This window comes from Cynocephalus volans, chromosome 8 (assembly GCF_027409185.1).
Source record: "Cynocephalus volans isolate mCynVol1 chromosome 8, mCynVol1.pri, whole genome shotgun sequence".
In the NCBI taxonomy this organism is placed as follows: domain Eukaryota; kingdom Metazoa; phylum Chordata; class Mammalia; order Dermoptera; family Cynocephalidae; genus Cynocephalus; species Cynocephalus volans.
This window is the reverse complement of record NC_084467.1, coordinates 135,436,343-135,713,122: the sequence shown is the minus strand read 5'-3', so window position 1 is coordinate 135,713,122 and position 276,780 is coordinate 135,436,343. Positions and strand designations below refer to the sequence as shown.

At 40.4% G+C, this 276,780-nt stretch overlaps 4 protein-coding genes across 5 annotated transcripts; all 4 read right to left on the bottom strand.

Moving 5' to 3' along the window:
* Window positions 1–19,346: 19,346 nt before the first annotated feature.
* LOC134383146 (protein FAM163A) lies at window positions 19,347–20,466 on the bottom strand. The gene is made up of 2 exons (XM_063103918.1): window positions 20,374–20,466; window positions 19,347–19,751 (listed from the first exon to the last, which is right to left on the bottom strand). Exons 1-2 carry the CDS (start codon window positions 20,464–20,466, stop codon window positions 19,347–19,349), a joined length of 498 nt encoding a protein of 165 aa, XP_062959988.1.
* A 138,544-nt stretch (window positions 20,467–159,010) lies between these two features.
* Window positions 159,011–266,910, bottom strand: TDRD5 (tudor domain containing 5). Of its 2 annotated transcripts, XM_063106407.1 has the most exons (17): window positions 266,679–266,910; window positions 265,659–266,060; window positions 263,292–263,485; window positions 244,418–244,501; window positions 242,264–242,320; window positions 228,592–228,745; window positions 225,749–225,921; window positions 224,388–224,608; window positions 220,221–220,433; window positions 219,633–219,699; window positions 210,030–210,230; window positions 209,387–209,545; window positions 206,848–207,009; window positions 197,673–197,855; window positions 196,711–196,851; window positions 173,606–173,816; window positions 159,011–159,258 (listed from the first exon to the last, which is right to left on the bottom strand). In XM_063106407.1, the coding sequence occupies exons 1-17, from the start codon at window positions 266,908–266,910 to the stop codon at window positions 159,011–159,013; spliced, it is 3,102 nt and encodes a 1,033-aa protein (XP_062962477.1). The 2 variants fall into 2 exon arrangements, with proteins under 2 accessions (XP_062962477.1, XP_062962478.1); XM_063106408.1 differs by lacking the exon at window positions 206,848–207,009.
* Window positions 238,418–241,754, bottom strand: LOC134383070 (kinesin-like protein KIF11). The gene is given in 6 exon segments (XM_063103755.1): window positions 238,418–238,968; window positions 238,971–240,173; window positions 240,363–240,721; window positions 240,723–241,398; window positions 241,401–241,556; window positions 241,559–241,754. Coding segments are annotated over 6 exon segments (3,141 nt in total).
* Window positions 266,911–271,657: 4,747 nt separating the features above from the next.
* Window positions 271,658–272,471, bottom strand: LOC134384011 (small ribosomal subunit protein eS4, X isoform). Its single transcript, XM_063105619.1, has one exon. The coding sequence runs from the start codon at window positions 272,462–272,464 to the stop codon at window positions 271,673–271,675; it is 792 nt and encodes a 263-aa protein (XP_062961689.1). The 5' UTR covers window positions 272,465–272,471; the 3' UTR covers window positions 271,658–271,672.
* Between the last annotated feature and the right edge of the window lie 4,309 nt (window positions 272,472–276,780).

Below are 276,780 nucleotides of genomic sequence, written 5' to 3'. Positions count from 1 at the left end.
CTAGAGAGAACTAAATAAAGTTAAGATATCTATGTAAAACAGTTTCTCCAGATAACTTTAATGTAAGCTTTATTCCTATTTATGTTAAGTTTTAGGTGCTAGGTTGTGAAATACCTAACAATGTGGGCCTAAATTTGCCTCATTCTGACTGAAGCTGGACTGTTAAAACTCATTTCCAACTAATGAACTGCCCTATAACTTCTGATGTGTACAGCACTGCTTTTCAGCCTCTTTTTAAAAATGTAATATTTAGTATATATGTACATACACACACACACGAGGGTACTTCAGAAAGCTCGTGGAGGGATTCATATTATCTTTTAATTCTTTTTTTCCCACAAACTTTAAATACCTTCATACTTGTGAATGGCCCTAACCCAATCCAAATGGCCTAAGAATACAACCAGTATCCCCTAATCTGTAAAGACATAAATTGAGTCTTCAGTGCCTTTCCTTCCAGTGTTACCTGCAGTGTCTGTTTCAGCTTGCTTTGATGTCTTTAAAAATCCATAGATGGATACTTGTATTGGTTCTTGTATTGGGAAATGGTCTCCCACTTTTCCTCGTTGAGGCTCATAAACTAAATTTGCCCCTCGCTAAGAGCACGTACATGAACAAAAGATAACATTTTGGACTTTGGAAGCAACCGGCTGAGTAATATTGCATAGGGCAGGGTTGGCAAGACAGTGTTATGCTTGCCACTCCTGGCCCCCAGCAATTGCAGGCTCCCTTCTCCCTGTGCCCATACTGGGCCTCAACATGATATTAACACAAAGCTCCAGGTGATTTCTCCCAGTCATCAGAGATTACATGAGATTTAAACCTATTTGCCATCCCTGTCATTTAAAAAAAGCAGCACGTTGACTTTCAAACCCACCTGCATTTTGCTTTTTTTGTACTTAAAAAATAAATGGGCTTTGCCATTATTAATGTCAGACTTCTTGGCATTTCCCTTCTCTCTTATGTAACGGCAGTTGCTTTTGCATTTGTTTCTTATGGATGTTGAATAATGTGCCTTATTCAAATTAGTTGTCTTGTTATTACCAAAAATAAATCTTCATTTTTCTCAGTTTACTGATTCTTGATTCCAAAAATAGCAACTTACTGAAATGGGCATGGGGTCCTTAATGGTTGGAGAGGAATCTGGCCTCATTTGGCTATTAGCAGAAGAACCAAAGAATTCCGTGAGGGTCAGGCGTGTTCATGACCGTCAATGAAGTGATAGAGGGCATACACTGTGCCTAGAATCTACTGCAGTTACCAAGTTGTGTTCTTTGTGTGTTACTCCCACTTAAGGCTTGCTTGAGTAGAGGAAAGAGTGGGGTAGTTAGCTTCCTGGGAATTGCTCCTAACTCAGGGTGTGCTGATTGTGAATGTGCTTGAAGTGTGGACATCCCTCATCTTGTGTGCTGGGAGTGGAGAGATAGAGGGTGTTCAGAATTTCTGCCTTAAAATGTTGCCAAACCAGAATTATAGACCAGGAGTCCCTGAACGTTCTCCTCCGTCCCTAACCCACCCTTCTCCCAGCTTTCTGCTGCGCTATCTATACCGGAGTAAAACTAAAGGACTTATTGACATCTTACAGAATAGTTTTCTACCGAATCTGAATTGAATTTTGAAAATGTGATTTATTCTTGCAGTTTAGAAAAATAGGAACTCTCAGGAGTTAGCATATCTTAAAATATGAACTTTCAGTGAAAGGGCTGAAGTCGAGTGGTAAGATGAGCCTGAGGCAAAGAACATAGGATTTCCTAATACTCATTCCAAACATCCGCAGTAGATTAGCAGCAACATGATCTTTTTAATGTTACATACCTCTCTAAATACACCAGAACAGACTGAGGCCTCCATACCATAAAAACTGGTTGATTATGAATTATTTGGTTACTGTAGGAATTGTAATTTTAAACTGCATATGATAAAAATGAAGTCAAGTCTAAAGTTGTAACCTGGGTCATGGAATGTTTGATGCAGAAGGAGCTCCATCAAGCTAAACTAAGAAAAAGATCTTAGCTACTTTAAGAAAAGGGAATGAGTAGGCAGACCCTACTATATGTGTATATAGTGTATGTGTATATATTTTGTATAGTATAGTATGTTATGTATATGTGCACGGCACTCATTACTGAGGAATCCACCCACATGGTATATGATTTGAAGGCCCCCATACACTACAAATGAGACACTTCAACTGTCCTCTTGACCTATAGTCTGACACTTTCTAGGATCCCTAGATTCTTAATATCGTATATATCAATATTTCAGATAAACCATTAACTTAGTAAACACCTTTTGTTATATTACCTGAGATGCCATTTGAAGTTCTCACTTGGAGTTGGCACTCCATTATAACTCCAAACACATGACAATAGCTAAACTATTTCAAGAAAATTTTGAAAAGACAAAGCCAGGCTCTAAAGCAAGAGATGCATCTCCGAGGATCAGAAAAAAATAAAAAGTCAATGTGGTGAGTGGGGCTGAAGTCACAGGCCTACCGGACCCAGTATCCAAAGTCAGGCAAAGACCCTGGGAGCTTGGAACTAAGTGTGCCCCATGTGAGGCACACCAGGTTGGTTACGTAAGCAACATTGCTTGTTGGCAAGCCCTGTAATATTGGTATTGATATACATGCAAATATTCAGTAATTATTTTTATCTCAAGCAGCCTTCTTAAAAACCTCTTGTTTGAATGCCTTGTGTAAACTATGCTCCAAGTCAGTTTCATAATTTCTTGTTATGTAGTTTGTCTTTGGCTGAATAAGGTTAACATGAATGTGCCCCCACTATCTTCCTGCTAATAGCCAGTATTCTTTTTTTTTTTTTTTTTAATAGCCAGTATTCTGTTACATGATGTGGAGCTGTAATTACTTACCAAACACGTCCCTGGACAGTGTGAACAAGCATCATGTGCTTCGGTTTACTGAATTGCCGTGTTCGTTCTATTGTCAATGACAATTGCGTGACAGTTGCGTTTATCAGTTTTCCATTCTCTATGTATTTCTTCTGTCAGATTTTCACTATTTTCCTGTGAGAACCAGAAATCTCTCAGAAAGCAAGAAAAGTAGAAATATAGAGGAATTCATCATTAACCCACTGTACTGTCAAAACCATTAATAGTTGTTTCCAAATGACCAAATGTCCCTTTGTTTTACAAGATACTGAATTTTATTTAATATTAAGAAATAGGATTTATATTGTCCTTCTTTCCTTCATACTCCTTATTCTTTATTATATTGGATTCATGGATGTTCTTGTACATAATTTTGGAGTTGTTTTTCCTCTTCATGAAATTTTGAGGTGGCAAAGCTGACATTCTATTTTTAATACATCTTTACAAGATGTGAAAAATTCCTAATGGGACTTTTTTAAAAAAGACTTGGCATAAGTGGAAATAAATACGTCAAACTTAAATGCAATTTTTAAAGACTATTTTGTTAAATGAGCACCCCAAATAATCATACAAAGATTAGAATTATATCTAATCTCTTATCTGCTTTGTATTTTCATTTTAATAAGTGGTGTCTGTTTTAAAAAGAATGTTATTTTTCTAAAGATATCTCTCAATGTTTATACTGTCAATGTATTTAACTATTGAGTGTTTTCAAGTTCATAATTTTTGTGCATAAAGCTAACCTTCACAATCATAAGTTATTGCAGCATTTTACTCTTGCAATAATAACTGTTTATTAAATTGAATGGTAGGTTTTCGAATCTAAAGCACGTATGGTGATTTCCTCTCTAAGTTAAGTCATAGACTGCATTTATATATTTGAAAGTGAATATTCAGATTTAACAATAAGTGTGAATGCCATGCTTCATTTGAATTACTATAGCTGTTCAAACATTTATTGAGAATCCATTTTTCCCCTACTAATTTGAAACATACTGGATTTGTCATACTTTGTCACATACTGGATTCCCATATGTATCTGTGCCTATTTCTGAATTTCTATTCTGATCTACTGATCTGGCTATTAGGCATAAGTACCTGACGGAGTCTGGATGTGTTGTCCCCTCCAAAACTCACGTGGAAATTTGATCCCCAATGTGGCAGTGTTGGAAACTGATTGAGTCATGGGCACAGATCCCTCATGAATGGATTAATGCTCTCCCTGGGGGAGGGGGGATTCATGAGTGAGTTCTCGCTCTATTAATTCCCGTGAGAGCTGGTTGCTTAAAAAGACCCTGGCACCTTCTCTCTCTCTTGCTTCCTCTCGCCATGTGATCTGCTTGTACCCGCCAGCTGCCTGCCACTTTCCACCATGAGTAGAAGCAGCCTGAGGCCCGTGCCAGATGCAGCTGTCCCAGAATCGTAAACCAAATAAACCTCTTTCCTTTATAAATTACCCAGTCTCAAGTATTTCTGTTATAGCAACACAAAACGGACTAAAACGGTACCACACAGTTTTAATTATTGTGGCTTTAATATCTGGTGGTGATTCATTTATTTTCTTTTCAGATTTTTCCTAGCATTATTACTTATTTTTTCAAATAAGCTTTAAAATTTCTTTGCCTAAAAAAAATTAATATTTTTATAGGAATTGCATTAATTTTTTTAAATGATCTGGTAGGAAATAGGCATCTTTATGATATTTGCTCTGCATATCTAGGAAGAGGCAAGTGAACTCTGTTTAGTCTGGGTAGCCTTGTTTTTATCATTACAATTTGGCTAGGAGAAGCTAGAATGTTGTATCTCTCAAATCTAACTAAGAACCCACATCTGGTGAAGCTCTAACTTCTGTACTATAAAAACACCAGTTTTTTTTTTTTTTTTTGTACTCAAATATGAAAGATGAGAGTAGGTTCCCTCTCTTTCTCCCTTCCTGTCTCTCCCCCCAACACTGGGAGATTTCTCCATTACCTAGAAGCAATGAATCTTTATTCATCTTTGGACTCATTCAATTCACTAAAGATCTCACAGAGATAAATACTGCCTGAGTTGCTCCCTAACTGCCATGGTTTCCTGTGAAAGGAAGCCATTCTCTACTGGAATTGGATTATTTTGCAAATAATGTTGAGTAATGGAAGCTCTATGAAAATATTTATTTTGAGGCTAAGAATGTAACACCTTCATACCAAAGTTATTGGTGGTCTTTAGTTCTTCTCCAAGTATTCCTAATCCTGTAATCCTTTTATCTCCTTTTTTGCTTTCTGTAATCTTGGGTATGAGGCTACACATTCAATACAACAAATATTAATGTGCACCTTGTGCCAAGAACTGAGCTGAACATTGGCTATCTCAATGATACAGTGGGAAAAAAACCCTCATACGGTTTGGGAGAATATTTCCTTCCATCCCAAGGTTTATAATCTTGAATGGGAACTTTCCTCCTCTATCTGTGGGAAATACTCATACGACTAAGAATGTCTGCATGGCAGAATGTCCTTTTTTGCTGACAGTGGGGTACTCATAAACAATGAGGCTGTTCAAAGCCTCAGAGCAGATCAACATTTTGGGCCTTAATAGCAGCATGTTTTGAAGAGGACACAGGAGGAGTAACCAGCCCTGTATTAGAAATTATCCACCCGACCAGCCCCTATGGGTCACTTGTCACAGCAGATAACAATGTTCCCAGCCGTGATTTGGGGCTGGTTGTTCCCTGACAGGTTTTCATACACGGCACTAGGTCTGAAACACAAAGAAAAATGCAAATGTACCTCGGGATAGACCTGAGGGGGTGACCCTTTCAGGCCCAGTGGGGATGGCACAGTTGCCCTGCAGAAAGGTCTCAAAGAGATGTGATCTGATGGGGAGAATAAACTGGGTGAAGACCGTGAGCAGGTGTTGTCAAGACAGCATTTAGTCCCCTTCATTTCACCCCTCCCTACTTCCTGGTGGGCAGCATTGCACATAAGTTTTTGTCACATAACACACTAAATAAAGACTAGTGGGAAGGCTTTTGCAGAGGAACGATGACAACTCCCAGATTTATGTTGTTCAGTGTTTTAATTAACTTTCCAAACACCAACCCAAGCTGGTGGCATGAATGAACAGGAATTTCCATAGTCATCCTGAGAAAACACACCATATTAAAAAGCAGAAGCAAACCACTTTACTTTATAGGGGAAGGGCTTTGCAGATGTATTTGAGAAAAATTAGTGAATGGCCCTTTGCTTACCATTTTCGCTGTTTTCCTTTTCATCCTTTAACGTCCAGTGGTCTTGGGATCACACATTTGAAACAGATGCCCATGAGAGGCATAGAAATGCCCCTGTGAAAAACACAGTTATGCACTGTTATTTAGTTTAGTTTCCCATTCTTAAACTATTGAAGCATGGAGTGAGACCTGGCTTCCTTGCTGTGAGGTAAAGCTGGAGAGTGAAGGTGGCCTGGTGAGCCGTTGCTACTGGGGGGTGAAGGTAGTCTCGCTGAGCACCGCCTGCCAGGTTTGATCGTCCCCCTCTTTAGCAGCCCTGCCAAGGACTTCCATCTCTTCCTCCTCAACGCTGCCTCAGGCTAGCCGTGACCTGGCCTCATGGCCACAGCTCAGATGACTCAGTACAGGGCTTTCCCTCTGTCAGCCATGTGGGGTACAGACACAAGTGCATGCATGACCAAGGCCTGCTACATTTGATACAGCTCCTGTAAACATACTTCCTCACAGGATCACAAAGATGTAGGAAGTCTTGCAGCTCCCATCTGCTTCCTACCCACCCTGTAGCCACTCCCAGGTCTCCTATTTTAGTCCTTATGTGGCTCCAGTATCTAAGAAACTAACACTCATATGGAAACTATACCCTCTTTAAGAATTTTTTTGTGTGTGGCTGGGTGGTAAGGGGATCTGTACCCTTGAACTTGGTGTCATAAGCACCACGCTCTCACCAAGTGAGCTAACCAGCCGGCCCATCCTTTTCAATTTAAGTGCCTTCTGCCCAAGTATTTTCTGTAGCTCACTCCTTTCCTTCCCTTTTACTGAGAAGCAGCAGAGGCTTGAGTTTTCTGAGAGGAATGAGAGGACAAACGCAAGTCCTTTCCCTTGAACATTTTACCGCTGACTCACTCAAAAATAGTTGCCAAGCACCAGCGGGTCAGGCTCTGCCAAGGCTGCCTTTGCTCTGTAATGAACACTCTGGACTCCAGGATTGTCTGATTAGCCTTTGGAACTGGACACGTTTTTTCTAATCAGATGGTTTCTGCGGAAGTGCCTTAAGGTGGGGGTGGACGTGATGACCTCGGACAGTCCTTCCAGCCCTAGGACTCTGTGATCCTATCTGCCAGGATCATCTTCTTTCTTCTCTTGTCTCTTTAATTCACCACACTATCTGCCATCTAGCACACCCTCTGTGTGTATGTGCACCCATCTCTGGAACTTCAGTCGGCTTCATTGTCTACTAATTGCTTTTTTTAAAAAAAAATGACCGGTAAGGGGATCTTAACCCTTGACTGGTGTTGTCAGCACCACGCTCAGCCAGTGAGCGAACCGGTCATCCCTATATAGGGATCCGAACCCGTGGCCTTGGTGTTATCGGCACCACACATCCCGAGTGAGCCACGAGCCGGCCCTTACAACTTGCTTTGATCAGTGGTTTCCTGCCCTTCCCTAGTGACCTAGGACCCATCCTTAGTAGTTTCACTCTCTTCTTTCTCGCCTGGGGACAAAGTCTGGTGGGAAAGAAATGTTGAGGCCAATACCAGCTTCCTGAAGTAATTATTCCACATCTGGCAGGCAGAGGCACCCACCCAGTCTCTGACCGTGGCCAGCCTTATAGCACCTGTACCCTTAGTCTCCACCATGTATTTACTTTAGTCCACAGCAAGCAAATACCTAGAAGGGTTTAGTACTATACTAAACCATTTAGGGTGATGTCTAAAATTTTCAACCCTGAAGTTTGATAAACTCCTTGAGGGCAGGGATGGTATTTTCATTTCTATTTCTTTCACACTTAACACAATGTTTAGCACCTAGTGTAGGTCCCCAACAAATGTTAGTTGAATGAACATATTTCCTGTGTTAGCCCTGCTCCACAATGGAATTTTTTCAAAACTGATGCTTGGGTGGCCTTAACTGCCCATTTCAGCTTAGGGCCGTGGCTCACCGTTAGAGTCATTGTTGGATCACATGAGTCACAGCAGATACAGCTGTAGAGGAAACCACAGGGCTCACCCAGGGAATGATGGTTTCTGGCCACTTTATATGTAACTTTATGAGACACACAGATTTCTGAAAATTACACGTGAGTTGGATTTCTGAAAATCAAGTTGTTTTGTCTTTACTGAAATGTTCTAACTTCATTTGATTGGACTTTGGCTTTAAGCTTCTTTGCCTAGAGGCCTGTAAGTCAAGAAGGTGTAGAAAAAAAGGGGCATGAAATACTAAAACAGAATGATTGAAAGGGTCCTATGGTCTAACCCCCTCATTTTACAGATGGGTAAACTTAGGGGCTCAGTAACTTTCTACACAAGGTCATAGTGCAAGCCTGAGACCGAACCTGGATCCTGAGCCCTAGGCCACTGCTCTTTACACTGAGGAGAAACCTAACAAGTGAACCTGGGAAGTGCACTATTTAGAAGAACCCACTACTAGACTATCTGTGATGTGGGAAATTGCTGTTTGCCTCAATCTGTGTATCAGCATTCTACACTTTCACAGAGTACACTTTCCCTTCCCCTGCTTTGAGGTGCTTAATGTCTATAGCACCCATGACTGCGGGACCTGCAGCTTGGAAGGGGCCTTGGTGGGCGGATGCAGGAGACCCTCGCTTGGTGTTCACCTGTACCTCTGCCCACATGGTGCACAGGCACATTGTGCTCCTTCCTTCCTGGTTCAATCCTCCTCTGCTTGCAGCGTTCCCATGTCTGAGGATCCAAAAAGCACCCTGTGCACCAGCCAGTGCAGGTATTACCAGACACGTCGGCTGCAGGGAGGGGCCACTCCAGGGCTTCCAGCCAGGCCTGATGGCCTTTGTGTGGTCATAACAGATGAGGAAGGTGGGCAGAGCCACCAGATAGGTAAGGCACAGGAACAGGGCTTGATGCAGAACTGGAAGAGGAGGGATTTGCCCTGGAGCCTCCACTGGTTAGGCTGGGAACAGTGTGTAGACATTGGTACATGTGCTTGCTTGTTCTCCAAGCTCCTGCTTACGGGGCAGAGCTACAATTGCTACTGCTATACCAGGAGGCTGGCTGTCCTTGGTGTGCCCACTCCAGGAGATAACCAGGCTTTGTGTGTTTGCAGCCCTGCCCAGCCCGCTCAGAGAGCTATACACAGCAGCAGTGCTCCAATTTCAGTGCCAAGGCCCTTGGGAGGCCCCACTATCTGTGGATGCCTCTCTATCCAGGTCAGTCTATGACTCCTGTAAAACCTGCATCTGAAAAAATCAAAACCTCCACTTCCGGATTGGTGCCAAAGGCTCTAGAATCCCGCCTTTTCACAGCTGGACATGGAAGCAAGAGGAGAGGTGAGACCAATTGGGATGAGTTGATTTGGGGGAGCTTCATTCTGGAAGAATCTTTAAATGACCAGCTTGTTTTGTTAGGGTTGGTCCCAATTGCTCCCAAAAGGGAGGGAGCTCAGAGCAGCAGTAACAGAGAAACTGAAAACTCAGATGTTGCCAAAGGAGCATAGCTTTGAATGTTCAGCACTCTTTGCTCCGGTTCATGAGTAAATAGGGAAGCACTGGCAGCTCTCTGAGTGGCCTGAGGTATGGCTCCCCGGCAGCCCACGGCCTCCCTCAAATTCCTCAGAATTACCCACTTTGTTGCGAACGGACTGTGGAATCATTTTCTCCAGGAGTTTAGACTCCAATCTTATTAAATCTCTACCATCATCGTGTGCCTGGATGTGAGTGAAGTCCCAGTATTTCATCTTTTTAAACGTTGTAACCCAATGCCACTTAAAAGACACATTGCAAAGGAATAAGGGACAGTCCTGTCTTCCCGAGCTTGAATCTTTTCTTGTACTCTTCTATTTACTGCATTGTTCTGTTTCTTCCTTTCCCTTCTCTGAATACACCTGCCTCTTTTAAAATATTTAAAATGGCCTAATCTACCTCACACCCATTAGGCTGGCTACTATGAGAAAAACTGAAAACAGCAAGTGCTGACAAGGATGTGGTGTAATCGGAACCCTGGTGCACAGCTGGTGGGAACGGAAGATGGTAAAACTTCTGGGGAAAACAATATGGCAGTTCCCCCCAAAATTAAACATCGAATAACCACATACCGAAATTCCACTGCTGGATATAAACCCCCCCAAATTGAAAGCATGGTCCTAAAGAGATATTCGTACATCCACGTTCATAGCAGCATTATTCACAATAGCTAACGTGGAAACAACCCAAGTGTCCATCCGCAGTTGAATGGTTAGGCAAAATGTTATAGATACATACAATGGAATATTATTCAGCTATAAAAGAAAGGAAATTCTGACATGCTACATGGAAGAATCTTGAGGATATTATGCTAGGTGAAGTAAGCCAGTCACAAAAAGACAAATACTGTATGATTCCACTAATGTGAGGTCTTTAGAGCAGTGAAAATCACAGACACAGGAGGAAGAACGGTGTGTGCCGGGGACTGGGGGTGGGGGTGACGAGTCATTGTTTAGCGGGTGCAGAGTTTCGGTTTTGCAAGATGGAAAGAGTTCTGGAGATGGATAGTGGTGATGACGGCACAATGATATGAAAGTACTTAATGCCACTGAACTGTACACTTAAAATACTTAAGATGGTAAATTTTATGTTATGTGTATTTTACTACAATTTTTTAAAAAAACTGGGAAAAACAACAAAAAACCCCAAAAAACAAAACCAAAAAATATCCCAGCCTAATGAAGGGAGAAGTTCATTGTTTCTTTAGCAGACTCTGGCTGGCTGCAGACTGTGCAAGGCTCTGTGCTGGGGGCTGGGGCTGACGTAGAGGTCAGTCAGCCTGGAGCTACAACCTGTCTGCAATGGAAGATGACGGGCGTGCCGGACACCAGCGATCCAATGTCACAGGGAGGCAGAGATGGCATGTTTTGCTTATTCAGAAAAGAGAATAATTATTTCCAGGTGCAGCAGGGGTGTAAATCATAGAACCATGGAAAAGGTTTGAAGGAGCGGTAGGATTGGGGTGGTAGAGATCGATGTGTGGGGTTAGGATTGTAACTGAAAAGTCATTCCGGGTGGGGTGAAAAGGATGGAGGAAATTTCTAGTGTTTTTTAAAACTCTTTAGGATGAGGGGCATGGACCATTTTTGAATACCTGGTGCTCACGTTTCTGTTGAATCCCTGCGGGTTCCTAGACTTCATGATCATTTAAATGAATCAACTTGGGCTGGGTTTCAGGTGGAGAGTCTGGTGATGCCGGGAGCATGCCCCTGGTCTGCCTCCCCACTCCATCCCCTGTGGTCAGCACTCCACTCGCTGTGGCAGTCTGGGGACCGTAAAGAGATGACCTCGTGCATCAAAGCCTGGAAGGAGAAGGCTGTGGGGACTGCCCTAGTGGATGGCTGTGTCTGGGAGCCTGTGAGTGGCATAGTCCTGGGCCTCGCTGTGCTAACAGCCTGGGAGGAAGGAGACCAGGCCGGCAGGGGGGTGCTGGTGAGGCTGAGCTGCACAGCCCACCGTAAGCCTCCTTTTGCCTGAATTTTGCACCCCCCAGGTGAGCTTCTGTCCACTTCTGTATCCTTGCATATCCACTTCTCTCACACCTCTCCACTGTCTCGATCCTCTTCCTTTTTGTCTTAAAATATGCTGCCTGCCCCAGCCTCCCCCTGCCCAGCCCCTAGGATAGGCTGTAAAGCTACGCTCCTCTTTGGAGTCTCCTTGAAGCCAGGTTTTGCTCAGGAGGTTTCATCGTGGGAGAAGAGAAGTGGTGATCTCTCATCATCCTGCCTTCCTCCCACTTCCTGAGCCCCATCCTTCTGGCAGGATGGGTAGGTTGAGCCCACCTTAAAACTTTCTTTTAATACAAAGATAGAACATACCTGTTATAAACAATTCAAACACAAATGGTTCCAGGGTTTCTGTTTGGGGTGAGGAAAAAGCTTTGGAGACAGGTCATGTGGTCATGGTTGCATAGTATTGTGAATGTAATTAATGCCTCCTGATTTGTACACGTCAAAGGGTTAAAATCTCAAATTTTACATTATATATATTTATATATATAATTTTACCACGACAAAAATATTTTTTAAAAATTCATATAACATGAACCTATTTTGACTGGCCCTGTTTTTCTCCCTTGGACTTGGGGGAGAAAATTGCTTTGCAATTGGAGCATCTGAGCAGGCCCTTTGTGTACTGAAAGCCCCCAGAGAGGCTCATTGGCAGCCAAGTCCCAGCTCTGGAGCCAGAAGGAGCAGAGTGTGGCAGCATCTTGCAACTCTCAGGACGTGCCCAGGCAGCCACTCTCAGCTACCTGGGCATCTTGCTGCATGAGGATCCCAGCAGAGCCCCCAACACTGCTCTCTTCTCAGACATGGTTTTTGCATAATTTTACTTAGAAGTGTTTCTTATTGAAATGTACAGTGATGAAAATCAAAATAACATAACAAGGCGTAAGTTGAAAAGCCTTGTTTCTGCCCCCAATTCCTTTATTCCCTATTTCCTCCCAATAGGAAACCATTTTCATTAGTTTTTGTGTGTATCCTTCCAATTTTTCTTTATCTCAGGAACATTTTACATTACAACTTTCGTCTTATTTAAAAGTCTCAATTACTGATTTTTCTCTTTTAGGTCCCTCCTCATTCATTGTCACCAGCTCATGACTCCTTGTCAGATGGCGGCATGAGAGCTGGGTGGGGGTACAAGAAAGGCAGAGTCAAGAGCAAGGTGGGGACTGGCCAGACCCTCAGTATCCAAGGGGCCTGGGTTTGGAGTCTCCTGATCATTCTGGAGCCCTTTGGTTTGGGGAAAGAGTTCAGAGGACTTTGTAAGGAAGGTCAGGCCTCCACTTTAATTTCAAAATTAAATCCAGAACACAACTTCTCTCAGGAGAGTGGTCTTTTGTTAGTTTTAGGAATAAGAATGTAATTCCCAATGGATGAAAAAGCTCTGGGTCAAGGCAAAACCCAGCCCAGTAGGGTGGCCCATATAGGGATGGGCTGGAGGAGATACAGACCTGGCTTGTAGACCCCTGTGTTCCACGTGCTCAGGTGTCTGTGGTCAGGGTTGGGTGAGCCACATTGTCCAGACATGGAAGGGAAGGTGATCTCAGATGCCCAGTGTGACCCAGCCATGCAGCCTCTGGCCATCCACTCCCCTATGGATGCTGGAACTGTCCTGACCACTTGGAGTCTGGAGGAGAGGGCTGCCTCGCCTATCCCCCTAACCCAGACTGTGGCCGGGGCCCCCTGCTGTTGGTGTGTGTATGTGTGCCGGTCAGTTGGTGACAAGATAGAGAAGAATTAGGTAGGCCAGGTGGTTCCCTGCAGGTCTGGGCAAAGTTTCCCCCAGGGACAAGCCACCTTGCTAAAGGACCTTCTGAGGAGCTAGGTTCATCTGGGATCGTGGAGGGGAAGTCTTCTGGAGGGAGGGGTGACTTCTGCCTTGGTTGGGGCCGGGGTCCTGGTTGGATGTTTATCTCCTAAACCTCAGGAACTGTTCGGTGCTGCCCAAGAAATGAACTAAGTAGAAAATATGTTTCTTAAGAATATTCTTGATAGGTGTATTTATCCTGAATGTATTTGAATTTGTTCATTGGACAATAATTTCACAGATTTGGAGAATGTTAAGCTTTTCATTGTCTGCATGTAGGTGTAGATGCTCTCAATGATCTTGCCTTTTAGGAATTAGGAACAAGAAAATGACCTGCCTTCCTCTCACCTTCCTCCCATCCCTCTATCTGGGACTCTGTCCTAACAATTCCTGCCTGGGAAGAGTCAGAGAAACCCCCTCTGGGGTTTGAGTTATGACCTCCTAAACTATACTGTTATTGTGGATAACAGTATAAATGTAGCATCTGTAGGAGGCCTCTCCCTCTGGTTAGACCCATATGTTTGAGAAAAGTGTTCAGAGGACTTTGTGAGGAGAGCCTCTGTTTAAGCTTGGGTTGTTTAGTTAGATCCAGGACAAACACCCTCATGACTAAAGTGTCATGGAGCACACTTTTAGGTTTTATTTCTTTCCATCTAAAAAGTACCCTTTATGCGCCTGCTCCGATGAAGCCCTGTTCCACCCCCACCGCAGGGCACAGAAGAGAGATGAAGGCAGATGTGTGTGGGTGGTTGATAGGGGGTGGTGGCACTTGGTGGGCTGTCTAAATCCTGCCAGCCATCCTCCAAGGGTGCAAGTGGAAGGTGGTCTGGCACTCTATTAAAACTGGCAGAATTAGGCCCCCAGAGTCCTGTTTCCCATATTTCAGTTGCCTAGCACTAGTCAAGCTGCTTTAACTCATCTTGAAGTGGAAATACGTTTGTGGATACAGCACTCCCCAAACAGCACAGAGTTGCATAGAAAACTTGCCTAACATCACGTAGTACATAGTGTGACAGAACCGGGATTTGTCAGAGGAACAGGGGGACAGCAGGGTTGCAGAGTTGGCTTAACCATTTTGTAAGCCAAACAGAGAAAGAGAACCTTGATTTTATTCCTTAGGAAGTTTACATCCATTGGAAAGAGGGATGTAAGTGGTCATATGATGGTTAGTCAGGGAACTAGAGCCCCCTGTGACCCCCAGGCTAGGGCTTATCGCTGTGACATCATTTCCCTTCCACGTCCATGGAGCCTGGCAGGACATCAGTGAGGAGGATTCGGGGCAGCGGGGAGGTGGGTCCCACAGAGCCAGCACTGGCAGGGCGATGGCCATGGGGCAGGTCCAGCCCTCCAGGTGGCCTCCTTTGTTTCCTGACTCTGGGAAGATGGACATCTGGGCATCCTCCCTCCTGCCCTTCCTCCCCTCTCACCTCCCAGTAACACCTGGAGTCCCTGCCCACGGCTGGAGGGGAGGCAGAGTGTGTGACGGGTACTGACTGAGTAAAGCCTCTCAGGAGCAGGGAAGGACAATTTGAGAAATCCAGGCTCAAGAGGAAGGGCTGGAGGTCCTCTGGCTTCCTTCTGACCCTCCTTGTCAAACCCAAGCCTTGAACTTGGTAGTCAGTGACACAAGCAGCACAGAGCCAAGCTGAGAGCTGTGCTCCCGAGTAGGAATATGAACACCCTCCTTCATTCGTTCAGTGGATTGGGGCAAGTGTGAGGCAAAAATGCAGCTCCAGGTTGATGGGAGCATGGGTTCCTCAAAGATTGCCAGCAGAGTTGTTGGGGAGGGGGAGTTGCAAATGGAGAGAGAGGCAGTAGTGAGTGCAGAGATGGTCCCAGCAATGCCTGGCACAGGCAGGCGGAGGTGATGAGGGCAGAGGCCTTGGGAAAGGCGTGGGCAGGAGTGGGGCTGGGAGAGAAAGAGGGCTGCAGCTGGAGCCGCCCGCCCTGAGGCCGGGGCAGTCCCAGCCGGGGCCTTGCTGCCTCATGACTCAGATTTGGGTCTACAAATCCTGCTGATACTGCAGCGGAATAAGAGGGGAGGGCAGTATGATCCCAGCTTTACAGTTGAGGAAACCAAGACTCAGAGAGATCCGAACAGTTGCCTGAAGCCACACCGTAAGTCGCAGAGCCAGGATTCAAACTGAAGTTTGATTCAAAATGCCACCTCTGACCACCACGACTAGATCGTTGCCTCTGCTGGGGTGGTAGGCTTGCACGGGCTCTGAGACCCAGAACGTCCTCCTTCCCTCTTCCCACTGTCCCCAGCACAAGGCCAGCCGTGTAGACAGTGCTGTGTGCTGGGCTGGAGGATGGGGTGGTCTACGAGTACCCCAAGGCACGCTGTGAAAGCGCCCGGAAATCCAGGGTGCAAGCAGTGTGTTTTGGGGATCGTGTACTGCTTGGTCTCCACAGTGGAAGAGGATGGGCGACAGGGGAATGGTGGCCATAGGGATGGGGGATGGGGTACGGAGAGGGGCCAGACAGGGAGGAGAGTGGAAGAGCAGCTGATCAGAGCAAGGACGGCTGGGGAGGTGCTGGCCATCCCTGTTATTGGGGAAATGCCCAGGTCAGTGCTTGAGGTTCAGGAGTGTGGGCCATTATCTTCCTGAGCAAAGAGAGCTGGGGACAGGGAACTCCAGTTATGCCTTTTCTTGCTGCTGAGCTGTCCTGGGAGTCTCAGCCATAGATGTTTATGGTTTGATGATCTTCCCCTGGAAATAATCAGTGGCCTCTGAGCAGCACTTGTAAACTTGAGTGTAGACAACTAGGTGAGAAGTTGTCATGGTGAAAGAAGTTTCTCCTTGAAGTCCCTGCAGAAACTCAGTGATAGGGTGGCAGGGACAGGCTTGGGGGTCTGGGCTGGCAGACATAGTGTCTAGGGTTGCAGAGCTGACTTGGTCAGAGAGACCCAGGGTACTAGGCTATGGGCTTGCGATCTTGATCCTGCTTCTGCCCTCCCCTCCCCTCCCCTTTTGGCCTTGGACAGTACAGTTGCCTGAGACTGAGGCTAAGGGAGGTCAAGGACATCCAGGGAGAAAAGCTGGGCCAGGGCTGTGACCCCATCACCAAGCCCAAGGCCAAGCAGAGGTGACCGGCGAGAGGCTGGAGGTGGGGTGGGCGCTGGCTGCTCTGCAGGAGTAGAGATGGCTTGAGTTTGGGGTGGGTGCAGTAAAGAGATTTGCCGCAGGGCCTCGTTTCTGTTCCCAGAGGACAACTATGGTGACAGAGTTGCAGCCAGCTGCTCCCTGGCTGAGGGGGAGCCTGCTCAGGCCCGGCTGCCCACTGCCCACCCAGCTGTAGTCAGGGCTCGCTGTGGCCCTTTGGTGGAGCGAGGGCGCCTCTGTCTCACACTCCCACGAGTGCGTGCGCGTGCACACACACAGACACACTGTCACTTCATCCCTGCACTCTCCCTCTCACACAGCTATTTCCTGGTTCTCGGGCCCACCCCATACCTCTCCTGCTTTGCAGTCTCTTTCTGCTGGTCTGAGCTGAGGATCTGGCCCCAACTCCCTTCCTTACCTCCTTCCCACACAACAAAGGGCTGGCTGTGTGACACTCGGAGTTTCCTCAGGCTTCAGAGTTGGTGATCTGACCTGGAGCTACACAGGTGGGGTGAGGGAGAGCAGGGACCAAGCCTGGGTTGTTCCCCAGTGAGGCTCACCGACCTCAGCAGGGCCACTTCAGCCTCGGGGACAGCGGCAACCACTCTTCAAATCTCCTTTCCTGACAATCTGTCTTCGCTGGGTGTGAACTCTGGCTGAGGCAGTGAGGGGCTACCTGGCAATAAGGTGGAAGGGATTTGTTAATGTGTGGCAGGAGGGGAGAGGAAGCTGCAAGATTGTAGTGCTGAAAATCTGGGTGTTGAAAAGGAGTATTCTCTCTTAAATCCATGCCCAGCTGCCCCTCCCCAGGTAAAGAACGGAGGACCACATGGGATTTCTATTTCAAACTCCTCATTTATTTTGACATTCACTTGGTTGCGACTCCAAGTTATCAAAGATGCAAGACCAGAAATCGGAGCAGGAGAAGTGAGGTGGCAGTGGAGAGAGACGGCCGAGGGGACCGAGTGTGCCTGGCCCCTCCTCCTCCTCTTCCTGTTTAGGGTGCAGTTTGGAAAGTGGACAAACAGTGTCTCATAGGACAGACTCCACAGCTAAAAAGGACAGTGCCGTCGAGTGGGATGAGCTTCCTTGTCCACAGGGTAGGCCCTCGCAGCTGCAGGGAGGTGGACAGGCCACCTGAGCCTGGCTCGGAGCCTGCGCCCTGAGCAATGTGGGCTGTGTGGGGACGAGCTGGGGCCCACCATTGCTCCACACCTCGAGCCCAGATTTCACGTGTGGGTTGACAGGATTTAGACTGGGAAGGCTACAGGAGGAGATGGGCTTGCACAGGATGCTTGGTACTCAGGGACCCCAGTATATCATGGGCAAGAGGCAGGTGAGATTTAACTGGATTGTCTTGACTTTTACAAAGGCAGGAAATATGATGACATTTTTGGTGAGGAAGGATGTGGCTGCTGTGGACGACTGGCTGTGGAACTGCAGGGGAGCAAGGCACTGGGGTTGGTCGTCAGGAAGTGGGGAGGGCTGCCAGGCTCGGCAGCTGGTCGAGAGGCTGCACGTGGCCCAGTAAGGGCTGGTGGTGGGATGGGGTGTGTTAAAGCGGTTGGCCTAAGCTGCCCCCTCTGCACTGGGAGATGGACCTCATTACCCCACCCAGAGCTGCTTCCTGGTATAAGAGAAGTGTTCCTGTGGGATGGCGTCATGGGTGGATGCCCAAGTAGAACGCTGGCGTCTAGAGGAGCTGATGCGGCTTCAAGCATTGCAGCATCACCCCACGGATACCTGGGGCTCTTCTTATACCGGCCAGCTGGTTGCCGTGGGGACTGGCCACCTCAATCACCTCTCGTTCATGCTGTCTGGGAGTCAGATTTTTCTTTCTAGCTGGTACATCTGAGACCTCTTCACCCTGCAACACCTGAAAGTAGCAAAGCGCCCAGTGTCTGCTGGTGGTGACTGGTGTGTGTGCCCACGTGCACACACCCGGGAATGCACACACCCTCACAGGACTGCATCCATGCACGCTGCTCAGTGTGCTAGACTGGGGCTGACAGCCAGCCAGATCTCATTTGCTAAGCAATTAGAACTCTAGAAACAAAACTTGAAAAACAGCTTCTCCAGTAAGGGGCAGCTGGTTCCTAAGGCAGAGAAAGGATTTTGGGGGAGAGAAAGAGAGAATCACTTTTTGGTGCAGTCTCCACAAATAATCTTATGCCATAGCCTTTAAAGTCAACATGTTCCACAAGGAAGGGGGCAGATACAGATGTGGTGAATCAATGTCCCTGTTGGAGCAGCTACAGTGACAACAGTACCTGTGACAACCAAAGTACAAAACTAGATTGTGAGTTAGCTCTTGGATTGGTTTTAGCAAGCAAGTAGTGAAAAGTTCCCTTCAAAATTCCTTCCCCTTGCTTCTCAGATTCTGGACTGTCTTGGTTTCCCTTCTCCCCTTGCCCTTTGTCTCCCTTTCTTCTTGGCATGGCTACTTCATTTCCCAAGGACTCTGGAAGCCTCAGAGCCTTTGCTTAGCTTTCCCAGGTGCTCCTTTTCCCAGTCCAGCAAAGCCAGGGATTTGGGAGGTACTGATGGGGGCTGTTGTGGTGCTGGGGCTGCCAGAGGAATGTCCCAACAGAGAAACTGGCAAAGCTGCAAACTCAACCTATCAGGCCCCCACTGTGGGCCATGGAGTTGGGACCAGGCCCTAGCCCTTGTTCTTGATGCACTCAGTAGCTTGAGTCCTGGTATACCCTCCAGTCTGGAGCAAGAAAAACCAAAGAAACTGAGACAGTCCTCATGGGGCTGCTGGAGGGTCATCCACTGCCCCCACTGCTCCTGCTGGGGCAGCAGTGCTGATGTGTGTGCAGGTCGGGGGTGAAAGGGGTTACACGTCTGTACTAATAGCCCTTGGATTGGTGAAGGCCTCACGCCCAGAGCCTGGCCAGGTCACCGGGTAACTCTGGGGCACTGCCAATTTGAGGGGTGGGGGTCCCCCCTCTTTGTAGTATGTAGGAGCAAAGGAGAGCCTCTCGCCCCCACCCCCATTGGGCACCATGTCAGCCGTCCGTATGTAGAAGGGGGAGCTGTATGAGGAGCAGGTGGTACAGTGGCTTGCTGCCACCCCGCACGGCTGGCTACGGGGCTCGCCGCTGAGAGGCGCCAGTCTGCCTCTGCTGTCCAGGGCTTGGGAGCTGCAGGCATTGCAGCTGGGGCCTCTGGGGTGCGTGGTGAGGTCGTGCTCCTCCTCCTCGTCTGCATCCTCAGCTTCGCTCTTCTTGCAGCAGTAATACTGGGGAAGGGGAGAGGGGTGCCTGAGAGGGGGTACATGCTCCCCACCCAGTGCACTGTTGAGCATGCACAGGCACCCACACCCTCTGCTGCACTGAGTACCTTGTGCGGGGCACTTTGTTGGTGCTGGGGATAAAACTGAACATCAGCATTCCACAAGTGTATATTCCTAGCCTTGCAAGGCCAATACTTCTTTCCTTTTTCCTTCCCCCTACTTCTCAGTGTATTAATTCCAGCCCATGGTGAGGGGGACAGGGCGGCAGAGAGGGAGGGACATGTACATCATGTTGTGGACAGAGCTGAGGGGTGCTGCTGGCACCAGCTTTCAGAGCCTCCCCAGAATGGTGCTCTTCCCACCGTTCCTGAGATCTCAGAGGTGCTGGACACACAATATGATGACCCAGTATCTTCTCAGCACACTCCCTCTGGGTGCCCCGAAGGGTGCAGTGTGTGGGGGATGCATAGCTCCCTTGTGACCACCCCTGACTCCCAGTCTCCTTGACTTACGCCTCCCACATTCCATGGCTTTGGGCTTGGGTAGCCCTCCAGTGGGCCTCCAGTTTCTGCCCATAATGAAGAAGTGGTTTGCTGGTGGCCTTTGGCTACAGGCCCCGGGGACTGACCTGGAGCCTACAGTAGCACAGGACTGCGATGATGCAGAGGAGGATCACCGTAGCTAGGATTCCGCCAGTGATCACAACTGTTCCCGCTGTCATCCGCCCGACGCCCCATCAAACTCTGCAAAGATGTGTGTGTGGGGGGGTGAGGAGCAGCTGCAGCTGCCACGCTGCGCATGGGCGGGGAGCTCCTGGGGGCAGCGGGAGTGAGGCAGGCCCCGGGCCCCCACGTGTGTCCTGAAGACTGGGGACTGGTTATGACTGGGGGCCGGGGCCAGCTTAAGCCAGAGTGGGGGGCTACAGCTGCAGGAGGGAAGAGAGGAGGTGGAGTGCTAATTCTGCTCCCTGTTTCTGTCCAGTTTCAAAAGGTTCTTGCCGTCTCTCTCTTTAGTCCTCTCCTCACACCCTTCTCAACCTCCCCCTCCCCATGGCTCCGAGACACATGCGTGATCGCTTCTGTAGCTGAGGGCTTGGCCCGTGGGAGGCGGTGTGCTAAGTCACCCTTGCCTTACCCCACCGGATCCTCACAACCACCTTTAGGGACAGTTATTAATTATGCCAATTATACATGTGATGAACTAAGGCTCAGATTAACTTGACTTGTACTCCACCCAGCCTGGTTCATCCTAAAGGCCATGCTATGTGTCGCTGCCCTCCTGCTCTCTGAGCCCTTGGCCCAACTCTCAAAAGTTCCACCTGGTGCTGCCCTGGCTCAGACCCACACTCCTTTTGGTGGGGTCTCTCCTCTCCTTCACACCCTCATGGAAAACAAGGGTGAGGCGAGCCCAGAGCAAGCGAGCAGGCAGCAGCACCCCTGCTCCCGGAAGGCTGTGGCCAGGCTGGGGAGATGGGTCCTGGCTAATGGGGCTGAATGATCAGGACAGAGGCACCGTCTGGGTGTGAGGCTGTCCCAGCCTAGGGCAGACTCTCCTTTCAGGTCAGTGAATGGGGATTTCTGAACCTCCCAGGCACATCAGGACCAAGGCTGGCTGTGCCAAGGGGCCGGTGGCGGGGACTTGGCATGTCAAAGATGGAAGAATGGCCACGAGCACTTACGTTCAGTAAAGGGAACGGTAACCTGCAAGACAACAAAAGGGAAGAGACGTTGGAAGAAGAGTGTTGCCAATGAGAAGGGCCTCAAGGGCTACACTGTGCCCTAAGCTCTACCCCACCCTCATTTCGCTTTCCTCATCAGTAAGCCTATGGATCCCAAATCCGGGTCCCCAGTAGCATCTTCAACTGCTCGTGGATAGACAGTTTGCTTGGATCACATCTCAAACTCAATATGACAGGAGAAAGTCATCACCCTGCTCTCCAAATGGGCTCTGCACCTCCAACCTCTCTGTCTCTGTGAGTGGTCCCACTAGAGCTGCTCTGAAGGGTTTTGCAGGTTGTGCAGCACTCAGAGGACAAGCAGAGTCTCAGACTCAACTGCACACTGCTCACAAAGCCATGCACCCAGGTGTGTTCACCCAGAGGAAAGGGCACCTTTTTCTTCACCCAAAGACACCACTGTGCCCTTAGAGGGCTACACGCACCCAGTGGCACTGCCTCCAGTTTACTCAAAGGTGCTGTGCAGCCCCACTGCTCACAGTGTGGTGTGTGGACCAGCAGCATGGGCATCTCCTGGGATTGTGGCAGAAATGCAGCAGCTCAGGCCCCACCACAGGCCTACTGAGTCTGAGCCTGTGCTTTAACGAGGTCTCAGTTGATTCACTTGCATGTTAGAGTTTGACTAGGCCATGAGATATTCCCCTAGTTGCCCAGACTTTACAGTCCTCCGATTCTTCTTCGACTTCCCCCAGTCTTCTGGTCCCCACACCAGTTAAGGTTCTGTGTCTCTCAACCCTGCCCTGGTGCAATGGTTTCCTCACTAGCCTCCCTGGCTTTGTCTAGCTCCCTTCCTACCACCAGCAGTTTAGCCTTTCTCTACTCCCCTGTGACCCTCTATGACTCCCTCACCTTCCTGGCACCACACTTCCTGCAGGACACATTTATCTGGGCACGAACTTCTAGACAGAGCTCCACAGGCTCCCACATTTCCCTGCATGCTCGCCACTAATTTATCTTTCCCTCCTTTCCTCCCATTTTCCCCCTATGAATCCTCTACAGCACCAGGCAGTCCTGGTTCTTAGGAAGCTTACAGCCTAGTGATGAAAAGACACTTAGCATACCTTATGATCTGGTGTAAGACGTGCAACCAAAGAAGGGTCTGTGGGAGCACAGAAGAGGGGCAACTAATTCCATAGATGTTATGTTTGGCCTGAATCATAAAGCCTGAGTAAGAGCATGTACAGTAGCCAAGGTGGGGAGGGCAAGGCAGGGGTGGGGTTCCAGGAACTGTAAGAATATGGAAAGGCTGGGACAGGCCAGGAGAAGGCATGAAGCTGGAAATGCTGATTTAACTCTCTTGGAGTCAATGCGGATTCCTGAGGGGCTTTCAGTAGGGGAGTGCACAACTTTTCTTTTCTTTCTCTGGCTGTTTAAATGCTGCCCATCCTTCGAGGCTCTGAGAAGCCTTCCCTGGTGCTCTCTTTCATTTCTGAACTCCTACTGCAGTACCTTTCCTTGTTCCACTCTTCAAATCCTGTCTTGGTGGGAGGCTAGTCCAACTATTCATATGGAACATCTTGACTCCTCCACTAAATGATAAGGCCTTTGGGATCAGGAGTTGTGTCTTATGTTGTTTCCTATCCCCCCTGCAGTATTATACACCACGCCTGGCACACAGCAGGTACCTAATAAATGTTAGATAATCATGTCATTATTTAACATGCAGGCCTGGCAGTTATGACTCTGGATGACCACCAGGGGGCAGCAAGTCACATCACTCCGCTCAATCCCATCTGCAGACTTGAGCATCACTGTTCAGGACCAATTTGACCTTGCCCTGATGCATGGTGGGCCATGCTTCAGGAGTTCCCTGGGGCAACTGGTGGGGGACAGATGAATCTCAGCCTGGGGAGGATGTACGCACCTTCACTACAATATCCCTTCATCCTCCCCCACTTCCCTGCCTGCTCACCAGTGAGGGCTCCTTACCAGACCATGAGGCCTGTGTGGTTACCTGAAGTTGGGGAGGTGGTAGTGACCCTCCCTACTCAATGTCTCAGCCTAGTCCCCCGGGGTGTTCCCAGCCTGTCTGAGGAGGCAGGGGATTAAGGAGAAGCCATATAAGAACAGTGCCCCCTCCTCTCTGCCTGCCGTGCCTGGCCTCGGCTCTTTCAATACCACAGAGCCCACGCAGCAGCAGTGTCCTGGAAATGGGGCGCACGGCAGCACAGGCAGAGCCAGGGGTCTGAAGGCCCAGGTCTGAGGCCCAATTGTGCCACTTAGCAGCTACCCCATGTCGGAAACTGACCTTCTTTCTTACTTTTGAAACAGAGATTAACAAAAAACTCAAGTTTGATTACAAGTAGGATTATGAGGAAAAAGTGAGATGTATGTGAGAGTTCTCTGTAAACTCTAAAAGACCCTATAAACATGGTCATTTGTGGGGGAAAGGAAGGCTCAGACATCTTGTAGCTGTCTAAGTCTGGCTTTACAATCATAATTATGCTAGGAAGACACATGTAAAGGGCGTGAAATGAACTAGGTCCTAGCCCCTTTCCCCGAGAGACCAGGACTTAATGGCATAATTTGGCATTTAACTCCCACATTCAGTGGCTCTGTTATTTAGGTGAGCTCTTTTTCTCTCTGCAACTAGATGACAATAACTCCCTGCACCTGACCAGCATCCTACAATTTAAAAGTACTTCCATTTATATTCCCTCCTGTGGGAGGCGGGCTCTGAGATGACCCCAAATGATCCCTGCCTCCTGCCAGTCATGCCTTTGTGTGCTCCCCTCCTCTTGAGTGTGAGGCCACTTGTGATTTGCTTCTAACCAATAGAATACAGCAAAGGTAATGGGATGTCACGTCTGTGAGTAAATTATGTCAGATTCTAACTTCCCTCTTGTTAGCCAATTCCCTCCCTTTCTAGCTACAATGAAGCAAGCTGCTAGGAACTGAGGCCCTCAATCCTATGGCACAAAAGGAACTGAACTGTCACGTAAGTGAGAGTAGAAGCAGATCCTTCTCCAGCTGAGCTTTCAGATGAAACCGCAACCCCAGCCAACACCTTGAACGCAGCCTCATAACAGACCCTGAAGCAGTGAGTCCAACTAGTAAAGCCTAGATTCCTGATCCACAGGAACTCTGAGATAATAGCGTGTGTGATTTTGAGCTGCTAAGTTTGTGGTAGTTTGTTACACAGCAAAACTTCATACACCTCCCTGAACCTTACAAAAACCCCACAAGGCAGGAGGGGAAGCCAGATTAAGTGATTTGCCTAAAGTTATAGGATAGCACATGTCTGAGTCAGCACCCAATGGCCAGTGCTGTGGAGTTTCCATCATATCAGCTGCCTCTTGAGTAGTTTCCTGAGGACAGGAGGAAAAGATCCCTACCTTCTCTCCCAGGTCCCAGCACATCTGGGACAGAATGACTCAGTGTTGACCAACTTAGGGGCTGGGGCAGCCAAAGAGAACAAACCTGTTGACCACCTAAAAATCGCAAGGGCCTGCCCTCTGTGACCAGGACTTCCTGAAGCTCCCTCCCTACCCAGGGCCCAGACACCTTCTCCTGGGATAAGAGGGGCTGGCCTGTGCCTTATACTTACGTGAAACTGCTGGAGTAGTGGTGCTCAGTCACGCGGGCTGTGCCTGAGCAGACAGCAGTTGGGGGTGTGACATGGCCAAGGGCATCTGTCCCTGCCAGAGAAGAAAGGGGAAGATCAGTGGGAGCTGGATGGGGGAGGCTGAGAGGACAGACAGGTTCCCGCTGGCACTTGGCTGTGACCCATGACTCTAGAGTGGAAGTCCCCCAAGGGGCTTGCTTCTTGACCTCCATGGCTGCCTTAGCCACTGAGGTCCCCAGCCTAAGGACCCAAGGACAGACTTCTAAAGTCACATACTATCCTGCCCTTGTCTCCTTCCCTTAGTGCTGCTGTCGGGAACCCTCTGCCGAATGCAGCAGAAGGACGCTGGGCAAGAGCATTGGGAAGCGGGGCTCAGTTGGCAGAAGGGAGTCCAGCTGCCCCTTTCATGCTCCACTAGAGAACTCAGATCTGTTCCCCAGTGGAAGTGTCCTTGTTGTCTGCATTACCAACCCTCCCTCTATGGCCCCACATACCTCTTCCTGTTCCCTTCTCCACTCTTCCCTGGGCCCGTCCATTTCTTCCAGTGCCCACAGCTACAAACTCCTTTCCCTTATTCCAATATTCCGACTCCCCTCAGCCCAAACATGTCAACTGGATGGCCAAGTTCAGGCTGATGTGCTGATGTAGGAGGGGAGGCAAGACCCCACCGAGACACCTAGGAATCCAGTGTAGGCTACCTATTGGGGGTCTCTTTAATTCTTTAAAAACCTGGTCATCGTTATTTAGAAGAGAGTCTGGATCCAATGCTGGGAACGGGCAGGGGGAGGAAGGATGTCCTGTGGTGACGATGCTCAGGCTCTGCACAGTTGTTCTGAGGAGGGAGGCACCCCAGAGGTGTGTGTTTATGTTGGGAAGGACCCAACCAAGTACCTTTTATGTAATAGGAAAACATATTAGGTTAAGATACAATGTTCACAGCCACAGGGCTGACCACCTCCAGGTTCTGTGCCTCCATGAGAAGTGCGAGGTCGAGGGACAGACATTAGCATCCCTTAAAGACTGTGCTCTCCTAAGTCCAGCAGGCCCTAGAAGCAGAGGTCTGGGAGAAGTTGAGAAGAAGGCAGATGTTCATCTACAGGGGGGCTCTGTCCCCACATTCACTTCCCTTCTGGATCTAGGCCTTAATACTGTCTCCCAGCTCCTGCCTTGGATGTTCTGGGCACTCAGGCTTTCTTTTCTCAGAGATAATCTCACTCTCATTAAACTGTAAGTTATATGTGACTAGATGTTAGAGCTCCTATCCAAGTTTTGATTTAGATTGGCAAAAGACGGAAATCAGAACACTAAAGTGAGCTTGGAACAGGCCCCTCTTCTGCTGCCTGTTCAGACTGTACAGTGGGAACGTAAGAACATCTGTTTCAGGGTCCATGAACCCTTTCACCCACTTTGTAAAATACAGACGGGACAATAATTTGGTGAAGATTTGGTGAGGAAGGTTTCCTTGGTGAAAGCCACCAAGGAAGAAGGGCCATGGGGACTGGCTGTCTTGAGTCCTGTCCAACAGTGCCAACAGTGAGAAGACCTCGACTGAAGAGGCTGGAGGCAGCCTCCAGGGGCCTAGGGGCTGAGCAAGCAGTTGCCAGGGACCCCTGGAATAGAGCTGCTGTGCTTGTCTGGGTCAAGGCAACTGTGGGAGAGAGGGGCCCAGCAGAGAACATCAAGAGAGCCCACGAAAACATTCACAAAAGCCAAAGCCAGTTTAAAGCTTCTCACAGCTCTCTTACCAGTAAGAGTCCCCAATTTCAATCCTGGCAGGTAGTGAAACAACAAGTATGGGGGTAGTGGAAGGGAGGGAGAGGGCAGGGGGAACGTAGATGGCAGAGACGTGGCCCACCTCCCTAGCCTCTGCCAGCCTGAAGCTGATCCCAGCTGGAGGAAAGAAGAGTAACGCTGTCAGATTAGAGTGTTTGGTTATAAATCAGGACGAGGATTCTAATTTTTGAGTTGAGATGGTATCTATAACTTAAAGTAACTAGAAGACTGTCACCTAAGAATGAATGAAAAAGTGAAGGGACTGGCCCAAGTTTTTTTCCAGGGGCAGGGGAAGATTTTTCCCATGGAATTCATTTTAAAGTTAAGGGACACCCACCCAAAGGAAAAAAAAAAACTAAAGTTGCTTTTTGAGCAAACCATGCAACATGCTTATTTAACATATCGGTACTTACAGAAAAATGATCCTTGGAAATGTAAGGACTCTGAGATCTGGCCCAATATCCTTATTTTCTACATGAAGAAACCTAGTTCAGAGAGGGCCAGTAACTTGCTTAACCACACACAGCAAGATAGATGCAGACCTGGAGAGGCACAATTTGGCACTGGGAGTGGAGCCTCCTGACCCAGGCCAGGGCCCTGCCATTAAGTACTGTCTCTCCTTCTAGAAGATTGGTGTCCCCTGAAGTAGGGTTTTACAAATTGGCTTGATGATAACCATCCCCTGAGCCACTTGTTCAAAAACAGAGACTCCAGACCTACTGAAGTAGCATCTGCAGGGGAGGGGCCCAGGGATCTGTATCGTGAATAGGTTTGAGTCTTACCATCTGGCTTTTTTGGGAAGTGATGTGAGAATGAAGGTCTTTGGGAGGATTTCAGTCTGGAGGCAGCAGGGGAGGGGGGTGACCTTGCAAAGCCTGTAGCATCATCTGGTGCCCGTGACAAAACTGGCTCTGGGCTCACTTGTCCTTAGGGCAAGCGGGCCAGAAGTCAGGAGGAGGGGGGGAAGTCTGAGAAGAATCAAAGGCACATGGCGTTAGCCTGGCTGGGATGGGACCAATAAAGAGGTCAGGATAGGGGAACTTAAAGGCTGGGGTGAGGCATTAAAACCCACCCTGATCAAATGTGGCTGGGATAAAATGGAATGGGTATCCCACTCCCCACACAGCCAGGGGTCTCTGGTCTTTCTGAAGTGCCCCCTGCCTTCAGTGACTTCAGTCTCACTAAAGCAGGGTCACCTCAACTCACTGACTGGATGAATGCTGGCAGGAGACACCAGCCACAGCTGGCACCAGCACATGTAATTAACGATCGACTGACCCCTGCTCCCTACTCGGCCCCCTGAGGAGCACAAGTTAATTGAGTGGGGCCTAAGCACCGGCTGATCTCAATTTCTTCCAATGCAATTAAGCCTTCTCCAATCATTTATTAACTCACGAAATTGACACAGCAGGTTAGCACCCCGAGAGAAGAGGAACAATTTTTTCCTTGTTACCTGTCTTCCCAGACTGCAAAACTCGGGCAAGGCTGGCAGAGGGGAACAGAGGAAGGTGTTCCTTTTACTTTGTACTTATGCCCATTAGCAAGCCCTGACCCCCAGGATGAGGGTTTGCAGAGTTGGTGACCACATGGGTCCCTTTGCCCCAGATGTGCATCTATAGCAGCAAAGAGGTTTGGCGCTGTTTGAGAAGGGTACTCACTAGGAGACAAAGGAACTCTTGCAAATCATCAAGGAGAAAAACCCAAGAACCTCAATGTAATAATGGGCAACAGACAGTTTACAAAAGGGTCAGCCCTATAGGCTAAAAAGAAAATGAAGAGATGCACGGACTCATTAGTAATCTGAAGAAAGCAAATTGAAACCACAATGAGCTATCACTTTTTGCCTGCTGGGTTGGCAAAAATTAGGAAGCAGGATAATGCCAAGTACTGGTGTAGTTGTGGGAACAAAGGAGCTCTGTTGGTGGGGGCGTAGCTAGGGCAGCCATTGGGGGAGTGGCCTGACACTGCTTAGTCATATGAAATGCACACATGCCTCATGAAACAGCAACTCTGCTCCTGGGGCTATGTCCCCCAAATTTCTCAACACAGCCATAAGGGGTCATATGTGAAGATGTTCATTGCTGTGTTGTTTATGGTGGTAGAGAATTGGAAGCAACCTTGGGGAACATCACTGGGGAGTGGAGAGGTAAAATCAGGTACATGCACACCACAGAGGAAAATGAACCTGCTGAGAACAATGCACCAGGTGTATCACAGCAACGCATAGCAACAAGGACAAATCTTAGCACCCTGCTAAGTGAAAACAGAAACAAAAAAAACCAGCATAAAATGTATAACAGTACTGCTTACATACATTTAAAATACAAGCATACAAGTCAACAATTTACATTTCAAGAATGCATACCAAAAAATGAATACACAGTATGGCTGCCTATGGAAGGAGGGGAATGAGAATAAAAGAGAAGTAAAATAAACAAATAAAACAAGAGAGAAGCTTGCATAGACTAATGATGAATGATAATGTGCTGTGATCTGAGGAGTATAATTAACTTAGTCTTCTGCATCTGAGGTCCACCTCGAACAAAAAGAGGAAAAGAACCCAGGTCTGACCTCACCCAGGGAGCTTTCCATGCTTGACTTCATACTGCACGTTTTTGTTTGGTCTTCCTATGGCTTGCTTGTCCTCAGGTATCTGTATTTACTGATCCATTGGTATCCTGTGGGTACCTTTTGCTTCCTCACTAGGCTACAGACCATTTGAGGGCACAGACTTGGAATTGTGTGTCTTTGATAGGCTGTAGTGCAGCTGCCTGCTGGTCTGCACACTCCAGACGTGTCCCAGCACAAAGCCTTCCATTCTGGTCTGCTCTGCTATGTAGAGTGGAAAGAGCACTAGGCCACTGTTAGGCCTCATGGCTAGCTTAACATCAGCACAGCCAGGTTAAGCAACTTTCCCCCTTCTCCCCCTTCCCTTTCCCTTTCCTGCTCCAGGCACTGAGATTCCTCTCCTGGGAAGGGGTAAACATTACTGTTATCAACAAGGGAATGTCTTGTGGGTTGCGTTTAGCAGGCTTTGGGCTGGAATGCTTTGTACTGAGATAGTGTCTAATCGGGAGCCTATGACTTAACCTATCACATGTTATTGGACCACAAGGGCTGTTTCATCTTGCATGCCACTGATTTCAAAATTGCCCATTACTCTGAACTCTCCCTAAAAGTCTTATAACCCCCCTGCTTTCCTTAGTTCAGGGGAACCGATCTGGCTCAGCCTCCCCTCCACGTTAGTGGAATAAAGCTTTTTGGCTGAAATGGTGCCTGGCTCAGGTCTCTCTCTCTTCTCTATCTCGCCAAACCCAACAGCTGGGAGTCTCAGGATTTGGGTTCAAATTCCATTTTCTGCACAGGTTACTTGGGTGACTTTGGAAAATTAGTGATCTCCTTGAGGTTCGTCTGCAAAATAGAGATAAATAATATATCTTCCTTTACAGGGTTAGGATTACATGGGAAAAGTGGGGGGGGGGGGGAGTGTTATTTTAATTATGCTGCCTTCTAAGGAGGGTAGATGTTGAGACCCAGGGTCCTCTGTGCTGCTGACAGAAGAGATGGCCCTTCCTGCTCATTCGTCCCTTGAGTCTGAAGGTTTGGGGTAGGTCTGGTAAGAGCTGAGTGCTCGGCATAACAGAGTAGGAAGAGAGGATTGGGGTGTGGGGTGGCAGGTGACTCCAGAGGGTGGGGTGAGGAAGACGGAGGAGCCAGAAAAAGTGGCCAAGGCTGGGGGTTCTGCTGGGTGTCCTGGCCAGTTCACAGTCCCAGCAGTTAGGCAGTGCAAAAGGCTTCTAGGAAGTGGGAGGTCTCTTACTTAATTTTAAGTTTTTGTGGTGATGTCTCCTCACGTGTGAGTGATGTTTTTCTTATTTGTGGCAAGTGAGGGGGCTGAGCTCCTATCTGGGTGCATATCCATGGTACTCAGGTGACACAAGAACTGATTCAGTGGAGGCAGGAGTTTAGAGCCAGGGGTGACCATAAGAACAGTGGCTTTTGACACAGATTTTGGGCTTCCTGTGAGCCCTGCAATGGGAGCTGAAGCAAGTCCTACCTAAATCCTGCAGAAAACATGACTTGTAGTGGATTGAATTATGTCCCCCTAAAACTCCCTGAAGCTTGAATTATGTTCCTCAAATTTTATGTATTAGAAACTCAGCCCCCACTGTGACTGTGAAGAGGATGGGAAATACTGTTATGGTAATTAAAGGTGGAGCCTTGAAGAGGTGATTGGATTGTAGGACCATGCAGTAGTGAATGGATTAATAATGGTGGTCAGGGGCGTGGTTCTGAGGGCTTTAAAAGAAGAGGAGAGTCTGTCTCTCTCTCTCTCTCAGTGTCTCTGCTTCCACCATCTTGCAATGTGAGACCCCTGGGCCACTGTTGCCACCACCAGATGGACTTTGGACTTCCCAGCCTCAGAAACTGTAAAATAAATTTTGTTTTCTTTATAAATCACCTTACTTCCAGGTATTTTGTTATAAGCAACAGAGACAGAGTAACACGTGATTCCAGCTCATACTTGAGTTATGCCCGAGGTAACACCTGTGAGAATGCTTGGCATTCTCCTTCCGTTCTGTCCTTGACCTGCCACTCAGATCAGAACATGTCCCTACGGCTCCTGATCATGATCTTGTCTAGCAATCTGGCTGGGACCTTGGTGTCCCAGCATCCTGTGGAACCTCTGTGTTATTCCCCTCATTTAGTCTTCATCTGCTAGTTACTGGGCACTCAGGAAAGTGCCTGGCATTGAGCTCAGCCCCAGGACACAGGGATGAGAGGCAGAGTGTCCACAAGGAGCTCACAGGGGCCAGGGGTGGGGGGGTTAGTAAACAATAGTGGGCATGTCCTGTCTGTAGCTTTAGAAACCCCAGATGGCCAGGCCACCAGCAGAAGGCCTGGGTGTGACTCTGCAGTCCCTGTGGAGTCTTCCTCACCAGTGCCCCCCACAGCTCCCACCTGTCCCTGCTGCAGAGCATCACACAAGCACCGCAAGCTCCACCTTCCCCACCTCACAGCCTTCCCTGACCCCTCCAGGCCTGAGCCCTCTCCCTGACAATCCCAGTTTTGCCTACAGTCTATGTGACACAATTGAGAATTGTGTGTCATTTTAGATGAATGTGCGCTACATTATTACGCTTGTCTCTGCAGCTCTTTAGGTTCTGATCATGGGTCTGTCCTCTCTACTTAGGAGAGGTTGGTGCTGAGGCCATGAAACCTGTTAAGAGTTCAGTTCACCTGGGACTTGGCTTTGTTCCCCTTTCTGCCTTTCATAACAACGTTCATTACAGCTACAGAGTTCTCCTGTGCTTCTTGTTAACCCCCAGGCATGGCAGTTTTTTGATTTCTCTTATTTTACAGAAAATGTTAAATTCAGAAAAGCGGAGTGATTTGGCCAAGCTTACACAGCTATTTCAGGGAGAGCTGGAACACCCTGCCCCCATGGTTCCTCCATGACTGGCATAGCTTTTACTATGCCAGGAATGTGAACAGCGGCCCATCTTTGTGCCCTGGCTCCTCATTCCTTTCCTGGTCAAAACACACAGGCTTAATTGCTGACCTTTTGCAGGATGGATGAGGCACCTGGTGTTTTGGGACAGGCGTTCCCTTTTCACAAGGTATGCTGTGTTGCACCTTATTCTTGGGTTTCTCTCCGTCTGTACTTGATATCTACTAACGAGTGGAAGGTGTTCTGAGATCCCCGGGCAGCAGGCCTCCAGCCCAGTGACTGCTAAACAGACTTGTTAGGATGTCAGCAGAGTGGAAGAAATCCCAATAGGAACACAGGCCATTGAAGGGACGGAGAGTTTGATTTCTGAGGCCAGATGGAGATGAGGAGCGGCATGGCATCAGCTAACACGATGGCCAGAGGGAGCTGGCTGTAGGGACTTGTCACAGATCTGAGAATCGTCAAACTTGGGTAGCAGGAAGCGAAAGGCTTGCTCAAGGCTTTCCAAGGGGGCAGGATTTGAAGTAAGGGGATAAGATTATACCAAAGGAAACTTAGATCATATCCAAGATAAATCTCACAGAAGGACATAAACAAGTGCAACAGGGAGGTTTGGAAAGTGTCAACCCACAGGGTGGGCACGGGAAGGCTTGGGAGCAGTGCTGAGCTGCTGTCCTCTCCTCCCACTGGGAGGCCCTGGCCTATCATCCCACCACTGGGCCAGGCTGAGGGCTCAGCCAGGGTGGGATGAGGAAGCTCCTGGGTTTGGAGGTCTTAAGAAACACATCAGCTGAAATGGCCAGCCACCAAACTAAACCAAACCAAACAAAAAAGAAACAGGATTTATTCAGAATCCTCAATCACCTTAAAGAAAACATTCTAAAATGGGCCAAAATGCCCGGAGGACGACGGCCAATAACCCCGTGCCAGGCCTTCAGGGGAAGGGGGCGAGAGGCCTCTCGCAGAGCGTGCAGCTGGGGGCAGGACTCCACGGAAAGCAGAGGGAGCGGCTGCCACGGGCGGCCTTGGAGAGAGGGCCCTGAAACAAGATCAGCCATCTGGCAGAGCCACACGGGCGAGCCCAGAGTGAGAGACAGCGGGGTCCTCCAGAAAAAGGTCCAACCTGTCAGAACAAAACCATCCCCAGCCACACGGACTGGAGCTTCTCCCGTCACTCCGTGAGCTGGGATGGGACATCCATACCCAAACATGCCTTATATTCTTAAGAGTCATCCACATACATGCTGGAGTCAATTGCACATCACAATATAATTGCACACAGTTCCTACTCCACATGATGGGTTTAGTAATTCTCAACTCATTCTTCTGTTGTCTTTGTGACATTCCATATTAAACTCTTTTAAAAATTGACCTATTTGACTATTAGAGTCAATATTTTGATATGTAGCGAGAGCAAAACTAAGGAAACGGCATCTGTATCTGAACAAATCTTTAAAGAATTTTTTAAATTGATAAATAAAATATATTTACCATACGTTTATGGCTTATAACATGATATTTTATCTACAAGAGTTCTTCAGTAAGTTCATGGGAAGATACAGAATTGAAAAATAATACAAATCTTTTCATGAACTTTTTGAAATACCCTCACATGTATACACTGTGGAGTGGTTAAATCAATCTAATTAACATATGTATCACCTCACTTTTTTGTTTTTGTGATGAGAGCACTTAAAATCTACTCTCTCAGCAATTTTTCAGTATACAACGAATGGTTATGAACCATAGTCACCATGCTGTATAGAAGATCTCTCGAACTCATTCCTCCTGTTTCAGCGAATCTTATTTCTGTCTGACTTACATGCTCTGATTCCCCTGACAGAGAGACAGTCCTGTGACGGCTTTTAGAGCTGAACCTTTGTCACTTTGCATCCTGTAGCCGGGGTGGGGAAGGCTTGTGCTGACTCGAAACTGCAGTTTCTAACTCTTCTCCTGAAGTGGAGATGGACAAGAGGAGCCCCATTCATCCACTGGCAGCTGAGGGCTGAAGGGAGCAGAGCTACACGTGGAGGTCTACCCATGGGGGAAGCTTCCAGAACAGGATGATCCCAGTCAGCCTGCTGTCCTGGAGAACAGGCTAGGCTGGTTAGTAAGAGGGCAACTCCACACTTCTTTTATGTAATAGGAAAAAAAAAATTAGGTTAAGATACAATGTTTACAGCCTTTTCCCTCTTCTGCTTTCTGCTCAACTGTGTCTACCAGCTCACCTCTGGACCGGGCAGATTTGGGGTAGAGTTGGGAGGTACCATGCTGTTTGGATTTATATAAGTTAGAAAGGTCGGAGTAACTGACCTGAATGTACTTTGACAGTAAGAGAGGAGGAGGAGATATCAAAGAGCCAGCATGAGAGATATTTGAGAAACATCCTGGGGAGATGGCAGAGAGGAGGAGACTTTGAGGGTAGCCACCATCTGTGCGGGATATTGAGAGAGATGGAGATGGGGAAAGAGGATTATTTACACGTTTGTTAAAATACGTATGTTATGAATGAAATGCCTCCCTTTGAGGTTTTTCCAAAATCTTCAATAGAGAGCTTAATTGCTTCCTAAATATGTTTTGCATGTTAGATTTAAGTTTCTTTGAATGTGACACCTTGAAGAGACTGAGCCGACAGGACAACTTTTTTTCTTTTGTGGGTAATAATTGTAAAGGCGGATGATTCGTCCAAAGAAAAATAATCAGTAGGAATTACCAGTAATTCTCAGAGATAGGAGGATGCCAATTTAGGTAAAGGTGGGAAAAAAAAAAAAAAAACTTAGCATTTATGAACTTCCTGAATTTTAAGTTTGTGTGTGTCTGTGTATGTACATGCTGTTGGATGTTTTTCTGGAGAGGGGGTACACAGCTTTCATCAAATGTCAGAGAGTTCTGTGACTGCAGACAGGTCAAGGGTAACCAAATAAGATGATGAATAGAAAGGAAGTAAAAGAGGAAGGGGATGGCTTAAGAATACGGCAGCTGCAAAATAAATAATTAAATAAATAAAAACAAAAGGAGAAAGATTCCTGGGATAGGACTTACAGGTAGAGGAAGGAAGAATAGACTTAAATCAATTATGAACAGTCAAGGTGGGACATCATTTCCACAAGCAAAACCAAGCAAAATTATGTGTGATGGGATGGGGGGGAGGTGGGGGGGGATAAAGACATAAAGGAGACAGGGATTTGGCAGGAAACATGAATGATAAACATGCCTCAAAATGTTCCCATTGGGTAACCCCTCTGGGACCAGCTGCCATGGAGCACTGGGCCCGTGGACAAGGCCCTGGCACCAGCACTGTTCATGGGAGTGTAAACCAGCAGAGCTAATCTGGGAATTTGATAGCATGTATCAAAATTTGAAAGGTACATTCACCTCGCCCCAGCCAATTCTACTTCCAAGAAGCCCATCCTCCATATGTACAGATACGAGTACACAAGTACATTCCTTGTAGTACTGTTTGTAATTGCAAAAATTTGATAAATATTCATCAGTAGAGGAATGGTTAAATGAGATAACGTTCTTCCATGGAATACTATGCAGTTGTTAGAAAGAATGAGGTAAAGTAAGTTTGCATTTATATTAAAAATTATGTGTATGAAATTAACACCTAACCTAAAAAAGGTTCATACTGTTTGACCCAATATTCCTATTTGTGGAAATATATTCAGAAGGAAATGATCCAAAATAAGAAAAAGGCTAGAATAAGAAAAATGGTTCACTGTAGTGTTATTTGTAATAGAGAAAAAATTAGAAACAAGCTAAATATCTAATGATAGGGAAATTATCTGTTTACCCATAATCAGGCACTCAATGGCACATTGTGTCGTTATTAAATTATAATTATGAGGACTTTATCATAATATGAAAAAATGTTTAAGTGGACAAATTCATGTGAAATATGATCACAACTAGGCAAGTAATTGAACATATAAATGGTGGAACAAAGGAATGGACTATATAATACTTGGCTAGGTTGAGGGTGCTGTGTGGGAATTATAGATGATTTTTTCCCCTCTATTTTAATTACTTTCTGTAATGTTTTATAATAAAGTTTTATAAATTTCTTTTTGTCCTATGAATCCTCTTTAGATTAATTCTCCGTTGTTTTTCAGTAATGCTAACTACTCTGATAACCCTCTCTCATCCCTCCTTCTTCCCACCTCATCAAGTGTTTATTTCTCTCGGGGTTGTTGCTGGCTGGTGTCTGTAATTACATATTTTTATGGTGAATATGTGTGGAAGGAGCCCGGGCCTTGGAGTTGGGAGGCCCAGGTTAGCGTCATGGTTCACTGGGACTTTGGATGAGTCCCAGCCTCTTTGCGTTCCCATTTCCCATTTCCTTATAACAGTGCCTTTCCTACCTAACCCTGTTACATTATTGTGCAAATACTCCCCCTTCAGCATTTCCTTGTTATCCAGAGTTCCCTCCCACGTAACATCTGTCCGAATTCCTTACCAGGCTGTAAACTCCTCAGACGCAGGAACCTGTCTTATTTGTCGTTGTATCTCCCAGAGCACCTAGCAAAGTGCTCTGTACATACTGGGTACTCACATTTATTTTTAAAAAGTCCCACATATAAAAGTACCCTATAAGCCTGTCACAAAAACAAAGGATTACTGTTCTTTAAAATCAGTATTATTATAGTGGTTTTTGGTTTACCCACTTTCCCCTCATCCCCTCAGGATTTCTCAGAGTGTGCCCATCTACCACCTGCAACAGAAATGCCTAGCATGCTGGTTTAAAACGCAGGTTCTAGGGGACCCCTAGACCTCTGTGGGTGTGGCCTGTTGATCTGCATTTTAAGTAGGGTGATTATTCATTTTATTGTCTAACTTGGGATACTTTTGAGTAAAAGGGGGTACTACTAATAATTATGCTGGGACAAGTGGCATAAACCAGGACAGTCACCCTCATTTCAAGTATTTCTTTGGGCAATGAAGTATGAGAACCACTGCCCAAGGCTCTAATCCTTTGATGGTGGGAACCAGGTGTCTTCTCCCCCTTGACTCCTTAAACTTCTCGGCAAAGACAGGGCCCTGAACTGAGGGTAGCCAAGAGTGTGGGAGCAAGGGCAGAAATGCCCCAGGTCAGTCCTGGCCTGCAGTGGCCTCCTGCTACCTTGGAGATGCTGGTGTGGCCACTGTGAGTAGAGCTGTAAGGGACTGGTGCTAGTGCCCCTCCAGCTACCCTTCAGGTACCAGGCTCTTTCACTGTAAATGGAGCTTTGAGGGGAATGCATTAGCACAAATAATGCCCATACTCAAGAGTGAGAAAAAAACACCTGTGTTAAGTCAGACAGCCTGGGGCCAACCACAGCCACCTCGCGTGTGGTGGAGCTCTGCAATCTGACCAGACGCCCAGTGTGTCATTTAAGACAGCAGCAGGACATCCAGCTCCTGTGGCGGGGCCGTTGTTTCCTTCCACTGGAACTTTCCTTCTGTTCATTTTGCTTTCCCTTTTCATTTGCAATCATAGCAAAGAACCCAGTTCCATCAAAGCCAATTCTAAGAACTTTGAACCAAAGTGAGCTGTACAATGACACCTGAAATACTAGTTCCGGACCTATCTCACCAGGATCCCTTGAGATTTAATGACACCATCTAGAGCTGGAGCTTCATTGTCCCCTAATAGCACTAAACCAGCAGTGCACAGAATCTCTGTGTGAGCCCGTACGTGTTCTTTTTCTCATTCCTGTGCCTCACGCTCTTGTCACACACAAAATTTTCCTGTGTCCATGAGACAAACTCATACATCCCTATGTAGACAGATGATGAGCTTTATGATTTGTAGTATAAATCATAGACTCTTAGAATTTTGGAAAGTGTAACCTGCTTTAAAATTAGATTTTAGCGGGCCGAGCCTGTGGCGCACTTGATAGAGTGCTGCGCTGGCAGCGCGGCGACGCTCCCGCCGCGGGTTCGGATCCTATATAGGACTGACCGGTGCACTCACTGGCTGAGTGCCGGTCACGAAAAAACAACAAAAAAAAAAAATTAGATTTTAGCTATGCTGTAGCTACAGCACTGGTTATGGCAACATATGTAACATATATGTAGACACGTAAGTATTCCCTGCCACTGGGACATATAGAGAATGAACCACATCCAGAAAGGGCCTGGGTAGACTCACAGCCAAGCAGGTGAGCAATGGTTGAAGAATCTGGGGATGTTGAGCTTGCCTAAGAGAAGATGTTTGGAGAAAGGATAGGGGCACAGGCTATAACTTCTTAAAATATCTAAAAGCCCGTCACTTGAAAGGATTAGTTTTATTCTGTATTTCTGCCCCATAGAACTACATGACTCCATATTGTTTTTTTCATAATATTCCCTTGAAATCCCCCTGCCCACAACTTCTACCCCTCTCAAATGCTACTTCCTCTATGCCGCCTTCCTGGGACAAGGCCAGTTGTCCCCTTTTTCAGGATGCCAGCACCTATCCCACTGTATTCTATATTTTTTATTATCTCTTTGCCTCATCTACTAGAGTGTGGGTCCTTTGAGGGCAGAAACTAGGGCACATATTTTTATTTCAGCACCTACTACAGAGTAAACCTTTCATGCATATTTATAGAATGAATGAATGACTTTTTGGTAGGGGCTTTTTAATACGAGCTCTGTGAGGTGGTATGGATCATTATTAACTCTACCTTATTGGTAAGGTAACTGAGGCACAGAGAGAGTCAGTGACTTGTCTAAGGGCACACAAGTAATGAGTGGTGGTGGGGGGGACTAGTTCTCAGGTCTTCCTGTGTCAAACACCCACTTCTTTCTTCCATGAGAAACAGCACGAAAGCACCTAGACACGATAATAATCAACACTACTTATTGGCACTAATTTTGTCACCGAGACTGGGCCTTTGTTGATGAACGAAAAATCACTATTATAAATATTTATCACAACAACCCTTTGAAGTAAAAATTATTTCCATTTTACAGATGAGGAAGCTGAGGTCAGAGAGATTAAGAAACTAGCCCAAGATAACACAGCTAGCAAGTGACAGAGTCAGGATTTGGACCCTGGTCCACATGAGGTCAAAGCTCACTGATCTCTACACTCTATTGCTTGGCAGAGTAAGCCTTCAAGAATTACTACTAAATGCTATTTCTGGAACAGGAAGGCAGATTTTGACTCAAAATAAAGGAGCATTTTTCAGCTGTGAGAAAACTGCAGAGACGGAATGATCTAGTGCCTCAGGAGGCAGTGAGACCAGCATCAAACCATAATTGGAGGGGTTTAAGCATCTGGTAGGAACTTGAGCTTGACTGGGTGGCTGAATAGACTTTTACGGTTCATTCTACTCAGGGTCTTGCTCCTAACAGGTGTGGAGCCCAGGGAAAGAGGACAAATGGAGGCCATCGATATGTCTAAATATTTAAGAGTTAAAAATCAAGCTGGCAACTGTTAAATAAAAAATGTTCTGGTCTCCTACCTTGATAAATACGCTTTTATAACCCCTGGAAGGCCAAGTTCAGTTTTAGAATTCCACAACTCCTTGGAGCTCTGTGCTAAGCGGTGGCAGCCTGGGGAGAGCTGGCCCAGTTGTCAGCCTGCAGCCTGCCCCCTTCTCCTCCCACCCCAGACTTGGTCCTGTACCGATGAGGCCTCACGTGCATGCAGTGTGGACACTCCAGCCTGAATGTCCAGGCTCCATCCACTGTCCCCCAAAAACTGCCTCTTAGCCACCCTTCAGGCTCAGGGATGTGCATAATATCCTTGGAAGGACAGACCAGGAGGAAGAGGCCCTGGAAGCAGCTTAGGGCTATTTGGGCAGGGCAAGGGTGTGGTCTAGAAGGGAGGACACACACACATCCTCTTGACCCCTTGTTCTCTATACGAGCATGACCTGAGGAAGGCCAGGGCAGGGGCCTCTCTTGCTTGGGTTTAAGGGCAGTGCTGCTTCCAACACTGAAGTCCTGTGATGTTGAGTTCCTTGGGTCTTTCCTTCCTTTTGGATGTTTATATTATCTAGAGGTAATATATTATCTGAGCTTAAGACCAAATCCTCTGTCTGGGACAAAAACATCTAGGCTGGATAATTCTGAGCTGGGCTTTAGGGGAGCTTTACCGGTTTACTGGGCTATTGGACTTTGGGTACAGTGGCCTAAAAGGGAATATTGCTAGAGAAACCCAGACAAAATTAACTGGTGGGGGCTCTGATTAATTTCCTTTTGTGTTCTGTTCATTTCTCCCTGGCTGGCTGCCCACACTTCTTCCCTTACTTAAGGATGTTCTGGGTTTTGAAGGAATTTCTCTCCTTTGTCCCACAACTTTCTTCCACTTCTCTCTTCTCATTCTCTAATGTTCCAAAGGCCACAATCTGCCCAGAGTCTGACTGGAGTGGCCTTCTCCCACCTCTACAGTGATCCTTTCATAGAGCAAATATATTAAACAGAAATTGCAATGTCATTGAGTGCTGGCTGCTCTCTATCCAGATCAGCAGAAGGGTGAATCTGTCTCTTAGGGGAGACGACAGCTATAGAGGGCATGACTTCCTTGCTTATTTACCAAATCAACTCCCCACTTATCCCAACTTGTACCTGCAGGTGGGTTGGAGGAGCTGTTCTGTGCTGGGTTAAGAGTGTGAATTCTGGAGACCATCAGCCAGACCTGGGTTGGAATATTGGCTCCACTGCTTATTAGCCCTGTAATCTAGACAAATCACTTAACCATTTGAGCCTCAGTTTTCCATATCAAAAATCTCTAAAATGGTGATAACAGTAGTAACTACACCATAGGGCCATTAGGAGACTTAATGAGAAAAGCCACAAAAAGCTCTTAATTTTGCAGTGGCAAGCACATAACAGTTTCTAAAAAACATGCCAACAGTTACTATGAACGCTTCCTACTCCTGCTGATAGTATTTGTTCTGCCTCTGAGCTTGGAACCTTGGCATTATCTTCGACGTCTCTTGCTGTGCATATTGCTACCATCTGGGTTGAGGGTCATATTTCAAATAGTCCCTTTCCTACCACTCTCTTCTCCTTTCCTTCTTTTCTTTATGCTGGTATACTCACTTTCCTAAATCATTCTTTGATTATATTCCTTCTCCCTTCTAAAACATTCTGGGATTCCCCATTGCCCACTCCATAAAACACAAACTCACCTGTCCAGCCCTCCAAACGTATCCCCAGCCCTACTTTTCTGCCATTACTTCCCACCACACAAAATATATGTCTGTAACTCAAGCCAGGTTGGTCTATTTGTGGATTTTGGCAGTCAGATATCCTGGGTTCAAATCCAGTCTGCGCTATTTATTAGTTGTGTGACCCTGAAGAGGGCTTTTAACCGCACTTGAGTCTTTGTGTTATCATGCAAAATGGGGGTAGTAATATCACTTTATTATTTTATGAATTTACTTTCCTCCTAGTCTGGTTGTGTGGATCAACTAAGACAACAGCACCCTGCAAATATTAAGTCTTTAATCATTGCAGCTCTGGTCCAGGACACTATGCAACCTTCCTTTTTAAGGGACACTTCAAGGTACACTTCCTTCTGGTTGGATTATTAGATCCAGGACTTAACAATGTTCTAAAAGGAGGAAAAAGAAGACTCTGATCTCTCTGCTCTCCTGGGAATGCATTTGAAGGTTTTGAGATTAAGTAACCAGAAATTTCACTTATTTCATGTTGTGGATTTGATGGCTGACCAGAGCCATCTTTGGGCTCACAGAAGGGGTCTAGTAGCAGATGTGTCCACAAGGAGAACATGCCCTCTGTGGCAGCATGGGGCTGGAGGCTGGAGGATGACACGTAGTAAGTGAGGAAGATTTTTTAGGGAACACTAGGAGGGCAGCGCAAGGCTGAGTCCTGGACTCAGTGCCATAGTGGACATAGAGAAAGGTAGTTCATGCCAAGTGAACATGCCACTTGGTGAATGAAGCAGGCTGGAGGGATGCCCCATACACTGGAAAGCAGTCACAGAGCCAGAGTGCCTTGTTTGCAGGCTTTGAGCCCCCTTTTTGTGACACCTCTCCTTCCCAAAGCTGCAACCCTGCATTTCTATATTCCTGCACAATGCCACACCAGACACATGACATACATCACTTCATTCCAGTCTTGTAAGATCTCTGGAATGTAGGTATTATTTCTTACATTCTAGAGATGATAAAACTGAGGCTCAAAAATTTAAATTACTTATTCAAACCTATATAACTGGTTAAGAGGCAGGGGTAGGATCCGCACCCAAGTCTGTATGTCCCAAAGCCCCACACACGTCATCGAGTTTATCTGGACTCAGCCCCTTCGAAATCTACACTGGCTCTCACAGGCTTTGGCATGTACAAGAAAGAAGCAGGCCAGAGGAAGAGGCAAATGGGCTCTGAATGGTTAACAAGTAACGTCTGGGAGGAACGGTTTTATTTCAAACTGGAGGAATATCATTTGGATTTACCAACTCTGTGAACAGGTGAGTGGGTGGTGGGAAAGGGTGGATTATTCACTTTCAAATGGCTCCCCTTGGCTGAAGAAGAATTCTGGTTTTTTTTTTTTTCCTTGACTGATTGGAGACTGGAGGACCCAGGAAAATTGATGCAGAAGTGTTAGAGACTGGAGGTCAAACCTGTCACTGATTACACATTGCAAGAGGATGTGACTAGGTGGAGGCTGACAGAATCACTATTACGGAGAAAATCCTGAGAAGCACATCACTCATATACTCATATTTGCAAAACCTTTTACAGCTTACAAAGCCCATATATTAACTTCTTGTCTCCTAGAATCTCTGAGCTGGAGGACACCTGGGCCAGCAGTTCCCAAGCCTGGGTGGCATTAGTGTCATCTGTGGAACTTTGTAACCATCCAGGTCCCTGGAATCCACCCAGACACATACAATCAGAATCTCTACAGGTCAGAAGCTGCATGGTTAAATGCTCTCATCCCCTGCCCAGGGCCTCCAATGGGGTTGGGCACTGCTGATTTCCTCCAGGACAACTGCCACAGCCTCCCCTCGCCTCTCATCTGGGCCCTGCAGTGGGCTCCTCGCTGGGCTCCACTCCTTCCATATCCAGGCCCTCCTCCATTCTGCCACCACACTAAGTTCCCCACCACACATTTGATGTCCCTCCATCCCTCGGGATACAGCCTGGCACTTTGGGAGTGCTACAGACTGGTAGGCCCAGACCGTGCTGTCAAGCCCCAGCCTCATGCGAAGCTCCTCTCCGAAGCGGTTCCTGATTTCACCCAGCCTGTGTAGCAGGTGTTGGGTGGCCTCTATTAGCACTGCTCTCAGAGGTTACATGGTTATTTGATTACAGACCCATTTAACTACACAAGACTTGGGGGGGAGGGAGCCTTCAGGCAGGGCTGCGTCCTGTTCGTTTCCGTATCCGTGGTGTTTCGTCCACGGACCAGCAGGTGGTAGGGGCTCTGTAAACTGAATGAACACATGCATGCTGGTAACTTGAGCTGTCACTTATGTCCATTGTAGATCAAGCACGTTCTCAAGAATAGATGTGTTTAGGGTGAGCTCTCCTTGCTTCAAGTCCTATTGGCTCAGCTAAATAGCTTACTCTGTTTACTACAAATTAAGAGGAGCCTTGGGCTAAAGAGATTGCTTAGGAACTGGAAGACACGGCTTTGTGTTTGATACCACTTGCTCCATACCACTTAATGCTTGAAATAAGATTATTTCAAAAACATTATTAATAATACCACTTTGTATGTCAAAGGATGTCAAGGTTCACCTCATCCTCCCGCATCCTTGATGGACAGAAAGTCTCACTCCTTTTCCCTGGTAGCAGGTGTAGTGTGGCCAGGGAGCAGGCAGAGCTGGTGGCAGATGCCAGTATAGAGCTCCAGCACCTGCTCTCCCAGCCAGCTCCTTCCACTGCTAGACCCTTGGGAAAGGCCATGGCTCCTGGGTCCTGAAACTCATACAAATACATAAGGATAAAGAGACTTTGGGCTGAGAAATGCCAGAGGCCAGATAGGTTACAGGTCATATTGGAAACACTCAGGATTTGGGGCTGAAGTCTGAATTTAAACCCTGGTTCTCTTTGTGATCTCAGGAAGGTTATTTAATCTCTCTGAACCTTGAAACTTTCATTTGTAAATGGGAATAATACTTGTACAAGAGTACTTCACAAAGTGTGTGGGAAAGTAGAATTAAAAGATAATACGAATCTTTTCATGAACTTTTTGAAGATCCTTCGTATCATACTAGGTTGTCTTGAGGATTAAATAATTATATCAAAGGGCTCAGCAGGTGGCAACGTGCACACATATGTGTGGCTGGTACCCGTCCTTTGCTGCTGAGCAGAGGGCTTTGGTGGGGAAGCAAAAGAGTCAGGGTCTGCTTCTGGACCCACATCCTGGGCGCCTTTTACTTTGTGTGTGACTCTCAGATTGCAGCCCAGATTGGTGGCTGGCTCTGAAGTTTTCTTCTTTTGGGGTGAACAGTACCCTTCAGCCAACCTGTGTGTGGCTCTGGGTCTACCCTGGAGAGATCTGAGACCCCAGTACTGTCACCACCATTGTCTTGAATGTGAGGGAGCCTCAGAAGGGCCTACCTGAGGCTGGTGGGAAGGAGGATTCACCCCAGGTTAGGTTCCTGCGTGGTTCTGGGGGCCTTTTGTGATGTGTTAGTAGGTAGTACATGACTGTTTAAATTACAACATGACATCTTTTTTCATCCAGCAAGTTGGTCAAGATTTAAAAATATACATTAATAGCCAGTTTTGGGCAAGGCTGTGGGGAAATGGTCACAATCATGCTCTAGTGGAAGTATAAATAGCTACAACCTCTCTAGGAGGCAATTTGGCAACATATACCCATCTCAAAGATCAAGGGCTCAGTAATCCCACTTCAGGTATTTATTCGAAGGAAATAATTATGGCTATATGAAAACTTTAAGTCGATAATGTTCTCTGTAGTGTTATATAAGAGTGAAAATCTGGAAGCAATCTAAATGCTTAACAACAGGGGAAAATTAAATACATTGTAGTACATATAGGATACTATGGAAAAATAATAACGTAAATACTGATCAAGAAGGCTGCAAAACAATATTACTAAATGACACTTTAAACACATTTTTGTAATGAAAAACAAATATGTATACATATAACCTAGAAAAAAACTCTGGAATAATGTATTCTAAAGTGTTAACTTTTTTTTTTTTTTAAGGGGTGGGATTATGGATTATTTCCCTGTTGTACTTTTCAGTGTTTTCCAAATTTTGACCTTGAACTCATATACCTTTTATACATTGTGCAGAAATAATTCTTATGGGAAAAAAACCCTCAAAAAACCAAAACAAACCAAAACCAAACCCAGAGTCTGGGCTGGGCTGCCTAAAGCGTAGAGTCCTGCCATCGGCTCAAAATTCCCAGGGACACCCGGGAGGGCAGCCTGCAGAATGAAAACCCTAGGAATGCCTTTTTTGATCCTGGCTGGATGTTCTCTCATTTTATCAAAGAAAAACTTCAGCTGGAAGATGTGTCTGTGCAGGAGAGAACGTGCTTCAGAGACTGCCACTCGGCTTAGAAATGCCTGTATTTATAGCCTGTGCAGTGACCTTTCTAGTAGACCGCAATTTATGGTTTCTTAATTGGTTTTCTTGAAGCAAGCAGTGGTAGCTTATGTACCAGGCAAGGAAGAGCGAATCCCATCAGAGGGTGAGGGATGGGGCGTGGGGATGTGGATGGAGCAGCAGGGGAGGCTGGGCGTGTTCTCTCCACACCACCTCCCTCCCTGACACACTGAATTACTGTGCCTTTAATTGATCTAGTGAATCACAGCAAGAGGCTGCAGGAGCTGGGTTGTAAGTGAATAATCTCTTGATGTTCTATATTTATTTGTCCTCCCACAGTGACGTCCATGACCAATTTCTAAGGTTGGGCAGCTTTTTTTTTCCCCCCCAACATTTGGGACCACCTGCCTGGTAGCCAGACAACAAAAAGAGTCCAGTTTGCCTGAGAGAACTGAAGGGACAGAGATGGGGAGGACGAAAGTCATTTGTTATGTCAGTGGAATACCCCAACCCCCCAGCACCTAGCTTCTTTGCATTGTGACATGTCAAAATTCTAGGCTATTGTCTATATAAAATAAATGAGATGCAGTATCCTTTTTCTTTCTCTGGAATATAATAGGATTCAGCAAATGTTAGTCCATTTTTCCTTCTAACTCTGTGCTTCATGTGTGCAGGTTTTGTGCCTTTACAAGATGATAAGCCCCTTGGGGGGAGATGCCATGGCATGTTTTCTCTGGGTTATGTATGTAGGTATATAGGGCAATGCTGGACACAGTAGGAAGGGGACTGCCAAAGTTTATACTAGAGGGACATGTGCCAGGCACTATGTCAACTGTGAATTTAGTTCATCCTCACAACAAATTCTTTAAGCAGAACTGTCTTCATTTTCAAACGAGACAACCGTTTCAGAGAGATTAAGTATGTGAATTTAGGCAGTGTGGTTTTGGATCCCCAAACTCTTACCTCCTCCACCACTGCTCTCAAAGAGGAGGCAGGTCTGGTTCAAGGTGGGGGCACAGGCAGTTAAGCTGTGGCCAGGTTATTCTTGGAGAAGATAGCAGTTTCTGGGAGGCCGAGGGTTCTGGTGGGTATATGGTAGGCTTGTTTTCAAATATAACCAGTTGTGCCCAACCCAGAACTTCCCTAGCCTTCCAGGAATCCTGCAGCTGGTCTGGTCACTGCAGACCAGAGCCAACCATTAGCTCCTGCTCAAAAGAACCGGATTCTTGATGTCCTTAGAGGAGTCAGGAATCTCACCTGCATCTCTCTCCTTAAGAAATTCTATTCCCAATGTGTCCCATAAGGTGAAGATGGCCAGTGTTTGAGCAAATTCCTGAGCGAGCTAGATACAACTGGGACAATGTTTCTTACAACTGGCTAGCCTATCCCATCAGTCAGTGCAATTTATTTTAGTTTTTTAATATGCTCAAGTGTAGAAAATTTGGAAAGTATAAAAAGAGTCAAAGCATGTGGCACTCCTGCGTAGTGGGTGACAGTTCATGTAGACTTAGGGTTAGATTCTGGATTTGCTACTTAATATCTATGTGACCTTGGGCAAGCTTTTAAAACTTCCTGTACCTCACTTTTCTCATATAACAGGATTATCTTTTCTTATTGCTTCTATTTCAATGGGATGTTGGGGGTAGGAAAGATAAACATAGGTGTATAATCAGCTATTCCGAATTTAAATACTTCTTAATGCACTTAATTCCTAATTTATTAAAAAAACTAATTTTGCCAAACTGTTTTCCCAAAGGGTTTCACAAAACTTCACTGCCACCTAGCAACACAGGAGCTGAACCACAATCTGATCAACATAAGATCATTGTTAGGATGGATTATAAAACTCAATAAACCTTAGTCATTAACAATAATCACCTCACTGCCCAGAAGCAACGAGTTAGTCTTTTCCCATGTTTTCTCTCAGTCTTTTCCATATATTTTATTCTTTCAATAGTTGAAATTAGGCTGTCTGTACAGTTTGGTATCCTGCTTTTTGAATAAATGGTCTTCAAACCAGGTGGTTTGGATACAAGTTGCCAGGAATGCACAGGTCTGCACACACAGCTGAGGACAGAAGAGTCAGCTACGAGCATGGTGTGGTGAGAGCGCCAGCTAGGGATGGGAGGCCTGCATCACAACACTGACATTGCTTCTAACGAGTTGGGTGTCTTGAACAAGTTCCCTAAACTTCTCTAAGAAACAGTTTCTGTCTCTGCAAAATGAAGGCATGGACTCAGGACCTTTAAGGATAACTCTGGCTCTAATGTTCTTTATTCTCAAACCAAGAGGCTGCCTGGAGGGGTGGATCTAGAACTGTGGGTTCTGGGAAGGGAAGGAGATGGAAGTGGCTGCAGGGTCCCTGTAAGAAAGATGGGCACAAGAAACTGTCCAGAACCTTCGCAAATGGACTTTGAGAACCCAGATCCCCATGGGCAAAGCCCACAGGCCAAACTTAACTAATACCAAAGAAATCTCTGCCCCATGCGACTGCACAAGCTTCCTAGCCAAATGAGAAGACATACAAATGCAGTCCCCAACCACATGGCAAGCCTCACTGTTTCCTAGCTGACTGGTCCCCTTCCCCGTCTCTGCCCCATTAGTGCCTTTCTCGTCCCCTCTACATCTGCTAATTCAATGAGTCCTGGGTCTGTTAAATTAAGCCCACTGCTGCCCCTGCCAGAATCCTCTAACAGCCCTAATTGGAAAAAAACAGCCTCAGCCTCTGCCCATCAAAGCTGATTATATCCATGAACAGAGGGGCCTGGCCCTTGTCTGGGGTGCTTGCGCTGCCCCCGCCCGGTGAGGTCAGCCCGCCCCTTCCCTGGGGCTGTGCCTGGATAGGCGCCTTCTCCACATCAAGGAGCAGCAGCTGGCCTCCTAAGCGTTTCCTCTGACGGCATAAACAAATTTGTGCTCATCGCAGAGAGCTGGAAACAACTGTGCTCAGAGCAAGAAGTCATTTTTCTCTAACCTGCATTCACCTTCCTGCTCCACAATCCCAGTGGAATCTCTCAAACCGGAGGTAAGGATTTACTTCAAGAAAAGGTACTCTTGCCTCAGGGAGCCATCCCGAGGGAGCACAGCCCAGCCACGTACTAGTTCCCAGGTGCCTGCTCATTTGAACCCCTTCCTCAGGGGTCAGGGCAGTGAACCAACAGCCCCAGAGCATATTACTGCCCCATGCTGTATTGCAGCTAGATGTGGGAGGAGCAGAAACAAAAGAGAAGTACAGTCATGCCTCCTCATTAAACCACTGCTTTTTAAAACATTTTTTTGAGATAGAATTCACGTAAGATTCAAATTTTTAAGTGAACAGGTCAGTGGTTTTTAGAATACTCCCAATGTTGTTTAACCACCACCACTAATTCCAGAACATTTTCATTGCCTCAAAAGAAACCCTACACCCATTAAGCAGTCACTCCCGATTCTCCTTTCTCTCCCAGCCCTGGTAACCACTAATCTACTTTCCATCTCTATTAAACCACTGGTTTTAAGAGCTGTCCTATATACCTGCTTTTCTCCCGTCGACTCTTCAATTTTCATAACTGGGTATCAAGAGACCTTTGCATGAAGCACACCAGATGCTTTTACTTCTGAGATCTCAAAGCACTTAAATGCTGCAGCTTCCTGGGTTCTTGCCACATACGGTGATCTCGACAAGTGCCCTCTGTCCTCTCACTGACAAAAGGCTGACAAGGACACTCTGGTTCTTTGGTGTTAAGCCTGGAAAAATAGCTCCAATCTGGCTGATATAACTAGGTAGCGTTAGAAGTTTAAACAATGTCAAGAACCTTATGTTCTCATGAAGAATGAGGCATTTTAGGCAAACACAAGAAACCACAAAGACAATTAATGCAAACTGTCTTGGGGCAGGTACCTGTATAGGAAATCACACGACCTTCAGCAAGCATCAGAATAAAAGGTGGATTGCTGGCCCTAGCCTCTGATTCAGCAGCTCTGGGGTGGGGCTTGAAAATGTGCATTTCTGACAGTTCCCCAGGTGATGCTGATGCTGCAGATCTGGGGACCACACTTGGAGAACCACTGACAGTATAGGCATGGTTACCACCCCTGTACTGATAAATGGCCACAGGGAGGAAGAACGATCACCCAGTTTATGCATTTGGCTTTGTTTATATTTCATTTCTTAAAGCTAACTAATTAAGTTGACATCTTGTCTTGATTACAGTCATTGGTAAATAACATTGCTTATATTTATTTCCACAAGTACGTTTTACGTTCAAAATTTTCCATTTCACACTTGGAAGCCAGGATCAGTAATTCCTTAATATGCTTGCAATATGGCATAACCAAATAGCAAATAATTTCCTTTCTGAATAGAAGTATGACTGTGAACTTACACATTATTTTCTCCTACTAGTTATGATCAATCTTTGAGATCTTTACCTATAACATAAATTAACATTTGCATAATCCTGTGCCTTTTTGGCCCATTATCTAGAGGGCTTTCCTTTGAAAATGTGTCATAGCCTGTATCACAGTATCTATATGAACCTGCATGGCCCCAAGCCCCCATGTCTTGTGCTCTGGGGACAGAGCCAGGAGTCAGACTTTGGGTCATGGCCAGGGCATTCTTCAGAGCATGCACTCTTTGTGAAAACAACTATAGATCTTCTGAAAAGAAATAGTAATATTTATAACAGTAACCACACACACACACTGATATATGACACTTTATAGTTTATATAGTATTTTCACATTACCTAATATAAAGTTCAAAGCAACCCTCACACATAAACTGGACTAGTATTATAAATATATTTAACACATAAATAAACCGAGGCGCAGTTTACTGAGGTGATTTGCCCAAGATCTCCCAGCTAGTGGTGAAGCCAGCGCTCTAACCAAGGCTATGGCCACGTACCCGCCGCTTTATCATCCACATGGATTCCCAGAGTTAAAACTCCACTTGTCATTATGGAGACCTTGAGACCTCCACTTAAAAACAACATAAATCTGTTTATCTACAGTAAGATAGCAAAAACCAATGGGAGCTGATAAGCAGGAAATACAAATGCGTATTAGTATTTAGTTTTTAGTTTCAAATGTCCAGAAAGCCAAGACCATTTTCCCTGGAACATTTCAGTCTGTTCATTTAGCTGCGACATCATCTTGTCACTGTCTGAGCTCCTTCTGAGATCCACAAACCAGGTCCTACTGGGGCTTTTAAGGCCTTCAGGAAGAAGCAGCTCTCTGTGCCAGCTGAGAGCCACCCATAGTCCCCAAGTCCCACTAGTTCTCATTAAAGTACCAGGAGAGCAGGGACGTTGATGTGCCAGGGAGGCACTTGGGCTCTCCAGGGGTGGCTTTAACCACAAAGTGAAGGCGTGATCCGGACTGCTCCAGTCCATTCATTCATATCCCCTCACCCCCAACTGCTACCAAGCCTAGGCTAACTCCCTCCTCAAAAAGGCTGAAATCCAACCTATTCTTTTTACTCCTGCTACCAATAACCCTGGGTCAGTGTCTCATTACCCCCACAGACTATGCCAGTATAAAATATTTTAACTGTTTATTTTGATGTAACTTTTATTGATTCCTTTTCTAATATGAACATTAGTAAAGATAAAAGTGTAAGGAAAATAAAAACCACCCAGGTTCTTAATATCCAGAATAATTATTAATATTTTCTGTCATTTTTCAATACATGAGTGTATATCGAGAGCATTCAGTTTTGTAACTTTCCTAAATACAACTACGTTGCATCCCCGCTTAAACCTTTTGAAGTTTCCTCTAGCCTCTAAGATAAAACCTAGACATCCCTTGCCTACCAGAGTCGGGCTTCTCTCTCCTTATAAACCTCTCTCCCAAACCCTGTGACTTTAGCTCTGAGCCTGCATCAGGCTTGTGCCTGTCTGTCTGTCTTTCTGTTTGGTTTTGCCCAAGGACAGTGTTACTGGGTGGGGTGGGTTGTACATGGCCCCACTACAAGCCCCTTGGCACCTACCTACTGCCTTTATCCCCCACTCCCCAACGTCTTATACGTGTATGTTAACCACACACCCCTACAGGCCTTTGAGTTTGCAGACCTGTGTGTCTGGCTGCATCAATCCATATGCCTTAACCCACATTAAGCCACACCTGCCTATGAGCCTTTGCTCAAGCGATTTCCCCTGCCTTGAATGCTACTATCCTTCCTACCACCACTTACCAGAAAACCCTGATCAAATCCTCATTATTTTCAGATCCCATGGTCAGAAAAACCTCTTTCTCCGCTCTGCTCCTGGGCACGTGATACTCCACTCCACTCCTATGCACAAACTGCAGAGTCATTTATGCACACGCTGTCTGGCCCTCTACAAGTTCTAGTGGCCTGAGATCATCCTTATTTTGCTTTTTATTCTATAAAGTGCTGTTCACAGGTAAGTGCTTGGGGTCTGTTGAACTAGAAGTGATAATGGCTATACAAGGCCTTGGGCTCACCCACTTTCTCCTGATCTGCAGGGCTGGTGGGGGGTGAGGAAGGCTGCTCTGGCCCTCCCCATGATCTTGCCTGGACCACCTCTGGGTTCTGTGCTCAGAGTGTTTTTCAGTGGAACAGACAGATCTGAGGGCTCAGGGAAGGTCCTCCTATCTTGGGGGAGTCACTAAGCTGAAATAAAGGATTAGACCAGCAAGAGTCAGCATGGAGAAGGGCTCCTCCAATACCTGGGAGCAGAAACAGTTGTCCTGGCTGCTCTGGCCACAACTCCTGCCTTGACTGAGAGCAGCTCAGGACATCTAACCCCACAGAACCTGGAGGATCAGTGTTGCTCACACCAGCTCAGCCCACAAGCCAAAGCTAAGTACTTTCTCACAAGCTTTTCCACTCCAGCTACTTCTCTGTTCTGCTTGGCCCTTTACCTACCACCCCCTTACTACTCCTCCCCCCACGCCCTTTCTCTACATCACTGGGTGTTGTTCTCAGTTTTGGGGGCTTATGGATCCCTCTGAGAATCTGATGAAAGCCACGAGCACTCTTCCTGAAGAAAAAAAGCACATAGAGAATTCTGCCTACAAGTTCAGGGAACTCATGGAACCCCTGAAGCCCATCTGTGAGTCCCCCTGGGAGTCCGTGGGCTTGGGACTGGGAGCCCTTATGCTCCATCAGGCCTGGCATGTCCCTCAGGGGGTAGCACCTGCCCTACAACATGCTTGTCCCTCCTCAGGGCCCAGGCTTCACCTGTGCTCTTTCCAGGCTCATTTCATGCTACAACTGGGTCTGTGCCTGCGCCCTTTTGTTCTTTCTCCAGATGCCGGTCCCCCTCTCTCTTCAGAATCGTCCTGCTACTTAAGTGTCCCTTTTCCAGGGTGCGGCTCCATTTTTCCTTGGTGCCTTCTCCCTCGGTGCCTTCCTCTTCCACCATCCACCCTTGCACCTTCCTCTGCCCCTCTGGAGCACCCGAGAGTCTCAGGAAGCTGTTGGGGAAAAGCCTCTGGGCAGGATTCTGGCTGAGCAGCAGCTCCTGACAAGCAGTTTAATTCCTTCCCCGTGGGGACACAGGCAAGCTCAGCAAAGCTGCCCGGGTGAGAAGGCAGCTGGTGTTGGGCAACGCCATAAGGAACGAGCTCCAGAACACGGAGAAAGATGACAGGATGGAATTCTTTAAGAATCTTTTAAAAATCGCATCAGTACTTCCTGTGCTCCCTGTAGTCACTACGGCAACACGCGGGTCTAAAAAGCCCCTCTCTGCTCACAGCCCCTTTCAGTTGGACAAAGGCCATTTTCATTCTGTTAGGTGGCAACAAACCTGAGAATACTGATGCTTTCTCAGAGTGGAAGCTTCTGAAGGGCAGAAAAGTATCTGTTTCATTGGCTGTCTTCAGGACCACAGAGGTGATGAGTGAATACTGGTCCACATTTGGGGCCTGTCCTCAAGAGGTCTGTGCTTTAGCGCAAACAACACTGACATGTCATGATGTGGGGAGGTGCCTTACTGCTAGATCATGAAAGCCTTGATTATGTGAAGAAGCTTGAACTGTTTACAGCAGGGAATGGGTTAGGTTTATGGCAGAGACCACTAGTTGCTTATAACAGTTCCCCATATAGTAATAGAATTTTGATTTCATTTTTGATTTCTTCAATTTATCAATTTTTTAAATTTTTGAGGTAATTGTAGATGTACATGCAGTTATAAGAAATAATAAAGAAAAAAAAATACAGAGAGATCCCATATACTCTTCATCCAGTTTCCCCCAATGGTAACATCTTGCAAAACTAGAGTGAAATATTACACCAGGAAATTGACATTGATACAATCCAGCAACATTCAAATTTCACCAGGTTTACATGAACATACACATGTGTTCTATGCAATCTTATCACATATGTAGATTCATGTGACCACCACAGTCAAGATATAGAACAAGGGCCCAGATGCTGCCCTTTGATGGCTAGTCATCGCCCACCCACCGCCCTCCCTATCCATTTCTATAATTTTGCCGTTTCAAGAATGTCATATAAATTGAATCATATAGTATTTAACCTTTTGAGAGAACCTCAAGTTTTAGCTGTGGCGTATTGCCACATAGAACAAAAAACTGTATTTCCCAGCCTTCCTTGTATCTAATGTGGTCATGTGAGCAAATTCTGACCAGAAGGATTTAAGTGGAATTGTTATTTGGGTCTCTTGGGAAGGCTACTTAAAGGGAGCTGACTCAGGTAGCTCTTCTTTTTCTCCTAGTCTAGATTAGGAGGCGATGGCTAGAGTTTTAACAGCTATCTTGAACCATGTGGTAGAGAGAACCATGTTCCGGGAGTTGAAACAGAAAGCAAGGACCTGAATTCCTGACACCACGGAGCTGCTATATCAGCCCTGCACTGTCCATGGCCAGACTTATTTTAAGTGAGGTGTAAATAGATCTCTATCTTAAGTCACTTTTTAGTTATTATATATAGCTGAACCTTATCCTAACTAAACAAAGTGTTTTAGGTTTTAAGCAGAGGAGAAACTTGCTCAGACCAGTGTTTTAGGGCAGTGGTTCTCAAACTTTAGTATGCATTTGAATCACCCAACACATATTGCTGGGTCCCACCCAGAGTTTCCAAATCAGCAGGCCTAGAGTGGGGCCCAAGAGTGTCCATTTAGATCAAGTTTTCAGGTGATGTTGGAGCTGCTGGTTGGCTTCAAGAACCATTTCTGTAGATGGATGGACTTGGCAGCAGAGTGGAGGCATAAAGACTGGAAAAGAGGATCTGGACAAGGGAGAAGGTGACCAAATGACTTCTGTCAGTGCCAGTGAGACCAAAACTAAGGGTGGGTGCTATGGTTTGAAAGTCCCCTCCAAAACTCATGCTGAAGCTTAATCCCCAATGTGGCAATGTTAAGAGGTGTGGCCTTTAAAAGGTAACTGGATCATGAGGGCTCTGTGCTCATGAATGGATTAATCCATTCAGCAGTTAATGAATTAATGGGTTATTATGGGAGTGGAACTGGTGGCTTTATAAGAAGAAAAAAGGAGACCTGAGCTATGAGCTAGCATATGAACACACTCTTGCCCTCTTGCCATGTAATGTCCTATGCTGCCTCAGCACTCTGCAGAGTCCCCACCAGTAAGAAGACCCTCACCAGATGATGTGACCCCCTCAACCCTGGACTTCCCAGCCTCTAAAACTGTAAGAAATAAATTCTGTTTCTTTATAAATTACACAGATTCAGGCATTCTGTTGTAAGCAACAAAAAATAAGCTAAGAAAGTAGAGGTAGGAGGACTTCAAAGGAGGTGCATGTGAGAACCTCAGGGACAGCAGAGTGACAGGACCTATAGGCTGACCGACCAGATGTGATCAAAGGGAAGGAGGGTGCCAGTGGTGGCTGTGGCTTTTGACCCAGGGCACAAGGGAATGACAGCACTGCTAGCAGAAAGAGAAGGTCTGTAGGAGTTGCTATTTAGAGAGGAGCAGTTTGATTTTGGCCTTGATAATTCAGTAAAGTTGAAATAAGGGCAGGAGAAACATTTGGGCTGGAGACCATGACCTGACAGCTGTCCACCTACAGGGGTTATTTGGAGCAGCTGGGTAGATGGCATGGTTGGATTTGGTGAGACTGACTCAAAAAAACTTACATTCAGAGGTTAGGAAGATGGGGACGTGCCAGCAGATGAGTCAGAGAGAATGGACAAGGACAGAGGCCAAGGCAGGCTGACGCAGTGCCAGGGAGACCAAGGAGAGTGTCAGAGAGAAGAGGATGGCCATTGGTGTCCCAGGCAGCGGAGAGATGAAGGAGTCTACTCAGCATTGGTGACTAGATGGGCATGGTTGGATTTGGTGAGACTGACATCAGTGCACCAGCGGTGGAGCTCAGGGTGAGGGTGGGGGTTGACGGAGAGCTGTGATGATGCAGAGGCTAGAAGCCAGGATGCTAGCTTATGAGGGTCAGGGGGCAGGGGGAGTTTTATAAGAGATGGATATTCAAGCACAGGTGTAGACAGAAGGAAAGAGCATAGAGATGAGGGGGACAGGCCAAGATACTAGAAAAAAGGGGGCAGTGATGGTACAAAGCACTGCTGGAGTTTGTACTTCATCCTGAGGGCAGTGGGAAGAATTCCTGGACTTTACTTACTGCAGGGATGAGTGATGTGATCAAAAGAATGAATGGGAAGGAGGACAGGGTAAGAGTGAAGGAAACCAGTTAGGAGGGGTTGCAATAACCTGAGTTGATGACAGTGGCTTGGACTAGGGTGGTGGCCATGGCCATGGATTAAAGTGGTCAGATACAAGGTATTCTGGAGGCAAATTCAATCATAGTTAGTGCTGGTTGGATGTGGGTGGTTAGAAAAAGGGAGGAATTAGGAATGAGCAAGTGAATGAATACATAAACAAATGAACAAAGTAACATTTATTTCACGCTACAGCCAAAGTGTTTGTAAGTGAGGAAGCTGGTGACTGCTAACAGGAATGTCAGGCAGAGAAGTGCCCCAGGTTCAGGAAGGGAGGCTTGAGCCCAGAGCATGGGATGCTCCATGGAGAAATCTGAACCCTTCCTGGCCCTGACACCTCTGCCACAGAGCTACACACATATCGCTGGTGCCAACATCCTGCAGGGTGAGTTGTTGGTTTTTACATTGTCTGCACAATGGTGGTGGTAGTATTTTATTCTCTAGACCTTACCACTGATAATGGTCAAAACTGCTCCTATTTTAGCAATAATCTGCTGAGTTCCTGGAGAGTGGGTGTCAAGTGTGGTTCTTTCCAAATGTAAGCTTTAAAAAACTTTTTAAGATTAAAAACTTTTTATTTTAGAAACCTTCAAACATATGCAAAAGTAGAAAGAACTGTGTAATGAGCCCCCAGCCTTGTTTCATCCACACCTTCTGCTGGTGATTTTGAAGCATATCCTAGACATGTTATGTTTAACATATAAACATTTCAGTATGCATCTCTGAAAGCCTTTTTTAAAACCATAAAACACAACACCATCGACACACCTAAACAAATTAATAATCCCCTAATAGCATAAAAAATCCAGTGTCCATACTCATAAGACATTTATTTGACCACACCAAAGCATAAGCAGGATGTTCTCACAGGCACCCAGTCATCAGGACGAGCCTGGCAGCTTGTAGAAATCTTGGAGGGCCTGTCCCAGCTAACCCCAGGTTGGACCAGGGCCCCCTAAATGCTGATGGCAGAATTCAGGAGACAACAATAAAATCCTGAGCAAATAGACATCTTACTGGCTGTGTGGTCCTGGGCAAGTCACTGTGTTTATGTGGGTGACCCGTTGCAAAATAAGATGCTAAAAAATCTTCTGAGGAAGCAACCTAAATGTTCATGGACAGATGAACAAATAAAATGTGGTATATATGCACAATGGAATATTATGCAGCCTTAAAGAAGAAGGGAATCCTGTCATATGCTACAAATAGATGAACCTCAAGGACACTATGCTAAGTGAAATAAACCATTCACAAAAGGACAAATACTGTGCGATTCCACTCATAATTAGTATCTAAAGTAGTCAAAATTATAGAAACAGAAAGTAGAAAGGTGGTTGCCAAGGGGGGAGGGGATTAGTGTTTAGTGGGTATAAAGTTTCGGTTTTACAAGATGAAAAAGTTCTAGATTCTGTTGCACAATAATGGAATATACTTAATAGTGCCAAACTGATTATGTAAAAATGGCTAAGATGGTACATTTAATGTTATGTGTTTTTTACCACAGTAAAATTTATTAAAACTTCTGAGGTCCCTTCTGGCTGTAGGAATTGGAGGGACATCATAAACTTCTGGGCTGCTGCTACTCTTCTCTGTGTTGAGAGGGGCATCAGAGCACCATCACTCTCCTTCAGGGGAGCCACGCAGGGAGATGGGGTGGCAGGGGAGCTGTACTGGGAACCTCTTCGACTGGCGGATCCATCAGGACGCGCCTGGCTGCGTCCCAGCAGGCTGCAGGTAGGGGGCGCGCTGGGGGCTGGGCAGGCTCTGTAAGGGGGGAGGGGGCGTGTCACCAAGTAAGAGAAACAAAAGAAAGTGGCGGCCTTTATCAAGGGAACATCGCCTGCGCCGTCCTCAGGGAACATCCTGGGAAGAAAGGAGAAGGTTCCCAGTTGGCTGAGAGCAGCCATGCGGGGGATCAGAAGCGACAGATACAAATGTGTAGTACACTCGGCAGACGTGTGGGAGACTAAAAGTGCACGATGCAGAGAGCAGGCGGTGGAGGCAGGGATCTGGGCAAGACCGAGTCCCTGCATTTCTTCCCAGGGCTCTGGGGTCTGCAGAGTGCTTTTAGCGCTCATTAACAGAAGGCCATTTCTCAAATTAGCACAAGCCTGCCCTAGGGAGTCCAGGCGGCAGTGGGCAGAACTGGACTCTGAGAAACGTCCAGCCCTTTCTCTCTGACCTGTCCTGGTGAAGGTTGCTCTGGAATCTGTACCTGCTAGAGACCAGATTGACTGCACTCGGGGTCTGGTGGGGAAGACACCTGGTAGAGGGATGGCAGAGACTCTGAAAAATGAGAAAAGTGCTCCTCAAATGTGAGGGGTTGACAGAGCTGCACTCTTGTTCTGAGGTGGCTGAGGAAGTTTCGAATCCCTCCTAGGCAAGGTCACTCTCTGTGAGGGAGTTTTGGGTGGGGAGACCCGAGGCCCTGGTTTGGGGGCTCTGTCTCTTCAGGCCAGCGGTTCTGGAGGTTTCTTTAGTCACACTCACCATGTGTGATTCCTGGGTACCGGTGGGTTCTACACCCTTTGTCTTCAAAGGTGAGCAAATCCAGAGACATAGGACAGCGAGAAAACTTAAGCAGTAGTCTTGAGCCAGCTCTCATATTTGAAAGAAGCAAAAAAATCCCCAAAACTCAATTCCTGAACCAGTATTATTAACTACCTGCAGCATTCCTCACCACGGATCTCACACTGGCCTGGGGTGTCGGTGCCCTGCTGGTTCCTCCCTTCCCTGAGCTGCTCTCCTCAAACACTCTTAGCACATCTAAGCAGCTGCCGCCCCAGCACTCATCCTCCACATGTTGGGAACTTCCACTGGGCATGAGTATCACAGGCTTTTGCTCAGACTCACAGGCTGACGCGGTGTGGCCTTGCTCTCACAGCGTGGTCCCCAGACCAGTGGCATCACCTGGGAGCTTATTAGAAATGCAGAATCCCACCCCAGACCTTAATCAGAATATGCATTTAAGAAGATGCCCGGGTGATTTGTGTGCACGTTCAAGTCTGAGAGGCACTGCACTTAGACATCACCCCCCACTCCCTGCCACCAGGTGAAGTGCAGTGGCACCCACTCTGGCAGGTCAAACCAATCTCCACCAGCTGCAGCTGTCACTACTTTGGGGAGAGGAAGAAAGGGGAACAGGTGGACACAGAAGGGGCTTGCTGTAATGTGTGGAGTGCATTTCAATTTGGGGACACTGAGGCATCATCTAAAGAGGCATCCCATCAATTCTGAGATCCTATGATCTCTGTAATTCATTAATCGTAGCTAACATTTATTGAGCCTTCCTATGAGCACTATTTTAAATAAAAGTGGTTTTCATGTATTGATTTGTATAATTTGTGTGGCAACCTCTTGAGGTATATAAATTATCATTATCCCCATTTTACAGATGAGGCAACTGAGGCAACCGAGAGGTCAAGTGACTTGCCCCAGGTTGCACGTTTGTGTGCCAGAGCCTGGATTTGCACCCTAGCCATGTGTCCATAGCCCACGCTCTTAACTACCATGTGAGACCATCCCTAGAAGGAGGCTAGGGAAACACTCTCCACTCCCCGCTCCCCAGGAGATTCTTTTGGGGCACTGACACACCCCTAGGGTGACCAACTACCCTGGTTTGCCCAGGTCTGAGGGGATTTCCTGGATGTGAGACTTTCAGAGAGTCCTGGGCACGTGGTTACCTCCCATAGAAGAGTAACAGAATAGATATAGGAGAAAAAGAAATTAAGAGGAAATCTTGAGATTTCAGAATTTGAGCTGTTGGAGCACTGAGCAAGAGTCCAGGCAACCTGTTTCCATTTGAGGAACCCCAAAGCCTGTCCATAGGACTTTTAAGAAGCCTTGTTCTCCATTTACAGTTCAGTTTCTCTACCCCTCAAGATGGGTACACTCTTACCTGCCTTGCTATCTTCCCCATCCCTCTGCCCTCATGGTAGCAGAATAAATAGGAGCCTGCTGCTGGCGCATGCAACAGCACCAATATGCTGAGAGAAAGAAGGCAGATACAAATACTAGTGTTTCCCTTGTCAAGGTCACCCACACCCACATGGGTGTCCCCATCAGCTCTATTTTTTGCAGTGCTACCAGTCAGTTCTGTGAATCTCGTTTCTTTTGAACCCTGAGAATATTATTTGATTGGCTCAGGTTTCTATTTAGCCCAAGAGCCATTATGATTTCCCAAATAAAATACAAAGAGCTCACTCGTGTGTGTGTGTGTGAGAGAGAGAGAGAGAGAGAGAGAGAGAGAGAGAGAGAGAGAGAGAGCTTTTACAAATGTTTTAAAAGCAGTTCCCCAATCCAAATAGGATAAGGCTGGCAAGAAAGCACCAGGACAAAGTCTTAGGGGAGAAATTCAGAGTCCTCCACACACTTGGCTGAATCCTCTGGGAAAGTACCTCTCCTTAGCCAAGGGAAGGCAGTTTTCTGGCAGCCACTGCACAAGAGCAAGCATTAGGATTTCCCCACCATTTTTTTGTCGGGGGAGGTCTGGCCCTCAGTTTCCACATCCATAAAATGGGACTTGCTACAACCTGCAACTAGAGACCATATGTCTCCTCTCAGGCTAAGGAACAGTTCTCCAACATGTCCTATGCCCTTTCTCCTTGAGGTCTTTCCTGATGAACCTTGTTAGACTCGTGACTTAAAAATCACAAATTCATAGAGCAGGAGAGTAGGAAAAAGTAGAGTCTATTCCAACTGCTCTCATTTTTCAGAAGACAAACCTCGCCAGTCCAGTGTTTTGGAGCCCCCTGTGCTCACAGGTTTTGTTCTGTAATCCTAAAGTCAGTGTATACTCTCTTTTCAAGGAAGCTGTTGTAGGAGACCAGAATATAGCACCCCAAAATATACCTCTCTGGCATAAGGATTATTTTGAGCTGATTATTCTGAGAAATAGCAGACACAGGAGAAGCTCCATAAACAGAGCAGAAGTTACTCTTTTGTAAGGGAAGTTTAGAAGTTTACATCTATAAAGGAAATCTCCATTTGTAAGGGCATCTCCCTTTCTGTACCAGGAAGAGAAACATGACTAGGTCACAAGAAAGCCTTATCAATGGAGAAGGCTCCAACTTAAATCTACGTAACAAACCTTATTCTTAAACTTTTCCTGGTCACCTCCCCATAACTGGCTTCCCCTGTACCCTTCTCTCTTTGTCTTTAGCTGAAGATGGTATTTAAGCCTGCATTGTAAGCCACCTCTTGAGATCTACCCATTTTTCCCTGGGTATCTCACATTATAGATGAGGTATACATGTTAATAAACGTTTGTTTATTTTTCTCTTGTTAATCTGTCTTTGTTACAGGGGGCACCAGCTAAGAACTATGAGGGGTAGAGGGAGAATTATTTTTTCCTCTCCTACACTGTGAACTCCTGGAAGATAAGAACCATAATATTGCTCAAAGTGTTTCTTTTCTAGGCCCCCACAGTGGTCTGAACACAATGGCTTTCATTCCTGTTGCTGGCTGACTAATGCAGAGCTGGGAAAAAGTATAAGTGAGCCTTTTCTCTGCACAGCAAGGAAGATGACTAAGGAGATAAGAGATGTGGACCAAAGCCTCCCTCAATTTCTACTTGCTGCTGACCCAATAACCAATCTTGAGCATTCCTAAAGTTGACAGCACACACAGCTCTTCATTTGAGCCAAGGGAAGGCTGTCAGTTTGATACAGTCTTGGAAAAAAAATAGTAATAAAGCATTTCTCTCACAAGTGACCCAGGAAGCTGCGTTGTTTGGGCTTCCTTCTTCTCCATGTCTCTAGACCAGAAGCAATGCAGGCAAACTGCTAGGACATGGCAGGACCTTGGTAACCAATTTGCAAATGAGAACAGCATACATCGAGCTTTGTGCATGAAAACTCGATCAGGCAAGCGCCTCTCTTCCCCCAAAGTGTGACAGGACTGACTGAGCCACATACCTGGCATGATCCCAATTCTCTCCATCTCTAGAAAAATGACTCTTGTGATGATTATTCCCATTACAGGCATATATACTTGTAACTCTTGGGTAGGAAACAGAAAGAACTATTGAACCCTTGCTATATTCATTCACAGAAACTATCTGTAAGATAGGTTTCTAATGTGATTATCTCTCTCTGCCTTGATATGATTATATGACCTTTTAAAATCATTCTTTCTTTTGTTCATTCATTTGTCCATTCAGCAAGAGCATTCAGCATCAACTTCCTGTTGGGTAACTTCTAAGCCAAAATCAATGGGACATTTTCTAAGCTTTAAAATGCCCTGCCTTTAAGCAGACTCCATTAAGTAGGGAAATGGAGGGGTGGGTGGTGGTCACTGAAACAGCTATGTTAAAACCCAAACTCTGTTATTTACTCGTTATTCATTCTCTCTGAGTCTCAGTTTCAACAGCTCTAAAATGGGAATGATTCCTCACAGAACTGTTGTGGAGTTTATTTTTCAAATTATTTTTAACTAATTTTATTTAGTTATTTATCAGGAGAATTAGTATATTCAGCATTACACAATGTAATCATTTTTTGTGGTCCTTTACCAATTGTGAAGTTTAAAAGGGGAAAAGTGTATATAGAACTTTGCTCAATGCCTGGCACTAAAGAAGGCATGCAGTAGTTGCTAGCTTTGAAGGAACCCAGAGAATTTCATCCCAAAGTATGATACACTGGTATGCTGATTATTTTAAATTAAAGGCCCTTGAAAGCCAGCAGATGCTGGAAGAGGCTTTTCTCTGATATTCCCTTACCTTAGGACTGGACCCACAAAAGAGAACACAATTGCCTTCCATTCCCTCCCTGAAATCTTATTTTCTATGGCAGAAAGGAAGATTGAGAAACGCAACCACACCTGGACAGACTTTTCCAAAAAATAATCTGCCTCTCGGGCTCATTCAAATTCCAAAGAGATTCATTTACAAGTTAATTTCTGTCTCCTGGCTCCATTCATTCTCCCTAATAATAATTTACAACTCCTCAAAAGAATTGTCTACATACCCCCTCTCCCCTCTCCCCTGTGAACAAGGGTACATAAGCATCTGTACTCCACTGGGTTTTCTGGGTAATCACTCTCCTTTGATTTCCCCTGTGCACGCTAAAAAAATCTGTATGCTTTTCCTCCTATTAATCTGCCTTCTGTCAGTTTATTTTCAGCAGACCTTCAGAGGGTAAAGGGGAAGCTTTCCCTCTTTGTCTGTACAGTTAAAGAAAGTGACCCAGCAATCCAGTTTGCTCCTCAGCACTTTCCTAACACCTCACCAAGCGCAGTCATTGTTCCCTTTTGAGTTCACTTTGCTTCCTAGGACAGGGTTCTTGGAGTTTTAATGCTTTGGTGAGCCAGCCCTGTTTTTTTTCTGACTGATGGGCTCTACCGTTTTGCGAATGTGATCTGTATCAAAGTCAGCAGCGAGGCTCCTGGAGCTTGTGGGAGGAGGGATACATAAAGTCCAGTTAATAAATAAACACACAGACATCAAGGCTACCGGCTGTCATAGTAACAAGACTTTATGCTTTCCTGGCTCCTGTCATCTTCGGGACTGAAAGCACTTAATGAATTAGTCTTGCTTGCAGTCCTCCCAGAGAAAAATACTGCTGTGTCTACAATGTGCAGTCACAGTAACAGCCAGAGGTCAATCATTCTTGCGAACACTGCCAACCAGATCCCTAGAGCAGCCTTGTTTGTTCTTGTTGCTTATCATAAAAGTAATAATTGTGTATTAGAAAATTTTAAAATTACATAAATCAAAAGACAAAAATTAAAATCCCCTATAACTCTGTCCACTTGTGGATAAGCATGGTTCACATTTTGTACTACTCTCCTACGTGCAACACACACACACGTGTACTAGGATTATACTGTGTACAGGCTGCTTTATAATTTAACAGTATTTCATGACTATGTTTTCATGTACAATATGTGTCCACATCATTTTACGTGGCGGCTAGTTTACTAAAGAAATCCCCTATTATTGAATATTTCAGTTGGTATTATTTCAACTGTGAGAACAATCTTGTATCTTCTCCTCCTAGGATTTAGTGAGCAGCCCGAGTGAGGGCACATGGCATGGGAGAGTAAACGTCGCTTGGTATGCAGGAGAGGGTTGGGATGATGACACTCTGCAGCCAGACGTGGAGATGCTTGTGGGACACAAGAAGACAGGAATGTTGAGAAGTCTTAAGTGGTTGTGGACTTTAGAAAGAGCCCCCTGGTAGCCAGAGAGGATGCATCAGAGGAGACTAGATGGTGCTGGAGACTCCACAGTTCTCATCTAATCCTGCTTTCACCATGCCGTCAGCTGTCCCTTGAGACCCCAAGGTTGTACTCACTGTCGTGATCTGGCCTTGGCCAACCCCTCCAACCTCCCCTCTCACCTGCCCGTGCCCTGGGTTTCATGCTTCTGCTCTGCCATGCTGTTAGTTTCCTCTGGGTCTTTGCTGGGTTGTGCTAGTTCTGGCATGTTCCTTCTCTTCACTTCACTTGGTATTATGGATTGAATTGTGTCCCCCCAAAAGTTCAATGTGTAGGAGACTTGGTTCCCACTGACAGTGTTTAGACAGTGGCAAATCCTATTGTGATGACTGAAAGGGGGAGGTGATTGGATTGTAAGGACCATGCCTTAGTTCGTGAGTGTGGTTCTGAGGGCTTTAAAAGGACAATAAGTGAGAGTCTCTCTTTCTACTTCTGTCATCTTGCAATGTGATACCCTGTGTCACTGAAGCTACCACCAAGGAAGGCCTTCACCAGATGTGTTTCTTGGACTTTGGACTTCCCAGCCTCAGAAACTGTAAGCAATAAATTTCATTTTCCTACAAATCACCCAGTTCTGTATATTTTGTTATAAGCAATAGAAACAGACTGGTACACTTGATGAACTGATTTTTAAAAATCAGTTTAGGTGTTACCTCCGCAAGTTTTCCCTGACCCTCTTTCTACCCCCAGGCTGGATTAGCTTCCCTTCCACAGACTTCAACCCCTCATGCTTACAGAATCATGGCACCTCTGTACTCTGTTATTATTTGGTGTCCACCTCACTATTACATTTTGAGCTGCCTGGGTCAGTGTCTCACACGTCGGGCATACAGTGGGCACTCAATAAATGTTATTAAATAAAGTAAAGATGGTCTCTGAACTAGCACTGCCAACCCTTGGGTATGACCAAATTATGCAAGGCATCAGGAACAAGCAAGGCAAATCCTAAATCCATCCACATCCCCCCACCTCCAGTGCCATGCTCCAGGCGACCCCCGTCTCCTGCCTGGACCGCTCTAATCACTGCCCACCTTGTTGTCACTCATCAGACAGATGATCTTCTTAAAACATGAATCTGTGCTCCTCACTTTCCCACTTAAAACACTGCACAAACATTTGGATTACTTTTAGAATATGTGGTTTACAAGGCCCTACATCGTCTTCCCCTTGCCTATGTCCCAGTCCCATTTGTACCACTTTCCCCTTTGGTTCCTATGCCTCCGCCAGTGAGCCTGCCTTCTGTTCTTCAAGCAGCCGAAGCCCTTTCTTGCCTTGGGATCTTCTCTTGCCAGGAATGTTCAGTCCTTCATTCCTCATGTGACTGGCTCCTTCTCATCCCTTAGGCCTCTGCTTAAGTCTTACTTTGTCCACAAGACCTTGCTCCATAATCAAACCTAAAGGAAGTCTCCCTTCATTCTCTATCATGGTACCCTGTGTGTTTTCTCCAGAGCATCTGTAAAGTGCATAATTGTGTTTTTACATTTCTGATCATTATTTTTTGATAATACTTTTTATCCTATCACTTGGGAGAGGTGATTTTACCCCCCAAGGGGACAACTGGCAATGTATGAACACATTTTTGGTTGTCACAATTGGGGGACATACTACTGGCATTTGGGGGTAGAGGCCAGGAATGCTGCTGAACATCTTACAATGCACAGGACAGCCCCCCACTACAAAGAATTATACAGCCCAAAATGTCAATAGTGATGAGATTGAGAAACTCTCCTCTAGACTGTAAGTACCACAAAGGCAGGGACCTTGCCTGCCTTCTTCAGCACTGTCTCTCCAGCACCTGGCCTAGTGTCTGACACAGAGCAAGTGCTGGAATGGAAAAAAATAGATAGATGGATGCAGAGTTGTTTTTAAAACAATTTAACAACTAGCAGGGCACATCACTAGCAATCAGAAGTGCTGACCTTAGCACTGGAGCTGGGGAGGGGAGGCCCGTCTGTGCCAAGCATCACCCCTTTGGTTGCTGGGCTGTGGGGAAGTCTGGGCACCTTAAGGGAGAGGGGCTGAGGCAGCCCCAGCAGTGGAAAACTCAAGCAACTCCAAGAAGTAGCCATTTATCATCTGATAGGAAAGTATGTAAAAATTTTAACAACCTGCCTGGCCCTACCAGTACATACCTGCTAAAAGTCAGTTCTGACCGACGGATATGGATGGACAGAAGGCCAGGAACACTAATGAAGTAGCTAGTGAGTTGAAGGAAGGAAAGGAACTAGAAGGGACCTATTTCTAGTGTATGTGTGTGTGGATAGAGAAGCTCTGTGACCTTCGCACCTACTCAAATTTACCTACTAAAAGAAGATATGAGGTGTGGTAGAAGAATTAGCAGACACAGAGATGGGTCAGAGAGAAAGGGTGATGGGGTGGAGCGTGAGTTCTTCTTTCCTGTTTTTATCCTCCTAAACCATTAAAGGCCTGTTTCTGAGAAACTGCAGCCTTTTCTCCTCAAATATTGTAGTAAAATATTCTAATTTAGACTCTAAAACAAAATATCTTCATTTGGATTCTGAAAGATCCAGAAGATATAGTTACCATTTGTCTGCCAGGAGGGAAACATCTGGGAAGATGATCTGGATTGAGGAAAGCTCTGAAATCCAAATAAACATTATCTCCCTAGAGCAGATGAGCATGTTTTCTGAAAAAGGCTTTGATAATAGAGACAAAAGGGGAAAAAAAGCTGCAAGAAGAATTCTTGTCCAACCTACTTCTCCTCAACTAACAAGTTCTTGTCCAACCTACCTCTCCCCAACTACCTTTTCAACTAACAAGACATCAAGAATCCAATAACAATACCAACAATATCAACCTCTATAAGCCTGTATGCTTTGTGCTCTGAGACTCCCCCTCAGCCTGTCACTCAACATCTAACTGGTTTGACTACCTCCTCTGTGCAAGGAAGTAACCACAAGCTTCCGCCCAGCAGCTGGTGCAATAGCTGATAGCAGAGTCTGGAGGCTGGAGCGTATGCTGGCTTTTAGCAACCTTGTACCCTTGAGACATTCTCAACACTTGCAGGACTTGTTCACAAGGATTTCCTGCCACTGCCCCAAACTTAGCAAGCTCAAAAACATTTCCCCGCAAACAACTCTCTTTCTGTCAACATGATCATCATTGTTCAGTTGCCTGGGCTCAAAATCTTGAATCCTTTAGTCCACACTACTTCCACTTCCTTTAGGGACTGTTCCAAACCTTCTCCCTTCTTCTTGTGCTCGCTCCTGACCCCTCATCCTCTTCACTCCATGTCTAAAGGCTGAAAGATTCCTCCTCCTGGTCTGTCCAGCTTCCCACTTTGGTCTAGACCCCACCTCCTCCTCCTCCTTTCAGTCCATGCTCCATTGAGTCTTCTGTCTGCCTGTCCCTTCCTCTCTTGCCCTCTTGGCTCTGTCCTCCCAGTCCATGGACAGGATCACGTTTTTTCCACTCTTAAAAAACCGCTCATTGCTTATCTTCATATCCCTGCATAGCTATTATCCCAACTCTCTCTCTTTTCCTTCCCAAAAAAGCTACCAGAAATTATAGTCTACATTTGATGTCTCCACAACTTCATAACAATTATCCACCTGTTGCTGTGTTTCTCTGCCCGTTCACAGCAAACGTTCTCCAGTGTGTATTTGCTATCTCTACTTTCTCACAACTTATTCATTCTGAACTCGCTGAAATCTGGCTTCCAACTCCTACCCTTGATTCTGAAACCGCTTCTGGCAAAGGTCTTCAATGACCTCCACGTTGCACCTCCTAAGCACTCTACTGATGACTAGTCACTCCTATTTGAAACTTGCTGTCCCTTAACTTTTCTCCTTTCAACCATTCATGACACGACCGCTCCTGGCTCAACTCCTGCTTTACTGCCTATCCCCTCCCTGACTCCTTCTCCTCCATTCCCCTCATAAACAAGTCTTTCCCACGTTTCTATCCTTGACCCACCAGGCCTGCCTTAGGCAATCACCTGTTTGTGAATGCTTCCCAAAGCTAGATCTCTAGGTTGAACCTTCCTTGAGTTTCAGACTTGTACCACCAGTGGCTCCTAGACACTGTATTCTTGAATATTTCACAGGAATCTTTAATTCAACTGGTCCAAAACAGATCCTATCATTTTACCTGCTCTGTACTCCAAAGGGTTTTACCTCTTGTATTTCTCCTTTAGTTAATGGCCTCACCATCCACCTAGTCCCCAAGCCCAGTAACTGGCATTATCCCAGTCTCCCTCTATCTCTCCCCTCACACCCAGATAATTACCAAGTCCTACCATTTTCTCTCTTAAATGTTTCTATAGTGTGTCCCTTCTTCTCTATTATTTATTATCACTTGGCTCCTCATTAACCCTTGACTAGGTAGGTGTAATACACTTACCTTCTTTCCTGACTGTCTGTACCCAACCCTACCCCTTAAACAATACAAGGCATTTACTGCCTTTTACTGTTTCAGTCTGGCTTTTGTAACTGACTCTGAGAACTCTGAGGACATGAATCATGTCTAGGATTTTGCTGAATCCTCCAATGTGCTCAGCACAGCACTGGGCACAGAGTAGATGTCCAAAAGAGAAGTGTGGCAGCAACGAAATGCATCTGCTAAAGAGAAGGCTGGTGTTGAACTTTTGGCACCCTGGGATGAAGGTGCCGTTTGCCTAACTCCTTTGCACTGTGAGAGGATAAGCTCAGTGTCAGCAAGACCTCAGCAAAGAGGTTGGGAATGGTTCTCTGAGAGGACTGGGAAAGGGACTCCTCCAAGGACACGATCACAGACTGTAGAGTCACTGTGAGGGCTCAGCTAAGTTCAGAGATCTTGAATCCATGCCTACCATCCGTAAGGCTGCATGTGGTCCTCAGGCAGTGCTCAGTGGCCTGACATCTTGGAAATATGCCCTACCTGTTTCGTGGTAGTTGTTTCACCTTGTAAATAAGAAGCAGCAGTTCAACTCTTTCATGAATCTCTTCTGTTTTCCAGAATTAGAGTCTAGATTTTCATTATCTTGCAAAAACCCTTATTCCTTTGAGGTCTGTGCTATTTGATCATTCTTTACTCTACCTTCCACCCTGTCACTGACTCTTCTTCACTCACTGAGAACTTTAGCAGATGTTTCCCCTCATCTGAAATTCTGCCATCATCCTGGATAGTTACAACATGCACTAAGATGACCTTGGTAACAGCCTAGCCTCAAATTTCCTTCATCTCCTTAATAACACCAGTGGCTTTTACTTTCCCTTCACTCACCCAGTACCCTGGCCATACCCCAGACCCATATCACTGGACTGTTCTCTGGTCAGCCCTCATCTGGACTACCATCACAGCCCCCTGACCAGCCATTCTGCCTCCAATCCCGGTGAATCTTTGCTATAACCCCATCCCCCATCACCATCCCATCTTACTCCTCCACCCAATCTCCTCACTGACCACTAGAGTGATCTTTTAGCATGCAAACCAGAAAGTGTTAGTTATGCCTCTGTTCAAAAATCTACAGTGACTCAACTCCTACAGGGTCAAGTAAAGGTCCTTAGCCTACAGGCATATTTCATGTCCTGACATTTCTGGATTACAAGCAGTTCCCAGTTCTCCTCGTCATGTTTTGAGCCTCCTGGCCCGCCCTCTCTCTGGAAAGGCCATTTTCCTGCTTGTCTGCAAAGATGTTCATCTCATGTCTCAGCTCAAATTCTACCTCCCCTGGGGAGCCTTCCCTGCCTACTCTGGGAACAGCTAGGGGCTCTTTCTGCTGTGCTCCCTAACACTTTGTGATACAGCCATTACGACACTTATCTGATCAGATTAATATCACAAGGGCAGGAACCATTCCTGTTCATCTCTGTGTCTCAGCCCCAGGTGCAGGCCTGGTGCAAAGCTGGCTTCCATAGACATTATAAAAGAAATGAAGGAATGTGTTGCTAATGCCCTGTCCTCTGTATACAAGTGAAGTCAGAAGAGATTGGGCTCTGAATTAATTGAATCTCTTTTTCTCTTCGCCCTGGCCCAGTGCCCTGCCTGTATGATTAAATCCCCTAATAGAATCTGCCCTGGCTAAACACCGCATGCAAATCCCTCAGCATTAAGCAGTGGAAAGGCTTCCAAGTGCTTAGAGAAGAAAGAGATTGGTGCTTCAAAGACGGGAAGTGAGATAAGTGGTAGACAGAAAGATGTCCATCTATTTCTGGGGTGCTAACTACCTGGGAGAATTGGTGAATATTTTATATTAAACCTAGTTACGTGTTCAGCATTGTGCTAGCCACTGACAGTGAGGAAGAAGTTACAATAGCTGTCTCCATTTGTTGATCATACTCTGTGTGCCAGCCCCAACTCTGTGGGGTAGGTATCGTATTTGTTATTCCTGTTTTATAGGTAAGAAAATGGGCTCAATGTCACACAGCTAATAACTGCTCCAATATTACCCTCTTTCTCTGCTTTCCTCACCCTTTCCCTCTTTACCTTCTCTACTCTCTCACCCTTTCTCTCAGTTCTCATCACACCCATTCTACAATAAACTTCTTCCTTTATCCTCCTCCCTTTCTATCCACCTTTCAACTTCCTTCTCTTCATCAGATGGCAAAACCCTCAACTTCCAAAACCACAGACAAATCTGCTGACACCTGCCCTTATCCTGTCCTTCTCTCCACTTACCCCAGGAGATCAGTCCCTCCCCCACCCAAGACCAGCCCCTCCAGCTGCAGTTTGATGCTGTCCGCACATCTTCTCAGGAACCTTACACTATGGATTATCCTTCCTCTCATCTGTAACTTTCCCATTAAACTGGGTCCTTTCCATTGGCTTTTTTTTTTTTTTTTTTTTTTGGTGGCTGGCCGGTATGGGTATCTGAACCCTTGACCTTGGTGTTACAAGGCTATGCTCTAACCAACTGAGCTAACCGGCCAGCCCTTCATTGGTTTTTTTAAAAATTGTAGTAAGAACAGTTAACATGAGATCTACCCTCTTAATGAATTTTTTAAGTGCACAATACAGTATTGTTATCTATAGGCGCAATGCTGTACAACAGATCCCTAGAACATACTCAACTTGCACAACTGAAATTTCATACCCACTTATTACCAATTCCCCATTTTCCCTTCTCTCCAGCCCTGGGCAACCACCACTCTGTTCTCTGTTTGTATGAGTTTGACTATTTTAGATACGTCATATAAGTGGAATCACACAGTATTTGTCCTTCTGTGGCTGGCTTATTTCACTTAGCATAATGTCCTCAAGGTTCATCCATGTTGTAAATGACAGGATTTCCTTCTTTTTAAAGGCTGAATAATATTCTGTTGTGTGTATGTACCACATTTTTAAATCCAACAATCTGTCAACTATTGAGCATTATGCTGCAAGGAATATGAGAGTGCTAATTTAGCAGGATTGCTAAATCATATGGTAGTTCTATTTTTAATTTTTTGAGGAAATTCCATACTGTTTTCCAAAGCAGCTGCACCATTTTACATTCCCACCAACAGTGTACAAGGGTTCCAATTTTTCCACTTCCCCGCCAACACTTGTCTTTTGTTTTGATAATTGTCATCCTAAGAGGTGTAACATATCTTGGTGTAGTTTTGATTTGCACTTCCCTGATAAATAGTGATTTTAAGCATCTTTTCATACACTGTTGGCCATTTGTATATTTTCTTTGGAGAAATGCCTACTAAAATTCTTAGCCCATTTTTTAATTGGGTTATTTGCTTTTTGCTGTTGAGTTTTAGGAGTTCCTTATGTATTTTGGAAATCAACCCCTTATCAGGTATGTGGGGTTTTATTTTCCATGCTGTGGAAAAACTACCTTAATCTTTGTTTTTGGTCCCCATTGCTAAGAAGAACTGCTGAAGACGTCGTAATACTGCAGTTCAGGAGAAAGGAACAGAACTAAGTAATTGAGAAAATGCCTTCCCTTGAAATGGAGATAGCAATAGAAACAGAAGATATAGAAAAGTTTAAGACTCATGTAATACAGGGCTTAACAACCTATATGCAGCGATAAAGAAGGAAAGATCAGAGAGCTTGAAAAGGGTCAGAGAGTTAAGAGAGTTAATAGAAATGTGCAAACTGGATTGTCCACAAAATCATTTTTTTTTAACCTGTGTAAATGCAGAACAAGAGAAAGTCTCACAGAATGCAGAGAAAAAGGGAAAAGAAATCAAGATAAGAAAAGAGGAGAAAAAGAGAGACTTAGAAGGCCCATCCAGGAGATACAATCTATGCATAATAGGAATACCTGAAACAGAGGACAAAGCAAATGGAGCTGAAATGATAATTAAGGAACTAATTGAAGAAAATGTTCCGGAGTTGGAGAGCAAACTAGATCTACAAATGGAAAAAGCTCATAAACAAAAAGAAAGCAACACCTAGACATATTCTGGTGACGTTTTTAAATTTTGAGGATAAAGAAAAAATTCTAAAAGTATCCAGACAGGAAAAGCAAGTTATTTATAAAGGGGCAAAAGTCAGGCTAACCTCAGATATTTCTCTTGCAACTCTAAATGCCAGAAGACAATTGAACAATATCTATAGAGTTTTATAGGTAAATAACTTTGAACCAAGAATTATATACCCTACCAAGTTATCTTTTCTGTGCAAAGGCAACTGGAAGACATTCTCAAATATGCAGGGGTTAAGAAAGTATGTCAACCAAGAACCTTCCCTGAAAAATTAATTGAATGATTTACTGTAGCCAACAGAGAACATGAACTAGAGTAACTCAAGAGTAGGGAGGCAATTGTATCAAATAATTAATGGTAAGCATTAGAACTACTTAAGGAGTGTTAGGTTTAAATTGCTACATATAGGGTACTAAAAATAAATACATAAACAGATTTGTAAGCTGGGTCTAAAATTTCAGTTTATAGAGTCTTAAACTGTGAAAGGGCATGCCAAATGTTCAATATATGGGTAAATAAGTGCCGTTTTACGTGTAGCATTTAGTATTGTAGATAAAGATATGTGTATTCTTACACTAAACATAAGTAAAATAAAAGGGCTTTGTCACCGTGGATGGGACAAGTAAAGGCATCCTAAATGTTAATCTGACAAAATTAGAAAATAGTACAGTTTTACTTTATAAACAAAATTTTTTAATTTACTTTATTTAGAGAAAAAAAGTAGCAAGTCTGTCTATAACGTAAATACTGATAGTGTAAAAAGAAAACTTCCAAATCACTGTTTGGGGAGGGAGTTTATATAACCTTGTTTTATGTACATGTTGCAAGGGAAAAAACAACAGGTAATACATCACACAGTGGTTCATATAAGTAAATTTCACACTGAGATAAATGTTACAGACAAAAATAAAACGTGTACCTTCTATTACTGTGGATTGGAGAGGAAGTAGTAAAAAAAGAAAACATAGCAAAAGAAAGACAATAAGGAAATATTAAAATTAGCATAAAATAGATTGGCAGAGGTACAGAGGAGTTATCATACTTATCAACTGGTTAGATATTCTTACTAAAAAGATTCAAACTGAGTCAAAAATCAGTCTCTAACCTGTAATACATTTGTATAAAACGAAGGATAAAAGGGTTTAAAGATACTAGAGTACTTCAAAAAGTTCATGGAAAAATAGAGTTGGAAGGTAATATGAATCTAATGGGAACTATAAGTCATAGAGATAGAGAGCAACCTTTTTATTAGACAGAATCCAAACACATAACAAGATGTTTTATATTTACAAAACATACAATACAGGATATAATATTTAAGAGACTTTTATGTGGTAAATATCATGGCATTCCTATGTAAAATAAACGTGTTATGTGTTGATGTGGGTGGTAGTTTTACTCATGTTAAACTGACATACATACTTTTTAAAACATTGTACATTTAAAATTAGTGTATTTTATGTAATTAAAATTCATTAAGAAATCCTTCAAAGAGAATACATATAGCAAAAAAAAAGTGTGGTTTACAAATATTTTCTCCCATTCCATAGGTTGCCTTTTCACTCTGTTTTTTCCTTTGCTATGCAAAAGCTTATTAGCTTAATGTAGTTGCATTTTCTGTTTTTGCTTTTGTGGCCTGTGCTTTTCATAGCCATGAAGTCATTAACAAGACTAATGTTATAAAGTTTTATGTTGTCTTCCAAACATAGGTATAAGAGAGGAGTTCAATTTCATTCTTTTACATGTGGATATCCAGCTTTCCTAACACCATTTGTTGGAGAGACTGTCCTTTCCCCATTGTGTATTCTTGGCATTCTTGAAGACCAGTTGACTGTATATTTGTGGATTTATTTCTGGGCTCTTGATTCTGTTCCATTGGTCTACATGTCTGTCATTATGCCAGTCCCATACTGCTTTAATTACTGTAGCTTTGTAATATATTTAAAATTGAGGTACTTTGTTCTTTTTCAAGATTTTGGCTATTTGGGGTCTTATTTATTTATTCATTTGTTTTTATTGAAACATAATTGATTGTACATGTCTGTGTGGTACAGCATTGAATATCAATACCTCTGTGCAATACGTGATGTTCAAATCAGTATAATTAGTATATTCAACAATACACAATGTAATCATTTTTTGTGGCCCTTTTCCAATTTTTTGCTATCAACCCCCCCTTTCCTATCTCTGGTAACCTCAGTTCTGTTCTCTCCCTTTGAAAGGTGATTGCGGTTTATTTGGGGTCTTTAGTATCTCCATATGAATTTTAGGATTGTTTTTTCTATAGCTGTAAAAAATACCATTGGGATTTTGATGAGGATAGCATTGGATTTGTAGATTGCTTTGGGTAGTATGGACATTTTAACAATATTAAATCTTCCACTTCATGAACATGGGATATCTTTCCACTGTTTTATGTCTTCTTTAATTTCTTTCATTAATGTTTTGTAGTTTTCAGTGTACAAGTTTTTCACTTCCTTAGTTAAGTTTATTCGTAAGTATTTTTTTCTTTTTGGCACTATTATAATGAAATTGTTTTTCTGATTTCCTTTCAGATAGTTCATTGTTGTTGTATAGAAGTACAACTGATTTTTGCATGTTGATTTTGCATGCTGTAACTTTACTGAATTTGTTTATTAGTTCTAATACATTGTTTTTTCATTATGTCATTTGCAAACAGGGGCAATTTTACTACTTCCTTTCTGATTTGGTTGGCTTTACTTGTTTTTCTTGCCTAATTGCTCTGGCTAGGACTTCCAGTACTATGTTGAATAGAAGTGGCAAGAATGGGCATTCTTGCCTGTTCCTGATCTTAGAGGAAAATCTTTGCATTTCACCGTTGCATATGATGTTAGCTGTGGGCTTTCCACTGGCTTTTAAATGTGCTGAATTCTCTCCCATTAAATAGAATGAAACCACCCTAAGTCTCTGACTCTCATGGCCAGTCCCTGGAAAGACTTATTTATATGTGCAGTCTCCATTTCCTAACCTTCCACTTTTTCCTCTACTGATTACATCTGGCTTGCCTTTCATATCACTAAAGATCTTGCTTAAACCACTTATGATGCCACATTTCTAAAGTCAATGGACCTTTTTAGGTCTTCATCTTAATTGGCTTCTCAGCAGTACCTAAGCTTTCTCTTCTCTTCTTCAGGAAACACTCTGCTCTTGGCTTCCATGACATTTCCACTTCTTGGTGTTTCTCCCATCTCTCTGGTTCATCCTTCTCTGTCTACTTTTCAGGATCACCCTCCTCTACTTGAGATTTAATACCAGGCCTTCTCTTCTAAGCCTGTCCTCTCTCCCTAGACAGTCTCATTCATACCCATCAATGGTTATGACTCACAGAGGCACAGCTCCTGCCAAGACCTCTCCTCTAGACTCCTGCCTGTATATCCACCTGCCCTCTTGACCCCTTCATTCAGATGGTCTCCTCAAGTACAGCATGGTTGAAATTCACTCATGATGTTCACTGTAAAGCCTGAAGGCTAGGACTCATCCTCAACACCTTTCTCTCTCAACTCTTACATCCAAATCATCACTTCTTTTCCATTTTACACCCTACACCCTCACAAATCTATTTCTCTCCATCTCCAAACTACATCATCCATCTCCACGACAAACATCCCAGTCTAAACAACTGTTATCTTTTACGTGGACTATCTCAAGAGTCTTTTAATAGTTTTCCCTGAATCTTCTCTTGACCATCTCAAGTATACTGCCCAACTATATAGCCAGAGTAATCTTTTTGGAATAGAAAATCTGTTACCCTCCTGCTTAAATACTTCAATGACTCTCCATTGCCTTAAAATCAACATGAAAATTCTTAAGGTGACTGATAAGACCCTGTGTGCTCTAATTGCTTCCTACCTGCCTCTTTTGCTCACCTGGTATGATTCTCCTCATTCCCTGAGCCCCACCTCCACTGACCTTTAGCACCTCAAATTGCCATGTTCATGTCATGTTTCTAGCCATGGTCTTTGCCCATTCCTGGAATGTCCTCTCCCAGCTCCCAAACTCCCCTCACCTCCTCAGCTCCTACTCATTCTTCAGGTTTCAGCTCAATCACCACTTCCTCAGGATGACTTCCCAGCTTGTCCCTGAATGGCCCCAGAACTCCTAGTAAACATTCTTATAACACCAGGTACATCTACTTTATGGCTTTTATCACAGTGTTGCTTTACATATGTTTTCCCTGAATGACTTCAAGCTTCACAAGGGTTGGGATTTGGACTTTTTTTTCCCTCCTCAACATTGTATCTCCAGTGACCTTCAATAAACAGATATCTTGAAATCATACTGACATCTTGAAAATGCAATCCTCATTTTTTAAACCTAACCCTATCTAGCTTCTGGCCTCATTACTGCGATGAAATTGTCTTTGCTAAAGTCATCAGCAACCTTCAAACTGCCATAACTACGCTCCAGTGGAGCCCTGGTGTTCTACCAGCTGCACTGAGGGTTTTGTGAACTAAAATAGAATCCTGGTAGTCTTTCCCCAATTCATGGGGAAAAAAAATGAGCTGACACAATATTCTCAACTTAAAACTTTTGTTTCATAAAGTTTTCTTAATACTTGGCACCTGCTTTTCCATATCTATGGTAGAATCTAGCATAAGATGCTCTCTGATTTAGCTCAAAATGACATTTTCAGCCATTTTAATATATGAATATTTCATGGTATTCTCCAAAGAGCACCATGATTTCCATGTATTTTATGACATGAACAAGTTTTTGAGACCTACTGGCCAAATCCAAAGAAATACTTTTAGTCCTCTGATTTGTTCTCTTGGTGGTATCTGATACTGTTTATTATAGAGCTTATTCATTTTAGCAACTGGTATTTATGGAGCACATATTACATTTTCCCACAGCCCTTTGTCCCTGCTTTTACTATGGCATTTACCACCTTCTCCTGGGATGTCTTCTGGGTATTATGAGTCCCTGGAGGGTACAAGGACCACAGCCTTTCCTTTTCTCTCTCTCTCCACAGACATCCCAGCACTCAGGCCAAGCACATGGGTCATGTTTGTTGAATACAGGAATAAATGTGTGAGCGAATAAACAAATAAAGTGCCGAGGCACAACTCGAATCCCCATCACCAGTACCCCCATGCCCTGCTGCCTCCCCCTGGAAAAGTCATAATGACACAGCACCTTGATACAACAGAAATGGTGATTTCACATAGCTAAGATACCAACAAGATTGTTATTTTAAAAGGTAAAATGAATCTAATATAAACGATATGGTTTTATAAGACATGTGGGCCTCACTTCTAATATCTAATGCATCAGAAAGCCCTGTTGATTTTACCACCAAAAAAAATAATCACAGTGATTGACTGTTTTATGGGGATATAAATAGTTTCATTCTACAAGTATTCAAAAATGTCATATATTATGTTTGTGACAGAAGTTGAGTAAATAATGACATTACTAATATTAATGTTTCTTTAAATGCTCCATATTCTATTGTAACCCTGTACCTTTGCCCAAGCCAGTTTCTTAGTTCTGCCCTTTCTCCTGAGCTTGTCTATCAAAACTATACTTTATCTTCAAGGCCCAATTCTAAAATCACCTCCTCCAAGAACTTAATACTCTACCAGAATTACATGGGCCAGCCTCTGATTCACTTCAGCCCCTCTGCACCTGACAGCAGATCACTTGCACCTCTACTTAGTGTTGACTTTTTAGTCTGCAGAGTCCCCTTCATGAAGTGAATGTCCCTCTCTCACACTGCCTTGTGGGCAACTCGAGCCTGGGTACCATACCTTGCTTGTCTTTCTTTCCTAGTGCCTTGAACAATTGACATTTTCTGAATTCAAGTGGGTTAAACTGATCATCCACTATCAGTATGCTACATAAACATCTTTTTTTGGTGATAAGTGACTTTTTTTTTTTTAAAATAGTGGGGCTATTTGGCTTTCCTTCTCCTGGCTGGGTTCTGGTGGCCTTAGCTAAGAGCCCAGTCCATCTTTTTGCTCCCACCCCTCTGAGCAACAGCAGTACACAGAAAAAGCAGTTGCCTTGTGCACTCCAGAATTTATTTGGGGAAAAACTCAAGCTGTTTCGTTTTGAAGTGGAATGGGAGTCAGAGGTGAGCCCTGGCCAACAAGCTGCGTGGGAGGAGAAGGTTTGCAATGAGCATGACTCACTTTCAGGATATTTTTTCCAAACAGCAGACAGAATTCCAGCACAGACCTGGGGCTCAGGGGCCACCTCTGCTGACTTGGGTGCAGACACAGGGCATCACAAGGCCCATCTTCACAGCCTTCCACAACACTAGTATCTGGACCAAAGCCATGACAATCCCTCCACTTCTCCCCTTCCCTGGGGAACATCACATGTTCAATCTTCAGCCCTAATATGTACACAGAGATGAAAGTAAGAGAGGTGGAAATCCAAACAAAAAAACCTGACTACTTTGTCCCTGAGCCGTGCCTTGTGCAAACCTACCCTTACTGCAAAGATTTCAACTCATCCATCAAAGCATGTAATGCTCAGCCACAAGCTGTTATAATCCAAACTAGGTCTGTTAGCACCATGTGATGCTGTTGTGCCTGTGTTGCAGGTTACTGGGTAGAGAACGGAAAAGTCAGTGAAGAAAGAGCAGAAAGATGTGCTGCTTGATGGCAAAGAGCCTGGGCTCTCACAAATCCCTGAGTTCAAGAGATCAAATGATAGTGTAGACAGAGTGCTTAACTGAGTGACTGGAGCACAGAAAGCTCTCAATGAAGGCTTTCCACCCAGTGGTGCTGGAGGACCCATTTTGTGTGGCTAGAAACAAGTCTTTCTTTCACTGCTTCTGTTATTCAACAGCCTGTCCCACCTGAAAAAGGGAAGGCAGCATCTAACACCCACCCCTATCCCTTCAGGCATCCACCGGCTTACAGGCTGAGTGGTCAGCACAAGGGGATTCTTGAGGGTGGGGTGTACTGAGCTGAGCATCTGTGCTGATGGGAAGTGCCCAAACTGGCATTTAGGGACACAATGATTGATGCAGTCACAACTGCCTCAGTAACCTTTCTTCCTCCTCTGTGGCAATACAACCCTAGACCCCAGAATAATTTTCAAACCTTTTCAAGCATATCTCTCTATCTCTCCTTTTTGAGGTCCAAATGCAACACCAGAAGTAGACCTCCTACATATGCTCTGCCCTCTCTGATGTCCAGTCACAGTGTTCCTCTCGCTCCCTCACCCAATTCTGTACAGTCACTGACACTTTATCCTGTACAAGAGGAACATTATGGTAATAAAAAGAGGGGTTGTTTCTATTTCTTCATATTGTTTTCTAGGCTAGATGATCATACCTTGCTTACCCAGCTCAGAGGGCTGCTGTCTGAAGACACCTCTCCTGCCAGCTTTCCAAGCACAACTCTGCATATTTCAAAGGAATTCTGGATGGCCCAGATACTACAGGCCCTGTATGGTCTCACAGTCCTCTGGCTTTTAATCCATAGAGAACCTCGCTAGCAACCTGAATGGGATGGGAGGTATCGCCCCACACTATTCAGCTGGAGAAGTTTGAGGGAATGTGTCAGGCACAGGGCAAGGAAAGAGGATTTAAAAATAGTTAGTGTATTCACATGGTTCAAAAATCAAAAAGTGCAAAGCATTTACAGGTCCACTCATCTGAGGGGCAACAGATATTATTAGGTTTTCTGTCTATAGTTATGCAGATGTAAGTAAATGTTTTGGAATTCTCCTTCATCCTTCATGACATGAACAGTAGCATATCATAAACACTCTGTGCATGTTTTTTTTTTTTTCACTTAGCCATATACCTTGGAAAGCATTCCATATCAGTTATATAGTAAACTTCCTAATCCTTTTTCTATGGATGAATAAGACAGTATTTGACTATCTGGAAGTAACATGAGATATTTAACAAGTTCCTCTTTGATGAGCATGTAGGTTGTTCTTTCATAGCTCAATCAATGCTATAATGTACATATGTCTTTCTGCCCATAGGCAGGTATAACAGCAAGTTAAATTCCTAAAAATGGAATCACTGGGTCAGATGGAGGGTCAGATGGCATGGGCATTTCTAATTGTGACAGATGTTTCCGAAATGCCCTCCAAAGAAATTGTGGCAATTTATTCTCCCACCTGAACCTCATAAATAGTTTATCAATCTTTTCAATGTTTGCTAATTGAAATGTAAATAAGTATGTTATTGAGTTTGCACTTTACATATTAAAGAAATTAATCCTTTGTGTATGAATTAAACCCCTGAGTCCTAGAGGGAATGAACATCTAGTTTTACCAGTCCAGCACTTTCCTTGTAGTCTTATTGGGTCATAAATATCTCTCAGATCTACAAATAACAGTCTCTATTTATGATTATTCTGGATTTGCAGCTACCACGTGTGTATCTGTTCTTAATGAGAGGAGAGTGTCCCTGAAGAAGGAGCAGGGATGTTGGAAGCAGAGAGACGTGGGCTCCAAGCACAGCTCTGCCATTACTCGCTTTACAACCTTAGCACATAATTTAACCTCTTCCAGATTCAGTCTCCTCACATGAAAAAAGGGGATAATAATACTGATTTTTGCAAAGCTTACGTCTGGCACATAGAAAGTTCTTAATAAATGGTAGCAACTTTCATAAGTGTTAATAATCACTAGACCAGATTCTGAACTTCAGGACACTTTTCACAATCGAAATGGCCCAGCCAGGGCCAAATGGCACTTTCATTAGATAGCCACCCAGATTCCTAACTCCTCCTCTGATCCACCTTGGTCTTCTTGCAAAGTTTGCAGTAGATCACTAAAATGCCTCCCTGGGCCTCTAGGTGAGCGCTGCACTGTTCCTGTGCCAGGCTCCCCTGTTGCCAGATGACGTTTGTATTCAGACTGAGACACTCCCTGGTCTAAGCAGCACTCATTTCCAATTAAAGTTGGGCAAGTTAGAGATAAAGCAGAGATCCTAAGGCAAAACATGAGGGACTTGCTCTCATCAGCACAGGACTGCCTTGCCTTGCCTTTCCAGAACACTGTTGCTGATGAGGTCACTGAACGCAGATCTCTAGTTCTGACAGGCTTGCTAGTAATGCCCACAACTGGGGTTCCAATTCATGCACGTGACCCCTCCTGTGCACCCCCCACCAGAGAACTTCAGAGGCTCTTCCGAATATTCAGGCATGATCCTGCCTCATTTCATCCCCAAGGTGGTGGAAATTATAGCCATGCTCCTCACGTGAGTGGGTAACTGCGAGGAGGGGTCCTCTGCCGATCTGCCTCTGCTGAGCCATCAGACAGCCACGTCTTAGTTCTTCTCTGGATGTCAACATGACCCCTTGTCCCCATATGCTTGTTTAGATCCTATCAGGCATGGGAGCTGGAAGCTCCGGAGAAAAGTGTGAGAAACTATAACTGTTTTCAGAGAATGTACTTTTGCTTTTTCTTCCCTTCGTCCACCTCTGTCAGTTTGAAGAAAAGGGTCAGGATCTGAATGTCTGTTACTTCCAAGTACTTCATTAGTACAGAAAGGAAGCTGCCCGCCCCACCCCCACCCCCGCCGAAGACTCCAAACACGCGGGATCTGAAGTTCCCGCATCATTGTTTGTCTCTCGCACGGTATGAAACGTGGGTCTGGCTCAGACGCTGGAGGGCACTGAGCTGGGCACAGAGGTCCGAGTGCATAGATGTCAACCCCCGCCAGTTACACAGCTGCTTCCTCAGAATCTGACTCCCTAGCCTGCCCGTGGGAACCCCACCCGCAACCCGTGTCCTCCAGCCGGGCCAAGAGTGGGGTCCGAGGCTGCGGGAGGGTCAGCAGTCCAGCAGACTGGGAAGGACAGGAGGACAGTGCGTCAGCTGACTGTGGGCCTCGGGCTGCGGGCTGGATCCCTGCACCCCGTCCCTGTCCAACTTGCTACGAAGCGCAAACTTCCAGGGCCCCACCGTTACACCCAGGCTAATGGAATCCCCCAGTGCGAGAGAAAAACACGGACGCTATATGCAGCCCGAGGGCGCTGACGTGGGGACCAGATCGCCACCCCTGTCCCTCGCTGCCTTCCGAGTGTCAGGGAACCAAGGAAGCCCCCCTTCCAAGGCGGCTTCGGGAGCGCCGCGCTCGGCCAGACTCGGGCGACGTGGACCCGAGCTGCAGAACGCGGGCCTCATCCCACGCTGCTTTCTGCTTGCCGCGGTCACTGTGCTTGCGCCAAACCGTCGTCGGGCCCCAGAGCCGAGGCTTCGACGTGGCCGGCGCCTCCAGCGCAGGGCCCTCCGCGAGGGGGTGCGGGACGCCGGCTCTGGGGCGTCAGGAGCAAGAGCGCAGCGGCCCGGCCGGAGAGTCCGGTTCCTCCGTCTCGTAGGCAGGCGGTGGCCCCCGGCTGTCCCCGACCCGGACTCGCCGGCCGAGATTCCTGTCCCCGCAGGCCCTGCCGCTTGGTCGCCCACCCTGTGGCGCGAAAGCACCTCGGCCCTCGCTATTTTGTAAAACTTCAGGAAAATCAGCAGCAAGCCGAGCCCAGAGGGCGAGGCTGCCCACGGCGGCGGCCCCCACGAGCCTGGACGCGCAGATCGACGGCGGCGGACCGGCCTGGCGGCGCCCGCCTGCCCAGTGCCCACCCGCGCCCGGTCTCCAGCCCCGGCCCCGCGTCCGGGGATCCCGCCGAGCGTGCAGCATCGCCCGCCCCGGCCGCCGCACGGTCCCCGGGTGCTCGCGGGCGCCGGGGCGCAGCAGCCGCGTCCTGTGAGGTCCGGTCGGGCGGAGCCGGTCGGCGAGGACAGGATGAAGCGAACGGCTGCGGCGCGGCCCGGGGGCAGGGACCGGTGAGTCCACCCGCCGCCCGGCCACAAGGCCGGAGACGCCCCTCGGAGCGAGGCCCTCAGGAGCGGACCGGGAGAGCCGACCGCCGACCCGACCCAGGCGGCCAAGGGAGGGGGCCGGGGGAGGCGGCCGCGGGCGCGCTTACCCGGGTGTTGAGACGCCCTCGAAGGTACGCTCCGGCCGGGCGCCTCCGCCTTCTGTTCCCGGGAGCGGCGGAGCGCCCGGACCCGTCGCCGCGGCTGAGCGACTCCGCTCCGGCTCCCACGGGGTCTGCGCGCGTCCTTCCGGGCGCCGGCGGCTGGGGAGGCCCACGTGAGGCTCCTCTGCCCTCCCCGGCGCTCGGAGTGCCGGCCCTGCCCCGGGCGAGAACCTCATCGCCCCTCCAGGTGGCCGGGGCTGGGGGCAGGTACCGAGCGACCTGATTGGCGCTGGCCCGAGTCCTGGGAGAATCCCCCGCCAGAGGCTGGTTGCACGAGGGCGAGAGGAAGGGACAGAGCCGCACCGCGGCCGCCTCCCGAAGACCCTGCCCTCGGCTCCGCTCCGAGTCGGGCGCCCCAGGCACGCCGCGGTACAGGGGACTTTGGGCGCTACAGATCGGGTCCAGCGCGGAAAATCCTGGGAAAATGAGACTCTTAGGGACCAGGGTGTGTCGCTGTCCACTGGAAAGAGACCGCCTCGAGCGCTGCCCGAAAGGCTCATCTGTTTTCCTGTTTCCGGCCCGCACTGGTTCCTGGAAATGCAATGACACCTGGAAGTCCCCGCCGTTGAGGAGTGCCCCGTCCTCGCGGCGGGGCAGGATCACCGTCGCTGCGTTGTTAGAGTCGTGATGGAGAAATCGAGCAGGGAGATGCAGGAAAGAGAAGCAACGCCTGAACGCGAGCAGAGATGTTTACGGCGCTCTAGCGCTCCCGTCTAAAATCACTTACAACGGTTTAAAGCTCAGTGAGTTGCTTGTGTGCTGTACCCCAAACAATGAGTTCTGACAGTAATTCAGAAGGTCTCCTGGGAGAACATGACGGGTTGAGATGGAAGGACACTGTCACCTTTTACTACGTGCAAAGCATCTCGGTATGGGACTTTACCTGTTCTGGGCCGTCTGCCTTCCTGGTCCTGCTTTCTCATCCTGGTTGGACTGAAGACAGGGGAGGAGGAAGAGATGGGGTTAACCAGGTTAATGCTCAAGGAGGGAGTTTTTCCACCAAATTAAATATGTTTTCCTTTTCATACCCAAGATAGTCTGGGGGATTCAAGGCAAAGGTGATCAGGATATCAATTTGAAAAAGAAAAAGAAAAAAACCACCTAAACATTGAAAAACACATGGGCCCTCTCCCCAGGTCCAACTTGTAAAGGAGGGGAGTAAGAAATTTAGCACCTGGAGCAAACTTTATTATTCCTAATGCACTATTTTTAAAAAACAACCATCCAAAGGCAAACTGCCCACTTAATCATTCCAGCAGGTCTGCTGTTGTTTCAACACTACACTTTTTTGCTCTCTCTCTTCACAGATTTTAAATACTGAGCTCAGATTTTCATATGCTGACTTTTCTCAGCACAGTCAAATCTCACACCTTCATTTCTCTCCCTTCTCGTCGCTTCTCAATGGCAAAATAATAAAATATGAAGTGATGTGCAATTTTGTTATAAACTATTACGCACACGGAAGAGGGAAGACGACGTACGTGTACCGCCTAACACATCATAGAAGCCAGACACCGTGTAATCACCACCCGGGTCCCTGCCGTCGTCCTAGAAGCTACCCTCCCCTGTCCATTACCTTTCTTTCTTTCTTTCTTTCTTTTTTTTCTTGTTCATAGAAGCTTTATTCATTGTAGCCAAAACATAGAGTTAACTATTGACAGGAGAATGAATAAACATATTGTGCTATATTCATATAAAAAAAATACTCAGCATTAAAAAAGAGCTAGGTAACGGTTCCTATAACAATATGAATAAATCTTTTATTTATTTATTTATTTATTTGGAATATTCACGAGATACAAAGCTGATTGTCCCCCCCTTCTGCCCATGATGTGGGGGCCAGATTCATACTGGGAGCATACCCATTACCAGAAATTACTTTTGTACCCTTTGTCCCTTTCCAATTATTCCCCAACCTCCCTTCTACTCCCCCTCTCCCCTCACCTTCAATTTGTAGCCCTAGGAAAGTTCCCTCCCTCTGTCGGATCACAGCACTGCTGTGGTCTTTCTTTCCTGCCTTTCTTTCTCTCTTAGCTCCCACAAATGAGTGAGCACATGAGGTATTTTTCCCTCTGTGCTTTGTTTGTTTCACTCAACATAAGTTTCTCCAGGTTCATCCATGTTGTTGCAAATGGGAATATTTCATTCTTTTTTAAGGCAGAGTAGTATTCCGTAGTGTACAGTTTCCTTATCAACTCATCTATTAATGAACATTTAGGTTGGTTCCATATCTTGGCTATTGTAAACAGAACTGCAATAAACATGGGAGTGCAGGTATCCCTTCTACATAATGATTTCCATTCCTCTGGATATATACCCAGAAAAGGGATTTGCTGGATCATATGGAAGATCTATCTGTAGTTGTTTGAGAAACCTCCAAATTGTTTTCCAAAGTGGTTCTACTAATTTTCAGTCCCACCAACAGTGCAGTAGTGCTCCCTTCTCTTGACACCCTCGCCAGCATTTGTTATTCACCGTCTTTTTGATCATAGCCAGTCTAACTGGAGTGAGGTGGTATCTCAATGTGGTTTTAATTTGCATATCCCTGATGACTAGTGATGTTGAGCATTTTTTCATGTATTTGTTGGCCATTTGTATGTCTTACCTCTGAAAAATGTCTATTTAGCTCCTTTGCCCATTTTTTAATTGGGTCATTTATTTTTTTACTGTATAATTGCTTGAGTTCTATGTATATTCTGGATATTAGTCCCTTGTCAGATACATAGTTGGCAAAAATTTTCTCCCACTCTATAGGTTGTCTTTTTGCCCTGTTGATTGTTTCTTTTGCTGGGCAGAAACTTTTTAGTTTGATATAGTCCCATTTGTTTATTTTTTCTTTTGCCGCTTGTGCTTTTGGGCTCATGTTCATAAAGCCTGTGCCCTGACCTAACTGCTGAAGTGTTTCACCTATATTTTCCCTTAGTCATTTTATGGTTTTGGGTCTTATACCTAGGTTTTTAATCCATTTTGAGTTGATTTTAGTGTATAGTGAGAGATGCATATCTAGTTTCATTCTTCTGCATATGGATATCCAGTTTTCCCACCACCACTTGTTGAAGAGGCAGTCTTTTCCCCAATGTAGATTTTTGTTGCCTTTGTCTAATATCAGATGGCTGTAAGCCTGAGGAGTGATTTCTGCGTTCTCTATTCTACTCCACATGTCCATGTCTATTTTTATACCAGTACCATGCTGTTTTGGTTACAACAGCTTTGTAGTATAATTTGAAGTCAGGCAGAGTTATGCTTCCAGCTTTGTTTTTTTTGCTCAAGATTGCTTTGGCTATTTGGGGTCTTTTGTTTTCCCATATGAAAGGTAAGATTGTTTTTTCCATTTCTGTGAAGAATGTCATTGATATTTTGATGGGGATTGCATTGAATCTGTAGATCACTTTGGGCAGTACAGACATTTTCACAATGTTAATTCTTCCAGTCCAAGAGCATGGAATATCTTTCCATCTTTTTGTGTCTTCTTTAATTTCTTTCAGAAGTGGTTTGTAATTCTCATTGTAGAGGTCTTTAACCTCCTTTGTTAAATTGATCCCTAGGTATCATATTTTTTTGGTAACAATTGTAAATGGGCTTACTTTATTTCTCTTTCTGTTAATTCATTATTTGAGTATATAAATGCTACTGATTTGGGGGCATTTTTTTTTTGTACCCTGCAATGTTACTGAAGTTATTAACCAGCTCTAGGAGTTTTTTGATAGAGTCTTTAGGTTTTTCTATATATAGTATCATTTCATCTGCAAATAGGGAAAGTTTGACTTCATCTTCTCCAATCCAGATTCCCTTTATTTCTTTCTCTTGCCTGATTGCTCTAGCTAGTACCTCCAGCACTATGTTGAATAGAAGTGGTGAGAGTGGACATCCTTGTCTTGTTCCTGTCTTTAAGGGAAAGGCCTTCAATTTTTCTCCATTCAGAGTAATACTGGTGGTGGGCTTGTCATGAATGGCTTTTATTGTGTTAAGATATTTTCCTTCTATACCTAATTTGTTGAGAGTCTTTATTATGAAGGAATGTTAAATTTTGTCAAATGCCTTTTCAGCATCTATTGAGATAATTGTATATGGCCTTTGTCCTTGAGCTTATTGATGGGATGTATCACATTTACTGACTTTCATATGTTGAACCATCCTTGCATCCCTGGGATGAATCCCACTTGATCATAGTGTATAATTTTTAAAAATATGTTGCTGTATTCTAATTGCTAATATTTTGTTGAGGATTTTAATATCTAGGTTAATCAAGGATATTGGCCTGTAATTTTCTTTTTTTGTTGTTGTTGTGTCTTTATCTGGTTTTGTTATCAGAGTTATGTTGGCCTCATAGAATGAGTTTGGGAGAGTAGAGTCTGTTTCAATTGTTTGGAACAGTTTCATGAGAATTGGTATTAATTCCTCTTTAAAAGTTTGATAGAATTCAGTTGTAAAGCCATCTGGACCCAGACATTTTTGTTGGAAGACTGCTAATTACTGCTTCAATATCCTTGCTTGTTATTGGTCTGTTCAGGTTTTCTATCTCTCCTTGGTTCAGTCTTGGTAATTTATATGTGTCTAGAAACTTATCCATATCTTCCAGATTTTCAAATTTGTTGTCATACAGTTGTTTATAATAGTCTCTAATGAGTCTTTGTATTTCTGTGGTGTCAGTTGTAATGTCTCCCTTTTCATTTCTGATTTTTGTTATTTGGGTTTTCTCTCTTCATTTTTTTTTTTTTATTTGTTGTTGTTGTTAATCTAGCTAATGGTGTGTCTATTTTATTTATCTTCTCAAAAAACCAACTTTTAGTTTTGTTAATCTTTTCTATGTTTTTTGGGTCTCTATTTCATTTAGTTCTGCTCTGATCTTAATTATTTCTTTCTGTCTACTGCCTTTAGGTTTGGATTGTTGTTGTTTTTCAAGTTCTTTGAGGCATAGCGTTAGGTCATTTATTTGGAGTCTTTCCATTTTTTTGATATAAGCATTTACTGCAATAAATTTCCCTCTTAGTACTGCTTTTGCAGTATCCCACAAGTTTTGGTATGATGTATCTTCATTTTCATTAGTTTCTAGAAATTTTTTGATTTCCTGTTTAATTTCTTCTTGGACCCATAGGTCATTCAGGAGCCTATTATTTATTTTCCATGTATTTGTATATCTTCCAGTGGTTTGCTTATTGTTTATTTCCAGTTTTAGTCCATTGTGGTCTAAAAAGATTGTTGGAATGATTTCAGTTTTTTAAAATCTGCTGAGACTAGATTTGTGACCTAATATGTGGTCTATCCTGGAGAATGTACAATGAGCTGATGAGAACAAAGTGTATTCTTTAGCTGTTGGGTGAAATGTTCTGTATATATCTGCCTAGTCCAGTTGGTCTAGGGTGTAGATTAAATCCTGTGTCTCTTTTTTGACTTGTTGCCTGCCCCATACTGAGAGAGAGGTGTTCAGCTCACCCACTATTAATGTATTAGGACCTATCTCCTTTTTTAGGTCTAAGAGTGTTTACTTGATATATCTGGGTGCTCTGGTATTGGGTGCATACATGTTTATGATTGTTATGTCTTCTAGCTGGATAGTTTCCTTTATCATTATATAATGGCCTTCTTTGTCTTTTTCAATGTTTTTTTGTTTATAGTCTATTTTGTCCAATATAAGAGTAGCTACTCCTGCTCGCTTTTGGTTTCCATTTGCATGGTATATCTTTTTCCATACCTTCACTTTTAGCCTGTAAGTGTCTTTACAGGTGAGGTTGGTCTCTTGAAGACAGCATATACTTGGGTCTATCTTTTTAATCCAGTCAGTTAGTCTGTGTCTTTTGAATGGGTAGTTTATTCCATTCACATTTAGAGTAGTTATTGAGAAGTGTTGTTTAATTCCTGTTATTTAACTGCTAATTAGGTGGTTTAAATATCTTTTGATCATTATTTCCCCTTTTATTTTTCTTCTCTAATGTGAGTTGGGGATTTAAGTAGGAATGGTTTAGCTTCTTTCTCTTTCTTGCTGGCATTTTTGTTGTAACTGTGGGTTTTGCTCTTTCTTGTGTATTTGTGATGATGGTCACCATTATTCAGAATCCAGATGAATGACTCCCTTGAGAATTTCTTGCAGAGCTGGTCGTGTGATGGTGAACTCCCACAACTTTTGTTTGTTTAGGAAAGACACTATTTCTCCCTCATTTCTGAAGGAGAGCCTTGCTGGGTAAAGAATTCTTGGCTGGCAGTTTTTTTCTTTTAGTATTTTGAATATATTGTTCCACTTTCTTCTGGTCTGTAGGGTTTTGGTTGAGAAGTCTGCTGTTAGTTTAATGGGGGTTCTCCTGTAAGTGACCAGATGCTTTTCTCTTGCTGCATGTAGATTTCTGTCTTTGTCTTTGAGCTTTGCAAATTTAACTATAATATGTCTTGAGGAGGATCTTTTTGGGTTGAATCTGTTTGGGGACCTTTGAGCTTCCTGGATCTGAAGGTCTGTATCTTGCTCTACACCTGGGAAGTTTTCTATTAATATTTCCTTGAGTAGGTTTTTGATACCTTTTCCTTTCTCCTGCCCTTCAGGAACACCCACAATTAGGATGTTAGAGCACTTGAGGTTGTCTGCTATCTCTTGTAGGTTTTCCTCATTATTTTAAATTCTTTTTTCCTTTTTTTTTTTTGTCTGCCTGAGTTATTTCAAAAAGACCATCTTCAAGCTCTGAAACTCTTTCTTCTGCTTGCTCTACTCTGCTGCTCAAGCTCTCAGTTGTGTTTTTTATTTAATTCAGTGAGTCATTTTTAGAAGTTCTGCTACACTCTTTTTTTTATGGTATTAATCTCTTTGTAGATATCCTTCTTCATATTCTGGATGTATTTTCTTGTTTCATTGTGTTCTCTAATTGAGTCTTCCTTTATTTCTTCAAGTTTTCTTAAGATCATTACTCGAAATTCTTTTTCAGACATTTCAAGGATTCCCTGTTCCGTGGAGTCTGACTTTGGGGCATTACTGTATCCTTTCAGTGGTGTCATTTCTTCTTTATTGTTTGTACTTCTAGTGTTCTTTTGCTGATGCTTGATAATTTGGTAGGGGGGTTGCTTCTTCTATTACACTGAGGTTGGCTGTGATGTGGCCTTGGTTGCTGCTGTGGGGGGGGCAAACTGTCTTACTTAACAGTAGCTGTGGTGGTGGTTATGTTAAACCAATTTGGTTTCCGTTCTAGACTCTGTGGTCATAGAATGAGACCCTAATGCATGGAGTTCTGCTGGGCCAAACTCAGAGGGTGAGATAAGTAGGCTGGTGCTCCCCCCGGGTCTGAGGTGGGATGAGGGGCCATGTAGAGCCATGTGGTTCCACTGGCTGGCTGGCTGGCTGGCACTGGCAGGTTCACCTGCGCAGTGCTGGTTCAGGGCAGCAAAGCAGGGCCTGGAGTTCTCCTCCTCCCATTACCTTTCATAGGTCCTTCCCTTCCCCCTAAAGTAACAACTCTTGACTTTATGGCAATTACTTCCTTATATATCGTTATAGTTTTATCAATTTCTAATGCATCCATAAATACTATAGCTTAGTTTTGCTTGTTTTTGAACTTCCTATAAATGGAATAATATGGAATGCATATTTTTGTGTATGTCTGGCCTCTTCTTTCATTTGGCTATGTTTGTGGGAGTCATCCAGTTTTGTTACATGTAGTTGTAATTCATTCATTTTCATTGCTACTTAATATTTCCTTGTATGAATATATCACAATCTGTCCATTCTGGTACTACAGACATTTGAATTTCTAGTTTAGGACTATTACATATATTACTACTAATAACACTTTTGCATATATCTCTTGGTATACAAGTACAGACTTTTCTTTAGGGTTTATGCCTTAGAGTGGAATTTCTGGACTGTAGATTATGTTTATATTTAGCTTTATTAGATAATGCCAAGTTGTTTTCCAAAGTCATCATAAAATTTACACTCCTATCAGAGACATATGGTAGTTTCAGTTACTCCACATCCTTGCCAAAATATATTATTAGACTTCTCATTTTTTGTCAGCCTGGTGGATGTGCATCTCATTTTGATCTTCATTTCATATCCCTAATTAATCAAGTTGGGCACTTATACATGTGTTTATAGGTTATTTGAATTTTCTGTTTTGTGAAGTGCCTGTTCAAACATTTGCCCATTTTTTAAATGGAGATGTCTGACTTGTTCTTATTGATTCATGAAAGCTTTTTGTATATTCCAGCTACATGCTTTTGTCAGTTATAGACTACAAGTATCTTCTACTAATTTAATGGAGAAAGTGTTTGCCAACTACACCTCAGAAAAGGGGCTAATATCCAGAATATATGAGGAACTTAAATGACTCAACAGTGAAAAACCAAATAACCCAATTAAAAAATGGGCAAAGGTCCTGAACAGACATTTCTCAAAAAAAGACATATAAATAGCCAATAGGCACATGAAAAAATGCTGAACATTACAAATTGCCAGCAAAATGCAAATTAAAACCACATTGAGATATCATCTCACTCCAGTTAGAATGGCTATTATCAAAAAGACAAAAAAATAATAAATGCTGGCGAGGATGCAGAGAAAAAGGAACTCTCCTACACTGCTGTTGAGAGTGTAGGTTGCTACAGCCACTGTGTAATACAATATGGAGATTCCTCAGAAAACTAAAAATAGATCTACCCTATGACCTAGCTATCTCACTGCTGGGTATACACCCAAAGGAAATAAAATCAATATATCAAAAAGACACCTGCACTCCAATGTTCATTTCAGCAGTATTCACAATAACCAAGAGATGGAATCAACCTAAATGTTCATCAACAGATGAATGGATAAAAAACTGTGGAATATATACACAATGGAATACTATCCAGCTGTTAGAAAAAATGTTATCATTTGCAGCAACATGGATGGAACTGGAAACCATCATGTTAAATGAAGTCAGTCAATAAATAAATAAATATTTTGAAATAAATAAACAAGTGAATGAAGTAAGTCGAGCACAAAAAGACAATACTGCATATCACTCCTCTGTGGGATCTTAAAAAAAAAAAAAAAAGTGGTTCTCCTAGATGTAGAGAGTAGAATAATGGTTACCAGAGGCCAGGAGGGGATGAGGAGGAAAAGTGGTGGACTAATGGGTACAAAACTATGCCATCTACCCTAACTGAATCATTGTGCAGTATATTCATGTATTGAAACAACACACTGTACCCCACAAATATGTACAAAAAATGTTAAAATTAAAAGAAAAGGTATCTTTTGGTCAAGTAACTTTTTAAATCAGAATTTTCATTTTCAGATAATTGTAGAGTCATATGCAATTGTAAGAAATAATACAGAGAGATTTCAAGTACCTTTTACCCAGTTTCCCCTGTTGGTAACATCTTGCAAAACTAGTACACTATTACAACTAGGATATTAACATTGACGCATTCAAGATACAGAGCATTTCTACCAGCACAAGAACCCCTCATAAAGCCTGTTTTTAGTCACACTTACTTCCCTTCTGTACCCCTCCCCATCCCTAACTTCTAAAAATCACTTATCTGTTTTTATTTCCAAAATTTTGTAATTTCAAGAATGTTATACAAATGAAATCATATGGTATGTCAACTTTTGGATTTTTTCCCATTCAACATAATTCTCTGGAGATTCATCTAGGTAGCTGCATGTATCAATATTTCATTCCTTTTTATTGCTCAATAGTATTCCATGATATGGGTGTACCACAGCTTGTTTAACCATCTGGGTTCGGTGTGTTTTGTTTGTTTTGTTTTTTTCAGTTTTGGGCTATTACAAATAAAGTTGACATAAACACTGACGTACAGATTTTTATTTAAACATAAATTTGTACTTCTCTGGGATAAATGCCCAGTAGTGCAATTTTAGATCATCTGGTAGTTGCATGCCTAGCTTTTAAAGAGACTGCCAGCCTGTTTTCCAGAGCAGATGTACCATTTTACATCCCCACTAGCAATGTATGAATGATCCAGCTTCTCCACATCCTTGTCAGCATTTGGTGTTATCAATATTTTAAAATTTTTACCTATTCTGATACATGTGTAGTGATCTCTCATTGTGGTTTTAATTTCCATTCTCTTAATGGCTAATGATGTAAATACCTTTTCATCTATCTAAATTTCCATCTATATGTTCTCTTTGGTGAATTACCTGTTTATATCTTTTTGCCATTTGCTGATTGGATTGTTTGGTGGTGTTTTTGTTTGTTTGTTTGTTTTTTGGTTTTTTACTGTTGAGCTTTCAGAGTTCTTTATTTGTCTAGATCCTAGTACTTTTTCAGATCTGTGGTTTAAAAATATCTCCCAGTCTATAGCTTGTCTTTTTATCCTCTTTGCATCATACATTTTGCAGAGGAAGTTATTAATTTTTTTTTTCTTTTTTGTGACCGGTAAGGGGATCGCAACCCTTGGCTTAGTGTCATCCGCACCGTGCTCAGCCAGTGAGCGCCCCGGCCATCCCTATATAGGTTCCGAACCCGCGCAGGGAGCGCAGCTGCGCTCCCAGCGCTGCACTCTCCCGAGTGAGCCACGGGGTCGGCCTGGAAGTTATTAATTTTGATAAGGTTTAGTTTTCCAGTTTTTCCTATAATGGGTCATGCTGTTGGTGTCAACACTAAGAAATCTGCCTAGCCCTAGAACCCAAAGTTTTCCTCCTATGTTTTTTTGTTTTTGTTTTTGTTTTCTGTTTCACATTTTACATTTAAGTTGGTGATCCATTACGAAGTTTAGGTGAAGGTTCTTTTTTTTTTTTTTTTGCCTTGGGATATCCAATTGCACTAGTACCATTTTTTGACAAGTCTATCTGTCCTACATGGAATTGCATTTGCACCTTTGTCTAGGATTACTTGGGCATAGTTGTGTGGGTCTATTTCTGGATTCTCTATTCTGTTCCATTGACCTATATGTCTGTCCCTCTACCAATATCACACAGTCTTGATTACTGTACAGTAAATCTTGAAAGTGGGTAGACTAATTCTGCCCACTTTATTCTTCCTAAGCAAAAAAAAAAAATTTAGTTTATTGAAACAATTGTACATATCTGTGGGGTACAGCATTAAATATTAATACCGGTATGTAATATGTGATGCTCATATCAGCATAATTAGTATATTCAACCATACATAATGTAATCATTGTTTGTGGCCCTTTACCAGTCTCTCACTAACACTCCCTCCTCCTCCCCTTTTCCCACCTCTGGTGGCCTCAATTCTATTCTCTCCTTTTGAAAGTTCAACTAATTTTTCTGACTGTTGTATCTTTCCATCTTTCTTTTTTTACTTGCTTATTTTTTTAGCTTACTTATGAATGAAGACATGTGATATTTCTCTTTCTGTGTGTGGCTTATTTCACATAATATAATTTTCTCTAAGTTCTTTTGCTGTGCAGAAGCTTTTTAGTTTGATATAATTCCATTTGTTTATTTTTTTCTTTTGTTACCTATAATTTTGGGGTCTTATTCATAGAAGTCTTTGCCCAGTCCTCCTTCCTGAAGTGTTTCCCCTGTGTTTTCTGTTAGGAGTTTTATAATTCTGGGACATATATTTAAATCTTTAATGGATTTTGAATTGATTTGGGGATATGGAGAGAGGTACAGGTCTATTTTCATTCTTCTACATATGGATGTCTAATTTTTCCAGAACCATTTATTGATAAGGCAGTCTTTTCTCCAACGTATGATCTTGGTGCCTTTGTCAAAGATCAGTTGGCTATAAATATGTTGGTTGATTTCTGGGTTCTCTGTTCTGTTCCATTGGTCTGAGTGTGTTTTTGTGCCAGTAGCATGCTGTTTTGGTTACTATAGCTTTGTAGTATAATTTGAAGTCAGGTAGTATCAGGCCTCCAGCTTTATGTATGTATGTATGTATGTATTTACTTATTTATTTATCTCAGGATTGCTTTGGCTATTTGGGGTCTTTTGTTGTTCCATGTGAATGTTAGGATTGTTTTTTCTATTTCTGTGAAAAATGCCACTGGTATTTTGATGGGTATTGCATTGAATCTGTAAATCACTGTGGGTACGATGGACATTTTTACAGTGTTAGTTCTTCAAATCTGAGAACTTGGAATGTCCTTCCACTTTTTTGTATCCTATTTAGTTTCTTTCAGCATTAGTTTGTAGTTCTCATGTGGCAATCTTTCACCTTGGTTAAATTGATTCCTACTTTTTTTTTTGTTTGGTGACTATTGTAAATGGGCTTGCTTTCTTGATTTCTTTTTCTGCTAGTTTGTTAATAGAGTATAAAAATGCTACTGATTTTTGGATATTGATTTTGCATCCTGCAACTTTACTAAAATCATTTATTAGCTCTAAGAGTTTTTTTGCAAGGTATTTAGGTTTTCCTATGTAAAGGATCATGTCATCTGCAAACACAGACAATTTGACTTTGTCTTTTCCAATCTGGATGCCCTTTATTTCTTTCCCTTGCCTGATTGCTATTGCTAGTACTTCCAATACTATTTTAAGTAGGAGTGGTGAGAGTGGGCATTCTTGTCTTTTTCCTGTTCTTAAGGGAAAAGCTGAAAACTTTTCTCCATTCAGGATATTGGTGGTGGGTTTGTCATATATGCCTTTTCTTGTGTTTCAATACTTTCCTTCCGTAGTTAATTTGCTGAGAGTCTTTATTGTGAAGAGTGATGTTGAATTTTGTCAAATGCTTTTCCTGTGTCTATTGAGATAATCATATGGTTTTTATCCTTGATTTTGTTGATGTGTTGTATCACATTTATTGACTTTTATATGTTGAACCATCCTTGCATTCCTAGTGCATAAATTCTACTTAATCATGGTGTATAATTTTTTTGATGTATTGCAGTATTCTGTTTGCTAATATTTTGCTGAGAATTTTTGTGTCTATGTTCATTAAAGATATTGGACTATAGTTTTCTTTTTTGTTGTATCTTTGTCTGGTTTTGGTATCATGGTCACGCTGGCCTCATAGAATGATTTTGGGAGAATGGCCTGTGTTCCAAATTTTTGGAATAGTTGGGAGAGAACTGGTATTGATTCCTCTTTAAAGGTTTGATAGAATTTGGCAGTAAAGCCATCTGGTCCTGGGCTTTTCTTTGTTGGAAGACTGCTGATTACTACTTCAATCTCATTGCTTATTATTGGTTCAGGTTTTTTATTTATTCTTGGTTCACTCTTGGTAGTTTGTATGTGTCTAGAAGTTTATCCATTTCCTCTAGGTTTTCAAATTTGTTGGTGTACAGTTGTTTATAATAGTCGCTAATGTTTCTTTGTATTACTGTGGTATTGGATGTAATATTTCCTTTTTCATTTCTGATTTTTGTTATTTGGGTCTTCTCTATTCTCTTTTTAGTTACCCTAGCTAATGGTTTGTCTATTTTGTTTATCTTCTCAAAAAAACAACTTTTTGCTTCATTGATCTTTTGTATCATTTTAGGGGTATCTATTTCATTTAGTTCTGCTCTGATCTCAACCATTTCTTTTCATCTACTAATTTGGGGATAGGATTGTTCTTGTTTTTCTAGTTGTTTGAGGTGTAGTGTCAGGTTGTGTATTTGAACTCTTTCTATTTTTCTGATGTAAGCATTTATTGCAATAAACTTCCCTCTTGGTACTGCTTTTGCAGTATCTCACAGGGTTTGGTATTAGGTGTCTTTATTTTAATTAGTTTCAAGAAATTTTTTGATTCCTGTTTAATTTCTTCTTGGACCCTGCTGTGGATTGAATGTCCTCCCACTGCCCAACAACTTGACCTGTGTCCCCCAAGTTTTATGTATTAGTAGCTTGATCCCACTGTGACTGTTAAGAGGGTGGGAAATTCCATTATGGTGATTGAAAGGTGGGGCCTTGAAGAGGTAATTAGATTCTGAGAACCTGTGCCTAGTGAATGGATTAACAATGGTGGTCATGGGTGTGGTTCTGAGGGCTTAAAAAGGAGAGTGCATGAGGAGATCTCTCTCTCTCTGCTCCACCATATTCTGCCATGTGAGACCTCTGGGTCACTGGTGCCACCACTAAGGCCTTCACCAGCTGTGTTTGCTGGACTTTGGACTTTCCAGTCTCTGAAACTGTAAGCAATAAATTTAGTTTTCTTTATAAATTACCCAGTTCCAAGTATTTTGGTATAAGCAACAGAATTGGGCTAATACAGACCGATAGGTCATTCAAGAGCATGTTGTTTAATTTACATGTATTTTATAGTTTCCAGAATTTCACTTGTTATTGTTTTCTAGTTTCAATCCATTGTGGTCTGAAAAGATACTTGAAATGATTTCAATTTTTAAAATTTGTTGAGAATTGATTTGTGACCTAATGTGTAGTCTATCCTGGAGAATGTTCCCTGTGCTGATGAGAAGAATGCATATTCTGTAATTGTTAGATGAAATATTCTATGAATATCTGCTAGGTTCAATTGGTCTAAAGTGTATTTTAAATCCTGTATTTCTCTGTTGATTTGTTGCCTAAATGATCTGTCCAGTGTTGAGAGAAGAGTGTTCAGGTTCCCAACTATTTGGGTCTATCTCTTTCTTTAGGTCTAATAGTATTTATTTTATATATCTGAGTGCTCCAGTGTTGGGTGTATATGAATTTATGATTGTTATGTCTCCTTGTTGGATAGATCCCTTTATCATTATATAATGGCCTTCTTTATCTCTTTCTATGATTTTTGGTTTAAAGTCTATTTTATCCAATGTAAGAATAGCTGCTCCTGCTCATTTTTGATTTCCATTTGTGTGGTATATATTTTTTCATCCTTTCACTATTAGTCTGTGTATATCTTTACATAGTTGGGTTTAGCTTTTTAATCCAGTCAGTCAGTCTGTGCCTTTTGAGTGGGGAATTCATTTAAACTTAGGGTTTCTATTGAAAGGTATTTTCTTATTCCTAGCATTTTATTGATTTTTGTTCGGATGTTTTAAATATCTTTTATTCCTTTCTTCCCTTTTATTGTTTGTTTCTGGTGTTTGTTGATTTTTTGAGGTGGTAAGGTACAGTTGCTTTCTCTTTTTCATTTGTATTTTTGTTCTACCAGTGGGTTTTGTTCTTTCTTGGTTATTCATGGTAGTAATTACTGGTTTTTGGATTTCAGATGCAGGACTTTCTTGAGGATTTCTTGTAGGGATGGTTATGTGGTGGTGAACTCTTGCAATTTTTGTTTGTCTGGGAAGTATACTATTTCTCCCTCATTTCTGAAGGATTGCCTCCCTGGGTATAGTATTCTTAGTGCCAGTTTTTTTCTTTTAGCATTTTGAATATATCATCTCATTCTCTCTGGCCTATAGAGTTTCTGTTGAGCGGTCTAATGGGGATTCCTTTGTAGGTGACTTGATGCTTTTTTCTTGCTGTTTTTAAGATTCTCTCTTTGTGTTTGAGCTTTGCCAGTTAGAGGTAATGTGTCTTGGAGAGGACCTTTTTGGACTGAATCTGTTTGGAGATTTTTGAGTCTTCTGGAGCTGAAGGTCCATGTCTTTCCCTATACATGGGGAGTTTTCCTCTATTATTTCATTGAATAGGTTTTTAGTGCCTTTCCTTTCTCTTCCCCTTCATGGGAACACCCATGATTCAGATATTTGTGCACTTAAGGTTTTCTGCTCGTTACCTTAGGTTTTCTTCATTAAAAAAAAAATCTTTATTTATTTATTTTTGTTGTTGTTGTTTTGTCCACTTGGGTTATTTCAAAAAGACTATCTTCAAGTTCAGAAATTCTTTCTTCTGCTTGCTCTGACCTGCTGCTCAAGCTTTCAATTGTGTTTTTTATTTCATTGAATGAATACTTCAGTTCCTGGAGTTCTACTACATCCTTTTTAAAGATTTTAAGCTTGTAAATTTCCTCCTTCATATCCTGGACACTTTTTCTCATTTCATTGTTTTGTCTAACTGATTCTTCTTGTATCTCATTGAGTTTCCTTAAAATTGTTCTTCAAAATTCCTTTTCCGTCATTTCAAGGATTTCCTGCTCTATGAGGTCTGGTACTTGAGAATTATTGTGTTCCTTTGCTGGTGTCATACTTTCTTGTTTTTTCAAGTATCTCTAGTATCTCTGCATTGGTGTCTGGTCATCTGGTGGAGCAGTTGCTTCTTCTATTAATCTGGAGTGAGCTTTAAGGAGAGATACTTCCTATGTAGATGTGTTTCATATTGACCATTGAGTAGAATGTTTTAGTATTGGTTCTGGTTAGATGCAGTAATGAGTCTCCATGAGATTCCTTGCTGAGGTTCATTGAGGACATGGGCAAGCTCTTGAGTTCTTGGGAGAAGGTCCTGGGTACTCTGTCTCTCTTTGGCTGTGGTGGGTGTCCCTGAGTGGGCTTGTTGGCAGTCTGGCTAGCATCCTGTGACCCTAATGGGTGCACTGGGGTATACTGGAGCTCCTCAGTTTGAATGGATGAATCTTGAAGGAGTTTCTCTTTCCTCTTTCCTACAGGCAGAGGCTCTTCCTGGGTCCTTACTTCCCCTGGTTGGGGGATGGGTTGTTGGTGATTGGGAATTTTCTTACTTTATTTGGATATCCTATGTTTCTACACTCTTGGGGGGGGTTCCACATATGTCTCTTCCCAGATCAAGGCAGTTGTGTGGGCTGCACACATACTTCCCACCCCAGGTCTCCTACTGCATGTGGCAGCATAATTCCCCTTGTGGGTTGGGCCACTGGGCCACGGGTCTGCACTTGCTCACCTCTTTCTCTGGGCTCCACTGGTGACTCTCCTTGTGTCAATGCAGTCAAGTGGTTGGCAGGCCACCTGTACAATGGCAGTGGCTGCTCCTGTGGCATCGAGTGGCTTTTGCAGTGGCAGTGGCTATGGTGAACCAACTGCTCAGAAGAGGTATTTGCAGTAGCAGCGGTGGCTGTTTGTGGCTCCTGAGATCCTGTGCACTCCTGCCATTTGTTGGCAGGGGCTACCTGTGTCTCCTGAGGTCCCTGGGTACTGCTGCTGTCTGTTGGGTGGGGGCTGTCTATGGCTACTCAGGTCCCTGGATGTGTTCCTGCCATTTGCACTCAAAATTGTTTTTAGTTCTTCTAGTTCCTTTGCCTTTCCATTTAAATTTTAGAATAATTTTCTCTATATCTATGAAAAACTTTGCAGGAATTTCAATAAGAATTAGGGAGAAAGCATTCAGTCTGTCATGATTAAATACATACATTAGCTTTAGGTTTCAAGTTGAGAATTTGCCTTCTATTCCTATTTTTCTGAGTTTTGTCGTAAATGGGTGTTGAATTTTGTCAAATGTTTTTACATTGCTTTATGTAATCATGTGATTTTTCTTTTTTAGTTTGTTAATCTGGTGGATTACAATGAATGATTTTTGAAAATTGAACCAGCCTTTCATCAGTGGAATAAAGCCCACTTGGTTAAGGTGTATAATTCTTTTTATGTATTGCTAAATTCTCTTTTTAAAAAGATTTTTTGAAAATAGCTTTACTGAGGTATAATTGATATACCAAAAAAGTGCACATATTTAATGTATACAATTTGATGAGTTTGGACATATGAATACACTGTGAAACCATCACCAAAATCAAGGCAATACACATACCCATCACCTCTAAAAGATTCCTTGTGACTGTTGTGTGTGTGTGTGTGTGTGTGTGTTTTGAGGTTGTAAGAATACCTAAGATCTACCCTCTTAACAAACTTTTAAGTGCAAAATACAGTACTGTCAACTATAGGCACTACATTGTACAGCAGATCTCTAGAACTTATTCATCTTTCATAATCAAAACTTTATATCCATTGAACAACACTTCCCCAATTCTCTTCTCCTCCCAGCCACTCGAATGAGTATTTTAGATAAGTGGATAGTATTTTAGATAGTATTTTGCATAAGTGGAGTTATGCAGTATGTGTCCTTCTCTGAACAGCTAACTTCACTTTGCATAATATCCTCCAAGTTCATCCATGTTGTCACTGATAGCAGGATCTTCTTCTCTAAGGCTGGATAACATTCCATTCTATGCAGAGTTGGCCGTCTGTATCTGCAGGTTCCATATCTGCAGATTCATCCAACCACAGATTGAAAGCATTCAGGAGAAAAACAATAAAAAATAACAATACAACCATAAAAAATAACGCCAATTAAAAAAACAGTATAACAACTATTTACATAGCATTTACATTGTACTAGGCATTATAAGTAATCTAGAGACGATTTAAAGTATATGGGAAGATGTGCACAGGTTATTTGCAAATATTGCACCTTTTTAAATAAGGAACTTAAGAATCTGCAGATTTTGGTATCTACAGAAGTCTGGGAACCAACCCCCCTTGGAGGGATGAGTTTATATAACACATTTTATTTATTCATTCATCTGTTGGTGGACATTTGGGTTGTTTCCAAGTCTTGGCTATTGTGAATAATGCTGCAATGAACATTGGAGTGCAGATATCTCTTCAAGACACTGATTTCAGTTCTTTGGGGTATATATCAGAAGTGGGACTGCTGGATCATATAATAGTTAAATTTGTATTCTTTTGAGGAAACTTCATACCTCCTGCAGATACCAAGGGACAACTCTATACCACATTTTCCATACTGGCTGCATCATTTTACATTCCCACCAACACTGTACAAAAGTTCCAATTTTTCCACATCCTCTCCAACACTTGTTACCTTTTGTCTTTTTTATAATAGCCATCCTAACAGATGTGAAGTGATATCTCAGTGTCGTTTTCATTTACATCTCCCCAATGATTAGTGATGTTAAGAATCTTTTCACATACCTGTTGGACATTTGTATGTCTTCGTTGGAGAAGTGCCTATTCAACTCCTTTGCACATATTTTAATAAAGTTATCTGTAGGTTGTTTCTTGGTTTTTTGGGGTTTTTTTACTATTGAGTTTTAGGAGTTCCTTATACATTTTGGAAATTAATCCTTTCCAAAAAGGAAAGTTTGCAAATACTTTCTCGCATTTCATAGGTTGCCTTTTCACTCTGTTGATTGTTTTCCTTTGCTGCACAGAAGCTTTTTGGTTTGATGTAGTCCCACCCTCTATTTTTTTGTGTGTGTTTTGTGCTTTTGATGTCATATCTATGAAGACGTTGACAAGGCCAGTGAGATTTTCTTTTGTTTTCTTCTAGAAGTTTTAAACTTTCAGGTCTTACATTTAAGTATTTAATCCATTTTGAGTTGATTTTTGTGTATGGTGTAAGAGAGGGGTCCAGTATCATTCTTTTACATGTGAATATCCAGCTTTCCTAACACCATTTGTTGGAATGACTGTCCTTTCTCCATTGTGTATTCTTGGCACTCTTATCAAAGATCAGTTGACTGTACATTTGTGGATTTACTTCTGGGCTCTTGATTCTGTTCTATTGGTCTACATGTGTGTCTTTATGCCACTACCATACTGTTTCAATTACTGTAGCTTTGTAATATATTTTAAATTGAAATGCTTTGTTCTTTTTCAAGATTTTGGCTATTTGGGGTCTTTTGTGTTTCCATATTTTGGGTTTATGATTGTTTTTTCTGTTTCTGGAAAAAAATAGCCATTGGGATTTTGATGAGGATAGCATTAAATCTGATTGCTTTGGGTAGTATGCATATTTTAACAATATTAAGTATTCCAATCCATGGACATGAGATATCTTTCCATTTTATTTTTTGCATCTTTTAAAATGTATTTTATTAATGTTTTGTAGTTTTCAGTGTTTATTCCTAAGTATTTTATCCATTTGATGATATTATAAATGTAATTGTTTTCCTAATTTCGTTTTCAGATAGTTTGTTGTTGATGTATAGAAATGCAACTGATTTTTTGTATGTTTATTTTGTTTCCTGCAACTTTACTGAATTTGTTTATTAGTTCTAACAGTCTGTGGGGAGTCTTGTTAAATTCTTTTGCAGGGGTGGCTGGCTGGTATAAGTTTTGCTAAGTTCTATTTGCTAATAATTTGTTAAGCATTTTTGCATCTGCTTCATGAGAGATATTGATCTATAGCTTTCTCTTTTTGTTTTGTCTTTGTTTTTCATATCATGGTAATACTTTCTTTTTTAAATGAATTAGGAAGTGTTCCTTCCTGTACTATTTTCTGGAACAGATTATATAGATTTGATGTTAATTCTTCTTTAAATGTTTGATAGAATTTTCTTGTGGGACCATCTGGGCCTGCAGGGTTTTATTTGAAAGTTTTAAAATTATAAATTCAATTTCCTTCATAATTATAGGGCTGTTCAAATTATCTATTTCATATTGAGTGAGATGTGGTAGTTTGTACTTTTTGAAGAATTGATCCATTTAATCTAAGTTGTCACATTATGTGTGTAGATTTGTTCACTGTGTTCCTCTGCTATTCTTTCGATGTCTGCAGGGTGTGTAGTGATATCTCCTGTTTCATTTCTGAAGGACTGATAATTTTTCTTTTTATTCTTTGGCAGTCTTGCTAGAGGTTTGTTAATTTTTTAAAATCTTTTTTGAAGCATTAGCTCTTCATTTATTGATTTTCTCTATTGTTTTTCTGTTTTCAACTTTATTGATTCCTATTCTTGTCTTTCTTATGTTTTTCCTTCTTGCTTTAGGTTTATTTTGCTCCTCTTTTTCTAGGTTCTTGAGTGTGTTAGTCCATTTTCTGTTGTTTTTGAAAGAACACTTGAAACTGGATAGTTTGTAAAGAAATAAAAGTTATGTCTTACAGTTTCAGACGCTAGGAAGTACAACGTCCAGGGAACACATCTGGTGAGGGCTTCTTCCTGGTGGGGCTCTACAGCAACACAGATGTATCACATGTTGAAGAAAAATAGGCTGAGCAAGAGAGCTAACCTCCTCACACGTTCTCCTTTCAAAGCCATCAGAACCATGCCCATTACTCCATGAATGGAACAATCCATTCATGAGGGTGTAGTCCTCACATCTAATCACCTCTTTAAAAGCCTTACCTTTCAATCACCATAATAGGATTTCCCAATCTCTTAACACTGTTACAATGAAGATTAAGTTTCCAGTGTATGAACCTTTGGGGGACACATTTGACCCATAGCATTGAGGTAGAAGCTTAGATGATTCATTTGAGACTTTTGCTCTTTTCTAATATATGCATTCAGTGCTGTAAAAGTTCCTGCCAACACTGTTTTAGCAGTGTCCTACAAATTTTCATATGTTATATTTTAATTTCCACTCAGTTCAATACATTTTTTTCATTTCCCTTGAGACTCTCTGTTGATCCATGGATTATTTAGAAGTGTTTTGTTTTATTTCCAAGTGCTTGAAGATTTTGTGGTATCTTCTTGTTATTGATTTCTAGTGGGGTTTTTTTCATTTTGTTTTTTGGGGTTTTGTTTTTGTGGCTGGCCAGTGTGGGGATCTGAACCTGTGACCTTGGTGTTATAAGGCTGTGCTCTAACCATCTGAGCTAAGCAGCCAGTCCTGATTTCCAGTTTGAATCCATTGTGGTCAGCCTTCAGTTGTGGCCCGGCTTCACTCTTCATTTTTCTTGTCCTGGGTAGAATTTTCAGTAAAATTTTGAAGAGCAACAGAAAGAATGGACATTCTTGTCTTGTTCTTGACCTTAGGGGGAAAGCTTTTAGTCTTTTACCATCAAGTATAATGCTAGCTGTGGGTTTTTCATAGATACCCTTTATCAGGTTTAGGAAAATCCCTTCTATTCCTAGTTTGTTCAGTGTTTTTATAATAAAAGGGTATTGGATTTGTCAAATGCTCTCTGCATGTCTTGAGATAGTCAAGTGGTTTTGCTCTTTATTCTGTTGATATGGTATCATATATTAATTGACTTGGAGGTATTAAGACAACTTTGCATTCCTAGGACAAATCTTTCTTGATCATGGTGTATATATAATCCCTTTTATGTATTGCTAGATTTGGTTTGCTAGTATTCTATTGAAGAGGTTTTTGTCTATATTCATATGGGATATTTGTCTGTAGTTTTCTTTTTTTTGTGATGCCTTTGTCTGATTTCAATATCCGGTTAATTTTAGCCCCATAGAATGAATTGGGAAGCGTTCCCTCCTCGTCTATTGTTTTGGAAGAGTTTGTGAAGGATTAGTGTTAATTCTTTAAACACTAGTAGAATTTATCAGTGAAACTATCTGGGCATGAGCTTTGTTTGTGAGTAGTTTCTTAATTAGTAATTCAGCCTTTTTACTTGTTACAGGTATATTCAGATTTTTCTATTCTTAAGTCAATTTTGATTGTTTGTGTCTTTGTAGGAGTTTGTCTATTTCACCTACATTATCTAATTTTTTGTGTACATTTGTTCATAGTATTCCTTTATAATTCTTATTTCTATAAGGTCAGTAGTGATTACCCCTCTTTAATTCCTGATTTTTGTATTTTGTCTTCTCTTTTTTTCTTGATGAGTCTAAATAAAGGTTTGTCAATTTTATTTATTTTTTCCCAAGAAACAGTTCTTGGTTTTGTTGATTATTGTTTCTCTATTTTCTAATGAATTTACTTCCACTTTAATCTTTATTATTTCCTTCTTTCATCTTGCTTTGGATTTAATTTGCTCTTTTTCTCTAGTTTCCAATGGTAGGAGTTTAGGCAATTGATTTCAGATCTTTCTTCTTTTTCATTTTCATTTTTATTTTTATTTTGGAGCTGGCTGGTACAGGGGATCCGAACCCTTGACCTTGGTGTTAAAACGCCGCACTCTAACCAACTGAGCTAATCATCCAGCCCTTTCTTCTTGTTTAATATACATGTTTACATGTATAAATTTCTCCTTAAGCACTGCTTTCACTTCATTCCATAAATTTTGCTATGTTGTGTTTTCTTTTTCATTTATCCCAAAGTATTTTCTAATTTTCCATGTGATTTCTTTCTTGACCCATTGGTTATTCAGAAATGCGTTGTTTAATTTCTTCATGTTTGTGAATTTCTCACGTTTATTTGTGACTATCCAATTTCATCCCATTGTGTTCAGAGAACATGTTTTCTGTGATGTTAAATCTTTAGAATTTATTGAGTCTTATTTTATGGCCTGCCATATGGTCTATCCTGAGGAATGTTCCATGTGTACTAGAGAAGAATGTGTATTATGCTCTTGTTGGGTAGAGCATTCTGTAGATGTGTGTTGGGTCTAGTGATAATAAAAAATGTATTGGATTTGTCTAATGCTTTCTGCTTCTCTTGAGATAATCAAGTGGTTCTGCCATTTATTCTGTTGATATGATGTAGTATATAGTCAAGTCTTCCATATCCTTGTAGATCTTCTGTCTAGTTGTTCCAGCCATTATTGGAGGTCAGGTATTAAAATCTCTAATTTTTATTGTTTATCTTCCCCTTCCATTCTGTCACTTTTTGTTTCATGTATTTTGGATCTATAATGCAATTTTTCATATATGAATATGCAGGAAACCTTCCAAAGTTTTGCCATTAAATATGATATTTGCAGAAGGCTTTTTGTAGATATTCTTTACCACAGAGAGAACTTCTTAACCTGATAGATTGTTTAACGGTCATGCATTCCTCCCATTTTAGTATCCATGCCATTTTGCAATATGACTTTGTTCTCCTTCCATGAAGAGGTAGAGTGTCTTTCTTTCCCTCTTGACTCTGACTTCCCTGGGGACATACCAACAGAATATGGTAGAATATGGTGGAAGTGACATTGTATGTGTTCCAAAGCCTAAGCATCAAGAGACCTTGCAACTTCTGCCCTTATCCTTTTGGAGCCCTGAGACTGCTCTGGTGCAAAGAAACCCAGGATGCAATACCACGTGGAGAAAGAGCATCACTTTTGCCATATACTATTCATTAGAAGTCAGTCATTAAATCCATCCCACCCCAAAATACAAGTGCTGTTTCACTTCCCATTTCCCAGTCCTAGGGTGTAGCTCCTTTGGGATCCCAACCCAAAGTAGGGGGTGGTTTAACAGCATTCATACCTTTGGTGAGCCATGGACTTCAACTTTTGACTTCTGCCCAGGGTTACCAAATACCCCCAATGACTCTAAATGCAAGGCTCCTTTTTCTGATTTCTGTCCTCTCTTGGGGCTTAAAGCTAGTAATTCCTTACTAACTTAATAGCTCTTTCATACTTTTAAGAATATTTTAAACTTATTTTATTCAATTTTTTAGTTAACTTCAGCTTACCCTTCAGGAGGATGAGGATGGGTCTGAATTACTTAATCTGCCATTGTAAGAAGCAAAAGTTCTCCAGTTGCATGTGTGCATGTGTTGTTGTAGTTTTAATCTGGGAGAACTTATTTTGCATGAAAACTGCCTTTTTGCTAAAGATCTATATGACTACATCAAAGAAAAAAGTAATTACCCATATCCCTTGCTTTCTTAGATGCATTCTAGCAAAGTAAGTTGTAACGTCAATAATTTTTTTAACTGACTTTCACTATAAAAATCAAAGAACAATTCAGACAAGGGCCACATCATTTAATGGGAGTGGAATAAAACTCAAACCTTGACCTAGACTCCTTACCCAGTGGAGACAGCTCTTCCTTCCTTATTTGAAGAGGCTATTCCTTTCTTCCAAGGCAGTTTTATGTTGTCAGTGTAATTGGGAAGAAAATCTTTTATACTTAAAGATGGGTTCATCTGGTGGAAGCTTCCTGAGATATTGCAATGGACTGAATGTTTACGTGGCCTCAAATTCACATGTTGAAATTCTAACCCCCTGAATGTTTACGTGGCCTCAGATTCACATGTTGAAATTCTAACCCCCAGGGTGATAGTATTAGGAGGTGAGGCCTTTAAGAGGTGATTAAGTGATTAGAAAGGGATTGGTGCCCTTATAATAGAGACCCCAGGGACATTGTTCATACCTTCTGCCATGTGAGAAGGCATTATCTATGATGAACCAGGAAGTGGGTCTCTACCAGACACCTAACCTGCAGAGTCCTTGATCTAGGACTTCCCAGCCTATAGAACTTGAGAAACAAATAGCTATTGTTTATAAGCCACCCAGTCTATGGTATTGTTGTAGTAGCTTGAACAGACTAAAACAGAAATCAAAGGGAAGTTTAATTTCTTCCATTTGGCTAACTCTGCCATCTTGCATTTAAGCCATTGTATTAGTCTGTTTCTGTTGCTTTTAACAAAATACCTGGAACTGGGTAATTTGTAAGAAAACAAAATTTATTTCTTACAGTTTCGGAGGCTGGGAAGTACAAAGTCCAGGGAACACATCTGGTGAAGGCCTTATTGGTAGTCACAGTGACTGTAGTGGATTGAATAATGTCCCACCAAAACTCACTGAAGCTTGAATTGTGCCCCCTAAGTTTTATGGATTAAAAACTTGGTGCCCACTGTGACTGTTAAGAGGGTGGGAAATCCTCTCATGGTAATTGAAAGGTGGAGCCTTGAAGAGGTGATTGGATTGTAGGACCGTGCAGTAGTGAATGGATTAAAAATGGTGGTCAGGGGTGTTGTTCTGAGGGCTTTTAAAGAAGAGAGTTTGTCTTTCTCTCTCACTTCTTCTCACCATGATCTGCTTGTACTGTGCCACTGGCTGCCTTTTTCTGCCATGAGTAGAAGCAGCTAGAGTCTTGTGCCAGATGCTGCTGTCCCAGAATAGTAAGCCAAGTAAACCTCTGTTTTTTATAAATTACCCAGTCTCGTATATTCTGTTATAGCAACACAAAACAGAATAATACAGTGATGTAAGGGTCTCACATGGCAGAATGGTAAAGTGGACAGAGAGAGAGCTCCTCATGTGCTCTCCTTTTAAAGCCCTCAGAGCCAGGCCCATGACCACCATTCAACCATTCACTATGGCAAGGTCCTCACCATCTAAACACCTCCTCAAGGCCCCACCTTTCAATTACCGTAATAGGATTTCCCATCTTCTTAACACTGTCACAGTGGAGACCAAGCCTCTAACACATTAAACTTGGGGGGACAGCATTCAATCCAATGCAGCCACGTATGAAATCAGAGCTCGGATTCAAATTTTTCTTCTTAAAGATGTCAGGTGCTGTCTAATCAGTAATTAAGACCACAAATTTCTCTAAAGAACCAGATTATAAAGCCTAGCTCAACGGTTTTCTCCTACACAGGTCTATAATCTCTTACCCACAGTTTGAATTTCAAAAACATCTGAAAGTCAAAGTATAAAAAAAGATCTCATTTGAGTACAAAATGTGAGCCGAGGCTGGCAAGTTAGCTCAGTTGGTTGGCACGCTGCCCTGTACCACCAAGGCCAGGGATCCCCATACCAGCCAGCAGCCAAAAAAAAAAAAAAAAAAAAAAAGTGAGCTGAGCTGAGCTGATTTGGTGGCAAAACTTAAGTTACAATGAGGCTATCTTAAGTCTTTACTTAGCTCACTTGGTGTCAGTACTTATTCATTGTGCTGAAAAAACATTGATGTGTTTGATTGCTGCTCCAGAATCTACTGGGTTCATGTCGTACTAGTAAATGGGAAATGCTCCAAATTATCTTTCTAAAATTATGGGGAAAATTTATTTCCAAATGTCTGTTTTCCATGATGTAAGAGGAAGTCTTTGTTCTTCCTGGGGGATGAAGAGCAAGGAGGAAGAGAGGGGGAGCAGTGGACATAAGCAGATGGGAGAAGACTTTGAGCCTTATCATGTCACCATTCGTGTGACCGTCCTTCAAATCTTCAACACAGTTTCTAAACAACAACCTGCATTTTTGTGAGTGAATTTGTGGGTATGTGGGAATAGGTGAAGAGAGCTGGTTTTGTGCCTGTTTCGATGGGTCAGAAAGGAGGCAGCACATGTGGATACATGAGCAAAGAAGCAGAAATCTGATGAAGTGAGTTCTGAGAACCCTTGGAAATTATGGGTGGGTGTATGTCTTCTCTCACGAGGCCTCAGAGTTGGGCTTCTGGGAAGGTGTAATCAGTTGTCTAAGGAACGGGGGCGTGCTACCTCTGTGAAGGACTGAACTTCATCTTTTATTTAAATTTAACTTTACATTGTCTTCTGTAATTTCCTCCTTTTCCTGACCTCCCAAATACAAGTGAAACATCTCTCCTCTCTTGAGACAAAGTCTTGTATTTTATGTTTATTTCCTGGAAACCAGGAATTACTTAATTGCATTTCAAATAATCATACTATAAAAAAAGGGAGGATAGTCAATAGTCAAATGATTATAAGGTTCAAATGATTGAACCTTGTAATCAGACTAACTGGGTTTGAATCCTTTCTCAGCCAGCGTTGTTGTGAGACTGCCACACAGAAAAGGAACCAGGATACTCAATTGAGAATTTAAAGGGGGGTCTTTTTTGGCCAGCCAGTGACTGTCTCTCCAAGAAAGTCTCAGAAGATATCAGCCCCGACTTGAAGTTTAGGGGTTTTTTAAAAAGGTACATTTTTACATTAGTTATACAGTGAAAATTATCAAATAATCACACACTTATAGTTATCTTATAGTCACACACAGACACACACAGACACACACACACACACACACACACAGACACACAGACACACACACACATACACACACACACACACACACACACCCTCCTGGCATGAGGAGGGGGTTTGGGGAGGCCTCGTGCAAGCTGATAACAGAAGCTGAAACAAGCCAGTTAATCGCTCAGGGGCAGCTTGGGTGGGGAACAGCAAACAAAATTCAAACTTCTCTAAGTGCAGGTTAATATTTAGCTTTTAACTTCTATCAAGGGGACTGAAGAGCTGAGAGGGATTTTCAAACAACAACATTTTCTAAGCAATTCAAAAACTATTTAAAGTTAATCGATCTACCTTGTCACCCTATCTCAGAGTGACTTTGGGGAAGTTACTTTATCTTTCTTAACCTTAGTTCCTCAGCCGCAAAATGGGAAATAAATACATCCTACTTCTTCAGGTTGTACATATGGACAGTGCTTAGCCCAGTGCCTTGTGCATAGTTAGTATGCAATAAATAATAGCTTTAAAAAATATTGACTGTTGCCTGGGTGCCTGGGTCCCTGACTCCCCTGTATGAACTTCATGTTCACATTACCAGTCAAGAGTTCCCCTTTACTCTCACACTATAGTTGGCCCTTCTGAGCAGTTCTCTGTCTGCATCCTCTCTTCTAGCTCCTGTCACCTGCCTTCATGGCCAGGACTGGCTGGTGCATGAGACTAAACAATCATTTACAACTAGCACAGCTGCTGTCAAGATTGAATGTGGTCTGTCTCTTCTCTTGGGAGGTGATATAGTTGGGATATGATTGTCCTTCCAAAACTCATGTTGAAATCCCCAATGTGGCAGTGTTGGGAAGTGGGGCCTAGTGGGAGGTATTTGGGGCATGGCGGTGGATCCGTCATGAATAGATTAATGTCCTCCCTGGAGGAGGGGATGAGTGCATTCTCACTCTACTAGTTTCCAAGAGAGCTGGTTGTTAAAAGGAGCCTGGCATGTCCCCCTCTCTCCCTCCTCCTCCCTTTCCTGCCACATGATCACCTTGCACACACAGCCGCCTGCCTGGCTGCCCTGTTGCTTTCCACCATGGAGGCCCTCACTGGATGCAGCTTTCCCAGAATCATGAGCCAAATAAACCTCTTTTCTTTATAAATTACCCAGTGTCAGGCGTTCTATTGTAACAACACAAAAACAGACTAAGACAGGAGGGTACAAATATTACTCATTAAAGAACAATGTGTTGAAAAGCATTATAACTATTATAAAGTACATTCTCATGATTGTGTAACCAGGGAATTTTCAGCTAAAATTTATTCCCTGTTTAAATTGTTTGTTCTTTCAGTAAATTTCCATAATTAACCTGTTACTCTAACTATCTGCTTTTAAGATAACGCCTCTGGCACAGAAGTCACAAGTTGTTTGCCTAAGGTGTCTTGCAGGAGCTTGGAGTTATCTTGTGTGGCCCAGCACAAACTGGGCTAAACTGGTTGATCCTACAGACCTCTCTACTGAGCCTGCACAAGTGTCCAATGGGTGACCTTTTGACATCAGAGGGCAAAAACCTCCACTTCCAGATTATGCTAACACCATCATTTTTTTGAACAAGTGACCCATGAAGAGGCATGAAGATGGTTTCACCTGCACAGATCACTAAAGAACTTCCTCAAACCCTTTAACCAATCATCATCCCCACACCTTGCACCACCCCAACCCTTCCCCCATAAATACCCTTCTTTCCTGCATTGTGAAGGGAATTTGAGATTTTTTTTTTTTTCTTGCTTGGCTGCCTTGCAAATAAACTTTTTATCTGCTGCAAAGACTAGTGTCAGTATTTGGCTTGCTGTGCGCCAGCAAAGGGCACTGTTTGGTTACAATTGAGTTAAAGTACTTTGTATAGCAACCTGAGGGTAAAAAAGCATGTGTGGCTATGGTGGGGACATAGTACCAGCGTCTGCACCAAATAAAGCTCCACCCAGCACTGAAGAGCTTTAGGACATCTATGTTTCCATATAAAGCAAAGTTAACATCCAATTTCCACTTTGCCCTGGGTCACCATGACATATTTGAGGATGAATCAGTTCTTAAACAAAAAGTTGTGAAAGAGCTATGGGGTATTTCAGTAAATGAGTGAAGAGCAATTTCTTACTCAGATTTGTAACATCTGTAAGGGGTTCCTGTGTCTGTTGTAAAATCTTAAATCAAAGGAGAATGATTTAAAGAAATAGTTGAAATTTTATCTGTTTTTAGCCACCTGAAACAGGCAAACCATTAACATATTATCTTTCTCAACACCATACCATATTCAGCAACTAATTCACATGGTTGAGATCTTCTCTGGGTCCATGAGAGCTGGGATTATTGGCCCTTTTTACTAATGGGGATAGAGTGTATAAGTGATTAACTTGAATTATGCAAAAAGATCTGAATAGACCTAGAACTTAGTCATTGGCACTATGGTCTTTCTTTGCTATCCGGCAAGAAATATTTGTCCTCTACAAGGAGGTAAATCTGTTCTTTACAAATATGACTTTTTATAGCATATTTGTAAACAGGTAAATGGGCACTGGGAGAAGACGGGCATTCTAGTAATGGGCAAGCAGCATGAAGACACATGGGGGCTATTGTGGGTCCATTCTAAACACTGAAGTTTGGGCAATGCCTATTCTTGCTGGAATGGCCTAAGTCCAGAGATTTTTTATTCAGCCTGAGGTGGGCACCACTAATCAATGTTTTCTCTCTATACCAAAAGTAGTTGTTAAAACCCACCACATAAATTTACTTGTTGTCTCATATTTCATGCCTTCCTTGTAGAGAAAACAGCTCTATTTCCTCTGGGAATTTCTTTACAATTGCTTTTAAAACTGTGGTCATCACTATCTAGAGAAGAACCCTAAGTCCTTGTACATAGTTCCCTCTTGCTCTCTGAGGCTCTCACATTGGAAGAGATTTGCTACTTGTCATCTGGACATTTACTGCTACTTTACATCCAAGCTCACATTTGTAGCTTTTCTTGGTATATTACGTCATAAATCTATATGCCTTCTCTCTGCCCAGGTCATTCTGTCTCAACTTGTCTCAGCCCTCCAATATACAATATATTTGTCCCATTGATGATACACAAAATACTAGAAAAATCTTTGCTTCAACCTAATGAGGGAAACACAATCACACATTTCAAAAAATGAGTGTGTCAGGTTTGTATCACTACTATGTAACTTTCTCTTTTGCAATTTCACTAATTCCAAATTAAATAAAAATTATTCGATAAAAGATACCTAAAAATTCCATAGTAAATACCAAGCTCAGCGAAGAAACTTCTATGTGAACTTAGGGCTTTCCTTAGAGAAAAATGTACTTTAACTATTAGCTGAGGAAACAAGATAGAAAGGATCGACACTCATAATCTTTCCACTTGTTTCCTGCCAACACTGATTGTGACCTTTGTTTCATCTATTTATTGTTGTTGTTCATGTAATTCTAAAGATTTGCTAAATGCAAACAAGTGTTTCACACAAAGAACAGCTTTAAGAGCTCTTTTAAACAGAGTACCTTTTTTTACACAAAAAATAGTTTTAAGAAAAGAGCTTTAAGAGCTCGCTCACACACACACACACACACACACACACACACACACACACACACACACACGATTCTGGTTTTACATCCAGCACAATAACTTGCATAGCTGAGCATTTAATATTTTCTGTTGACAACAAAGGTGTTAATTTCAGCTGGAGAAACAATCACTTCCTTCGGATTATTTCTATGGAAAGTATTCAGATTCTTTCTAATCCTCCTTCAGATTCAATCTATGGATTTTTACTTTACATCAAATGCAGAGAAAGGAGACGTTACTCAGGGGGCTTTTTCCTTCCAAGAAACTTACTGCCAGTTCTTTGAGGCAAGAGTCCAAGTGTTGCTTCTGACTCAACAAAGCCACATGAGAGGCCAGGTGTGAAGTTTATCTAGCTGTCACATCTGTCACTCCATGATCACCAGGGTTGATCTGAATGACTTTGCTTACTTGGGTGGAAGGAGCGGGGGTTCTCTTCCAGCACTGTTCTATGTTCCCAGAAAGAGCAAATCCATTCCTCAGCCTTGACCTTCTCCTGCTGCTTTTAAATCACTTTATGGAGGCCAGCACATGGTATTCTGATGGCTTCCCCTAATGGTAGTCAGTGCTTGCAAGTGGGAGGATAAATGCTCCTGCGTGATGTGGAAAGTGACTGGGCCCTCAGGATAGGGAGCTAGGGCGGGGCGCTTTGCCATCCCAACCTGTCCTTCTTTATGATTACCCACTCAAACCCCGTCCTCATTTCAGCCAGGCCGATGGGAGGCCAGGCTGATGCGCAAATCTCCTAATGGAGCTTGACAGCACAGGATTAAAAGCACAAGTGCAGCACCCGGAAAGCAGCGCAGGAAAGCGTTATGCAAACTTGCTATGGCCATTCTCCTGCTGTTGGCTGTTTCTTTTAGAGAGCTGAACCATAAAAATAAATCTTTTCATAAAGACAGGTTTAAATGATACTTGTACCAGCCAGCTGCCAAAAAAAAGAAAGAAAAAAAGAAAGAAAGTTTTTTAAAAATTGTGATGAAAGAGCCTTGGAGAGTGGGAAAAGAGGACAGAAGTAAACTTTGCTGTGTTATTTTCTAGGGACTAGGACCTGGGCTTGTCTGTAGAACAAATCCCTTTTAGGAAATAGAGGTATCAGTATGCAAAGGACAAAAATGACAGTTGCAGTAATGCTACTATGCTAGCTAGATTCATTTGTAAAACCAGGCCAACTCTGAAAGCAGCTACGGACTTGTTCTCTCAGGGCAAGTAACAGGCGTTACACACCAAGTAGGCGCTTCTCATACTGTCCCGGCCCTGTGACTTTCTCTCCTCTGACATCCTCAGCACAGTACCTCCTGGGTCTTCATTTCCACATTTGGCACTGAATTATTGTTGCTTTTCCCTGTTATTGAACTATTTCACTTGGGTATCCATTGTCTCCCAGGTGAAATGCTAAGATCCTTGAGGGTAGAGCAATGCATTATAACTAACTCAAAAATGTTTTCAGATTGTCTATACTGTACACCCAGCTGAAGGGAATTCAAAGAAGTTTAAAGGGCTCACAGTTATAGGTGGCAAAATAGGACACACATGCGTGACATAACTATATGGCAATGCAAAGCAGTGATTGGTTGAAGTCAACAAATATGTGGGGATATATAATGAATATGCACCAAATTGCTTTGGAAAGAAGGTCTGTGCTAGAGCGACAAGGGAGGACTTCGAGAAGCAATGGCTCCAAAAAGGGATGCTTTAGGACTCTGCCTTTCAGCTGGCAGGGAGAGAATCAAAAGGGTCCATTCTGACCCTGTAGCCTTGAAAATGAGAAGGAATGTTGTTCTGTCTGCAGAACGAAAGCTAACCAACCGAGTACAAACAGATGCATTTACTGAAAAGCTGGGGCTAACTGATTCCTAACAGGACTTACGTGCTACACGTATACACAGATCTTGAAACAAACATGGATCTACTGCTTGGAAAGTGAGCTGGTGCCTTGAGGAAAGGGACTACAGTGACTTAAGGACTTAGTCCTCTTTCCCTTCTGCTTGGATAGTTTACCTTGGTTGTAGATGATCCAAATAGCTTTGTTGTTTTATGCCTGTGGCTAATCTTTGGCCACTTAAGTGCTCATAAATAGTGACAATTGGGGGAGTGTGTCTATTTTGTTTAGCAAACAAAAGGCCAAAAGCAAACAAACTACAAACCCACAAATGCCACCCCTCCCAAATAGTCACAGGAAGATACCGAAATGCCAGGAAACCTATCTAGAGACAAGGAATTTCCTCGGTGCTCTCTCATCTGTACTACAATCAAGCTGAAGGTGAGACCAAAGCAGCAGAGAAAAAGGGAGAAAGATCACTTCCTGATACCTGGTACTTGGCAGCACCCTCCAGAGCAATCTTTCAGGCTGAAATGAGCTGTCATCTTGCTTCACCCTGCCAGCACCAAATGTACTCCGACAGGCCACTTAAAACACAAAGCTCTTCCATTTACGTTTCCTGGAAAGGTAACTTTTGTCTGTAATGGCCAAAGATACAATCGTTCATAGCTGTGGATGACTCTCTGAGTCACCCTGTGCATTCCCAGGATTCAAATAACACAGTCATATTTAGAAAACATTTTTAGGATAAAATGAACTTTGAATAAGGAACATGGAAAGGACTAGGGATAGGAAACAATAATAAGCATTGCTGTGTGCTCACTCTGTGACAGGCACAGGGCTCAGCACTTTACAGGCACTATTTCATTTATCCTGTGCAACCATGTTCCAGCTCCTGTCCCATTTTTCTGCCCACTCACAGCAAACTCTATCGAGTGAGTTGTCTAACATCGTCTCATTTCCCATCCACTCTTCCACACATTCTCATCAAGCTCCTATCCCTACCCGCTCCACTCTGAGTCACCAGCCTCCTTCACGTTGGCAAATTTAGTAAAAGCTCTTCTTCCCCCTTACCATGGGGTGGGTTCCTCTTAATCTTCAGACCTCAGTTCAAGTTACTATCACTTCCTTAGAGTGAACTTGCCTGACCACATAATCTAAAATGTTCTTTCACTGCCCCCCACAGTTATGTTCTCAACTTGCCTGTTTCCTTCAGAGAATTTATCTACTTTGAATATCTGACCCATTTGTACATTTTCTGTCTCTCCTACTAGAATGTAAGCTGCATAGCTGTGGGGGTTGTTTAAGTTTATTGCATATCTCCAGTGCGTAATACTGAGTTAACACATAGAAGGAGCACAATAATTATCAGTTAAATGAATGCATGTTACTTTAATCCCATATTATGCTGAGAAAGCTGAGGCTCAGAGATTACACAGCTGTAAGTTTTTGAGCTAGGCTTCCATCCCAAGTTTTTAGAGCCCACACTGTTTTATAGCAATCTAGCTACTAAAACAGTTACTGCTTCAGAGAAAAAAATTACACTTCTTTATCTTTTGTAGGATTTTCAGAGATTTAAGAGAAATGACTTTTAAGGTTTGTGTGGTTCAATTATCCATGATATATCTGAGTCTCCTTCATTCAGTTAACAAACATGATCCCTGTAAGCTCCATGAAAATGAATACTGTCTCTGTACCCTAGGTGTGTTCCTGGGTGTGTTCCTGGTACATGATAAATCTTTTAACAATTATTAATTGAAGAAAACACTTATTAACATCTATCAGGCACTCTTCTAGGCAAAGGAAGGAAAGAGCAGAAAGGAAGTTCACTCTAAGGAAGTGATGTTAACTTGAACTGAGGTCTGAAGATTAAGAGGAACCCACCCAATGGTAAGATGCAAGAAGAGCTTTCCAGGCAGAGCAAACAGCAGGTGAAAAGGCCCTGAGACTGGATTGTCTGAGGAACAGAAAGAAGGCTTGCGTGGCTAACATGAAGTGACCAAGAGAGATGGTGGCAGGAGATGAGAATGTGGTGGTGTGGTGGTGGTAGGCACAAGCCAGATCATACCAGGCTTTCTTTTTGATGCCAGGGGAATCAAGAGCCTGTATTTGCTGTTTCTCAAAATGTAGTCCCAGAATCATCATCATCAGAACCACTTGGGGTGCTTGCTAAAATTCAGGTACCTGAATACAACCAAAGGCCTAATAAATCAGCTCTTCAGATGACTCTTATGCATCCTGAGCTTTGAGAACTGCTCCCCTCTAGGGAGGCAGTCATTTACTTTTACAATACAGCATAAGTTTTTGAAAAGGTTAGCATGGAATCTGATGGGACCGGGAAAAAACAAAACAAAACAAACAAAAAACCCCTCGCAATCCAGACAGATGGGGTAGGGTTGGTGGCAGATTCCTGGAGATGATATCCTGAGCTGAATTAGCCAGAGGAAGAGGGGAAGAAGGAGGGAAAAGCCCCTCTTGGGAAAGGGCAGCATGTCAGCATGTGCAAAGACAAGGAGGGGGTTGCTGGAGGATAGGTCATGAGGGCGAGTGGGAAGAGATTGATAAAGGACGACACAGATTCCAGCAGGCTGTCTAACACTTAATTGCCTTGGGGAGAGGCCTTATTTTCCGATATTGACATCCTCCTCCTAAGTAAAGAATTTGTGTAATTCCTGAAACTATCGATGTACCAATTAGTGTATAACCTACTGACTTTAAGTGAAACAACAAGCTGTTTTTGAGAGTAGCTGAGGCATGAACTTACTGCCTGTTCTGCCTGTAGACATTTTTTAAACCTATATGTTGTAACCTGTAGCCAATAATTGTAACTTTTGTATTTTACCCACCAATGAAAATGGGACAATTCTGATATGAGGAGTCTCCCTCCTCTTTCAAAACTTTTCTATAAAATCTTTACAGCCTGCAGTAGACTTTGGAGCACTTCCCAGTGCTGTTGGCTTGTGTCTCCCAGGTCAACTCTCAAACTTGGCTTTCAATAAACCTTTATGAAATTATTTCTACGTTGACAGCCTTGATTTTGGTCCACAAGGTGGAGTAGAAAAAATGGGTTTTGGAGCTAGATCTTGAAGGAAATTCCTCATATATTGTGCAGAGGAGCTTGGATTTACTCCCAAAAGCAACGGAAAGCCTTGAAATATTTTTAGCAGGGCACTTATGTGATTAAGTTTCAGTTCTGAGAAATATGAAGTTGGTGGTTGTATGGAGAATAAATTCAAGGTGTTAAGATGGGAGAAAGAAAGCCAATTAAGAGGCTGCTACAATAACTCGGACGAGAAATGACAACCTTACCTAAGGCTTTGGTGCTGGGATGGAGCTGATACATTAAGAGATATTTATGGGGGACTGGCCCCGTGGCTCACTCGGGAGAGTGCAGCGCTGGTAGCACTGAGGCTGCGGGTTTGGATCCTATATAGAGATGGCCGGTGCGCTCACTGGCTGAGCATGGTGCGGACCACACTGAGCCAAGGGTTGTGATCCCCTTACCGGTCACAAAAAAAAAAAAAAAAAAAAAAAAAAAAAGATATTTATGGGGAATAGACAGGACTTGATCAGGAAGGTGGTATCTCATAGTGGTTAAGAATATTGACCTTGGCATTAGACCTCAATTTGAATCCCTAACTTACCACTTATATACTCGGTCAAGTTTTTTAGACTCTCTAAGCTTCAGTTTCTTCAGCTGTAGACTAGGGAAAGCAACACCCACTTTGCCTGATTGTTGTGAGGAGTAAGTTGGTTTCTCCAGTCTGGTGTGTTGTCATGGGAGTGGAGACGGGGTAAGGGACTTGAGGAGAGTGATGAAATGTTAAGTACAAATTGTGCGGAATGGGACACGGAGGTGTATGGGGATAAACATGATTGTCAGCCAGTGCTGAGGATCCAGCCGAGTTTGGGAATCATTAATTTAATGGCACCAGTTTGCACAGAGTATGATTTTTTTCCCAGTAGTATGTGGTATTTTGCCTATATGAATGAAGAAGGCAGATTTATTTTAATCCAGAGTTGGAGTTTGACCCATGGGTGCCAAACAAGAACAATAACAACAAAACCAAAAGCCAGAAAGAACAAGAGAATTCAGAGCTGGCCAGAGTGGTTAGAAAGACTGGTGAGAAAAGGAACAGAAAGGCAGAAAAAGCTGGTGAGAGAAGTCAGAAAGATCAAAGGACCAGGGTACAGATGGGCCATGTGAGGTAGTGATAAGGGAGCCAAAGAACCAGCATAATAGGGATGTGGTTAGAAAGCAGAATGTTTGAGGTTCATATTTCAGAAGTTGAACAGCTCCAGACGGCAATGAAAACCAGAATGCAGCCAGAGGCATGAGTGAATAGAGTGAAGATGAGAATCACTGTAGTCAAGGTGAAGATGTTGCCAGCCTAAGTCACTGGATGGGCCTTCAGCAGGAACATTGTCATCAGTCAGGACAACAGTGTAAACTGGGTTGGAAATGAAGACTACAGGTCGGGTGCAAAGTCTTTGCCAAGTGATGTTTTACAAACTTCCCATTCCCAGTGTCCCGTTGCCCACGAATTCTTCTATTCTGTGGAGTATACCAGCATTTGCGGAGCAAATGTTTTTCACAGGGCCTATTTTCCAAAGCCCTGTAGTTTCAGGTTTAGCCTAACCTTTTGGAATTACATATAGAAATGTTAAACTTGCAAAAGACAGGAAACGTTCCTCAGGCTAAAGTCTTTGTAACACAGCAAAAAGTTGCTGGCTCAAGGACAGGCAAGTTACTTGATTGATATGTAAAACACTGGGGAAATTGCTGTATGGAAAAACAGTGATTGCTAAGATCAAGCTTTTGTTGGTGGATCGACTTAACTGTTTGCAAATTGCATTATGGAGTGTCACTTTGCTTGTTTTACTGATGTTACCAGCCTGTATTGCTAAACTATACTTAGACATAACCCCACCTATGTTCTTTTTCTGTAACTTCCTGGTCTGGAGAATAAATGTGGGGTGAGAACCCCAGTTCATGGTTAATTTTCCAAGGAATAGTTCTCTCTTGAGGGTTTGTGGAAATTAATCCCTTTGGGGCTTCTCACTGCTCAGAAGAAATGGGCTTTGAGTAATTCTTTTTGTGGCTACTCAGGGGAAGAATTGTGACAAATCCATGGGAGGCAAAGCAACATATTCTTGCTCAACAAATACTTGAATGCATGCTCTTTTTCTTTAATTATTTCTCCCTTGGCATGGTCAGGAACTTAGTCAATAATTAAGACAGTGTTATATAAGTAAACAACATTGGGAATTTGGATAGCCATAAAAAATATTAAGTTGGATCCCTAACTTATTTCTTAGTACAAAGAAATAACAAATAGATCAAAGATTTAAACTGAAAAATCACTAGCCTTTTCTTAAAACTTTAGATTGTGGAAGGTCTTTTAAGCATGACACAAAACCCAGAACAAGAAAAGGTCAATAGACTACATAGACTTACATAACAGATTATAAAATATCATATAATAGACTACAAAACTACACAAACCACATAAATTTATAAAATTCTATACATAGAAAAATAAGGTACAAATATAGTACATGTAACAAATTAGAAAAAAATATTTGCAACACATGTGACAGACAAAACTCTAAATCTTTTAATACATAAAGAGTTCTGACACATTAATGAAAAAAAGACAAACAACTCAATACAGAAATAGGCAAAGACATATACAGAAAGTTTACAGAAAAGGAAAAACAAATGAATTTTCAATATGAAATGATGCTCAACCTTATCTGTAACAAAATAAATGCAAAGTAAACACATGTGATGCAACTTTTCACCTGTCAGACTGATAAATATTAAAGTCTGTTTACTACTGTGTATATAAGGCATTCTAATACATGTTTGGGATTATAAATTGGTAAAAATTAGGCACAATTTGGTAATGCCTTTCAAAATTAAGAATGTTCATACTATTTGACCTAGAAATTCAATTTCTAGTAACTTATTCTGTAAACACACTAGCACATTTGTACTATGATATTCATTAAAACTTTGTGTGCAACCTACAGAGGGGGAGAAAATTTTTGCTAGCTATGCATCCAACAAGGGATTAATATGCATAATATACAAGGAACTCAAGCAATTATACAGTAAAAAACCAAATAGCCCAATTAAAAATGGGCAAAGGAACTGAATAGACATTTTTCAAAGGAAGACATACAAATGGCCAATAGGTACATGAAAAAATGCTCAACCTCACTCGTCATCAGGGATATGCAAATTAAAACCACACTGAGATGTTATCTCTCCCCAGTTAGACTGGCTATAATCAAAAAGAATGAGCATAACAAATGCTGGTGAGGGTGTGGAGAGAGGGGAACGCTCCTACACTGTTGGTGGGACTGAAATTAGTACAACCACTATGGAAAACAGTATGGAGTTTTCTCAGACAACTACAGATAGATCCTCCATATGATCCAGCAATCCCACTTCTGGGTATAGACCCAAAGGAATGGAAATCATCATGTCGAAGGGATACCTGCACTCCCATGTTCATTGCAGCTCTGTTTACAATAGCCAAGATATGGAACCAACCTAAATGTCTATTGATGGATGATTGAATAAGGAAACTCTGGTATGTATACACCATGGAATACTACTCTGCCATAAAAAAGAATGAAATTCTCCCATTTGCAACAACATGGAAGAGCTTGGAGAAACTTATGTTGAGTGAAATAAGCAAAGCACAGAGGGATAAATATTGTATGTACTCTCATAAGTAGGAGCTAAGAGATAAAGAAGAAAGGAAAGAAAGACCACAGTGGTGCATTGGACTTACAGGCCATTTGAGGGAGGCCCTCGGTGCAGGGAAGGCCAGGCCAGGCCAGGGGGTCTCTTAGAGGAAGGTCAGGCCAGCCCAGGGTGGCCCTTAAGGGCAGGTCAGGCTGGGGTGGGGGGAAGGAGGCCTTAGCAATGTTTTATCATTTATACTTGGCCAGAGAATTTTCTTTTTCATTGAAGTATCAAACTTATTTATTAAATGTGTATTTTAATAATATCCTTATTTTTGTAGTTTCTTCAGAATCTACATTTATGTTTTTTTCCACTCCCACATTTGTGTACTTTGAGTCAAATTTATTTAATTAAAATAAACACCGAAAGTGAATACACAGTTTTTGTTGGGTTTTTGTTATTCAAATAAACAGCTTTCAGATTTACTAGTCTGTCAATTCTGTCATTTTCCCCTCTCCTGATAATTTGATTTCATTCTTTTGTGCTTAGTATATCTATTCTCCTGTGAAACTTAGGTTTGTTATTATTATCTTGCCTTCTTATGATGAATAAGTAGTTTTAGAATATTTTGATATTTATTGTTTAATAATGACATATAAGGTGAATTTGCTTTATCTTTTTTTTTTTTTAAGATGACCGGTAAGGGGATCTTAACCCTTGACTTGGTGTTGTCAGCCCCACACTCAGCCAGTGAGCAAACCGGCCATCCCTATATAGGATCCGAACCCGTGGCCTTGGTGTTATCAGCACCACACTCTCCTGAGTGAGCCACGGGCTGGCCCTGAATTTGCTTTAGAAAAGAAATTTGACTTTATCTGCTTCGTTTTAGCAATTTAACTACTATAGACCTTAGTATGATTTTCTCCTCTTCTCTTTTTCATTTCCAGTTGGGGTGTGCCAATCCAATTGGGGTTCTTTAATCTGTGGATTGATGTATTTTACTCATTTTGGAAAATCCTTAGCAATTACACCTTCAGTGACGGCTTCTGTCCCCTTCTCTCTCCCCTCTCTGTCCCCCTCTGAGTCCAATTACCCGTATGCAATTGTAATGAGGCTCATCCACCTCCGGTTCTTCCCTCTTCCTCAGGGAAGGCCCTCCAGGGATTTGGATGGAAATTCTAGTGGGTCAGTGATCAATCATGAAAGAGTGTGACAAATCCACTTGTGACATTTAGAGGTTTCAGCTTGCTTCCTTAGCACACACATCCTGCAGCTTTAAAATGTGCCAAAAATCTTGAGGGACCAATCAGCAGCCCTGTCCCTCTGGGGAAACATAATCTCCTAAGCACTTTGAGATTCAGGAAGATGTTACTCTGACTTTTAGGAACCCTTGGCCTGGCTCCTCAATCCTCTGTGTTTATCTCCAGAACATACAGAATGTCTTGTAGAAAACACCAACCACATCATGAGACAACAGGTGCTCAGCTTCCCTGGGTCCAGGTTTCTGGACATACATCTGGGTTTCCAGCCACTCCTCAAGGTCTCAGGCCCCTCCTCCAGGCTCTCCCATGGAGAAAATCTACTGTTGGCAGTTAGACCTATTTTCAGCCCAACATGGGGAAATTGAGACCACAAAGGGCTGGCTTGTGTAAATCCAGTGACTGGGCATGCTCAGTAGAGAGGGGTTATGTAGACCTGGTAGCTGAATGACCTTCCACTACAGGAGCTAGAGAGCACAGAATATTCCCAAATATGTCTGGTGCCTGTGATAGGATTTGACAACGAGCGTGCTCCAAGAAGAGACCAGCTGAGCATGGGGGAGACTATGTCACACAACTGGGAACCAAACTTTTTATTGAATATTCATTAGACAGTGAAACTATAAGAAGCCAGATCCCAGCAGAAGGCAGGGCTGGTGCTCACTCTCTTGGAGGCAGCCCACACTCTGCCTGTGGAGTGTGTATTTCTTTCTCTTTGTATCAAACTTACCTTCAGTGAGTGGCTGCTCACTCTCTTGAACCATCCTGCACTCAGTCCTGAACTTTGTGTATTGCTTGCTTTTGTGTTAAACTTAGGGGTGGGTCCTGCTCAGTCTCTGGAGCTAGGCCGCACTCTCTCTGTGTCAAATCTGTACCTCTTCTTTGTTACATCAAACCTGTTCTCACTTTGTCCTGTGACTCCACTCTTGAGTACTTTCCTGTGGCAGAGCCAAGAACCCAGTAAGAGGATGGGGTGGGTTGAGACCGACTACTAGGACCCCTCCAGACATCAGTCAGTACTTCTCGAGTTGTGTGATCTCTCATGACAGCACCAACCCTGAGTGACCAACCAATACTTCCCTGGTTTCTCTGTCTCCTATGTGGGCCAAGTGTGATCATCAGTCCCTACTGAGAATTAGCAAAAACTCTGCCCTAGAATTCTCTCTTTATGAAGTTCAAGTTCTTCTAATTATTTTTTCCACAACTCTGTTATGCCTTCAAAAATAGGGTTTTTATTGTTTATCTGGCTTTTTCCTAGTCATTGTGTTGAGCATCAGGCTGTCGCAACATCTATATCCTAATGAGAAGCTGAAGTCATGCAACATTTGTTCTTTTAACAGCTTTTATTAAGATATAATGTACATGCCATACAATTCACCCATTTAAAGTATGTGATTCGATGGATTTTAGTACACTCAGAATTTTGCAATCATCACAGCAATTGTAGGACACTTTCATTACTCCAAAACTTAGCCCTTAAACTTAAATCCCTTAGCCATCATCCCCAATTATTCCATCCCCTCCAACCCTAGGCAACCATTAATCTACTTTATTTTCCTACAGATCTCCTTATTTTGGACATTTAATAAAAAGGGTATCACACATTATGGGGTCCTCTGTGACTGGCCTCTTTCACTTAGCATAATGTTTTCAAGGTTCATGCAAAGTTGTAGCATGTGTCAGTACTTTGATGCTTTTTATAATGAATAATATTTTTTTACATGGATATCCCACATTTTGTTTATCCATTCATCAGTTCATGGACACTTGGCTAGTCCCACCTTCGGACTATTGTGAATAAGGCTGCTATGACCATTTGCATTCAGTGTTTTGTGTCGATGCATGGTTTTATTTCTCTTGGCATCTACCTAGGGGTGGAATTGCTGGATCATATGATAACTCTACACTGTATCATTCGAGGAATTTTCAGGCCCTTTCCAAAGTGGCTGTACCATTGTACAGTTTTCCCAGCTGTGTGTGAGGGTTTTAATTTCTCCATATCCTTCTAACACTGGTTTTATGCATTTTATGATTATAGCCATGGTAGTGGGTGTGAGGTGATTATCTCATTGTGGATTTGATTTGCATTTCCCTGATGTGTACTGATGTCAAACACCTTTTGTTGTGCTTGTTGGCCATTTGCATATTTTTTTAAGAAAACTGTGTATTCAGATGTTTTGCCAGTTTTAAAAAATGGTATATTTATCTTTACATTATCAAGTCGTAGTTGGTTTTGTTTTTTTTTAATATATATTCTGGGTACAAGCTCCTTCTAAGATATAAGATTTGTAAAACTTTTCTCCAGTGCTGTGCTTTTCCTTTCACTTTCTTTCATTTTTTTTCACTTTCTCAATGGCATTCTTTGAACCACAAAAGTTTTTAATTTTGATGATGTTCAGTTTATCCATTTTTTTCTTTTGTTGCTTGTGCTTTAGATGTCATGCCTGGAAAACCATTGCCTAATCTCAGATCATGAAGATTTACACTTACGTGTTCTTCTGTGAGTTTTATATTTTTAGCGCCCCCCCCCCACATTTGGTCTTGAGGCATTTGAGGGGAAAGGCTGATGGGACCCAGAGCCTTTGCTGGGAGGAAGGGGGTGCTGTGGGGTGTGAGAGCAGGAGCGGCTGGCAAGCAGGTATGACCTGGTTGGGACGCAGCTGGGAGGGGGCAGCTACACTCCCCCCTTCACTCCCCTACACTCCTTCAGCTATAGGGAAGGGACCTTTGATGAATGCGGCAAGTGGAGAAGCATATGGAGGACTGGATGGGGGTCTTTGGAGGTGGTTTCTGGGATGAGAAAGTCTGGGGCAGAGCTGTGAGAAGTCTGGAAAGGGACTGTGAAGTGATATACTCTCCCCTGCTGTCCATTCCTCACCCACCTCCTGAGCCCTAGTGTTCTATGCCCCTGGGTCAGAGGTTGAACTGGCACAGGAGAGTCCAGGACTGGGGCTGGAGAGTGGTCTCTGCTCTGCCGGGTGCATCAAATTTTGTGACATCTGCAATCAGCTTTCCTGTGTTCTGGCCACGCCCCACTAGTTTGATTTTTCTCACTCACCGATGGGCTGTGAGCATTGAGGCAACACCACCCACTCCCACCAGCTCTGGCTCAGTTGCACATCTGTGCCATTAGCTGAAGGAAGCAATTCTAAGTGATTCTGCAGTGCTTGGATGATGGTGATGTAGCCCCCCTTTCTCTTTCCCTGCCCCAAGATGTTTGAGGAAACCCAACAGAGGAAATTGGCTGTGGCCAAGAAAAAGGTATAGCATGTTGGGTCACAGGCCCCAGACCCAGCCCAAGGCCCCTCTGACGATGGGACAGGGGCAGGACTCCGTGTCACTTCTGGGGCTTGCTCCTCTGCACTTCTTAACTCTCCTCACCAAAGTCTTCTCAGCCATCCTTGCCCCCTCAGCAGCCCAGCCCCCGCCCTCACCAGGTACCCCTTGTCATTACTGCCTGTAGCCTGGCCTTTGACCTGATGACCCAGTCCCCTGAGTGTTTTCACACTCTTTCCGGCTTCTCTGGTCGTGGCACAAATTTCCATTTGGAAGGATACTCAGGACTGGGGGACCCAGGACTGAGAGGTTTCTTGCTCCCTTACTCCCTTCACTTAGACATTGACAAGCTGAAAAGCCAATGCTTCACCAGTGGGCTCAAAATGTTGACAATATCTCGGTGACAATTGGGAGAATGGGTTTGGTTTGGTTGTCTCCCAGGTTTCTACCCTCTAGAGACAGTTTATAATTTATTTCTGAGTCTATATCACATTAGAATTCCCTATAGGATTCTGGGACCAGAGCACCTTTCAATCAGTACTCTCTGGAGGGAGATGTGCTTATCTCCTGTGGAACAAATCCTGGGCAACTGAACTTCACAGCTTGAATCTTGCCCAGATCATTTCAATCTGCACTGCCACAGGATTCATAGGGGGCATCTTTCTGAAGCATCAGATTTGCTTGATTCTTTTGAGAGAGAAAAAACCTATTAATATACTTAGGGGTGACATTTGCCTAGATGATTTGTAAGATGAAATGATGCTTGGGTTGTCCTCTTTTTGTTAGGTCCCTGGATTTCTAGGGGTGTGCCCTCACTGACTTCTGCCATTAGGATACATTGATGTAAACGTTTGAGAAGTACTGGTGTGCAGCTCTCACAGCTCTGTAAGAGAGGACCCCAATGTCTGATTTGTATTTTGCCACTTGGCAGCTGCTGATTCATGACAAAGCCCCAGGAGACTGAAGTTAAATTCCACTATTGCCTTTTTTAGTCATGTTATCAATCCATTTCTTCAGCCATTTAGTGATCATTACAACACCTTATAGGGTTGCTGATGGCATTAAATCAGATGGTATAAGTAAGAATATTTTGTAAAAACTGTAAAGTAAGTTGCAAGTATGGGGGCTTATAGTTCTCCTGAAGATTACTGCTTTTCCTTTTCACAGTTACAAAATTACCAATGGAGAAACAGCCCTGGTGGTCCTCCAGGAGCACAGAACAAAATGAAAACTGGCAGTAGTCCTGATTCAAGCACTTCTGGGGGTTGCCAGTTGCCTAAGGAGGTGAGTCTCAGCTGGTCAGGCTCCTGGGAACAGGGGGCTCAAGGGGCAGTAGTGGGTAATGGTAACAATTATGGAAGAAGTGTCAGGGACTGGCTAAAATGTCTGGGTTTGAATCCTACCGCTCCCTCTGCTAGGGATATGATTTAGGACTCTTCTCTGAGTCTTGTCCCTTGAAGCTGTACATACAAAAATGGACCATAAGCTTGGCTCCCATTGGATCCTGCTTCAGAAAGCACAGGATGATGTTGATAACACCAAGGTCCAGGGCTCAAGCCCTGGACTGGCCACCACCTCAAAAAACAAAAAAAATCCTGCTCAGGAGGGGAGGGACAATGCGGGGAGAAAGAGCTTGAGAAGTGGGCACAAAGGTGCTACAGAAGGACAGCCTGGTCCAGGTCAGGCAGGAAAGAGACTTTTGCCAGTTGATGAGGAAGAAAGGACATCAGAGGGCTGAACCATTGAGGGGGACAGAGCGTCTCCATGTGCACTCTCGTCTCTTCTAGCCCAGATCATACATCAGTAGGGAGGCCTTTGTGACTTCAGTTTATGTGAAGGAGCTGGAGGTAAGTGCCCCTGCAGGCCAGCGTCCCGACCACCTCCCATGGTGGGGGCTGGGTGCTCTGCTGCCAGCTGAGACAGCCCCCACCCCCACCCCTAATGATTATTTTCTCTGCCTCTCCCTCCAACCCTCCTCCAACTCCTGCTCTCTGCATGCACCTCAGAGCCGGTGCCTAGATCTGGCAGTAGCCCGGTACTCCAGCTACATAGAAAACAAACATTGAAGGAGCATGATCCAGGAATTGGTAAGAGTCCAGTGGGGTCCCCTGATTCCACACTACCAATCCTCGGTTCCAATTTCCCCTTGGGGCTCTGAAGAAAGGGACTGGGAGTCCCTGGTGCCAGGGGAGAATGGGGTACTGGGGGGCCTAGGTCTCAGCGGGAGGGACCCCAGACCATGCAGCATGGCTCTTTCTGTTGCTGCCCTGTCTTCCCACTCTCTCTTCTCCAGACACTCCTGCTTCAGTCATCACCACATGTGCCCTAGGCTGTCCCCCTGCTGGAAGCACTAGGCTGACTGTTGTCAGAAGCCCTGTGTTCCCAACCTGACTTAGTTCCTGCTTTGCTTTGTCTTTGGTTTTGGACAAGCTACCTCTCCTGCCTGGGCTTGATTGTCCTGAAATAGAATTAGAGAGTGTCAAAGTTCCCTTTCAGCTCTAAGAATGAAAGAATTCTAGGCGCACTTGAAACATCAGGGAGACATGGAGCTTGCCTGTCCTTTTCATTCCTGGATCCCTGCTATTAAGAACAGTCCCTGTCCCATAGTGTGTGGTTCATGGTGAATACATGCACCCTTGTGAATCACAAGCTGGGAGAAGGGTAGTTTTTCCTTTCTCAGCCTCCACTTCTAGAGGTTTTTGTGGTTGTCCATTAAAGAGAATCCAGATACAGATGTTCAGCTCTAGCTGTGAGCAAAAACCAAATTCTCTTTCCTTGAGAGTTCAAGGAGAGTTTGTCAATTTGTGACCCATAGGGTCTGAGAGCTTTTCCTTGAAGATCTATTCCTGTCCCCTACACACCAGTCTGGTCTGGGGAATGGAGCTGAGGGGGACAACCTCAGTCACCTTCTTGTGGCTCTCCACACAGAAAAAACAGCACAGGAAACTCTGGATCAACTGGGAAGAGGAACATGATTTCTTTGTTTGCTCATTCCATGTCTGATGGGCTTGGGGAAAGACTCAGATGGAGAGGCCACAGGTTTGTCTTGCCACTCCCAGCCTGGAGAAGGCTCAGCCTCCGCACCCCACTTTCAGCCCCACAAGGTCCCTGAGAATCTGGTCCCACTGGTGGGCCTGTCCTGGGCCATTGGTTGTATTCCAGGGTCCTGTCCCTTGCTGTTACATCTCTGCCTCCCCAGTAAGAGATGTTTCTTTCCTCTCCCTATAGCAGGAGAGTAGGTGTCAGCAAGCGAACTCCCTGCTGGAACAGCTGCAGGTGGGTGGACTGTATGGCATCCCTCACATCCCCTAGAGAACCTTCCTTTCCCTCTCTCTCTCAGCACCTATTTGGCTTTTCTCCCAAAGGCTCAGATTTGGACCACTGATGTCTTAATGTGCGAAAAGGCACAGTTACAGAGGAGCTGGAGCCCATGGCCGGCACCCACCCTGCAGTCTGGCAGAAAGCAGGCATTGTATCTGGGCACACTTTCTCCCTCAACCGGGTGTCTTGGCAGGCTTTTGGGGGAGTGCTTTGGGCTCCATCTTGACCTCTGTTGTTCCAGAGGAATGTGAACATCTGGTGAGATTCCTGTGCTCACGTGAGCAGCAGATAAAAGAGCTGCATGGACTCTTACTACTGTCTCTGCACAGCAGAAGGAGGCTGAGAGGGTGAGCCCAGCCACCTGCCCTCATGCCTGTGCCTCCACCCCCAGGGAAAAAAATGGGCTTAGAGAATTAGCCCTAGATGTTCACATCCCAGCTGTGCACTTAACCTCTAATACTTTGTATTTCATCTACAAAATTGAGATAATAGTAACTCCCTCCTATGGTGGTTGTGAGGATGCAATGGATTGTTAGCATGGTACCTGGTGAAGCATTCAATACAGAGTCAAATGATGGTGATGATAGTAATAACAATGGCAACATGACACAATATCCCTGGGCCTCTGTCAGCCAGCCATAAATTAAATCTCTTTCCCTGCCTCTTCCATGCTTATTGAGTTCTTAGTAAAACCAACTGAGAACATAGGCTTGGAAATGCCTTGAAAAAGATGTCAAGTGTGATTCAGGTGGAGGAAATGTTACTGCTGAATGATTACTGTAGGTATTCGTGTTAGTGTGCCCTGACTACATCTTCTCCCCACTGAATCCTGACTTCACCTTTCTGTATTTTCAGTCCTACCATGACTTGATAAAAAAATGAGATACTCTCCACCTGCACTTGGAGTACAAGTAGGAGGAGGAAGGCAGATGGCAGGTCTGGGGGGCCTTGGTGTGGGTGATGTGGTGGGAGGTGCAAGGGGTACAGGTGAGCATGACAAGGTAGACGCACAGGCTTGGACATGTGCAGAGCCAAGCTCTGGCTCCAGCTGTGCCACTGACACATGTGGCCTCAGGCAACTCATGTCCACTCTCTGGACTGGCACTTGTGACTCTTGATTCCTGGGGTCCCCTTACCATGCCATGGCCCTTTGGTAAGGGACCATGTTGAGCAGTTCCGTTTATTATCACACAAGCACTTGCTTTTAAAGGCAAATGGGGAAGGGAGTTTTACATCCTCCAATCAGCTTAAAGGTTACGAGAGCATGCATCCTGTCTCAATGCCTAGCTATTGCAATCACGCAGTGTTCACGAGTGTGGAAGTGCGTATTTGGCCAATAAGGGCTAAGGCAAGGTTCCCGCAGACACCCCCACCCTACTTCCTCCTGGCGCCATCTTAGGCTGCCACGTTAATACGCCCTTGTGGGCCCATAATGGCGCCACTTGTAATGTCACTTAAGGTGGCATTAGTTTTTAAGACCCGACAGTTGTGTGTCAAAGTCAGTGCATTGATCACCAAAGTGGTATTTTCTGTTCCTCATTCTTTTCATTCTCCACCACCTCTGGCCATAGTAACAACTATGAGGACCTCAAGTGTCACCAGCCCCAACTGAACAGGAAGCTTTGAGTTCTTGTGATGGAAAAGGCAGCCTTGCAGCTCCAGATGAAAAAGTCTGAGTCATCCAAGCTCCTGCCACAACAAGTGAGTGGGTGCAGCACAGGGTTTGGTTTTAAGGGGTTGGGGGTAGAGAGGAAGGTGGCAGCCTGCCTGTTCTGCAGCTGCTTCCTCCATGGCTCACACCCCTGTGCTCTGGGCAGGTGCACACTTCAAGGGAGGAGAATGGCCTGAGTCAGACCCAGGAGCCAGAGACCTGCTTGGCTGATGAAAGCAGGCAGACAGGTAAGCTGGGGCTGGGATAGCCTGGGAGCAGGTGGGGGGAAGAGAAAGAGGTGTGCACCAACAGATGGCAAGTCTGCTCGTCTGAGCCTGTGTCCCTGTCTTCAAAGAGGGGTGGAGTGCCCATTGTCAGCCACACACAGTTGTCTTGAGCACAAGAATGTGAAGAACTCTATTTGAAAGTGGTTTGAATGATTGACCATCATCTGGGCATGAGAAATGATTAGCCAGGAAGCCATGGTCTGGGGCAAGGAGCCTAAATTAGGAGCTGTGGGTCAAAAGAGGGTTTTTTGCAACTCCAGAGGCCAGAGGCCCTTATCGTCTGATTCCTTTCTCAGCTCAGCTTCCACCCCAGAGTCTCCAGCAGGGCCCAGTGAGGAAGAACGGTAGCTGAAGGCAGAGACTGAGCAGCTGCAGAAAGAGCTGGAAAGCCTGGTGGGTCAGCTCCAGGCTCAGGTTAAAGAAAACAAGGGTCTGAGCCACCTGAACTGGGAGCAGGAGGAGTGGCTCCTGGAGCTGGGGTGGACTGCTGGGCTCTGGGGCAAGAAGTATAGGCAGGTGCTGGAGGGCATGCAGCACCAACGTGCCACCACCAGCTGTATGCTGTCCCAGGCCTGTGAGCTCCAGGAGCAGCTGGCTAAGCTGTAGACTGGCCTGATCAGGCTGGTGTGCCACCTGCCCTGCCAGCCTGCCTTCCACCCTCACCTCCTGGGCCTTTGTTTCCCCACCTGTAAAATGGGGTAGTGGAGACCTCACATGAAATCGTACCTGCGAAGGCACCCTGTGAGCCAGTGCCCTGTGCCCCCTTCCCTCTGGGTCTCCAGCTGCATCAAGTGGCCACCAATTGCTTCTCTCCATCCAGACCAATTAGAACATGGAGGTCACCAGTGCACTACAGTTGGAGCAGCATGTGAAGATAAAGCTGGCTGAGAATTTGGGCCAGAAAAGAAAGAAACCCAAATAAGAAAAGAAGGAGGAGGAGGAAGAGGAGGAGGAGGAGAAAACACCAAGGTGAAGGAGAAAACACCCAAAGAGGAAGAAAACTCCCCCAAAATGAAGAAAACACCCAAAAGAAGTAGAAAACACCCCAAAAAGGAAAACTAACAAAAAGAAAACCCCAACATAAAGAAGAAACGCCCCCTCAAAAGAAGACAACCCCAACAAAGAGAATCCCAAGAGAAGGAAGAAAAATCCCCCCTAAATAAGAAAGCCCCAACAAAAATCAGAAACCCCCCAGAAGAACAAAACCCTCCAAAAAGAAGAAAACCCCAACAAAAAGAAAACCCCAATGATAAGAAAACCACAATGAAAAGAAAAACCCCTCAGAAAAGAAACCCTCCCAAAAAGAAGAAAATCTTATTAAAAAGTAGAAAAATCCCCCCAAAGAAGAAAACCCCAACAAAAAGAAAAACCCAAATAAAAAGAAGAAACATTCCAAAAAGAAAGAACCCCCACAAAAGAAGGAACCCCTAACAAAAAGAAGAAAAACCCCAACAAAAAGACCCCCTAAAAGAAAATCCTAACAAAAAGAAGAAACCCCCCATAAAAGAAGAAAAAACCCAAATAGAACAAAATCCCAATGAAAAGAAGAAAACTCCAGCAGAAAGAAGAAAGTCCCCAGAAAGAAAAAGATCCCCCCATGAAAACAGGAAAACCCCAAAAAGCCCCCAAAGAAGAAAACCTCCACAAAAGAAAACCCCAACTAAAAGAAACCCCCCCCAGAAAGAAGAAAACTCAAACAAAAAAAGAAAATCCCAACAAAAAGAAAACACCCCCAAAGAAGAAAACCCCAACAAAAAGAAGAAAACAAAAAACTCCCCAAGAAGAAAACTCCCACACAAAAAAGAAAACCCTAAAAAAAGAAATGCTCCCCAAAAGAACCACCCCCAAAAATAGAACCCCTCAGAAAAGAAAACCCCAATGAAAAGAAGAGAACCAAAAAAGGAGAAAACAAACAAACAAAAAGGATAGAAAAATACAAAACACAAAAAAGCGCAAAAAAAACCCCCCAAAAAAACCCAACCCAGAAAAAAATACAACAAAGAAGAAAAATGGTAAAAAAAAAAAAAACAGAGAAAAAACAATAAGAAAAAAGAAATAAACCATAAAAGAAAAACCAAAAAGAAGAAAGGAAGAAAAAACAAACACAAAAACCAGCAAAAAAAGAAAGTGCCTCTACCAGTATTCCAGCCTCAGGGACCCATAGGGGAAGACCAGTACAATTGGTCCCTTGGGCAGGATAGGCCAGGGGGCCCTTGAGTCAGGCCAGGATAGGGGGGCTTTTAGTGCCAGGGCAGGCCAAGGAAGCACTTAGGGCAGGCCTTCCAGGCCAGGGGTGCCCTTAGTGGCAGGCCAGACAAGGCCAGTGGGGTCTTAAAGGCAGGCCAGGCTGGGGGGGGGGGTGCTTAACACCAAGACAGGCCAAGGGGTCACTGGACAGGCCAGTCAAGGGGGCACTTAGTGGCAGGGGTGCCCTTAGCAACATGGTGGTCCTAATGGCAGTGGTCTGCTAGGGTCAGACCAGCAAAGGGGGCCATGTGGCAGATCAGACCAGTGGGTTTCTTGGACAGGACAGGCCAGTCTGACCCTTAGTGGTAAGAGGCCTTTGGCAGCATGCCTGGCCAGGGCAACCCTTAGTGGCAGGTGAGGGCGCAGGGGCCCTAGGAGCAGTCCAGGCCATGGGGGCACTTAGTGGAAGGCAAGCCCAGGCAGGGGGGCCCTTAGCACTATGTTAGGCCAGGACAGGCCAGCAGGGCCCTGGGGATAGGCCAGGTCAGAAGGGCCCTAAGGGCAGGCCAGCGAGGTGGGCCCCTTAGTGCAAGGCCAGGCCAAGGAAATATTTGGGGTAAGCCTGCCAGGCCATGGGAGCTAGGCTGGGCCCAGGAAGCACTTGGGGACGACCTGACAGACCCTTAGAAGGGGGTCCTTAGTGGCAGGGGGCCCTGAATAGTAGATCTGGCCACAGAGGCCCTTAGCACCAAGTATGCTAGTCCAGGGAGGCCCTTAGTGCCAGGTCAGGCCAGGGTGGCTCTGAGGCAGGCCTGACCAGTGTGTCTCCGGTGCAGGCCTGGTCTTAGTGGCAGTGGTTAGAAGAAGGTCTGAACAGGGCAGCCCTTAGTGGCAGGCCAGGAAATGCCAGATGTGCCCTTAGTGGCAGTGCAGGTAAGGCCAGGGGCCCTCTTAGAGGCAGGCCAGGCCAAGGGGGCCCTCAGGGGGCTTCCTTCCTTCCTTCCTTCTTTCCTTCCTTCCTTCCTTCCTTCCTTCCTTCCTTCCTTCCTTCCTTCCTTCCTTCCTTCCTTCTTCACTTGCTTCCCTCCCTTTCCTCCCTTCCTGCCTTCCTTCCCTTCCTGCCCTCCCTTCCTGCCTTCCCTCCCTTCCTTTCCTTCCTTCCTTTACCTTTTTCTTTCCTTTTTTCCTCCCTTCCTCCCTTCCCTTCCTTCCCTTTCCTTCTCTCCCTTCTTTCCCTCCCTTCATTCCCTGCCTTCCTACCTTCCCTTCCTGCCTTCCTTTCCTTCCTGCCTTGCCTTCCTTCCTTACCTTCCTGCCTTTTATTCCTTCCTTTCCTCCCTTCCTTTTCTTTCCTTCCTTCTTTTTATTTTTTCTTTCTTTCTTTCTTTCATTCTATTGGGGCTTACTCTTTCTTTCTTTCCTTCCTTTCTTCCTTCTTCTTTCCTTACTTTTTTACTTCTTTCTTTTTCTTTTTTTTCTTTCTTGGGGATCCTAGGGGACATCAGGCCAGTGGAGCCCTTACTGGAAGTCCAGGCCAGGCCAGAACAGGGGGTTACTTAGAGGCAGGCCAGTCCAGGCCTGGGGGGCCCTAGTGGGGTCTTTCCTTCCTTCCTTCCTTCCTTCCATCTTCCATCCTTCCTTCCCTGCCTTCCTGCCTTCCCTTCCTTAACTTCCTTCCTTGCCTTCCCTTTCTTACCTTCCTTCCTTGCCTTTCTTCTTTCCCTTCCTTCCTTCCTTTCCTTCTCTCCCTTCCTGCCCTCCCTCCCTCCTTCCCTCCCTTCCCTTCCTGCCTTCCCCCCTTCCTTCCATTCCTATATTTTCTTCCTTCCTTTTTCTTTCCTTCCTTCTTTTTCCTTCCTTCCGCCCTTCTGTCCTTCCTTCCTTCTTTCTTTCTTTGGGGTCTCTTTCTCTCTTTCCTTTTTTCTTTCTTTCCTTCTTTCTTCTAGTCAACCTTGGTCCCTCCTGGCCTGCCCTGCCACTAACAGCACCCCTGGCCTGGCCTCCCCTTGAGCCTTCCAGAAAGAAAGACCCCCCCAAAAGGCACCCATGGTCTGACCAGCCTTTAAGAGAACTCCTGGCCTGGCCTGGCCTGCCACTAACAATGCTCCTGGCCTTTCCTGGCCTGCCACTAATGGTGCCCTGGTCAGGCCTGCTGTTAAGGGCCTTACTGCCACTATGCGTGGGCCTGACCAGGTGTACAGAAGAGACCCTCTGGCTGGGCCTGCCATGGGGCCACCCTGGCTTGGACTGCCTCTAAGAAACCCCCAGGGCAGGCCAGGCAAGTCCAGGGGGTCTCTTAAAAGTAGGCAGGCCAGGCTGGGGGGGCCATAGCACTAAGTAGGCCAAGGGGGCTGTGACCTAGGCCATTCAAAGAGGGTCCTTAGTGGCAGGGCAAGCCAGGCCAGGTGATCTCTTAGAGGCAGGCCAGGGGGATCTTAGCACCAAGACAGGCCAAATGGTCCCAGGGACAGGCCAGTCCAGGGGGTCACTTAGTGGCAGGGTGGCCCTTGTGGCAGTGGTCTGCTAGGGGCAAACCAGAAAAGGGGTTCCTATGGCAGGACAACCAGTGGGTTGTCCCCTCTCCTGATAATTTGATTTTACCCTTTTTGCTTAGTATACCCGTTCTCCTTTGAATCTTAGGTTTGTTACTATTTTCTTACCTTCTTATGATGAATAAGCAATTTTAGAATATTTTGATATTTGTTGTTCAATAATGACACATAAGGGTGTGAATTTGCTTTAGAAAAGAAACTTGACTTTATAGGCTTCGTTTTAGCAATTTAACTATGATGGACCTTAGTATGATTTTCTCTTTTATTTTTTATTCCCAGTCAGGGTCTGCTGATCTAATTGGGGTTTTGTAATCTGTGGATTGGTGTATTATACCCATTTTGGAAAATCCTGAGCAATTACACATTCAGTGACGGCTTCTGGCCCCTTCTGTCTTCCCTCTCTGTCCCCCTCTGAGTCCAATTACCCATATGCAGTTGTAATGAGGCTTATCCACCTCCGGTTCTTCCCTCTTCCTCAGGGAAGGCCCTCCAGGGATTTGGATGGAAATTCTAGTGGGTCGCTGGTCAACCAGGAAAGACTGGCAAATCCACTTTTGACTTTTGGAGGTGTCAGCTTGCTGCTGTAGCACCCATGCCATGCAGCTTTAAAATGTGGCAAAAATCTTGAGGGACCAATCAGCAGGCCCTGTCCTTCTGGGGAAACATAATCTCCCAAGCACTTTGAGATTCAGGCAGATTTTACTCTGACTTTTAGGAACCCTTGGCCTGGCTCTTCAATCCTCCATGTTCATCCCCAAAACACAGAGAATGTTCTGTGGAAAACACCGACTGTGTTGGTGCTTCTCGGGTTGTGTGATCTCTCACACCAGCACCAGCCCTGAGTGACCAACAAATATTTCCCTGGTTTCTTTGCCACGTGGGCCAAGTGTGATCATCAGTCCCTACTGAGAATGAGCAAAAACCCTGCCCTAGAAGTCTCCCTCTCTGAAATTCCAATTCATGTAATTATAGTTTCTACACCTCTATTATGCCCTCTGGTTTACACAACAATACATGCTTTGCTTTTTTGTTCAATTAGACATCAGTCCTGAAGCTCTTTCCATTACCAATAGGTGACTTCCTTAATTTTTATAAAAGTTAATAATATGTGTGTACATAACTGGTTATCTATAAAAAGACACTGGCTGGTTCTCAATCTTTTGCTACTCAAACCCGTGCAAATGAATATAGAGAGAAATTTAAATGAACCTGGTACAGAAGGCTTGAGAACTCCTTCCAAACTAAGACTGATAGCAAAACTATATTTTGGAGAGGTAGTCAGATAACATGGTAAAATAAATATTTTTAAATTGTACATTTTTTCACATGTAAATAGTTCTTTAAAATTTTTTAGTGAGGTATATCATACTTAGAAAAGATTACATAGAATTTTTTGAGTTTAATATTAATGTCATATAAATTCTGCAGGCTGGGCACACACTAATGAATAGATTGGGCATATTAGGCTCACAGTGTGTCCATCCTGACCTCATTTCCCTCCTATCCCAGATTTTAAACTTTTAAACTTTCCATGAAAGGATATTAATAGAATAACCCTGAACATGGTCATTGTTGGTTTTTCTGCCTCACACATGTTGCCTTCACAACATCTGTTTCATACATGTTGGTGTTTAAGCTGTAGGTCATCCAACTTACCCATCCATTCCAATGCTTATAACATTGGGGATGTTTCAAATTTATTTTTTGCTCTTGCAGTAAAGCTGCTCCTATAATTCATGTTTGTTTCCAAATGCCCACATATAGCAAATTCGCAACCCATTGGTGAGAAATTACCGGGCTGTAGATTATGTGTAACTTCAAACTTACAGGAAATGCCAATGAGTGTGTGAATAGACCCACCATCTCTGCATATGATAATTTATTCCACAAGATTGACAACATTGGAATTGCCTCATTTATTAATTTTTGCCTATCAGTGTACATGCAATAGGATTTCCTTGTGATTTTTATATTGCTTTTTATTAATTACCAATGAGATTGAGCATTTTTCATATATGGTCTTTTGTCTCCTATAAAATACTTATCAGCTATTTTCTTTTAATTCATTTGTATGTTTATTGGTTTCTAATGATTTCTTTATATATTCTGGACACTAATCTTTTTCATTTGTAGGTACCACAGATATCTTCTCCCTGATAGTGATTTATATTTGCACTGCCTTTATTCTACATTTTAACAAGCTATTAATTTAAATAGAATCAAATTTCTCAATCTCTTACTTTGTAGCACACTGTTTTTTCTTATACAAGAAAACTTTCCCTATTCTGAAGTGTCAAAGGAAAAAATTACAACAAATTTAGTTAAAGATCTCATTGTGATTCTACAATAAGGCAGCAACAGGTCATTCCATGAAAATAAGTTCCAATAAGCCAAGCAGAAGAGGTTGGTTTCATGAACAGAAAAGGCTGAAGAAAGCAGAAATAAAGAACAAAAGATGGACTGGTCATTTCAAAGTTACTTTCATTGTAAGGTGAGGACAGGGGGACAGAACAATAGAAAAATAACTGATGATTTAACATCAGGTTACTTCTGGCTATCCTTTTTGTGTAGGAATTACAATAGAGGGAACTTCATTCTTATATGTATTGAAGATTAAACTGACCTGTTTGGGAAATTGGCTGTTACTTCTCTCTCCTGATTTCTCAGGAGGTCAGACCACAACTTGGTTTAGATTTGGTGGCGTGGAACTTAGCAGGGGGTGATTCCATATTGATTTTTAGGCTGGTCTTTTGGAAACTAATGCAGGAACCTCATCTGAAACAATGGCCTCTTATAATTTTATTTAGCAGAAGTTATTAAAACACTTACTGTAACTTCTAAGAGTGTTGTAATTTCTCCTTCACATTTAAACCTTCAAAAAGTTATTGTACATGGAGTTGATAGGAGGAAATTCATTATTCTGCTGTAGCAACCAGTTGTCACTGTCCTATGTGTTAATGTGTCTATCACTTCTACAACTTCGCAGCAATGCCTAATCTGTCATCATCATTGTGAAATATGAAGATATTTGTATTTTATAACATGGAGACATTTTTATCCCTGAAATGAGCTCCACTCCTTGATAGGTATCTAATATACTGGGAATATTTTGTCTATTTTGCTCACTGCAGACCTAGAACATGACCTGTCACACAGAAGAACACCACAAAATACTTATTTGACATCCAGTCTCAAGAGAGACATGCATACCTGGATTATACACAAATCTTATGATAGGGCCACTTCCATTGCAACCACAGAGAATGAACTGTTCTCACATCCACCCCTTCTGGCAGAAGTATATCCCCCACCCCCACCTATCCAGTAGGACAGGTGCTTCAACTGTCCTGGTGGGGAAGGGGCCTTCCTGAGCTCTCACATTCCACTTAAAAACTTGAGAACCAGGAGCCTAAATTTCCGAGTGTCACCAGCCAGACGTGACAGGAGTTATGATGCTGGAGGCTTTTACATGCTCTAGAATTCTTCCAGGAATGGGCCCCTCACTTCCAGACCCAGGTGGCTCAGTTAGGGCATCACTGGTGTCTGTTACCTCACTCAGCTCCCATGTCCTCCTCTGAAGTCACACCAGTGCTATGTGACACCCAGTATCACTGTAGAGTCACCCCCAAAGAAAGTCCTTACCAGATGTGTCCCCTGGACTTTGGACTTCCCACCCTCCAAAACTAGGGTTAGGGTTTAGGGTTTAGGGTTAAAATAGCTGTGGGTACTGGTAAATCCTATGATAAAAGTAAAATAGCCTGAGAAGGAGAAGCCTTTATTTAATACTTTGTATACAGTATATGCTTTTATGATGAGCTATTTAATTTCTGCTCATACTTATGCCTTCAATGTATAATTCTCAAAATGTTAAAAAGCAAATTCTCATACAAAAAGTAGTGAGCTCATTTCAAAGTTTTATTTAACTCTTTAATGATGAAACCATTAGGATGGCAAAGCTAGTTTCAACAATTTGAGAACTTGGGATTTTTATAATGAGTGAGGGGGAAAAAGGAGGAATTCTGCAATAAACTTGCTAAGTTAGTCACAAATTGTCCTATAGGACAATAAACCATAACCCTTGGGATTATCTTCTTTAAATTGGTAGATAAGAAAATCACCTTATACATTTTATAGACTTGTAAAATATTTGAGCTATGATCAGTTGTACAAATAAAGTTAGGTAGCCTCATTAGAAAATGCTCTTGATGTGATATAAAAGGTCATATGATCATCTTTTACCTTACTTACAAGTTCTGAGTAATTTTCCTTAAACTTATTGTTTATTTTTCCCCCAAATTACTGGAATATATCTCCCATAATTCCTTTCTTTCTTTTGTGCTTTCAAAATACCCTTTAAGTACTTTTGAAATGCTTTCCATGCACTACAACTAGGGACAGGTATATGACCTTCAAAACCTAGCACAGGTTTCTTTTGAGAAATCTGTGCAATATATTCTTCTCTCCAGCCCTAGGCTGGGTAAAGCATTCTGTGCTCTCCAGGGTTTCTCTACATGCTGCATAACAGCACTTATAACAGCCTTTGTAGTTGCTATTTATAAGTTCCCTCCACCCTGTCCCACCCTCTTCCCAAACTGTGAGATCCTTAAAAGCAGGAACAATCATTTGTCTTCAGCATCTAGCACAATGCTTGGCACACAGTAGGTCCACAACAAATGCAATTTGTTGATTGAATGAAGATGTTGAGCTTTAGCTATCTACAACCAATTGTCAAGATATTTGTTGACACTTGGTTTTAGTGTCTCTTCTTAGAGCCTGCTCCTCAGTTTAAAATGGGTAGAGCTAGAGACTTTTTTATCATGGAGGAAATCTTTAACAACATCTTTCATCTTTCAATTCATATGTAATTAAAATGTTCATTTTTTGATAAAGTGATGAAGAAACTTAACATCTGTTCGTAGTTAAAATAATGCCACATCATGTTACCATATATGAGGAATTAGAAACAAACACCTACTCACTGACATTTGTCTGGAAAAGGGGAGGATTGATTAAGAACTGAAAATTGTTATGATGAGGGTCAGTGGAATGTTCTTTTGATAAGCATAAATCTCAGAATTTTAGTTAATTCCCCTATTACTTTGAAGAATAGTATCTAGGATGGTCCTATTTTGTCCAGGACACTTAGAACCTCATTTTCTTTATTTATTCATTGCCTCTCCAAAAGGCAAGTACTCCAGGAAGAGTTATATAAACTACTGGAGTCATTAGCTTCTCCTTCTGCATTGGTTTTGTTATATCCCCTAGCTAGTAGCTAGGGGGAAGAAGACTGGGGAATAATTTTAGGCTCTGAGATGTGGAACAAGGGTCAATGCCACCTACCAAAGGCCTGGATGAGTTGTGATGGGGGAAGAAAGGGGGTGGAGAACTTTGTGGCCAGTCATGGGGCAGAGTCGAATGACGGTCAGCGGGAAAAGAGCTGAAAATGAAAATCAGAGAATGCTGAGGCTCAATACAGCTCACTTCCCAATTCTGCCAGGCCAGCTCTGCCCTACCGGATCTGCCAGGTCTGGGATTTCTCTCTAGAACCCTAGGATGTCATCCAAGGTGTCCTGAGTTCTAGCACCTGGTCATTTCTTACAAGAAGAAAGAACAAGTTTTTGCTATGCATTTAGTTAATATCAATGCCTACTTTTTACCCCTTCTATACCTGGCCACAGTTGCACTAGGGAACTGTCCTCTTTTAGTAGAGGATGAGCTCTTTCAGTAAATTTAATACCATGGAAACAGGAAGTTACAAAGCCTGTGTCAAACAGGTCCCTAGTAAATTATCGTTGAGTTAGAAAATGACAGTCCTCTAATTCAGTGACTAGTACATGCTGGAGGGCTCACCTGGAATGAAGGGGGTAAGGAAGACGGAAAAAGGGCTTTGCAAATCTTCTTCCCCTAGAGATACTTCTCCATTTTCTTTTTTTATGCATTTCAGCCATATTACTACTACACTTCTGCAAACTGTCTTAGCTTTTCTATCTAACAGTTGCATATTAAGATGGTAATTTCTCTAATCAGTAATTTAGGAATGTAATAGTGCAGAAATAAGGTGGGCTGAAAATTTATACAAAGCTGTTGAGTAAACATTATCCCAGCTGTAACGATTTTTCTTCTCTCCTGGGACTTTCTGAGGGGAAATGATGTGCAGCAGCCAATCTGCTTCTCTGCTCCACCTTCCTGTGGCGTCAATGGAGACTGACGCCAACAGGCTTCCTGGGCTTTAATTCATCTCTACTGAGCTCCTGCGCTGGGGTCACAGAGAGGTTAGAGCAGATGTTCTCCCTGCTCCTGCTTAACATTCACTTTGGTTTTCTCTTGGGGTTTACCAAAGTAGGAAATAACCTAGGGGGAGATTAATGGGATATAATTGTGGCTTTTACAGTGATTCTAGCCAGTCGGGCCCAATTCTCTTTCATTTTATCAGACAGGCAAGAACCTCAACCCACTGAAAGGCCCTTATAGGTAGAAATTCTCATGTTTATTCTCATATCCTTGGACTTTAGCATAGAGCCTGGCACATAGAAAATAAGTGTTTTTATTGTTTGGTTTTTGTTGTTAAATACAGGGCAATGCCAAGGGTGTGGGGAATGTGGCAATTGCCTGGGCCACAGGCCGTGGAAAGTTCTGTGCCTTGACCCAGAATGTCCCAGAACAAAAGGACCATTCCAGCTGGGATGTAAGCACACTCCCCACCTCTGCAAATAACCTCCTCTCCAGGTTGTACACTCTGTTTCTTCAAATATTTGTTGTAAGTTGAAATAGAGGGAATATTAAGCAATGGAAAGGAACATAGGCTTTTGAAATCATTCACTCATTCAACAAATACTTGTTGTGTACCTATGTGCTATCATTCTAGCCTCTCAGGGTACGATAATGCACAAAAAAGACAAAAATACCTGCTCTGTGGAGTTTATATTGTAGTTGGTGGACAGACAATACACAATGAAAAGACTATGTCATATGTTAGAAGTTTCATGCCATGGAAAAAAAGTAGAGCAGGGTAAGGGACATCAGGAGCTCAGGTTGGTTGAGAAGTGATTTTAGAAATTACCTCTTTGAGGCTGGCCAGTGAGCCTGGTTGGTTGGACTGCATTGTTATGACACCAAAGTCAAGGGTTTGGATCCCGGTACTGGCCAGTTACCAAAAAAAAAAAAAAAAGAAAGAAAAAGAAAAGAAAAGAAATTACGTTTTTGAGAAGATGCAGATGCTGGAGAAAGAACAGCCAGGGCAGAAGCCCAAAGGTGGGAGCTGCGTAATGGAGGAAAGCAAGGAGGCCAGTATGTGTGGATGGAGTGGGCAAGGGGAGAGATGTGGGAGGTGAGGTCAGGGGGGTAAGAAGGGCACCATAAATGTGGGGCCTTCTGGGTAAGGGTGGCAGACTGAGCAAATAAAAATACAGAATCCCAGTTAAATTCGAACGTCAGATAAACAATGGTAATCTAAGTACATTTCAAATATTGCATGAGACATACACTAAAAAATTATTTGCTGTTCACCTGATATTCAGATTTAACTGGGCATCCTGCATTGTATCTGGTAACACCACCTGTCCACAGGAAGAGAAGAGTCAGCAATCACTCCAAGGATTCTGGCCCATGAAGCTAGAGGGAGAGAGTTGCAACTGACTGGGTTGCAGAAGACTCCACAGGTGGCACAGTTTGGGGTGTGGATGGGGCAAAGATCATGCGTTCCTTTTTGGACATGCTAAGTTTGAAATGTCGTTTGGTGATCTAAGTGGAGAGGTCAAGTAGGTGTTCAAGAGAGAGGTCTGGGCTGGCCTTATAAATGTTGGAATCCTCAGCATATAGGGTACTTCAAAAAGTTTATGGAAAGATTCGTATTATCTTTTAAATATTTTCCACCCACTTTTTGAAGCACCCTCGTAGATGGTAACTAAAGCCATGAGACTGAAGGAACTTGCCAAGAGAGTGAGGCCTGGCACCATCTAGCATTATGAGGTCAGGGAAAAGAAGAGGAGCCAGACAGGAAGATTCCGAGACTTACTCAACGAGTAGGAGGAAAACTTAGAGAATGAGACATCCTGGAAGGGGAGAGAGGGTGTCAGGGAGGAGAAGTGGCGGGTGTGTCAAGTGCTCCCAATAGGCTAGGTAAGATGACTGAGGGCTGACTAGTGGCCCGGAGACCTTGACAGGAGCAGTTGTAGAAGTGGTGTAGGTGGGATTGGAATGGGTTTAAGAGGGAACAGGAGAAGGGAATGAGAAGACAATTAGACAACTCTGCAGAGAAATCTCACATATTTAGGTCCTACACTTGATAGCTGTGTCTCCAGGTGAATTAATTTTCTGACCCTTAAGTTTCTCCTCCTGTAAAAAAGGATTAGTAATAGGGTTCCGTGAAAATTAAATAAAATATATAGAGGTATGTGCATATACGAAGTACTTAGTAAATGGATATTATTAACATTATTATGACACAATATTAATTTCTGTCACAGTGTAGGCAAGATACTTAACTTTTCTGTCTCAATTTCCTTATCTATAAGATGGGAATAACAATAGTGCCTACCCCGCAGCATTGTGAGGATTAAATGAGATAATCTACATAAAGCACTTAGAATAAACAGCTCATGGCACATTTTATGAACTCAATAAAGCTCTTCTTATCCAAGCAATTTTCTTGTGGATGCTGGTCTATCTCCTTTTGTAAATGCAGTGCTGCCCAGAAGTGAGCAGAGGTGTGGAACTTATAACTTGTCTTAGATACTCTCTTTGTGCTAACATGATCTAAACTTTTGTTGGCAGGAATCACTGCTACTTTATAATTTACAAAGCCCTAGGTAAGTGGTGGTTATTAGAATTGACTCCAGATGTGAGCTAAGACCACTCTCTGCACCACAGAAGTTGCTTGTCTTTCCTTGAGAGTAAAGTCACAAGGGTTAACAGTTATTTTCCATATCCACAGAGAATCTGGAGAGCAAATAGACATATCACAGGATGCAGAATTTCTGCAGGCACTCAATCATTTTTGAGAATCTTAGAAATCCAAGGACCTTCTCCCAGAAAAGTACACAAACACAAAATTTAATGTTTTAGAATGTTTAGAATGTGACTAAATGTAAGAATTTTGCATTTTTTCTACAACAGAAACTGATAAAGGAGATAAGAACATATCTGCCTGGCAAGTCCGAAACAAAGACGGCAAGGTGATTTTTTTTTTCTTAGAACTTTATCAACAGAGGAAGATAGAATTGTAGTCACAGCTTCCAAATGTGATTAGGGGATTATTGGTGTTTCCCCACCACCTTCAAGGAATAAAGATAGGTACACAGTATCAAAGTCTAAGTTCTGTAAAAAGGGAGCACTCTGTGGCAGTTTCCTGTAGGGTAAAATTAAGAAAGATATTTTAAACTGCAGGAAGATCACCCTTTGAAAATTACTTGAAGAACCTATTTCCCAAATAATTCACTTATAAATTACTTCCTTTTTTTTTCAGGTACAAAGAGGAGTTGGATGAAGTGAGCTCCAAGCTCCATTTCCAACTCTAAAACTCCACCTTGCAATGAAACACAAAGTATTTCAAGAAGAGTTTGAGCACGCAGCTAAGCAACAGAACTCCTGTCCTCGAGCACCACCTAGTGGTAAGGAAAACACAAACCCTAATCTCTGAAGAATAACTCCTGCATTTGACTTTTAGAACAACAAAAAAAAAAACATTAAAAAAAAATCTGGCTCTAGTGCAACATTCCCCTCACCAAGTCTACTTCGAGGAGTAATTCAGGTAGAAAAATCCTGGGCTTACAATCCCCAGTCGAAAACTCTAATGGGGTTTTCACACACTACTTTTATCATGCTCTCCCTGTTTTAGCTGTGGCTCCTGAAAGCTCAGCTATATGGTCTTGAAGGAAAGCAGCTTATGCCCGGGGCAGTATTACCAAAGAACCCTCAACTAATGCCCTTTGTGACACCAAACCACCCGGAAACTTCTACAGATTCCTTTCAAAGACAACAGGAAATCCAATTTTGTTAATGCTTCATATCAAGGTTCCAAAGATATGAGTTATCTTGTCCAGTCAGTGTCACTGCATTAACAAACACTAAAAGCAGAGTTGCTATTGGCTCCACTGTTGGGAATGTTATTTCAGCATTCCCTAAATTGGCATACATTTGACCATTATTGTGAGAAAGAAAAAAAGCCACCATAATTCAAGTATGTGATATTGCCCACATTAAATCTTTACAATATTTAGTGGGAAAATGCCACCACGGGAGACAAAAGACTATGGAATTTAGATATCAGATAAATTAAGATGAGTTGCACAACGCAGAATACTAACCACTATACGATCACAGCAAGCTACCGGGCGTGGCTCACTTGGGAGAGTGCGGTGCTGATAACACCAAGGCCATGGGTTCGGATCCCATATAGGGATGGCCTGTTAGTTCACTGGGTGGGCAAGGTGCTGACAACACCAAGTCAAGGGTTAAGAACCCCTTACTGGTCATCTTTAAAAAAAAAAGAAAAGAAAGATGAGTTGCAGTCTATCACTACCTTGTTTCATTTATTTAAATTAAAAATAACAATAGTTCTCAATTTATTCTCACACCAGTGTGTCTGAGGGACAACACACTGTCACCGTGGCTCACTGTGTCAGACATGCTTGAGAGGAAGGGTGGGCTCTGTGAGGATGAAGGAAAGAGGGAATGGAGCAGGGAGAAGGGGCAGCAGTAGTTTGGAAAAGTTCTCCTTCATTCAGGCAGTATGCTCCTCTAAACCCTTCCCTTGAGAATCTCCACTCTAAATTAAGAGTTTAAAGTTTCAGTGAGAAAGGTCAGGATGTGTGTGTTTGTGGGTTTTTTCTTGTATGTAGTTGGGATTATCTTCCTGCACGGTTGTCAGACTTTGCTGCTAGTTAGAATCACATGGAACCAATTAAATAAGTGCCTGTGGGGGATGTGGTCCAAGGGAAGGATGTTTTTGCAGCTTCCCCCAGGTGATAAAAGTGCAAGGCCAGGCTTGCAAACTGCTGCTCTACCAACCGCCTTGGTAATGTTATTATTTTTTTTTTAAAAAGTTTATTTATGTATTAGTATTTCTTTTTTTTTGTTTTACATTCTAAGATGTTGCAGAGCAGTGGGAAGGAGGGGAGAGGAGGAGAAGGAGGGAAATGGGGGGGCGCGGCTGGCCCATGTCTGGCTCCTTCACTGGCTTGGTTGCAGAGAGCAGGTGGTGTATGGCTGAGGCCCATAGGCCCTGCCACTCTGACTTGGGATCCCGGGGGGGTTCTGGCAGCAGCAAGGTTGTTGCCGGGCTGGATGAGGTGTTAGGGGTGTGCGGCTGAGGCCCTTGGACCCCCCTCATCCTGGCTTAGGGGTCTGGGGGGCTTCTGGCTCTTCTAGGTTTTATAGGTGTTCTTTGGTGGTGTTAGACCTTTACCAGTTAATATCAGAACTTTGTCACTGATCTGTGGGTTTTTTGTTTTTTCTTTCAGTTCTATGTTGGATTATTTGCTTTTCTCACCACTTAAACTCTGCACTGAAACTAATTTGTTGCCCTTTGCATACTTCTAAAATGGGGGAACTTCCTGTGGGAATGAGCATCGGAGCCCTGTGGTTGCGCTAAATTGCTGCTTTGCTGCTGATTCACTGGGGAAGGCTTTTTGTGCAGCTCAGGTTTTAACTGCTGAGTTTTAAAGAACTTCTGGGTCTTGTGAGGTCCCACACACCTGGGTTGTGTGGAAACTCTGGTCTGGGTCTGTGTCTTTTCAGCAAAATGCACCTCCTGCAGTTTTATATTTCTGACTAGTCTCCACTGAGTGGTCCTGTGCTGACTGGGGGATAGGTCAGCTGCCCTGCTGTGCCCCATTGTTCCCCCGGTGGCCTGGCTCCCCACTCCAAACACTTCCCATGGGGAAGGCCATGTACCGGTCCCCTGTGATGACTCATCAGACTGTGTGTGGCTCCTTTTTTCAGTTGTTGTGGCTCCTCATTCCTATATGGGTCCACAGGAATCCTGTTAGTGGTCTTGCTGGCCTGTGGGCCCTCTTCTCCCCTGCCACCTCCAATGAACATCACACAATGGACACAGTAGCGGGTTTTGCTAGCTCTTGCTCCATGTGCTCACCAGGGCCAGCCTTGAAGAGGTCAGGGCTCGAAATAGTCCTTTCTTTCTGTCATTGTGGCTTCTCCTGCCTTCATGAACTCCATAAGTTTCTCTTCTTCCCCTGAGCTCTAGCAGCCCCAGCTTGGCTGTCCTTGCTTTTTAATAGTTGTAACTTGGTCGATTGTGGGAGAGAGTGACACTGGGGACCAGCTCTTCCACCATCTTCTCTGCCTGGTAATGTTATTTTAATGCATTTTATTCTTCAGTGTGAATCCATAATTCAACCTTTATCATCTAACAGAAATTTAGAGCTGATGGTACTTTTTCTGCTCATTTCTTTAGTTGCATTAGTCTTTTAAAAACCATATTTTCTGGCGTTTGCTGCTGCACCCAGGAGGAGAATGGCAGCACCAAGCGTGCCCTGGACTTGGCAGAGGATAAAGAAACATCATTTGTGCTCTTCTTATATCCTGTGTCACTGCTCTCATACCTCAGCAAGGATCCCTCTGTGTCAGGGATCTTCTTGTCGCTCAAAAAGTTGGAATCCTGAATAAGAGGAAGGAGTGCTAAGGGTTTGCTGGATGTGCAAGGGTAGCCAGACTGCTGCTGAGCAAATGTGGTGTGCAGACTCAGGGTGGATGACCCAAAGAAGAGATAGGATCATGACATTTCTTTTTCAGTGAAATGAAGTGGACGTGTACTTTCTGGCCTTCTTAATGCTTGGGGTTTTACTGATTATCCAGGGAGGTGTTAAAAGCTCTTCTCTGCAGAAGAGACAAGCTCCAGGGGAAAAAAAAAAAAAAAAAAAAGAAGGCACAGTGAAGAAGGCGGTGGTGGCTTTTTCTAGGAGCAAATCCCTCAGGAAGGAGACAACTTGTGAAAGCAGCATGCTGTCCAGGGCAAGCAACCACAATTACAGCGCAGTACAGCTGGAAAAGACTTCCACTGGCTCGCCGTCACTGTTGTACAAACTCCTCATCACATACCTCGGATCCGCAATAAAGACAACACAACGAGAACTCCTCGCCTTCAAATTACAAAATAAAAAAGGGGGAGCTGGCGTGGTCCACGCCATGGCAGGATCCTAAAGGAGTCAGCTTGGGCTGCCCTCTCCAAGTTGGCAAGGCCGCTGGATGGAGAGCTGCTGGCCAGGCTGCAGCTACGAGCACTTGATACAACCCATCAGGGTTCCTGCCTCGGCTTTGTGGCTTTTGCCTTCTCTTTCGATATTTTGGTTAGCGTGGCAGTTCTCTGAATTCCCAAAAGATTATAAAAATAACACAAATAATTATACGGTCATTGAACTAAACATTCCCACAGAGGATCCGAGTAAATTGGACAATTCAAAATTATCCCCTTATGATAAATTGACCACAGCAACGTATGTTCCAAAAGCACCGCTCATGACTAAATATGAGCCGCAGCCTAATGTAAGTTGGCAAACATCATTTACTGGAGGTTATATTCATGGCAAGAGAACGGTTGGCATTAATGAGAAATTATATGATTGGGACAAATTAAGTATATGGGAATGAAACTGTAGAATCCCCTTTACTTGGTGGTATCCAGTTTTAAATAAATCATTAAGAATTAGATATTGGGATAAAAGTAGATGCTGTAAAATTATTAAACCAGCAAAATTAGACCTAAGAGGCAAATGTAACTGGTTTTGTGAGGGATGGTGCTGTGCACAAGGACACTTTAACATTTAGATCAAGATTACAGGGCCACAACGAATGCATAACCTCAAGATGTGCATGATAATGCTGCTCAAATATCCCCTGTTCTTTTTCCATATCAACAGTAGGTTCATTCCATTAGAACATAAGATCATTACACCCCCATTAGAATTTAAATGTTAGCATTGTTCCTTTTAGCAAATTTGTACTTAACATTTAGCAATAGACATAGGTCATATGATAGTACTGTCTATCACTTTGTAACTGCAATAGTCCCACCCCGTTAATAGGGTAGATATTAACCACAGCTTGCCAACTGGAAGAGGTCACAGGTTAACTTCAGGACAATGAGAAGATGGTCCCAATCTGATAGATAACCTGATACCAAAAGGAGGAAGCACGAGCTAATCACCTGAGACATGCTAACGAAGGAAAAAAAAACTGGCTTCCCCTGTCCTTTTTAAATTATTAATTCAAGCTTGCTGATGGAATAAAAATGATGCCCAAAAACCCCCTGCAGAGAAAAATCTAAATAAAAGGCATTGTCTCAGGGAAAAAAAAACCAAAAAACAAAAAACCATATTTTCTCACACTACACTGAATTTTAAACAGAACAAAAACCTCACAACTTTAATCTGAGTCAATATATACTTTAAAAGTATTAATGGAAGAAAATCCACCAAAAAATAAGTTTCTTGGTAAGAAGAGCAGAATCTTTGGTTTCTTTCATTTTACCCACTTGGCACAGCATGCAGCTAGGCACATGTTCTCACTCTTCCTCTCTCTGTCACGCACACAAAACTTGACTTAACCATAAACCTCAAGGCCACCAGAAGGTCCACGAAAAGCAGCTAAACACCAGGCTAATATATTAGCCCTAAAGGGCACCTTTAAATAATTTCTTTTGGGTTGTTTACCTGCTAAACTGGAGTCTGTGGTGCTAGATTTTTCTGGAAAATAAACTGGGAAGTCAGAGGTGACCCCCTTCCCCCCAATAAAGAACAATAAACAAACTAAAAGGAGCCAATTTGGTAAATCAAACTTTTCTGAGAGGAACTAAGGCTGTTGCCGAGAAGCAGCAAATATCAAACTGCCTTCCCCCCCAACTTTCCTTCACAAACCAAGCCAGAAAAATAATCAAATATGGTTTGTGCAGAACAATAACCTAGACAAAATATTTCCTGCCTTTCTACTCATTTATCTGGAAGACATGCTTTTTATTTAATTCTAAATGCAAAGTTTAAGTGGGATGTTTGTTCATGTTTGATTGGACTCTTCCCAGTGAGTCTTGTTTTATATTCGAAGTGTTGTAGAAAAAAGATCACGATTTTAATTGACCTTATTTATACCCTGTCCTCTGTCCTGTCTACTCATTCTTTCACTTAGTAAAATTTACTGAGCCTCTACCACGTGCCAGAAAAAACGTGAAGGTGCCTTGGCCTAGGGTCGTAGCAATAGGCCTGTAGAGAAATAGGTGGATTAATGATATACACAGGAGGAAGAGTTTGACAGGCCTTTATAATGGATTGAATATAGGTCTGAAGGGTGGCGAGCAGTCCACGAGGAGTCTACTCCAGGCTTACATCTGGGGGAACTGGCAGATAGTAGTGAGAAATGTGGGGGACTGGCACAGGAGAGCAATTTTTCTGAATTTTTCCTGTTCAAAAAATCTAGGGTAGAAATTAGGGTACAATTTTGTATGAATGTGCACCTTCTGGGGAGACAGTCCTCAATGTTTAACACTTACTTAAAATAAAAGTTACCAGTCCATAAAGGTTAGGGATCACTGGTCCATAGCATATAGAAACTTGGAAATTCTTAAAGACACCACTCATGTCAAACAGATGGTTCTATCAAATTGTTCAAGCAAATGGTGTTTACTAAAGCTATGTTTTGTGAGTATCTATGCTTATGACCTGGTACAAGGACAAGTAGAGTTGATAATTACTTTCAGCTTAGCTGAGATACTTGACAAAAACACCATAGGACTTCCTCTTTAGCTTGGCTATCAAAAGCTAGATTTCATATCACAAATTGATTTCTACCATATTTTGAATGACTCTGTAAATCTGAAAAGACACAAAGCAAAGCCAGTACAGGGTGCAGATTTACTGATAATTAATTACATAATATTTGCTACAATTGATTTGGTGTTTATTGTAAGTTTGCCATTTTTCTCTTATGTTTTTAAGGCAACCTTGCTGAGCCTCATGAATTGGGTAAGACGAACATTGGACAATTCTAAGAAGAAACTAGATAAAGACCTCCAAAATTTTTGGTAGAGTTATATTTCTGAAATCTAAAAAGTTTAGCAAGGATATATTGGCATCAATTGACTAAAAGATTGCAAAACACATTTTGTCTACCTAATCATAAACTGATGTTCCACTACCTAAAATATGAGATGTGAAAAAGGATGTTATTGCTTAATTATAGCCAAATGTTCCACCTTACACTCAATTTAACTGTCCTACTCCAGGACAGTAAAGCAATGTTACTACTACTTTTAAAATTCAGAAAATATAAGCTTTTGGCTCTGGCCCATATCATGTATGTTTGTTTCAGTTTCATCCTGCTATGCAAAGGGGAGGACAGTTATCCATTGGGAAGAAGATGTCATGAAGAAGAAATACGGAAAATCCTGTGGGGCTATTCTTTACCTAATAGTCAGTATCCTGAAATAGTACACACAGAGTCTTATTCAGCTGAAAGGTGTTTTCATATATATAGTATCAGAAGAGATTTCCCATCAGAGCAAAAACACTGCAGTAACAAATGCTTTGGTCAGGGAGCCTTTCTTCTAGCAAGAAATGAGAATTTGAGAACCAGCTGGAAATAATCTGCTCTAGGCAGAAGAGCTGGAATGCATCAAAGGCTCTGAATGTGGAGCCAAGAAATCAAGGAGGTGGCTGAAAGAAAGCTTAATTACAGCTGCAAGATGGGGTTAAGTTTGGTATCTGGTGGGTGGAACAGTCTCAAAAGAGAATTTAAGAATGGCGATGATAATTGTTAGAAGGGTTTGACTGGTTGCTGTAAACAAGAGAAAGAAAACAAGTCTTTGAAATCCAGCTTTCAGGTACTTAAGAAGTGGCTCCAACATGAATGAATTTCTAATATCATGGAATAAAATTATCTATAACATAGCAAAGGTTTTACAAAAGCCAAAGTGCTTTAAAAATAAAGAGGTCATGCCAAAAATGAAGACAAATATTTTAGTCAAGAAGAGTGTCAGATCTGTTTTCCAACTACACAAGTCTTGCATTTTAGTCTACTAAGTTCTTTGGGTCACATATTTAGTGAAATTTTCATTCTTATAGACTCAACACAGCAAAAACTAATTACAAAGAAACAGTTTGACAAAACAAATCCCAACTTTATAAATATTTAAATCATACAAAATACTGTTACAAACACCAAAGATTAAGCTAATCACCATTCCTTGATCCCAATAAATTCCCACTAGTTCTGTAACAAAGTTTACAGAGCAGTGATAAACATAAATTTGGTTTCCTCATAATTATTTATCTAAATTATACCAAGAAGTAATAAGGTGAACATTGTTACTAAAAATCATTTTCCACAAATTAAAAATTTTAATTTTAACAGAAACATAAAGTTTACATCATATAGAAAGCTAAAAGCATTTCCTGAAAACTATGCTTATAACCAAGAAAATTTAACTATGAATCAATACTGTTTTGAGGTGTGGTCCCTCAATTTCACATGGAAAAGGGGCACACAAGTCCATTATGATACTAAATATTAGAAAAGTCCTTGACTGAGCAGTTAAAACATTTTCTGTCTACATGGTTAAAATAGCATTTTTTAAAGAATTCTGGTTCCAGTAAGCCAATGATACCAAAAATTTGCTAGGTTGACTGCTGAGTAAATGAGATAAAGGACACCTGCTAGGAATGGGGCTAAATTCAAGTTACATAGACAGATTTAGTTCATATAGCTATGCACCTTGGTTGGCATCTTGGAAAAGGTGCATGGGCTACAGGAAATGAAATATTTTCAATGTCATGGTGATGGTGTGAATAGGGCATATAATGAGTGCTGTCCATGGCACAGTATATATGAGATTAATTCTGAAAAGTTATCAAAAATTTGCTAGAAAAGCCTTGCTATATAGTATAAATGTTAATAGGAAGCTTCAGAAGTATTTGTAAGATGCTGAATTGAACCATGGCCTACCGTTACTTAAGATATCCACATTCAAAAATATGAGATCTTAGTAAATCAGTCACTCTCCTCCACCAACATAAAGGGTTTGTTTAGTTATGAGAACCACCATTCTTTTGGACTCACCTACCAAATCTGTCTTCTGGCATGAAATTATTCAAAGTACACAAGATGGAATTGCAGTATTTTCCTGTGAAAAAGGTACTGAGATAGTAGTCAGCAGATATGGAAATCCAAGTTGTGTGACCATAAGCAAGTCAGTTTTTCTAGGCTTCAAATTTTCTCATCTCTCTAAGGTCCCTTCTAGATCAAAATTCTATAATTCTGTCTTTAGGTTGGACATAGGCTGAATGTTTCTGTGTATGAACAGGATCAGCAATAAGAAAGAAATGTACAAAAGATATGTAGATGCTTTGTGGCTTAGGGTTAAATTAATTGCATTTTACTGCAAAAAGATGGGTTGTCATCTACACTTTGAACAGGTGCTGTTCAAAGTCTGTTCAATAGTTATAACTACTAATTATAACTAGAATAACTAGAAGCCTCTAGTTATTCCCATGCCTTGAAATGGACATCTGGCATCTGAAATGTGTGAAGGTTAGAGGGAAAAGAATGCTGCTGAAATGACCGCTTTTGATATCCCAGGGGGTACTTTTGGATGGGAGAGGGGTAGTACTGGCTATAAGCCACTGAGTTGAAAATGGGCGGCTATTAGTAAAGCCACTCCTGTCCCTAATGAGTTTAGCACCAGGATTTTCCTGTATGTTCTCACCCCCGTTCATTCTCACACATCTCAGGCTCCCACTTCCCATTTCTTGGGGACCTCCATTACTACTAATAGCTTAACACCAAAAATGTTGGGGAGTGCTGTTCAAAGTATAGATGACAACCCATCTTTTTGCAGTAAAATGTAATTAATTTAACCCTAAGCCACAGAGCATCTACATATATTTTTTACATTTCTTATTGCTGATCGTGTTCATATACAGAAACCTATTAACTCATTTTCAAATGACCTATTAAGGTTGTCTGATACTTTGGGCTAACATTTTAGTTAACCACCAAACAAAGCCCACCTTTTTGGAAGAAGGTAGGTTTACACAGATTGGCAGATTGGCTGTCCTAGTCAAAGCCAAGTAGTCAAAATATACAAGCCTCTCAACGGTTCATTTGTCACTAATTTAAATAAGATGTTAACTATTAATTACTAAACAGGTTTCTTTCAAAGTGTGTTGACACTCGTCAATTTGAGATAGCTCTGTCTAAATGATTATCTGGCCATTTGCAAATGAATGGGATTCTGAAAAAAGTTTATTATCACAGTTATTTCATAATTCCATCTAATTTGCAAGGTATAAAACTAGTCCCTGTCAGGTTAGAAAACCAACTGTCAAACTTACCGAAAGGCTACCCAGCTTTGGCAGAGTTCCTCCTGGTAGTTGGGCGCTATTGTAGAGAGGGTTATAGTTCAGCCAATTAGATGTGTACTACTTCCATCAGGCCTACCACTTATGACATATTGCCTCTACCAGATTCACCTTGCCCCAAACCCAGTAATTTTGCTCATCTGGAGAAATGAAGTATATTAAACTTTGTTTCTTCTTTAAAGCAAGAATTCTAAGAGGCATCATTTCAAAATGAATTTTCTAATTAAGAAACAAATTATGGATAATTATCTAAACTTACATGAAAAACAGAGATTCATCAGTTCATATCAGTTGAGTGTCATGCACAATATTTAACTGTCATATGATATTTAACTGCTCATTGTCCTCTACATAACTCTCCATCTGTCTTCTCCAGTAAAGATGTCTGATGTAAAAATCACAAAAGCCCAAATGGGAACCTGTTCTATCTGTTGGATCAACTATCAGTGATGTTTCCAGATTACTATTTATTTTTAATTGTCAATTAGTATATCATCATTCTTATAGGTATACTGGAATTGAAGGTGAATCTGGATTTTTAATTATTATTTTTTTTTTACATTAAACATGTTTTCTCTAAGGTTTTTAAACTAAAAACTATCAGTATTTAAAGACATTGCATTTAACTTTGCTTCATGATTACTTAATTCAAAGAAGCTTCAGCCAGTAATACTTTAAATGTACTTCTATATACTCCCACCCTCCTCCTTTCCTTAGTTGATATTTTGCTGATTAAGTAGTTGAGAAGCAAAGAAGAGAAATTCCTTATTGTAGAGAGAGAAAGAGAGCGGAGTTAGGGGACCAGCTCTGCTATTTAATGCCAAACAGGAGGCCTTAGAAGAGCAGCTAGAAATGTGAGAACCTAGTTACATGCAGCATGTCGGCAACTTACACCTCTTTCCCTGACTTTACTTCTAAGAGAAGAGAAGTAAAGTTATGGGGGGTTAATTCCATGGGTAAAATAATGATATCGCTTAAAAATTTGGGGGATAAGTCTGGTACTTTAGCACAAGGAAATTAGTATCACTCACATTCTAAAATCTCTTTCAGTCTTTCCTTTCTCTTGATGATTTATATTACGAGCTCAACAGAATGTCATAATATTTCACACAGATTGATTTCAGAGAATATCATGTGATGTAAATGCTGAAACAATACAACCATTGAACTACTGCTACATCAAGGCTCCTGGGAACTGTGATAACTACAGTGATGGCTCACTATGTTTCAGAAATTGCCTACACTGAAGATAATTCAACTTTTTAAAATGTAAAAGTGTTTATATAACCAAAGCTTTAAAGTATGAATTTTCTTACTGATTTTAGTATTTCAAATAAATAATGATGCTCTATGATATAAAGAATATCAATTAGATAGAAAGCAGGAACCTTAAAATCCAGACATCCTTTTTCTGGAGATAGGGATGTGGGAATATTTTTGTCTTGCTAAATATGGATCACAAAACATTAGTTTTTCAATTTTCATTTATCAGTCATGCTTTGTACAAGAGAAACATTTACAGAAACACAAAAAACACAAACTTTAAACTACATTTAAAACAAAGGTGAACAAAACCATACAGAATAAAATAAAATCAATAAAAATGAAAATTAACATTAAATATCAATACTTACACAAACTTTACTGTTAGTGTAATAAAGCTAATATACAGTCACACAGAAAGACAGAAGCATCAACTAACAAAATACTATTTTGCTTCAGTAGCTTCTTTTTTGGGCCTGGGAGATCACCAAGCCCTAGGCAGCTGGTTTATGTTTTACTCCCTCCCACCCTCCCTCACGCTTCCATCCTTCTCACACTGGTATACCAGTGTAGGAGGCTCCTGGATGTAGCTAACCGTGCGGCAGCTCCTAAGGCAGCAGTGGCTGTACTTCGAGGAATGTACAACTTCTGAGAAATCTGGTGCTTGGAGGAGAAAAACAAAGAGAGTTGGTCCATGGCTTCTTGACTCTTGTCTTTAAACACTATAATGGCACGGCTACTAGAAAAGTCTTCCCTCTTTAGGCTCCCTGGAGAGCTTTTGACTGAAAAAGAAAGAAAATAGAAGTCTTTTCAAGGGGTTCTCATACTCACTGATTTGTCTCTCCCATTCTTGTTCTTTACTATTGTTCTAATGTGTTACAATCATTTCCTGCAAGGTGCTAACCATAACCAATGGCAAATCAGAGAGAATGAAATGCAGAAACCTGTCAACAAATGGAAATTTCAGAAATGGGGATGGGGAATCATGCACTGAGATAAAATAAATTCTTGTCAGGATAAAAGCAAGAGAGGGGAAAATACACTTATAAACAAGGAAATGAAGACTGCTTTCTAGGAACATCATAAAATAAATTGGATATAATTCAAATCTCAGAGAAGAACCCATGCTCCCCTATTTTCCTTCCAGCACTGAGCAAGTGTTCTCTATTGCCAAAGCGGTTCCGATTTCAAGTCTGTGCCAGTGTAAAAACAAAACTGTCCAAGACTGTGGTTGCTAAGAAGTTCCCAAAACCAGTTAACTATAAAATAAATGCATTAGGAATCAGTTTTAACTAAGAAGAAATAACTCTTTAAATGAAATGAAATTGCTAAAACTCCAGTGCCCAAGGGCTCCTTAATAGTCAAGGAAGGGGGTTGGTAGGCATCCTTAGTTGTGTACTCTAGACCAGTGCTACTCAGAGGAGCTGATCTATGAACTGTTTATTACCTGCCTACAATGACAGGAGCTTTTGCTGGCATCTAAGCAAAGAAAGTCTTGCTTAAAAAAAATCAGGTGACCAGTTAGATTGGCCATTACTAAAAAGACCAAGAATAACAAATGCTGGTGATGATGCAGGGAAAGGGAAACTCTTCTATACTGTTACTAGTACTGTAAATTGGTAGAGCCATTGTGGAAAACAGTACATAAGTTTCTAAAACAATTACAGATAGAACTTCCATATGATCCAGCAATCCCACTGCTGGGTATATATCCAAAGCAATGGAAATCATCATATCTAAGGGATACCCTGAACTCCCATGTTCACTGCAGCTCTATTTACAATAGACAACTGGATAAGGAGAATGTGGTATATATACACCATGCAATTAAAAAGAATGAAATTCTGCCATTTGCAGCAACATGGATGAGCCTGAAGATTATATTAAGTGAAATAAGGCAGATACGGAAAGAGAAATACCGCATGTCCTCAGTCATAAGTGGGTGCTAAGAAAGAAGGAAAGAAAGATAGACAGACAGAAAGAAAGAAAGAAAAGACCACAATAATATGTTGAACTTTCAGAAAGAGAGAACGAACCTAAGGATACTAGAGATGAGAAGGGAGAAGGGGGGGAGGGGGAGCAAGAGGGTTTGGGGAATGATTGGTTGGGTAAGGGGTATGTATAAAGAATAATTACAATTTGTAATAATGAATATACTAATAAAAAAGGAAAAAAATCAGGTGAGCTAAACAATGTGCTCAGCAATATAACTGAACATTCTAGCACAAGCTCCTTATTGTGTTGTCCATCATTGCAAATACTTCACAGACTGGCACCAGTATACTGACTACATTTTTAACAGGACTGCTCTAGATCTTAAAAACACAGATTTCAAAAAACTCAGAGAAGAAACAGGTGTGCTCTACTACTGTATTCTTCACTGCATCTTTAGTGTCCAGCACAGTAGCATGTCTTATATATTCCATATATTTGTGATAAGTTACATTCAAGGAGGATTTGACAGGGTGTTCTACAAAGTGAAATTCTGATCATAAAACTATTAATAATGCCCATTAGAGAGAAAAAGATGGTGATTTCCACTAAAAATATGTGATTTTATAGGAAGTCTTACATAAGCTTAGATTTTAGAAGGTATAACTATATGAAAGCAGGGACACATGACCGAAAATTTACAAGAGCAGCAAAATTTCTGCTTTCAGCCATGATGCTGTTCAACAGAGATACTTACTCTCCCGTCTTAAACTAGAGAACTGGACAAAAACATATGAAACAACAGCTTTAAACATTGAATAACAGGCATCGCAGGACAGTGACCCCTGAGATAAGGTAAACAAACTATCAGTGCCTTAGCTCACTGTCTGGAAAGAATTTTCCGGCTACAGTATAAGAAGGAGGAATCCAAACTGAGCCTGGAGGTCTTGCTGAGCTGAGAGGACAGAGTTCACAGTTCACGGAGGCTGGATGTCTGGAATTTGTGGGCATAAAGTACTAGAGGGGAGGCAGCCAGAGAGACAGAGGAAGCTGGGAATTTGCAGAGAAGTCTCCTTGAGTCTTAGACTGAGTAGTGATTTGGCCCACATGTGTGAGAAAAATACCAAGGCCAGGAAAAAACTACCTGAAAGGAGTAGGCAGAACAATCATTAGAGCTTATATTGGGGCAAAATAGCTTGTGTTCCCTCCAGCCATAGTGAAAAGACATCCTAACACATGCAACATCAAGTCCCATCAGTAACCTCAGAAGGGTGTCACCTAAATAGGCCAAATCAGACTTAGACTAGAATCTTTCTAGACCAGCCTAATGAAACCTAAAAGAAACACTGAAAGAATCAATCCAATTTTGGGAAATTTAATTTCATTCCACCCCCCTATAAAGACAGAAAGCAAAGAAGTAGGCAGGGAGGGAGGGAAAGAAATCCAGCCAACAACGTAAAATTCACAGAATCTGGCATTCAATAAAAAATTAACAGATACACAAAGAAGCAGAAAAATATGACCTGTAATCAGAAGAAAAATCAATCAATATAAACAGTCAGAAATGACACAGATGATAGCATTCAGAAGTGATATATATGGTAGAATTACAAGACAAGAGTGTTAAAACAGCTGTTAGTAGAGAAGAAAACATGACTACAATGTGGAGAACAAAGGAAGATATAAAGAAGACCCAAATCACACCTACAGAGATAAAAAATACAATATCTGAGATGAAAAATACACTGAATGGGACAGAGTCTTTTCTTAGACTGTTACACTTGGAGACATGGTAATAAAAACGATCCAAAATGAAACACAGACAACAAAGACGGAAAGTGTGTATCAGTAGGCTATGTGGAACAACCTTGAATGACCTACCACGTGTATAACTGAAGTTTATAAAAGAGGGGGGAGGGTGACAGAAAAAATTTAATCCACCTAATTTTGTAAATAAAGTTTTATTGGAACACAGCCATTCTCTATGGCTGTTTTGTGCTATAACAGTTGAATAATTGCAACATAGATCATATGGCCTGCAAAGCTGAAAGTAATTTTTTTGGCTCTTTACAAAAAAAAATTTGCTGAACCCTAATTTACACACTGGAATGAAGAGCACTAGAAATGGTAAATATGTGAGTAAAAAAAGATTTTTTTCTCATTTTTAATTTTTTTGAAAGATAATTGACTATGAAGCAAAAATAAGAAAAATGAAATCTCAGCAGTGTCCAAACCTAGTTTTCCATTAGTTGCAACCAAAAACGTGAAATGACTTTGTATTGCTGTATACTGCAACATTAATCATAATGAGCCTTCCTGAGGTCACTATTGAGGTTTATATAATGCCTGAAGATGCATCATTGAGTGCCTGGTTTTTCTTTCAGTGTAAAGACCTTTTTCTTTTACTAGAAGGGGGAAAATGTCTTCATCTCTCTCCCGACTCATCCCTCCTTGAAACAGCAGGCCTGGCTGTGTTGCCTTGCTCCTCCATGCCATTCCAAGGCCCTGGGACCCTGAGGGCTGCAAGAGAGAGCTGCAAGGGGGCAGCCCTGAGCAGCAGCTGTGCCTTATACCCTAGGGTGTGCCCTACGCTTGGGGCTGTGGCTGGGCTCTGTCTTGCTAGAGACAACCTGGCCCCAAAGGTTTTTCTTTCTTCCTTTTTGATTCTCCATCTTGACGAAGGCATCATATAGAATCATTTTAATCACTTTCAGATGTTAGAGCAGCATATTTTACTGGCATTTATATCCATCGCTTTCCTCAGCAAGGCATGTTACTACTTTTATCATCTAAGGAAAAAAGACAAGGCAATTTCGGTCAAGCATTATTTTCCCATTACTAGTATTTGCAGAGTAGGCAGAGAACTTTTTAAGTTTAGACCTTGGTTTGGTAGTTTTTGTTTTTAAGGGGAAAAAAAATAACCCCTATTTTTCCTGTCTTTGTATTTAACTAATATATTATTTCTTTAAGGTTACTCACCTCCCCTATCCCCTCAGAATACTTTGCATTCTCAAGCGAAAATGAAAACAATCTGAGAGACAGGAAAAGTGCAATATTAGCAAGAGGGATAACAGGGCTTATTGGGAACAGTGGAGGGAGGCCCAGTGGCCAGTCTGCACAGAGTGGTAGGTGGAGCCACTGGAAGGAATAGTTACTGTGGATCAGATGGGTGGGTTAGCGGCGTTTCAGCTTTTAGCCCTCTTCCCTCTCTCCATTCCCTGGCAAGATGGTAGGGGTCCCTGCCAGGCGACATCCCTTTTTAGTGGTTGTTATCTACCCAGAAAAAGGAATTCAGGGAAGTGGCACAGGGCTCTTGGCCTCCTGCGGCCCCAGTCCCTGGAGCAGAGTGAAGACATCCAGGAAATGTTCCTTGTTTTCATTTCTGTTGTTTTCCAGCCAGCTGCTCAGAGACACCTGTTCTAAAAATGACTCCCAGCAGCCCTCTCTCACCCCAACCTCCTGATATTTGGGCCATGATCCTTCTGACGTTATGTTTGAACCTTTCTAAAACTGTGTAGCCTCAGTTCAGTTTGTGGGCAGGACCCTGTATGTCACCAAATCCTTTTGGGGAGTGTGGGTGTCTTAAGCCTTACACACCCCAGTGATATACCAATTCCCATAGCCTGCATCAGGGCCTGGGGCTAAGCCTGGGCCACCTATTCATCTCAATAACTTCTGCCTGAAGAGTGAACCCTGCCTCTGCTCCACATCCAGACAGGCTTCAGAATTCTTCTCGGAGAAGAGTCTGAGTCTACTCAGGTCTCTGCAGATAGAACTTCCCACAACAGGTATGGAGCCAGCCTCCTCCTTCCTTGGCGATGGTAGAGAGAGCAGCAGGATGAGAAGTCCCTGGGTCCAAGCCCTTGGTGCTCTGCCCCTCAGAGAGACAGGGGCGTCCTTGCTGGCTGGTCCCCTCCACCTCCAGTACTATACACTTGCTGCTCCAACACCCTATTTAGTGAATTCTGTACTGATATGGATCTCTGTGCCCACAGTGAGGCCACGCCCTGTGTGGGTCTGCCCCTTGGAGTACATACGTCTATATATCCCATCTTTGAGAATCTCGATGTAGAGCTCTCTGGAAAGAGAACTGTCCACGTCGCTAAGGAGTTAAGATTCCCTCACTTTTTTGAGGGCCATGTGTTAAGAAAGCGCGCGCGCGTGTGTGTGTGTGTGTTGGTAATTTCCCACTTGAACTAAATAACACAGGGTTAGAAAAGTACTGGGCAGGCTCTCCACTGAACAAGTCCTTGGCACTGGGCAGGTCCCAAGGCACTCGCAGCTTCTGGCAGCAGGTGTGTGTTATTCACGCAATTTGACTGCACAGTGCAATGTGTCTTTTTTTGTAATTATTTTATTAGTATTTAGTTGGAAACTTCACATTGGCATTAACAGATCTAGCAGGAGCAGCCTAGGCCATTGTTCTGGGCTCCAAAATGAAGATGTGGAAAAAAGGTGCCGCTGGGTGTGGAAGCGCCGACGGTTCAATCAGGCCACCCACCTGCAGGCATATTGTGTGGCAAGGCTCACCCCTTCTCATCCATGCCATCAGTATGAGAATCTGTGTAACCAAAGAGCTGCTGGCCCCTGGGTGTTCGTTTCTGAGGGTGGGCCAGGCTGGTTAGGTGAGGACTGCTCATGGTACGCTCAGCTAGACTCCCAGGTGCATGTACATAAGCTCCTCTAGTCTCACCTACAGGGCCTGACTGAACACTTAGTAGGAATGGTGTGGAGAGCACCCCTGGACCTTACTGAGCATTTTGCCTACATCATTTTTGTTTGGGGCAGTCTCATGTCTCCGTGGTTTCCGCTCTATGATCAGAGCCAGTGAGAGGACAGGGTCAGTGACCTACAGCTTTGGGCAAGAACAGCCCAGGTGATTTTAACATCCCTCCTGCTTTGTCCTGCACACCCAGGTCTCCAGGCCATGAGGTGGGCACAATGGTGCTTATAGACTGGGTGGTGGGCTCTTCCTTGTAAGACCTTGATCCCAACCTACCCATAAGGTTGGGATTAGCATGAAATCCCCCGACCCCAATCCTATCCTTTTAAATCTCAAATTTGCACTTGACCTTGACACTCTCTCCCATCCCAGTCCTAAAATTGAGTGATCTTAAGAGATTGAGGTCCCCTGTACTGAAGGTCCCTGCTTTACTCCCAGTTCCATACTGGCCAAGGGCTGAACCTCAAGAAATGTGTGTGAGAGAGAGAACGAATTGTGTTAGACCATAAGGATGGATCGAGTACGTTGGAGGCAAGTGAGATGCATGTGTGCATGTTTGGGGTGGGTGGGGCTACTTTCCCTTCACTGGTAAAGGAGGCTTCCATAAGAGGATTTCTTCTAGGCAGAAAAGGTGTGAGAAGGCTGAAAGAGGGTTTGGAGTTTTGTCTTTGTTGATGAGGAGGAAGGAAGAAGTCAATTCTGAGTGTTTCCAAAAGAGAGCAGGTAGGAAGGAAATTTAGTGATTCAACACTCAAGGGTCCAGCCAGAGTAGGTTGAAAAATCCTCCAAATTTGGCCATTAAAGCTGGCCAGAGAAAACTTCTACTCACTGAGTCATAAGCTGGTCTCAATGAATGGTTCTGGAAAGGGGAAGTTGCCAGAAACAAACCAATCTGAGTTTGGAGACCCTGTTTCTAGACTACATACATCTATCTCCCAGGTTCCCAGTTGATTTTGCCCACTTCCCTTTGTTCGATCCAGAGCCAGCCTCTAAAGCTGCATGGATCAATTAGAGACCAGTGACCATGACGGATCATGCAATAGGAACCCACCATCCCCAGACCCTACCTGGCATATCTGGGAGGAAGACAGCCTTGCTTCCTCTCCCACTGGTATGCTATTCTTAAGTATCTCTGATGATGCCTGGGTGCCTCAGCTTGAGTCTGCCTCCCTCCCTAGGCTGAATGAGAGCCAGGGAAATGCACACTCACCCACGGTTATGCCCTTCTGCTTTTTATTGCTCATAAGAGTTTATTTCAGAGAAAGAAGGGTAAGCAGCCACCATTCTTGAATTTAAACTTGTTTTCTGCAACAGGTTTTCTTTAAATCTAGGACACAGGATGGGAAATGGGATTCCCTGCCAGTTACTGAGAGATCTGCAGCAAAGTGATTTCTGAGTAGGGTAGACATTGAGTGGCAGGTCCCCAACACATGGGTATGTGGACTGCATGGTTGGATGTGGACTGGTGGACGTCTCTGGGGCTCCAGGACTTTGGGGGATTCCTCATGATGTCCACTCAAGCCCTCCAAGGTTAGTGGGCTCTGTGGGGTCAGGAAGAGCCCTTCTTTTGGGTTTTTCCTTCTTCCCTTCTCAGCAGAGAAACTGGAGAAAAGGATATTAAATTCAGTATAGTCATTTTGGGTTCCTAAAATATTTCCAGGATCAATAGTGGTGCTAAACTATCTCCATGCTTCTAATATTTTTAATAGTGAGTGATTTTGAAGTTTCATCACAAAAATGCAGTGTCTCTAGGGAAGGGACCCAGCCCCTTGGCCTGTCACTTTCTGGGGATCTTTTACCATTTTGATGGGACTCTTTGGTATGCAGAAATTACTGTTTTGGCATGCTTCCAGACTGTAAGACTTGGGTTGTTTTATTTCATATTTTGTTTATGTTTACTGTGCATCTTGTTTTTACCTGAAACTAAATAAAGTGTTTGGCCTTTTTTTAAAAAAACCAAAGAATGGATTGTGGGGCTTACAACATATGAAAAAGGAAAATATATAACAATAGCTCAAAGGCTGTGATGGGGAAAATGAAAGTATACTATTGAAAGGTTTTAGGATAATACGTGAAGTGATATAGTATTGGAAGGTGATAATCTAAAGATATTTACTATAAACTCTAAGGCAACCATTAAAAAAGCAGAAATGAAACTAATAAGCCAATAAAGGAGATAAATATAAAATAATAAAAAAAATACTCAAAAAGGTGGGAAAAGAGAAAAAAGGGAATAAAAACAAATGGGATACACAGAAAACAAACAGCAAAATAATATATTCACACCCAAGCATATCAACTATCACATTAAGTTATCCAAACACTCCAATTAAAAACAGATTATCAAAATTAGATAAAAAAGCAAGATTACACTACATGGTGTTTACAAGAAATCTATTTTAAATATAAATATACAGATAGGTTACAAGTGAAAAGATAGAAATGATATACTATGCAAATACAAATCAAAAGAAATGTGGAGTGACTATATTCATATCAGCAAAGTGGATTTCAAAGCTAAGAATATTAGCAATGATACAGAGTGTAATTTAATAATTATAAATGGATGATTCATCAAGAGGGCATAATAATCCTGATAATAGAGCTTCAAAGTTCTTGAAGCAAAACCTGATAGAATTGAAAGAAAAAGGCAAATCAACAACTATAATTCTCTAAAAAATTGATTGATTGACTAGATAGTAGTAAGGATATAAAAAACTCAAACACTATCCATCAACTTGACTTAATTGATATTTATAGAATACTTTACCCATCAGACTATACACATTATTCTAAAATGTACATGAAACATTTACAAAAACAGACCATAATCTGGGCTATAAAACAACTGTCAAAAGTTTATAAGGAAAGTTATTTTCTCTGATGGTGATAAAATTAAATTAGAAATCAATAATAGAAAGACATCTGGAAAAATCTCCAAATATTTGGAAATTAGACAACATACTTCTAGATAACTAATGGGTCAATAAGAAAACTCATAAGGGAAATTAGAAAGTATTTTTAAGAGAATGAAATGAGAACACAATATATCAAAATTCATGGGATGCAGCTAAAGCTTTAGAGGAAAAATGATATCATTAAACACATATTAGGAAAGAAAAAGGCTATAAAATGAATAGGTCTCAATTTGAAAAACTAGAAAAAGAAGAGAAAATTAATCCCAAAGTAAACAGCCAGAAGGAAATAAAAAATAAATACCGAAACCAGTTAAATAGAACACAGAAAAACAATAGGGAAAAATTAATGGAATCAAAGCTGGTTCTTTGAGAAGATCAAGAAAATAGATAAAGCTTTAGGCACAATGAAATCAGAGGGAAAAAAATATAGCACAAATTACCAATATCAGGAATGAGACAGTATACGTCACTACAGATTATACAGATATTAAAATAAGAGAAAAATATGAATAGTTTATGCTAATATATGTTACAGTTTAGATGCTAACAGTTTATGCTAATATATTTTACAGCTTAATTCCCTGTAATAGAATACTACCAAAGTTCATTCAAGAAGAAACTGATAACTGAAATAACCTTGTACCTATTAAAGACATTTGCTAAGACATTCCTATAAAGAAAACTCCAGGTCCAGAGGGCCTTACCGTTGACTTCTACCAAATATTTAAAGAAGAAATAATATCAATTCCACACAAATTCTTTAAGAAAATAGAAGAGGAGGAAATAATTCCCAACTCATTCTATGAGGAAAGCATTCTCTGGATACCAAAACAGACACAAATATAACAAGAAAACTATAGATACATATCCCTCATGAACACAGACATAAAAATTCTTAATAACATTTTAACAAATAGGGCCCAGCATTATATAAAATGATTAGTACAACATGACCAAGAGGGCATTATCCCAGGAATGCAAGGTTGGTTTAACATTTGAATATCAATGTTAATTCATGTTATAAATAGACTATTAAAAAAACAAATAACATGATCATCTTATTGAGATGCATAAAAATCATTTGATAAAATTCAGCACCCATTCATGATAAAAAAAAACTATCAGAAATTGAGGAATAAATTGGAGCTTTCTCAACTGATCAAGGTCATCTACAAAATAGCTACAGCTAACATCATACTTTATTTGTGAAAGACTAAATGCTTACCTACAAAACCAACAAGAAAAAGATACCATTCTCATCTCTTCTATTCAACCTTATATTAGAGGTCTTAACCAGTGCAAGAAAAAGGAAAAAAGGCAAACAGATTTCACAATAATTAAACTTTTTCTCCCCAAAGATGATATGATTATCTATATAGAGAACATCAAAGATGCTATAAAAGAGCTCTTAGAACAAGTGAGTTTAGCAAGATCACAGAATATGACAATATATAAAAGTCAACTGTATTTCTATATACCAGCAACAATCAAAAATTGAAATAAAACACCATATATACACTAAGCATAAAAATACGAAATACTTAGGGATAAATTTAGCAAAAGATGCATAACACCTATACACTGAAAACTACAAAACATTTTTGCTAAAAATTAAAGAAGACTTAAATAAATGTTGAGATATATTATGTTTACAGATCAGAAGACTTAATAGTGTTAAGATGTGACTTCTCCCCAAATTGATTTATAGACTTAAAAAAACAAATAAAACCCTTTTTTCCCCCAAGGCAAAATACAGTACAAATTTACTGACTCCAATCATTCTTAGTCAAGATTTAAGCAAAGTAAACAGACAACAGAATTGGATACAAACAAGCAATGGATTAACATCAGATAGAAATCCTATTCCTAGCAGGCTTTGTGTAGAAATCAACAAGCTAATTCTAAAATTTATGTGGATATCAAAGGACTTACGATAGCCAAAACAATTGGAAAAAGGGGATGGCCAGTTAGCTTACTCAGTAGAGTATGGTGCTGATAACACAAAGGTCAAGGGTTCAGATCCCCATACAGGGCAGCCGTCAAAGAAGAAAAAAAAAAAAAAAAATGGAAAAAGCACAAAGTCGGAAGACTTTTACTATGTGATTTCAAGACTTATTATAAAGACACAGTAATTAAGACAGTTGTAAAAAGGCAGACATATGAACCAATGGAACAAAATAGAAAGTCTAGATATAGATTCTTACAGGTACAGCCTATTGATTTTTGACAAAGGTATCAAGGCAATTTAATGGAGATAGTCTTTTCAACAAATGGCGCTGGGACAACTGGATATTCGGTTGCAAACAAAATAAACATCGATCCTCACATCATATCATATACAAAATTAACCTGAATTGGATCAGAGACCTAAATGTAAGGCCTGGAACTATAAAATTTTTATAAGAAAATGTAGGAGAAAATCTATGTTACTTGGGGTAGGTAAAGATTGCTAAATAGGACACACAAAGCTCAAATTATAAAGAAAAAAAATCACTAAATTAGACTTAATCAGAACGAAAGAATGAAAACTTTTTATCTTCCAAAGCCACTAATAAGAAAATGAAAAGGCAAGCCACAGCCTGGAGGAAATATATATATATATATATATATATATATATATATATATATATATATATATATATATATATATATATATATATATCTGACAAAGTATTTGTGTCCAGAATAAAGAGCTTCTACACATAGATAAGAAGATAACTTAATTTAAAAAAATTAAATACTTGAACTAAAGACGTATGAGTGGCAAATCAGCACATGAAAAGATGGTGAACATCATGGTAAACAGGAAAATGCAAATCAAAACTACAATAATATACCACTACACCACTAGACAGGCAAAATTTAAAAAGATTGACAATATCATTTGTTGGCTAGGATGTGGAGCAATCAGAACTTTTATACCTTACTTGTGGGAATGCAAAATGCTATAGCCACTTTGGAAAACATTTTGGCAGTTTCTTTAAACATGCAGTTAATCATAGAGCCCAGCAAATATACTTCTAATATATACTGAACAGAAATAAAAAGATACAGCTCTACATAAAGAGCTATGTGCAAATGTTCACAGCAGCTTTATTCACAATGGCCAAAATCTGGAAGCAACCCAGATGTCCATTAACTGGTGAACAGATAAACTGTGGTATATCCACACAATTACTCAGCAATAAATAGGGAAAAATTTTTGATACTGGTAACAACACGAATGAAACTCTAAAATATTATGGTAAATGAAAGAAGCCAGACATAAAAACTACGTACTACATGATTCCATTTATATGAAATTCTAGAAAAGGGAAAGTGACATGCCAGATGCCAGCAAGAAGGCAATGGATTGACCATATAGGGGCACAAGGAAACTTCAGGCTGATGAAAATACGAGGTGACTTCAAAAAGTTCATGGAAAAATAGAACTAAAAGATAATATGTGTCTTTCCATAAACTTTTAAAACTACTCTCATAAAATCATAGATCCCTCTGGTGGGACAAATTTCTCTAAGTTTTCCTATCAATGACTAGAAAAAAGTAGTGGTAGTCTCAAAACCTTTGAGGAATTTTTTGCCACAAATATTGGGCGCTTTCATAAGTAAAAGCAAACAAAAATTTAGACTCGTTTGCTAAGAGGAACAGGAAAAAAAAAAAAAAAAAAAGCAGAACACAGACTGGTCACAGAGAAATTCTTTAGAGGACGGTACCAAAGTCAGAACAGCTAAAGTGCTGGGAACTACAGGAGTCAATGGGACAACAAATTAATTTATTTCTCCAGAATCTCATGCAAATCTACATATCTTTATGAAGTCTACCTTTCTTCTTTACTGCAAGTATGAAGGGACTTCAAAAAGTTCATGGAAGACTGGCTAGTTAGCTCAGTTGGTTAGAGCATGGTGTCATAACACCAATGTCAAGTGTTTAGATCCCCATACCAGCCAGCTGCCAAAAAAAAAGTTCATGGAAAAATGGAATTAAAAGATGAAAATAAAAATATAAGCAAGCTTTATTTCTCAACATAGCTCCATCAAGTTCAAGACACTTTTATAAGTGATGACACCAGTCATTTAGCCCATCTCTAAAGAACTGTGGGTCCTGGGAATTGAACCATGTCAATGCAGTCTTTTTTGCATAACTAACTGAAGAAAAATGGGTGATCTTCAAAGATTTTTTAAGATTAGAAAAAAGGAGCCAAATCAGGACTGTAAGACTGAAATCACTAGATGCCTAATGATTTCCCATTGAAACTCTAGCAATATTACCCTTGCCTGATAAGAGGAATGAGCAGGAGCACTGTCATGGTGGTGGACTCTGGTGAAGCTTTCAGAGGCATTTTTTCTGCTAAAGCTTTGGCTAACTTGCTCAAAACATTCTCATAATAAGCAGATGTTATTGTTCTTTGGCTCTCTAGAAAGTCAACAAGCAAAATGCCTTGAGCATCACAAAAAACTGTTGCCATGACCTTTGCTCTTGACCAGTCTGCTTTTGTTTTGACTGGACCACTTGCACCTCTCAGTGACATTGCTTTGTGTTCTGCCTTCAGGATCATAATGATAAAGCCATGTTTCATCTCCTGTCACAATTCCTCAAAGAAATGCTTCAGGATCTTGATCCCACTTGTTTAAAACTTCCATTCAAAGCTCTGCTCTTGTCTGCAACTGATCTGGGTGCAACAGTTTTGGTACCCATTGAGTGGAAACCTTGCTTAACTGTAATTTTTCAGTTAGAACTGTGTAAGCTGAACCAGTTGAGATGTCTGTGGTGTTGGCTACTGTTTCTGCTGCTAACCATTGGTCCTCTTCACAATTAGGGCACAAACAAGATTAATTTTTTCCCCCCAAATTGATGCGGATGGTCTGCTGCTATGACCTTCATCTTCAACATCATCTCATCCATTCTTAAAATGAGTTATCCATTTGTAAACTGCTGATTTCTTTGGGGCACTGTCTCCTTAAACTTTTCATAAGGCATCAATGATTTCGTCATTCTTCCAATCTTCTACCCAAGCTTTACCATAAATTTGATGTTTGTTCTTGCTGCAATTTTAGAGAAATTATGTTGCTCTGATAGGGTCTCTTAAATTGATGTCTAATCCATCTTCGTGCCTCAAACTAGATCCTGTTCAGACATGTTATAACAAGTTAGAAAGAATTTATTTTGCTGCAAAAAAATTTTGAAATCTATGCATAGTTTTTCATAATATGCATCTTCCATGAACTTCTTGAAGACCCCTCCCTCATATTCTATATCATGATTGTGGTGTGTTTATCCCTATATACATTTGTCAAAACTCACAGAACAATACACTTTAAAACTGGCAAATTCTACTCTATATAAATGAGAACCTCCAAAAAAATTGCAGAAAAAAGATAGAATGGCAAAGTTAAAGAGAACAATTGAGCCCCCAAATAAGATGAGGACTTGAGACAAATGCTAAAGTTAGCAATCTTTCAAGGTATATTCTGAAAGAGATAAATGAAGGTTTTTAACATGGCATACCATATTTGTCAATTGTGAGCATGTACAAGAATTACGTAAACCTACCAGAACTAGAGTGTGTTTTCAGAGTGCAGGAATCAACCACTGCAGTAGCTGAACTGAGTACTGCTGTGGATAGCTGAATTTGCTCTGGCTGAGTCTGAATGTCATTAGATTCAAACTGGCTCCCTTCTGCTGACTGCTGTGACTCAGTAAGAGAGATGTAGAACTCTTCCAATTTGGGCAGCGTGGAAGAATCTGAAGACTCCTTTAAATTTGGCTGCTGCAGAATGGGAAAAAAAATGGCAAAAGCATAAAAAGTAACTGTTCGTATAAGAAAAAGAAACTTTTTGTTTCCTTACATACAAAACACATGTGTTTTCATGTCATTAATAAATAAAACAACTCACTTTTAAGAACCTAGACACCCTCTAGACAAAGTCCTTCTCTAACTTAATGAACATCAATTCAAGAAATATTTATTGAACACATATCTTGAGCAAACATGGTACTGAATGCTACTATACACAAGGAAGAGTGGCAGGCGTGAGAGAAATGACATTCACTGAACATTCTTTGCCAGGCATAGTGCTAGGTTATTTGCATGTATTTCTTCATTTAAACATCTGAACCACCATCAGGTAGGTATTGTTACGTCTTCTTTCTCTTCGCATAATGCTCTTTACAGAGAGGTTAAGCTATCCAATGACTACCAGTAAATGGCAAGGTGCATATCTGAACTGAGGCCAGTGTTCTCTGTGCTCCACCACACCACCTCCTAGTAAGATATGATCCCTGTCCCTAAGCAGCTCACAGTCCTCAGATGGGGAAACAGAATATGTACAGCTAGCCATGAAAGAAGACACCTGCATTCTGCAGTCTGAACAAAATGATAGAACACAGAGGAAGGCTCCTCAGAAGTGACAAAACAGAGTTATAAAGAACCAGGGTTTGAGTGAAAAAGATAAAATTCTCAAACACAGACTGAATTTGAGCTAAAGTGAATGGAGTGCCAAATTTTAAACATCAGGAGTCAGATTCTATTTTCTACTTTTGCTGAAGTAGGTACAGTCTATGGTAATTCAACAGCATTTATTTTCTGTGATGTCAACTAGCATTAATATGACTAAAGTGGGTCCCATCAGGACCAAGCTGTAACAACAGAACTAAGTGGCTTATAGTCTGGGATTTGCCTAGAGTAAACTTAAACAGTAGTTGCACAAACAGAAAACTTAGGCTTTTATGTTTTTCAGGTTCCTATGTAATGGACATTTAATACCAGTAAATGTTCCTTCTGCAGCAAAAATCTATAGCATCTCATTTTCAAAGATGGCTGGCATGAATGTGGCTTATATAATTATACAATATACAAATAGCTGTATGTATAACCTTTTTTGGTAGCAAAAATGAAATTCTAAATGTCCAGATGGCTACAGTGGGCCATACAATATGCTACTTCAGGAAACCAAAGATGTGGATTCAAATTTTTGCTTAGATTACCAACACAGCAGCAGGCCCATCCATGCCCACCTGAGCCCTGGAGGGCCCACCCCCTGACTGAGCTGGTGCCCAGGTGAGTTCCTGTCCTGCGCGCCGACCTCTGATGGAGCTGCAGTTCCGCCCACGCCTGCCTGAGCACTAGAGAGGCCCGCCCACCAACCAAACAGGAGCCAAGGTAGCCCACCACACACTCAAGTGCACTGGTACAAGAAGAGTCACCAGCAGAGCCTACAAATAGAGGAGGAAGTCTTTCTCCTCATAATCCACTCCAGAGTAATAGAAGAAACAAATGTCCTACCAGATGACCAAACATCAACAAAAAAATACTAGAATTACAAATAAACAAGAAGATATGACACCACCAAAGGAATATGGAATTCTCAAGTACCAGATCCCATAGAGCAGGAAACCCTTGAGATATCTGAAAATGAATTCTGAGCACTGATCTTAAGAAAACTCAAAGAGATAAGAAAAGAATCAATTAGAGAACACACTGAAAGAAGAAAAAATATCCAGGAATGAAGGAGGAAATTTACAAAGAGATTAATACCTTAAAAAAGAATGTACCTGTATTAGAACTCCTAGAAATAAAGGACTCACTCAATGAAATAAAAAACAGAACAGAAAGCTTGAGCAGCAGGCTAAAGCAAGCAGAAGAAAGCATTTCAGACCCCGAAGATGGTCTTTTTGAAATAACCCAGGTAGACCAAAAAAAGGAAAAAATAATTAAGAAAAATTAAGAGCTAGCAGACAAACAAAAATGCACAAACATCTGAATCATGGGTATTCCAGAAGGGGAGGAGAAAGGAAAAGGCACTGAAAACCTGTTCAAGGAAGTAATAACAGAAAACTTCCCAGGTATAGGGAGAGATGCAAACGTTCAGATCCAGGAAGCCCAAAGATCCCCAAACAGATACAATTCCAAAAGACCTGCTCCCAGACACATTATAATCAATCTGGCAAAACTCAAAAACAACAGAATTCTAAAAGCAGCAAGAGAAAAATGTCAAGTCACCTATAAGAGAGCCCCCTATCAGACTAACAGCAATGATATATTCAAAACACTAAAAGAAAAGAAATTTCCAGCCAAGAATTCTATATTCACCAAAGTTATCCTTCAAAAATGAAAGAGAAATAGGGTATTTCCCAGACAAACAAAAATTATGGTAGTTCACCACCACACAACCAGCCCTGCAAGAAATTCTGTATCTAGAATCTGAAAAATGAGAGTCACTATCAAGGATTCATAAGAAAGAGCAAAACCAGCTGTTAAAACCAACATGCAAATGAGAAAGAGAAAGAAGCTAAATCATGTTACCTCAAAAATCCAATTAACACTGAAGATGAAAAATAAAAGGGGAAGGAACAAATGATATTTAAAATATCTAAACCAAAAACAGTATAATGACAAGAGTAAAGCAATATTTACCAATAACAACCCTAAATGCAAATGGATTAAACCCCCCATTCAAAAGACACAGACTGATTGGATTAAAAAGCTAGACCCAACTATATGCTGTCTTCAAGAGACCCACATCACCTATAAAGACACACACAGACTAAAAGTGAAGGGGTCGAAAAAGATATACCATACAAATGGAAACCAAAAACAAGCAGGAGTAGCTATTCTTATATCGGATAAAATAGACTTCAAACCAAACACCATAAAAAGAGACAATGAAGGCCATTATATAACAATAAAGGGATCTATCCAGTTAGAAGACGTAAGAATCATAAATACATATGTACCCAACACTGGACCACCCAGATATGTAAAGCAAACACTCTTAGACCTAAAAAAAAGAGATAGACTCTAATATGATAATAATGGGTGACTTGAACACCCCTCTCTCAGTATTGGACAGATCTTCCAGGCAACAAATCAACAAAGAAACACAGGATTTAAACTATACCTCAGGTGAATTGGACCTAGCAGACATCTACAGAACATTTCATCCAACAACTACAGAATATACATTCTTCTCATCAGCAAATGGAACATTCTCCAGGATAGACCACATTTTAGGTCACAAATCAAGTCTCAACAAATTTAAAAAACTGAAATCATTTCAAGTATCTTTTCAGACCACAATGGATTAAAACTGGAAACCAAGAATAAGCAAAATTCTGGGAACTGCTCAAGTGCATAGAAACTAAATAACAGACTCCTGTGGGTCCAAGAAAAAAATTAAACAGGAAATGAAATAATTTCTTGAAACTAATGAAAATAAAAATACATCATACCAAAACCAGTAGGCTACTGCAAAAGCTATACTAAGAAGATTATTGCAATAAATGCTTACATCAAAAGAATGGAAAGACTTCAAATAAACAACCTAACACTAGGCCTCAAAGAACTAGAAAAACAACAAACCAATCCTAAAAGAAAGAAAGACTTAAGATCATGGCAGAACTAAATGAAATAGAGATCCAAAAAATGAAACAAAAGATCAATGAAAAAAAATTGGTTTTTTGAGAAGATAAAGTTAAGACAAACCATTAGCTAGGTTAAAAAAGAGAGAGAGAGAGAGAGAGAGAGAGAGAAAGAAGACCCAACAGAAATCAGAAATGAAAAGGGAGACATTACAACCAATACCACAGAAATAAGAATCATTAGGGATTATTATAAACAACTGTACAACAACAAATATGAAAAACTGGACGAAACATAAATTTCTGGACACCTACAAACTACAAAGACTGAACCAAGAAGAAAGAGAGAATCTGAACAGACCAATAACAAGCAAAGACATTGAAGCAGTAATCAACAATCTTCCAACAAAGCCAAGGACTGGATGGCTTTTCAGCTGTATTCTATCAAATCTTTAAGGAAGTATTAATACCACCTCTCTTCAAACTTTTTCAAAAAAAACTGGAATAGAAGCCATTCTTCCAAACTTATTCTATGAGGTCAGCTTCACCCTCATACTAAAACCAGATAAAGATACAACAAAAAAAGAAAATTTTAGACCAATATCCTTAATGAACATAGATGCAAAAATACTCAACAAAATGTTAGCAACCAGAATATGGCAACACTGAAAAAATTATACACCATGATCAAATGGGATTCATCCCAGCGATGTTTGGTTCAACACATTCAAATGAATAAATGTGATACACCTTATCAACAAAACCAAGGACAAAAACTGTATGATTATCTCAATAGATGCAGAAAAAGCATTCGACAAAATTCAACATCTCTTTATGATAAAGACGCTTAGCAAATTAGTTGTAGAAAGAAATTATCTCAACACAATAAAAGCCATTAACAACAAACCAATCACAAATATCATCCTGAATGGGAACAAGACAAGGATGGCCACTCTCACCACTCCTATTTAACATAATATTGGAAGTACTAGCCAGAGCAATCAGGCAAGAGAAAGAAGTAAAGGGCATCCAGATTGGAAAGAATGAAGTCAAACTATCCTTGTTTGTAGATGACAAGATCTTATATATAGAAAAATCATAGACTCTACAAAAAAAACTCTTACAGCTGATTAACAATTTCAGTAATGTTGCAGGATACAAAATCAACATCCAAAAATCAGTAGTGTTTTTATACTCAGTAATGAACTAGCAGAAAATGAAATTAAGAAAGCAAGTCCATTTACCTAGGAATCAATTTAACCAAGGAAGTTAAAGATCTCTAAAATGAGAACTGCAAACCACTACTGAAATAAATTAATGAGGACACAAAAAGATGGAAAGACATTCCATGCTCTTGGATTGGAAGAATTAACTTTGTGAAAATGTCCATACTACCCAAAGCAATCTACAGATTCAATGCAGTCCCCATCAAAATACCAATGACTTTCTTCACAGAAACAGAAAAAGCAATCCTAACATTCATATAGAACAACAAAAGACCCTGAATGGCCAAAGCAATCCTGAGCAAAAAAATAAAGTTTGAGGCATAACACTACCATACTTCAAATTATATTACAAAACTATTGTAACTAAAACAGCATGGTACTGGCATAAAAACAGACACTTGGATCAATGGAATGGAATAGAATAGAAAACCTGGGAATCAACCCACATACTTACACCAAACTGATCTTTGACAAAGGCAACAAGAACACACATTGGGGAAAAGACTGCCTCTTCAAAAAATGGTGCTGGGAAAATTGGACATACATATGCAGAAAAATGAAACTGGACCTGTACCTCTCACCATATACCAAAATCAACTCAAAATAGATTAAAGACTTAAATATAAGACCAAAAACCATAAAATTACTTAAGGAAAGTGTAGGGGAAATACTCTAGGAAGTAAGACTGAGCAAAGACTTTATGAATAAGACCGCAAAAGCACAAGCAACAAAAGAAAAAATAAACAAATGGGATTATATCAAACTGAAAAGCTTCTGCACAGCAAAGGAGACAATCAACACAGCGGAAAGACAACCTACAGAATGAGAGAAAATATTTGCAAACTATACATCTGACAAGGGATTAATATCCACAATATACAAAGAGCTCAAACAACTATACTCAAACAGTAAGAAACCAAATAATCCAATTAAAAAATGGCAAAGGAGATGAATAGACATTTTTCAAAGGAAGACATACAAATGGCCAACAGGTACATGAAACTATGCTGAGCATCACTAGTCATCAGAGAAAGGTAAATCAAAACCACACCAAGACATCATCTCACCCCAGTTAGACTGGCCATTATTAAAAAGAGAATAAAAAATTCTGGAGAGGATGCAGGGAAAGTAAACTCTTCTATACTGTCTGTGGGACTGTAAATTAGCACAGCTATTATGGAAAATAGTATGGAGGCTTCTCAAGCAACTACAGATAGAGCTAACATATGATCCAGCAATCCCACTACTGGGTATATATTGAAAGGAATGGAAATCATGTCAAAGGGATACTAGCACTCCCATGTTCACTGCAGCTCTATTTACAACAGCAAAATTATGGAACCAACCTAAGTATCTATCGACAGACAACTGGATAAGGAAAATGTGGTATATATACAAAATGGAACAATATTCAGCCATAAAAAAGAATGAAATTCTGCCATTTGCAGCAACATGGATGAACCTGGAGAAAATTACATTAAGTGAAACAAGCCACACAAGGAAAGAGAAATACCACATGTTCTCACTCATAACTGGGTGCTAAGAAAGAAGGAAAGAAAGAACTGGGTGCTAAGAAAGAAGAAAAGAAAGAAAAGACCACAACAATATAAAGAACTTACAGAAAGGATACTAGAGATGGGAGGGAGGAAGGAGTTTGGGGAGTGATAGGTCAGGTAAAGGGCATAAAGAAATATCACAATTTGTAATAATGAATATGCTAATAATAATAAACATTTTTTACAAAACCAAATTTTTGCTTAGTTTATGCAACTTACACATGTGCTTTAGTTACCTTTTAAGTTTATCCTCATTTAAAATGAGGCTGAAAATCAATAAACGTGATAAACCACATCAATAAAATCAAAGACAAAGACCATAAGATCACCTCTATAGACACTGAAAAAGCTTTTGACAAAATTCAACATTCGTTCATGATAAAGACTCTCTACAAGTTAGGTACAGATGGAAAGTATCTCAACATAATTAAAGCCATATATGATAAGCCCACTGTCAATATGGAACTAGACAAGAATGCCCATTCTCACCACACCTGTTCAACATAATGTTGGAAGTATTAGCCAGAGCAATCAGAGAGGAGAAGGAGATAAAGGGCATCCAGATTGGAAAAGATGAAGTCAAACTGTCCCTGTTTGCAGATGACATGATCTGATATATCGAACAGCCTAAAGCCTCTACAAAAAAACTCCTAGAGTTGATGAATGATTTCAGCAAAGTTTCAGGATACAAAGTCAACACACAAAAATCAGTAGCATTTCTATAGTCCAACAGTGAACATGAAGAAAAAGAAATCAAGAAAGCTAGCCCATTTACAACAACCACCAAAAAAATAAAATACTTGGGAATAAAGTTAACCAAGGATGCGAAAAATCTCTACAAGGAAAACTACAAACCACTGTTGAGAGAAATTAAAGAGGACACAAGAAGATGGAAAGATATCCCATGCTCTTGGACTGGAAGAATTAACATTGTGAAAATGTCCATACTACCCAAAGTGATCTACAGATTCAATGCAATCCCCATCAAAATTCAAATGACATTTTTCTCTGAGATGGAAAAAGCTATCTAGACATTCATATGGAATGACAAAAGACCACGCACAGCCAAAGCAATCCTGAGCAAAAAAAAATAAAGCTGGAGGCATAACACTACCTGACTTCATATTACAAAGCTATAATAACAAAAACAGCATGGTACTGGCATAAAAACATACACACAGATCAATGGAACAGAATAGAGAACCCAGAAATTAACCCATATGCCTACAGCCATCTGATCTTTGACAAAGGCAGCGCGTCTACATACTGGGGAAGAGACTGCCTTTTCAACAAATGGTGCTGGGAAAACTGGAAAATCATAAGTAGGAGAATGAAACTAGACCTGTATCTTTCACTGTATACCGAAATCCACTCAAAATGGATTAAAGAATTAAATATACACCCTCAAACAATAAAACTCCTTAAAGAAAACATAGGGGAAACACTCTAGGAAATAGGAGTGGGTACAGAATTCATGAATAAGACCCAAAAAGCACAGGCAACTAAAGGTAAAATAAACAAATGGGATTATATCAAACTAAAAAGCTTCTGCACAGCAAAAGAAACAATCAACAGAGTAAAAAGCAATCAACAGAGTGGGAGAAAATATTTGCTAAATATACATCTGACAAAATATTAATATCCAGAATATACAAGGAACTGAAAAAATTTTACAACAAAAAAACAAATAACCCAATTAAAAAATGGGCAAGGGAGCTGAACAGACATTTCTCAAAGGAAGATATACAAATGGCCAACAGACACATGAAAAAGTGCTCAATATCACTCAGCATTCTGGAAATGCAAATCAAAACCACACTGAGATAACACCCACTCCAGTTAGGATGGCTAATATCCAAAAGACTGAATGATAAATGCTGGCGAAGTTGTGGAGAAAAAGGAGCCCTCATACATTGTTGGTGGGACTGCAAAATGGTGCAGCCTTTATGGAAAATGGTTTGGAGGTTCCTCAAACAATTGATCTACCATATGACCCATCTATTCCACTCTGGGAATATTCCTAGAGAAATGGAAGTCATCATGTTGAAGGGACACCTGTACTTCAATATTTACTGCAGCACTATTTACAATAGCCAAGAGTTGGAACCAGCCCAAATGTCTATCATCAGATGAGTGGATATGGAAAATGTGGTATATCTATGCAATGGAATTCTACTCTGCTATAAAAAAGAATGAAATACTACCATTCGTAGTAACATGGATGAACTTAGAAAAAATTAAGTGAAATAAGTCAGGCACGGAAAGAGAAATACCACATGTTCTCACTTATTTGGGGGAGCTAAAAATAAACGAATAAATAAATTTATGTGGAGCCTCAGTTTCAAGGATCGGAAATAAAAAAAGCAGTGTACATCTCTTGGTCAAACAGGGGCGGAGGGCAGAGAAGAAAACACAACAATCATAATTCCTTGAACTTGTTAAGACAAGCGAACAGATATGTTGATGGGCGGGGGAAGAGGAATCGGCAAAGGGACATGAAAATCAACTACATTGTGTATTGATAATGTAAAAAAAAATAAATTAAAAAAAATAAAATGAGGCTGAGTGTCAGTGAGTTCTTTCAAAGTTACAATGATAATTAAGTAAATAAATATATATTAATATCATAAACTTTTAAAGCCAGAAAAACCATTAGTCCAAATCAGTCTTTGCAGATGAGCAAACTCAGGTCCCAAAAGGTAACTTGTTCAAATTTATAAGTTTAGCTACTGGTCAAGATAGTGGAATAAATGGTCCCCAGCATCACTCCCACAAATCAACCAATTTATAATATTAAACAGCAATGACAGCCGAGCGGGGGCCACCAGAACACAGATGCAAAAATACCCCTTAGGGGAAGAGGAGGAGAGACCTATGGAATTCACAAAGGCAGAAGAAGCCACAATGAGAGAAAGAAAGGATTGCTCACACCATTTTGAGCCTCAGCCACTTTAAGGCTGGAGCTAGTGAGAACACGGAGCAAGAGCTGGCAAAAGAGCCACAGCTGTGCCCTTCCTGTGAAGTTACTTGGAAGCGGCAGGGGAGAAGAGGGCCTTCGCCCCCAGGCCAACAAGACCACTAATAGCATCCCCGTGGACACACATAAGCGCAAGTAGCCACAGACAACAGGAAAAAGGAACCACTCAGAGGCCAGTGAGTCATCACAAGGGACTGGCGCATGGCCCGCCCTATGGAAATGTTTGGAGTGTGGGCAGTGGGGGAGACGGGCCCACCAGGGGAACATTGGGGCATAGCACGGACAGCTGATCTGTCTCCAATCAGCACAGGACCAGTTAGTGGAGACTGGTCAGGAATACAGAACTGCAGGGGGTGCAGTATGCTGAAAAGACTCAGGCCCAGACCAGAGTTTCCATGCAACCCAGGTGTACCAGACCTCATGGGACTCAGAAATATATACAAGGTCAACCATTAAAACCTGAATTGCAAAAAAAGCCTTCCCCAGGGAATCAGCAGCAAGGCAGCGATTTAGCTCAAGTGCAGGTCCCCACAGGAAGTTCCCCCATTTTGGAAGTAAGCAAAGGACAACAAATTAGTTCCAGTGCAGAGTTTAAGTGGTGGGGGTAGCTAATAATCAAACATTAACTGAAAGAAAAACTAAAATACTCACAGATCAGAGACAAAGTTTGATATTAACTAGTAAAGGCCTAACACCACCAAAGAACACCTGTAAAACCTAGAAGGACTGGAAGCCTCCTGGGCTCCCAAGCTGAGGCAGTGGGGGACCAAGGGCCCCAGCCACACCCCGCCTGACATCTGCAACTAACCCAGCAATGACCACCAAGCCACAACAGGAAGCACCCCAGGTCCTGAGCTGGGGCAGTGGGGGGCCAAGGGCCTCATCCATGCCTCCCCAACATCCGCAACCAGCCCAGTGACAACTTCTGAGCTGCCACAGGAAACACCCCAGGCTCCTGAGCCAGGGCTGTGGGGGGCCAAGGGCTTCAGCCACACACCCCTGACATCTGCATCCAGCCCAGAGATGATCCAGCTGCCACTGGAAGCCCCCTGGTCTCTCCTGCACAATGAGGTGGGGCTATGGGCCTCAATCACATCCTCCTTTCCATCCTTTCCACCTTATTTCCCCTCCCTTTTCCCTTCTCCTTGTCCCCCCAAACTGCTCTTCAACATCTCAGAATGAGGAATGGATCCAGGGGAACCTGAACCCAGCCACGACAAGGTAAGCAACACACCAAAACCACTATTTTCACATGGGTAGCCCACCACAGCCACCACAATTGCCATGGCTGCTACAAAAGTGGCTAGTCTCTATAGCAGTAGTCACAGCCACTGTGCAGATGGCATGCTGGACTTGCAACTGCATTGACACAAGGAGGAGTACCAGGAGAGACCAATTAAAAAAAAAAAAAAAAAAGAAAAGGTCCTTTCTTTCCACAAAGCACTCTCCAGTTGTAATAGAAGCAGCATTTGATTTACAATAACAGGGGAGGACTTGATCACACCTGTCTCAGTACTGGACAGATCATCTAGGCAACAAACCAATGTAGGAACAGTTAATCTATCAGATGGAGAGAACAAATCTATGGTTATTAGGAGAGACAGAGGGGGGAAGGGAGGAGACTGGATAAGTGGCATAAAGAATAAGTATGATTTGTAACAATGAATATGCTAACAAAAAAAAAATTTGCAAGTTTAATCAGAGGTAAAGAATAGGTCCTAAGATTACAGAACTCCCAGATCAGTGGTTTTTATACTATGTATGCCGTGCTGCCTATTTTCAATTGTTTAATTTCAATCAAAATCAGAAACAAATTTTTAAAAGCTGTATCTTTTTTCTTTCTTGACAAATGATTTAATAAATATGCATTGTTAAAACATATTTAAGATGCATTCTGATAGTTTTTCACTCTACAAAAAAGAACATAGGTGAATGCTTTCTAAATTTGTATGACATTCTGAAAGCAAATACCTGTAGTCAATTTAAGCACTTAATTGAAAAATAAGTCTCTTCTTCCAAACAGTAATTTAGAGCCTTGCTACTCAAAGTATTGTTCACCAATCAGCAGCCATCAGCATAACCTGGAAGCTTGCTGGACGTGAAGAACTTTGGTCCCTACCCAAGATCTGCTAAATCAGAATCTGAATTTTAATAAGATTTTCAGGTCATCTGCATGTACATTATAATTTGAGAAGCACTGGTCTACTTGATTTATCCCTCTGTAGTTATCAATGACTGACTTCGTCATAATTGTTTGGAAACACATGTATACCTTGACGGACCTTGAGGTTAGTTTCAAGAAACATGCTCATGATTTCTGAAACATAAACATACGCTATCAAAAGCACTGCCCCAAATCACTTCACACCCACTAAGATGGCTATAATAAAAAAAAAAGCAGACAATTAATAAGTGTTGGCAAGGAGATGGGCAAATTAGAGCAGTCTTAAGTTGCTGGTGGGGATGTGAAATGGTACAGCCATTTTGGAAAACATCCTGTCAGTTTCTCAAAATGTTAAACCTAGAGTTACCATATAATTATCTAGTTATACATCTAAGATAAATGAAAACATATGGCAAGGAGTAAGAAAGAGGCATTGGACAGAAACTGGGGAATGCAAGAAGAAGAAAGCCTAGAAATTATGCTGGGAGGTAGGAGGAAAGAAGATCATGGCATCACAAAATCCAAAGAAAGGAGGAATGAAAGGTCAACAATGTCAAATACTGCTGAGAAATCAAGTAAAATAAGGTTGAAACATGTCCACCTAATTTAGCAACATGGACGTTCCCTGGTGGTCTAGTGGTTAGGATTCGGCGCTCTCTCTCTCTCTCTCTCTCTAATTTAGCAACATGGAAAAAGATGGTGACTTGAAGGATATTCACTGTAATATTGTTTATAATCACACAAAATCTTAGAAACATAGATGTTCATCAGTAGGCCCATTTAAATAAATTGTGGTACATCCATACTGGGCAGGAGTTTAAAGGAATGAGATAGGTTTATATGTACTGATATGGAAAAGTGCTGAATAGTATGTTTATTATTTTCTCGTGTGTGTGTGTGTGTGTGTGTGTGTGTGTGTGTGTGTGTGTATGTTTAGTTTCTGAAAGGATACACAAGAAACTGCTTATGGTGGAGTAGGATTGGTAGCGAAGAGGCAGGGAAATGTTTATTCTTTCCATATATATAAGTAAATACATAATATATACATACACACACATATACATCCATAATGCCCATACACACATACTTATTACATGCATACACATATATACATATACATACATGCATTATATATATATATATACATGCATGTGAATACATATGTAAAATGACTATATAGAGTTAATCTGAAAAACCATGGCAATGGATGAAAGGACTGGTCGAAGGGTGATAGGAGAACTCCCATCCAAGAGACGTTTTGATTCATGATTCCCCCCAGTTTCACATCCCCTGTAGTTTTTGCTGTAAATAGACACCCTCTGTAACTTCAAACAAGTAACTGACAAAACAGTGAACAGAACAGAGCACTGTTCCTTCTATTAGAAACAGCCCTTTAAATTGATGCCAATCCATTAGTCATTTATGAAAATCTAGAATAGGAAGCACTGATTATAATTTCTGACCTTGGAGGTTATGCACTAAGAATTAATGTCAATACTATCATGTCTTTCTTTGATAACTTCTGGGTTCATGTTTTAAGGGAAAGTGTAGTACACCCTATGCAGTTGGACTTCAGTGAGCATTTGAAAATGTCACCCATTATCTCTTTGTGGACAAGGCAGATAAAAGAACAATTAAATGGAGTACCTATTTGTCTACATCTAAAGAGTATGACTAATGGGAAAATTAAATTTATTCATTGAAAAGGCCCAGAACATATTTATTTGAACAGAAATGCATTTACTGAAGAACCAGTAGAATCAGAGATGGAAGTTCTACAAATCTTGTGATTTCTTGACTCAAATATTTAAGTAGCTATCAAACATAATGTGTAGTGGGCCGAGCCCGTGGCGCACTCGGGAGAGTGCGGCGCTGGGAGCGCAGCGACGCTCCCGCCGCGGGTTCGGATCTTATATAGGACTGGCCTGTGCACTCACTGGCTGAGTGCCGGTCACGAAAAAGACAAAAAAATAAAATAAAAAATAATGTGTAGAGGGGCTGGCCCCGTGGCGCACTCGGGAGAGTGCAGCGCTTGGGGGCGCAGCGGCGCTCCCGCCCCGGGTTCGGATCCTATATAGGAGTGGCTGGTGCGCTCGCTGGCTGAGCGCGGTGCAGGTGACACCAAGTCAAGGGTTGCGGTCCCCTTACCGGTCACAAAAAGACAAAAAAATAATAATAATAATAATAATGTGTAGTAACACTTCTAGTTCCAATCATGGCGCAGTAACTGGAATGAGACTTACTCTCTCCCCTCAAACACTATATAAATGTTGGACAAAATTAGGTTTTGAAATGTCTGGAGGCACAGGTGAACAACAAAGTCAAGCAGAATTTCAGAACATGAGGAGGGTTCCATATTCACCTCAGCTTTTTAACTGGAGGCATTTTTCCAAATCAGGCACAGGCAGGAAGGTTCAAGCAGAAAGTGGTAGTCTTAGTGGTCAAGGAGACAGAGGTCAGAGTTTGAGGTTTACAAAACAGCTAGGCCCTAATGGGCACAATCCCAGAGAAGAGGAATAGCAGAGGAGTCTAACAATCTGCTCACAAATCCTCAAGTTATTGGCCAGGTCTTAAGCTGCACATGCATAGAGTGAGATTCCAAGAAACCCAACAGAAAATAGCAGCTTGTAGGCTAAAGGAGATTAGCAGAGAGTCTGGCAGTCCTGTGGTACTGAAAGAGGATGGACACTGAGCCCCACCAAGTTGGACGGGTTTTGGCAAACTCCAGGTTTTCAGTTGAGATCCCAAGAGGATCATGCTTTAGGAGTAAAAGCCACTCCTAAGGAGTAAGGACAAATGTGAACTAGAGCAGTCCTAACAAAGCCTTAAAACCAAGCCCCAATGTATGTGTTAAGGGGATTTGCTGGTATCTGCTAGCCAAATGACAACTTCACTCTCTTTGGAGGAAGATAACTCATCTGGAGCCTCTACAATTTTTTGTTCATAACGTCCAGCATTTGGGGAAAAAAAATTACGAGGCATGCTCTTTTCTCCCAAACCCTGCCCAAAACAGGATCAAACAAACAAATAAAAAAAGACAATAAGAAGAAACCCAAAGGTGATTCGAAGGGGGTTGGCTGGTTAGCTCACTTGGTTAGAGTGTGGTATTCTAAAACCAAAGTCAAGGGTCTGGATCCCTATACCAGTTAGCTGCCAAAACAAAAAAAAAGGTGATTCAGATATTGGAGTTATCAGAAAGGGACTTTACTTTAACATAACCATGATTAACATGTTCAGGAAGGCAGTGGAAATGATACACTAAAATAGATGAAAATATAAAGAATTTAAATATAGAATTGGGATTGATATATTAAAAACATCAAATGGGATTCTAGAAATGGAAAATAATATGCCTGAAATCCAGCATATTGGACCCCATAGAAGACAGGATTAGTGCACTAGAAGAAGATCCACGAGAAAAATCTCCAAATTAAAGCACTGGAAACAAAAAAAAAAGAAGGAATATAAACAAGATAATAGAGCCCAACAGGCATGAGGGACTCAGCCAAAAGTTCTAGCATATTCTAACTGAAATGCTAGAAAGGAGAACGATAATAACATGGAAGAAATATCTGTTGAGATAAATGGGCCAGAATTTTCCAAAACTGATGAAGGGCATCAACTTTCAGATTCAATAAGCTCAGTGAACCAAAGCAGGATAAATCTAAAGGAAATCATATCTAGATGTATTATAATCAAAAAGCTGAAAGCCAAAGACAAAAAGAAAAAATCTTAAAAGAAGCCAAAGAAAAAAAAGACATTACCTTCAAAAAGAGCAATAATAACTGACAGCAGACATTTTGACAGAAACCAGACATAACAGAATTACATCTTCAAAGGGTTAAAAGAAAAAAGTACCAGCCTAAAATTCCATACTCAAGGGAAAAAAATCTATCAAAAAGGAAAATTAAAATTAAAGAAAGATTCCCCCCCCCAAAAAAATCTGAGAAAATCTGTTGTCAGCAAACCCACACTAAAAGAAATAATGGGAGTTCTTCAAGTTGAAGAAAAATGATCCCTGACAGAAGCACATAACTACAGGAAGGAATGATGAGCACCAGAAAGGGTAAAAATGTGGTTAAGTATAAATGAATACCAACTGTTTAAAAATATGCCATATGTTGAACTGCATTATAGCAACATTTCTCTAGATAAGAAAAAGTAATTGTTTTGTTTAAAGACTCCATAATATATTCCAAATGAAAGCACAGGCAACAAAAGAAAAAACAAATAAATGGGATTATATCAAACTAAAAAGCTTCTGCACAGCAAAGGAAACAATCAACAGAGTGAAAAGACAACCTACAGAATGGGACAAAATATGTGCAAACTATACATCCGACAAGGGATTAATATCCAGAATACACAAGGAACTCAAACAACTACACAGTGAAAAAACAACCCAATTAAAAAATGGGCAGAGTTGAACAGACATTTTTTGAAGGAAGACATACAAATGGCCAATAGGTACTTGAAAAAATGCTCAACATCACTAATCATCAGGGAAATGCAAATTAAAACCACACTGAGATATCATCTCACTACGATTAGATTGGCTATAATTTTTTTTGTTTGTTTGTTTTTGTTTTTTTGTCTTTTTGTGACCGGGAAGGGGATCACAACCCTTGGCTTGGTGTCGCTTGAACCGCGCTCAGCCAGTGAGTGCACTGGCCATCCCAATATAGGATCCGAACCCATGGCAGGAGCGCCACTGCGCTCCCAAGCACTGCACTCTCCTGAGTGCGCCACGGGGCCGGCCCAGATTGGCTATAATTAAAAAGACTGAGGGTAACAAATGCTGGTAAGGATGCAGAGAAAGGGGAACTCTCCTACACTGGTGGTAGGACTGTAAATTAGTACAGCCACTGTAGAAAACAGTATGGAGGTTTCTCAAACTACAGATAGACCTACCATAAGATCCAGAAATCCCACTTTTAGGTATATACCCAAAGTAATGGAAATCATGTTGAAGGGATAGAGGCACTCCTATGTTCATCACAGCTCTATTTACTATAGCCAAGGTATGGAACCAACCTAATGCCCACAGATGGATGAATGGATAAGGAAAATGAGGTATATATATACACACACACACACACACACACACACACACACACACACACACACACACACACACACACAATGGAATACTATTCAGCCATAAAAAAAGAATGAAATTCTGCCATTCGCAGCAACATGGATGAGCTTGGAGAAAATTATGTTAAGTGAAATAAGCCAGGCACAGAGGGAAAAATACTGCATGTCCTCACACATAAGTGGGAGCTGAGAGAAAAAGAAGGGAAGAAAGACCACACTGGTGTGTTGGACTTGCAGAGAGAGAGAACAGACCTAGTGGTGGGGGTAGGGAGAGCAGGTTTGGAAAGAGGTTGGGGACACGAGGAATAATTGCAATTTGAGGTGGTGATAGTAGTGATCTGGTCACCACATATTGGGCACAGAAGCTGACGGTCAGCTCTGTGCCCCATAAATATGTATCATCAATTTTAAAAAATTAACAAGAAACTGCAATTATGCCTGTAACTGCCACACATTTCTCATTTACCAATTTAAAAGGCCTCCAATAAACTTTTTTCTCTAACTCAATTTAAATTTTCTGTCACAGCCCTATTTTTTCAGTTCCGATCAGGAGTCATCCTGTTCCTCAGGGTTTTCTCTCTCCTTTCTTCTCAGTCTTAACTCTAATACCCTAGGGTTTATGCAGCTGCCTCTGACATCTCGGAGAGGTCTTTGCTGCTGCTGCTGCTCCTTTCTAGGCTATTAATTTCCTCCTCTCATCTTGTTTCTTTCTGCGTAGCTCCTTGGCAGGAGCTGTGGTTAGGACGAATGTTTCCTCTGAAATTCTTAGTGGCTCACTTACACCACCTCCTGCCAGGGCACCTCTCTTGACAGGGACATTGGCACTCACATTCATTAACTTCTGAAGCTCTCTCCAGACACATGGGAATGTATTATCATCTCAAATGCCACTAGGGAACCACAAGAAATTTGAGAGCAGCCTCAGGCTCCTCTCATACTATGTGACTATCTCTAATGTATGCTTGGCCCACATGATACACCTGTGGGAGTTGCTGCTGTCATGAACACTCCAGAGAGGAAGCAGATTGTCAGGATCCTCTAGTCTCAACTCCCCCAAACTTCACAGGAAATCAACTAGTAAGGGATGGGACGGGGGTAAGGCACATGGTCTTTACATTCTCCTGTTCCCCAACATACTCTCTCCTGTGTTTTAGAGAATATGTCTGAGAAAGGGAAGAAAATCTTGCTTTCTGTCTACATTCTTTGGGCAAATACCTTGCATCACTTGGGTACAGTGCCTTTTAACTTGGAGATTAAGAATGCTACCTGTCTCTATGCAATAGCTGGCAACTTTAGCAGGCCGGGCAGAAAATAGTATATTAGTGGAAAAAAAAAATCTGTGAATGACCTTATAGTCCAATCTGTTCTCAAGAGCTGTTGATACTAAACAAAACTGGCCTTCACACCCTTGGTGATTAGAGGTGTGGAAAACATCTTGGATTGTTGGTTTCTTCCCCTACATGTAACACCAAACCTTGACTTTAATGTACAAGGAGTTTCTGAAACCTAGTGCAGTGGGAAGCTTTATTTCCCCCAGCCTCCTGTCTTGCTTTATGATTTGAAACTTTTTTGAGCACTTCTGATGTTTTGAGGGAACTCCTGGGGAAGAAGTTTCTACAAGCACTCTGTATCCATCTACTCACTCCTTCTTATGGTAGAAGTGAGTCGCTCATCAGATTGTTGAGCTGATGGGAGCTGAATTGCTGGGCAGAATTCATGTGTTAAAGGTCACCACTATCGTTCATGTGTTAAAGGCCCTATCTCTTGCTGCTTGACTCCTGGATCAGAAGGGACAGGGCTGGTCTCTGCTTCTTTTAGCCCATGTTGTAAGTAGAATGAGGGGGCCTAGGTTCTCCAGCTGTTCTGCCTGCAGTTGAGTGAGTTTAATTCTGGTAGGAAAAAATAGCCTGAGGTCCAAACTAATTTTTCAGACCCAAGTTTACCATGAATGCAGCTAGTATTATAATCCCCATTTGGACTTGTGCCTATTTTCATTTGAATAAAACATGAAAGGGGGGAAGGGGAGAATAGACTACACATACAATATATCCCCCTCCATACCCCAAAGGAGTTACTTAGAATAACCAATACAAGACAAAAATATCTGTTGATTTTAAAGTATGTTACCAACACAGACCTTTGATACTCCAAAGGACAGATGATTTAGCATGGTAATCAAGAGCAAAGACTCTTGAGCCACACCACCTGGGTTTGAATACCAGCTCTGTCACTACTAGTTGTACGACCTTAGGTCAATTAATTTCTCTGTGCCTCACTTCTATCCTCTGTAAAATGGGGATAATAATAGCACTTACATCACTGGCTTGTTGTAAGGATTAAATGAGTCAGCATATGTAAAGGCCTTAGAACTGTCTGGTACTTAACGAATACTGTATTATTATTCTAGAAGTACATTCAAACAGAGGTATCCTGGTACTGTTAAAGAAAAGGGGCAAGATAGAAATCTGACATCAACTGGTAAGTTCTAATGTATCTGGTATTGCAGAGTTTCCTGGTTTGAACTTTTGGTACATAAGATGGCTATTATAATTTCTCATTTACTGGTATTCTAACAAGCCACAAGTACTCGTATTAACGACAAGCAGAAACAGAAATCCATGAACTATGTCTGCCAGTGTAATTATTAAGTTTCTGTAAACCTCTGGTTCCCAACCTAAAGAAAATGTTTCTCAAATTCTTATTTTAGATCCCTAATTTATCACTCCATGAGTAAAAGTGTATATAAAGAAAGGGTACCTGTACACATATATTTAGCTTTACCACGGGTGCAGTAAAATATCAGAACCAGTGGTAGAGATGGAAAAACCCAATATTAACTACAGGTCTCCTTTGTTGTGTGGGTCTATCATTACATTTATTTCCTTGTGCCTTTTAAAGGGAGCTTTCTAGTCCCTGGATCTTTACTTCAACTAAGAAATGCTGTTTGATTCCTATTTCTCAAGGTTGAAAACAGAATGTTTTCATTTTTTATCTCTTGCCTTTCAAGAAGTAGGTCTCCAGAGAAAAGCCCTTTTTTTCCTAATATCCTGTTCCTGTTCCAAATTTCACTCCAACATTCCATCTTTAATTCTCCATGCACACCTGAGACCAAGTAAATCTTATTTTGTGGCTGGAGATGCAACTGCTCATAAGAAAACAAAAATCCAGTTTTTTCTGCTCATAGCCTAGCACTATACCATTTGGCAGTACGAGAAACCAACAACAGTTTTTCTACATATCAGGATTAAAAAATACTACTACATATATTTTAATACTGACATATGAGGGGGTTTTCAAAAAGTTCATGGAATGATTTGTATTATCCTTCAATTCCATTTTTCCACAAGCTTTTTGAAGTACACTTGTATTCATATATAGCCACAGTCTCTGGAACTAGCACTTAACTGTAGTTCATACTACAAAACAGATATATCTACACAGGCTCAACATAAACCTACAAGAGCCTGAAACACAAACTGCAAGATCTTCCCAACATTTTAAAAAGTTTACATGGTCAATCTACAACAGTTAGAAACCTCAGCAGCCACTGAAATCACATTGATTCAGTCTCACCAGAGTTGAGAACTTCAATCTAAGACCACAAACTAACTGTATAACTTGATTTTATGAAATACAAGTCATAGCGAAACCTATGAAGGAGACTAATGATTTGATATAAAAGTCAAATGACTTAATTAATATATTTCTTTTCTTTGGTGTTACAAGGCTGAGCTCTAACCAACTGGCTAACTGGCCAGCCCTTAATTAACATATTAAAATACTTAGTTTTGTCTCAAAACTGAAATATAACTGTTGTCTTAAAATAGGGATAGAAAAACACATAGAAAAAGAAAATTTTCCTACGAAGAAATATACCTTAAGAATACCTTTAAAAAGTTCATTATGACATAGTAAAGAATTATTTTACCTTTGTTAATACTCTTCATGGGATATAAAGTAATACTACAAAACTATATGAGAATAAAAGTTTGAAGACTCACACTTCCCAATTTCAAAACTTATTAAGAAGCTACAGTAATTAAGACAATGTGGTATTAGAATAGAGACAGACCTACAGACAACAGAATTGAGAGTCCAGAAATAAACCCAAACATTTCTGGTCAACTGATTTTCATGGGTGCCAAAACAATTCATGGGGAAAGAATCATCTTTTCAAGAAATGTTGCTGGGACAACTGAATGTCTACATGCAAAAGAATGAAGGTGGACCCCTATCTAACACCATAATAAAAATTAACTCAAAATGGATCAAAGATCTAAATATAAGGGCTAAAACTATAAAATGCTTAGAAGAAAACAAAGGTGTAAATCTTTGTAACCTTGGATTAGGCAATGTTTTCTTAGATATGATACCAAAAGCTCAAGTAACCAAAGAAAAAATAAATTGGGTTTCATGAAAGAACTTTTCTGCTGCAAAGGACACTGCCAAGAAAGTGAAAAGACAACCAAAAGAATAGAAGAAAATTTTGAAAACCATATCTGATAAGAGACTTCTAATAAAATATTTTATTATTACAACTGAATGATAAAAAGACAATCCACTTAAAAAATGGACAAAGGATCTGAATGGTTATTTTGCCAAAGAAGATAAAAAGGACTGGTCTGCTAGCTTAGCTGCTTAGAGCGTGGTGTTATAACACCAAAGTAAGGGTTCAGATCCTCATACCAGCCAGCCGCCAAAAAAAATAAAATAAAATAAAATATTAGGAAGATAAACAAATGGCCAATAAGCACATGAAAAGATACTCAAAATCATTAGCCATCGGGGATATGCAAACCGAAACCATAATGAGAAACCTTTCATATCCACTAGAATGGCTATAATCAAAAAGGTAATTAGTGTTGGTGAAGATGTGGAGGAACTGGAACACTCATACACCTAAGTGGAAATATAAAATAATATGACCACTTTGGAAAATAGTATGGCAGTTCCACAATATGTTAAACATAGAGTTAACATATGACCCAGCAATTCCACTCCTAGTTATATATAAGAAAAACTAAAATATATAGCCACACAAAAACTCATACATGAATATGTTCTTAGCAGCAATATTTATAATAGCCAAAATGTAAAAGCAGTCCAGATTTCCATTAACTGATGAATGGATAAATAAAATGTGGTATATCATACAATGGAATATTATTCAGCCATAAAAAGAAATGAATAACTTATTCATGCTACAATATGGATAAACCTTGAAGACATCATGCAAGGTGAAAGAAAACAATCATAAAAGACTACATAATATATGACATTTATAGGAAATGTCCAGAATAGGCAAATCTGTAGAGACAGAAAGCGGATCAGTAGTTACCTTAAGGCTGTGGGAGGATGGGAAAGGGGTGTGACTGCTAATGGGTATAAGTATTTTTAGAGGGGGCCATTAAAATGTCCTAAAATGCATTGTAGTGATGTGTCTACTAAAAAACATTGAATCGTACACTTTAAGTATAGTGAGATATAATGGTATATGAATTGTATTTCAATAAAGCTGTTAGTTTTTTAAAGTTATATAAGACACAAAATATAAAAGCCTATCTTATCCTAAAACTAAATCCATTCTCTTAAGTAACCTACATTTCTGGAACTGCCTGTTCTATGTAATACATAATGGCTTTATCATTGTTGTCATACAAAGTATCTATATTCTGTAGGAAATATGTCACTCAGATTCATCTTCCTCAAATCTGCTTTCAACAAGTCTTCAAGACTTGAGTCTTTTATTTTCAATGTAATACACAAAAGTAAAGAGGACTAAAACCAAATTTCATGATTCACACAAATTGTCCTGTTGTTTTCAGGATGCTCATAATATACGAGGGCAATTGAAAAAGTTCATGAAAAGATTTGTATTATCTTTTAATCCCATTTTTCCATGAATTTTTTGAAGAATCTTTGTATTTGAGAAACATGAAATAAATGGATTTTGTGCCAGGGTTATTGCTTTCTGCCAAAGCAACGTGAAAGAATAAACTGATCTAGAATATAAGACAGATATAGAGCTTAAAATTTATGGCTAAGTTATAGGAAAACACCTATTTTCTCTATCCCTGACATAGAGGTTTAATCAATCTTTAAAGATTTTTTCCTGAGAGATGTATATTACATTAATTGAAATTAATTTAAAAAGCAACATAAATTTCAAGTGTATGCATTCTACCAGCTGCTAAGAGAGAGATCATTAATCACAATTTTACTTTCTGAAAAAGAAAGTACTTCCTCACGCAAACCTGCTACAGTAACATTCACTAGATATTTACGTCTTGAATCCTGGTTGTGTCAGTACTTTCTTCCTGAGAATCCAGTCCTTCTGGTTTTTGAACATCTACTTTGATTCCATTCACAAGGCCTGAAGGCTGCCATGAATCTTCCTGTGTATCTTTGGGTGTAGAAAAACAATCCTATAAAGAAAAAACTGCAACAATAAACTGAGACATAGTGCCACATGACCCAAAAAGAAGATAACTGGGGCAAAGTAAGGGGCAATGTATATTAAACAAGAAATTTATTAACTTTCTGTATCAGTGGGACTTTCCTCCTTGCTTTATTGATCCATATCCAATATCTTGAATTCCTCTGAACACATGGGTCTCATAAAGACAATACTACAGAGTTGTGTTTATTTTTAACATCTTTTTCATGGCTAGATGATTTTTCATGATCATTTAGTATTTGAACAGCATAAATACTAAGAAACAACAATTGCAGATATTTCTTCTTTCTCATAACCAATGGAAAATAATTAAATTTTAAGTATATAGTTAGGCTCAATATTAGCAAATTTTATGACTGTAGAAATCCAGAGGTTATATTACAAGGCTAATGCAACAAAAATAAAATTAGACAAAATAATGTCTTTAGTTTATTTATAGATCCCAAGGTCTTGACTAGGGGCCAAAGGTAAATCATATATCATAAGGACTGAACGGGCAGATGTGTACAATAAGCCCACGGTTTATTCCCCCCATGCTACATCCTTAGTCACCCTACCTACCACTACCATTAAAAACAACCCCCCCAAAAAAAATAACCAAAAAAAAAAAAAAACCCAAACCCCCCCCAAAAACCCCAAAAAACAAAAAAACCCATGTATTCTTTGGAATTATGACCTGATAAATCCTTTTGAATTCCAGAATGTAAAGCTTTCTTGGTACCTAGACAATGACACTTAAATTTCCTTTTTTTAGTAGTGATTTGCTTTCTGTTTTTCCAAGGATCTGACCTTCTCTGGAATTTCTTTACATGATGGATATTGTTTCTTTCCACCAAGACTTGAGGTAAATTGATGAGAAGCAGCATCACTTTCTTTTCCCATCTTAGCCTGCAGAGGTAACCAGTTTTCATCCCAAATATCATCACCTATGGTCATTGACTCCAGGCATGGCATTCCAGGGGGGATCTCATCCTAGAATGTATCAGAAGACAAAGGAAAGCTATCATTTACACTTCCTATATAAGCACATTTTAAAATTTAGATTTACAATTTTTTCCTGACTTCAGGTAAAGAAAAAAATACACCAATTTATTACTCTTTCTCCCCTGAAATGCCACTGAACATAAAGAGATTTAAGATATTTACTTCAAGGTAAATAAAAACAACAGATGAGGAAAAAACACCATCTACATTCTGGATACAGAAAAGAATACAATTGACAAATGATTAAGCAGTTCTAAGAAAGTGAAATCCTAAGCCTGTAGTGGGACAAACAGAGAAACTACCTAAATTTATACCATAGATACCTTAAAAGTTCATGAATTAATACTGCAAGGTTTTTGGACATGAACAGGTAGAAAGAATGAAAACAAGAACACTGGCTGAAAGACTGTGTAAGTAGGAATTAGATCTCCAGCTACACTCCAAGGACTCTCAGGATCTTCTGGAGAGATCAGGGGGGGATATTCTGGGGGGAAAACTTGAGGGTGGAAAAAGCATAATAAAAAAGAGGAATTAAATGAATGTTGAGATCTCTGGTCCTCTTTTCAATAGGACAGAAATGAAAGAGCATATGAACTTGGACAGTTCCACAGAAATAATGCAATCTGAACAACGGAGAAAAAAGGTGAGAGAAAAACAAAACACCAAAAACCAAACGAAAACAAAAAATAAGGAGCCTCAGGAACTTGTGGGACAATCCCAAAATTTAACATGTGTCATCTGATTCCCAGAAGGAGAAGAGAAAGAGTGTAGTTCAGAAAAATAATTTGAAGAAATATGGCTGAAATCATCCAAAATTTGGTAAAAAACATAAACCTACAGTTTCAAGAAGTTTAGCAAACCCTAAACAGGATAAACGCAAAGAAATCCATGCCTAGACAGATTATAATCAAGCTGCTAAAAACGAAAGACAAAAGAATCTATCTTGAATGTAGCAAGAGAAAAATGACACATTACTTATAGAAGAAGAACAATTTCAATTACTGTGGATCTTGCATCAGAAACCACAAAGGAGCTGGCCAGTTAGCTCAGTTGATTAGAGCATGGTGCTGATAACACCACGTTCTGGGGTTTGATCCCCAAGGAAGGGAAAGAAAGAAACCATGAAGGTCAAAGGGAAGTCGAATGAAATTTTTATAGGGCTAAAAGAAGAGAAATGGCAACCTAAATTTCCATATCCAGCAAAAATATCCTTCAAGAATAAAGAAAGAAATACATTCTCAAAGAAGAAATGAAGAGAATTCATTGTCGGCAGACCTAGAGCAGAATTGCTGAAGGAAGTTCTTTGGACAGAAAGGATATAATATCAGAAGGAAATTTGGAACATCAGAAAAAGCAAAGACAACAGAAAAGGAAAATGTAATAGACTATTCTCCTCTTGAAATTTTTAGAATATGTTTGAAGGCAGAAAGCAAAAAATACAGCATTATAACTTTCAGTGTATGTAGATGTAATACATAAGACAAGAATAGCATAAAAGAGGCAGGAAGGGGTAAGACCCACGTGGTGGTATAGGTGGTGAAGACATTCTACTCAATATTCGACTGAAAATGGTAAAATACTGATTAAGTCTACTATAAAAAGTCAAGGATGCATACTGTAATTCCCAGAGCAACCACTAAACAAACTGTACAAATATATAAAATAAAAACAATACATAAATTAAAATGAAATACTAAAAAAAGTTCAAGTAATCTAAAAGGCAGCAGGAAAGGGGAAGCAGAGAAAAGAAAATCAGGGGAACAAACAGAAAAATAATAAAAAGGTAGATCTAAAATCAAAACATATCAATGGTCATATTAAATCTAAATGGTCTAAACATACTAATTAAAATTCAGATTGTCAGAATGGATTTAAAAAATAACCAAACTATACTGTCTCAAACTTACTTCATTTTGAGGGGGGAGAGTGGCAACGGGCCAGTACAGGGATCATCAAGAAAGTTACTTCAAATATAATAATATAGGTAGATTAGAAATGAAAGGACAGAAAAGGATATACCATGCAAACACTAAAAAAAAAAAAAAAAAGCAAGTAAGCTGGAGTGGCTATATTGATATCAGATAATGTAGACTTCTGTGCAAAAAAAAGTTAACTGCGGATACAGAAACACATGTCATAATGATAAAAAGGTCAATTCACCAAGAAAAGATAACAATCCTAAATGGAAAGCAACCAAGAATACATCTTCAAACTACACACACACACACACAAAAACTGACAGAGACAAAAATTCAAAATCAAGATCATAGTTGGACAACATTCTTCTCAGTAATCAATAAAACTAATAGACAAGCAAGGATATGGAAGAACTAAACAATACCAACTAACTGGATCTGACATTTACAGAACATTACTGAACAACAGCAGAATACACAATCTTTTCAAAGGCACATGGACATTCACCAAGCTAGAACATATCCTGTGTTGATAAAACAAACTTTGACAAATCGAAAGAACAAAAGCATACAGAGTATGTTCTAAGACCATAATAGATTAAACTGGAAATAAATAATAGAAAGATACAAGAAAATCTCCAAACACTTGGAAATAAAACAACACACTTATAAATAACCCATGGGTCAAAGATGATACCTCAAAAAAAAAAAAAAGTAATTGAATTGAATGAAAACACAATATATTCAAACTTGTGAGATGTAGCTAAAGTGGTACACAGAGACTCATAGCATGAAATACTTATATTAGAAAAGAAGAAATGTCTCAAATCACTAATCTAATTTTCCATCTTAAGAAATTAGAAGAAAGCTGAATAAACCCTAACACAAAATAAAGATAAGAAATCAATGAACTTAAAAACAGAAAGACAACACACAAAAATCAATGCCACTAAAAGTTGATTATATGAAAAGAAAAATCAATAATAAATCTCTAGTAAGACTGACAAAAAGAAAGAAGACAAATTGCTAGTATCAGGAATTAAAGAGGAGATTATCACTGCAGATCCTGTAGATAATAAACGGATAATAAGGGAATACTATGAACAACTCTACATACATAGAATTGACAACTCAGATGCTATGAACCAATTCCTCAAAAACTACAAAATAGCAAAACTAACCTAAGATGACATCATTAATTTGAATAATCCTATATCTATTAAAGCAACTGACTTTGTAGTTTAAATTCTTCTGAAAAAGAAATCTGCAGGCCCACATGGTTCTACTAAAGTAATACATCAAACATTTAAAGAATTAACCCCCCCTCCCTGCAAAAGAAGCCAATTTTATGTAATGTATCACAGAAAATAGAAAAGGAGGGTACCCTTCCAAACTCTGTTGAGGTCAGTATCACCTTGATACTGAAACCGCACAAGGACAATACAAAAAAGAAAAACTAAAAACCAGTATCTCTCATGAGCTTAGATGGAAAAATCTTCAGCAAAATATTAGCAAACTGAATCCAAAAATATTTTAAACTAAATGTAATCCCTCATATGAACAACCTAAAGAAGAAAAATTGATGATTATATCAATGAAAAAGCATTTGACAAAATAAACACTCATTTGTGAGAAAAACTCTCAGAAAAATAGGAATAAATCTGATAAAGAGCATCTACGCAAAATTTATAACTAACATTGTACTTAATCCTCTCCCCCCAAGATAAGGAACAAGGCAAGTTTGTCTCTCACCACTCTTATTCAATGTAGTGGCTAGAAGTTCTAGCCAAATGTTGTAAGGCAAGAAACAGAAATAAAAGGCATGCAGATCAGAAAGGAAGAAATAAAATGACCATATTTGTAGATGACATGATTGTCTATACAGGAAACTCCAAGGAATCAACAAAAAATCTCCCAAGTGAGCAAGGTCACAGTGTAAGACTGGCACAAAAAAAAATCAACTGCATTTCTATATACCAGCAATGAACATGCAGAAAGTGAAATTAAAATCACATCATTTACAATCACATTAAATAACATTAGGTATACACTTAACAAAACATGTGCAGGACAAATATACTGAAAATCACAAAATGCTAAAGTGAGAAAACAAATAAGACTTTACTAAATGGAGACACATAAAATGTTCATATATTAGAAGACTAAACATAATAAAGATATGGATGCTCCCCCAAATTATTCAAATTAATCAACTGAATTAGTTTAATTCAATTCCTATCAAAATCTCAGCAATGTATTTTGTGGACAAAGACAAACTTATTCTAAAACTTATATGGAAAAGCACAGACCCTAGAATAGCTAAAACATGGAGTGTGGTAGTTGCATAACAAGACATATATACCAATGAAACAAAATAGAGAACCCAGAAATAAACCTACACATTTACAGTCAGCTGATTTTCAACAAAGATACCAAAAACACACAACAGGGAAAGGACAGTCTCTTTAATAAGTAGTGCTGGGACAACTGGATATCTATATGCAGAAGAACAAAATTAGACCTTTACCTCATACCATCTACTAAAATCAACTCAAAAAGGATTAAGAGTTAAATGTAAGACCTGAATCTTTAAAACTAGTAGAAGAAAACACAGGGGAAAAACTCTGTGACATTAGTCTGGGCAATGAGTTTTTGGATATGACCCCAAAAAACAGAGGCAATAAAAGCAAAGTAGACAAATGGGATTGTATTAAACTAAAAAGCTTCTGTAAAGCAAAGGAAATAAAAGAATTAAAAGATAACCTACAGAATGGGAGAATATTTGCAAACCATGCATCTAATAGGGGCTAATAACCAAAACATTTAAGAAACTCAACTCAACAGTTAGAAAATAACCCAATTAAAAATGGGCAAACATAAAAAAAAAATAAACTTTTTAAAAATGGGCAAAGGACCTGAATAGAGATTCTCAAGAGAAGATGTACAAATGGCCAACAAATATATGAAAAGTTACTCAACATCGCTAATCATCAGGGAAATACAAATTAAAACTACAACAAGATATCATCTCACAATAGTTAGAATGGCTATTACCAAAAATAAAAAAAATAACAAGTGTTGGCGGAAATATGGAGGAAAGGGAACTCTTGTACACTGTTGGTGGGAATGTAAATTAGTATCACTATTATGGAAAACACTATGGAGGATACTCAAGAAATTAAAAACAGAACTACCATATGATCCAGAAATCCCACTACAGGGTATATATCCAAAGGAAATGAAGTCAGTTATACTGAAGAGATATCTGCACTCCCACGTTGATTGCAGCACTATTCACAATAGCCAAGATATGAAACCAACCTAAGTGTCCATCAACAATGAATGGATTTTTTTTAAAAAAGGTATATATACACAAGGTAGTACTATTCAGCCTTAAAAAAGATGAAAATACTGTCATTTGGGACAAAATGGATGAACCTGAAGGACATTATGTTAAATGAGATAAGCCAGGCACAGAAAGACAAATACCACACAATCTCATATGTGGACTCCAAGAAAGTCAAACTCACAGAAACAGAGAAAAAAAAATAGTGGTTATCAGAGACTGGAGGGTGGGAGGATTAGGCCAATGTTGGTCTAAGGACACAAAATTTCAGTAGACAGGAGGACAATAAGTTCAAGAGATCTATTGTACATCATGTTGACTACAGTTAATAACAACATACTATATAATTGAAAATTGCTGAGAGAGTAGATTTTAAGTGTTCTCACCAAAAAAAATGATAATTATATGAGGTAATACATATGTTAAATAGCTTGTTTTAGTCATTCCACAATGCATACATATATTAAAACATCATATTGTACACCATAAATACATATTTTACTTGTCAACTGAAAAATTAAGATCCATAAAAACAAAAAATAAAAAGGAAATAAAATAAATTCCACACAAACTTTTCCAGAAATAGAAAAGGGGGCAGCACTTTCGGACACATTTTATGAGGCCAGCATTACCCTGGTACAAAATTAGACAAAGAAAATACAAAAAACTACTGATCAATATCTCTCATAAAAATAAACATAAAAATCTTTAACGAAATATTAGCAAGTGAAATTCAGCAATATTTAAGAATAATTCATCAGGAGCATTAGCCTATGAATGCCAGACTCATTTAATATCTGAAAATTATTTTAATACACCATATTAATAGAATAAAAGAGGAAATAACATGATATCAATATCTCCAGAAAAGTAATTTAACAAAATTCAACATCCATGAGTGATAAAACCTTTTGGCAGAACAATCACGCTCCTGTTCAACATCATATTTGAAATGCTAGGAAGTGTAATAATAAGGCAGGAAGAAAAATAAAAAACATATAGACTGGAAGGGAAGAAATAAAACTATACTAATTTGCAGACATTACTGTATGTAGAAAATCCCAAAGGAATCTACAGACACCTTCTGGAAGTACTAAGTGAGTTTAGCTAGTTCACAGGATACAAGGTCAAAACACAACAAACTATTTCTATATACTAGCAATGAAAATATGAAAACTGAAAAAAAATACCATTTCCAATAGCTCCCAAAATAAATGAAATACTTAGGTATAAACCTAACAGAACATGTACAGTTTTTGTGTACTGTAAATTATAACACTATGAAGAAATAAAAGAAAACCAAAATAAATGGGGAGATATACCATGTTCGCAGATTAAAAATATCAACTTTCCTGAAATTAATTTATAGATTTAATGCAATTACACAGTCAAAATCCCGGATATAGATAAGCTGATTCCAAAATTTACAAGGAATGGAAAAGGAAACAAGACGATTAAAAATGATTTTGAAAAAGAAGAATAAAGTAGGAGGATTTTAAGATGTACTATTATAAAGGTACAGTAATCAAGACATTGGGCACTGATGAAGGGACACATGTACATTCGTGGAGCAGAATAAAGAGTATAGAAACTGACTCATGCAAATACGGACAACTGATTTTTGGTAAGGCTTCAAAGGCAACTCAATGGAGATAGGATAGTTTTTTTAACAAATGGTGCTGGAACAACTGGACATCCATATGTACCAAAATGAACCCTCCCCTAACCTCCCATCTTATACTAAAATTAACTCAAGATATCTTGACATCAGAAACACTGTACATAGTAGAAAAAAGTTGATATGTTGGACTTTCTCAAAATTAATTTTTTTTTGCAGCTGACTGGTATGGGGATCTGAGTCAAAATTAAAATCTTTTGATATATGAAAGATACTATAAAGAGAATGAAAAGACAAGCTACAAGTGGGAAAATATATCTGAAAATTACATTATCTGACAAAGGACTAGTATCCAGAATATATAAAGAACTCTGAAAACTCAACAGTAAAAGCAAACAACCCAATCTAAAAATGGGCAAAATACTCAAGGCAGACATTCCACCAAGAAGCACAGATGGATGGCAAGTAAGCACATGAAAAGATATTCAACATCATTAGTCACTAGAAAAATGCAAACTAAAACCACACCTGTGATACCACTACAAACCATTAGAATAGCTAAAATAAAAATTATTAACAATACCAAATGCTGCAAGGATATGGAGCAACTAGAACTCATACATTGCTGGTGGGAATGCAAAATGGTACAAGACACTCTGGAAAATATTTTGGTATACACTTATCACATGACCGAGCAATCCTACTGCTGAGTATTTACCATAAATAAAGGAAGGTTATGTTCTCACAAAAATCTGTATACATGTATTTATCGTAGCTCTATTCATAATTAATCCAAAACTGGAAACAACTCAAATGTCTTCAATGGTTGAATGGATATACAAACTGTAGTATATTCACACAATAAAATACTACTCAATCAAAAGGAACAAATTATTGACACATGCAACAACTTGGATAAATCTCAAAGGTACTATGCTTAATGAAAGAAGCCAGTCTCAAAAGGTTACATACTGTATGATTTCACTTATATGACAGGCCTGAAAAGGTAAAACTAGAGTGATGGAAAACATATCAATGGTTGCTAGGGGTTAGGGATGTGGGGAGACTGTGATTACAAAGGGGTAGCACAAGGGAATTATTTCAGGTGATAGAGATGTTCTGATTGTAGTATTTGTCACACGAATCTACATATGCACTAAAATTGATAGAACAGTACACCAAAAGAAAGCCAATTAACTATATGGTACTTTAAAAAGAACGAAATATTAACACAAAAGAAAATAAAAGTTATGCAAGAAAGGAAAAGGTATAGGATACTGCTTGGTTCAGCTATGAATAGCATTTACATAGAATAATAATGTCAATATTAAATGGTGATCAAATGTAAAGTTTGATATACAGTACTATATTAGTAAAATGGTGGGCGAGGGAACACAGAAGATATGCTTGTATATGGCGGAGGTGAAGGGATGAAAGAGAACTAAACCTTCACCTTTCATAGCGGGAAATCCATAGATATTTAAAATTAAAAAAAAAAAACCAGGAAATAATAACATAAACAAGTTATTTAATAAAACGGAGGTAAATTCCAAAAGATAAAAATGGTTTCTCTGGGAAATAGGAAATATAGGGGAGGAGATCATGGGGGACTCTAGGCTATGTGTACACAAACATTTGATTAATATAAAAATAAAATAAACCCTCCAAAAAAGTTTTTTCCTGATGGGTTTTTCCTAATATTGTTTTTTGTTTTGTTTTGGAGGCTGGCTGGTACAGGAATCCAAACCCTCGAACCTGGTGTTATAACACTGTGCTCTAACCAACTGAGCCAATTGGCCAGCTCTAATATCATTTTTCAATACTAGTTTCTAACCATGGCATGATTCTTGAAGACTGCCCAAAGCTATGAGATAGTAACTGACACATCAAAGACAGACAATCCATTTTCTTTTTTGTGATCAAGGTTATGTTGCTACAACTTTCATCTTGATGACTGCTGAAGAGAGAAGTGGTAATTCATCTGTGAGAGATGCTCTAATGACTCTGAAAATAGTAGGGCTTAAAGAGCTATCTTGTTCCAGTCTTCACTTATGAATTATATTAATTATATATTCAAAAAACTACCTTTCTTTCTCTTACCTCATTTTCTTCCTTCAGGTCCTTTGGCTCTGAGATGGACCACTTTGGACCTTCTTCACAGCTTTTATCATGGGTTTTCAAGTAACTGAATTCAGAATCCTTTAGTGACTCCTTTGACTCAGATTTAAGGTGACTTAAAAACTTTTCATCATTAATATCTTGCTAGTAGATATTAAAGAGAAATTATTTTATTTTCTATATTAATGCTGTTTCCAAAATCTACATGCCAATAAATTTTGGGGGAAATTTTTTGCTATGGCTCATACAAATGCTACATTATTTTCTATATTTAACCATCACCTTAAGTCTTCCCATCCTGCTAAACTAGTTCAGGCCAATAAACATTTATTGAGCACATATTGTGAAATGTCTACAGTACAGCTCTGTGGGTATAAAGATGAATGCAACAGGCCTCGCCCTTTAAAGGAACTAAAAAATATAGTGGGAAGACACACAGTCAGATAATCATAGTATAGTCTTCCAAAGTTTAAAATGTTTAGAGTCATTACAGAGATACAACCAAAATATGATTCAGGGAGGAGGATTAATGAAGGAGACAACACAAACTGTCAGGATACTTAAAAGATAAGTAGGAATTAGCAGGGGACTGGGTGTATAGAGGTATGTGAGTGTCTTTGAATATGGGAGTCTCGCTATGTCAAAATATAGAATGGAGTGAGGGAGGAGATTTTTAAGCCTTTTTGCTCTTGCAGAAAAGATGGTCTTACTTCATTTCTAGGACTTAACTATGATTATTTTAAGACATCAAGAATAATGATAGGATAACCTAAAAATTATAAAGGTTGAATCCAATTCACTATTTAATAATGAAGAAATACAATTCTTCCAATCCTGTAATAATGACTAAGAAAAATTCTGGCCTTCACAAAGTGTTATGGGCTGAACAAGCTAATTTTAACGTTAACTAGAAATCTAAAATCCTTATATTGTTTTGAACACATAGCAGGAAACATTCATACATATGTATTTTTTTTTTATAACAGGTTAATCTCCCAGTAGTCAAAATTGCCTTTCCTTTTTATCTTTTCTAATAATTAGTGTCTACAAAGAAAATAACATTGTCTCTACAATTTTATTTTAAAAGTCAGATATTTAAATCAGACTAAAGAGTATTTTTATGTTGTTGGGCCTTAAAAACTAACACCACCTTAAGTGACATTACAAGTGGCGCCAGGGCCGACCCCGTGGTGCACTCAGGAGGGTGCGGCACTGGGAGTGCAGCAGTACTCCCGCCGTGGGTTTGGATCCTATACAGGGGATGGCCGGTGTGCTCACTGGCTGAGCACAGTGCGGCCCGTCACAAAAAAGACCAAAAAAAAAAAAAAAAAGTGGCGCCATTATGGGCCCACAAGGGTATATTAATGTGGCAGCCTAAGACTGTGCCGGGAGGAAGTAGGGTGGGGGTGTCTGCAGGAACCTTGCCTTAGCCCTTATTGGCCAAATACGCGCTTCCGTGCTCATGGTTGCAATAGCTAGGCATTGAGACAGGATGCATGCTCTCTTGACCTTTAAGCTGATAAGATTATGTAAAAAACCTCCCTTCCCCGTTTGCCTTTAAAAGCAAGTGCTTATGTGATAATAAACGGAACTGCTCGACAGAACCCCCTCCGCGTCTGAATGTCCTTTTACCGGGCTGGTTTGGGGCCGGCGGTGTGCTCACCTCTCTTCACGGCTCTCTTCCCCCGTCTCCTTCCAAAGGGGACAGGAGGGAAAGAGGAATCCCAGGCCATTTGCTCGCCCACCATAAAGGAATGAGGCTAGGGCTGTTCGGGTCGGCCAGTGGCGGACCCGACATTATGTTATATTCAAAGAAAATAAAAAGCCTTGTTGAATCAAAAACAAAAACCCGAAACATTTTTCGCCCTCAAATTAAACATATCCTATGTTCACTGCCCAGTACCTGTTGTCATGAGGAATATAAAGCTCAGAGGACATGTCTGTTTATTTGTTCAAGAAACATTAAGTTACCATGTGCTTCACTTTCTTTTAATCTATAATGGAGATATGCAAGTACCAACCTAGTAAGGTTGTTGTGAAAATTAAATTAGCTAATACTTGCAAGTGCTTAGAACAGTGTCTGCCATGTAGTACTAGATCAATAAATGTTGTTATCATTACTATGGGCTGGAATAATACATAATAATAATATTATTGTAACATTATTGTTATTACTGTGGTGGGGGGTTGCCAAAATGTTTATAGAGAAAGTAAGAAATGAGAACACTTGAAGAACTTGAGTAGTGTACAGGGAAAAAGATTAGCATTTGGACTAGTGTAGGGGAAGTCACAACTGCACAAAAGCAGCAACGGAATTTAGCACATGGGAGAAATCATTCAGGAGGAAGCATGACTGAAGCAAAGGTTTAAACTGGCAAATGAGAGACAAAGTAATTGTTAAGGTCATTGTACAAAATTTCCAAACTTTCCTGTTTGGAAAGCCTCAGTTTCCTAATTTATAAAAATGAGAAGAAGTATAGTAATAAACAGAATTATAATAATATTTGTAAAAATCTCTTACCAGGGTATGTGACTCATTCTCTTTTGACTGTGGACATATCTTTTGGTCTTCATTAAAATAGTGCTGCTGGGAAGGATAACTCGGTTCTGTCAAGATAACATCCTCTGGCCCTCCAGTGGATTCAGTGTATAAAGCTAAAGGGTTGAGTTCTCTAAAACCCTAGGATTAAGAGAAAAGAAGGAAGGGTTTAATTAAATGATCAAAAAAGAAGTTAAAAAAGTTAGCACTTCATAATTTTCAAATACTTTGAAAGTGTATTATCTCCTAAAATTTAATAGTTAAAAATTTCTCTATTTTGACAGTCATTCCTACTTACAAAAATTATCAATATCAATATTAACAGTGATGTAGATATCACTATCAGTAACTGCAAAATAAAACAGTTATTCTCTAGGATGTCTTTAGGGTAAGAGAGAATACTCAATCAATTAGTTAAAATAAAAGAATTCATATTCTAATGGATCTATTTTTTTTGTGGTCATCTGAAAATTAAGAGTGCTCTGCATTAAAAAGCCAGAAATTTCATGGATGTCTCTAAGATTAAAGAATAAACCAAATAACCTTCTGTATTAAATTCTCTTATATATCTTGAAGTATTGAGAGTAAACAAAATATATGATAAAATACATCCAGACTACACCACCTTAGAAGGGATATTTTCTCGGCATACAATAGCATGGCCCTCTGTTCTCAAGACATGATGAAAATAGATATCTTCATTTGAGGATGTATCACACAGAAAAATGTTAAGGATTCCATCTACATATTCATCCACTACACCCACTAATGGCTTCAAACCACACAGCTTCTGGAACTGTAAAATAGCTCTGGATGTCCAGCGTTCCTGAAATATAATCAAGACATTAGATTTAGATTATAGATTTAAAAACGTGTTACAGTAATGTTGTGGATTGATGTCCCCTCAAAACATATTCCCCACTGTGACAGTGTAAAGACAGTGGGAAATCCTACTATGGTAATTGAAAGGTGGGGCCTTGAAGAGGTGATTACGTTGTTGTTTTAATGGTGGTTGTGGGTGCGGTTCTGAGAGCTTTAAAAGGAGAGCACGTGAGAGTCTCTCTCTGCTCCACCATTTCCTGCAAGGTGAGACCACTGCATTGCTGTAAGACACCACCAAGAAAACCCTCAACAGATGTGTTCTCTGGACTTTGGATTTCTCAGCCTCTGAAACTATAAGCAATAAACTTCATTTTTTTTTTTATAAATTACCCAGTCCCAGGTATTTTGTTATAAGCAACAGAAAAAGACTAATACAAGTAACCACATACAAAAATGAATTCCTGATAAACTAGAGATTTAAGTCAAAAAATAAAACCATAAAAGTACTAGAATAACATATTGGAGGATAGTTAGGGGGAGATAAGAAAAGACAGAATAAACGAAAAATGAAAAATGTCATTTTGGAGAAAATTTAAATAATTACATGATGAGAAGCTTCCAATTTCAGAAATGGTGAGTTAGATTTTTAGACCAACCCTTCAACAGATAACAACTAAAAATTCTAGGAAAAGTATTCCTCAAAATATGTCCAAAAAGTATTGAATGACAAACTAGTAACAAACTATCTGGTCAAAATTGAAGGAAAATTGGGAACTACTTAAGGGTACCTGCTAATCTAGACAAATTTAAACTTTGGTTTGATGGTCTAGTAGATCAAAGAGGACAGATATCAAAGTCAGGGTCCACCCATGGAATGGAGTCTAGAGGAGAACTTTCCTTCATTAAGTTGAGTCCCTGTAGGGGTATGCTCTTAGGGTAAGGGGGGAAAAAATAAACTAGCATTCACATGGATTTGCAGCTCAATTTTCACCTCACCAGGGTGGTTCCAGACTGGTGGTATTCCTAGGCATCTGGCAGAAGCAAATGAAATCCTCTCTGGAGGTAGACAACCTCATCCTGTATTATTCAACCATTCTTACAAATAATTTTTCAAAGACAAGGAGCAGTACATAGGCAAAGATAAAAAAAATACAAAGAAACAATCACAAATAAGAACAAGTGGAAACAACATAACAGAAACAAACCTACAAAATTTTAGATATTTTAATTTCTAAACGAATTACAAAACAACTAAAGTTACTATGCTTAAAGCAAAAACATCAACCAAACAAAACAAAACCCCAGCTTAGTTTGAAAGCTTCACCAGAGATCAGCAATCTATAAATCTGATTTAGCAGAGCTAAGAAGTTTCAGAAAGTAAAAACACAATAACCAAAATTAAAAACTCATAGATTAATTCAGTAGCAAATGAGATAAATTAAAGAGTAAATTAGCAAAGTGTAAGATAATTAGAAAAAATGACCCAGAACTCAGCAATATAAAAACAGGCAATAATTGAAGAGATAATGACTGGGAATTTGTAGGTTCTAATGAAAAGTAGTAAACACAGATAAAAGATGTACAATGAACCATAAAGTAGGATAGACAAGAATAAATTCACACATAAACACATCATACTAAAGCTAAAGAACACAAGAGACAAATAGAAAAATCTTAAAAACAGCTAAAGGATATGGCTTTCAAAGAAACCTCCATGAGACTGACAGCTGACTTCTCTAAACACAAGGGAAACAGAAGCCAATAATGATATATTTAATGTACTAAAGGTATTAACTGCCAACTTAAATTGTACACCTAATAAATATATTTTTCAAAAGTGAAAAATAGTATTTTCAGATAAACACAACTTTGTCACCAGCTGACTCCCACTAAATATAACCCTAAAGGATATAGTTCAAATAGAAGGAAAATGGTCCCAGACAAAGGGTTTGACTGGCAAGAATAGATGAAGAGCTAAGAAATCTGTAATTAAATCTAAATGGACAATTATTAATATTTTACAGGGGTAATTTCTTGGGGGTTATAAATAATAACATTAATTACACAATAAAAATAGGTCAGAAGGTTAAAAAAGTTAAAGTGCTCTAATGTCCTTGCATTGTTACAAATACATATTGTATTTCCTAGAAGAATTATTAAAATAATAGTGTGTTCCTTAATGGAATGACTTTTTAAATCTCTTCAAAATAAGGCATGTAAGCTGAAAAAAAGAAATAGGCAGGTCATACAGTATGCACAAAACAAAGAATAAGATTTCAGCACAGATATATCAATTATTAAAATAAATGTAAGTGGTCTAAATGTTCCAGCTGAAAAACAAAAGGTAGTAGCTAGATCTAAAAAATACAACTATATGTAGTTCATAAAAGACATATCTAAAACATAAGGATACAGAAGGATTGAAAGTAGAACGATGGTTAAAAAATAAAACAAGAAAATATTAACTAAACGGAAAGTGATAGAGCTATATTATAACAGACAAAAGAGGTTTTAAAGCAAAAAGCATTAGTAGAAATAAAGAGGTTAATTTCAAATGACAAAATATTCAGTTCCCCAGAAAGACAATAACAATTTTGATATTGTATATGTCCTAATAATAAGGTTGCCTTGGTGTACTGTAAACAAAAATTGAAATATAGGAAGAGTAGACAAAATAACAATCATAGACAAACCACACTTCTTTCAATAATGGATAGAAGCAGCAGTACAGGAAAATCAGAAAGGATAAAAGTTTCACACAATAAAGCTGACCTTATGGACATATACAGAATACTGTGCATGACAACTGCAGAATATACACTTTTCAAGAGCACACAACCATTTACAAAAAGTGACCCTATACTGGACCATAAAGAAGACTCCTCATATCCCAAAGGGCTAATATTATCCAGAGGATGATCTCTGATCACAGTATATTTAAAATAAAAATCAATAACAAAGGGATAATTGAGAAAAATAATGTTTACAAACTAAGAAACTTCTAAATAATCCATGTCATACAAGAAAGTAAAATGTAAATTAGAATATATATTTAACTGAAAAATAATACAACTACTACACAACAAAACTTATGAGATCCACCTAAAGAAAGATTAGAAATTAATAACTTAAGCTTCCATATCAAGAGGGTGAAAAAGAAACAACAAAATAAACTCAAAGATGGTAGAGCTAAGGAACTAAAAGACAGGAATAAACAAAATAGAAAACATGCTGATATGGGTTGAATGTTTGTCCCTCCAAAGTTCATGTGGAAGATTGAGTCCCAAATGCAGCAGTGTTGAAAGGGGGGGGGCTTTAAGGGGGTGATTGGACTGTGTGGACCCTGACCCCATGAATGGATTAATGGATTAATAGGTTACCATGGGTATGGAGTGGTAGCTTTATAAGGAGAGCACAGGAAGCACTCTTGCCATTCTCACCATGTGATAACCTGCATCACCTAGGAACTCTGCAGAGAGTTCCCACCAAGAAGAAGACCCTCACCCAGAAATACTCCCTGGACCTTAGACTTTCTAACCTCCAAAACTGTAAGAAATTCTGTTCTTTATAAATTTTTCAGGTATTCCGATATAAGCAACAGAAAACAGACTAATACCCATGCTTACAATAGAATCAAGAAAGCCAAAATTGGTTCTGTGAAAAAACTAATCAAAATGGCAAATATCTGTCTCTAGGTCATGAAACAAGAGAGAACATGCAAATAAACAATATTTGGAATGTATAAGGACATATCACTACAGATACTGACATAAAAAAAGGGGATATTTTAACTTACACCAATAAACTTAAAATGAACACATTCCTTGAAAAATATGACATCAAAATAGTCTCAAGAAGGAATAAGAAACAAAAATTCTACTTTAAATACTACATTTTAATTTTTTGTTTCAGTGCCTTTGACTGGAGTGGCAAAAGTTGACTGAAAAAAAAATACTAAAATTGAAAAATTAGTCAAAATTCACAAAACAGGTGTAACATATAATAAGTAAAAAATTAAACTTCCAAATGGTATTTTTGCAATTTGTAGCATTTATACTTCTGAAGTAGATTTTTGGGATAAATATATATCACATCAACATGATTTTACTTTTAAAAGTTCTACGTATTTTAAAGAAATTCAGAAAAAAACATAGTCTTTTATATTTGCCCACATATTAACCATTTTCCATAATCTTCATTCCTTCCTGTTGATCTGAGTTGCCATCTGGTTTCATTTCCCTTCGGAGCTAGAACAACTGTCTATAATATTTTTTGTAGTTAAGACTGCTGGTGACAAATTATCCCAGTTTTTACTTATCTGAAAATGTATTTCTTCATTTTTGATGAGTATTTTTACCGGATATAATTTTAAGTTGACAGGTTTTTCTTTCTTTCTTTTTTTTTCTTTCACATTTCAATGTTGTTTCCTTACTGGGAAGTTAGTTATTATTTATATTATTGTCCCCCTGTATTTTTCCCCCCTCTGGCTGCTTTCAAGATTTTATTTTTGGATTTCAGTAGTTTGACTATGATGTGCATAAGTATGGTTTTCTTTGTATTTATTTTGTATTTTCCCAGACTGTTTGGAGTCTGTCAGTTTTTTTGGATCTTAATATTGACCTCTTTCACCAAATTTTGGAGATTATTGGCATTCATTTCTTCTATCCCATTCTTTTTCCTCTCTTCCTGGGACTCCACTTACTTGTGTGTCAGGGTGTCTGATACTGAAACATAGTTCCCTAAATCTCTGTCCATTTTCTTTTAAATTATTTTTCATACTCTTCTTCAGATTGGATAATTACCTTTTATCTATCTTCAAGTTCAGACTCTTCTGTTATTTCCAAATCTGCTATCAAGCCTGTCCAGAACCTTTTCATTTATTGTACTTTATAACTCTACAATTCCCGTTTATTTGTAATAGTTTCTTTCTGCTGAAATTCCTTGTCTGATCATCAATTATGGGCAAACCTTTAAGTCCTTGGACATATTTATAACAGGTGCTTTAAAGTCCTTCTCTGCTAACAGCAACATCTGGGCCATCTCAATGTCATTTCTACTAACTACCTTTTTCCTCAAGTATATGTCACATTATCCTGTTTTCTTGCATGTCTACTGATTTTTAATTGGACGGTAAACATTATTTTAGAGATTCTGGATTCTATTATGCTTTTCTGAAGAGTGGTTTTTTGTTTGTTTAATGGCAGTTATGTTATCTGGACTCACACTCTAAATAAACTCTGTCTCCTTTGTTGTCTGTAGCAACTGAAATCTCTGTTCAGCTCCTTCAAATGCCAACTGTTGATTTTTCGTTAGGGCCACTGTGCTCTCCCCATTGCTTGCAAAGTTTAGTAGTCATTCAAGGATCTGGGCAGCTTATATACACTGATATTGAAACGCACCCACTCTGTGGCTCTCTCCCTTTAAGTATTTTCCCCCTAACTTCTAGCTGTTCTGCCAGTCCCAAACAATGTTCTCTACTTCAAGCCAGTAAGCCTGTGGATTGATGAGTGCCCTTAGGAAAGAAGCTGGAAGAATCCTGCCCTTACCCATTGCAGTTTGACTTCTGCTTTTCTGCCTGCTTTTGATTTTGTCTATGGTAGTATTAGTTCTACCATGCTACTCTGCTATTACTATCTCATAAGTGCACTGATTATTTTTGAAATCAGAAAAAAAATACATAGAAATAATGTAAGATAGAGTCACTTAGTTAAAAACATATTTATTGAGCACTTACCATGCACCAAGCATTCATCTAGGCATTGGAAATTCAGTGGTGAGCAAGACAGACAATGTCCCTGATTTTAGGGGCTTACACTGTTGTGTGTAAACAAACAAACAAGATAGTGCTGGATAGTGAAAAGTGTTATAAAGATAAAACAAGGTGATATTGAATGACTGAAGTGGAAGGTGCACTTTAAATTGGCTTGTCAAGGAAGTCCTTTTTGAAGAAATAATATTTGGGCTTAGATCTAAATAACAGGAAGAAAAACCATGAGAATACTTTGAATAAGCTATTCCAGTGATTGGAATGGGCAAAAGCCAAAGAAACAGAAGCAGTTTAGGAAGAAAATAACAAGAGAACAAAACAAAGAGGACAAAAAATGGAAGCCAGATAGCTGATACAAGACTAATAATGAACACTGGTTACAAGAGTATCACAAATTTAGTCCTTAGCTCTCCGATGGCCAAAGTAGTAAAAGAAACCTATTCAGGGCTAAAGTGCACCCTGGAAAACAATCCTAAACACAGACTGCACAAAAACCATACTTTGCATACATTACTTATAATACTCAAAAATTAGGAGCAAATTGGATATCCAACAATAAAGGAATGGTTAAATAGGCTATGATACACATTTACCTAATAGATTACTATGAATGCATTAACATTGATAACATATAAATGTATTTATGCTCTAATGCTAAACAAAAACACAAAATACAAAATATGATTATTATGTAACTCAGAAAACTCTACAAAAAATCCTTATTCTCAACATCCAATAAACTAAACTAGAAACACACACTAAATTCCTAAACTGGATGTGTTTGAGTGGTGGAATTATAGGCAGTGTTTTCCTTTTCTGTCCTCTACACTGCATTTTTCAGATAAAAATAGTTTTAAAATAATAATCCATTTATTTTTTTTAATTTTAATTTTATTTTTTTAAATTTAATTTTATTTTGTCAATATACAATGTGGTTGATTATTGTGGCCCATTACCGAAACCTCCCCCCCTCCTCCCTCTCCCTCCCAACAACCTCCTTTCTGTTGGCTTGTCGTATCAACTTCAAGGAATTGCAACTGTTGTGTCTTCTCCCCTTCCCTGCACCGGTTGTTTGTGTATTTATTTATTTATTTTTAGTTCCCACAAATAAGTGAGAACATGTGATATTTCTCTTTCTGTGCCTGACTTGTTTCACTTAATATAATTCTCTCTAGGTCCATCCATGTCGTTGCAAATGGCAGTATTTCATTCTTTTTTATAGCTGAGTAGTATTCCATTGTGTAGATATACCGCCCTTTCCTTACCCACTCATCTGATGATGGACATTTGGGCTGGTTCCAACTCTTAGCTATTGTAAAGAGTGCTGCAATCAACATTGGGGAACAGGTATACCTTCGACTTGATGAATTCCATTCCTCTGGGTATATTCCTAGCAGTGGGATAGCTGGGTCATACGGTAGATCTATCTGCAATTGTTTGAGGAATCTCCATACCATTTTCCATAGAGGCTGTACCATTTTGCAGTCCCACCAACAATGTATGAGAGTTCCTTTTTCTCTGCAATCTCGCCAGCATTTATCGTTCAGAGTCTTTTGGATATTAGCCATCCTAACTGGAGTGAGATGGTATCTCAGTGTGGTTTTGATTTGCATTTCCCAAATGCTGAGTGATGTTGAGCATTTTTTCATATGTCTCTTGGCCATTCGTATATCTTCCTTTGAGGAATGCCTATTTAGCTCTTTTGCCCATTTTTTAATTGGGTTACTTGGTTTTTTTTGTTGTAAAGTTGAGTTCCTTGAATATTCTGGATATTAATCCTTTGTCAGATGTATATTTTGCAAATATTTTCTCCCACTCTGTTGATGGTCTTTTAACTCTGTTAATTGTTTCTTTTGCTGTGCAGAAGCTCTTTAGTTTGATATAATCCCATTTGTTTATTTTTCCTTTGGTTGCCCGTGCTTTTGGGGTCATAGTCATGAAGTCTCTGTCCAGTCCTACTTCCTGAAGTGTTTCTCCTATGTTTTCTTTAAGAAGTTTTATTGTTTCAGGGTGTATATTTAATTCTTTAATCCATTTTGAGTTGATTTTAGTATATGGTGAGAGGTATGGGTCTAGTTTCATTCTCCATATGGATATCCAGTTATCCCAGCACTGTTTGCTGAAGAGGCAGTCTCTTCCCCAGTGTATAGGCTCGGTGCCTTTGTCAAAGATAAGATGGCTGTAGGTATATGGGTTGATTTCTGGATTCTCTATTCTATTCCATTGATCAGTGTGTCTGTTTTTATTATACTATGCTGTTGGTACCATGCTGTTTTGGTTATTATAGCTTTGTAGTATAGTTTAAAGTCAGGTAGTGTTAGCTTTATTTTTTTTTGCTCAGAATTGCTTTGGCTATATGTGGTATTTTGTTATTCCATATAAATGTCTGGATAGTTCTTTCTGTTTCTGAGAAAAATGTTATTGGAATTTTGATGTCATTGGAATTTTGATTGCATTGAATTTGTAGATCACTTTGGGTAGTACGGACATTTTCACAATGTTGATTCTTCCAATCCAAGAGCATGGGATATCTTTCCATCTTCTTGTATCCTCTCTAATTTCTCTCAGCAGTGGTTTGTAGTTCTCATTACAGAGATTTTTCACATCCTTGGTCAACTCAATTCCTAAGTATTTTACTTTTTTGGTGGCTATTGTAAATGGGCAAGCTTTCTTGATTTCTCTTTCTGCATATTCACATTGGAGAATAGAAATGCTACTGATTTTTGTGTGTTGATTTTGTAAAATAATAATCCATTTATATGCAAGCAACTGAAAAGTTATTTAGGTTAAACAAATATGATGCAATAAATGTGTACATATGTGTACATAAGATTTCTGAGAGATAACTATAATGTTAGGTGCATAAGATAATTATAATCACATAAACACATGAATCTATGTCGATGAAAATGCCTCCTGCTCCATCCCCCTCCAACCTCTCCCACAATGTTACTAAAAATTCTCTTGGATATACATATCTGACTGTGGCAGTTCCTGGTTTTTATTTTTTATTATATTAATATTATTATTTTTATGGCAGTTCCCTATTTATACCCTTTATTTGCTGCCCAGCATCTAAAGTACAGCAACGTGCTGAATATGCATGGATCACCACATGAAGTTCTTGCCTATTTCTCTGACATCATTTGCCATGTACCCACTCCCATTTATCCTATATTCTGTGGCCAAATAGAACTACTTAAAATTTCTCAAATTTGAGATGTTACATGCTATTCTCCTTTGCCTGGAATGTGTTTCTTCTTTTTGTCCAGTTATATTTCTAATCTTCCTTCAAAGTTCCACTCAAATGCCACCTCTATTATTAGGCCTTCCCTGATTACCTTGGACAGAGATGAGCATTCTTCCTTTGCATCTCTACCATATACTGTAAAGACATGTATTATAGTAAATTCGATACAGTACAAAAATCTTTGTATATGTCTCTATCTACCATACTATGTACAATTATTTCTTGGAGGGCTGGTTCCATGTTTCATCTTTGTTAGGCAAACATGATAATGGTTACATTACAGAAACTTGCTCATGTTTCATCCTTGTATCCTGAGGACCCAGAACTGTTCTTGGCACTTAGTAAACACTCAAATGTTTGCTGATTAAATAGGAAACAAGCAAACATACCTCTACTGGTCTCACCCAAGCCAAAGAACAAGGGATAGCTTGAGCTGAAAGCTTTGTGTAGCAGCACCTGCAACAGATAATAATCAAATACAGGAATACTTAATCATATTTTTTAACTGCATTTTATAGAATCTCTAATCCATTTCTTGATTTTAGTTATTCACACTACTTCTGAGTATTTTGTTCATGAAGTTTAATGTTTTTCATTTGAAAGCAATCTAAGAAATAAACATAACATTAGTCTTTGAGAATGATGCAATTAAAATACAGGTAGGTTGAACAGTTCAACCTTGCTACTACATAAATGTACCCCCTTTGAATGACCCAAAAGTCATTTTCTAAATAACAGACTGAAATTTAGTCTCATGATCCATTCAAATTCACAGTCTTGTAAAAGAAGACACAGAGATTATAATCTATCTGTGAAACTAAATGACTGATTGTCAAATCTGCACTAAGAAGAAAGAGGGATGGAAAGGATAGACAGAGGAAGGCAAAAGAAAAGGAACAGAGATGGCAACACCACAGGGCTTCAACATTGTTATTCAAATTGTAATTTGTCCACTCCTCTTATTAAATTAAACTCACTTGAGGAACCTCAGGGAAGACTTCTGAACAGTTCCAATATTTCCAAAGTCTGGGTAAAAAACTTCAACTTCCTGTTTCCCAAAGACTCGATGAATAATGACCCGATACCACCACTTATCTTCAGAAATCCTTACGCAACAGAGATGTCCCGGTTGGATAAAATAGTCCGGCATGACATATCGATCAGAAACCAGCTGATTAGAATAACACCGCCTGTGGAATTCCATAATACAGAGAAACACGTACAGGAAGAAAAAATTAAAGATCATTTTTACTGATGTATCAAGAGCAGATTAGTTTTGGTAAAAAGCAAAGAAAAAATCCTGACTTTTTCTGATTTGTTAATGCTTATTAATATCAATTAATTTTGTTTTTTTATCCAAATCCCTTCTCCTCATCAATAAACCGCTTCAAAAAGAAACTTATACACTTATTTTCTTATCTCACAGTCTCTGTTGAGTAGATTGTAATCCAACTTCATTCCTCAGCACTTCCCAAAATGGACATTTTAAGACATAATGACCTATTAAACCCCAAATCCAATAGCCTCTCTCCACAGCCTTCAATTTACTTGACCTCTGTGCTGCATAATCCTTTTAAACTCTTTCCTATTTATTTTCCAAGACAAAATTCTCTCCCACTTCCTTGTCAATAATTATTCCTTTATTATACCTTTGTAATAGGCTCTGTATTGCCTTAAAAGTTTGGATTCTTAGAGTCTTATCTTTAGTAACATAAGAGCTCAGGAACCAGTAACCTGGATTCAAATCCTGACTCCACCATTTACTAGCTGTGTGACTTTATCTTTCTGTGCTTCAGTTTCCTTACTGGGGAGAGGGATGATAATAATAAAACCTCAGCTAAAATATTTGGAAGCTTAGAACAGTGTAAAAATTTAGTAAGCATCCAAATATTAACTATTTTTATTCTTGCTGTACTCTAGCTCATCCGTTTTCATGTCTTATACCACTACCGATAAATTGATGATTCTCAGTCACTCTCCCTAGAAGACCCTGCATCTCTTCTGAACTTGGAAACTATATTTCCAATGTATGGAAGGCCTGCTAGTTGTCCCAATATCCATTCTCCTCTTTCCTTTTCCCTGGTAATAGAATCCCCAAATTTTAACTGGGTATATGGCCATTAAGATTTCCCAGCCTCCCTTGCTATGTGAATGCTAAGTACCCAGTTAAGATGATAAATTTAACGTGTATTTTACCACAATTAAAGAAAACATATGGCTGGCTGGTTAGCTCAGTTGGTTAGAGTGTAGTGCTGCTAACACCAAATTCCCGGGTTTGATCCCTGTACTGGCCAGCCCCACCCTCTAAAAAAAAAATTCCAGGTTGTGTCTTTCAAAGTAAATCATATCCAGCCCAACCCCCACCTTCTTTTTCCCCTTCCCACTGGCTGGAAGGAGGACCTAGTGGATGTGGTGGTGAACCACATCCAGGACCACGTGGATAGTGACCACACATCTGGAGCAGCAAGACAGAAGACACCCGAGTCCCTAATACCACAGAGCTACCATGTCAGCCTTTACTGCTTATCCTTGGACTGTTACAGGAAGAATAAATAAATGTTTAACTTCTTCATACTACTATGGTTAAGTTATATCTTGGTAACAGGAACTAGACCTAATCCTAATCTATTCAGCATTACCAATTGACTATCTCATGGCCACCTTAGAGGTGCTATGAATAAACTTCTGACTTCTCATCCCAACTCAAAACTACCCAATCTCTAAAGCCAACAGTTTAAGTCAACAGAGTACACTGAAAGTCCTTCCCATGGCGTTCAGAGTCTAGCTCTTCCCTTATGTTCCAGCTTTACAACCAGTCACTGTCTCCCCACCTCACCGAGTGCTATCTTCACTTTCCTATTTGCTGTTCCCAGAGCACACCACTCACTCTTTTGTTAATGCTGGTTTTGTGCCAGAGACTGGACTGAATATACACCCCAATGCCTCCTCAACTACTCGTTTTTGAGGCCTAGCTCAAAAATCTCCTTTGTGAAGCTTTTCACAACCTTTCTCAGGCAGAGGTACTGCCTCCCACAAATCCCTCTTATCTCTTATCCTCCCAGCTAATCATGCTCAGAAAAGCCCATATCTTACTTATCCTCGTAGTACCAGTATCTCAAAACCAAGCACACAGTAGTCACAGTATTAATATTCACAGCAGCCAATGCTGTAGCTAGACTTTAAGTACTTGAATTTTCACAGCTCTGTGAGGTAGGCATTGATATCATCCCACTTGGAGAGAAGACGACTAGGCCCAGAGAAGTAAAGTAACTTCAAGTCACAGAGCCAGTAAGTGTCCTTCAAAACATGTACAAAAATCTCATAGGCATAATGGAATGGAATAAGTGACAATATTTCTACCAAGTGATTATTCTGTGACTTACACTGTATCAGGTTCTGGGGTGGGAGATGAGTTTATAATGTGGTAAAATAAAACATGGGCTGTTTTTGGAGACACAAAATAAATGAAAACAATCTTATTTGGTCATGAATAAATCTAAAGTGACTAAAAATGTCCGCATTTTACATGGTGTTTACTAACAAAGGACATAGTTTTTAGTAGAGAAAAGAGATAATTTAGAGCAGTAGCTCTCAAAGTATAGTCCATAAGCCCCTGGGACTCTGAAATTCTTTCAGTAAGTCCACAAGATCAAAACTGTTTTCATGATACTACTAAAATATTATCTGCCTTTTCACTGTGTTGACATTGTCATTGATGATATAAGAGCAACAGTGAGTAAAAACTCCAGGTGCCTTGGCTAAATCAAGGCACTGGCACCAAGCTTCATTTATTTGTACTCATTTGTCACTGCCATGCAGTCACATTAAAAAGGAAAAAAGCAGCCTGTTTCACTTAAGAATGTCCTTGATAAAGTAGTAAAAATTAAGTTTATTAAATCTCAACCACTGAGTGACCATCTTTTCAATATTCTCTAACAAAAATGGAAGGACACATACAACCCTGTGTGTGTGAGTTGTGAACTGAACTAGCTCCTCTTGTTTGTGGAATATGACTTTTATTTGGAAGGTGAACTAGCCACTTTTTCCATGGTATACCATTTTTTGCTTGAAAGAATCACTAGCAAACTATGTTTATTCAGACTTGGGTATTTGACACATTTTCTCAAAAATGAAGTGAGCCTATTACTTCAAGAGAAACAACTGACAGTATATGTTGTCAATAATAAAACTAAAACTTTCAAGTAAATGTTAAGATTTTCAAAATGTTGCATCCACCATCATGTGCTTTACAGCTTCCCAATACTTAACACTTTTCTGATGAGATGCCTGGTGATATTAACGAATGTGATGAAGAGTGTCAACATTTAGAAGATCTGCATAATTCAGAGAACTAGTTATTTTCCAAATGACCAACATATGATGTCATAAAATTACATGTGGGTAAAAGATCCATTCAGGGCTGGTTTCATTTTGAGTACATGCTCTGAAGAGCCCTATTACCCTACGCTTGCTTTAATGGTCAATTATTGCTGTCTTGAAATCCTTAATAATTTTTAAATAAGGAGCCCTACATTTTAATTTTGCACGGGGCCCACAATTTTGTAGCCAGTCTTGGATCCATTCAAAGTACAAATGTTGACCAGTGGATTTTAACATAATAGAGTATAAAAAGTTTAAATTCTACATTGCAACTTATCTTCAGGAAACTACCATTTGTCAAATTTTGTCATACAGTAAAAAAAGAATTTTCAAAATTTTCTGAGAAGGGTACTAAAATATTCATTTTCCCAACTACTGATTCAGTGTGAGGCCAGATGTTTTCATATACTTCAACCAAAACAACATATTTCAACAGATTAAATGCAGAAGCAAGTATTAAAATCCAACTTTCTTCTTTTAAATGATATTAAAGAGATCTGAAAAATACAAAACAATTCCACTCTTCTAAATTTTGGGGGGAAAATATAGTTATTTTTAATAAAAATGTTATTTATATTAACAAAAATGGATTTATTTTAACAATAATTTTTTAAAAAATTTTATAGTTTTAATTTCTGTAAACATTGATAAACAAACGCTCTCTTGGGTCCCTAATTTTTAAGAGTCTTGAAACCAAAATATTTGAGAACTGCTGATTCAGAATGAGATACATGAAAAATATATCAGAAACAACAGACTCCTACCGCATTTCAATCATCATGTCTTCGAGTAACTCTGATGAATCCCTGCTATAGGTTCGGATGTAGAATTGACTAGGAGAGACAATATACTCCACAAAGACCCCCACAAGGGTACTGGTGTCTAATGGTGGGAGTCTGCGTAATTTCTTGTTTCGTACAGCATCTGGTGGGATATCACAATTGGCCATTGCCAGGGTGAGCTGTGATTTGCTTATTTCTACTTGCTACAAGTTAAAAAAAAAAATCACAAATCATTATAAATCTTTGGGTGACATTTCAAACCCTATGACATTTCTCAAAGCATATTTCATGAATCACTTTTATCAGAATCACCTGGGAAATTATAATGTAGATTCTTGGGCTCTAGCCCAGACTTACTGATTCATAATACCTGGGAATGGGGCCCACAATTATGCATTTAAAACATTCTCCAGGTGATTCTTACCTACATTAAAATGTGAAAACTACTGCCCTATGATACTACATAATGAGTAAAAAAATGTGTTATGCAACTTCCCTATACACAACTGAAAACAGGATACTTCAAATACTCGGGCTGAACTAAGATGGTTCCTCATCCTACCCAACCATATCAACAGGCAAAGGTAACTTGGAGGAATAGATTCAATTTCAGACTAGTCTTCCAATCAAAAATAGGGTTTCTCAAACACTGTCATTCTAAAACATATTGTCCTCTACATCTTCCTATTGTCCATGAAAGAAGCCAGGTACAGGGGGTAGGAGGGAAAAAGAGTAAACAATTAATTACCTCCCCCTCTTTTTTGGCAGCTGGCCAGCATGGGGATCTGAACTCTTATCTTGGTGTTATAACATTGTGCGCTAACAAACTGAGCTAACTGGCCAGCCCTAATTCCTTAATAACAGAATTATTAATGGGAGATGAGAACACAAAAAGGCAAAATTGCGTATGGAGATGTAATAAAGGAGAAAAAATTAAAAGCACCCTACAAATTGAGGATGGTGCAGAGGCAATGTGCAGCAGTTGTGATGTATACAGCCAAAACAGGGCTCCTCAATTCTTACTTCTAAAGCCCCGGAGGGGTTTCAAGACAACACTTTGAAACACACAAAAAAAAATCAGTGATGTCATCATGAGAAAACTGTGAAATCTCAAAACCATCTGAAAACTTTATAATGAGACTTCAGGGAAAGCTAGTTATATAAAAGATCGAAAACTAGAAGAAATGCTGCATAAGGTGGACCAAAGATCTGATCTCTTCCAAGAAATGATATATCTAGAAATAAAACTTTTCTAAAAAGAATTTTGGTTTAAAGAAACATTCATTCAGTTACTTTCCATTATGGTGAATATCCAGTGCACAAAGTCTTTAAACCTCACTCACCAGCTGTAAAGGCTTTACTACCATATTAGGCTTCTTGCAAATCTTCTGTTCTGGCTCTTTATGGTTTTTCAAAGGGCGATCCCATGCAGTCTCCTTGATAGCAGCAGCAGACAGTGAATTTCTAGGGGGACTGGAGACACAAGCTTTGGCTTCTATTTTCTTATCTGATTGAACTAAACACAAATTTCTGACTGATGAAAGAGCTCCATCTGAAATGGCCAACAGAGTAGCCTATCCATATTTGTTAAAATAATTGTACAATTATTACTAAGCACCTTCTATGTGCCAGCAGGCACTGGGGAGACAATGACAAATGAGAGATACATACTTATCTTTGCAGACATTTTAGTGTGCAGAGATATGATGAAAGTTCTAGATGGGAACATATTCTAAATTATTTGTGCTGGGAAGTAGCAGACTTGAGGTTTGGTAAGGATTCTTAAACTTTGGTGAAAGGCTTTCTTTTTCTACATCCTGATTTCAATTTATCTCTTACTCAAATTAAGTGGTGGACATTCATTATCGCATAATGTACAATGTATGTGACTACTTAATATTCCATAATACGAAGACATAAATCTTAAGGAATTCCCAAATCAATCATCTATTTTGTTCAAGTTTACATGTGTATGATGACTGTAAGAGGTTAGCACATTAAAACAGACTCTAGACAGACCTATAAACATAGTAGATCCTAAAGAAATAAACTCATAAGTACACAAATATGTAGGTACAAGAATATGTACTATTATATGAATATTATCACTGCATATTTTATAATGGTGAAAAATGAAAACAATTTAAATGTCCATCAATGGGAGACTGGTTAAATCAATTATAATGTAGTTACATAAAAGAATTATAAGTAGTTTAAAAAGATGAAATAAACTTGTACATACTAATAAGGAAAAACATCCACTACATATAAAGTATAAAAGGCAAGGACTTATACAATATTTATATAATACTGTTTTGTGTTCGAAAAATTTTACATGTGATAATAAGCAATATAATAGAGAAGAGGTCCAGAAAGACACACACTAAAACTATTAATACTACTTACCTCTGTATTGTTGGAATTGTTTAAACAAGTATATACTGCTTTTGTGGTTTAAAAAAAAATCTAAATATGCTTATATATACATTGAAAAAAGTCTGGAAGGCTTACAAAAATCCTAATAGCATTATTTTGGGGATGTGAAATGATGGGAAATGTTCACTTTCTGTTTTCCACTCATCTGTGCATTTGAATATTTTTAGAATGAACATGAGTTATTTTAATAATCAGAAAAATCAATAAAATATTTACATTTTGGAAAAAGATAGCTGTCCATCATAACTACTTGTAAAATCTTATAAAAATACAAGTATCATATTGTACTATAGTTTTGCAAGATGCTACCTTGGGGAAACTGAGTAAAGGGTACATGGAATCTTTTTTTCTTTTTCTTTTTTGGCTTACTTTTTCTTTCAATTTTTCTCTCTGTATTATTTCTTACAACTAACTGCATGTGAATCTACAATTATGTCAAAAATTTCAAAAAACAGAAAAACCCAACAACTAAGTCCCAAAAAAGAAGAACAAAAATCAAATGCCCTAAATGCAATGTAGTATCCTGCAGCGGATACAGAAACACAAAAAAGATATTCTTCAAAACACTGGTAAAATCAGAATGAAGTCTGGAATTTAGTTATTAGTATTACATCCAATGTTAATTTCTTAGTTTGGACAAATGTATCATGGTAATGTGAGATGTTAGTATTAGGGGAAATTGGATGAGCAGTATATGGGAACACTATACTACGTTTGCAACTTTTCTGTAGACCTAAAATTATGCCTCCCAAAAAATTCTGAAAAGATAAGTGCTGAGTCCCAATGTACACCCATTTATTCTGAATCTCTATGTACTCCTATTTCTAAAAAGCGTTTGATGCACAGCCTGAGGTAAAAAGCACTGAATTATCAGACCACCATTTATTATTTCCCTCAGAATTATCAAAATCTGGAAATGAAAAAAGTAAATTTTAAAAATTCAGATGGTTTTTTTTAAATCTCTATTAATCTTATTACAACAAATACCACCAGAAAGGAGGTCATTAAATACAAAACATTTTATGGCTAAGCATTATTTTGTGCTTTCTCTGTTCTTACAAGGACAATTAAAAATGACAATTATAATCTGAACCCAGTCACAACTAAGCAAGCTGCTGCCACCACCATGGGGCCCCACCAGGGTCATGAAGCATGGAACTGGGGGGAGAAGCTGAACCCAGCCACAACTAGGCAAGCTGCCGCCACTGCCCCAGGCCCCAGCTGGGGGCCTGAGGCACGGAGCCACAGGAAGCCGAACCCAGCCGCACACCAATAACACCATTTCCACATGCGTAGCCCACCACAGCCACTGCAATTGCCATGGCTGCTGCAAAAGTGGCTAGTCTCTATAGCAGCCACTGTACAGATGCCACGCCAGATTCTCAACTGAACTGACACAAGGAGAGGCACCAGCAGAGACCAAAGGAAAAAAAAAAAAAAGAGGTCCTCTCTCTCCACAAAGTACACTCTGGAGTAACAGAAGAAGCATCTGATTTATGATAATAGGAGATAACTTGATCACACCTCTGTCACTATTGGACAAATCATCTAGGCAACAAACCAACAGAGAAACAGTTAATCTATCAGATGTAGAGAACAAATCTATGGTTACTGGAGGGGAATTGGATAAGAGGCATAATGTGTGATTTGTAATAATGAGTATGCTAATAATAAATTTTTTTAAAATGACAAATTGTCCTTAAAAGGACAATTAAAAATGAGGTTTGCAGCACACTGTGGTTCAACTTACCAGGTGGTAGAGGCTTCATATCAGCATCAAACACTAGTAAGTCTTGTTCTCCTTCCCTGAACTCAACATGGAGAATGTCACCAAGAGCTCCAACAAGTTCTGTCACACTTAAAAAGCCCAATTTTTTTGGTGAAAGTTGCTCTTTAAAAATTACCTGTCACAAAAAATAGAAGTTACATGAAACAATATTAGATAATGGACATATATAACATATACAGATGCCCTGGGACAATGCTTTAACTTGAACTTAGCCAAATTAAATTTTTAAAGGCCAGTATACTCAAGCATTAGTTCCACAGCAGTGTAATACAAAGCAAGAGACCAATAATCCTTCGCCATAAAACTAGGCCAGCACCAGGTTCCTTTTAGAGCATGTTGTTAATTAAAGTGAAAATTAGGGGACCTTTTTACCTTTCATTTTTAACGATGTCTGATTATTAAGCAAAAGTCTTAAAAAAAAAAAAAAGGAAATGCACAAAATACAAAAATCATAATAAAACTATTGATATTTATTTTCCAAGAAAGAGAATATTCATTACCACTTCCAACATACAGAAAGGTATCACTGTTTAAAAGCATTTCCTTAAATTTTATTATTTCACCTTAGAAGTTGGGAAAAATAAGATATCTATCAGTGCTTTTCCTACAGTATACCGTTTGATTTTCTTGCCTTAGAAAAGAAGAAAAGTTGTATGAAATAAAGAGATGAAAGTATATATATAGGATACTAAATACATTTTAGTTTAAACCGCAAAGTGAACTGCTAAGTTTGCTCTTGTTAATAAGACCTACTATTAAAATCTGTAAGTTCTTAGCTAAACTTTCACCTCCTGAACCAAGATAGAGCAGTTGAGCTAATTATTATTATTAATAATAATAATATTCTTCCTCTTCCTCTGATGAGGATTAAGTAGGAAATAAAGACTTGCTTCTGACCTAATTGCCTTGAATTAAGCTAACATGAACACAGAAGGCGAACACTATAAAAGGACTGGCCCCTGATACAGGGTGGTCATGTTGCAGCACATACCTTCTTATTCATGTGATGCTCTGAGACCCAACTCAACTCTTTATGACTTCTCCCATGGAACACATGTAAAAGTGAGGGCCAGCATCAGTCAAGCCATGGTTCAAAAAGATCATTAATATCACATTGATAGCCACTTGTGAACATCCCGAGAGGGAAAGAATTGGTGAAAGGCTTTCTTTTTCTACATCCTGATTTCAATTTATCTCGGGGCAAGGTTCATTTTTTTCTTGTATTCAGTTGTATTCTTGCATTCAGTTGTTCCAGTTTCACAAGTTGAGAAGACTTTCCTTTCCCCATTGAATTTCTTTAGCATCTGTCAAAAATCACTTGAGTGCATATGGGTGGATCTCCTAATGCACACTCTATATAAGGACAAATTCATGGATTTGTCAATATAGTTTATTCTTGAACACCATAGGGTTAGGGGCACTGAGCTCCCCTACCCCACACACACAATTGAAAATCGCTATATAACTTTTTACTCACCCAAAGCTTTACTACTAAAATATTTTGTGCACTTTCCCTCAGCTCACTGTACTACATGCCCCGAGTCCCGTAGGGCGGGATAGGGGGTGGGGGGTGGGGAAGCACATCGTTACTTAAGTGATAGTTATGAAATTAAGTTACTTAACTACTAATAGCCTGCTATTAGGTAGGATACTTAACTGTTTGGTTAGATATGTCATGCATTCAGGACATACCTGACCAAAAATTTCCAATATATTTATTGAAAAAAATCCAAGTGTAAGTGGATCTGAGTAGTTCAAACTAATTAGTTCTAGTAGCTTTTTCATGGATTCCTTATTATATTCTACATAGACAATCATGTTTTCTGCAAACAAAAAGTTTTACTTCAAGTTTTCATGCTTTTGTCTTATTAGTTAGGACTTCCAGTACAATGTTGAATTAAAGTGGTGAGATTGCACATACATGCCTCACTCCTGATTTTAAGGAGAACGTGTTCAGTGTTTCACCACTAAGAATGACAAGTGCAGGTTTTTTCATAGATGCCCTTTATTAGGATGAATTTTTATTCTATTTCTAGTTTTCTGAGAGTTTTGTGGACAGGTATTAAATTTCAGTAATTCTTTTTCTTCATCTACTAAAATGATCACATGGCTTTTCTTCCTTATTCTGTTAACATGGTGAATTTACATTAATTCCTTTTGAAATGTTACTACAACCTTGCCTTGTTGGGATAAACTCTTCTTGTTCAGGTATTGCTGGATTCAATTTACTACTATTTTGTAGTAGATTTTTGTGCCCATGTATTGAGAAACATGATCTAATTGTTTTTGTAATGTCTATGTCAAGCTTTGTGAAGCAAGATAATATATTCATAGAATGAGTTGGGGAGTATTTTCTGCTATTTTATGCAAGAATCTGTTTAGTTAATATAATTTCTTCCTTAAATGCTTAACAGAATTCACCAATGGAACCAAGTGGGGCTGGAGTATTCCACACCCTCCCCCCTCCTTGTGGAGAGCTTTTAAGTAAAACCTATTTCTTTGATATTTGTAGGGATATTCAGATTTTCTAGTTCAGCTTGCCTCACTTTGGTAATATGTGTCTTAAGGAATTTGGCTATGTCATCTAGATTGTTAAATGATAAGCACAGTTGTTAAATAATGGTCCCTTACTGCCATTTTAATATCTGTAGGATCTATGAGATATCTCTTTCTTTTCTGATCTTGGTAATTTGTGTGACTAACCAAATAGTTTATCCATTTTGTTGATCTTTCAAAGAATCCATTTTGTTAACTTTCTCTTGATTGTTATTTTATTGACTTTTATTTTTAAGAAGGAAATGATAAAGCTACTTATTTTGAGTTTACTTTTTGCCCCCTTTCTAGCCTTCTTAAGGCAGGTGTCAATGATAACTTTATACCTTTTTCTCTTCTAACATAAGCACTTTACAGATATAAATTCTCCTTAGAGCACTGCTTCAACTGCATCTCACGAATTTTCATGTTATATTTTCATTATCTTTCAATTTGAAATATTTTCTAATTTCCTCTGTGATTTCTTCCCTGATAAGTTATTTAGAAGAATATTGTTTGGTTTCCAAATATCTGGAGGGTTGGTTCTTAGCTAACATTGTACTGAGTTGTAATTTAATTCCATCTTCACCAGAGAACACAACATTTCAATATTTTGAAATTTGTCAGGACTTATGGCTAGCTATATGGTCTGTCTTGGCAAATATTCCACGTGTATTCTGAATAAAATGTGTACTCTGTAAGTTAAATACATCAAATTGGTGGAGAATGTTCAGATTTTTACGTCTTTTTTTTTTTTTTTTAAACCATTTTATGAATTGCTGAGAAACAAGTGTTAAAATCAACTATACTTTTGGACTTAATTCTGTCAATTTTTAGATTTATTTAAATCACTGTTATCAGTGAATACACATTTATGACTGTTGTCTTCCTGAAGAATTGACCCTTTATCCTTAAGAGATGTCCCTCTATCTCTGATAATATACTTTGTCTTGAAGTGTGCTGTATGAGTCCATTTCTCTTGCTTATCACAGGATACCTGAAACTGAGTAACGGGTAGAGAAATGAAATTTATTTCTTACAGTTTTGAAGGCTGGGAAGTCCACAGTCCAGGGGGATACATTTGGTGAGGGCCTTCTTCTACAGCAATTTGGTGACACATGGCAAGAATGGGATGGGCAAGAGAAAACTTTCTCATGTGCTCTCCTTACACAGCCATTAGAACTACACCCATTACTCCATTAGTGGATCAATTCATTCACCAGGGCACAGTCCTCACAATCTAAACACCTCTTAAAGACCCCAGCTTTCAATTACCATAATAGGATTTCCCACCCTCTTAACACTGTTACAGTGGAAATCAAGTTTCCCATACATGAATTTATGGGGGGACACATTTGATCTATAGCATCTCCTTTATCTGATGTTATTTCAGTCACTTCAGATCTTTTATGCTTACCACCTGTATGGTATGTCTTTTTTATCTTTAACTTTGAACCAATTTCTGTCTTTATATTTATAACGTGTTTCTTATGGACAACATATAAGTTGCATCTTGCTTTTCATTCAGTCTCACAATTGTCTTTTACTTGTAGTATTTAGTTTATTTACATTTATAAAATATAACTGAATTTACAGTTAGCATTTTGCTATTTAATCTCTGTTGATCCCATTTGTATTTCGTTTTTCTGTGCTTCCTTTCCTATCTTTGAGTTTACTGTGTGTTTTTATATGATTTCATTTTAATTTATCTATTACCTTTATAGTTCTCACTTTGCAATTTTTACAGTTGTTCTAGGTATTACAATACACATCTTTAGTTTTTCAATCTTACCGAACCACTTCACATAAAATATAAGAACACTGCAACCCTACAGTTCCAGGTACTGCCCACTCCATTTGTCATGCTACAGTTTTCATACGTACTACATCTTCATGCTATAAACCCAAGAATATAACGTTATAATTTTTGCCTTAAACAGTCAAATATTTTAATTGACAAAAAAAAGCAGTTTTATATACACAGTACCCCTCCCCTTATCTGTGGGGGATATGTTCAAAGACCCCCAGTGAATGCCTGAAACCACAGATATCAAACCCAACTGCCGTCAACCAAAACACATTTCTGTTCACGTCTTCCACCCACAAACATAATGTCTTTTCCATCTTAACTAAGTACTTATCATGTACTTTGGCTATAACTTTTGCACTCTGAGGTGCAATAGCAAAACCAGCACCACTTTCTATTTCTTACAGTGCAGGTCTGCTCTATTCTCTCTTTCTGGTTATCTAAAAATGACTTTACCTTAATTCTTGATATTATCACTAGATATAAAATATTGGGTTAATTTTTCTTTTGAGCACTTTAAAAGTGTCATTCTACTGTCTTCTAGCCTTTTTCTTTTTTTTTTTTTGTTTACTGGACTCTGAAACATCTCTATTTCTCAGTATCAAATAGCAATAATAAAATTGATCATTATATGGTACAAAAAAAGTGATGAAGTTAATGAAAACTACGCAAGAATTTCCTAGCCTTCTTTCTGATGAAAGGTTAGCCATAATTTGTATCACTGGTTGATTTCAAAATTTTGTAATCATTTTTTGTTTTCTGCAGTTTGACTATGATATGCCTATGTAAAGTCTTCCTTGTATTCATTGTTTGGGGTTTCTATGCTCCTTAAATTTATAATCTTCTTTCACAAAATTTGGGCAGTTTTTGGCCATTATTTTTTCAAATATTTTTTCTGCTTAACATTTTCTTGGATTCCAGTTACACATATGTTTAGACCACTCAGTATTGTCCCACAGGTCGCAGATCTGTTAGGTTCTGTTTTCTCTTTCACTCTCCTACCACTTTCTGTTCTTCAGATTGGATAATTTCTATAGCTCTGTCTTGAAGTTCACTGAAGCTTTCTTTTGCTGTTTGCAATTTGTTGTGAAGATACTGAAGTGAATTTTTAACTTCAGATATTTTGTTCTAAAAAATCATTTGGTTTTTATAGTTTCTTTCCTCCAATGAGATATCCTATCTGTTCATTTAGTATACACACATTCCTTTATAACCTTTAGTGTGGTTTTAAAAGTCCCTTTATAAACTTTTTTGCTAACTTCAACATCTGCATCATCTCAGAGTCAGTTTCCATTGGTTAATTTCTCTTTACCAAGGGTCACATTTTCATATTTCTTAATATACCTAATAATTTTGGTTTCTGTTCTGGACATAATGATAGACATGTTATAGAGACTCTGAAATTTTTAATGCTCCTTTGAACAGTATTGTTTTTTGCTTTGTTTTAGTAGATAGTTAATTTGGCTAACCTTAATCCCAAGATCCACCAGGCCCCCTGTGATGAGCAACAGCTGAAATATGAGGGTACTTCAGAAAGTTTGTGGAAAAATAGAATTAAAATAAGCATCTTTCCATGAACTTTTTGAAGACCTCTTGTACCTTCAGTTCTTTTAGCCTTAAAAGAACAGGGGCTGCTCTGAGTCTTCACCAAGCATGTAAAGGTCAAAGGTTGGGCAGAGATTTGGGCTGAACTTGGGTGCAGAATTTATGGCTCCCTCTTTGTACTTCTCTCTGTCCTAAAATATTCCTGCTTATTTTTCAGCTGCTTAGGTGGTGTCAAACTCTATCGTCTGGATCCTCAAGCCAGTAAAACTTGTGATTTCTATTCAAGTCCCCAGTGCCAAGTACTGGATGCTGACTGCCATCAGGCCAAGATCCAGGCAAACAAAAAAGGTGCCATTCCCTCCTCCAGATGCTGACTCCCCTCCAGTTTCTGCCTGCTTTTGGTCAATTTCTAGTACCTTTAGAGAGTGATTTAAAAAAATTTTTTTGTCATGAATTTATAATAGCTAACTGCAGGACTGTTCCAAAAGAGGCTACTTTAAAATGTCCCTTTTTACCTACTGTTTCCTCATTAGGCACTGTCTATTATATTTTTGGTTCTTGTAATCCTTGTAGTTTAGTCTTCAGTTCTGAAATGACTTTTTTCTTGTAATCCTTGTAGTTTAGTCTTCAGTTCTGAAATGACTTTTTTCTTTTATTTCTAATTCTTCCATGACTACTGTCACCTTATTTCTAAATTAATATAATTCAAGATCTGCGTTGTGTTTTTAATGTCTTGTATCACTTTTTCTTTTTTCTCTTTTATGGTGGCTGGCTGGCACAGGGATTGTACCCTGGACCTTTGTGCTATCACCACCATGCTCTAACCAACTGAGCTAACTGGCTAGCTCCACTTTCAGTTTCCATCTGTATTAGAGACACGTATTTCTGAGATGCTTATATTTTTTGTAGATATATTATTCTGCTTATTTTTTTTCCTTAAAATGATATGAGAGTTGACCCTGATCTGCTTCTATTGTACATTTTATATGAAATTAGTTTTCCTGATTCATAGAAGAATATTCTGGATAGCTTCTCTGCTTACAGAGTTCCTTCTTCTGTTTTTTCCATATGCTGTTAAATACAGTGGTTTGTTTTTGACATTTCTCTTTTCCCTTAATCTACTTACATCTAGACCGCCTCTTTTCCTCTTGTTCCTATTCTGCTCAAATTCTCCTTAGTGTCTAGACAGGAGCATTGGCAGGTCAGTTTATAAAATTCACAATGGCTATAGTGCTCAGCCCCACTCAAGTCTTACTATGAATACCTTGCGCTATTAGAAATGTCAAAATGTTATCCAGTTTCAGCTGCTGTTGTCAAAACAGCTTGCTGTACTTTCTAATGAATACCTGATGACTATTTTGTGGTTCTTTTGTTCCCAGGTCCATCAGACATTGGCTACCTTGCTTCCCTCTGTTTCCTCCCAGCACAGACACTCATACCACGAAGATCTTGTACCTGCTGGTGACTACTCCCCACACAACTGTTCGAGGGAGATATATTAACCAATTTTGTTGTGACTATTGTCCATGGATTTTTGGTTTTTCTATGTACATTGTTTTTATGTACAGCTTCAGGAAAATTCAAAAACTATGCTGTCACTGCCCTATCTTTCCTTTAACTAGCAATTTAATAAGGGCTCTTGAAAGAATGGTAGACTGTTGAACCACATGACTACAAGAAGACAAATCATACAAGTAGCTTCTACATCAAGTTCGATAAAGAAAGGGTTAACAATGTTTCCACAAGTTAGCATAAAACTTAAATTTAGCTTTACTTTTCATATAAAGTTGAATTTCTGCCTGTCTGTTTACTAAGAAGGGCAAAAGGCTGTCCTGTAACATTAAAAGATTTGTTTCAATTTCTCCAAGATTGTTGACTTTGTGACCATAACACAATGAATTGTTATTACAGGATGCTACATTTGCTAAATAGTTTGTTGTAGAAAACTGCTCACTTTAGAGTTAAATCTGGCACAGAAGGTTGATTGCACCCAACTTCATGAGAATTAAGTCATATTCTATTACTCACAGACATTGTTCTGTAACTTCACCATTATATAAGTGACTTTACACAATCCAAAAAAATGTCAAGACTTTTTATTCTAGCTTTCTCCCTATGGGCCTATTTGAAATAAACTTTGTGGCTCTAGCTGATTTTGTTTTTTTAACACAAGGTGAATTTAAGTTTTCTCTGTCACTATCTTAGGGATGATGCATATCTTTCCTATCCAAATTTTCTTTTTCCTGCTACTATGAGTTAACACTTACTGAACAATTAGTATGTGCCAGGTGCTGTTCTAAATGCTTTAAGTCATTTAAACTTCACAAAACTCTATAAAGTATTATTATCTGACTTAACATATCATCTATCAAATAGCACACAGAGGTGATGTATCTTAACCATTATGCCATACTATCTCCCAATATCTGTGTTTGTATCTGCAAATATACTATTGTCTTTATGGCACAGGAGTTAAGAGTTAAGATTCTGAAACCAGATTTCCCGGGTTCAAATCCTGGCTCCATCCATTAGGGCTATTTGACCCTTAGGCAAGTTACTTTTCTATGCCAACGTTGTGAAAAGCAAATGATTAGTATATAAAAGACACTCAAAATACAGCCTGACACACAGCTAACATATGTGTATGATTTGCCTTTTTTAAAAGTTCGGTATATAGCGTTATCTGAATTATCATTCTGCAACTTGATTTTTTCACACAATACGATGGTTTCCAAAATGATCCATGCTGAAGAGCAGCTCTAATTCATTTATTTTATACTGCTACATACTATTCCACTGTATAAATGTCAATCTCTATCCATTCTCTTATTGATGGCCATTTAATTTGTCCCCCATTTTTTTCTATGCTGTGGTGTGCACACGTGCAAGAGTTTCTCTAGAGTGCATGTGCAGAAGTGGAACTGCTGGATCCCTGGGGTGCATACCTTCAACTTTATTTATTTTTTTACATATATACATGTTTTATTATATACAAACAAGAAACAACAAAAAGTTTCATCAGGTAAAAAAAGAATATAAATTATAGTCATAACTGGTAGTTTCAAAAAGTCCTTAAATCATTGTGATCTTCTCTGAAAGACATAGGCCTTTAGCATGGCTGCACACCACCATTAATCAGCGCTCTAGGTATTTCTCCCATAATAGCAATTTATATTCTGGAGATGTTGGCTTTTTGTGAATTCTATGGGGGCTAATGTGTTAGACCTCATAAAGGAATGAAATATTTTCACCGTTGGGGGAAACAAATTAAAAATACTGAAGGGATGGATACTTCTAGGATTATGTTTATTGTTGACAGTGATTTTAGACAACCACTGAAAAGCATTAAAGATTTCTAGGTAAAATTCTGGCTATCTCATAAGAAAGGATACCTTTTTGTTGCTCTACAAATGGGCTGGTAACAAATAAAGAGGGAGAAAGTGAGCTGAGGAGAAGGCAAAATAGAAAAGCCTAGGAAGGAGGCAAGCAAATACAGAATTAATTAAGTCAGGGCAAGAAAAGAAATGAGATGGTCCTTTCCAGGCTCAGTGTTGGTGATACTCACCTATGTAAGCTCAAGCCTAGAACAACGGTACAGTCCTATATATTTGCTATTTAGTAATATATAAGAAAAATACTTTTCATTTATTATAAAAAGACTATTTTATATGAAAAACTAGAAATATATATTTACTCAATGCAAATTCCAATTGAAACCCAACTTCATACTCTGTGAACTATAGGGATGACAGAGAAATGGGTAAATATTAAATTCAACTAAATTTACAATACTGCCTTGATATATTTTATTCTTTTCTAATCTATATACCAGGCTCAAGTTCTGGGGCTTCATGTTTTATTTTTAATTTTTCTTAAAAATAAAATTCCCAATCATCAAGTTAACTAAAGGTTTATCTGGGCTCGTAGAGGTAATCTGCTCTTTGTAACAGAGTGCTCTGTTGTTTCTTCCACTTTAGATCGCTCCACTGGATTAATGCCTCTGTTTTCTTTATCTTTTCCATGTGATTTTTTATGCTGGAAAAACGGAACCCCGCCACTTGACGAACAATCCACATTAGCATCTACAGATGGGTCTTGACTCAGAGGTTCTTCATCATATTGCCCCTGAACTGCATTTTCTATATCCATGTCCTGACTGGTCTCTTCTTTTTTGTTTTCTGAACAGTTTAGCATCATTAAGAGCTCAGGCTGTTTCCTTTTCAATTGATCAAGGAGCTGTTCACGTGGTTCAGTTCTCACTAGTGTTGATGGGTATAAATAATTTTTCCTCTGTGGTGTCGTACCTGTTGGGATATCCAGTTTCAGATCCTGCTGCAGAAAGCAATTAAGCTTAGTCAAACCAATTTGTATAGTTTCTTTAAGTTCTAGATTTTGTGTTAACAATTTTTCTTCATCAATAGTTATCTGATCAAGAAAAATGTTATGCTGCTTTGTGCACTTAATTTTTCAGTGATCTCTGAACTTGAAGCCTCACAATATTGGTTTACAACCTCCAATAAGTTGTGAAGTTCCTCTTCCCTTTTATTTAAGCAAGACACCCACTGTTCAGAAGAATAAACTGTGCTTATGTTAAGAGACTCACATCTCTGTTCAGTCTCGTGAGATATTTTTTCCAAGTTGCTATTGAGTTTATCATAGTATTTCACAGACTCTTCAACCAATTTGGTAACTTCTTGGTTAAAATGTCTGAGCTCCTGTGACAAGCCATCAAAATCAGCACAAAGTTTTTTACTGTGAAAAGTTGTTTTGTTGATTATGTCCTTAGATTTCTGCTCTGTATTTTCTTGGACAATACTGAGTGGTTTCTGGATGTTTTCACACTTTTCCTCCAAAGCACAGAATCTCTCTGCCCAAACATTGATTAACTGGCAAAGTTCCTGTGAATGGGTTTGCTTTACTGTCTTCAGGTCTTCAGTTAAGTTTTCACATAGCTTCTGTGATTCTACTAAGGAAGAAACTGTATTTTCTTGGAGTTCGTGTAGATTGTTACACAGTATACTGAGAAAATTATCCATTTCCTTTTTCTGATCTTTTATCTTTTCAGCCACTTTCAATGATGTCTTGAAAATATGCTTTATTTGACTATTGATTTTCAATACAGACACCACCGTGGGGGATAAAATCATTTCCAGTGAACATAGAAGGTCAGTCTTAAGCACATTAATCAATTTCTGCAGTACAGTTTTACTTTCTGCTGCTAATGACTGTTCTTTTAATATCATATCAGAAATCTGAGAAACACGAGTAAACACATTTTCTGGAATAAATGTGAGAGATCCAAGTGCTGTTGTAGTAATGGTGTCTAATGCAGAGACACTGGAAGACAGCAGATTATCAAACAAGGTCTTGTGAACTTCTAGCATGGCCTTTTGTTTTGAACTGCTATCCTTAATTAATTCTTCCATATTATTAAACAGACTATTCAGGTTTTTGTTAAAAATTTCCTGAGCTTCTGCATTGTGTTGGTCAATTGCCTTCTTACGATCCAGTTTGGAATGGAGACCAGATACATCTTTTGTAGTTTCTTCAACTGTGTTAAGCAACTTGCTGGCAGCATCATGAAGTTTCTCCTCAGTACTTTCCAAAGCTGATGTGATATATACTTCTCTAACAAGTTGTAATTTAGTTTCTTGCAAATGTTTTTTTTTTTTTTTTTTTTTTTTAAAAGATGACCGGTAAGGGGATCTTAACCCTTGACTTGGTGTTGTGAGCACCACGCTCAGCCAGTGAGCGAACCGGCCATCCGTATATGGGATCCGAACCCGGGGCCTTGGTGTTCTCAGCACCACACTCTCCCGAGTGAGCCATGGGCCGGCCCCTTGCAAATGTTTTTGAGTGGTTTCAAGTTTCTGTGTCTTATGTTGCAGGTCAGATTTACACTGGTCAAGTTCATTTCTATTATCCATAAACAACTCTGTAACCCTACTTAGCTCCTCTTCAAGGGCACCAATTTTTTCAATCAATTCTACAATCTGTTCCTCTTGAACAGTTAATTTTCCATTCATGGCTCTAAAATTTTCTTCAGAAAGGTACACTCCATTTTCCTCACGGGCTGAAGCCAGATCTCGTTTCAGACGCTCTATCTCTTCCGTATACTCCTTAATAAAAGCTTTTTTGGTGAGTTTCTGATTAACTTCAGGCTTATTCAATATGTTCTTTGCTCTATGAGCATATTCCAATGTACTCAGTTTCCTCAAGATTGAGAGATGCAGGAGAAATTGTTGCAATTATAGATGTTCTTGTACGCCCCCCAAGAGAATCCTGGAGGATTCTAGTTAGCTTAGATTCTCGGTAAGGAACATGAGGTGTTCTTTCTACAAGAGCAGTAATAACCCTTCCCAGAGTCAACAGAGATTGATTAATATTTCCAGCTTCCCGAGCTCTCTTGTCAACAGCTCCAGAACGGCCAATGTTTTCACTTCCTGCAAGATCAACCAAGTTCAACTTCCCAATTTTAACAAGCTCTTCTCCATCAATTGTAGTTTCTTTCATATGTATTGTAATAGAGAAAACTGAGTGGGAACGACTAGAGTATGCATTCATCAATGTTGCTGCAGTTGTCCTTTTTGCTGTCCCCTTTTCCAGAATTTGATAGACCTCATCCTTGTTGTGCACTGTAATTTCTTCTAAACCTTTGATTATCACTCCTCTCTTGTTATGGGGATCATCAAACATCTGCAGTCTCTCAGAAACATCAGAAGATGGATTAAGGAGATCAAAAAGTTCTTCATTATAAATTTCCAACAGAGACACTTTGACTGAAAATTCAGTACCATTATCAGTAAGCTTCTCAAAAATTTGATGAAGGGTACGTGGAATTATACCAGCTAAGGGGTCCTCTTCCCAGGTATACTCTTCATTGACCTTTCACCTTCCATTGTAAAGGTTTTTCCAGTGCCAGTTTGGCCATATGCAAAGATAGTGCAATTATAGCCCATCATAACTTCATCCAGAATTGGACAAACACCACTTTGGTAAACATCAATTTGTTTAGTAGATGCTCCAAAAACCATATCAAAGTGTATGTTTTCCTTGCGCTCTTGTTGGCCAGTCCTCCAGTTCGTACACTAACTTCCTTTTGTACATGATCACATTCTACTACTGAATGGGCATTAGCTTTCCGCTCTGCCAAATTAAAAGGTCTGCATCTCACCACCACCTGGATGTTCTTCCCCTTCTCCTCTTTCTTCTTCGCAGAGGAATTTGGCTGGGACGCCATACCTGTCCCCACCAAAAAGCAAAGCCTGGCCACGGACTCGGGCCCTGTGGAGCAGAAGCGGGTGGGTGCCCACCTCCCCTGCCAGGTGCTGCATCCCCCCATACCTTCAACTTTAAATGTTTTCAACATTTTGATCATGTCAAAATGCTCTGCAAAGGAGTTTTTTCCCACAAGGAGTGTATAAGGTATTCTGTTTCTCCACATCCCCACTGACATTTGGTATTGTCAGACATTAAAAATTAATTAAACTTCATTCCAATGATGTTATAACAATAAATGGTAAAAATATCCTTCCTACACACAACCACGTATTTGTTAAGAATGTATTTGTTATATTCTTAACTCTTATAATAAAGAAAAAGACACTAAAATGGAAAATAAGATGTTTAAAGATTAGAGCATAGACTTGGAGGATCCAAAGAGTATCAACAAAATTTCTATCACAATAGATATAAGCCATTAAAAAATCAGGGTTGATTAAAAAAAGAAAAAAGGAAAGAAACACTTACCTCAAACTCTGTAAGCAGTTTAGAAACAAACAAACCCTCTGGAAACTTAGATACAACCTAATAAGTAGAAAATGAAATACAATACAGACAATTGGAATGCTGGATGACAAAATATCAAAATAAGACAGTATAAACTTAAGTAGTAACAAAGGCAAAAAATAACACTTATTGAATGAACAAATTATAGTCATATTATATTATTCTTTTAAAAAAATCAGTTTTTAGTTTTAAAATAACAAAAAAGAGTGATTTCCATCATTCCCAGAGTTGAGAAAACAGTATTATACAATATAGCAATGCCACAACCCTCCAAAACACCTAGACTTCTTTAACTAAGCTAAAGCTTCAGCTCACTTAAATTAATATTTTACAGCATGACTTCAAGCATTTTAATTGTTGGAAAAGAAATGCAATGGATACTACAGAAAACCTTGGAAAGTTAAGCAAAAATAAAATATCCTGAATAGCTATTATTGTCCATATGTACATAAAAATACCTATATTTAATATAAAAATAAGGTTGATATTTCTACAACCTGTTTTAAAATATCATACCATAGACAGCTTTCCATGTCAGTAAATACTGATCAACATTTTTACTGGCTATAGATTTTTCAAAATATTTAATGTACCTAAATTTATTTATTTGATCATCTATTTTTATGGCTGTTTCTTATTTTTCATCATCACAAATACTGCAATAATTATCCTCATACTTGTGTTTTACACACCTGTTCAATAATTTTTTAATGATAAATTCCTAGAAATAGACTTACTCTGTCCCAATAAAGTATAAGAAGTTTGCATTTTCCTAGATTTTTCCAGATATATTTTATACTAAATTCTAATTCAAGCTACAGAAAAATACAGTAAAAACTTCAAAATCCTATTTCCCAGAGACAGCTATTTTGCCGAGTTTCCTAAAACATCCTTTCAGAAACTTCTTTATGCATGCACATACATTATTCAAGTCCAACAATCTGTCAAGGAGAACCTTCCATGTAAATGAATAGAGACATACATAAACTTTCTTATGAGCCACATGATATCCCCCAGTTTGGGTGGATAATTTAACCAATCCTTTTATCAATGAGTGCTTAATTTTTCTCTAATTTTTTGGGACTATAAAATAAAAGGCATATTGAACAGCCTTGAACAAATAATTATTGGACACTTGCTCAAGTGTTCAAACAAAAAAATGTCCTGAATCCATCGGGGTTTTTCTTCCAGTGAAATCATGACAGCTGAAATGAAATATAGGGCAGTAAGAGCTATAATGGCACCCTGGTTACTCAAGTTGGGATTAACAGCTCTCCCCCGAAATTTAAGTGTACATACCCTCTGGCCCAATACATAACAGCCAAAGAGCTTTCACATTATTACTAAAACAATAAATTAGGTGGAGGACATGAACAGGAAATTCTCCTAAAGAATATAAACGACTACACTAAGCATATGAAAAGATGCTCGATATAAAAATCAAGAGATATAAATTAAAACAACATGATTGAATAGTAACACTTCACTGTCAGTGAGAGAATAAATTTGTTCAAACCTTTTATAGGGCAATTTCGTAATGTTTATTATCAAAACATAAAATATTTAACACCTTTTACTTGCAATTCCACTTCTAAATAATTGTTCAAGGACATTAACTGCAGCATTTTTTAAATAGCCAAAGGTAAAAACAACCTACATTTTAATCAGTCACGGATCTTATAAATGAAACAGAGTACATCAACATAATGGGATACCACACACTGTTTGGAATAATATTTGACATATATGTATATAAAACCAGTATTGGAAAGATCTTGAACTGCCAACAGTGATTTACTGGGGTGAGGAAAAAAGGAAGGAACAAGAGAGCATTTATGGGAGAATGTATATTTTCTAAATAATTTTATATTAAAAATTTTTAGGAGTATGCATTTGTCTTCATGATTTTAAAAGAATAGTCCCTCTATTTGCAGTATATTAGAAAAGATCAGGTATATATATATATATATATATATATATATATATATATATATATATATATATATATATATTAAAAAAACCAATAAACACCTGCAGGCAAATTAAGCTCAACCATAAAAGATACCTAAATTTGCAATCAATTATTCTTCTTTCCCAGAAACAGCAAATACTTACGAATTTTATCTTATGTTTTAGTTCTGGACTGATAGTCCCTCCAGGTCCAGTTTGTGCAATAACTGATTTGAATGTGTTCTCCAACTATGAAAAAAGAAAAAAAAAATTTGTCAAGGAAACAGCTATAAAAAGGAAATTTCAATCAAATGGATAAAATATTGTTCTTAAGAGGTACTGTAACATTTCATACCATATAAAATACATCTAGGGTAGATGGAATCTTTATTAAACTAAACACTGTGGAATTTTCCAGGATAACAAACATTCTCTATAACAATTACAGTCTACAGTCTTCAATTACTCAACTCCATACTCTTACCCAGAAAGTACGTTTGTTACTAATTTTCTCCTATTTATAAAAGTGTTGTATGTCTATTAAACACATATTTAGTGAATGCCTAATGCAGAGAAGAGACAGGATGGTAGGAGGTCCCTGCAGAGTGGAAATGAGTGTGAGTCTGGCCATGGGTGGGATGACTGGCCCTTAAGGAAAGGAAGGAAAAGCTCTTCTGTAGTAATAGAAGCAAAGGAAGAAAATCAGTAGGGATACAGAAAGGCTCTGCAAATGTGGCTTTAGAAGGTAGAGAGTTACCATCTGATAGCTTCATATATTCTCTGAGTTCAGAAGCAAGACCCATTCCTGAAAGTAGAGGGAAACAGGAAGGAGTTCAGACATTTGAGAAAGTGGAAAAAGTAGAAAAATAAAGTTGAGGAAATAATGGATTGTAACATAAATTTAGTAAGTGGGAAGTAAAGATAGGAGGGACTTGAGTTAAGATAGCAGGACTGTGACAATTTTAGTAGAGAGAAGCCAATGGCATAGAGAAGACCTAAAACAGTAAAAAGATGATGCATAGGAATAATTAAAAAGTAAGCTGGAAGCACAGGAGATTATGATCAGAGAGTAGCAGGGAGCATATCCATTCAGCCAAGGTCCAATGAACAGCCACAGCAGTGGAGAACTAAAGTGGAGTGAAAGATCATGGAGCTATGTTGATTCAAGGCGTTAAAGTTGATAACTAAATGTAAAAAAAAAAAAAAAGTTAATCCTATCACCCAGACACAATCACTATTAATATTTTTTCCAAGCTTTTTTTTTTTTTTGGTCTGTCCTCTTACTCTCACTTTACCTGTCATTACTTACAAACTGTGTGACCTTTTAGGTCTCAGTTTCTTCATCTAAAGAACAGAGAAAATCTCATCTCTAGTAAGGTTGATGTGAAAACTAAATGAGGTCAAGTTTGAAGAGTGCTTATCAGGGTAGCTGGCACACGGTGTGAGCTTAGGAGGGCCCATTCCTGCTCCTCAGGTGCAGTGATGTTCACCCTGGCAGGAGTCTTTCTCAGGCCACTCACTACTCTTTTCATCCAGTATCACTGGCACCACATTTAGCAGAAATTCCTCAAAATTTTAGCAGGTAAATGGCTCCCTATCTAGCTTCTAAAGTTAAGTTTTTCCTCTATTTTTACATTTTTTGGACATTTCCACGTGGATCTGGGAAGCAAAGGATTATATACCTGCGATAACATCATTAACTTTCACAAAAGGTCTCAGCCCTTGGTCTTAAAGAGACTACTTTTCTTCTGTATCTTCAACGAGATAATTCTTAAAGCTCTCCCAGTGAACAATAAGAGAATCTAAAGATAACTGATTTTTCATACCCCAATATGCTCCCACCATTTGAAGATTCAATACAATAACTTATTAAATAATCTCTGTGCTAGGTGTTTCAAGGGACAGAAAAAGGTCATCTTTGACAGCATCACTCCTCTCAAGTAGGGAAATGAATAAGTGCATAAACAGCTATAACCAAAGGCTGACTGTAAGTGCCACTAAAGAGGATATATTGGGAGTTTCAAGATGGCGGTGGCTGCGGCGGTTGGCGCGGAGTAGCTGAGGTGGAAAAGGCGGCCACTGGGCCTCAGGCAACCGGGAAACTTGTGGACCTTCCTCTTGCCATCTCTTAAGGGAGGACTGCTGCTGGTGGCCGGTCATGGGGGGTGACCTTGAAGGAAGGGCCTTGAAGGAAGGTGAGAATTTTGCAGAGATAGTGGAGACAGCACTGAAAGTAAAAGGAACTTCATAAACAAAAGAAAATGAAAACAGTTTGCCTGAAGGCAATAGGGAAACAGTGCAAGAGAAAACTGGAAAGGTACAGTGAATTCATATTGCAGCATACGTTAGATGCCAAGCTAAGGAGTTTCTTAGTTATGTAGGCAAAAACGAAGAAACTGACACTAGAAATTTTTAGTGAGAGAGAGACAATATCAGAACTGTAATCCGGCAACAGAAAATTACATTGGATGGGTAGACAACCAGTTAGGAGACCATTGCAACTCTCTGGGCAAGAGAATTAACTGGGGTTCTGGGAGAGTAAGAATAGGAAAGAAGGGATATTACAAAAGTAGAATCCTCCTCAAAAAAATGGACAAAAACATGAACAGACCATTAGAAAGAACACCAAATAGCCAATAAAAGCATGAAGTTTAATGTTAAATAAATATACATTAACAGTCAGATATAATTATTTGCCTGTCATATTAGGAGATTATTTTAAAAATACCTGTTTATTCACTCAACAAATATGTATTGAGCATATGCTAAGTGCTTCACACTACACTAAGTGCTGCATGTACAGGGGCATAAACTAGATTATGGTCCTTGTTCCATGGAACTAGTGTGAGGAGACACACAAAACAATCATATAAATAAATACCTAACTACAATTATGATAAATATAATGAAAGAACCCACAAAGTCCACATGATTGCACTTATATGTGGGGTGTAAAAATGTCCAACTCACAGTAAAATGGTGGTTACCAGAGGCTGGGGGATATTAGAGACATGTCAGCCAAAGGATGTAAAATTTCAGTTAGGAGGAGTAAGTTTAAGAAATCTATTGTACATCATGGTGATTACAGTTAATAACAATGTATTATATATTTGAAAATTGCCAAGAGTAGATTTCAAGTGTTCTCACCACACACAAAAAAATAACAAGTATGTGAGGTAACAGCTTATTAAACAGCTTGATTTAGCCATTCCACAACATATACATATATTAAACCATCATCCTGTATACCACAAATATATGCAATGTTTACTTATCCATTAAAAAATTAATTTAAAAAAACCCCACAGAGTGTCATAAAAGGATAATATGTCTGAAGGTATTTGAAAAGCATTGGTAGCTAGTGAGGAGGGTTCTCTGAAGAAGTATCCATTTATAGTGTGAGCAAAGGTGCGGGGAAAGCAGTACACACACATCTCATGGGATTATTAATGCCTTTAAGAGGACAACCTAACCACATATGATAAGCCATAAAAGTACACATTACTTTTGATCCAGCAACTGCTCTTCTAGAAATTTATCTTGAAGCGTAAAACGTGTGCAACTTTGAGCAAGATTTTCATCATAAGGTTATTTTTAATGGCAAAAACTGTAAATAGACTAAATGTCCAACATAGGTTACAAGTGAGATTGACACATTCAAGCTGCCACTGAACATCATGTTGCATTAGAATATTTAACAATGTGAGATGTTCACAATGCATAATTATGACAGGAAAAAAAAGCAGCTCACAAACAAGAATGATTTTATTAGGAAAAAAAAGTCAATTTTTCTAGACGATAAAAGTATACGTAATTTTTATTTTCTTCTGTACTTTTCTGTATTTCAAATTTTCTGCAATCAGTATTACTTTTGTGTTAAGAAAAAGTTATTAAAACAGACACGTGGTGATAATTTAGAAACATGAGAGTGGAAGCATTTTGGAAAGAAGATTTAAGAGGCCAAAAGCAGGAAGGAACAGACGTTATAACTTAGAAGAATATACTACAAACCTTTGGCCACGTGGAAAAACATTAATATCTTTCTTATAACGATCACAAAACTGGTACAGAAACATGCAGTAGCAATGCTTTCAACTCCTTAAAATATTTGCTAATTATCTGCTTTGGTCTGAATGTTTGTGTTCCTCCCCAAATTCCTATGTTGAAAGTGATCTGCAGATTCAATCCAATTCCCATCAAAATACCAATGACATTCTTCACAGAAATAGCTGGTTAGCTCAGTTGGTTAGAGCACAGTTTGTAACACCAAGGTTAAGGGTTCAGATGACCATACCGACCAGCCACAAAAAAGAAAATAAATAAATAAAATTATAACTTTAAAATTCCTGTACCAGCCAGCCACCAAAGAAAAAAGAAAAATAGAAAAAAAACAATCCTCATGTTCATATGCAACAACAAAAGACACCAAATACCCAAGACAATTCTAAGTAATAAATAAATAAAGCCAGAGGCATAACACTACCTAACTTCAAATTGTACTACAAAGCTATAGTAACCAAAACAGCATGGTACTGGCATAAAAACAGACACCTGGACCAATGGAATAGAATACAGAATCCAGAAATCAACCACATACTTACAGCTAACTGATCTTTGACAAGGCACCAAGAGTATACACTGGGGAAAAGACTGCCTCTTCAATAAATGGTGCTGGAAAAACTGGACTTCCATATGTAGAATGAAACTAGACCCAGACCTCTCGCCATATACCAAAATAACTCAAAATGGATTAAAGACTCAAATATAAGACCTGAAACTATAAAAATCCTAGAAGAAAACATAAGGGAACCACTTCAAGTAGTAGGACTGAGCAAATACTTTATGAATAAGACCCCCAAAAGCACAGGCAACAAAATAAAAAACAAATGGGATTATATCAAACCAAAAGCTTCTGCACAGCAAAATAAACAGTTAAGAGAGTGAAAGACAACCTACAGAATGGGAGAAAATATTTGCAAACTATGCATCCAACAAGAGTTACTAATACCAGAACATACAAGGAACTGAACCTAACAGTTAAAACATAATCCGATTAAAAAATGGGCAAAAGAGCTGAGTAGGCATTTCTCAAAGGAAGACATACAAATGGCCCACAGATGTATGGAAAAATGCTCAGCATCACTAAGCATCAGGGAAATGTAAACCAAAACCACACTGAGATATCATCTCACACCAGTTAGACTGACTATTGCCAAAAAGAGAACAACAAATGCCAGTAAGGATTCAGAGAAAGGGGACACCTCCTACACTATTGGTGGGACTGGAAATTAGTGCATCCATTATGAAAAACAGTAGGGAGGTTTCTCAAACAACTACAGATAGAACTGCCATATGATCCAGCAATCTCACTGCTGGGTATATACACAAAGGAATGGAAATCATCATGCTGAAGGGATCACTCACTCCCATGTTTATTGCAGCTCCATTTATAATAGCTGAGAGTTGGAACCAACCTAAATGTCATCAATGGTGGACTGGGTAAGGAAAATGTAGTATATATACACAATCGAATACTACTCAGCCACAAAAAAGAATGAAATTCTGTCATTTGCAGAAATATGGATGAACTTATGGAAAATTATGTTAAGTAAATAAGGCTTCTGATAATAATTGTTTAAAACACCTGTTTGTCCAGGATACTCAAAATATAGTTGAGTCTGGTCATCAGGTGAAATAATGCTTCCTTTCCTATGTGCAATGCTAAGCATAGAATCTAACTCACGTAAAAACAATCAATTGTTTTGGTGCAAATTAAAAGTTAGGTGCAGGCTTCTGGTCAAGATGGCGGAATAGACGGTCCCCAGCATCACTCTTTCCCACAAATCAACCAATTTACAACTATGAAAAAGCAACAACAGCCAAGCTGGGGTCACTAGAGCTCAAGGGAAGAGTAGAAGAGACCTATGGAGTTCATGAAGGCAGGTGAAGCCAAAATGAGAGAAAGAAAGGGTCGCTCCCACCATTTCGAGCCCCAGCCGCTTCCAGGATGGTGAGTGCACAGAGCAAGAGCTGGAAAAAGCCACAACTGTACCCTTCATATGAAGGTGCTTGGAGGCAGCAGGGGAAAAGAGGGCCTTGGTGGCCCCGAGGCCAGCAAGACCACTCACAGGGTTCCCATGGACCCACACAGGAGTGAGGAGACACAGACAACTGAGAAAAGGAGCCACTCAGAGGCCAATGAGTCATTGCAAGGGACTGACTCAGGTCTCGTCCTATGGGAAGTGTTTGGGGTGTGGGTGATGGGGGAGAGGGCCACCAGGGGTGCATTGGGGCACAGCATGGACAGCTGATCTGCCCTCCAATCAGTGCAGGCCCACTCAGTGGAGACAGGTCAGGAATATAGAACTGCAGGGCATGCAGTTTGCTGAAAAGTCTCAGGCCCAGACCAGAGTTTCCACACAACCCAGGTTTACCAGTCCTCACAAGACCCAAAGGTGCTTACAAGGTCAACAATTAAAACCTGAGCTGCACAAAAAACCTTCCCCAGGGAATCAGCAGCAAAGCAGAAACTTAGCTCAACCACAGGGCTCAAGTGCTGGTTCTCTTAGAAAGTTCCCTCATTTTAGAAGTAACCAAAGTACAGCAAATTAGTTCCAATATAGAGTTTACGAGGTGGGAACAGCAAATAATCCAATACAGAACTGAAAGAAAAACGAAATACCCACAGATGAGAGAAAAAGTTTAATATTAACCAGTAAAGGTCTCATACCATCAAAGAACACCTATAAAACCTAGAAGGACCGGAAACCCCCTGGACTCTCAAGCCAGGGAGGAGGAAGGGTCGTGGACCTCAGCCACACCCCCCAATGACTGCACCCAGCTCAGCAATGACCACTAGGCACTGCTGGATGTGCCCGGGCTCCCAAGATGGGGTGATGGGGGGCCAAGGACCTCAGCCATGCCCCCCACATCATCAACCAGCCCAGGGATAACCACCAAGCCACCACAGAAAGGGCTGGAACTCCCGAGCCAGGGCGGTGGGGGGCCAAGGGCCTCAGCCATACACCCCCGACATCCGCAACCAGCCCAGTGACAACTATCAAGCCACTACTGGAAACACCCAGGCTCTGAAGTCTGGGTGGTGGGGGCCAAGGACTTCAGTCACACCCCCCTGACATATGCATCCAGCCCACCAATAACCGAGCTGATGCTGGAAGCCCCCTGGTTTCCCCTACCAAACTGAGGGGGTTGCCACGTGCCTCAACCATACCCTCCCCTTTTCTTCCTCCTCACACAGTATTTCACTTCTCCTTCCCTTCTCCCCATCCCTGCCAACAGCTCTGCAACATCTTAGAATGTAAAAAGTAATAATATTAATAAATAAATAAATCAAAAAAAATGTTAGGTGCAAACTAAGACCAGCCCTGATTTAATTAAAAGCAGAAAATATTCTTTTACAAACTCAAGTTTACTTTCTTTAAATCTTATGGTGATTAGCCACAACATGAATGAACCTGGAGAAACTTACGTTGAGTGAAATAAGCAAATAAGCAAAGCACAGAGGGATAAATACTGCATGTGCTCACTCATATGTGGGAGCTAAGAGAGAAAGGAAGGAAGGAAAGAAAGACCACAGTAGTGCTGTGGTCTAACAGAGGGAGGAAACATTCCTAGGGCTACAGAGTGCAGTGGCGGGGGATGTTGGGGGATAACTGGGTGGGGACAAGGGGCGCAAGGGTAATTTTTGGTGGTGGGTGTGCCTCCAGTGTGAACCTGGCCCTTACATCAGGGGCAGGAGGCATGACAATTACCTTTGTATCTCACGAATATTCTTTTTTTTTTTTTTTTTTTTTAAAAGATGACCGGTAAGGGGATCTTAACCCTTGACTTGGTGTTGTGAGCACCACGCTCAGCCAGTGAGCGGACCGGCCATCCGTATATGGGATCCGAACCCGGGGCCTTGGTGTTCTCAGCACCACACTCTCCCGAGTGAGCCACGGGCCGGCCCTCACGAATATTCTTAATAAATAAATAAATGCCATTGACTGTGAAGAAAATAAATAAATAAATAAATAAATCTCATGGTGAATGTTACAGTAAGTTTTCTAGTATGGGAGACAGGGGCAGGGAGAGGGCAGAATGAGGTACTCTTAAGTGGTATTAAGACTAGGGAACCAGAAATGCCAGAACCCTCTTCCCTGACAAATCACTCCACTTGCAGGGAATACCTATTAATGGGAAGCAAAGTAAGCATTGGCTGAGGACCAATGCAGAGAATTCTGATGAGACCTGGGCAGGACACAGCATCTGAGGTATCGCCCCCTAGAAAATATAGCTAATCCATATCCTACTCGCCCATTCAAGTTTTGATTCCTCCTCTAAACTTCCTCTGAAGGGGTCAAAATAATGAAGATTGAATAGAATGCCCTAAAAATTCACACCTTGCAAAAAAGGCCTTAAATTGTTCTAACCATTTGCTTTGTGAAACAAAGCATGGCAAGGGTAAGATACAGATGGCCAAGACTATCTGTTCCTCTTGCAGATAAAAAAATGAAAATTCTGATCCTCATTTTACAAAGGAGAAACTGATTTTGTTTTTCCTTTTAATAACATATTTTTTCCTATGGCAAAAATAATGTATGTTAACTGTGGAAAAATAAAATATAAAGATGATCAAAAAGAAAATAAAACCTGTCTGTAAATTTACAATTTAAATGTAATATCATATTTACCTATTCCTTTTTTATGTATATAAAGAAACACAAACTTGTACAGATTTGAGGGAATCCCTAGCAAACTAACAGATCTATAGTTTAAGAAATGGAAAGACATACTTTTTATAAACAGAATTGTGTAGTCTGATAATTACGTAGAGTCTGTCTTGCTAGAAATTAAAATGCATAGTTTAGGAATTAGGGTCCACATTTCTGAACCAGATTTAAATAGTTCTGGTAGCAAAACCTTCAACTGTAAGTGAAATGTGATTACTAGGTTGCATCTATGAGGAATTCTTCAAGCTGCAAAACCTGGGATGAAACTGAAAAATTAATAAAGAAGAAAGTATATCTGCACCTCTCTCACTCTTCTCCTTGGAACCACACCATGAGCAAATGTCCTAAACTTTGCAGTTGTTATTGCCTGGCTCTGACAGTTAAAAGGCAGAGATTTTTTTGCTCAATTCTACAGAGTTTAAAGCCTCTGAAAAAGAAATATGCACAGTCATTCTTTAATATTTTCTGGGATTTTTACTCAGTACAATAAATTTTTTAAATGGAAATAAGAATTTTAAATATTAGAACAAAGCAAACATTCATAAATGACATGGGAGTCGTTCTACTTGGAAAACCTATGGGAAAACTATTTACAAAACTAGTTCAGAAAGGTGATCAGTTTCAAAATAATACTTTAAAAAGTTAATTTCTTTCCTTATGAGCCATGAGCAGATAGAATCCCACTCTTACCAGCAACAATAGCATCGCAATACACAATACCTAAAACTATTCTTCCAAGAAATGTGCCAAACTCTAATGAAGAAAACTATCTGCAATGAAGGGCGTAAGATTAAAACCTGAAAACACAGAGAGCCACAACATGTTACTGAATGAATACATTTAATGTAATGCATAAACGCTCTTCAAAAATTTTTAAAACTAATTCTAAGAAATCTCACTGAAAATCTGGGACTTACAAAAATAATTCTGAACTTCCATGGAAGAAAATATTAGAACAGGAAAAAAAAAGTCTGAAAAGAGACTAACTAGGGGACACTCACCTTAACAAACATTAAAGTCAACTTAATTAAAATTGAAAGAGTGTAGAACTGACACAGAACACATATATCCCAAAATTATAATCCAGCTATATTAAAATTTTAAATTTTCTTTTTAGCCATACAACAAACAGAAACCTATTTTAAACCCTGAAGTGGAAAAGGGAATTGTATGTATGAGATCAGGGGCAGAGTAAAAGACAAGGACTAATAGATTTGATGATTCTAACTTAGGAAGTTCTATGTCCAAAAACAAAGGAAAATGACAACTCAGAAAACATATTTCTAGCATATGACAGCAAAAATTCCTTAAATTCATTAAGTAAAAAAAAGTTTCTTTAACTCATTAAGATTAACATATCTTAAGAGAAAAACAAGCAAAAGAAGAGAACAAATATAAATAGCTAATGAACATTTTTTTAAAAATTCAAATTGTCAGTAATCAAAATTGGGTATGAAACAATTGGATTCTAGGTTTAGCTTTCTGATAAGATAATATTTTTGTACACAACCATCTTTCTTTCACAAATATTTCAGTTTTTATTTTTTTTAATAACCACATAGAATCCTAATGAAAAAAGACACTAATTTTAGTTGAAGTGTGTACTGATACTTTTGTAAGGTAGGTTAGGCAAAAGCCATTTTTTAAAATGAAGATTTTCTTTGATGAAATTAAAGAGACCAAAAGTTCTCAATAATCTTTTCTGATTTCAAAGATAGAGACAGGATCTGATAAGCATGCAGTCAGTCAGCTTACCTACAAAGAAAGATAAGCAGACTGGCCAAGGAATGTCAAAATATGAATAATCTAAAAAATGGGGAAATCACTATGAAAGGAATAGAAGTGAACACTATATTTTGGTAGTAGGACTATGAATAATTTTTTCATGCTGAGTTTTCCAAATTAAGAATTTCCTTCACCGTTTAAAACAAATTTACAGCTTCCACCCTCCTGCCATAAACAACTAGAACATCAGGAAAACATATGAAATGACAGATCAGAGTTTGGGAACAACAAGGATACTAAAATCTGCAATACTGAATATGGAAATGGAGTAGCAGAGAGAATACCCCTGGAAATGATAGAGGAATTTCCTAAAGTTTCTTGATGAGTACTAATCTGTGCAAATGGGGGAAGTTTTTTGAGGCTTGATAAACATACAAGAAGCAACAGACTGAACAATACCCAGAGCTGCAAGGGGGAAAAAAAAGCAGTCTAAAATAGGTATAATTGTAATCCTGAAAAGAGAGGAAAAGGGAGAAAAATATGAGGGTACTGCAGAAAGTTCATGGAAGATTCATATTATTGTTTAATTCTACTTTTCCACAAACTTTCTAAAGTACCCTTATTTTTAAAGACAAAATTTTCTAGATTTCATTAAAATTGTAAACTACATATAAGAATCTCAGTGATACAAGAAGCTCAATGATCCTGAGCAGAAAAAACAAAAACTATATCAAGGGACACCAGAATCAAATTGCAGACAACCAATGAAAAAGAGAAAATCACAGGAAAAAAACCCACCTTATGTACAGGGCAAAGATAAGTATGACTATAGACTTATTGTCAGAAACTATGCAGATGAGAAGACAATAGAATATTACTTCTGAAGTGCTAAAAGGAAAAAAACAAAACTATCAACCTCAAATTCTATACCCAGCAAAATTATACTTCAAACATGAACACATAGACTTTTTCAGATGAATGAAAGCTGAGAGTATTTGCAACAAACAGATTTACCTCACAGAACATGTTAATTTTTCAGGCAGAAGGAAAATTATACTGCAGAGAAATTTAGACACAAAGGATTAGAGAGCACCAGAAATAATAAATATGGGTAACCATAAGTTTTCTATTTGATTTTTAATCTCTTTTAAAAAGTGACTTATTCAATAAATAAACATTTTATTATTTAATATTAAAATAAGTATTTTTGTTTAAAAATATTTTTGAAGCAAAAATAACAATGTATTAAGGGGTATATAACCTGTGAATTGAAGTGTATCACAACAACAGAAGGAATGAGAGGAGTGAAATGCAAATTTACCGATCTAAGGTTCTTATTCTACACATGAAATGGTATATTATGAGGACCAATTGTCATAAGATTAAAATATATGTTAAAAACTGTAAGGAATCTACTAAAAATATAAAAGAGATAAAATGGAATCATTAAAAAAAACTTAATCAGGAATAAGGCAAGGATGTCCCTTCTCACCACTGCTTTTTAACATCTTGATAGAAGTCCTAACTAACGTAGTAAGACAGGAAAAGAAAAGAAAATGTATACAGATCGGGAATAAAGAAAGCTGTCTTTGTTTGCAGATAACATGATCATCATCTATGCAGATCTGAAAGAATTAAAAAACAAAACAAAACAAAAACCTTCCGGCACTAATAAGCAATTTCAGTAATGTTGCAGGATACAAGATTAATATACAAAAGTCAATCACTTTCCTACATACCATCAATGAACAAGTGAAATTTGAAATTAAAAACAAAATGCCATTTATATAAGCCTCCCATCAAAAAAACACTTAGGTATAAATCTAATAAAATATATACAACAAGATCTATATGAGGGAAACCACAAAATTCTGATGAAAGTTATCAAAAAAGAACTAAACAAATGGAGAGATAGTCCATGTTCATGGATTGGAACACTCAATACTATCAAGATGTCAGTTCTTCACAACTTGATCTATATATTCAATGCAATCCCAAGCAAAATCTCAGCAAGTTATTTTGTGGACATCAGCAAATTGATTCTAAAGTTTGAGGCAAAAAACCCAGAAGAGCCAACACAATATTAAAGAAAAACAAAGGCAGAGGACTGACACTACCCAACTTCAAGACTTACTGAAAATCTACAGAAATCAAGACAGTGTGTATTGGCAAAAGAACAGACAAATAGACCAGTAGAACAGAACAGAGAGTCCCAAAATAGACCCATATAAATATAGTCAACTGATCTTTTGATAAAAAAATAAAGGCAATACAACGGATCAAAGACAATCTTTTCAACAAATGGTGAACAACTGAACATGCACATGAAGGAGAAAAAGAAAAAGAACCTAGACAAAGACCTTACACCATTCACAAAAATTAACTCAAAATGGATCACAGACCTAAATGTGAAATGCAAAACTATAAAATTTCCAGAAGATAATAACATAACATAGGAGAACACCTAGATGACCTTGAATATGGTAAAGACTTTTTATATACAACACCAAAGGCATGATCAATGAAAGAAATAAATGATAAGCTAGACTTCGTTGAAATTAAAAACTTCTGCTCTGTGTACAACAATGTCAAGAAAATGAGAAGTCAGGCCAGAAACTGAAATAAAATATTTTCAAAAGACACATCTGATAAAGGACTGTTATTCAAAATATACAAAATAAGAAAACAACCCAATTTAAAAATGCGCAAAAGACCTGAATAGACACTTCACCAAAGACCAAATACAGGTGACAAGTAAGCACATGGAAAGATGTTCAACATCTTATGTCATTTGGGAAATGCAAATTAAAACAGCAATGAGATACCACTATACACCTATGAGAATGACCAAAATCCAAAACACGGACAATACCAAATGTTGACAAGGGATGTAGAGCAAGTTGGGAATGCAAAATTGTACTGCCACTTTGGAAGACAGTTTGGCAGTTTCTTACAAAACTGAACATATTCTTACCATACAATCCAGGAACTGCGCTCCTTCATATTCACCCAAATCAACTGAAAGCTTACGTCTACACAAAAACTTGCGTGCTCGCTTCGGCAGCACATATACACAAAAACTTGCACAGAGATGTTTATAGCAGCTTTGCTCATAACTACCAAGACTTGGAAGCAACCAAGATATCCTTCAGTAGGTAAATGGATAAACTGTGGTACATCCAGATGTTGACTATTATTTAAAAATGAGCATTCAAGCCATGAAAAGACAGAGGAACTGTAAATGCATATTGGTAAGTGAAAGATCTAAAAAGGCTACATGCTGCACAATTCCATATATATGACATTCTGGAAAAGACAAAACTATGGAGACAGTGGTTGCCAGGGGATTAGGAGGAGGGACAGATGAAAAGGCACAGCCCAGAGGATTCTTAGGGCAGTGAAACTTTTCCGTGTGATATTACAACAGTGAAAACATGCCATTACGCATTTGTCAAAACCCGTAGATACACAAAACCAAGAATGAACCCTAATATAAACTTTCTACTTTGGGTAATGTGTCAACACAGGTTCAATTATAACAAATGTGCCACAGTGGAGCAGGAGGTTACCCATGTGTCAGGAGAGGGATATATGGGACCTCTGTACCTTCTGCTCAATTTTGCTGTGAATCTAAAACTGCTCTAAAAAAATTATTTTAAAAAGTAATCCAAAAGAAGGCAGGAATGAAAAAATAAACATAATAAAATCAAAATGGTAGATTTAAATCCAACCACACCAGTAATTTTTACATTAAATAAAATGTTCTAAACACGCCCATTAAATGACAGATTATCAAATTAGATTTTATGATAGCAGGGCAACTATATACTGCCTACAGGAAATTCATTTTAAATATAAAACAAGTAGGTTAAATGTAAAAGGGTGTAAAAAGATATACACAACTAACACTACATCTAAAGAAAGCTGGCGTGACTATATTAATACCAGATGAAGACTTCAGGACAAGGAATATTATGAGCAACAAAGAGGGACATTTTACAATGATAAATGGGGTAATTCATGAGGAACAAACATGTAACAGTCCTGAACATGTACACAGCTAACAGATTCAAAATATCCAAAGCAAAAACTGATCGAACTAAAATGTAAAACAGAAAAATCCACAATTAGAAGATTTCAACACTCCTTCAGTAATTCATAGGGAAAGTAGTAAAACTACAGAAATCCTGAATGACATTTTAACTGACTTAAGTGACATTTATCAAACACTCTACCCAAATATAGCAGAATACACATTCTTTTGAATTGGGTTGTGAAATGTTTACCAATATAAACATATTCTGAGCCATATAACAATTCAATAAATTTAAAAGGAATGAAATCTGACCTATGTCCTTTGACCATAATGGAATTAAATTAGAACTCAGAAAAATCTCTCAAAAATTCCTAGATATTTGTACATTAAACACACTTTTAAATAATCCAAAAGACAAAGAAGAAATCACAAGGAAAATCAGAAAATATTTCGAACTGAATGAAAAAGAAAATACAACTATCAAAATTTGTGAGATGTAGCTAAAGAAGTACTTAGAAGAAATTCATAGCCCTAAATGTTTATATTAGAAAAGAAGAACCAAAATCAATTACCAAACTTCTACCTTAAGAGCAAGAAGAGGAAATTATCCCAAAGTAAACAGAAAGAAATAATAAAGTTAAGCATATAAAATCAATGAAATAGAAAACAAAAATAAAATAAAAAGCAATAAAACCAAAACCTGGTTCCTTGAAAAATAAATGAATAAATCTGTAGTGGGGAGAAGTGATGGTGGGGGGTTGGTGAAGAGAATATTACCATAGACCCTACAGACCTTAAAAAAGTTGAGGGAACATGATCAATAACTTTATTTCAATAAATTTGACAACCTAGATGAAATGGACAGCTCCTTGAAAGATAAAGTATCAACGCTCATTCCAAAAAAAAAAAAAAAAAAAAAAAAGGAAAGTCTGAACAGTTCTTTATCTGTTACTGAATTGTAAGGAAATCCCATGTCGTTTGCTTCTCTGATGAATTCTATGAAATATTTGGTAAGGATATCAATGCTATACAAACTCAAATAAAAGAGGTGGAAAAAACTTCCCAACTCATTTCATGAGGCCTGTATTCCAAAACGTGATTCCAAAACCAAACAAAGATGTTAAAACTACAGAATATACGTTATGAAAATAAACACAAAAATCCTTAACAAAATGTTAGCAAATTGAATGTAGGAATATATAAAAAGGATAATACAAGATGGCCAAATAGGATTCATCCAGCAATATAATGATGGCTTAACATTAAAAAATATATGTATAATTTAAGAAGAAAAGCCCTATACTCCAATGGATGGAGTAAAAGCATGATAAAATTCAATGTGCATTCATGAAAAAGTTCTCAGAATCAATGTGCATTTATGAAAAAATTCTCAGAAACTAGGAACAGGAGAGAATTTCCTCAGCCTGATAAATGGCATGTATAAAAAAGCTACTATTAACATCACAGTTAATGATAAAAGACTGAATGCTTTCCCCCTATAGTTAGGAACAAGACAGGAATTACTACTCTATTTCTATTCATATTATACTGGAAAGCCTAGCCTGTGTGGTAAGGGTGAGTGGCGGAGGAGGCATAGAGATTGAAAAGGAAGTAGAACTGTCTTTACTCTCAGACGGCATAATGGTCTATGAAGAAAATCCCAACTCCACAAAATAGCTAATAGAACTATTTGAACAATCGAATCATATTAAGTGAAATAAGCCAGGCACAGAAAGAGAAATACCATATATTCTCACTCATAGTGGGAACTAAAATAATAAACATAGAAATAAAAGAAAGAAAGATACAATAATACACTGAACTTTCAAAAGGGCAACTGAAGTTACTAGAAGCAGAAAGGGAGTTGGGAGGGAGAAATGGGTAAAGGGCTACGAATAGCAATTACAGTGTATATTATTGAATATAATAATTATTCTGATGTGAGCATCACATATTGCACATGAGTACTGATGTTCAATTCTGTACCCCACAGATATGTACAATCAACTTTGTTACAAATTTTTTTTAAAAAACTGTTTGAACAATAAAATTGAGTTTATCAAGTACCTTGATTCAAGGTCACAGGACACAAAGTCAATATACAAAAAACCTGATTTTCTATATACTAGCAATGGTTAGTTAGAAAATAATTTGCAAATATCACTTATAGTAGCTTCAAAAATATGAAAGATGTAAGGGATAAGTTTAACAAAATATATGCAAATCTTGTGCAATGAAAACAATAAAACACTGCTGAGAGAATTTAAAAACCTAAATAAATGAAGAGATATACCATGCTCTTTAATCAGCAGACTCAATATTTTTAAGATGTCATCTTCTCCCTAAATTTATCTACAGATCCAATGCAATTCTAAACAACAATCACAACAGGCTTATTTATTTTTTGGTAAGAACTGACAAGCTGATTTATATTACATTAAATATATATGGAAATGCAAAGAACCTAGAGTAGTCAAAGCAATTCTGAAGAACAAAGTTGTAACATTTAACTATATTATTTCAAGATATTGTAAAGCTACAGCAATCAAGAAGTGTAGTGTCGGCAAAAGGACAGACATGTAGATATATGAATCAGAGCAGAGTACCAAAACAGAAACACACATGTATAAGGCCAACAGATTTGATAGAGGTGTCAGAATGATAGGGTAGTCCAATGGGGACAGTCATTTCAACAAATAGTGCTGGAATAATTGGCTATCCACATGCAGAAAAATTTGATCCATACCTGGTACCTTATACAAAGAATAACTCGAAATGGGTAATAGACCTAAAGAACTAAAACCATAAAACTTCTAGAAGAAAATGTTTGTGACTTTGGATTAAGCAAAGATCTATCAGGTAGGCAAGAATCATAAGAGAAAAATATAAATTAGACTTCATCAAAATTAAAGATTTCTGCTCCACAAAAGACAGAAATAAGGAAATGAAAAGACAAACGTAGGGCTGACCCATGGCTCACTCCCAAGTGTGCAGTGCTGATAACACCAAGGCCACGGGTTCGGATCCTATATAGGGATGGCCAGTTCACTCACTGGCTGAACATGGTGTTGACAACACCAAGCCAAGGGTTAAGATCACCTTACTGGTCATCTTTAAAAAAAAAAAAAAAAAAAGGCAAACATAAAGCAGGAGAAAAGATCTGCAAAACATGTCTCTGACAAAAGGACTTGTATCTAGAATTTATAAATAATTCTTCCAATTCAATACAACGTCAATTAACCTAATTTAAAAAAAGAAGTTAGCCAAAGATTTGAACAGATACAAAGATATGACAAATACGCATATGAAGAGATGCCCATCATTATATGTATTATCCAACTTAAATTAAGACCATAATGAGATAGCACTACACACCCACTCAAATGTCTAATATTTCCAAAATTGACAACACCAAATGTTAACAAAGATGTGGTGCAACTACAACTTTCATACATAGCTCATGGGTACATAAAATCATACAGCCACTTTGGAAGACAGTTTGGCAATTTCTTATAAACATGAAATTTCCATATGACCCAGCAATCCAATTCCTAAGTATTTACCCAGGACAAATGAAGTCTATGTCCATACAAAGTGTATGCAAATTTTCATTGCAGCTTTCTTCATAATAGCCCTAAATAGGAAATAACCCAAATATCTAATGGGGAACAGATAACAAATTGAAGTATATCAGTATAATGGAATACTATTCAACAAGAACAAGAAATTACTGACCTATCCAACAACTTAGATGTGTCTCAAAAGCATCCAACCAAGTTAAAGAAGCCAGAAACAAAAGGCTGGACATTGCTACATAAAATTCCTGGAAAGTCAAAATTATAGCTATAGAAAGCAGTGATCATCTGTTGCAGATGGGGAAAGAGACTATGAAGTTCTATGAAGGAACTTTTGGGGGATGATGGAAAATGTTCTATTTATTTTGATGGTGTTTACGTGATTAGATATATTTGTCAAAAAACTGTACATTTAAAAAGGTAAGTTCTACTATATGAAAGTTATGTTACTAAAAGCTAATTTTTTTAAATTATAGAATAAACACTGTTATGTCTTGAATTCAATTTCCATGTGCTATTCTGAGTTCTACTTAAATTGTTATCATGCTAACCTAACTGAGCCTTTGTTGGTTACAGGCTAGTAGTTTTTATTCAAAGTCCTTCAGCATCATAATCACAGAAAAATACCAGGATTGTGGTGCTCAGGGCCAGTCATTCAGGTGAAGATATTCATGAGGTAAGTTGCAAATATGCTTCTATAACTTTGGTGAGAAGCTGGAACTAGAGATAGATTTGGGAGTCATCTGCAGAAAATAGCAGAACCATGGAGTTGATAAAATTGTACTCTTTTTTCACTGCCATTTCTCACTTCTTACTAATGCACAGAAACATATGAAATGCTTAGTCAAATCTGAAATAAGTGAATAACTTCAATTTTTAAAAGGTCAGCTTTTTCATCGGAGTTAAGTGATAAACCATGAATTTTAAAACAGATTTTCAGTATATTATATCTAAAAACTCAGATAACTCACCTGGTTTAATTTTTCAGTGTAATTCAGCCTAGAAGTCTCCACTGCATTTAACCTGGAAGTGTTCTCCATGTTCAACATTTGCTTTGGTGCTTCCATGTTTGAAGTGGGTTGTGAAAAGCTTGCTTTTTCTACTGGGGAGCCTGTGGAGTATGACCCTTCGTGTTTCATTCTCAATGGCTGGGTAAAATTTTTACCTTTTGTGAATAATGGAAGAGAGAAAAATTGTCAGTAGCGATTTCTAGGTTATTTTCTGGTGGTTACACATAGAGGTTAACTAGAGCTAACTGCCCTCAACTTAGAAGTAAAAATTAAGAAAGCTTACATTTTTATACTAAGCCAATAAAACTTACCTACAAAGAAAGTAATTAGTCATTGTAGTGGATTGAATTATGTCCTCCCAAAACTCCCTGAAGCTTGAATTGTGTCCCCCAAGTTTTATGTATTAGAAACTTACCCCCACTGTGACTGTTAAAAGGGTGGGCAATCCTATTACGGTAATTGAAATGTGGAGCCTTAAGTCGGTGATTGGATTGTAGGACCATGCAGTAGTGAATGGATTAAAAATGTTGGTCAGCAGTGTGGTTCTGAGGGCTTTAAAAGAGGAGGAGAGTCTGTCTTGCTCTCTCTCTGCTCTCTCTGCTTTCACCATCTCGCAATGTGAGACCCCTGGGTCACTGTCGCCACCACCAGATGGACTTTGGACTTCCTAACCTCAGAAATTGTAAGCAATAAATTTCGTTTTCTTTATAAATCACCCAGTTCCAAGTATTTTGCTATAAGCAATCGAAACGGACTTATACAATCATCCACAGAAGAAAACCAAGAGATCGTAAGTGTGTTACCAAAAAGGTTGGGGCTATCTCAAATTCCACTTAAGATCACCTGAATATAATTACAGAGAAGCAGGATTCGATTGGTAAAAACCTTAAAGGTGCATCACATTTAGGAGGTCAAAAAGTCTCCAAGTAAAGAGTCTGCTTAGAACTATGCTCCTCAAACTGGATAACTACCGAGAAGTATGAAGGGGAGGGGAAGTGAGAAGCTATAGAATAAAGGATACTATTCCAGAATATAAATTTTTGTCTTCAAGATTTGAAGGAAGGAGAAATACCACCGGAGAGGCATATTCTGTTGTACAACATGAAAGATATATATCACTGGACCTCACCATGGCTTAGCTCTTTCTTTACCCTAAAATCAAGCTCAACAAAAAACCTAATTATTTCCAAGATATCTGATGATAGGAAGGAGGGGCCATGGGTTCATGCAGAACATGAACCACTAAGAATATTCACCCCATTATTCACAAGTTGGCAAACTATATAACTCATCCTCTTGTAAGTTTGAATGCATGAGTTAGTCTCCTTAAGTTTGAGCACCTCAAGAGTACTGATAAGCACCTCAAGAGTACTGATAAGGTTGAGAGCTAGATTCAGTGGCTTCTCAGAGGCTCTTATCTGACCAGAGCATATCCTCATATCTTCGAACTACATTACCCAGCAGAGTTAAAATATTGGTTTATAAACCATGGCACATTCTTGTAGTTCAACTACATTAATCTAAATGCAGATTTTGGAGGAAAAAAGAATCCCTGAAATAGGCACAGAATCCTCCCACATAGGCTCCCCGTCTGCTCAGTGTATAAACTCTACATTGTCAAAGATCTAAGGAGACACTACGTAAATGATCACACTGGTCTTCGGAGCCTTTAAGAGAGAAAGCAATTAGGTAGAAAAGCACTGGATGAGCAGTAATAATTGCTGTGTATCTAACTCTAGCCAAAGTCATTTAACCTTCCTGAGCTTTGGTTTCCTCATCTATAAGAGAGAGTTACTCACTCTACATGTCTATGGTATGATAATGAGGATGCAAGGTAAAATATTATACAAATAAGGTGGTTATCATTACACTATATAAGTTATTGAAGTGCCTTTTAGGATATCCCCAGTGACGGTAAAGATCAGATGGGCTAATACTACTAACAAGTATTATTTTTAACTTTTCATTTTCCATGTTATATCTTCTTTACATGAACACATAACTAATGTTCATGTACAGTGTTCTAGAGAGAACTGATCTTGTTTTTTTAATAATAATAACTACCACTTACTAAATGCCAGGCACTTTACAGAACTCATCTCATGGTAGGTCTTCAGCTCAACCTCGAGAGGCAAGTTATTCCTGTTTTAGAGACGAGGAAGCTAAGGCTTAGACAGATTAAGTAACTTACGTAAGATCACTCAGCTACCAAGTAGAGCCAGGTTTCAACTTCAATAAATTCATGGAGCTATTACATACCCCTATATGTGCCACACCACTCCAATATTTGCTGATCTGCAATATAATTAGTAATGCTAACATGCTTACCTGCTGGCCATCCTCTTTCCTCTGATACACTCTTCTTTAGCATCAACAGAGAACCTGCTCTGGTCTGCACTACAGAAATGACATCTGAAGCTGCATTCAGCACTTCAAACATAGAGAAGAATCCATATTGCACATATTGGAATGATCGCCCAAATCGCTTGGCAAATGCCTTTTCAAAATCAGAAAGGAGAACAGGAGATACTGCCAAGAGGTCTTTCAACTCACTCTTCACAACAGCTGGAAGAACAGGGGGCACGCTTCCTCGGTAAGGTACCCGCCTTTGAGAGCTTGGCCCAGAGCAAACACCTGCCCTTCCCTTCTGCATGGAGTTTCGAACCTTATGGCTGCTCCTCTGCTTTGCAACTAAACTTGCTATGCCTTTGGTGGATTCATCTGGAATGGCTACGGAATGTGAAAAAAAAAAATCACGTTTAAGTGAAAAGGTTACTCCCTTTTCTACCCTTTGTATCTGTGACAACACAAGACAATTTTTAACTCTCCAAGGAGCTATTTATTTATCTAGGTAGCACAATAAAAAACCCTCAGTTCCTCCATTTCTTGCATTTTGAGCAACAGCTTGCTTTCTTCTCTATCTGTGGATGAAAAGACAACCCAATGGATTATCATTAGGGCTAAATAACTCCTGAAAGATTTGAAACTCTTGAGATGAACTTCCCTACAATGTTTTTTTGTGCTTCATGGAACTTAAAACATGTTTTTACAATTTAGAAGACCCACTGTTAGGTTTCTCCCAACTTCAGGTTCGATAACATGAAACCATATGCAAACTGTAGCTTTTGTGAACGCACATTTTTCTGGGGAATGGTCTCTTATTTTGCTGAGGCTCTAACTTTTCCCACAACCTCACAGGCACCTATGGTGCACCCCTTCCCCATTAAAATCCACTGCCTGAGACATAGAATAACTGCAGAGCCAGAACAATTTTTTACTAAGTGATTTTTTTTTTTTTTTTTTTTTTTTTTTACAAAGTTTATAGACCTTCGAAAACCTTAAACCTACCTTTCAGTATTGTAGTACCATCCCTACAGTGGCAGACGCTAACAACATCAGGCATGTCCAACACCAGCTCCATAGTGGACCGATACCCAAGGATCCGTAGTGGTAGATGGTTGCCAACCATCAAAAGGTACTCCTTTTCCAATTGCTGTGAGGTCAAACCATCTTTGGTGGAAATGAGAAGTGACCTTATTTCCTTCCTTAGACATTCCTGTATACGCTCTTGTTCAGACATTGTACCCTACAGGATTTAAGACAGAAACACTGCTCATAAGGAAAAGCGGACAAACCCATTAAAAAAAATTTTTTAAGATGACCAACAGGAGAACGTAAACACCTGAGATGTGAGTTCTGAAGGTGATAAAGCAACACTGGGAGGGAATTCTAGGGCTTGCTCATCGCAAAGCCCCCCACAAATCTAACTGGAAATCTCAACCTGGGTGGATTAACCTACGTGTGTCTCACCTGCCACTGGCTCGCGTGTGATTTGTTAACTGGGTTTGTGGTGGGTGCCATTCTCTGCATCAGACAGAAACTCTCGTCGATGACTCTCTGGGAGCCAGGACTAGGAAATAAGGCAAAGGTAACACCGCCTTCGCCAGTGCACGGAGAAGGCCCCACGTGAAGACCGTCCCGCCAGCAGCTCTGTCCATCCCACACCCACCGCAGGCTCCCTGCTTCCTCTCAAGGCAACGACTAGTCCTCGCCGCCTCCTCCCCGCTTTGCCCGGAGTTGGTGGGGAGGTCCCCTTCGCCGCCCCCAACCTCTCTCTCCGCCCCTAGCAGCAGGGAGTCCTCCTTCCTCTCACCCCGGCGGCAGTCCGTGACCCGCGGCGGCAGGAGACCACCCCTCTGCGGCCCGACAATGCCAGGCGCCGCCCTCACCCGTCTCGCCTCGCCGGGCGCCGGCGCTGCCGTTGAAGGAGGGGAAAGGTCAAAGGTGCGCTCTCAGCCAGCCGCAGTCAAATAGCGGCTGCGAAGGCGGCCCCGCGCGCCTGCGCACCGGGGCCCGAGGGCCGGCAGGCGGCGCCCGGGGCGTCACACGCCATCCCCTAGGGCGCGTGGCGGGTGGGACGGTTGGGTGGGACTGGCCGCTCGAGGGTCCGGTCTGGGGGTCCACCCCAGTCGTCAGGCCGCTTGACCGGCCTGTCAGCTGGCGTGGACCGCCTTCCGGGGTCGCCGGGCCTACTTCCTTCCAGGCGGCTGGAAGACGCTAGGTGAGACGGCTGCCACCTCCCCGGCAGGGACAGGGGCAGGGGCCGGGCTGGCCTGGGGGCTGGCAGCGGGGAGGGGAAGGAGGCTGCGTGCTTCCTAAACAGGGTGTGCCTCGGAATCACCTGTGGCGCTCTTTAAGGGGAAAAACGGATGCCCAGGACTGAATGAGAATCACCAGAGGTTTATTAAACCTATACCAAAGGTCTGGGTTTATTGGGGGTGGGGGGAATTACAGGACATTCTGATATTTGGTTGAGAATTACCGCGAAGCTAGATGCAACTTTTGCTCCTGGAAAGGGGGGGTGGGGGGATTGGAGGACTTTTTGAATGAATAGAGAACATTCCAGGTGCCACTGAGATAAAAGAGTTGAGAGACTAAAGAGCATGTGTAGTATTTGGATATACTTTTGGCATTCGTGGAAAGAAGTTCTTGAAAACCAGAAAACACTAGTTTAAGAGATACGGAGTAGAGAGGCATATAGTATGAGGGTGCTTCAAAAAGTTCGTAGAAATATAGAATTAAAAGATAATGTGAATCTTTGCAGGAACTTTTGAAGTACCGTCGTATAAAAACTTTTACCTAAAAATATACAATCTTATTAAAGAAACGAGACAAACCAAAAGATAACCAAGGAATGTGAATCGAGAAAAAGACGTGAGCACACACATCTACCTTATCTTCTGCCTAAAATTCCATGACATAATAAAATTTTTTAAGAAACCTATAGGAGCAAAATGTTCCATCAATGAGCCCAGAATATTAAGGAATCCCTGAAAGAAAATAAAGAAGATATAAGCTGGTTTTTAGCAGAATGGGCAGGGCTGAATAGCAAATTCACCAAAAGGAAAATTATGAGACATGGAAAATGGATCCAGACATTACAACATTTGAATGACAGAAGTTATAGAAACAAAGAACAGAAAGAATGGTGGTGTGGGTTAGAGTTGAATAGAAGAAAGTGTTCCAGATTTGAAGAAAAACACTAATCTCCTTCAGATTAAAAGGGCCCACTGAGTCCTTAGAATAGCTAATGAAAAAAGATCCTATCCTAGGCAAAGCCTAAGAGAAAGGGAATCAAGAGATTTTATATAGAAGTGTTACCTACAAAGCAAGAAATTAGATTGCCATTGAATTTCTTAATGGAGCAATATCTTCAAAGCTGAACCTGGAATCCTTTACCCAGGCAAATCAGTATTAAAGAGAGGAGAAAGTAAAATCATTTTCAGACATGAAAGGATTCAGAAAGTTTATCTTCTCATTGAATGACTTAAGAATGAATCCTGCAAAATGAACAATAAAAAAAAGATAGTAACCCGGATTCTCATCCCCAATTATCTGAGATAATAAGAGGTGACAGAGATTGAGCACTTATTATGTGCTTTTTCCATAGATTATCTAACTTTCTTCCCAGTAACTCTGAGAAAGCTACAGTTATGATCTCCATTTTAAAGTGAAGAAACTGATATACAGACATGAACGAAGAGTGATATACAATAAAAAGAAAATTTATGATTGAATCAAAAAAGTTATTGGTACATAATATAAAGAGAGCCATTAAAAAAAGATATTCTGGGAAATCATCATATTGAAGGGATACCTGCACTCCCGTGTTCATTGCAGCTCTATTTACAATAGCCAAAATATGGAACCAACCTAAATGTCCATCGATGGATAACTGGATAAGGAAAATGTGGTATATATACAGAATGGAATACTACTCAGCCAGAAAAAAAGAATGACATTCTGCCATTCACAGCAACATGGATGAGCTTGGAGAAAATTACGTTAAGTGAAATAAGCTAGACACAGAAAGAGAAATACTGCATGTCTTTACTCACACGTGGGAGCTATGAAAGAAAAAAAGAAAGACTGCAATAAAACATTGAACTTTCAGAAGGAGAAAACAGACCTATAGATACTAGAGGTGGGAAAACGGGAGAGGGAAGGAGGTTAGGAAGTAACTGGGTAAGGGACAAAAAGAATAATTACTATTTGTAGTGATGAACATACTAATAATATTAATTTAATCATCACATACTGTACAAAAATACTGATAGCTCTGTACCCCATAGATACGTATTATCAAAAATAAATAAATAAAAATATACACAAATAAATAAAACGATATTCTGGAGCTAAATCCCAGATCAATAATTGCAAACTAAGTGTTGGGCTGTATGAAGCTGCTTCATTAAAGACATCCCATTGGGAAGAGTAGCTACAATTGAAGTCACCCCTTGCATGGGTTTCCAGTAACCAAGACCCATCAGTTTTCTGTGGTGGCTGACCTGTGAAGTGAATGAAAATGAGGTGGGAACCATCACAACTTTCTCTTCTTTGATGATGACATTTACTCTAGTTCTCCAGGTGTGCGGTATTGTTTTCCGTGTACTGTTTTGGCACCCCACTTGGTGCTTCCTACCAAAGTAGCCCTTATTCCGTGAGTGAGTGTGCCAATGAATTTTCAGTTGCAAGAATGAAACTATTCCACCTATCCATTTGATAACTAGGGTCCATAACCATACGATGAATTCACAGGTCCATAGCCCTGCCTGAAGGTGAACTTGGGCCAGAATTCAGTTCATTTATCACCTAACCCCTATAAGCTCAAAATATTAATGGCAAACAGTGACATTTGGGGTCCCAGAAATTAGTGTTTGTTTGGAATTAGCAAGTGATAGTCACTGAAAAGTTTGGGTATTTCCTTTTTTCCAGAGGTGTTATCCATAAGGGATGGCAAGGTACAGCATTCCTGCAGCATATTTCTTGAGGAATCTTTGGGCTGTGCTCAAAAGGCTCTGGATCTGGGATGTGAATTAGTGCTAGGATTAGAGTGACAAGTCATGTCTTTCTCCCTCATGAGAAGCCTTTGTTTCCCAGACCTAGAGCTGTGTTTTGTTGGTTTGTTTTGTTGTTACACAAATCAAAAAGACTTAGCGGTTGTTTATTGAGTTCATTCTTTGGGATCCTACAACTAATTAACCACAACCAGAGAGCTGTGTGTCAAAGCAATGTGTTTTCCACCCCGCTGCTTATTATAATGACTAGAGCCCACTTTTCTTCTGATAATTAACTGCCTCCACCTGGTCTCCTCCCAGCCTTGATTGCATCTGGAGTGTATTTTAGTTGCAGCATCTCCTACCACATTCCTGTCAGAAAACAGCCAGTAAAGGGGTGTGTGTGCATGTGCGTGTGTATGTTTAGAGCTGCTGGAGCTTTAATGTATGCCTTATAACTAAGGTGAGAGAATCTTTTGAAGAACATAGTGAGGGAATGATGAGTTAGAAGCACATGATAGAACCCATAAACATTCCTGCCTCCCAGTTTTTTTTTTTAACATTATGTCCATTTTGCAGCCATTTGCTGCCCTTGTTCTAGTCCATTTCCCACAGCAATTACTGCAGGCCTTTGCCGTTGCTCTCACACTTCTTACCCCACTCCTGCCCCACCACTATAAAGTGGCTTTGCTCCAACCCGCAGAGAAAATGGAGGCTGTCACACTTGAACTCCCTGAACTTCCAGCCCAGGCCTCTAAACTAGCCCCCTCACTCTTCTGGTCTTAGTGGGTGAGGGAGTCATCGATCCTTCTTTTGATTCTATCCCCCCAACTCCTCTAAGACCATGACCTTGCCCTTTGGTTATTACAATCCTGTATATTCAACATCTCTTTATAGACTCCTTTCCTATAACAAAATTATGCTCTGATCTTTTTTTTTTTTAATCACGCTGTATTATCTTTAATTAGTACACAAACATTTCTAACATGTCACCCAGAGACCATTTCACCCACTGCTCTGTTTGGCTGCCAGTCTCTTATCTCTCTCTTCAGCAATGGTGAGGCGGATACCTTTTCCTCGGGGAAGAGAAATCCATGGTTTGTTGCCTTTACCAATAACAAAAATGTTGGAGAGCCGGGTGGCAAAGCTGTTACCATTGGCATCTTTCACATGAACCACATCGAAAGAGCCAGGATGTCTCTCTCTGTTGGTAATCACACCAATTCTTCCCAGGTTAGCACCTCCGGTCACCATACACAGGTTACCAGTGTCAAACTTGATGAAATCTGTGATCTTGCCAGTCTCCAGATCAATCTGAATGGTGTCATTCACTTTGATGAGGGGATCAGGGTAGCGGATGGTACGAGCATCATGGGTCACCAGGTGAGGGATTCCTTTTGTGCCCACAAATATCTTTCTCACTTTGCACAACTTGTACTTGGCCTCCTCAGGTGTAATACGATGCACAGCAAAACGACCCTTGGTGTCATAGATCAGACGGAAATTCTCTCCAGTCTTATCAATGCTGATGACATCCATAAAACCAGCAGGGTAGGTTATATCAGTTCGGACCTTGCCGTCAATCTTAATGAACCGCTGCATACAAATCTTCTTTACTTCATCTCCTGTCAGGGCATACTTAAGTCTGTTCCTTAGGAAAATGATGAGAGGGAGACATTCTCTCAGCTTGTGGGGACCGGTGGATGGACGAGGAGCAAATACACCAGTCAGTTTATCCAGCATCCAATGCTTTGGAGCTGCTACCCTCTTCAGATGTTTCTTGGGACCACGAGCCATGGCTGCACTAGCACGGAAAGAGCTGCTCTGATCTTTTTTTATCTTACACACACACACAAAATACAGACACAGAGAAAAAAAGAAAGAAAATGAGAGAGAAACAAACACTTTCTCTTGAGTTACATCCCCCTCTAGCCTTTCCTTCATGGCCAAATCCTTGAATGAATAGTCTACGCTCCATTTTTTTCTACTTTTTCATCCATCATTCACTACTCAGTCCAAAGTAATCAGACTGCTAGTCCGGACATCTTATTTTTACCAAAATCATCAATAACACATCTACTAACTGATAAATTTTATGGACTTCTCAAATGCATCATAGATGATGTCTGCTGTTTATTATTGGTGTCCCCTCCCTTTCTGAAAATCTCTGTACGTTTCTATGATGACTCCCCAATGGGGCTTGGCTCTTAGGTTTCTCCAGGTGATCCTGATGCATGCTCTAGAGCAGTTTCCCACCTCTGGTGCCCTGAACAGATGACAGGTATGCAGTCTGACGCTTCTTTTCTCAGCCCACAGGGGTAGCTTGTGGGTTGGGGAGAAGGGAAGCCCTGAGAGCCTCCAGTCCAAAGTATCCTCCACCCAGACTTTTCAGAAGGCAACCAAGTGGGGTCAGCTGGCATGCCCACAGGTCTCCAGGTGGCATGGTAAAAGCCATTGAACAACCACCGATCTGCAAGAAGCTGAGCGCTGCCAAGGATCTACTTCTGCCTCAGGGCTGCCACATGAATACACAGCTCACAGTTGCAAGGCACAATGCAGAGCAAGGCCTGTAGGGAGCAGGGGGCAGTGGGGTTCCTGCAGGGCAACACCTGGCACTTTTAGTAGCATCTACGCCAGCTGCACTATGACTCCTTTTATCATTATTTTGAAATACTTGTTATGAAAAAGTTTGGTGGGATTTGAAATCTATTTGCATTATCACAAGAAATATCAAAATTACATTTGTTGATTAAAGAAAAGATAATAGATCCTTTTTAAGTTCACCTGTTAAAACATTTTAAGTCATTGTAAAAATGGTTTTAAAAACTTTTTAAATCGTGTGAACATGTTTCTCATCAATGGTAACAAAAATTTACAGAACTTATTTAAAAGTCTTGCTTAGGAATTTCACGTAGCCATTTTGAACAAAATTAATACTCGTGGAAGCACACTATTTTATGTGGGGGTTTTTTTTGTTTTTTTGTTTTTTGACCGGTAAGGGGATCGCATCAGCACGGTGTGGTCAGCAAGCACCACGCTCAACCAGTGAGCACACTGGCCATCCCTATATAGGATCCGAAGCCACGGCACTCTCCTGAGTGAGCCACGGGGCCGGCCCACACTATTTTAAACTGTGAAAGTTTTATTTGCATGCACATTTAGTTTACTGATATTGAATCCCTAATACTTTTTTTTTTTAACCAATTGTATATCAAAAATATAGTTAATTTTCTCACCAAGCCCTATGTAGATGCCCCCAAATCCCCTCAAGTTTGCCCCAGTATGCCATCTAAATAGTATTATATTCTGGTTGCCTCCATGACACTGAAACTGGTAAGGGACAAAATAGAGTCCTCAGGGTCACACAAGCCACCAGAAATAGGAAATGTGTCTTTAGTGATGGGAACAGAGAGATTATAATTGAAGTATATTGGCACCAGAGCTTCCCAGGATCATTTTTCCATGTGCTGCTTCCTCCCAGCAGAGGACAGTGCAGCCAGTCAGCAGCTAGCGAAAGATTCAGGATCTTGGCCACAGAAACATGATCATTCCTGAGCTTTAGACCTAAATAACCAATTGCCTACTGTACATTTCCAGACAGATATCCTACAGACAATGCTAGCTCAATAACTTTGAAACTGAGCTTACTGTGCCCACCTACATTTAGACAAAATCTGTTTCATCTCTTGTATTCCCTCAATTGGTTGTCAGCCTCATTCACCAGTCATTTTGACCAGATTCTCCAGAGTCATCACCTTTTCCTCTAAACATATCCCGTATCTTCTCACTCGGATTATTTCCACAGTCTCCTTATTGATCTCTCTGCCTCCATCCTCTTCCCATTTCAATTCACCCTCCACCTTGTCCACAAAGTAACTCTTCTCAATTACAGATCTGACCATATTATTCTGTTCCTTGCTTAAAATGCTTCAATAACTTCTTTTGCCTATAAGGTAGATGAAAAGCTTTTCATTTCTTGGGCTGCCTACCTCCCTGGTCTCCTCTTTTGCCAATTTGTCAAGCCACCGATTGACCTGCCATATATGAGGTGCCATCTTTTGTACTGCTTCCTCGGGCTGGAAGGCCCTGCTCTCAAAGTCCACCTGAGGATTACTCACTCATCTTTTAATATGGCCCAGACTGGATTTCCTCTGACTCCTCCCAGGTAGAATTACTCGCTCCTTTGTGTCCTCCCACTACCATATAGATCAGTGGAGCAATTTTGACATAAGGAGCACTTGGCAATGTCTGGAGACAGTTTTGTTCATCACAATTAGGGGTAGGGTGCTACGGGCATCTAGTTGGTAGAGGCCAGGGATGCTGCTAAAGATCCAACAATCCACAGGACAGACCTGTACTACAAGGAATCATCTGGTCTAACATGTCAATAGTTCCAAGGTTGAGAAACCCTGATATAGATCCTCTGTCATAACATGTACAACACTTTATCTCACCTATCTGTTTACATATTTGTCTCTCCAATAGACTCTAAGTTCCTTGATGGCATGCACCATGTCTAACCTTTACATCCTCAGAGATGAGCAGTCCTAAACATATAGTAGGTATTCACTAAGTATCTGTGGAGTGGATTAATAAGCAAACAGTTAAGTAAGTCTTATCTCACCACTGCATCTAACAAGCTAACACCTGCATCTCCAGGCAAAGAGGATGGGAACATAAGACGCTTGAGGACAGTACAATTAGGGGAAGTAGGTCTGCCACAGAAGATGTAGTTATGACCAACTGCTTAGCCTACTTAGGTAGAAATCTCCATCTTACTCAAGTCCTCCATCGCCTCACTGCCCCCGATCTATAACCCCTGAGATCACCAAATTCTGTTGATTATCTCCCTAAGTAATATTTCCTGAATCCAGGCCAGCCCCACTGCCAAAGCCTCAGAGCAGGCTCTCATTAGCAACACTTTCCCAGACCACTGCTGTGCCCTCCTAGTTGGTCTCTTTGCCATCTACAAATTGAAAAAGTCAAACTTAATAAATCCCTATAGTTTCTAGCTCTAAAACGATAAGATTTGTAATTTCTTCTAGTGCCAATGAATCCAGCTTTCCCATTATATAATCCTCATAAATCAATATTTGCTCCTTCATTTATCCATACCAATATAGAATTTCAAAACACTAAATGGGGATAAGTATAATAATTTAGAAAGCCTTGCAATCTGTCATGACCTTTCATCTTGGAAACATAAACTCAAAAGTCAACAACTGTAATTGGTCCTCCCTTCTAGTAAGTCCATTCCCACAGATGTCCATCTCTTAATAAATCCAAATAAGGAGTAAAGTATTGAGTTTAAAAATGTGTGCACATAATATTTTCAACAAAGATGAGCAACACTTTCAATTAAAAAGGAATCTGAAAGAAAACAGAAGCATCATTAAAAGAGTAGATGAAGCCAGCCAGCTAAAGACTCATATGCCAGCTCAGCACTCCCCTCTCTAACTCCTTCACCTTCCAGAGATGCTGTGTTGACCTTTTTACCATGGAATGTGATGCACTTTCCCATATATTGTCATTGTCATTCATAAATCCCACAGACTTATGTTATTAGCAGGTGCTTAAATTGCTATTATATATGGATATAGAAAACGAAATAAAGATTATGTAACATGTCTGGGGTCTCCTTTTTCAGGAGACTGAGAATAAGTGCCCAGCATGGGCTCCAACACCTTGTGGGGCCTTTTCTCATTGGTTTTTGTCCTACAAGAAATTTCTCCATCTTACTAGGAGATAGAGTACAGTTTGGAGAATATCATTTGGCCAAATATCCTCCTCATTCTTGGAGTAAAAACTGAGGTGCAATTTTATAAGAACTAAGGCTCCAGATCAAATTAATTTGTAACAGAATCAAAGCTAAGAAAAAAATCAATAAATGCTACAGTTTTCATGCTTTTCCTAGCAGGCGAGTTTCTACAGAATGATAAACTAGTTATGTTTAATAGCAAATATTAACTTGGGGGAATACTAAATAAACACGACATTTTTCCCTGTATGGGCCAAATGCAGCTTCAGAATATTTCTCAATATAGTGTTCCAGGCAAGAACTATTAATTGAGGAAGGCACTTGAGAGGAAACATTTCCCTTCCCTTATGTAGCC

What these genes read in the sequence shown, in the direction of transcription:
- TDRD5 (XM_063106407.1), bottom strand. Translation starts at nt 266,910, where the DNA reads ATGTCTGAACAAGAGCGTATACAGGAATGTCTAAGGAAGGAAATAAGG. An exon ending in TGGTACTACAATACTGAAAG is followed by an intron (nt 266,061 to 266,678) that starts GTAGGTTTAAGG and finishes CACATTCCGTAG; the next exon opens with CCATTCCAGATGAATCCACC. An exon ending in ACCTGAAGGAAGAAAATGAG is followed by an intron (nt 197,856 to 206,847) that starts GTAAGAGAAAGA and finishes GATACATTCTAG; the next exon opens with GATGAGATCCCCCCTGGAAT.
- LOC134383146 (XM_063103918.1), bottom strand. Translation starts at nt 20,466, where the DNA reads ATGACAGCGGGAACAGTTGTGATCACTGGCGGAATCCTAGCTACGGTG. An exon ending in TGTGCTACTGTAGGCTCCAG is followed by an intron (nt 19,752 to 20,373) that starts GTCAGTCCCCGG and finishes CCCCTTCCCCAG; the next exon opens with TATTACTGCTGCAAGAAGAG.
- LOC134384011 (XM_063105619.1), bottom strand. Translation starts at nt 272,464, where the DNA reads ATGGCTCGTGGTCCCAAGAAACATCTGAAGAGGGTAGCAGCTCCAAAG.